The 288,358-nt window shown below is 43.1% G+C and overlaps 1 protein-coding gene across 8 annotated transcripts; it reads right to left on the reverse strand.

The window, feature by feature from the left end:
• Positions 1-722: 722 nt before the first annotated feature.
• Positions 723-191,584, reverse strand: svila (supervillin a). Of its 8 annotated transcripts, none has more exons than XM_085987663.1 (41): positions 191,409-191,584; positions 180,938-181,001; positions 171,387-171,475; positions 160,322-160,379; positions 159,950-160,101; positions 155,572-156,250; positions 148,089-148,172; positions 128,250-129,161; positions 127,711-127,881; positions 126,880-126,914; positions 125,068-125,132; positions 124,632-124,780; positions 120,628-120,723; positions 114,832-115,081; positions 112,108-112,699; positions 108,603-108,837; positions 97,993-98,125; positions 96,191-96,238; positions 91,355-91,432; positions 86,678-86,746; positions 71,083-71,230; positions 68,330-68,422; positions 67,248-67,334; positions 61,823-62,006; positions 61,223-61,395; positions 51,230-51,385; positions 49,180-49,316; positions 47,321-47,468; positions 45,611-45,756; positions 43,290-43,465; positions 41,030-41,201; positions 37,838-38,114; positions 35,990-36,144; positions 34,813-34,918; positions 31,543-31,750; positions 29,599-29,732; positions 27,590-27,745; positions 25,952-26,095; positions 23,795-23,916; positions 23,545-23,700; positions 723-1,700 (listed from the first exon to the last, which is right to left on the reverse strand). In XM_085987663.1, the coding sequence occupies exons 1-41, from the start codon at positions 191,464-191,466 to the stop codon at positions 1,614-1,616; spliced, it is 7,182 nt and encodes a 2,393-aa protein (XP_085843789.1). In that variant the 5' UTR covers positions 191,467-191,584; the 3' UTR covers positions 723-1,613. The 8 variants fall into 8 exon arrangements, with proteins under 8 accessions (XP_085843789.1, XP_085843790.1, XP_085843792.1 ...); XM_085987664.1 differs by having other exon boundaries at positions 41,060-41,201; positions 191,409-191,583; XM_085987666.1 differs by lacking the exon at positions 148,089-148,172.
• Positions 191,585-288,358: the final 96,774 nt, after the last annotated feature.

Raw genomic sequence — 288,358 nt, forward strand, 5'->3', positions numbered from 1 at the left:
CAGTAACCAGAGGACACAGATTGGCAAAAGAGTCAGAGGCAAGATGAGATTTTTTTTCTTTTACACAATGAGTTATGATGATCTGGGATGCACTGCCTGAAAGGGTGGTGGAAGCAAATTCAATACTAACTTTCAAAAGAGATTTGGATAAATACTTGAAAGGGAAAAATTTCCAGGGCTATGGGGAATGAGGAGGGGAGTGACACTAATTGGATAGCTCTTTCAATGAGCCAGCACAGGCATGATAAGTGTTGTATGATTCTTTGATTAATTTCTGCAGTAGGTCACAGTGAATTATCCACTCTACTTTTGGCAGCAGAGCCTTCAGCCAACTCAGCCTCCCAATCTGGAGCAGTCTCCCTAAACCCCTCCAACTTTCTACTTTGTTCCTCTCATTCAAAAGTCTTCTCAAAACCTACTATGACCATGGTCATCTCCCTAGCTCGACCACCTCTGTTTGATGTCAATTTTCGTCTCCGTATAGTGTCTTGGGACATAAAGGCGCTATGTAAATGAAAGTTGCTGTTGATTGAAATCTATGAGACTACATTGAGAGTTTTAATGTACTGCTTGTACTTTGATCAGGATTGGTCGTCTCCAGTAAATTACAGTTTTCAGCTGTTTGAAGAACTTCATTAAACAGCACCGGAGTCACACAAACTTAGTTTCACCACTTTTAAATTGCCCAGAGTACAAGTTGCAAGAGAAACATACCCAGGAAATACAAAGCCATTCGTCAACTTTTATTTTTCTAAATTGTATCACAAAAAAGAAGTTTGTTAGGCTGATGAGTATCAGAAATAGAGATGCTTCAGCCTCTACCGTAACAAGTCTAACTGAATGAGGCTTTTTCTTCTAAACACCTGCTTCCATCAAAATTCAGACATCTGCTCTGTAGTATAAACTGTACACAAAAGCAAGGCACTATACATTTTGTAGATTCACATAAAAAGTTACTCGATTTGCGCAGTTTTTCTGTTATTCCATGCCATAAATACTTTTGTTCATGACAGCATCGAACAGTACTGACAGCACATTTCAATGCCTGAAGTTGATAGCATGATTATCAGAATGCAAAAAAAGGTATTTGTGGCATGATCTCAGTACAAGCAGTTTTCGTTCAACTAGCCATCGTATTTTCTGGTTAACGCAAAAAAGTCTAAAGTGAATATATGTCATTAACAATTAAATATTTAGTCATTAAACTGTAGTCACTTTTCATATTGTATTATATAAATATAAACTCTTCATGATTTGCTATCTGCTACACACAAAATAACACTTTACAAAATAAATCGCCTTCAAGATACATAGGCAGGATATGGCCGAGTAGCATCTGTTGCCTGTAAGTGCATTCTGAGGTCAAATGCATACAACGGCACTGTCTCATTATGTCAACACTTAAAATTCATATAGTTCCCCTCAACATGCACAAATTGACAAGATTCCCCAAAAAAGGCATTGCTGCCCTGAATGTGCAATTTATTTCTATACTGTGTTCCATTGAGCAGACCACAATCCATGACTGATCCACGAATGTCAAAATGATCTTCGATGAAAGCTCTGTTACTAATCATGTGTTAAAAATATCTATGTACTGTACTACAAATTGCTCAGAAAAGTCCTTTTGCTTTCTTCAGTTTAACTTGTTTCCAGGAGGGCAGGATCCCGAACTCTTCTCTTGTCATTTCTAGTGCTTTCTGAAAAAGAAAACATCACTTCATTAAACTTGATACACTTGTTAGTGCAACTGTATATGGGACAGAAAATATTTTAATGTTGCACAGGTAAGGAACGAGAGACGCATTAAAAAAAAGACAGTGGATAGAAATTGTACAGATCAGGACAATTAAAGTATAAAAAATATTTAAGGTAGCAAAACAGAACAAATTACGACACAAATCCGAGCTCATCATTCCCCAGATGATGAATTTCTGACATTGGAAAAGATGCCCAGCAAGCCACCAAAGGGATGGAGGTTAAAAAAAAAGGCAAGTCGACCTCACGCTCTCTCAGCAGATGGCTCGAGAATAGCTTTGGATAGAAGGCTGGTAAACAAGCTACCCACTAACACTCACTGATCCTTAATTGCTTTCGGTAGGATTGCAACATTAGTGATTCTACCTCCAACAATTAAAAAAAAACTATTTAAGAAAAAGGTTTTGCAAATATTTCCAGTGTAGAAATGCAACTGCTACATAGCAGGACCACCAAGTTTCCAATAAGGCTGGACTCAGCAGATTGCAACTCCATATTCCCACTCACTTACAGCCTAATGCCAACAGCAGAGATGATGGACTCACCATCACATTAGTCACACCAACTGGGCAAAATGTGTGCTGGAGCTTTTTCTATTAAAAAAATAATAATTTATATAAGTGTCAATATTGTTCTGGTTAAAAAAAAGTCATAAGAGCATTACAATTGAACAATTAATTTATCCTCCCACCCCCAAAAAGCAGCTTCCTCTAGTCAGGATTTAAGGCTGGAATACTGTAGTATGGAACTTAATAAAACTTAACTTGGTTTTGACTATTGCAATGTGGATAGTTTGCTACAGGCTCACAAAAAAGTGAGTTGAAATTGTTATTTGCTTAAGGGAATAGTTCTTTAATTCGTTCATGGGATGTGGGCGTCGCTGGCAAGACCAGCATTTATTGCCCATCCCTAATTGCCCTGGAGAAGGTGGTGAGCCTCCTTCTTGAACCGCTGCCGTCCATGAGGTGAAGGTACTCCCACAGTGCGGTTAGGGATCATCAAATGCAGACTAAACCTGCAATTCGGATAACCTAGCTAGGATCTGTTTGTCTAGGAACCAGTTTGGCTTTTAAAAAGCTTGTAAAGAATTATAAACTAAACATCAGTTATGATCCCAATAAGAAAAAGGGCAAAATTATGTAGTACAAGATTAGAATTCACAGGAACCAAAGGCCATGCTGTGGAAAGAATACAATGAACAGATCAACTCAGGTTATCGCGTGTTCTTAAATGTACTGCTCTTTATGTTGCACATTAGAGTAGGATGAGTATTATTTTTCATTAGGCGTGGGTTGACATTGTCATGGAACAGAATACATTAGCATTTTATTTCTCAGTATCAGCATCAAGGATTTCCATCCGAAACAGAACACAGCCAGATATAATAAAACTTTTGTCTACTCTTCCACCAACTATGAATGAGGAAGAGGAAGACTGCTATTTTAGTTCAAATCCTGGACAATCTTGTATTGTGGAACTGCAACCAGTGAGCTGGATTGAGATTTCCCAAACTCCTTTTAGTAGGTCCCCAGCAGGCAACAGAGTGAAGGGACTGTCATCCCATCTGCCGGAGTTAAATTGAGTTCTTGAGGTCAAATAAGTCCTCTAACCCACTGTGCCACCAAGTCTCCCAGCTAGTATTTCAACTTTACAAATATTATCGAGACATTGTCACTTGAAGGTGGTTGAGGCACAGACACAATCTGTTTTCAACCGGCACCAGTCCCAGGTCTGGGATTTCTCTACTCATCACCTGATTCGATACTATAGAACAGTGTCTCCATTCTTAGTAACTATTGCTTGACAGCAAATAGGAGAACCTCTGTAATAGATCAATGGACAAAGGAGATGGGCTGGAATCAAATATGCTGAAGATGCTGCATTTAAAGAACAAGGAAGACCAAACTAGACGTATGTAATCATCATTTTTAACCCTCCACATACAACAGGATGATGCATATATATATAGTATAAAATAAAGAGTGGATGAGAAGTTCTGCAGGGTAGAACAACATTATGATACTTCCTTGGCAGCAGAGGTCAAAAATGCAGCTGGCTCAGTTTAGTCTCAGATATTCTTCACATTACAAACAAGCTAATTTCAATTTGAAAGGAGAATGAAGCTGCCCTGATTATTAGGAGGTACTTTGATTTATCCAAATTGTGCTCATAGAATTTACATTCTGCTTCATAAGGGTGTGAGGTTGAATGAACAAGATTGCACTACCCTACAACAAAGAAAAAAAATCAACTCTAAGACCACTGTGATATATCTAGCCATTAGGATTGATCCCATTATGTAACAGGGCATAGAATTCAATGCAGTCAACAGCCTAAGGAAAACAAAAAGTGTTGGTTTCAACAGCAGTTAAAAGTGTGATACTGAAAACTATCGACTCAATCCAATCATATAGCTAAGAGAAAAGAAACTGAAGCTCACAGGGTTCAATGAAGTTAGGTGAAGTCACATACTGTTAAGTCTCAATAGGACAGCTTCCCTGTGATTCCCTGCATTGGATGACAGCTAATTCTATTGATTGTGAAGGATGAGAAAGGATTTGAGCTCTGAAAACAGTGTGTGCTACTTTTCATCATCAAAGCTTCACTATTGGATCAAGTTATGTAACCTGGAGTCACTATGAGGCATTGTTGGAATTGATGCTATTTAAGAAAAAGGGTGTTTGCTGTTAGCACTCCCCTAAAACTCAATTTCTGCTAATGCTTTTACCGTGCACACATGTCACAGGAAATTGTTCATCTCCCATGGGTTGTAAATTGCCTTCATCATCCAAAGCAAATATCATGAACTCAAGTAGCATAACATCTGTACAGTCTGATTACTGTCAGGTATAGCTATTTGGTGTGCAAGTACAACGGAATAGTGGCAATAATTTATGTCTTATCCTATTAAAAGTTGAGAGGTTTACAATATCTGGTGTATTAAATTGCACCATCTCCAACAATTTGATAATCAATTAAATGCCATCATTATTTGGAACTGATCTTGAACCACTATTTATAAACATAGAGGCCATTTTGCCATGGTAAATTTAAGGTGCGAGAGCTATTTTGTGCATTTAAGTGAATATGACATTACTAATCATAACAGCACAAAATTAAACACTGGATACTTCTGACTGCACCACAGAAAACTGACTAGGAGCCAAAGTACTATTTCACTCGACCAAACGAAATTTACTGGCGTGGAAGGAGGGAACAGTTGGCAATCTAGGCTTGGAATCAATGAGAGAGAGTTTTCATAGAATTATAGAAATTACAGCACAGGAGGAGGCCATTCGGGCCCCAGTGCCTGTGCTGGCTCTCTCTCCAGCAATCCCATTCCCTCCCCATATCCTTTCATATTTCTCCTTTTCAAATACTTATCATATTCCCTTTTAAAAGGATGTTCTAGTCTCGGGCCTCAATAGCTGCTAATGGTGAAGAATCCCATGGTCTAATAGTCCTTAGTTCAAAAACCTTCTTTCTCCCTTCCCCCTTGGCTCTTCAGTGAGAATTCTTTGTCGCTGTCCCCTTTGTTCACTAATGGAAACAATCTTTCACTGTTTACCCACAGTAAAGTCCCCAGGTTTCACTCACCCCATTACTGGCGGCTCCTCTCTCAGCACTGCTCCCACTCGCCACGTTATTGCTGCTGTTGCTCCCGGCTCTGCAGAAAATGCTGGGCACCACGCCCACCACATTCCCAGTCTCTCTTTCTCCCCTCTCGCCTGAGCCCCAATCTCGCCAACGCCCAGTCTTCTCCCACCCAAGCCCCCAACCCCCTGATCTCCAACCACCCCCCCGATCCTCCACCCAGATCCCCCACCAACCCCCCATCCGCCCGAGACCCCATCTCCTGACTCCCATTCCCGTGTGTCTCTGTTTCTATTCGAGCCCCATTCTCCCAACCCCCGTTCCAGTTTCCCTCTCTCCCCCAACCTCCATTTCAATGCGTCCTACACTCCCGACCTCCAGTCCGCTGTCACTCTCAGCCCCCACCCGCCCCCCACCAAATCACCAAGTCCTCGTTCACCCTAGCCCCACACCGTTCTCCCTCTCTTCACCCCCAGACTCCCGGCAACCACTGTGAAATTTACTGCGAGAATAAAATTCAATGCATGTTAACAATTCAAAATTCTACAATCAATTTTAAGTGAGCTTAAAAGTACATCATATGTCCCATTTTGCAGCTTCTAATTTTGGTCAACCCACCAGAGGTACAAAACATTAGGAAGAAAAACTGCTGGGCTGGAATTGTTCAGAGCATCAAACGATGTACTGGAGTGGGTCACTTGTCAATTTGGTCAGAAACATTGGGCAGGTGGGGCACGAGACAAAATAACTGACCAATACCAGTACACTTTTTAAAAACCCTTCCGTAATGCACAAATGCTCTAGCACCCAGGCGTGGCGCTACTAACGCCTCCTGTGAAATTCAGCGGGAGGTTAACGGTGGTGGTAGCGCCCTGTTCCGCTGGCGATGATGACCTATTGCCAGGCGATGGGACCAACAGGATCAGGGGATGGTTTTTCAGCGGCGGTAGCGCTACTTAAAGGCCAGGAGTCGGGCGGCCATTTTTATTTTGGCCAACTGCCTGCACCTGCCCCCCTTCACATTTGTATGCGGGGTGCTGGTCGCGATTGCTCAGCCCGGCACTCCGAGTGCCGGGCTGTTTCATAGAAACATAGAAGATAGGAGCAGGAGTAGGCCATTCGGCCCTTCTAGCCTGCTCCGCCATTCAATGAGATCATGGCTGATCATCCAAATTCAGTACCCAGTCCCTGCCTTCTCCCCATATCCCTTGATCCCTTTAGCCTTAAGAAATATATCCAACTCTTTCTTGAATATACTTAATGAACTGGCCTCCACCGCCCTCTGTGGCAGAGAATTCCACAGGTTCACCACTCTCTGGGTGAAGAAATTCCTCCTCATTTCAGTCCTAAATGGCTTACCCCTTATCCTTAGACTATGACCCCTGGTTCTGGACTCCCCGGCCATCAGAAACATCCTTCCTGCATCTAGTCTGTCCAGGCCTGACAGAATTTTATAGGTTTCGATGAGATCCCCTCTCAATCTTCTAAACTCCAGTGAGTATAAGCCCAATCGACCCAATCTCTCCTCATACGTCATTCCTGCCATCCCAGCTATCAGCCTGGTGAATCTTCGCTGCACTCCTTCCATGGCAAGAACGTCCTTCCTCAGGTAAGGCGACCAAAACTGCACACAATACTCAAGGTGTGGTCTCACCAAGGCCCTGTACAACTGTAGCAAGACATCCTTGTTCTTGTACTCGAACCCTCTTGCTACGAAGGCCAACATACCATTTGCCTTCTTAACCGCCTGCTGCACCTGCATGCTTACCTTCAGCGACTGGTGTACAAGAACACCCAGGTCTCTTTGCACTTCCCCTTCTCCCAATCTATTGCCATTCAAATAATAATCTGCCTTCCTGTTTTTGCCACTAAAGTGGATAACCTCACATTTATCCACATTATAGTGCATTTGCCATGTTTCTGCCCAATCACCCAACCTGTCCAAATCGTGCTGGAGTTTCACGACATCCTCCTCACAGCATACCCTCCCACCCAGCTTTGTGTCGTCTGCAAATTTGGAGATATTACATCCAATTCCCTCGTCCAGATCATTAATATATATTGTGAACAGCTGGGGTCCTAGGACCGATCCTTGCGGTACACCACTAGTCACTGCCTGCCACTCGGAAAACGACCCGTTTATTCCAACTCTTTGCTTTCTGTCCGCCAACCAGTTCTCTATCCAAGTCAATACCTTGCCCCCAATCCCATGTGCCTTAATTTTGCACGCTAATCTCTTATGCGGGGCCTTATCGAAAGCCTTCTGAAAGTTCAAATACACCACATCCACTGGTTCTCCCTTATCTATTCTACCAGTTACATCCTCAAAAAATTCCAGTAGATTAGTCAAGCATGATTTACCTTTTGTAAATCCATGTTGACTTTGTCCGATCCAGTCACTGCTTTCCAAGTGCTCTGCTATTACATCTTTTATAATGGACTCTAGCATTTTCCCCACTACCGATGTCAAGCTTACCGGTCTATAATTCCCCGCCTATTCTCTACCACCTTTTTTGAAGAGTGGGGTAACATTAGCTACCCGCCAATCCATGGGTACCGTTCCAGATTCTATCGAGTTCTGGAAGATGACCAGCAATGCATCTACTATTTCTAGGGCCACTTCCTTAAGTACCCTGGGATGTAGATTATCAGGCCCTGGGGATTTATCGGCCTTCAGTCCCATCAATTTTCCTAACACCATTTCCCTACAAATACTGATTTCTTTCCGTTCCACCCTTTCATCAGAGCCTATATTCCCCGGCATCTCTGGGAGGTTATTTGTGTCCTCCTTTGTGAAGACAGAACCAAAATATGTATTTAGTTGGTCTGCCATTTCTTTGTTCCCCATTATAAATTCCCCTGATTCTGACTGCAAGGGACCTACACTTGACTTCACCAATCTTTTTCTCTTCACATATCTATAAAAGCTTTTACAGTCAGTTTTTATGTTCTCTGCAAGCTTACGCTCAGATTCTATTTTCCCTTTCTTAATTAATCCCTTTGTCCTCCTTTGTTGAATCCTAAACTGCTCCCAATCCTCAGGATTATTGCTTTTTCTGGCCAATTTATATGCCCTCTCCTTGGACCTAATTGTAGTGTATGTACCTTTAAGAGGAACTATGTTTTTGAAGCACCTGTATACTGTAGTACAAGTAGTGACCACTCGGGTATATAAGCCTGTGTAGCGTCTTGTGTTGTTAGTTCACCTCCAGACTTTGTTCAGTAAACACTTGTTAAATCAACTCCTGCATTCCGTGTCTCCATTAACACACGGATCTAACAGTGGCGACGAGTTAGAAATGAACTTACCTGCAATTCGGCAGCACCTCAAGGGGATCGATTCCTCAGACGAAGGTCGAAGCCAGAAGAAAGAAAAAAATAAATAAATAAATGACTCGAAGAAACTCGAAAACGAGGGCCAGGCTTGGTCTCCGGTCTGTGGTTTCCCCAGCTAAACAGGCTGGTGGCAGGTAGTGCACTGATCCTTCCTGGGCTGCGGCGGGCTAGAGCTCGATCGGGTGGCTCTGCAACGGGGCTGGGCAGCGAGTCAGAAAGCAGAAGCAAAGAGAGAGAGAGGGTGGAGCACTCAGGGCGCGGCCAGCGCTGCAAAGCAGCTCGGCGTTCGGACCGAGCAGAGGGAGGGGAAAGTCCCAGAGGGTCCACTCCACGACGGGAACAGTTCTCCAAGTAACGGAGAAACTATTGAAGAGATATATTAAAAAAAAATAGAAATACCGCGAAAAGCTGCAGGTCGCAACGGGAACCGCGGAGAACAGCGTTGGCAGCAGTGATTGGGGAGGTGCAAAGACCATAGCGCGTCGCCATTAAAAAATAAATGAATCGGCAGCAACAGCGTTGGCAGCAGCGGCGGCGGGAAAGCGCCATCTTAACTCGGCGGGGAAGAAAGAAAAGCGCGGGAAGCGCCATTTTAGATTTTCAAGATGCCGAAGACTGGCAATATTACTGCTTTCGATAGTGATATAGAAGATTGGACCACATATGTGGAAAGAGTGGAGGTATATTGCAAGGCGAATGAAGTAGCGGATGATAAAAAGGTATCGGTACTTCTAAATCTGATGGGCGCAAGGACATACAGGCTGTTACGAAACTTGATCACTCCAGCCAAACCGATGGACAAGAATTTTAATGAGATTGTTGATACCTTACAGGAGCACTTAAACCCAACACCGCTGCTGATAGCGGAACGATTCAAATTCTTCAGGAGGAATCAGCACAAGAATGAAAGTAACGCTGATTACCTCACCGAATTACGAAAGCTGTCAAAGCAATGCCAATTCGGGGCAGGACTGGCAGATTCTCTACGAGACAAATTCGTCTGCGGTCTCCTAAGCGAAGGAACACAGAAAAGACTACTTTCTGAGAAAGATTTGACACTGGACAAGGCTTTCAGTGTGGCTGTATCATACGAAGCAGCAGCAAGAGGAGCTGCAGAGATACAGCAAAAGCCACAGGACTTCGGCACCCATGAAATGACATGGGGTTTCGAGAGATGTTATCGCTGCGGCAGATCCACCCATGACCAGAAGGGCTGCTGGTTCAAGGACAAAGCATGCAGGCAATGCGGAAAGATGGGACACATTGCACGTGTATGCAGATCTGGAAAGAAATCCGCTGACAGTAAAAAGGGCAACAAGGAAAAGTACAGAAAGGTACAAATGATGACGGACAGTAGCTCTGAAGACCAGAAGAGCGATAGCGACTCCGGAAACAAGAGACTAAGCTGTCTCAAATTACATAATGTAATTGCCAAAGAAGATTACCAGACCATTTGGGTTACCCTCACGATAGCGGGGTCCCCAGTCAAAATGGAGCTAGATACAGGATCAGCTCTGACCGTCATGAGTCGACGGGATTACGAGCGGCTATTTCCGCATATACCTTTGAAAGACAGATCCATTGTCTTGAAGACATATACGGGGCAGAAAGTATACCCCAGAGGGAAAATAAGGGTGCCTGTTGTATACAACGGCAAGGAAATACAGAAGTTGTATTTATACGTTCTGCAAGATGGTGGTCCACCGTTGTTGGGACGTGAATGGATCAGAAAGATACGTTTAGACTGGCACTCCATTCAGGCACTGACGGTGACCAGTAAGAAAAAAAACGATGATGACGTCATACCTGGACGATTAAAAGAAATCTTGGCTAACGCCAAAGAAGTGTTTCAACAGGAACTAGGAACCCTGAAAGGCGCCACCGCCTCAATAAAAGTGGAAGATGCGGCAATTCCCAAGTTTTTTAAGGCAAGGCCGGTGCCATACGCAATTCGTCCAGCAGTCGAGGCAGAGCTGGAGAATTTGGAAAACGCAGGCGTGTTATCCAAGGTAGATTGGAGCGAGTGGACAACACCCATCGTCCCGGTCATGAAGAAAACGTTGAATAATGATAAATCTGAAGAACAGAGAAAAGTTCACATCTGTGGGGACTTCAAGGCGACTGTAAACCCGGTTCTTCACACGGTACAGTATCCTCTTCCGAGGATAGAAGATATTTTCGCCTCACTATCCGGAGGGAAACGTTTCACCAAAATTGACTTAGCACAGGCATATCTACAGATGGAGGTTGAGGAGGCCTCTAAAAAGTATCTCACGATAAACACACACAAAGGCCTGTACCAGTACAATCGACTGGTTTTCGGAGTGGCATCAGCTCCGGCTATCTGGCAAAGAGCTATGGAGCAAGTCCTGCAAGGGATTCCGGGGACTCAATGCTACCTAGACGACATCCTTGTAACAGGAGAAAACGACAACGAGCACCTTGCCAACTTGGAGCAGGTGCTCACGAGGCTGAGAGAACGGGGCCTACGAGCAAATCGCCCCAAATGCGAATTTTTCCAGAAACAAATATCATATTGTGGCCATGTCATTAACGAAGAAGGGTTGCATAAGTCACCTGAAAAAATTGAAGCGGTCGTAAAGGCCCCAGCGCCTGAAAATGTCTCACAATTAAGGTCGTTCCTGGGATTAGTAAATTACTATCATAAATTTTTACCAAACTTGTCGACTGTTCTGCACCCGCTTAACGCACTGCTACAAACGGGAGTAGTTTGGAAATGGAGCGAAGACTGTAAACGTGCCTTCCATAAATGCAAAGGCTTGACCACGTCCAGGGAAGTGTTGGCTCATTACAATCCATCACTGCCAATCAGACTGGCGTGCGATGCATCCCCTTACGGCGTGGGAGCGGTATTATCGCACAGATTCCCTGATGGCTCGGAGCGGCCGATAGCTTTTGCGTCACGCTCATTGAACTCAGCTGAGCGTAACTATGCCCAGATCGACAGGGAGGCACTCAGCCTGGTGTGGGGGGTGAAGAAATTCAACCATTACCTACACGGACAAAAGTTTACCTTGTTGACTGACCATCAACCCCTCGTCTCCATATTCAACCCTAAAAAGGGCGTTCCCATTATGACAGCGCAAAGGCTACAGAGGCGGTCCCTTTTCCTAGGGGCACACCAATATGACAGAGTACAAAGGAACAAAACAGCATGGGAATGCTGACGGGTTATCGCGCCTACCGTTGCCAACGGTGGAAGAGGCGCCTACAGTGGACCCAATGGAGATATTCCACTCGACCGTAGTGGAATGTCTACCGGTGACAAATTCTACCATTGAAAAGGAAACGAGAAATGACCCGACTCTCTCACGAGTCTACGATTTAACGGTGAAGGGATGGCCAGCACATGGCGAACCACTGTTGCCAGCATTCTCGCAAAGAAGAGAACAGCTGTCAGTGTGCCGAGGAACCTTGATGTGTGGATCCAGAGTGGTGATTCCACCCAAACTCCAGGATAGAGTGCTAAAGGAGCTTCACGAGGGGCATCTGGGTGGAGTGAAAATGAAGAACTTAGCCAGAGCATTTGTGTGGTGGCCAGGTATCGATGGAGACATCGAAGAAATGACCAAGAGCTGTCAAGGATGCCAGAAGGTCCAAAACGCCCCACCACAAGCCCCTCTACATCCATGGGAGTGGCCCTCATCTCCATGGCAAAGGGTACATATTGACTTTGCTAGTCCATTTATGGACTCAATGTTCTTAATCGCGGTGGATGCACACTCCAAGTGGCCGGAGGTAATAAAGATGTCCTCCACCACCACGGAAAAAGCCATCACAGTATTAAGGACCATATTCGCCAGGATTGAGCTGCCTGAGCAGATCTGTTCTGATAATGGACCGCAATTTGTATCCGAAGAATTCAGGAAGTTCTTAAAAAACAATGGGGTTAAGCACTACACGTCCGCCCCATACCATCCCGCCACCAATGGATTGGCTGAAAGGTTTGTCCAGACCTTCAAGGCAGCCATAAAGGCCATGGGTAAAGAAGACATAAATCTACAATATAAGGTAGATAACTTCTTGTTTGCGTACAGGAATGCAACACATGTGGTTACAAACCAAACCCCCGCCATGATGTTTTTCAATAGAAGACTAAGATGCCGGCTGGATTTGGTCAAGCCAAACGTCAGAAGGGACGCAGAGAACCGGCAATTTCAAAGCATGAATGAAAGGCCAACTAGAACCTTCCAGATAGGTCAACCAGTTTTGGCCCGGGACTACCGTACCGAGAAATGGCAGCCTGGAACTATTTGCACACGACTAGGACCGCTGATGTATACCGTGGACATTGGAGAAAGCATAATAAGGCGCCATGCTGACCAGATCAGAGAGTCATCCGGAAAAGGACAACCTACACCACAACTCTATACGCCTAGTGATGAAGCAGAGATACCCATAGTATCTACCTCCGATCCGGTGATACTGGAACCAGATGAACCCGACACTAGCATTGAAGCCGAATCGACCTTGCCAAAAGAACCTACTACACCACCGAGGCGTTATCCGGACCGAGTCAGGAAGCCTCCAGAGAGACTGAATTTGTAATTGATTAACTTCAGCAAATGTGTATATTATTGTTCTTGTAAAAATGTTATTTAATGATTACTTAAAATGTTATGTACTATTTATCTAAAAGGGGAGGAATTGTAGTGTATGTACCTTTAAGAGGAACTATGTTTTTGAAGCCCCTGTGTACTGTAGTACCAGTAGTGACCACTCGGGTATATAAGCCTGTGTAGCATCTTGTGTTGTTAGTTCACCTCCAGACTTTGTTCAGTAAACACTTGTTAAATCAACTCCTGCATTCCGTGTCTCCATTAACACACGGATCTAACACTTATGCTATCCCTAATTTCCCTTGTTAGCCACGGTTGGGTCACCTTTTTTGTTTTATTTTTATGCCAAACTGGGATGAACAAATTCTGTAGTTCATCCATTCGGCCTTTGAATGTTTGCCATTGCCTATCCACCGTCAACCCTTTGAGTGCCATTCCCCAAGCAATCCTACCCAACTCGCTCCTCAGACCATCGTAGTTTCCTTTATTTAAATTGAGGACCTTAGTCTCCGAGTCAACTACTTCATTCTCCATCTTAATGAAGAATTCGATCATATTATGATCGCTCCGACCCAAGGGGCCTCGTACAACAAGATTGCTAATTAATCCTTTCTCGTTACATAATACCCAGTCTAAGATGGCCTGATCTCTGGTTGGTTGCTCGACATATTGGTCCAGGAAACCATCCCGTAAACACTCCAGGAATTCCTCCTCCACAGTATTGTTACTCATTTGGTTGGCCCAATCTATATGTAGATTAAAGTCACCCATGATGACTGCTGTGCCCTTATTGCACGCTTCTTTAATTTCTCTTTTAATGCCATCCCCAACCTCCGCCTTACTGTTTGGAGGTCTATAAACCACTCCCACTAACGTTTTTTCCCCTTACTATTTCTCAATTCTACCCATACAGATTCCACCTCATCAGAGCTAATATCCTTCATTACAATTGTGTTAATCCCTTCTTTAACCAGTAATGCTACCCCACCTCCCTTTCCTTTTTGCCTATCTTTCCTGAATATTGAATACCCCTGGATGTTGAGTTCCCAGTCCTGGCCTTCCTTGAGCCACGTTTCCGTAATCCCAACCAAATTGTATTTGTTTACTTATATTTGCGCAGCCAATTCATCCACCTTATTACAAATGCTCCTCGCATTAAGACACAAAGCCTTCAGGCTTGTTATTTTAACGCTCTTAGACCTATTAGAATTATTATTTACTGTGGCCATGTTTGATTTAAACCATTGATTTCTCTGACTGCCACTTTTGTTTTTCTCCTTCCTATCTTTTGCTTTTATCCTTGTTTCCCTTTCCTCTGTCTCCCTGCTCAGGTTCCCAACCCCCTGCCATTTTAGTTTAAACCCTCCCCCACAGCACTAGCAAACACTCCCCCTAGGACATTGGTTCCAGCCCTGCCCAGGTGCAAACCGTCCGGTTTGAACTGGTCCCACCTCCCCCAGAACCGGTTCCAATGTCCCAGGAACTTGAATCCCTCCCCCTGGCACCATTCCTCTAGCCACGTATTCATCTGAAGTATCCTTCTATTTCTACTCTGACTAGCACGTGGCACTGGTAGCAATCCTGAGATTACTACCTTTGAGGTCCTGTTTTTTAATTTATCTCCTAACTCCCTATACTCCGCTTTTAGGACCTCATCCCACTTTTTACCTAGATCGTTGGTGCCTATATGCACGACAACTGGCTGTTCACCCTCCCCTTCCAAGATGTTCTGCAGCCGCTTGGAGACATCCTTGACCCTTGTACCAGGGAGGCAACACACCATCCTGGAGTCTCGTTTGCGGCCGCAGAAACGCCTATCTATTCCCCTTACAATTGAATCCCCTATTACTATAGCTCTACCCCTCTTTTTCCTCCCATTCTGTGCAGCAGAGCCACCCCTGGTGCCAGGAAGTTGGCTGCTGCTGCCTTCCACGGCACCCCGCCCCCTGGTGGTCTGACAGGGCCCCAGTGGGCTAGGCCCCGCCCCTTTAAATCAGGGGAGAAGTCTGCAATGAGGCGGTAGCACGTAGCACCAACCCAAGAAGGAAGTGGAGCACTTCCAGTAGCGCTCCATCTCCATCTTGGGACGCTACTACTGAATTTGCAGCGTGGGGGCGCTAACTTTGTCAGGGCACTAAAATTAGCACCTTGGCGAGGGTGGCTACCTAATTCACCCCCCCCCCCCCCCCAGGCTTTGTAGCCTTTTGTTTACGTTAAGTTTTACATGGGTGTTGAGCTCCAAAAATACTCCTGCAATGCTAGGTATGTAGTTTGGCACTACCTTCTATTGCACGAATAATAAAAGTCTCACTGAGGTATTCTTTTTGCCTTTTTATTCAGTAGCTTTTATAATTCCCAGCTTTATTTGTATACCTGGCACCACACAAGCACACAGGTATGTTTTAGACTGATCTGCCTTACAGCTTTTCTGTTCTCTGTTCATCAATTAAAAAGACACACGGGCAACTTGTTCCCATGAACCTGCCAATGCCACCCTGTAATCAGCTGTGAGCGCAGAGATTTCAAATTTCAGTGATCAGCTTCAGAAATGGCAAAACCAATCAGGACTATCAAATGACATTCCAAAAAGAAAGGCCCTTATCCTAGAAGGGTATTCTTATGTGCATTAAGCATTGTGAAAAGCAAAGGGAAAACAGTACATTTTAGGAAATTGTGTATATGTGCAATTTCACACCTTTACTGGGGTTACACTCCCACATTCCACAAGCTGAAATTCAACTTCTGATAACTGCTGGTTTAAATGTGACAATACAGTGAATATCTTAAGTTCCTAACAGATGAATATTGAAAGCTGAAAATTAATCTGACCTCAAGGCCAGAGTTCAACAACTATTTTTCTGAAATCTACACCCCTCCCCCACTGCAACAAGTACCACTGCGGGGGGGATTTTGCCGGTGCTCAGAGGGCGGGACTGCTGGCAAAATTGTAAAGACTGACAGCGGGTCCTGAACCCATGTCAACCCGCCTCCATACAATCTTCCCAATTGTTGGGTCCCCGATTTGCTCAGGGACCCGACACCTAATGGTGGGAAGAGGATTATAGGCACTTAACTGCCTGTTAAAAGGCAGTTAAGAGGCTTTCAATTTTGCCAGGTCGACTGCGGGCTTCCTGACGTCCGGACACCACACCAGGGAAAGTGTGACATGCTGTGGGTCTACTGTAAGGTTTGTGCATTGATGACAGCTGCAGAAGTGGTGTGAAGGATCCAATGGTACTCTGGTGAGTTTCAGAAATAAGAAAATGTTGGGAAAATCATTTTTAATGTATTTACACTTTTCTGTAGGTAACAAGGTTTGAAGTGTTTGTGTAGTCCCACCTCATTGGGAGAACCTCTCTCACCAGTGACAGATCGCTTCTGTAACCTCACCTGCAGCTGCCATCTGTTTTATCCTAAGGAGGGAGTCACTAGAGAGCCTGGGTGCAAGGGCTCACCTTTGTACAGTGATTGGCAGTGTTTGCAGCACCTCAATGCTGTCAAACACTGAAAAATCATGTAAAAAAAAAATGTGCGTGGCCCCTTTAAGAAAACCGGCAGATGATGCGTCATCAACTGACGTCATCTGACACTGGCTTTCTCTTAATTGGCCGGCAAGCCTGCAGGGCGGGCTTAACAAGGCCAATTGACGTAAAATTACGTCTGTGCATCGGGCGTCATTGGGGGCGGGATCAGAACCCGGAAGACAGTTGACCCGCTCCCAACTCACACCGAAAGGTAAGATCGCGCCCTAACTATCTTGAGACAAGCCCAGTAGTTAGCAATAGTTTGACAATTTCTAACTTTACACACTATAACCATAACAACCCATTACACAACCAAATTTGGTGAAAGAACCTTCCTGAAATACTTGTTTAAAAAAACCCCAGTAAGTTAGATGTAGTTTAACTGTTAAAATCTGTCCTTTTTTCAATGGGGTATTTAGGCCTCGAGTGTGTTAAAAGCACATTTTCCATTTCAGAATTGTTTGGGAGATAGCCAGAAAGATTCCACTTGTTATAGCAATTGTAACCGACTCCAGTTATCACATCAAAAGCACCATCTATTTATAAAAAAAGTATATTGCTGTGGAAGTCAAAATACAATTTCTAAAACCTCAGTTTAGGATTTAAAAAGATAATTTTCAGCACTTTTAAAAGCACATGGATGCCATGTAACATGAAATCATCCTTGGTCAACAAAATCTGAACTTTAATCACAGTACAACATAACTAATGTGACACATTCTCTACATGATTTTGGAAAGCATTCAAAACTTTCCACTTCAGAGAGGAAACAAATTAAAAAAAATATCAAGGTAATACAGTATCAAACTATCCTTGGACAGAAAAGTTCAATGCAAAGTCACTTCCTTCACCTCGCACATTTACAATTAATGCTGCATAATTATTTTTGTGCATCTAAGGCATTAAAAACCTTCCATTTTGTGATGCACCAAACTCAGCACAACAATCTTCATATGCAGAAGATTTCACACTTCACTAGGCTCACAACAGTTAAAGAAACAAGCAGAGCAGTCTCCAGAGAAAAAGAAAGAGGAAGCATCAAAACGTGGAGATCTGTGATGCAAGAAAGGTAGCAAGAATAGGTGCAACAATTGGCAAAGTACAGGGTTTATTTTGACTAGAAAGTAATTGGTAGTAGTTTATAGTAATTGGCAGAAGGGTTATGTTAAGTCTGTGTGTTCCAGTTATATTTAAGGTCAATCACTGACACAGACTACAAGAATAACTTTTCAATAGGTCTTTACTATTCGGAGGTTAGGGCTGTACTACCCAGCAAATTACTACACAGCACTTATATACCAGTGTGGTCACCACCGGTATTACCGTATACAGCAGCCAGAGAAAGTAGTACATCTCTTAAGGTGGAACAGGTTTAAGTTCTCTTAAGGTGGAACAAGTTACATACACCACAATCCTCCCTTTTTAGCTTAACAGTTATATCCCCATTTAACATAACATAATAACATATATACATATACAACTTCATGTAGAAACAGTTCAAAGGTTCAGTCTCTCAGGAGGCCTCCTGATTCGAGTTGGATAACGCCTTTCAGGGGTCTCTGATTCTTGTTGCTGAGGTGACTCCTCTAGTTGGTCTCTTATGTCTTGGACATCATCATCAGGTACATTCACTGCCGAGGTAGATGCTTCAGGTTCACTAACTTCTTCCACAGTTGTCTCTGTCGTAACCATGGGTTCGACCCTTGTTCTCGATTCTACCAGTTGGTCAGCATGACGCCGTATTACATTTTTACCAACATCTACTGTGTACATCAGGGGTCCTTGTCTGGCCCGAATTGTTCCGGATTGCCATTTCTCGTTTCCATAGTCCCTGGCCAACACTGGTTGTCCTACCTCGAAACTCCGAGTGGTCTTGTTATTTATATGCTGGAACTGTTTGTTTTCAACTTCCCTCCGCACATTTGGTTTTAACAAGTCCAACCTGGACCGCAACCTCCTGTTATAAAACATCATGGCAGGACTTTGGTTTGTCACTGCATGAGCGGCGTTTCGATATGCCAGTAGAAACTTGTCCACCTTATGTTGTAGTGGAATCTGATCTTCGCTCATGGCCTTTATTGCCTTTTTGAATGTTTGTACAAATCTCTCGGCCAACCCATTTGTAGCTGGATGATATGGGGCAGAGGTATAATGTTTCACCCCATTCTTCTTTAAGAATTTTTGGAATTCTTCTGACACGAACTGTGGTCCGTTGTCGGAACATATTTGTTCTGGCAATCCGTTCCTTGCGAATATCGTTCTTAACACCGCAATTGTCTTTTCTGAAGTAGTGGTAGTCATCTTGATCACTTCTGGCCATTTAGAATGTGCGTCCACCGCAATTAGAAACATGGAGTCCATGAATGGACCAGCAAAGTCAATATGTACGCGTTGCCATGGGGCTGAAGGCCATTCCCATGGATGCAGCGGTGCAATCGGAGGTGCATTTTGCACTTTTTGGCACCCTGAGCAGCTTTTCGTCAGCTCCTCTATCTGTTGGTCGATACCTGGCCACCACACATAAGCCCTAGCAAGGCTTTTCATCTTGACTCCCCCCAGATGACCTTCATGCAGTTCCTTTAGAACTCTTTCCCTTAACTTAGGAGGAATAATCACTTTAGTTCCATACATCAATGTTCCTTGACAGACGGACAGCTGGTCTCGTCTTGCCGAGAATGCCGGTAACAGAGAATCACCATGTGCTGGCCATCCCTTCACTGTCACCTCGTAGACTCGGGACAGTGTCGGGTCGTTCCTGATTTCTCTTTCAATACTTGCATTGGTGACTGGTAAACACTCGATGATGGTCGAGTGAAATAACTCAACAGGGTCAACCTTCGTTGTCTCTTCTTCAGGTAGTGGCAGGCGCGACAGCCCATCAGCATTACCATGCTGCTTTGTACCTTTGAATTCTATCTGATATTGATGTGCCCCTAGGAAAAGGGACCATCTCTGGAGTCTCTGTGCTGTCATCACCGACACACCCTTCTTAGGGTTAAAAATGGATACCAACGGCTGATGGTCTGTCAGAAGCGTAAACTTTTGGCCCTGCAGGTAATGATTAAACTTCTTTACTCCCCACACAAGGCTGAGAGCCTCCCTATCTATCTGAGCATAGTTGCGCTCAGCGGAGGTCAATGATCTGGATGCGAACGCGACTGGCCTCTCCGTGCCATTTGGCAACTTGTGTGAGAGTACTGCCCCAATACCATATGGAGAAGCATCACAAGCCAAACGAATAGGCAGTGTTGGGTTGAAGTGAGCCAACACTTCCTCTGAGGTTATCAATTCCTTGCTTTTGCGAAAGGCCTTCTTACAGTCCTCGCTCCACTCCCATGGTACTCCCTTCTGCAAAAGAGCGTTCAGCGGGTGCAGTACCGTGGATAAATTTGGCAGAAACCTATGGTAATAGTTAATCAATCCTAGGAACGACCTCAACTGAGATACATTAACCGGAACGGGAGCCTTCACAACCGCTTCGATCTTGTCAGGAGACTTATGAAGTCCATCCTGGTCAATGACATGGCCACAGTACGAGATCCGCTTCTGAAAGAACTCACATTTCTGCCGATTAACTCGAAGTCCATATTCTTTCAATCTGATGAGCACCAGTTCCAAATTTGCGAGGTGTTCCTCGTTACCATCTCCTGTAATCAGAATATCGTCCAGGTAACATTGTGTGCCTGGAATTCCCTGTAATACCTGCTCCATGGCCCTCTGCCAAATTGCTGGAGCCGATGCCACTCCAAAAACCAGTCTATTATACCGGTACAAGCCTCTATGCGTGTTGATCGTGAGGTACTGGCGTGACTCTTCCTCAACTTCCATCTGTAAGTACGCCTGCGCCAGGTCTATCTTGGTGAAGTGTTTCCCGCCCGACAATGAAGCGAAGATATCCTCAATCCGCGGAAGCGGATACTGCACCGTGTGAAGCACCGGATTAACAGTGATCTTGAAATCTCCACAGATGCGAACCTTCCCTGGTTCTCCCGGCTTGTTGCTCGAAGGACGTTTCATCACGGGAACAATGGGCGTAGCCCACTCACTCCAGTCTACCTTAGGCAGTACTCCTGAACGTTCTAGCGCTTCCAGCTCCGCTTCCACAGCAGGTCGTATCGCATAGGGTACCGGTCTGGCTTTGAAAAATTTTGGTTGTGCATGTTCTTCAATCTTGATGTTTGCCGTAATTCCTCTCAGTGTTCCCAGTCCCTGCTGGAACACCTCTTTAGCATCATCCAATATTCTGGACAATCGTTTAGGTTTGACATCTGTTTCCCTGGCATCTACCGTTAGTGCTTTTAAGGAATGCCAGTCCATATTCATTTTTCTAATCCACTCCCGTCCCAGTAGTGGTGGACCTCCTTCAGGTAGCACATAAGTCCATTCCTCGGCTTTCTTTGCCCTTGTGGACCACCTTTACCTCTATCTTTCCGATGGGGTATACTCTTTGCCCCGTGTATGTTTTCAATACAATCTCCGTATCCCGTAGGGGAATATGTTGGAATAACCTTTTGTAATCTTTCTTATTCATGACCGTCAATGCCGATCCAGTGTCCAATTCCATCTTCACTTGGACTCCTGCTATCTGAAGTGTGACCCAATTTGTCTGGAGGTCTGCTTCCTTACCAACGTTGTGTACTCTTAAGCTACCCAGTTCATTACTGCTGGCGTCTGAATCTGACTTCTGTTCGTTTGAACTGTTCTCTGTCACCTTGTGTACCTTTCTGTACTTTCCCTGCGGTGACTTTTTGTTGCTGGTCTTCTCTCCTGACCGGCATACTTTAGCTATGTGACCAAGCCTGCCACATTTTCTGCATTCCTTATTTTTGAACCAGCACTGGTTCTGATCGTGCGTTGTCTTTCCACAACGATAACATTTTACTGTACCCAAGACCATTTGATTTGTGCTGAGTTCCGGTGACCGTAGCTGCATTACCGCCGTGCCTCTCGCTGCGGCTTCGTGCGATGCTGCCATAGCGACAGCTTTATCAAGCGTCAGCTCATTCTCCTCAAGCAGTCGCTTTTGTGTCTCTTCTTTTAACAATCCACACACAAATTTATCTCTTAGCGCATCTGTTACTCCTGTTCCAAACTGACAGTACTTTGCTAGCTTACGCAATTCAATTAAAAATTCAGCATTGCTTTCATCTTTCAGCTGCTTTCTGCTGTAAAATTTAAATCGTTCCGCTAGCATCAGCGGCGTGGGGCTTAAATGATTTTTCAGGACGGTAACAATATCCGCGAAAGTCTTATCCGCCGGTTTCTCTGGTGATAGAAGGTGTTTCAATTGCCCGTATGTCTTCGCACCCATTAAGTTTAATAAGGTTAGTGCTTTCTCCCCATCTGGTATCTTATTTGCTCTACAATAAACTTCTATGCGTTCTACATACGTGGTCCAATCTTCGATGTCGCTATCAAAAGTATTAATGTTCCCATGTTTAGGCACCTTTGCAATTTTTTTTCCCCAAAATGGCGGCTTCCCGCGCTTGGCGGTCTTTCCCGCGCTCGTCTTCTTCACCCGCTGGCTGCAATGGCGATTGCTGTGCTGCTGCCGGTCTCGCCTCCCCAGTGGTTAACAACTCCCCCAATGCTGCTTCTACTCCACCACGGTTCCTGTGGGCATTCGCGCTTCCCTGCCGTCGCGCCTCGCAGCCCTTCTTGCAGCCCGGTTATGTGCACCCGCTGCGTTCGAATTCACCGCGGCTCTCGCGCCTTCAGCTGCCCCAGTCGCTGCGCCTTTCGGCCCGAATGCGGCCCGGCCCTTTTCACCGGCCGCGGTCGATTTCACCGCCCTCTTTCCTCCGTCTTCCCTCCCCTTCGCTACAGCCAACGCGGCCGACTTTCGCTGATTGGCTTACCCACCACCGTGGTAGAAGGAAGATAGCTGTCTGCCGCTGATGGGGGCTTCGAGTTCAGAATTTCTCTTCTTCACTCCGGGTCCTCGATGCCTCCCGCGCGACATGCTGTTCAGCAGGATGATGAGGGTGGATGCCTCTTCTCGACGCCCGTTCTGAGGACGAAGCTGCCGTGGATGTAAACTGCTGCAGGGTAAGATCGGACTCGTCGCCACTGTTAAGTCTGTGTGTTCCAGTTATATTTAAGGTCAATTACTGACACAGACTACAAGAATAACTTTTCAATAGGTCTTTACTATTCGGAGGTTAGGGCTGTACTACCCAGCAAATTACTACACAGCACTTATATACCGGTGTGGTCACCACCGGTATTACCGTATACAGCAGCCAGAGAAAGTAGTACATCTCTTAAGGTGGAACAGGTTTAAGTTCTCTTAAGGTGGAACAAGTTACATACACCACAGGTTAGAGGGGAGTTGAGGAGAATTTTATTTCACCCAGAAGGTGGTTGGGTTTAGAACTCAGTGCCTGAAAGGGTGGAAGAGGCAGAAACCCTCATCGCATTTAAAAAGTACTTGAAGTGCCGTAACCTACAAGGTTATGGACCAAGAGCTGGAAAGTGGGATAAGGCTGGATAGCTCTTTTTTGGCCAGTGTGGGCATGATGGCCTCCTTCTGTGCCATAAACTTCTATGATATGATTTTATGATCGAAGGGGTGTGCCCATGGGACAAGGGAAATGGTGCACTATATGTGATAAGAGCTTGGGGAAGAAAGTATACAATGTATTTAAAAAGAGGCCGAACCTGAAGCTGCGCCAGTGGATACAGTGTTTTGCACAGCTTGCCCAATACAACCGTCACCACAATCATTTCAGATTCAGAGCAGTGGAATTTACCTGGAAGTCTTCATCTGTCAGATAAATTTCAAGCTTTAATGGATCGACTCCCTCTGGCAGAGGCCGGGCTTGCAGTTCTGCCAGTGGATACTGCGTCTTGCACAGCTTGTCCAATACATCCTCCACCAAAATTATTTTATTACAGACTTCAGCTTCCTAGGATTTAAAAAAAAATGGATTTTAGCCAACCCACATAAGCAGCAGCACGAGGATTTGGGGGGGGAAAAAAAAAAGCTATCAGACCCTTTACCTTTTCGGTGATCTCTGCAATATCTTCCCTGTGCTCCCAGCTGGGAAACATATTAGTAAACGTCAGTGGTTCAAGACCCGCATGTATCAGGTAGGACTTTGGTGGCTTCTTGGGATTCTTTACTGTGATCAAGTAATGGAAGATCAATATATGTTAGATACCAGTCATCACTCCAACTTTACATAATCAAATCCTTTCAGACATATATACAACAATGCAATAAAAAAAATCCCAGTAAGTTAGATATAGTTTAACTGAAGTGAAGTGAGTGAGCAGCATATTGAAGATTATAATCTACGTTCTGCCTACACCCACTCTATTCAGACCTGTTAAATCTTTCCGATGTAAACACTTTTGTCCAAAACACACATTTAAATCCCACGATACGCACATGTAATATCTTTCTAAACTTAATTTAACAAATCTGCTAGAACAGGAAGAAATATAGGATAATTGACAGATAACAAGAGTTTCAAGGTCATAATTCTGGCAAGCAGTCTGACATCATAAATCACTAGAGTGAGGGTGCCCTGAGCAGTTTAAAGAATGTCAGCAAATCCTAGAGGTTGAATTACAACCTGTAAGTCACCAGCAACATAAATGCTCATTTCTGTAGTTAGGGCACCCTCCTTTTGCAGTGGGAGGTGTGATACCAGTTTTACATTCATGAATGGGCAATAAAGCGGATAGTGGTATTGGATCTGGAGGTATATGGGAACACAACAGGTGCTATAGTTACCCATGTTTGACCCAAAAATATTCATCTAGTAGATTTGGAGAAAACTAGTTTATATTTCAGAAAGTGTTACAATTAAAAGAGGTCACACCACCAGTTGTATAACACAAATGTGAATAAAAAGGTAGAAAAATCATGTACCGACCTAACAGCAAATAAACCAAATATACTTTCATCTGTAACTTATTTGCCATTAAAACAGGATACTGGCTATCTTACCAAATCGGTCGTATATATATGGCAACAGTATGCCAAGTTGCCATGGTAATGTGACATACTGCCACCATATAACTGTACATGTGAATATTTCTATGCATCATACAAATTGCTTTTGTCAATTAACAGAAGTGAGATGGCAGATCTTTAAGGGATGCATTGGTTCTGGCTTTTAAATGTTATCGCTGTATAAAATGTACAACTTTCAAATCATGCTGAACATTGTTATTTTCACCCCCTTTGTCCTCAATGTGGCACTACAAGGGATTGACAGGGTAGATGCTGGGAGGATGTTTCCCCTGGTTAGGGAGTCTAGAACTAGGGGTCACAGTCTCAGGATAAGGGGTTGGCCACTTAGGACCGAGATGAGGAGAAATTTCTTCACTCAAAGGGTTATGAATCTTTGGATCTCTACCTCAGAGAGCGGTTGATGCTCAGTCGTTGAGTATATTCAAGACAGAGATCGATAGATTTTTGGATACTAAGGGAATCAAGATAGTGCGGGAAAGTGGAGTTGAGGCAGATCAGCCATGATTTAATTGATCAGACTCGAAAGGCTGAATTGGCCTACTCCTGCTCCTATTTCCTATGTTCTTATGTAATATGAGGTGACATGCATGTGTAGGATTATACAGGTGAGAATTATGCCAGATAGGAATACATTTTGTCTTTTGTCAATACATTAAGTCCTATTCTCAAACGCGAGACCCTTCACTGGGAACACAGCTTGCTCCACTCAACAGTATTCATTTGCCATGGTCAGTGTACACTGTAATCGGCTTACAACACATTAGTTCTAGAGAAGGTGACCCTATAGTGGGCATGGCTGAACAGTGCCACTTTTATAAACTACTATCCTTCACCTGATGTGCACTGAATGATGCATATTATTAATAAAGAACATTCATGCATCTTATTACAACATCCATAAGCCAGCACCAGTCATCTAATGCTGTCATTCTTGACTGAGTACACAATTAAAATATGCCAGATTTTAATTTTCTCACGCTACATATGTTTAGAATGAAACAAAAAATTAGAAAATATATACAGAAGGGAAAAAGAAGCAAATAAGTGGGTAAAGAGCAAGTTAAAACATCACCAACTACCCCATGAACTGGAATCCATGCATTAAATTATTGAACTCCAACTCCCGTTTAATGCATTTAAACTTTAGATTACAAGAGTCAATATTTCCGATGTACCTTTGCAGTATTGCAGCACTGTCTCCATTGCACATTTCCGATCCGTGTCCCAGCGGATCCGGGCAGACCCTGTGATTTCATTTTCCGTAGGCCACCAGCCCTGCCAGAGGTACACCTCGTGGTGATTGTCCACCAAGAATAAAGCTGCACACAAGACATAGAAAATGCTGATAGATTCTGAGTACTGCAGGCTTCTTGAAACTTAAACAACAAAATATCCCTAAAAGTAATGGCCATTCTAATTGGTCAGCGAGATGTGGAGTTATATCCACTAGCAATTGCTCAGGCAATGTTAAGAAAATTAAAAGGCCATGCAGAACTGATTGCCTGTGATGTAAATTACAAGTTGATGTAAACTTTTTATTTCTCCAGAAAACAGTTCTACAATTTTTAAATGGACCTCAATCTAGGTTTGCATTTTGAACCAATTCCATGCACTACAATGGTAATGTTTTAATAATCATCCCCGTTTTATTTTACTTAACAAAATTAAACTATTATCACAGAAGAAACAATAAACTTTTACAGTAAGACAGTATACTGTGGAATCTATGATTTGAATAAAATAACATTTGTTGTTATATTAAAATGAGCTCAAACTATGGTCCAGTTTCACTTACATTTACTTCATTAAAATTGGACAATAGTTGGGTTCATTTTAAGGTAATTGCTCATTTGTGTATTTCAGCCAGTTACTGAAAATGGTTTTGAGATGACTTTTACAGTTTTTTGTCAAACTATAGGTTCATAAAATTGAGGATACACAATGAATTGTAACTATAGATTCAACAATAAATTTAAATAATTTCTGAAGGAACATAGGATAAGTCTTCTTTATTATAACAGTTTTCTACTCGACACTATTGACAAAACTATATTAATTCAAACAATAGTAGCAGTCGATGCTTAGCATCTATATATTCTGTATGTTTTGAACAGCAGTTAAATCAAACACATAATGATGCTAGGACTGGTGGATCTTCACACTAGAGCTAAAGCCAACAACCGAGAAGGCCCAATTGAAAAATGGGTCTTCCCACAAATTTGTTCTAGGATTGCTGCCGGCTGTACAAAGCCTGTGCGTCAGCAGCTGATGATCCTATTAACCTTTGAAAGTGCAATATAAGAGCGGCTTTACAAAGAGATTAAGTATCATTACAAATAGCAGCTCTTATTAGTACCAGCTTTTACATAGCATCATATTAACATATGGAAGCAAAGAATAAGAAAGGGCTATTTGGACCATCAAACCTGCTCATTATTGTATTATCTATCCTATCAGACGCAATCCCATTTTCTGTGCGAATACACACTGATCCCAAAGGTAATAAAGCAAAACTAAAAAGAAATATCTATCCTACATCTCTCCTGTTCCAACCTCAAGCTTGCTGAGCTTCAAAGACATTTCTCTCCCCTCCAAACCCCAGCAACAAAGGAACCAGCATGCCGTATTTAATCATCTCTGCTCATAGCTATCCATATAACCTACGGTCCTTGCCACAAACAGTTAGTTGTCATTTTTGAAAGAGTCAATGGACACTACATCAACATCTTTTGCCGTGAGCTTAAGTTACTGAAATTAGATAATCTCTTTTCAGGTGTTTTAAATTTCCATATTTCCTGGATGAATAAACTAACCTGGCTGTGGGGCAGTATACAGATCTTCTTGCAAAAATGGCATTGAGTTGACCATGGTAGGATTTCTGGCAGGGTATAGGTATTCAGTGGCAATGAACTCTCCAGATGAACTACTGAGGACAAAAAGTCGAGGCGTGAAGTTGAATTTTCCAGGATCTGTGAACAAATTTTGCATTTAGTTTTCAACCATAAGATGAGTGGAAGTCACTAGCATTTCAAAAGGACATGGAAATCCTAAACAGAAGTATAATGGGAAGAAGGGCACACTTTAGGAAAGAAAATACCATCCGTATTAGCACCTTATCATGTCTCTCCAAAAGATCGCTCAAGGCATTTCTTATAAAACAAATTATTTTGAAGTACACAGCAAGATCCCAAGAGAAGGAGCGAGATGAACGAACAGTTACTATTTTTGGCAACATTGGTCATTGAAGATACACCCTGCTGCTCTTCAAAATAGTGCCTTTGAATGCTTAGGGCAGGATTTTCATTGGGCCGTGGAGGCGGGATTGGAGGCGTGTGGGGGATTAAAATCCTGAAATTGGGGGGGGGGGGGGGGGGGGGGCACGAACCCATCCCGCCTCCATGCCAGTTTCAAAGGAGGCGGGTACCCGACCCTCACTGGGACCCGCCTCCCTGAGGCGGGAAGGGGATTAGTGCCAATTAACAGGTAGTTTTTAGCCTAATCCTTATTTTCATTCTTGAAGTGTGGGATTCCCGACGGCTCCAAACCACGCCAAGTTAGCGAGGTGGGCCGTCAGGCTGAAGGGCTTGGAGGGGTCGAGATGTCCAGTGTTCAGGTGAGTGATGAGGTAAGTGTGTTTGGTGTGTTTAAAGAAGTTTTACTTACCTTTTCTTACCTTTACAGCCTTCCTTCCTTCAGGTCTCGGGAGTCCCTCATCTCACCGGCACAGAAAGCAGAATGGCCGCGATCTGTCAAAAATTGCAGCATTCAGCTTTCTGTTCCGGAGAGATCTCTAAATCATTCTGAGAGGAAGGAATTAACTTGGAGTACAGATTGTCAGTGTTTGACAGCTTCAAACAGCTGTGAAACACTGATATTTCATCTGTCGAAAGCTCTTGACAGATGAAATAGCAATCTGTGACGTCACCTGTTGCCGGGTGGCCCTTAATTGGCCCGCTAAGCCTGCTGGGCGGGCTCAACAAGGTCAATCAAGTCAAAATCGCGTGGGTTGGCTACAACTCGATGGAGGTGGGACTACAACCCCGAAAGTTGTAGTCCCGCCTCCTCAATGAAAATCCAGCCCTTAATGTCCACCTCAAGCACTGAAACAGCATATCTCATTCAAAGTATGGCACCTCCAACAACACAGCACTCCGATCAGTAGTGCACAAGAGCGTCAGTCTAGATTATGTGCTTAAGTCATGGAGTGGGGTTTGAACCCAGAATCTCTTGACAGTATCTCCTTCTGTGGCTGGGTGTCAATGTTGCCTGATTACGCTCCTGTGAAGCACCATGGGACATTTTACTACATGAAAAGTGCTATATAAATGCAAGTTATTGTTGATTCAGAAGTGAGAGTGATGCCAACTGCACCAAGCTGAAATTGTGTATAGTGAGACTCTTCTCTTCAAGTCTCCAAACTGTTGATAGAGTAAGCTTTAAAATAAAATATTGCGCTATTCTATATGCCAACTTTAAAATATTGAAAATGTACTTAATAGCTCATGTTACAGTTGAGGACAAGAATAGAATTATGGGACAGTCTACGATATTACAAGACTTCAGTAAATGAACTCAATTAGTATCAGTGTCCACCATCAACTAACTCTTGTAGTTTTTCCCACCCCTTGCAAAGTTTTATACTGGGATATTGGACCGGAACTTCTTTGGCATTCTATCCAGTACAGATCGAGTTTGTTCTTATTCTCCCGCTGGAAACAATCGAAGTATGAGGCAGCGATAGGGGAAGACATGCTCACCTCATAATCCCATCATTTTTGACCTGTAGAAATATTTCATAACCCTTTCAGAGAACACTGGTTACCTTGTAACATGCAGTCATAGGCTTTTCGGTCTCTCCTTCCTAATGCTTCAAAGAACGCCACTGCTTCGGACCCCTCATCACATTCATGTATAGTCACATTGCTGCTACTGTGCAGTCCCGCTTCCAGTGGACATCTGAAATGAGAAAACAGGGTTAAGAAATTCTGTCGTCCATTGTAGTTACAAACGCACTGATTAAATTCAGTCTGTCTATCATCTAGCATGAGCTTTGGGAGCTTAAAATATGTATTTTAGAGCGGACCCATGTCAGTATGCAGTTTTCTCTCAAAGGGCCATAAAGAAAATTACTTTAAAAGGAAAAAGGCCTTGCATTTATATACGCCTTTCATGACCACAGGTCATTCCAGGGCACTTTACAGCCAATGAAGTACTTTTTTCAAGTGTTGTAATGTAGGTAAAACGCAGCAGCCAATTTGTGCACCGCCAGGTCTCACAAACAGCAATTAGATAAATGATCAGATAATCTGTTTTAGTGATGTTAGTTGAGGGATAAATATTGTCTAGGACATTGGGGAGAACTCTCCTACTCTTCTTCAAATCGTGCCATGAGTTCTTGTACATCTACCAGAGAAGGCAGGCGGGGCCTCAGTTTAACGTCTTATCCGAAAAGTGGCACCTCTGAGTGTAGCACTGCCTCGGTACTGCACTGGAGTCATGAGGGGTTTCTTCATTTGAGAAATTTAGGAATTTTACAAAGGAACTTGAGCAACAAATACTATTTTTAGATCATAACTTTATTAATTTAACTAAGATCTTGAGAATAAAAAAGCTATTGTAGTTAACTATTACATACTACTGATTTAAGAAAAAAGAAATGTTGCATATAATTTTGTTGTGAATTCAATAATAATAGGCATTATAATGCTCCATGGACAAAATTTTACCTCTTTGGAGAGTTTAGGATGGACTGATCTAATCAGGAGAGCTGAAATTTAGGTCTGGTCAAACTGAGTGGATTGCGTAGCTCGCAAAGCCACAACTGTATAATGATAGTATGATAGTAAAACAGCTCATCAGTTTTCCAATTATATCAGCCACACTTGTGGCACCGATGTCCGCAAACAGCTCTTCTAATGCACAATGGATTGTATTAGCGCTTAGGATAATCAGTAATTATTTAGCATTGACCAGAAGCAGAAATGAGCCAGTCATATCAACACTGTGGCTACAACAGCAGGTCAGAGGCTGAGTACTCTGCAACGAGCGGGTTAACAAACTGACCCTTCAAAGTCTCTCCACTATCTACAAGGCCCAAGTCAGGAGTATGGTGGAACACTCACCGCTCCCATGAATGGCTGCAGCTGTAACAACAAATCAAGAAACTTGACACCATCCAGAACAGACAACAGTGCCCCTGCCACTCGACTGAATATCCGCCTCCTCCACTGTCAGCACATTATGGCTGAGCTACAGGATGCACTGCATTAGCTCATCAAGGTTACTTTGACAGCAACTTCCTCCACTGAGAGGGACAGGAACAGCAACTCTGGAATATCATCACCTCCGAGTTGCACACCATCCTGACTAGACATATAACACCTTTCCTTCCTTGTTGCTGGGTCAATATCCTGGAATTCCCTACCTAACAATATTGTGGGCGCACCATCACCACAAGGATGGCAGTGGATCAAGGCAGTCCATCACAACCTTCTCAGGCCAACTGGGAATGAGTAATAAATGCCTCCTAGCTAGTATCACCCGCATACAGAAAACAGATTAAACAAAAAATCTTTTTTTTAATTTTTTTTTTGCAGAGCAAGCTTATAAAAACTCCCTTTATTAACCGTGAAAATATTGCATTTAACAAAAGACTGATTTTCCACATGGAGTAACTGCACTTTACTCAGTGTTGTTTTAAAAAAAAATTAAGGGAATACAGTTTGGTGGCCATCACTGTTCTCCTCCCCAGGTATGCATCACTTACAGTTCTTTGATTTTGCTTGCTTCAGTCCTTCCTACATCCTTTGTATGTGGTTGTGCTTTGCAGCCATGCCATAGATAGATGACTGCCTTGTTTACATTCAACAGAATCATAGAAGTTCTGGATCTTAGGCTACTGCAATGACAAGCTACTTCAAGCAAGTTTCCTTCCATGGGAAGCTCTCCTCTCTCACAGTACAACCGCCAGTCACCTATAGAGGGCAGCATCAGAAAGTACATCAGAATCAATATTCTGTATTCCTTACAACAATCTGAAAAACAAAAACTTCTTCTATGCACGTGATGTATTTCAACAGAAACCCACATGTCTCTTTACCATGCTTCAGTTTATGCAGACTCCCACATTATACAAGAATGGTCACATTATTCTCAAAATACTTTTTTTTAGGGTTACGTGATAAGTTTGTAGGTTTTTTTTGGAAACTGTAGCTTCCACTTTGCTACTTCAATGTTTATTTTAGAAGATCGACATTTATGCCTAGCTTATTAGAATTTGCATTAAAACATTGTGAAAATGTTTGATTTAAACTGAAAATCAGACTTCTAACAACTCCTCAATATCTAACTTACAAACTGCAAGTTCAAAAAAAAAATCAGAAGTGAATAAAATATATGCATGTTTGTCCACATTTTGACCCTTATTCTTTTCCAAGTTTTCTGCAATATCATTCCTTCAGAAATTACTATACATCAGGAAACAGGCACATATTTTAACCAAAATTCACAGAAAGCAGTAAAATGTCAACTGCAGCATATGCAGGCAATAACTCATCTTTCATTTTGTCGATATTCAATCAGACTTCTAATATTTTCCCTCCACTGGCCCTTTCAGACTGAAGTTAACATTTTTCCAGTTGTAAAGTAGCACAGACTTCTTGTGCAGTTTCGGTGAAGTTATTAAGTCAGATTGAAAGGCGAGAGCATAAAATTCCCTTAATTCCTCCGGGCTATAAACCACCTGTGACTGACCCAAGCCTCTGGTAATGTTACTCCACAACAGCTGTAAGGAGGTAAGCAATAGTAGTCAGGAGATGATTTCCCTTCTCTTCGTGGCCTCTCTACATCTCCCCACATCAGCGCAGCTGACATCTGCAACTCAGCAATGTGGATATGAAACCGAGATCCCCTGTGGCAATGTTGTCACGCAGTTGAACTCATTCAGTTCCCAGTGGCAATCTCAACACCTGCAATGGTAGCGGCCTGGGAACAGACAGCCCAATGAATCACGGGAGGTATGTGGTGCGGGGGAAAAAAAGAATGAGAAGGGGACTGGGAGTACAATATACATAAAATCAGGCAATAATTTAAAAAAAAATTAGCATGTTTTGGAGAGTGTGGAGAAGCTCAATTGTATTACAACTGAGTGGCTTGCTAGGCTGCCTCAGACCATATCAAGAGTCAATCACATAGTGCAGGACTGACTTCATTTGTAGGCCACACCAAGTAGGGGTGGCAGGTTTCCTTCTCTAAAGCTGAGCAGACCTGACACGCAGCGGCAGGGGAGCTAATTCATTTTCTCTGGTGTTAGATTTCACTGAATTCAATTTCATGACTTGCCATGATGGGATTTGAACGCAAGGGGCTGGATTTGCAGGGGGGGGGGGGGGGGGGGGCGGTCAGCGGGCGCGATCGGTGGCGGATCGGGTGGGAAAGTGTTTTTTGCCCCAGCGGGTCAGGACCCCGCTGTGAACCTTTAACAAATGACACGCAGCGGCGGGGGAGGCAATTGAAATCATTGGTGGCTTGTTTACAGCCACTTATCAATGTTTTTCCCCCAGCTTTTTGAATTTGACAGATCGCCCACCGGTTTCCCGCTGTGCCTAGACCTCGTCTGTGAAGCTGAGGCGGGAGGTCAGTGGCCATTGAATCAGCTGATGAGCTGACAGCTTCAAATGTCAAGTCAAAGCTCCCAGCTGATTGAGAAATATTCTCTTAATCACTAGCTTCTCTAAACTGCATTTCCACTAGATTCAGGATGCTGCAAGTCTTTACACAAGTCTCCATTCAGTCTGACCTCATTACCTCTCCCACCATTGACAGATCGCTTCTGTCATCTTTACTTCACCTGCCATCTATTCCATCAGCATGGGTGCCCTTAAAACTCTCTCACCTTGGTTCTCAGAATCCCACCACCAGCAACATCCGGCACACCAGCAGCACCAACCTTCTCGGCAATCAACTGCACAGGACACAGGGCATCAGCACCCGACCACATTGCTGCCCGGGAGGCCAGGGATGGCCTCACCATGGCCAGATTTACTTCACTTGAAGCTGTACACCCTGGCTGCCACATGATGTGCCAGGTTGACACCACCCCACACGAACAACATAAAGCATCCCTACAATGCCCAAGCCATTCCTTTCACACTCATCAGCATTGCGGGGATACTGTTATTTCTCACTATTCACTGCAACTCACTAAACCACTTCCAAAGGTGCACACAAATCTGTCCAAGAATGAAAAGTGTTGAAAATAAAGGTTTCAATGTTTGACACTACATTAACAGAAACTTTACATGAACATTGCATAAAACACCCAAGTGGCTACCCTTGTGTGTTGTTAGTTGGTATGATTGCACTAGGATGAGAGCGAGTGAGAGGTGGCTAGTGAGATAGGGATGCGATAATGTCGATAGCGAAGGATGAGTGGAGGTGCAAGGTATTTTGGTGTAAGGATGTGCAGGAGTAGGGTAGGGAAGGCAGAGTGATGGGAATGTGACGAGAGGCACAGCAGGATGAAGTGGAGTGTGGCTTTGTACTAACATTTTGTGATCTACGGAGATCATTGAAACGTTTGCAGCATTGCACCCAGGTCCTCCTGACCACATCCCTGCTTGTGCCCTCCTCTGCAATGTGCAACAAGGCTGTGCTGATCTCCTGGGGAGGTCTTTCCACCCATGGGAAGGGAAGAGAACCTCCCTGCGTGCTGTGACTCCCTCCATAAGCATGGGAGAGCCTGGGTGCAGCCCTGCACTTCTGTGCAGTGTTTGCAGCGCCTCAATGCTGTAGAGCACTGACAGCACAAATGTAAAAATCAATTTGCGCACGGTCCCTTTAAGGAAACCAGCTGAGACACGTCATCAAATGACATCACCAGACCCGCTTCCTCTAATTGGCCGAGAAATGCGCTGGGTGGGCTTAACAAGCCCAATCAGGGAAAATTAATTTCGCTGTCCAGAATGGAACCAAACAACAGCAGTTCTACACTAACATGCAACATCTAACAAATTGCAAAGCCACAAGGAGTTTTTACTTTGCGAGCTTTCTTCTTCCTCTTCCCTTTTACCGGCATGCACAATCATTCCTCCCTGAAACAGCTGCAGGAAACAGGGTGGCTCCTTCCCCTGAAGAACTTGGACCTGAAATGATATACGGTACAAAAAAAAACCCAGATAAGTATTAGAGCATTTTTATTAAACTAGCCAATTAAACTCTTCCACCAGAAAATGAAATACAACCACCTTTTTCACTTGACTAATATTTAATACTATAACAATGAATAAGTTACAATGGTTCTTTCATAATACAAGTACAGGAGTAACTAATACAATCACAGCTCATGGGTTTCACTTCAGGGATCAATAAAAAAAAGGCATGATCACCACCAGTTACGGAATTATTTGAACTGGGGGCCAGGGGGCGATAGAGATGAAAACTGACAAAAGCATAAGAAAAGCATCAAGGACAGAAAATAAAAAGGGTAAAGTGTAAGTAAATCTGGAGACAACAATCAAGTAAATGGTAAAATAGTGGTAAACGATGAGAAAGTGTTTCTTTTTTGGCATCTCAAGCTTCTTGAGCCAAAGATTTCATCCCCAACGATACTAAGCCTGGAGTTTATTCCATCCTCAGAGAGTCCAGCAAAATCTGCATTAGTGCAGCTTGCTGAATGTAGATGTGATTCAAAAAAGGCCCCCAGCCAGTCAGCCCATAGAACTGGGCAAAATTATAAGCTGCCGTTTCTACAATCAAATTCCTGCTCAATATTAATTGAATGAGAACTGTGAAGGAGGTGTTACAATTTGGTCTACGGACAACTTAATTAACTCCAAAGGTGCAGTTATGAATTATACCTGCTGAAATGCAATTGGAGTTACCTAGGAAATGGCTTAAGGGCATTTTTTAAAAAACATAATCCATTACAGCTGTTGCTGTTTTAACAGCTTACCTCAGTAATTTTTTTGTGACTTCTGATGATGCCACATGGAAGAGTGATGAAGCATCAATTGCTCCTTTTTTAAAAAAAAAAAGCAAAAAACGCTTTTTATCTTCTTTCAAATAATTCTGTAACTGGCAATATAACCTATTTTAATGTATATCTTCAATAATTCACAACTGTTGTCTTCATGCTATGGCAGCATTCCACCATTCTCATATTCCGTTCTACACATTCTCCATCTTACACAAATGGATTGGTAGTAAAGGCTCACCTGTGCTCCCCGCTCCTCATCCAACTCTACAGTCATAAGAGCAGAAGTTCCTTTCTCACTCACAGTTGAGTGACGGCCTTGCCAGAAGTAGTACGCACATTTCTCCTTCCCGATAGCAGTGTTTCGAACAAGCTCAGACTTCTGCCTTTTGCCAACTATGGTATATATAAAGAGACCAAAATAGATTAAACATCAACAGAATCAATGGACTTTTCTACAGACTACAGAACCCACCTATATAGAGGATATCTTCTCTTTGACTGCGTTTTTGCCCTCTCTTGACCCACTTCCATCTCCATCTCCCCAAAACTCTGTGTCCACCCACGAACCATCACCCTGTATAGTGCTGAGAGATGCTTTTGTATATGATGGGGGTGAAATTGGTCTTCAGCAGTAGTGCAAAATGGGCGATCTTGAAAATCGGGCGGGATGTAAAATGTGCTGCCGATTCATTATTGCCGTTCTGTGTTCACATCCAATGAGTGTTATAGAAATGTAAATCATTGTTGTTGCATATACACTACCTTGAAATAGGCTAAGAAGTTTCTAACATATATGTACACAAATTTAACCCTGGAAACAGTAACTGCAAAGAAGCCCCATTACATTCAACAACACTGTTACATGCAAGCCTTCATCAGTCCGGAGCTAATATAATTTCACAAGGGTTGTCCACATCAAGTACAGGAAACTTCGCGATATCCGGCACCGACGGGACAGAGCTGCTGCCGATCTATCAAAACTTCCGGATAGACCAGCGCTAATGTTGAAGGATACGGAGGTTTTCATCTCCGTATCTGACAACAAACACTGTTGCTTAGCAACAGCTTGTAAACACTCGGCCCGTACCTTGGAAGCGTCTCTGAAGCTGTTGCTAAGCTACAGAGACGCTTTCCAGAGCCTGACTGTTTATAAAAAAAAAAAAAAATGCTAGAAGAAAAAAAACCTAACCAAAACGGCTGCTGATTTCTGCCGTTAGATCGAGGTTTCCGGACATACAACCTCCGGATAAACCAAAGTTTCCTGTAATTCACTGAAGCGGTAAGTTGGGACTAAGATGTTATTCACTTATTCTTTCCTTTTCCATCTACACCCAAAGATCAGCACAAATAAAATCCTGTTCAAAATATCGGGCCAAAATTTAACTCCCTGGTAGTAACTGGGGGGGGGGGGCAGTTAAAATGAAGCTAGTCACTTGCCAATTTGATCCCGCTGCCTCCCTGCCACGTCCCGATCTTAAACTGCTCTTCTGAGCAGGCGCATGGGACACCCGCAGGGAGGAAGAGGGGTGCTTCCTCAAATATGATGATGTCAGGATGATGCAATATTAGTTGGGAGGCCTGAGCAGCGGAGCAGTGACTGCTTACCAGACAGGCCAGACCTGCCGGGTGCTGGATTGTGAGCCAGAAGAGCCCAGGTAGTGAAGTGCTTCTCCGGGCCTCACCAGGAAGCCTTGGGCCTCATTTGTCCCAGGCTCTCCCCCCTGCACCCCCCCCCCCCCACCCCCACTCCGCTTCCCCCAAGGAAGCCTTGGGCCTCATTTGTCCCAGGCTCCTGGCCTGGCCTTTAAGATCAGCCAGGCCTCCATTTCCCCGGGCTCTCCACTTCGGGGTTCATGCACACCGTATCCCCCCCCCCCCCCAATTTAAAAATCGGAGTATCGTGCAAGTCTAAATACACCGCAGCATTTTGTAATTTTAAATCTCAGCATTATAACATGACCTAAACAATGTGGAAACAGGCAAGATTTTTAGCCTTGCTCCACTAGGACCTACTAAGAGCCATTTCTATTTAGTTAATGTTTATAATATTAATCAAATACTTTATTTTTATACAATCGGCACTAACCTGTGGTGCTCACCAGGTACTTCGATTTCACCACATAAGTATCTCCTTCATGAAACTGCCCAATGCTCTGCTTGGGTAATCTACTGTAGTCAAATTCAAGTATGTGCCACACATCAACCGAGAGGCTAGTGATCTCAAACTGCCTTCCATCTTCTCCCTCTACTATTCCATAACCACGTCCAATATTTAACCCATCCAATGCTATCCCAACTGGGGCTGGAGACAGAGGAATCATCAAGGTGACATCATATGGTTTGAGATCAATCCCGTGCTCCTGCTGCAAGACAAGTAGTAAATGTGTGAGTTGTTTGCAAAGCTAATTTTCAGCTAGCAAAATCTGAGCTGTAAATTGGACTTTAATAACGAGACCACTAGTTGATTTCAAGTTAATCTGAAAAAAAAATGAAACTCAGTCCTCTTTCCTTTCCTGAAAAGTATATTTCCTGAAGCAATTTACAGAACGGTTTTGGCTCAGTCTAGTTTCTACTATAATCTACTCTTAATTCAAAGTTACTGAATTAAAATGAGCTGATAATTACATTTTTAGCTCCAAATTCCTACTTTGCTGTTATTTATGTTGCTTAATTCAAATTATTGCACAAATTCCTTTTGTTTAGCACAAAAACAACTTTGAATTATCAGGAGACTGTATTTCATAACAGTAAGATTTTGAAAGTTAATTTTCTTTGAAACAAATTATCTATCACTTTCAAACTGACACCTTTGAGAAGAATTTGTGATGGATTAATGAAGCTAGTAAGGAAATAGTCATATACTACCCAAACACTTGACCTGCAGTTACAGCTGAGCCCCACAATCAGAAAACCACAACGCCATATTGAAGAAAATAAAAATAGTCCGTCAACTCATCTTTCCACTGGAACAGAGTGTATGTATGGAACACTAATTTACCTCAGCTTCACACTGATGGAGGTAAAGGAAGTCTAATTAAAATTTTCAGAGATTTAAAATAACAAACTAATCTTGAACACACTGGTACAGACATAATATAAATCCTGTACAAACATAATACAGCTGTCCAGATCCTGTGCACAGGATCTTGTTGATGTTACTTCAACTAATATTAGAAGTCCTCATTCATTCACTGCCCTACTGATATCCAATAGTGTACACTGGTAAACTCTTCAACCGATTCAGATTACACTTCCAGTTAATGAAAAAGAATTAATTAGGGAGGAATTTAATGCAAATATCATATTAGATGCCGCTTTAAAAAGTGATAACTATAATTTCCTTAGATCCCTGGTATCGTCCTGGTGAATCTACGGCTTTAATGTACTTTCTATATTGAGAGAGTACTGCACTGTCAGGTGGATGTAAAAGATCCCATGGTACTATTTGAAGAAGAGCTGGGGAATTCTCCCCGGTGTCCTGGCCAATATTTATCCCTCACCCATCACAAACAGATTATCTGCTGTTTGTGGGACCTTGCTGTGCACAAATTGGCTGCCGCGTTTCCTACATTACAACAGCGATTACACTTCAAAAGTGCATAATTGGCTGTACAGCGCTTTGAGATTTCCTGAGGTTGTGAAAGACACTTTATAAATGCACGTCTTTCTTTTTCTTTCCAAGCTGTAGAGTACTCTAACTGTGATCTAACAATTGTCTTGTACAAATTTATCATGACCTCTTTTAGCTCTTGTACTCTGTGTCTCTATTTCTAAAAGTCAAAATGCTACTAGCTTTTGTTATGGTTTTATCTACTTGCACTCACTTTTAAGGAATTATGTATTGAACTTCTCAGTCTCTGTTCATCCACACCTGGCAACATCCCATTCCTTGTTTTCCTGCCAAAATGCATTACTTCATACTTCTCCACAATTTTCTTCTTCTCAAAATATCGAGAACAATCGTGAAGTTATCACTGACTCCTCACATCCACCACTTCCAACCACTCGCCAATCCAAGCAACATCCATTAGTCCATACCTTTGGTTTCCGGTCTGTAAACTTGTTGCTACATTTTCTCTAATACCATATGCGTGAATAAGACTCCTGCGGGGCACCTTATTGAATGCCTTCTGAAAATCCCCACACACAATATCCACTTCATCCACTTTAGCTATACAGGAAACTTTTTTTTATCCAGCACGGACGGGACCGACGTGGTGCCGGTTCATCAAAAATTCCGGATAACCGAAAGCTATAGTAAAAGATACGGAGCCGAGAGCTCTGTATAAAGCAACAAACCCTGTTGCTTAGCAACAGCTTCAGAACAATGGGCACAAGTTGCAAGCGTCTCTGTAGCTTAGCAACAGCTGCAGCCACACCCTTGCACAGCAACAAATGGAGTAAAAAAAGTAATAAAAGTTACCTGAACCTACTCCTGAATTTTGCCAGTAAACCGAGATTTCCGGTTATTTAGGTGCCGGTAAATCGAAAGTTTCCTGTACAGTCACTTCTTCAACAAAAAATTCTTACTTCAAACACAAAAGCTGATTAGCGAGTTCAAAATGTACCCATATGCTGGGATGGGAGGCAACAAGCAACTGGTATATATACAGCTCATCAAAATCCCAAAACTGACTCTTAGCAGGGCAGCAAGAGTGGCATGCTGTTCGAATATTTGCATCCTCCTGCCAACAATCACAATTAAGATGCATTATCCCTTTTTAAACAAACTAGGATCCACTTTCCCTCTCTCTTTCTTACACCATTTCCAATTTTATTTGCTATAATTTGCTAATTCAGTGAATGCCACTGGAGGCGACTCGTGTGGTGCATAAAGGCTGGCATAGACCAGTTGGGCTGAATGGCCCGTTTCTGTACTGTAGACTCGATGTAGCACATACCAATCCTATGTTCCTATCAAGACTGATGATAGATTCTGGTTGGGTAAAGCTATCAAGAGATAAGGAACAAAGGCATGCAAATGGAATTGAGGTACAGATCAGCATGATCTAATTGAATGGCAGAACAGGGTTGAGGAGCTGAATGGCCTATTCCTATCAAGAGTGTGCTGCAAATTATTACTGATAAACTGGAGGAAACCTTGTAATAGCACATTGTCACAAAATCTCAAGTGAAAAGGTTTGTGGAAAACCAAGTTCTGCCAGATTTTAGAATTTCTGTAAACTTTTGTCAAAACTAGATTAGTTGATTTAGACCAGATCAGGTTTTACACATGGCTACAGGTGCTTAAATAGGCAGAACGGATTAAAGTTTTTACTTCACTAATAAGGTAACCAAAGAGATGCACCTTCTGCTCCTCTTCAACTGCAGTTTTTTGTGAGGGCTTCTTTGATTCTAGCCAGTCCAGGAACTTTTCCTTAAACAAAATAGTTTCATTGTGCTCGGTCAGCCTGCCAAAAATAGCCCAATCAGGACGACCCTGACCTTTCCTACATGTGGGAAAAAAAGTAACCAACTGGTTAGGATTAACACTTGGCATTGGACATCTTAACACATGACTTACTGTTCAAAATGGAATCTCTGCCAAAGAACTACATGGGGGAAATTTAAAGGAATAAAGTAGTACTTTTAGCAGGATGTTCTTCAACATTTCATTGTCACTGTGAAGACGCTTTTCTCCCCACTGGCCTGCTCTGGTGGCAATTGTGCATCTTGTAGTGGTTCAACTGAAACAAAGGGGGAGGCTTGCATGACTTTAAACAATTCTCCTGGAGCTGCCCACCCTGGGAAACTTCACTGTTGGTAGCTGATTTCTTTGATAGGAATGAAATTAAGGTTTCAATAAAAAAAATCTCAAGAATAAAATAAAGGATGGGGAAGGAGAATAACTTTCAAATAAATGTAACACCCTATGCTTTTCTTACCCTTTATTATAGGGTTAATAACAAATAATGGACCTATGGTATAATGGAATGAACAGGCCAGAACATACTGTTTTACTGAGAGCATACGCTGAGGTACCATACTCGTATGTATTCTTATACTCCCGCCCACCCCTTCAAGGGCATAAATTTCTCTTCTCTGTACAGGTTTCCCCAAGGTATTTCTTGGAGTTCAGCAGATAGGAAACCTACTCATAAGCCTCCACCAATGCAGTCAGCTGGTCACCAGGAGGCGCACAATAAGAGACCAGCAACTAGTCTTCCTCTAAATTTGCCTTTCTCCCTAGAAAACAGAGGCCAAGTATCTCCTTATTCTGTGACACAACACATTAGTGTTAGAACTCACTCTACCATCTCTCATATAGTCGTATATTGCATGTAATTACTCAAATACATTACAAGGTCAATCACTTTATGGGACCCTTTACTACTGTGCTGAGCAATTCATTCACCTTTTTTGGGAGGAGCGGCATGTTTCCACATGATGTTACAACAGGGCACTACCACATTTTCACCAAGCTACTGTGTAGTACACGTGCAAATATAATAAAACTATACTTGAAAGTCCTTTCATGAGCTTATACAGGACTGAAGATAGAAAACCAATGTCCAAACACTTACTAAACTACAGTAGATAATACAATAAAGACAGAATTAACAAAAAGAAATGAAGGCCATTCAATATATTTAAATGTAGTTCTTGCAGAGTCCCATATTCCAAGAGTTACTGTGAAAAGATGCTGTAAAATTCATGATTAGTTTTATGTAGTCGTTACAGTAGATAATCAGCCATGCATTATAGTAGATGCTTCCATATTTATTGAAATATATTTAGCCTCAGCTTTTCCAAACTCTCATATTTCTATATTAACCTGTCAACTGGGAGATATCACTTGTCATTGTTCAGTTACTAGGTTGCAGAAACATACATTAAAGATTTATATGCACAGCATAAAATGCAAAAAATAGCATAAAAATTTGAGAGCTAACAAACATCAGTGTTTAGAGACAGAGATGCACTTCCTCACAGCCTGCGGAAAATATCAGGGCATCAGGGAGAATTTCTACCAAAAATTCTCACAAATATGCCCTGATTTCAGAAATCTGAATGACAACCAAAAACTCCCATTCCTACTGGGGGAGGAGAGAAGCTGTATAACACTGGCAGCACACTATGTTACAGCTTGCCATGAACAGAGGGACAACCAGTAAACTAAGAAAAGAATATATATAAACAATGCGAATGTATATTTATACACTCAGGGATATTACCTGTTTATACACTATGAATAGAACTGCGTTTATGTGCTAAACCATAAATGTATTTTGATGCTTTGGCAACATAAGATGTAACTTATCATGCCAATAAAGCGATTTGAATTGTGAATTGTGAATTGTTTAGAACCATCGGGACTTTTCAGATTGTGAAGGCAAACTCAGACACAGAACATATCTAAACAAGCCAGCCACTAACCCGACACCAAACAGGGTGAATTTGATGGACCAAGTGGCTATTCCCTGTTTCTAAAATGACTATGATCTATAATATCAACCATGGTTACTAGTTAGTTACATATTATTAAGACATTACCAGATGGGAGTGTGCTGTAAACTGTTAGCCTAAATGGAAGCTACCTTGGTATCAGAGGATTGCATTCGCCTGGATCTAAAGGGTTGATGTCACAATTTGTGTAGTCAAAGGTGCCATTCCACAAATGCTTCGCCAACTGGAATGCTACTTTTCGTTGTGCGAGTGTGACCTCTTTTCCATGCCACACATACACTTCACTGCCAAAATCGAACACCAGCACCTAAGAAAAATAGTTGATCAACAGAGATTTAGAAAATTGTATATGTAACGTAGCTAGTCAGAAAGCGCACTGAGACATAATCAAGCAGCTCAATCCATGTTATATGCATCAAGATCATCTCCAGTTCAGTCACGGATTTGTGGCCAGTTATCTGATCTCAGCTGGGACAACAGGGTGGGTATTAATTTATCTCTATGTCCTCTGGCTTTCTGTGGGTGGGAACAAGGAGAGGAAATCAACCAGGGTTCTCATTCAATGACGGTTCAGTGAGTCCTGCTGGAAAGTGTATATTTCAACACACCAGATAAGCATGGATAGCTTGGCTGTGATGCACCCCTTCCATCAATTGCCATCCAAACAACCCACTGATGCTCGGCTGTTGAACTTCACACATGAAGAATAGCCACTCGAGAGGGTGCCAGTGTGCGCACAGCCACACTATGCCAGTTACTTCCATGGACAATGGGAAGAACACCAGAAGACAGAAATCTGCTTTCTGCTCTCTCATTATTAGTGCAACTAATTAAGTATGTGAAATCCAGTAGTTGTGCTGGACCAGAGCAACATTCAGCTACATTTTTGTAAACCTTTTATGTTTTAGCATCTTCAGCCATCTAGTTGTTGTATGTTTGTATATGGGTACAGTAGGCTAATGGTTATGGTACTGGACTAGCAACCCAGAGGTCACGAGTTCAAATCTCGGAATAACAGGTTGTAACACCAGAAAATGACCATGAAAGCCGCTGGATTATTAAAAATCCATCTGGTTTACTAATTTCCTTCAGCCACTGCTACTTGGTCTGCCCTTCATGAGTTCTCCAATTCTACACTATGTGATTGACTCTTAATGCTAGGGATGGGCAATAAACACTGCAAATGAAAAAAATCATAGGGGGAGAAATTCATTATCGTCCCGTTTAGGGGTGGTAACTTTTGAAAGCCGGGAAACTTAGCGCCAGGCACTAATGATTCCCAGCTTTTGCAAAATTCGGTGTTTGCGCTCCAGAAAGGAAGAGGAGTGCTAAATCTAGCACTCCACTTACTTCCTGGAGCACTAAAGAATGCAAGCGGGGTGGTAGTGGTGCAGCGCTGCACAATGTCCCGTGCAGTGTTGCCGCGATCGAAGGCTCCTTCCCTCCCCTAAAGAGAAGGCCCATCGCTGCAGGTTCTGCATTGAGGCCAGTTAGCTGGTCCCCAACAGCAACCACGATTCAGCCCGATCAGCCTCATGCACTCCAGCAGAGTGCCAGGCTGATTGTTCCTGGGCCGCGATCAATCGAAAAAAAATCAATTTCAACTTTGTTAAAATGTTTCTCCTACCCACGCCAATATCCCCTTTAACTTATGCACCCGAAGCGCGCCCAGCCTCCCGAACAATGCCTCCTGCAGCTGTCGGTGTTGTCGCCCGGCGATGCTGGCAGTGGCCAAAACCGAAGTTCGGGTCCGGGGCGCTACCGAGGCGATGCGCACGGCAATGATGTCACGATCTCCGGGCGCAGGAGATTGTGGCGCTAGTGGTTACCACTGCTGCAAACCTCCATGTCAATTTCGCACGCGTCGGTACTTTCGCCGCACCCGGTCGCAAAGCTGGTAACGCCCCCCGGAGGCGCTAAGTTACCGCATTTCTCCCCCAAAGACTTTAAAACAAATAGAGTTATAATGAGCTGAGTATCATCATCTCTTACTCCAGCTCTTTCTATTATTTCTTTTCTCTCACCCCCCACCCCCACCCCACCACTTTCTCTCCTAAAGGCAATGACTCGGAGAGATTTGATTCCAAGAGTGCTAGCAGTCCTCAAATGCCTCAGCTATGTAGTCATTCTTCACTTGTGAGCCAGAGTGTATATGTCAACAGCTTAGCTAATTGTGCGGGGCATCACAGCCAAGTTACATACTGATGAATAATCCGACAACCACACTTCCTGGCATGGGTCGCTGGAGAGGAACACACATCCTCTTTTTTTTTCCCCCTTCTCTCTCCTTAACACAAATGTAGTGGTCCTATAAGCATCCTGACTGCAGTCATCACAGTTCTAGTTCAGCACAGACCAGGGATTGAACCCACCACCTTCCTGATCTATTGGTCTCCCACCAAAGGATTTATTGGAGGGTGTTTCTTTATTGCTTCATTTGACAAATACTTACATCTTTTGAATTAAGCAAAGAACAACGTGGTATCTTTCCCCAGAAGTCATCGTCGGGGACTAGTTTATCATCTACTAGGCGATAAATACAGTTGGTTTCTACTATTGCACTTTCGTACAGTTCATCCTCATCAGGATTTCCAGCTCCTGCAAAGGAAACAACAAAGTTTCATTAGATGTACACCCACTTTACATAATCTTGAAAAATCAAGGTGCTAAAATATATACATAAGATGGGATTTTCTGCTTCTGCGCTCCCCAGCCTATGATTTTCTACTCACTCATTTAGTTTCATGTTTAGAAATTCTCAGCTGGGGAACACAGAAGCAGAAAGTCTCCTCTATTGAATTTTTAAACTCTAAAACCTACATAAACAAGCTATTTAATATTTTCTTAGCTGCCTGGGCTGTAACAAGTCCACATTTTATCAAAAGATGGTGTTAATGTAGCTCTTGCACATAATTATATACCATCAGAAATTCCCAATGTCGGAGATATACTTTGTGCTTTTGATGTAATAAAAAGTCTTTGGTTCATGTTGACAATAGTGTGACTTTGTACAAGATTATTAGTGAACAGCCAAATTTTAATTCACGGTCTCATGCTGCCTAAAGTCTAAACTGCAGTTGACAGCACTTAGTCTAAACTCCCTTGAGCTGGTACCTGCACCAGTACATAGGTTTAAGAGTGAAGTGGGGTGAAGCATACTATGCATACCTACATGTGTTCAGTGATGCTCCAGGATTTGGAGGACACCAGAATGCCACTGACTGTCAGTTAGCATGGCGTAAGTGTGGTGGCATTGCTCAATGTGCCACACTCTAATTGGGACCCTTAATAAAACAAAAGGATCAATCACTATTACAAGTGCCAGATGTAACCAGGGAACATGACCCACAGGACACAGAAAAGCAGTCATGCTGCAGGGAAGCAGTCATTGGTGTGCCAAGTCCAATTCCATTAACCTCAGATTTACAGGAATGTTCAAATAAATCTGCATCAATTTTCTCAGAATTACACAGTCAAGGTCCTTTTCATCAAACTACACAAGTTAAATATTGCAACTTGGTTTTTTTTCTCTGCTCGTTTTTCTCCACTCCTCTAATGAAGCCATTGACTTCTTGCTGAGTGTCTGTTAGCCTCCAGTAACTCACCTAAGTGGCCGTTATTCATCTGTGAGCCCTGATGATGAATGTCAACAGGCTATTTGATTTCAGGGGATAGCAAAGATAAGTTCTATATCCTTAGAGGTCACTGGATAGTGATCAGGGGTTGGAATTCTGGCCAATTTTTAATCCAAGGGTAATGTGGTAAATTGTACAGTCCTGGCTGAAATCAGCTAACATAACACAATCTGAGGACTGAACCAGGGGGTATTTTAAGATGGATTTCAACACTGAAGATTATGGTACTTTAATAATTTTGCCATAATTTGGACATATGAAGCATCCAACAGTGCATTGTTGCACTTTTGGAGAGTGCAAAGAGGAGAATATTCCCTTCAATCTCAGTTAGGAGTGACAATAACTTCCTAATTTTTAAATATGAACATAAATGGTTCTTACTCCTGTTCCTATGATCACATTCTCAATCAGTTCAAGAAAATATATACATGTTCAAAATTTGAGTGTCTTTAAAAAGGTGTATTTTGGTAAGTTTCAAGAAGCTTCTAATTGCACTCAAATCCAAAATTCACAGCAGCTATCACTACCTTGGTAGCTTGACTGACCACCCAAGAGTCTCCAAAAGTCTTTGGCTGTTTTGGTATGGCTGTTAATTCCTTCCTCTATTGTGGCCACATATGGTGCTCTGCAGCCAAGGTCCCTTTTAGTCTGAATAAAAGCGGCCAATTCTGAGGCCTGAAAACAAGAAAAATCATTAGGAAACACAGTTACAATTTTATTTGATACAGTACATTTACTCAGTATATTTATTTGTGATTAAAGATTTGAAGAAGAAAATAAATCTAACAGGCGGTGAACATAATCTCTATGGGTATTGAATCAGATTCTGAATTACTACGGATTCCATTCATTCTCCTTGTGCAACATATTCTTACGCAGAGATAAAAGAAAAACTGCAAATGGTGAGAATTAGATAAAGGCGTTTTTTTCCTGAAATGTTCGTCAACAGATCTGCCATGTAACTGCCAGTATTTTCAGTTTTATAATCTATATAGAATTTGGCCCCAGAATTAAAACTGCTAATGCACCATAAAACATGAATTTATTATAAGAGGTAAAAGGTGAAAATAATGTAACTGATCTCATGACCAAGGGTCAGTTTGTGATAATAACATAAGAAATAGGAGCAGGAGTAGGCCATTTGGCCCTTCGAGCCTGCTCCGCCATTCATTAAGATCATGGCTGATCTTTTACCTCAACTCCACTTTCCTGCACTATCCCCATATCCCTTGATTCCCTTAATATTCAAAAATCTATTGATCTCTGTCTTGAATATACTCAATGGCTGAGCCTCCGTGGCCCTCTGGGGTAGAGAATTCCAAAGATTCACCACCCTCTGAGTGAAGACATTTCTCCTCATCTCAGTCCTAAATGGCCGACCCCTTATTCTGAGACTGTGACCCCTGGTTCTAGACTCCCCAGCCAGGGGAAACATCCTCCCTGCATCTACCCTGTCAAACCCTGTAAGAATTTTGTATGTTTCAATGAGATCACCTCTCATTCTTCTAAACTACAGCGAATATAGGCCTAGTCTACTCAATCTCTCAATACTCAATATATGTTACATATAACGTCAGAAGTGTGAAAATGCTTCTTTGTGACTGATAGAAAAGGTGAACAGACATCACTTAAGGAACATTTAACCCTGGCGCATAAACGCACAATTAATTCTACGATACTTTGGGAGACTCTTGCATCAAATGCAGTGCGCCGATTGCATTTTGCACACAATCTCTTCACTGTAACTGACTTCACCCTGGTTTTATTTTTCAAACAATAGTTTACAAAAGCATAGCAAATCATACTGTACCACAAGTGCAACTTGTATCACAATCATCTCAAAAAATCTTGGCAGAATTCTAACTAGAAGTTGGATAAATTAAAATAAATTTACTGAAACCCCTGAACTATACTTAGGCAGCTTGGGTGGCCCATTGTATTCATTCCTTTATTTCTTGCATCATGCATAAAGGAAGTGGGGCAAAGAGGTCACAATTCTGTGCGTTGTTCTGTGTTTTTCTCTGAAATTTGCAATACATCTGAACTTTGTTTCTTACTGACTGTTGCAAAAGTGCTGTATCCTGAGGAAGCTTTTGTATCCTGTTAAGTACATTGGGCTTTGCACAGCCTCTAAAATGACAGGAAAGCTAGATATCCAGATATACCACCAAACAAATCTACAAACAAGCTAATGGAATACATGACTTGTGAAATCATGCCTCATGCAGACATCTGGCAGGAAATATTGTTTATGGTATATGGTGAGATTTTCTATGAACAGCCTTTTAATTTACATTCATGAAAGAAGTTCAGAGAGACGGAAACTTTGTGAGGGTAGAATCTGAAGTTTGTTTGCACAGACTTTTACAGAGAGAAGCAGACTGGCCTTGGCTTTCTCGATGACATTGGTAAATTCTCCTGTCCACAGGAAACAGTGCTGAGGAGCTAGCAGCAAGAAACAGTCTCCGCTATTCAGTGATGATGCTCTTGGTTCCACCAATCTGGTTTGAATATGCCTTCGCCCTAAGAAGCAAAGTTAGGAAACGCAAGTTCAAATCATTGTGGTACAGCATAACTGCTTACAACTCAAGAACAGCTCCAGTGTCTAGAAATGTTTTGGTTTTTTATTGTTTTAGTTCCATCAGCTTTAACTACACTTTTTAAGAATGAAAATTAGGAAGCCCTAGTAAACTAATCTTTATGTTCTGTATTTATGGCAGCTTGTACATTAAGTTTTTAATTTTTAAAAAAAAATTTGACTTTTGGGCTGAATTCTTGTGTTCAAGATAAAAGATGTTGGTGCTGTAATGGAGCTGTTTTCCACCTTGTATGATATACCTGAACTTGTATATCAGTTGTAGTACAGTCCAGAGGAGGAGGAAAGCTCTTTACCAATTTGCCTTAATATCAACTTAATGACCATTACAAAATCTGTGTGACTTGCATCATCTCCCTTATTAGCTTTCCTTATAGACTCAGACTGCTAATTTGTCCCGAGTTATGGATATTTTTGTGCCTAAGAAATCAAACTCACTTTGTTTAATACTTACAGCCAGAGAGGAACATTTTATTCCATCAAGATGGGCTGCATTTATATCTACTTCCTGGGGTGAAGGGACAGTGTGCTATCGACTGCAACAATTCTTTTTATATAAAATGAAAATCTGAATTTATTAAGATAGAAAATATTTCCCTTTTTGTACCCAGTGCTAGATGCCTGGTCAAGCTCCCTCTACCGAGTACCAATGATATATCTGGAGCCCAAACTAAAAAGTGCACCATTTATGCACTAGCAAGATATTTTCCCGTTCCTTTTGCCCAACAACCATCCTCATCTCTGAATGAGATTGCCAAAATGACTGAATGAATGTTGTGCTTTAGTAACTGGGCCAATACTACCCAAACTCATTCCATTTAAAAAAAAGAACTTGCATTTATATAGCACCTTTCACATGCTCAAGACGCCCCAAAGTGCTTACAGCCAATTAATTATTTTGAAATGTCACTGTTGTAATGTAGCAAAATGTGGCAGTCAATCTTCACACATCACAGGCCACAAACAGCAATCAGCTAAATGATCCGATAATCGGTTTTAGAGTCATTAGTTGAGGGATAAATGTCAGTCAGGACACCCAGAACTCCCCTACTCTTCTTCAAATAGTTCCATTAGATGCTTTTATGTTCACCTGAGCAGGTAGACAGGGCCTCAGTTTAACTAAAGGCAGCACCACCTAGAGTGCAGCACTCCCTCAGTACAGCACTGAAGTGTCAGCCTGGATCTCTGGAGTGTGGCTTGAATGCATGACCTTCTGACTCAGGCGACAGTGTTATCAATCTTACAATCAATCAGAGAGGGCTCATTTTAACTCCTTATTCTGGCCAGGATTTCAACCTAGTACAAATGGAAGATGTTCTCAAGTGCTGGGTCATCCGTGCTTTCTTTGCCAACATTACATTTTAAATTTTACATTTGGAAGATTTATCAGATAATTTTAATTAAAGTTTCCTAACATTGAAAGTTTTAATTAAAAATTCCTATTCCATTTAAAAAAGACAACTTTATGCACAGTCTTTTCTTCACTACTGAACACCATATTAGAAACATTTTTCCATTATCCAAAAATGCAACTAAAACCGAGCACCCAGAGAAAATACTGCTCAAAGTCGACTTTGCACAGTGATAGCACTTCTCTCTTCTTCCCCCCTCTCCCCCACAAAAGTGCTGCTGGTCTGGATTATGTTTATATAGGTATGAAACAGACCATTATGATCATTTAACAAATCACTACATCAGCAATGTTTCCATTTTCTTTTAAGGATTTGTTTTGATCTAAACTGTTCTGTGTACCATCAGAAATTGCACAGGCACACGGGAATACTTTTGTGAAAGATTCAGGAGAAGCTGGGAGCCTTTAATAAAATAATGAACTTCTGACCTTTAATCTGCAGCAACATCAGCTTTTTGTATGGCACAGCACTGTTGTTCGACACTTGTTCTGTTAAATTCACATTACGGAGGTGGACACTGCTGAAGTCTTCTTTGCTCGCCAGCCCAGCTAATGCCACTTCTGATAAATTAGAGTTTTTTGACACTGCCAAAAAGATGAGAGAGAGAATCAATGCTGCTGCTGGAATTACACTGCTTCCTACAGGAAGTTATAAGAAAAACTTGCATTTATATAGCGTCTTTCACAATCTCAGGACAACCAAAAGCACTTTACAGCCAATGAAAGTATTTTTTTGAAGCGTTGTCACTCACTGTTGTAATATAGAGAAACGCGTTAGTCAATTAGTGCACAGCAAGATCCCACAAACAGCAATGAGATTAATGACCGGATCACCAGTTTTAGTCACACTGGTTCAGGAATAAATCTTGGCCAGGGCACCGGGGAGAAATCTCCTGCTCTTCTTCGAAATAGAGCCATGGGAACTTTTTGGTCCACTTGAGACGACAGACAGCCTTGGTTTAATGTCTCATCTGGAAGACGGCACTTTCGACAGCACTGCACTCCCTCAGTACTGCACTGAAGTGATCTCTACCACAAAGCGAGTGTTATATTTTTGGGGAGGAAGTGCAAGGAGAGATATTGGATGCAGCACCTATCATGGCACCAGACAAGGATACTTTTTCTGCAAACCTCCTTACAAAAACAAAATGATAACTTTGTGGTAAGTCTAATATTTCCATATCTGAACATTATTAAAATTCCAGATTTAAAGTTGAACAAAAACTTCACCCAAAATCTTCCCTATGGCTTACTAAGTAAATGTGGTGAGATACTATAAGCCATATATACCAGAGGTCCCAGATTCGATCCGTGTCCACGCTAAGCTGGCTGATCTCAGTCAGGGTGATGGCAGACGTACTACAATTGGCCTCACTGCAGTAGATGCACTGCAGCAACTCGCCAAGGCTTCTTTGGCCACCTCCAAGTCACACACCATCCTGACTTAGAAGTGTATTGCCGATCCTTCATTGTTGCTGGGTCAAAATCCTTGAACTCCCTCCCTAACAGCACTGTGGGAGTACCTTCACCACACGGACTGCAGCGATTCAAGAAGGCAGCTCACCACCACCTTCTCAAGGGCAATTAGGGATGGGCAATAAATGCTGGCCTTGCCAGCGACGCTCAGGTCCCATAAACGAATAAAAAAGACTAGGGAAGGACAAGGGGGGGAAATGCCAGGGCTCCTGCTCACTCTGCAGGGACTTCAGTTGGAAAGGGCACATTTATAAATGCCAAATAAGGACTTTTTCAGCTCAACTCCGATGCCTCCATGATAAAATAGCCTGCTGACCTTTGATTAATGAGTGAAAATATGGAAAATGGCCCTTTGAGTGAAATACCAGAGATGTGCTGAAACCATACACCAACAAGAGTCAATGCCTTGAGATGGGGAGCAAATAAAAAAAAAACACTTTACTCAAGACATGGAAAGATCTCAAGTCTAGCATATCAAGCGGAATATACAAAATATAAAGATGAATCAAAAAAAGATTAGAAAGACTAAGGGCTGGATTTTGCTGGCGCTCAGAGGGCGGGTTTGGAGGCGGGTCAAAGATTAAAGTCGATCCCACCGTCAACGCGCCTCCAAACAATTTTCTCAAGTGCCGGGTCCCCAATTTGCGCATGGACCCGACATCTAGCGGCGGGAAGAGGATTAAAAGCAATTACCTGCCTATTAACAGGTAGCTGCTAGTAGTTGACAAGGCTATTTTTGAATTTTGTCGCTTCTGGCTCGGGTTTCCCGACGTCCGGACACCACGCCAGGTAAGTGTGGCGTGTTGTGAGTCTGCTGTAATGTTTCTGGATTGATGACAGCTGCAGAAGTGGTGTGAAGGATCCAATGTTGCACTGGTGTGTCTCAGAGGTAAGAAAATGTTGGGAAATGCATTTTTAATACTTTACACATTTCTTTAGGCTATAAGTTTTGAAGTGCATGTCCAGTGCCACCTCATTGGGAGAACCACTCTCGCCAGTGACAGATCGCTTCTGTCACCTCACCTGCATCTGCCATCTATTCCAGCCTATGGAGGGAGTCATTGGAGAGCCTGCGTGCAAGAGGTCACCTTTGTGCAGTGATTGTCAGTGTTTGCAGCACCTCAATGCTGTCAAACACTGAGAAATCAACTGTCAAATAAAAATTGTGCATGCTCCCTTTAAGGAAACCGGCAGATGACGCATCATAAGAACATAACATAAGAACATAAGAAATAGGAGCAGGAGTAGGCCAATCGGCCCCTCGAGCCTGCTCCGCCATTCAATAAGATCATGGCTGATCTGATCCTAACCGCCAATCCACTATCACAGAACCAGCTCCTGAATCTAACAGAATTAGACACACAAAATAGGAGCAGGATCAGGCTACACGGCCCCTGGGCCCGCTCCGCTACCCACAGGGCCATGACCGATCCGAACCTAGACTCATGTCCAAATTCCTGCCCACTCCCCATAACCCTTAATTCCCTTTACTTCTAGGAAACTGTCTATTTCTGTTTTAAATTTATGTAATGATGTAGCTTCTACAGCTTTTTGGGGTAGCATATTCCATGGACCTACCACCCTCTGAGTGAAGAAGTTCCTCCTCATCTCAGTTTTGAAAGAGCAGCCCCTTATTCTAAGACTATGCCCCCTAGTTCTAGTTTCACCCATCATCAGGAACATCTTCCCCGCATCCACCCGATCCAACCCCTTCACAATCTTATATGTTTCAATAAGATCGCCTCTCATTCTTCTGAACTCCAACCGATCCAACCCCTTCACAATCTTATATGTTTCAATAAGATCGCCTCTCATTCTTCTGAACTCCAATGAGTAGAGTCCCAATCTACTCAACCTCTCCTCATATGTCCATCCCCTCATCCCCAAGATTAACTGAGTGAACCTTCTTTGTACTGACTCGAGAGCAAGTATGTCCTTTCTTAAGTATGGACACCAAAACTGCACGCAGTATTCCAGGTGCGGTCTCACCAATACCTTGTACAACTGAAGCAATACCTCCCTATTTTTATATTCTATCCCCCTAGCAATGAAAGCCAACATTCCATTGGCCTTCTTAATCACTTGCTGCACCTGCATACTAACCTTTTGAGTTTCGTGCACCAGGACCCCCAGATCCCTTTGTACTTCAGTACTTTCCAGTTTCTTGCCATTAAGATAATAACTTGCTCTACGGTTTTTCCTGCCAAAGTGCATAACCTCACACTTTCCAGTATTGTATTCCATCTGCCAAATCTCTGCCCACTTACTTAGCCTGTCTATGTCCCCTTGCAGGTTTTTTATGTCCTCCTCACTCACTACTTTCCCTCCCATCTTAGTATCATCTGCAAATTTTGATATGTTACACTCGGTCCCCTCCTCCAAATCGTTAATATAGATTGTAAAGAGTTGGGGACCCAGCACTGACCCCTGCGGAACACCACTAGTTACTGATTGCCAGTCTGAGAATGAACCATTTATCCCAACTCTCTGCCTTCTGTTAGATAGCCAATCCTCTATCCATGCCAGAATATTGCCCCCAAACCCGTGATTTTTTTTATCTTAAGCAATAATCTTTTGTGTGGCACCTTGTCAAATGCCTTTTGGAAGTCTAAATACACTACTTTATCCACACTATATGTTACTTCCTCAAAGAACTCCAGCAAATTTGTCAAACATGACTTCCCCTTCATAAAACCATGCTGACTTTGTCCTATTAAATTATGATTATCCAAATGTCCTGTTACTGTCTCCTTAATAATGGGCTCCAACATTTTACCTACCACAGATGTTAGGCTAACCGGTCTATAGTTTCCAGCCTTCTGTCTTCTGCCCTTTTTAAATAAGGGTGTTACATTAGCAGTTTTCCAGTCTGCCGGGATCTTTGCTGAGTCCAGGGAGTTTTGGAAAATTATTACCAATGCATCCACAATCCCTACCGCCACTTCCCTCAAGACCCTAGGATGTAAGCCATCAGGTCCAGGTGATTTATCCGCCTTGAGTCCCATTATTTTACCGAGTACCACTTCCTTAGTGATTTTGATCGTGTTTAGCTCCTCCCCCCCTTTAGCCCCCTGTTTGTCCAGTGTTGGGATATTCTTAATGTCTTCTACTGTAAAGACTGATGTAAAATATTCATTCAGTGTTTTTGCCATCTCCATATTTCCCACCATTAATTTCCCGGTCTCATCCTCTAAGGGACCAACATTTACTTTAGCCACCCTTTTTCTTTTTATATAGGGAGTACACAATGAGTGGTAGGACCCTAGGAAGTACAGAGGGTCAGAGGGACCTTGGTGTGCATGTACATAGATCCCTGAAGGCAGCGGAACAGGTAGATAAGGTGGTTAAAAAGGCATATGGGATACTTATATTCTATGCCTCAGCTAATGAAGGCAAGAGCAGGGAGGTTATGATGGAGCTGTACAAAACGCTGGTGAGGCCACAGCTGGAGTACTGTGTGCAGTTCTGGTCGCCTCACTATAGGAAGGATGTGATTGCTTTAGAGAGGGTGCAGAGAAGATTCACCAGGATGTTACCTGGGATGGAGCGCCTCAGCTATGAAGAAAGACTAAACAGGCTGGGGTTGTTTTCATTGGAGCAAAGAAGGCTGAGGGGGGACCTGATTGAGGTGTACAAAATGATGAGGGGCATAGATAGGGTAGATAAAGAGGAACTTTTCCCCTTAGTAGGGGGGTCAATAACAAGGGGGCATAGATTCAAGGTAAGGGGCAGGAGATTTAGAGGGGATTTGAGGAGGAACTTTTTCACCCAGAGGGTGGTTGGAATCTGGAACTCACTGCCTGAAAGGGTGGTAGAGGCAGGAACCCTCACAACATTCAAGAAGCATTTGGATGAGCACTTGAAATGCCATTGCATACAAGGCTATGGACCAAATGCTGGAAAATGGGATTAGACTGGACAGGGATTGATGGACGGCGCAGACACGATGGGCCTCTTTCTGTGCTGTAAAACTCTATGACTATGACTATAACTATAAAAACTCTTACTATCTGTTTTTATATTTTTTGCTCATTTACTTTCATAATCTATCTTCCCTTTCTTAAATCAATCTTTTTGTTATTTTTTGCTGTCTTTTAAAGTTTTCCCAATCCTCTATCCTCCCACTAGATTTGGCTACCTTATATGCCCTTGTTTTTAGTCGAATACTATCCTTAATTTCTTTACTTAGCCACGGATGGCTGTCTTTTCTTTTACACCCTTTTCTTCTCAGTGGAATATTTTTTTTTTTTTGGAAGTTGTAAAATAACTCCTTAAATGTACACCACTGATCATGTATCGTCTTACCCTTTAATCTATTTTCCCAATCCACTCTACTCAATTCCGCTCTCATACCTTCATAGTCTCCTTTATTCAAGCTTAGCACACTTGTTTGAGATCCAACCTTCTCACCCTCTAATTGAATATGGAATTTAACCATGTTATGGTCACTCATTCCAAGGGGATCCTTTACTAGGACATTTTTAATTAATCCTGTCTCGTTACACAGGACCAGGTCTAAGGTTGCTTGCCCCCTGGTCGGTTCAGTTACATACTGCTCAAGGAACCCATCCCTAATACACTCAATGAACTCATCCTCAAGGCAGCCCTGCCCAATTTGATTTGTCCAATTAATAGGATAGTTAAAATCCCCCATAATTATAGATGTTCCCTTATTACAAGCCTCAACTATTTCTTGATTGATACTCCATCCAACAGAGTAGCCACTGTTCGGAGGCCTATAGACTACGCCCACTAGTGTTTTTTTCCCCTTATTATTCCTTACCTCCACCCAAACTGTTTCATTATCCTGATCTTTTGACCCAATATCATTTCTCTGTATTACAGTGATTCCTTCCTTTATTAACATAGCCACCCCACCTCCCCTTCCTTCCTGCCTGTCCTTCCTGATCGTTAAATAACCTGGTATGTTTAATTCCCAGGCATTGTCACCCTGCAGCCATGTTTCTGTAATGGCCACAAGATCATACCCATATGTAGTTATTTGTGCCATTAACTCGTCTATTTTGTTACGAATGCTACGTGCATTCAGATAGAGAACTTTCAAAGATGTTTTGTGACACTTAGTTCCTGCTTTTGCCCTTTTTATTACTTTACCTTTTACTCCATACCTTCTGCCCCTTCCTGACACGCTCTGGTTTTTAATTTCCCCACTGCTACCTAAGTCTATGACCTTCTCTGTTGTCATTTTTATTATTTGCTCTCTAGGAACCTCCCCCCCACTAGTTAGTTTAAAGCCCTCTCTACAGCCCTAGTTATATGATCCGCCAGGACTCTAGTCCCAGCACTGGCCAAGTGAAGCCCGTCCCAACGGAACAGCTCCCTCCTGCCCCAGTACTGGTGCCAGTGTCCCAGGAAGCAAAACCCATTTCTCCCACACCAGTCTTTGAGCCACGCATTTAACTCTCTAATTTTATTTGTCCTAGCCAAATTCGCTCGTGGCTCAGATTATTACCCTTGTGGTTCTGCTTTTTAATTTGGCCCCTAGCTGCTCAAACTCCCTCAGCAGAACCTCCTTCCTTGTCCTATCTATGTCGTTGGTACCAACATGGACCACGACAACCGGATCCTCCCCCTCCCACTCCAAGTTTCTCTCCAATCCAGAGGAGATGTCCTTAACCCTGGCACCGGGCAGGCAACACAGCCTTCGGGACTTTCGCTCTCGGCTGCAAAGAACTCTATCTATCCCCCTAACGATACTATCCCCTACCACTACAACATTTCTTTTAACTCCCCCCACTTGAATGGCCCCCCGCTCCACGGTGCTGTGGCCAGGTTGCTCATCCTCCCCGCAGTCCCTGTTCCCATCCTCACACGGAGTAAGAGCCTCGAACCTGTTGGACAAGTGCAAGGGCTGCGGCTCCTCCAACACTACCTCCTGGATCCCCGTACCTGCCTCACTTCTAGTCACACCATCCTGACCCTGGCCACGGACTACATCTGAATTAATTAATCTAATTGGTGTGAATACCTCGTGATACACAGAGTCCAGGTAACTCTCCCCCTCCCTGATGTGTCTCAGTGTTTGAAGCTCGGACTCCAGCTCTTCAACACGGAGCCGGAATTCCTCGAGCAGCCAACACTTACTGCAAATGTGATCACCGTGAGCATCAATGGTGTCCACCAGCTCCCACATATTGCAGCAGCAACACATCACCTGATCTCCCATTCTATGTAATTAATTTAATTTATTAATATTATTCTTAAATACCCTCTGCCCCGATTCTAGATGGTGAATATCACACCTTAGAAACTATAAACCAGAGAGATTTAAGCTTAAAAAGGGAGAAATACTTACCAACCAATCACTTACCCGCTTTCTGGTGACGTCACACTTGGGATTACTTTTTACCTCTCTCCTTCCCTCCGAGTTCCAAGATTGGAGATTGGTACACCTTACCTGGGCTCTGGAGCCTTTCTACAGCCGCTCAGCCCGCGATTCTCGCCCTGAGGCCTTACCTGGGCTCTGGAGCCTTTATACAGCCGCTCAGCCCGCGATTCTCGCCAATTCTCGCACTGAGGCCTTACCTGGGTCTCTGGGACTTTATACAGCCGCTCAGCCCACGATTCCCGCCGATTCTCGCACTGAGGCCTTACCTGGTCTCTGGAGCCTTTATACAGCCGCTCAGCCCGCGATTCCCGCCGATTCTTGCACTGAGGCCTTACCTGGGCTCTGGAGCCTTTATACAGCCGCTCGGCCCGCGATTCCCGCCGATTCTCGCACTGAGGCCTTACCTGGGTCTCGGGAGCCTTTATACAGCCGCTCAGCCCGCGATTCCCGCCGATTCTCGCACTGAGGCCTTACCTGGGTCTCGGGAGCCTTTATACAGCCGCTCAGCCCGTCATCAAATGACATCATCTGACCGGCTTCCTCTTAATTGGCTGGCAAGCCCGCAGGGCGGGCTTAACAAGGTCAATCAATGTAAAATCATGTCTGTGGGCCTGATGCAGTTGGGGGTGGGACTGGAAGCCGGAAACCACCTGACCCCGCACCCAACCCACCTCCATTGAAAAAATCGCGGCCTAAGAGAGGTGTGAAAAAAGACTGGCAGGTACCAAAGTGAAGTAGCAATGGCATTTTTAAACACTTGAGTAGAGCAGTTAACGGGTAGAGCTGATTAGAGATGAAAAAGGAAATCTTAAGAACAACAAATGGAGATACTAAATGAGTACTTTGTCTCTGTTTCACAGGAGAATGTGGCAGTGGCAATAGTAGAACTCAAAGGTGCAATGCTAAATTTATACAAATCATTGGTTAAGCCAGTTAGGAAGAATGTCAAGGCTATGGAGAGGGATAATCAAGATGATAATAGGGAAGAGAGTGAATGGGTGACTAGAGGGCTAAATTTCTGATTATCAGCAAAAGAACAAAGAGGTTACAAGAGTTATTATTAATCAGAGGGCTGGACACACTGGTAGAACCAGAATTTACAAGAGATTTTACAGGGGAAGTGGATAAATATTTGAAAAAGAAACATGTAAAAGGATACAAGGAAAGGGCAGCAGAATGGGACTAAAGGATATAGAGGCATTTGAGATGTTGAAAAAAAGATTCCCAAGGATGATACCAGAACTGAGGGGATATACTCATCAGGAAAGGCTGAACAGGCTGAGGCTCTTTTCACTAGCAAAGAGAAGGCTGACAGGTGACCGGATAAGAGTTCATTAGGATAATGAAAGGGTTTTATAGTATAGATGTAGAGAAAATGTTCCACTTGTAGGGGTGTCCAAAACTAGGTCATAAATATAAGATAATCTCTAATAAATCCAATAGGGAATTCATGAAAAACTTCTTTACCCAAAGAGTGGTAAGAATGTGGAACGCACTACCACATGGAGTAGTTGAGGCAAATAGCATTGACGCATTTAAGGGGATGCTAGACAAGCACATGAGGGAGAAAGGAATAGAAGCATAAGTTGATAGGGTTAAATGTAGAGGTGTGGGAGGAGGCATGTGTGGAGCATAAACACTGGCATAGACAAGATGGGCTGAATGGCCTGTTTCTGTGCTGTAAACTCTACAACTCTTTCAGAGAGCCAGACAAGGAACAGGAGGAAGTAACCTACAAGTTATGCATTGAGGTGCACACCACTTTCTTTTCCCCACATCCGGATTACCTTTCTAGCAGTTTTCAGCCAAGAGTCACAATTATTTTCTATAGAGGCTTTTAAATTGTGAACAATGTCAACCCTGAGAAATAGAATCATTTTCTAATTTGGGCACCAGTGTTAGCATTGAACATTCAGGTATAGGACAGACACAATAATGCTCCTTCTACCCTGTCTCAATGTTTACCCACTCTAACCTCAGAGAGAGCATCCTTGACTTATTGGGATTAACTTTTTCCTCCTTTCCCACACTAAATTTGTGGGTAGATTTGTGGACATGTCCCCACGAGAGCTGGTTTGGCAGTGCTCAAACCTATTTCACATACAACCATAGAAAGCAGGGTATAATCCCATCTGTCTGGCTGGATTCAACAACTCCACAGGTGAAAGGACTATTCCATCATGCATTGTGTAGAAAGTTCCCAAGTAGCTCAGTTTAGCTGAGCATATGAACTAACACTATTAGACATTACATTGTGAACTGACAAATGACAACAATTTTACTCGCATAAGGCTTCTGAAGTAATAACGTCGAGAACCCAAAAGAATGACTAGCTTCTAAATTGTGGTGATTTGTACATTAGCATTTTCAGTCATATTTTCTCTGTGTCAATAGTATGTGATCTTTGATGTCCATAATGAACAATACTAACTACACAATTGACACAGGCAATGTTACAGATGCACAGGAACATCCAAACATCAACATTCTCTTTGCACTTCACCATTAATGTGTAGAGCAATTAATACCAAATAAAAAAAAAACTACAGTAATTAAAGACTCCATAACAATGCAAATGGCTTTTATATTACACTTACTTTTTTCTACTCTCATTCTCTTTGACTCCATAAATGCAATGTTCAATCGCTGTTCCGTATATTCATGCCGGATGTCATCTCTTGCAGCAAGCATTTTAAGTGGATTACGTGAAGACTGTACTTTGCGTGTAGGTTTTATAGCCCGTTTATGTTCTGCTACTGCAGAGGTTAGCCTAGAAGAGAAAGAAAGTTAGTTTCTGTCATGTCTTCCTATTTCTCTCTCTCTTCCCTCTACCTTCAAAATTACTGGGCAATAAATGCTGGCCTTGCTAGTGATATCCATATCCTGAGAATGAATAGAAAACCCCCTCAGCTATTTGAGTCCCCGGTTCAAGAATGCTTTCTCCTTCAAATGTGCAGGCCTAGACCGTGAAAATCTGTTGCTACAGTGCAAATAATCAAACAGTTCTACTTTGGTGAGACAGGGACAGTGTCGATCAATCTCTTTCTTTCCCCACCCCCTCCAGATGGAACACGCCACAACTGTTCACTTTTTTTTTAATACAAATCTGAGAAATTTTCTAAATTAAAGTTGAATGACTGAGTAGTACAATTGCATCTAAAATTCCAGAAGGCCTGTTATTTTAGTCAGTGTCATACTTTGGTACATCAGGATCAAAAATGGCATCAAGATCCTCCTCGTCAATCTCCACAGCTCCTGGCTGAATGAAAAGTGTATTTGTAGGTCTGTAGAATCTTGCAAAAGTTTCTTCATCATCGGGTCTCATTACTTCCTTTACAGACTGTCCAGTTACAGTTATCACAGCATCCTGCTGCCCCGGTGCTGCAGGACAAATGTTCGACATAGTCAACAGCAAAGTGGCAAACATGGAACATGCAAATATTTGACACTGGTCTACAAATAGTAGATTGCAAAAAAAGGAGCAGAGTCAGAAATCCATTAAATGTAAGATGATCATCACCAGGAGCAGGAAGCATTCATGACATCAGAACCAACAAGAAGCTGAAAATGTCCACTAGAAATTCAGCCTGATTCATCCCATATTTTCACAAAAACAAGGGAGCTCATCAATAAATCTGTTTTGACATTTGGACACGTTATACATTTTCTGCAGATGGATAATCAACTATCCACTTCCTGCAAAACAGAGAATAGTTCTGACTACACAACTGCTTTTGTCTGTTAAGCTAATTAAAATATTTTGGAAATAACAACAGAAAATGCTGGAAAAACTCAGCAGGCCAGGCAACACCCGTGGAGAGAGAAATAGAGCCAATGTTTCGGGTCGAACCCCTTCTACAGAACTGAGAAAAAAAGGCAGGAAATGAAACAGATTAAAAGGGACTTTGGGGGCTGGGAAATAGGGGAGGGGATGAAAGAAGAGACATTAAGAGATATTCAAGGTGAGACGAGATAGTAATAGGACAGGTAAAGAAACAAACAATGGCTCTAGATGAAGTGTGAAATGCGCTGGCAGAGTGAGAGACAGCTGCCATGTGGGAGAGAGAGAGAAAAAAGGAAAAGGCACTTTACAGCCTTCCGGACTCAATATCGAGTTCAACAATTTCAGATCATAACCTCGGCCCCTATTGTATTTTTATATTTTTTATCCACACTTTTGGTCTGTGCCTTTTGAGGCAGGTACGGGGATCCAGGAGGTAGTGTTGGAGGAGCCGCAGCCCTTGCTCTTGTCCAACAGGTTCGAGGCTCTTACTCCCTGTGAGGATGGGAACGGGGACTGCGGGGAGGATGAGCAACCCGGCCACAGCACCGTGGAGCGGGGGGCCATTCAAGTGGGGGGAGATAAAAGAAATGTTGTAGTGGTAGGGGATAGTATCGTTAGGGGGATAGATAGAGTTCTTTGCAGCCGAGAGCGAGAGTCCCGAAGGCTGTGTTGCCTGCCCGGTGCCAGGGTTAAGGACATCTCCTCCGGGCTGGAGAGAAACTTGGAGTGGGAGGGGGAGGATCCAGTTGTCGTGGTCCATGTTGGTACCAACGACATAGATAGGACAAGGAAGGAGGTTCTGCTGAGGGAGTTTGAGCAGCTAGGGGCCAAATTAAAAAGCAGAACCACAAGGGTAATAATCTCTGGATTACTACCTGAGCCACGTGCAAATTTGGCTAGGGTAAATAAAATTAGAGAGTTAAATGCGTGGCTCAAAGACTGGTGTGGGAGAAATGGGTTTTGCTTCCTGGGACACTGGCATCAGTACTGGGACAGGAGAGAGCTGTTCCGTTGGGACAGACTTCACTTGGCCAGTGCTGGGACTAGAGTCCTGGCGAATCGAATAACTAGGGCTGTAGAGAGGGCTTTAAACTAATTAGTGGGGGGGGGGGGGGGGGGGGGAGGTTTTAAGCGAGCGAAAAATAAAAATGACAGCAGAGAAGGTCATAGACTTAGGTAGCAGTGGGGGAATTAAAAACCAGAGCATGTCAGGAAGGGACAGAATGTATAATGATAAAGGTAAAGTAGTAAAAGGGGTAAAAGCAGGAATAAATTGTCAGAAAACATATTTGAAAGTTCTTTATCTGAATGCACGCAGCATTCGTAACAAAATTGACGAGTTGACGATACAAATAACTACACACGGGTATGATCTGGTGGCCATTAAGGAAACATGGCTGCAAGATAATCATGACTGGGAACTAAACATACAAGGGTATTTGACAATTAGGAAGGACAGATAGGAAGGAAAGGGAGGTGGGGTTGCTATGTTAATCAAGGATGGAATCACTGCAATAGTCAGAAATGATATTGGGTCAAAGGATCAGGATAGTGAAATAGTTTGGGTGGAGATAAGGAATAATAAGGGGAAAAAGTCACTAGTGGGCGTAGTCTATAGGCCTCCTAACAGTTGCAACTCTGTTGGTCAGAGTATAAATCAGGAAATAGTTGGGGCTTGTAATAAGGGAACAGCTATAACCATGGAGGATTTTAACTTTCATATTGACTGGGCTAATCAAATTGGGCATGGCAGCCTTGAGGAAGAGTTCATAGAGTGTATTAGGGATGGGTTCCTTGAGCAGTATGTAACTGAACCAACCAGGGGGCAGGCAATCTTAGATCTGGTCCTGTGTAATGAGACAGGATTAATAAAAAATGTCCTAGTAAAGGATCCCCTTGGAATGAGTTACCATAATATGGTTGAATTCCAAATTCAGTTTGAGGATGAGAGAGTTGGATCTCAAACCAGCATACTGAGCTTAAATAAAGGAGACTATGAAGGTATGAGAGTAGAATTGACTAAAGTGGACTGGGAAAACAGATTAAAGTATAAGACGGTACAAGAGCAGTGGTCTACATTCAAGGAGATATTTCACATCTTTCAAGATAAATATATCCCACTGAGGAAAAAGGGGAATAAAAGAAAAGACAGCCATCCGTGGCATAGTGGTTAGCACTGTTGCCTCGCAGCGCCAGGGACCCGGGTTCAAATCTGGCCTCGGGCGACTGTCTGTGTGGAGTTTGCACATTCTCCCTGTGTCTGCGTGGGTTTCCTCCAGGTGCTCCGGTTTCCTCCCACAGTCCAAAGATGTGCAGGTTAGGTTGATTTGGCTATGATAAATTGACCCTTCGTGTTAGGGGATTAAATACGTGGGGTTACGGGGATAGGGTGGGATATGTGTCGGTGCAGGCTCGATGGGCCGAAATGGCCTCTATCTGCACTGTGGGGATTCTGTGTAATAAAGGATAGTATCCGACTGAAAACAAGGGCATATAAAGTAGCCAAATCTAGTGGGAGGATAGAAGATTGGGAAGCATTTAAAAGCCAGCAAACAATAACTAAAAGATTAATTAAGAAAGGGAAGATAGATTATGAAAGTAAACTAGCAAAAAATATAAAAACAGATAGCAAGAATTTCTACAGCTATATAAAAAAAAGGGTGGCCGGGAAACTAGTGGTGGGGAACATGGAGATGGCAAAGACGCTGAACAAATATTTTGTATCAGTGTTTACAGTAGAGGACACTAAAAATATCCCAACACTGGACAAACGGGGCAATGGGGGGGGGGGGGGGGGGGGGGGAGGAGCTAAAACACGATTAAAATCACTAAGGAGATGGTACTCAGTAAAATAATGGGACTTAAGGCAGATAAATCCCCCGGACCTGATGGCCTACATCCTAGGGTCTTGAGAGAAGTGGCGGTAGGGATTGTGGATGCATTGGTGATTATTTTCCAGAACTCCCTGGACTCAGGAAAGGTCCCGGCAGATTGGAAAACTGCTAATGTAACACCCTTATTTAAGGAGGGAAGTAGACAAAAAGCTGGAAACTATAGACCAGTTAGCCTAACATCTGTGGTTGGCAAAATGTTGGAGTCCATTATTAAGGAAACAGTAACAGAGCATTTGGATAAACATAATTTAATAGGACAGAGTCAGTATGGTTTTATGAAGGGGAAGTCATGTTTGACAAATTTGCTCGAATTCTTTGAGGATGTAACATACAGGGTGGATAAAGGGGAACCAGTGGATGTAGTGTATTTGGACTTCCAAAAGGCATTTGACAAGGTTCCACACAAAAGATTACTGATCAAGATAAGAAATCACAGGATTGGGGGTAATATACTGGCATGGGTGGAAGATTGGCTATCTAACAGAAAACAAAGAGTTGGGATAAATGGTTCATTTTCGGGCTGGCAATCAGTAACTAGTGGTGTTCCGCAGGGGTCAGTGCTGGGACCCCAACTCTTTACAATCTATATTAACGATTTGAAGGAAGGGACCAAGTGCAACATATCCAAGTTTGCCGACGATACAAAGATGGGAGGGAAAGCAGTGAGTGAGGAGGACATAAAAACCTGCAAAAGGACAGAGACAGGCTAAGTGAGTGGGCAGAGATTTGGCAGATGCAATATAATGTTGGAAAGTGTGAGGTTATGCACTTTGGCAGAAAAAAATCAAAGAGCAAGTTATTATCTAAATGGAGAGAAACTGCAAAGTGCTACAGTACAAAGGGATCTGGGGGTCCTGGTGCATGAAACACAAAAAGTTAGTATGCAGGTGCAGCAGGTGATCAGGAAGGCCAATGGAATCTTGGCTTTTATTGCGAGGGGGATGGAGTATAAAAACAGGGAAGTCTTGCTGCAGTTATACAGGGTATTGGTGAGACCACACCTGGAATACTGCGTGCAGTTTTGGTTTCCATATTTAAGCAAAGATATACTTGCTCTCGAGGCGGTTCAGAGAAGGTTCACTCGGTTGATTCCGGAGATGAGGGGGTTGACGTATGAGGAAAGGTTGAGTAGGTTGGGGCTCTACTCATTGGAGTTCAGAAGAATGAGAGGCGATCTTATCGAAACATATAAGATTGTGAGGGGGTTTGATCGGGTGGATGCGGTGAGGATGTTTCCACTGATGGGCGAGACTAGAACTAGGGGGCATAATCTAAGAATAAGGGGCTGCCCTTTCAAAACTAAGATGAGGAGAAACTTCTTCACTCAGAGGGTAGTAAATCTATGGAATTTGCTACCCCAGAGAGCTGCGGAAGCTGCAACATTAAATAAATTTAAAATGGAGATAGACAGTTTCCTAGCAGATAAGGGAATTAGGGGTTACAGGGAGAGGGCAGGGAAGTGGACGTGAGTCTCGATTCGGATCAGCCATGATCCTATTGAATGGCGGAGCAGGCCCGAGGGGCCGTATGGCCTACTCCTGCTTCTACTTCTTATGTTCTTATGTTTCTAGGTCCTATATTACAACAGTGATTACACTTCAAGAAGTACTGTAAAGTGCTTTGGGAAGTCCGGTGGTCATGAAAGGCACTATATAAATGCAAGTCTTTCTTTTCTTTTTTCTTTCTTTAATGTTTTCTAGGTCTGATATAAGTGACTAAAATTATATTTACAGTCACGTAGTTAGAAAATGTTTAAAGGTAACAATGATGCATTAGTTAAATTCCCAAAGCTGCATCTGTCAGGTTTAGATATCCTATACAAGACCCAGGAGATCATTTTCTAGACCAACTGCTACAAAATTGCTTATAATCTTATACAACATGAAAAAGTAGATAAACAATGACTTGTTAATGGGCTATAAAAAAAGACAAGCAATTACTTACTTCTGTTCTGCAGTTTGCCCAAGAATGACTCCAGTTTATCAAGTTTCCTGTCAGTTTCCAATAGCAAATCAGGTCTGACCTCAATTTCTAGACAAGAAAAAATAGGACATAAAATGGATCCTCAAAATAAAAAGGATTTTGCAGGTCATTTCCAAAAGCTAAAGGGGCACTACTTTCATGAAAGAGCACTTTAGTTTTTTTAGCTATTGGGCCAGAAATTCGGGTCGGAGGCTTCCCGCGGGTGCAAGCCCCCGACCTGCACTTACCTAGCGCGCCTGCTGTTGTGCTGTGGGCCCGCGTGGGATTCCGATCCTGGGCCTCCTCCAGCTGCCGGCGCGCAGTGCTTGCGTATCCCAGGGGCGCAGTTAGTTTGAAGCATCCCCTGGGATCACGTGGGCCATGGAGAGCCAATCGTAGCAGGGAATCTCCATTCATAAATTTGACAGGAAGACCTGTCAAATCTATGAATAGAGATTGGCCCCAAAACCTAACTAAAACTTAAAATAATTTTTTAAAAAAACATCACATTTTTAAAATAACTATAAATTACATAAAATAACAATTTTAAACAATAATTTAAATTTTTGAAAAAATTTATTAGTTTTTAACGGGGCTAAAAATAAACTTACCTTTCTTTAAAGTATTTAAAAATAATAAACCTGTGGAAAAAATGTTTTAATTTTACTTAATTCATCACTTACCTTGTTAAAAGCAGGCCTTGCGACTGCTTTTTAAACGCGCAGCTGCTGGAGACTTACCCTCCCGGAGAAACCTGCAAAAAAATCGGAAGTTCCAGGCGTACGCGCTGCCTCTCCAGCGCACGGGTTTGACCTGTGAACCCCGTCCTTCAAGGGAACAGAAGTTCTGGTTTCCAGCGCATGCGCAGTGCATGCACGAAACCGGCACTTTCTTTGGCCCTACGCGTGAGTACACAGCGCGTACTCACCCGTGGGGACCCGAATTTCTTTCCCAGTATTTTTACACATGATGCAATTAAGCAAATTTTAAAAAAATCAATGCATCATCATCTTGTATTATTACATGAAAATGTTGCCCCTTTAAAGATATGTATGATCACTTACCTTCTTGTGGTTTGGAAATGACTGGGGCACTGTTCTTTATCTTATATGAAAGAGGTGAAGATATTGGACTCATGAATGTGGGCGAAGCCAAACCTATAGAACAACAAAGAAAACACTGTGATTTATTAGGATATACAGCATATGATAATGCGCAGTTAAGTTCATACATGTTTATTCTTCTAACCATATATACACACACACCACAGGATTCTTCCCGATTACATATCTATGGGATAAATTTCTGTAGCATGATTTATCAAATCAGTTGGACAAGTTTAAAGAATCTGTGAAACTGAAACTAAATTTTTTTTAAAATCAGCATCAATAACAATTATAACTATTTGAAATAAAGCCATACTTCTTCACCCGAGGCTGCTTGGCAAAGGAAAACGAGGGTAAGCCAGTAGCCTTCAATATTATTGTACTGACGTGCAACAATATTAATAACAGAAGTGCTTTACATGGAAACCCTATCAAGCCAATGGGCTGGATTTTCATTGAGGAGGCGGGCAGGAGGCGGGACTACAACTTTTGGGGTTGTAGTCCCGCCTCCATCAAGTTCTAGCCAACCCACGCGATTTAGACTTGATTGACCTTGTTGAGCCTGACAAGCGGGCTCAGCAGGCCAATTAAGGGCCACCCGGCAACAGGTGACATCACAGATTGAAATTTTATCTGTCAAGAACTTTTGACAGATGAAATATCAGCGTTTCACAGCTGTTTGAAGCTGTCAAACACTGACAACCTATATTCTAAGTTAATTCCTTCCTCTCAGGATGATGGAGATCTCTCCCCAGAACAGAAAGCAGAGGCTGCAGATTTTGACAGATCGCGGCCATTCTATTTTCTGTGCCGGTGAGATGAGGGACTCCAGAGACCTGAAGGAAGGAAGGCTGTAAAGGTAAGTAGAACTTCTTTAAACACTTTACACAGACCAAACACACTTACCTCTGCACTCATGCACCCATCACTCACCTGAACACCAGGCATTTCGACCCCTCCAAGCCCTTCATCCCGACGGCCCGCCTCGCTAACTTGGCGTGGTTTGGAGCCGTCGGGAATCCCACATTTCAACAATGAAAATAGGGATTAGGCTAAAAACTGCCTGTTAACTATCTGTTAACAGGCAGTTAATTGGCACTAATCCCCTTCCCGCCTCGGGGAAGCGGGTCCCAGTGCGGGGCGGGTACCCGCCTCCTTTGAAACTGGCATGGAGGCGGGTTGGGGGCGGGATGGGGTCAGGACCCCCGATTTCAGGATTTTAAACCCCCACACGCCTCCAATCCCGACTCTACGGCCCAATGAAAATCCAGCCAGAGGTGATGTTACATTTTGAAGTAAAAAATCACAGTTTTTGCTGCAGTCAACACCTGAATCAGTTTGGGCGTATGTCAGTTTAGCCCATTTCCTTTGGAAAATGTTTTCCTGCAATAGAATAACTGGACCACGATTTTACCAGGCGTAAGAATTCTATGGCCTTTCAGCGGGCGGAAGTTTTGCAAAAAACGCAAATCTCCACCCGCAGAGGCACTTTTCCCGGGCTGGCGGATGATCTGTCAAGTGCCGGTTTTCAGTGCACTTGCGAGGCCCCTACTGGTGCATACACACCTGTGGGGGTTGGAAAATCCAGCCCCTTGTGTCTCTTACCAGCTTACGAGTGTTGAAAAATAGAAACATTTAATTTGCTAACTCATTTATAAATTAAAAATACTCTTCAAAAAGGTAAGTTTATTTTTAGCCCCCTAAAAACCATTTAATTTCCCCCGCCAATTAATAATTTTTTTTAAAAATTAAATGGAATTTTAATTAAATTTAATTATGTAATGTTTAAAAAAAAATTTCATGTTTTAGTGTGTTTTTAAATGTGATCCCCATTCATACCTTTGACAGTTCTGTCTGTACAGACTTGTCAAAAGTGTGATGGGTGATTCCCTTCTTTGATTGGTTCGCCTGGCCCACGTGATCCATGGGGTGCTTGCGAACCGCATGCGTCCCTGGGATACCTCGGCCTCTGCACATTTCCAACAGGAGAGGCCCAGGATCGGAAGCCTCGGGATCTACAGAACCAGCAGGTAGGTTCGTAGATATTTTTACGATCGGAGGCATCCGGCCGCAGGAAGCCTCCGATCGGAAATTCAGGGCCAAGGAGGTGTTGAGCCCTGGAGGTAATTTAGAGAAGAGTCACAAGGTTGAGTGCAAGTGACAGGGTAGTGAGGTACAAGGAAAGACCAGAGAAACTGGAGCTTTTAAGCTTTAAAAGGAGGATTTTGAGAAGGTATATGAGATAGTAAATGGTATGGAAAAAAAAGGTCGATTCAGAAAACTACTACAAACTAAACAGTGAGGGTAGGAAAAAGGGAAACAGGTACAAACCATGAAAGGCAAATTTAGGACCGACAACGGGAAATTGTTCTTTCCACAGAGTGAACAACACATAGAATGTAATTTTTTTGTAGACCGGTGGAAGCAAAATCTAGAATAATTTAAGAAACAGTTGGATGCAGTTATGGAGGGACTGTAAGGTTCTTCTAGATGGATGGGTTGAATGGCCTTCGTCATCTGTATTTTGATTTGTTTTATTACTGTAGTAGACAGATGCAACTTGCTATTCTGCGCACATTGGCTGCCAAATTTCCTACATTACAACAGTGATTACAGTTCAGAAGCGCTTCATTGGCTGTATAGTGCTTTGGAACATCTGGAGGTTATGAAATGCAAGTTCTTTCTTTATTCAATGTCTGGAAGAAACTGACCTTTCTTCACCATCCTTCCGGCTACAGTAAACTGAGTGGAATCGTTGCATGCTCCTCTGCCCCGAGTCTTCCAGGCCTCTTCCCGTGCAGTTATGAGCTGTTTCCTTTCTTCTATTGTCATCTGTGCTTCAACATCATCTGTCACCCTCTGGTTTAATCACAATAGATATATTTAGGGTCAAGAGAGTTGCATTTGTCTTGGGCTTCTAGTTATAACACTTGACTGATTTATCACATCTAAGATGGCATATATATAAATACGCTTTAAACTTTACCCCAAACTAAGTGTTGTATATACCAATATATCAGACCCCCATTCTCAACATCTGCAAATAAATGATTGAGTTACAAGTAAATGTTGTAATCTGTATTCTATTGCTACCTCTTTCATGAGGTTATTCTAGCTGGCATGGTGTTATTCTAGATGACTTTAGTGTCCATGTCTGCTTAGCTAGTTTAGAACACTTCTTGTGTAAGCTTTTCTAGCCTACAATAAGTATTTACATATTTATCACAAAATCGCCCAAACTTTCAAAAGTAGCCATTAGTTTGTTAAAAAAAAAAACACACAATTGTTTTGTATATCGGTTGACATAACAGCGTGCACTCACAGACAACTGTAACAACTGTCTCACTAAACCGACCCTGGTGGGAGCACAGAATGACACAGAAGTCCTACTGGTTTATTAATATTCTACGTGTCAATACTTCAGTATAATTTTGAACACAGCTCAATAAATAGGTTGCTACTTCCACACGATGCAATACATTCCGAAAACTAGTGTCAATCACTGTTAAACTGGCGCTACATCGTGTGGTACAGACCTAGCAATTTTTGTAATTTGTAATATTTGCACCACTGACCAAGATGCAATTGTCCAACATAATTCAACTTTCTGAGAAGCCAGAATTCTCTAGTCAAGTAAACCCAATTTTCAGAGTAAAACTGAAGTAAGTAGCTCACTTGCATTGAAGCAGGAATGATTTAGTTATCCTATCAAAGCTGATTGAAATACTATTTTCCACAACATGCTTACTTATATAGCAGAAAAATCAGTGTGCACACTATTTTTGTTGCCGTGCAGCTTTTACAACACAATGCTGTCTTTTGATATGACTTACAAGCAATGAGGAACACTTATAAATAAACTGAGCGCCCACCCTCTGTAACACACCAATGCCTTGATGATGATGCAGCAAATATTTTAGTCAGAGGACATCATGCATAACTAATCCCTTTCAGAAACTGCAGTAGGTTCCTGCACCACAAAAAAAATCAAGGTTGCATTGTTCAATTTATTCAGAAAAGGCAAAGTTAAATTATTTGCATCTCCCTTCTTAATTTTTCTTAACATTCACTTTCTATCTCCTTTAGCTCTACTTGTCCTGCCTCACCATTCCCATTCCTAGGGAATTAGGTTCTTTTGGCATATCTTTGTCATTACTGCTCTAAAAAGCTCCCGAGATCCTCCAGTTTTCCTCATTACATGTAAATGACTCAACCAAACCTTCTCTCAACAATGTACCATCGTAGATGTGGCACGGTGCTAAAGTGTTTTACTTGATACATATACAGGTGCTTGAACAGCCAGAATAGACCACACTTAAATGAAAGTCTGGATATCGCTAGACAGAGTGCATTGACGTACGTTATTTGGTTTTGGCTAGCCCATACCCCTAGGAACTTTCTATCTTAATATTTACCATCTTGTATTCTGGATTAAGGGGGGCTGAAGTTAAGCCACATATTTAAAATAATGATAATAGCACCACGTAATTGGCTGGAATTACTGCATTTCGGATTACATTGGCCCATATTTTCGGATCCCTACGGGTGTGTACGTGCTGTGTACACACCCGAAGGGACCTCGCAAGTGCTGGTTTCAGGCATGCGAAGAGAATGCGCTGAAAACCGGCACTTCCGATCTGTCAAGAATCCTCTTGACAGATTACACGCCTGCCCTGGAGAAGGGCCTCTGCGGGTGGAGTGTTCCGCTTTCTGCAGAAGCTCCAGCCGCCGAAAACCCTTAAAAATCCTTACACCTGGTAAAAGCAGGCGTAAGGCCTGCTTTTCCCAGCATAAGAGTTTATAAAAGTAATAAAAAAATGTTTTCCCCACTCATTTATAATTTAAAAATACATAGAAACATAGAAGATAGGAGCAGGAGTAGGCCATTCGGCCCCTCGAGCCTGTTCTGCCATTTAATGAGATCATGGCTGATCATCCAAATTCAGTACCTGGTCCCTGCTTTCTCCCTATATCCCTTTAGCTTTAAGAAATATATCTAACTCCTTCTTGAATATATTTAATGAATTGGCCTCAACTGCCTGGTGTGGTAGAGAATTCCACAGGTTCACCACTCGCTGGGTGAAGAAATTCCTCCTCATCAGTCCTAAATGGCTTACTCCTTATCCTTAGACTGTGACCCCTGGTTCTGGACTCCCCCGCCATTGGGAACATCCTTCCTGCATCTAGTCTGTCTAGTCCTGTTATAATTTTATAAGTTTCAATGAGATCCCCTCTCATTCTTCTAAACTCTAGCGAATATAAGCCGAATCGACCCAATCTCTCCTCATATGTCATTTCTGCCATCTCAGGTACCAGTCTGGTGAATCTTCGCTGCACTCTCTCCATGGCAAGAACATCCTTCCTCAGATAAGGTGACCAAAACTACACAATATTCAAGGTGTGGTCTCACCAAGGCCCTGTACAACTGCAGCAAGACATCCTTGCTCCTGTACTCGAATCCACTCGTTATGAAGGCCAACATACCATTTGCCTTCTTAACCGCCTGCTGCATCTGCATGCTTACCTTCAGCGACTGGTGCACAAGGACACCCAGGTCTCGTTGCACTTCCCCTTTTCCCAATCTATTGCCGTTCAGATAATAATCCATCTTCCTGTTTTTGCCACCGAAGTGGATAACCTCGCATTTATCCACATTATACTGCATTTGCCATGCATCTGCCCAATCACCCAACCTGTCCAAATCATACTGGAGTTTCTCTGCATCCTCCTCACAGCACACACGCCCACCCAGCTTTGTGTCATCTGCAAACTTGGAGATATTACATCTAGTTCTCTCGTCTAGATCATTTATATATATTGTGATGAATAGCTGGGGTCCTAGCACCGATCCCTGCAGTACCCCACTAGTCACTGCCTGCCACTCAGAAAAAGACCAGTTTATTCCAACTCTTTGCTTCCTGTCTGCCAACCAGTTCTCTATCTAAGACAGTACCTTACCCCCAATCCAGTGTGCTTTAACTTTGCACGCTAATCTCTTATGCGGGACCTTATCGAAAGCCTTCTGAAAGTCCAAATACACCACACCCACTGGTTCTCCCTTGTCTATTCTACCATTTACATCCTCAAAAAATTCCAGTAGATTAGTCAAGCACGATTGACCTTTTGTAAATCCATGTTGACTTTGTCTGATCCTGTCACTGTTTTCCCAGTGCTCTGCTATTACATCTTATTATAATGGACTCTAGCATTTTCCCCACTACCGATGTCAGGCTTACCGGTCTATAATTCCCTGTTTTGTCTCTACCACCTTTTTTAAATAGTGGGGTTACATTAGCTATCCTCCAATCCATGGGAACTGTTCCAGAGTCTATAGAATTTTGGAAGATGATCAGCAATGCATCTATTTCTAGGGCCACTTTTAAAAAAGGTAAGTTTAATTTTAGCCCTGTAAAAAAACTTCAATTTTTTCTTCAAAATATTACATTTTTGTTTAAAATATTTAATTTAATGTACTTTTAACTAATTTTAAAAACGTGCTTAAAAAAAAATTATTTAATGTTTTGATGTGATCTCCATTCATACTTTTGACTGGTCTAAGCTGTCAAAAGTATGAAGGGAGATTTCCTTCTGTTGTGTATGTACCTTTATAAGAGAAGAACTGATTCTATACTGCAGTACCGGCAGTGACCACCCCTGTATATAAAGCCATAGCAGGCTTCTGTATTTCAGTCTTGAATTACTCTCTGTTCAGTAAATACCTGTTTTATTGTTCTCCTGCAGTCTGAGTATTATTGATCCTCGGACACTACACTGGCGACGGGCAGGTTTGAACTCACCTGCAGTACTGCATCACCTCACGGGGATCTTTTCCCTGAAGAGAAGCTTCTTGGAGGTCGAAGTCAGAACGGCGGGCGTCGAACGCGGGCAACTGCCCAGGGATCCATCGGACAGTTGCAGGGGAGGCTGTGGAGAGCTGGGCCTGGCTCCCCAGTCGAGGTGTTCCAGCAAGTCGTGCTGGTAGTCCGGACTGCGGCGGGCTCGGGCTCGATCGAGCGGCTCTGCAAAGGGGCCGTGCAGCGTCGTCGGGAGGAAGAGAGAGAGAGAGGGTGGAGCGCACAGGGCGCGGTCGGTGCTCAAGAACAGGGCAGCGTGGAGAGTATAGAACGCGGGGAAGGAAAAGTGAGACGCGCCGAAGCCGCGGGTCGCCGCCATTACCCTGTAGAACGCTAGGAGCAGCGTGGCAGCAAGGGGAAGAAGGAAAAGTGCGGGAGGCGCCATTTTAAATCACCCAAGATGCCGAAAAGTGGCAGTATCACTGCTTTCGATAACGAGGTAGAAGACTGGACCACGTATGTGGAAAGAATTGAAGTGTACTGCGAGGCAAATGAGGTGGCCGATGGAAAGAAGGTGTCGGTATTATTAAATTTGATGGGCACGAGAACGTACGGCCTATTGCAGAATTTAATTACCCCAGCTAAACCAATGGAGAAAAGTTTTGAGGAGATTGTTAATATCTTACAGGAACACCTAAACCCTACACCGCTGCTGATAGCAGAAAGATTCAAGTTCCATAAAAGAAACCAGCACAAAGATGAGAGCAATGCTGACTATCTTACGGAACTACGCAAGTTATCGAAGCACTGCCAGTTCGGAGCAGGACTGGCAGACACCTTAAGGGATAAGTTTGTCTGCGGGCTCCAGAGTGAAGGAACCCAGAAACGACTACTTTCGGAAAAGGACCTGACGCTAGAACAGGCTTTCAGCGTGGCAGTATCCTACGAAGCAGCAGCACGGGGAGCTGCGGAAATACAACAGAAACCACAGGAATATAGCGCTAACGAAATGGCGTATGGAGCAGAAAAATGCTATTGCTGCGGCAGAACAACCCATGATCAGAAGGACTGCTGGTTCAAGGACAAAGTATGCAGGCAATGTGGGAAAATGGGACACATAGCAAGAGCGGTACTTACGCGATCCGCCCAGCCGTTGAAGCAGAGCTGGAGAGTCTGGAGCGTTCGGGTGTGCTGTCCAAGGTGGACTGGAGCGAGTGGGCCACACCCATCGTTCCTGTAATGAAGAAATCATTGAGCAGCTCGCCTGGGGAACCGAAGAAGGTTCGCATCTGTGGGGACTTCAAGGTAACTGTGAACCCAGTTCTGCACATAGTACAATATCCACTTCCACGGATAGAAGATATTTTCGCCTCACTATCTGGAGGGAAACGCTTTACAAAGATTGATCTGGCCCAAGCGTATCTACAAATGGAGGTGGAAGAAACGTCTAGGAAATAGCTCACGATAAACACTCACAAAGGCCTTTACCAGTACAATCGACTGGTATTCGGGGTAGCATCAGCCCCGGCTATTTGGCAGAGGGCGATGGAACAAGTCCTGCAAGGGATCCCGGGGACCCAGTGTTATTTGGACGACATCCTGGTTACGGGCGAAAATGACAGTGAACACCTTGCCGACCTGGAGCAGGTGCTCACGAGATTACAAGAATATGGGCTACGAGCCAACCGCCCCAAATGCGAGTTCTTCAGGAGACAAATCTCGTATTGTGGCCACATGATTGATGAGGAAGGGTTGCATAAGTCGCCGGACAAGATTGAGGCTGTAGTCAAGGCTCCAGCACCAGAAAATGTGTCGCAACTGAGGTCGTTCCTCGGGTTGGTGAACTACTACCATAAGTTCTTGCCGAATTTATCTACAATTCTGCACCCACTGAACGCCCTGCTGCAAACTGGAGTAACATGGAAATGGAGTGATGAGTGTAAGCGTGCCTTTCAGAAATGTAAATGCCTAATCACTTCAAAAGAAGTATTGGTCCACTACAATCCAACACTACCGATTCGGTTAGCATGTGATGCGTCTCCCTATGGCATCGGAGCGGTGCTGTCACACAAATTCCTTGACGGTTCAGAGAGGCCAATAGCCTTTGCGTCGCGCTCATTAACCTCAGCCGAGCGTAACTACGCCCAGATTGACAGGGAGGCCCTCAGCCTGGTGTGGGGGGTGAAGAAGTTCAATCACTATCTGCACGGGCAGAAATTCACCCTACTGACTGATCATCAGCCCCTGGTCTCCATTTTTAACCCAAAGAAGGGCGTTCCGGTGATGACGGCGCAACGGCTGCAAAGATGGTCACTTTTTCTAGGGGCACATCAGTACGACATCGAGTACAAGGGTACGAAACAGCATGGAAACACTGATGGGCTGTCGCGCCTACCGTTGCCTACGGTAGAGGAAGCACCTGCAGTGGACCCTGTTGAGATATTCCATGCGACCATAGTCGAATGTCTACCTGTTACAAACTCAAGTATAGAGAAGGAAACCCGAAATGACCCGACACTCTCTCGGGTCTATGATTTGATGGTGAAGGGATGGCCAGCACATGGCGACTCACTGTTGCCAGCATTCTCGCCAAGGAGAGAACAGCTGTCAGTGTGCCGGGGGACCTTGATGTGTGGATCCCGAGTGGTAATTCCACCCAAGTTGAGAGATAGAGTGCTCAATGAGCTTCATGAGGGTTATCTGGGAGGGGTAAAAATGAAGAGCCTAGCCAGGGCGTTTGTGTGGTGGCCGGGAATCGATAAAGAAATCGAGGATATGACCAAGAGATGCACAGGATGCCAGAAGGTCCAAAACGCTCCACCACAGGCCCCGCTACATCCATGGGAGTGGCCCTCATCTCCATGGCAACGGGTACACATTGATTTTGCTGGTCCATTTATGGACTCAATGTTCCTAATCGCTGTGGACGCCCATTCGAAATGGCCAGACGTCATCAAAATGTCCTCCGCCACCACGGAGAAAACTATTGCAGTCCTACGGACCATCTTCGCCAGGAATGGCTTGCCAGAACAGATTTGCTCCGACAATGGGCCACAGTTTGTGTCCAAGGATTTCCGGAAGTTTCTGAGGAATAATGGGGTGAAGCATTACACATCTGCCCCATATCATCCAGCCACAAATGGATTGGCTGAGAGGTTTGTTCAGACCTTTAAAAAGGCCATAAAGGCAATGCATAATGACGACATACCACTACAACACAAGGTGGATAATTTCTTGTTTGCTTACCGGAATGCGACACATGCAGTCACCAACCAAGCTCCAGCCATAATGTTCTTCAACCGAAGGCTAAGATGTCGCCTGGATTTGCTCAAACCAAACATAAGAGATGTTGAGGATAAGCAATTCCAGCACATAAATGAGAAGCCAACCAGGAGCTTCAAGATAGGGCAACCAGTCTTGGCCCGCGACTACCGAACAGAAAAATGGCAGCCAGGAACGATATGCACACAGCAGGGACCACTAATGTACACAGTGGACGTTGGAGAGAGCATCGTGAGACGCCATGCTGACCAGATTCTAGAGTCACAGGAACAAGCCAAACCCATACCACGAGCAGGTGCACCTGGTAATCAACCCGAAGTACAGATTGCGTCTACCTCAGAAGCAGTGGTATTGGAAGCTGACGAACCAACCAATGACAATGAGCCAGAATCGACTCCGCCGCAAGAACAGGATACTCGAGAAAGGCGCTATCCAGTCAGGATCAGGAAGCCTCCTCAAAGACTGAACTTATAAATGATTATTTCAGTTGATGTATATAGTACAGAGAAAATTGTAATTGTAATTAGTTATTATTTAGTTGTTAAATGAATGTTATGTACTGTTTATCTAAAAGGGGAGGAACTGTTGTGTATGTACCTTTAAGAGAAGAACTGATTCTATACTGCAGTACCGGCAGTGACCACTCCTGTATATAAAGCCATAGCAGGCTTCTGTATTTCAGTCTTGAATTACTCTGTGTTCAGTAAATACCTGTTTTATTGTTCTCCTGCAGTCTGAGTATTATTGATCCTCGGACACTACACCTTCTTTCATTGGTTCCCCATGGTCCACGTGATCCCAGGGACGCTTGTGAACCGCATGACCCCTGGGATACCTAGGCCCTGCGCATTTCGTAGAGCAGAGGCCCAGAAGCGGAAATGGCTGGACCTCTGGAGCACTCAGGTAAGGGCCTAAATTTTTTCCAGATCGGAGGCCTCCGCACACAGGAAGCCTCTGATTGGAAAATACGGGCCTATATATTTTTTTAAAATTACACAAAAGCAAAAATGCATTTTGATAATTCAGCAAGCCATTCAGAAAGCTTAGTGGTTGAATTTAGCAGCCAAAGGGTCGACGTATAAATGGGTTTAATAACCCTCTTTATTTGCCAAACTATAAATCAAAAAGACTCCCTTTGCACAGTAGCTTATCTAAACTGTAGGGATCACACATTACATGGAACAGTGTCTGAGATCAGCATAAATATATAAAAGGAGGAAAATTCCAAAAAGATTTGTAAATACGCTGTATATTTACATCACATGGGTTGTCTAAGGATGAGAAAAAGCTCATTAGGTCTGCAAAAACTGGTCAAGGAATTTAATCTTTGAATTGAACAGGCACAAGAAAAGGCTTTAACCATTTGAGTACCAAACACTTCTGGCAAAATCAACTGCAAATAAAGAGTTTCATCATTCTTTCAAAGAATGCGATCAAATTTGATTTATTTTGTCCCGTTCTAAAGAGCACATGCTGGGTGACATTAGAGATACTGGCTTGTCGGGGTTAATAAACCCCAAACCATAAGGACGTTTAACACTCGGCTTTAAAGCCACACTGGATTAATGACTACACCACTATGTTAATTCAGGTTTTGCATTCAATCCAACCAGTAGCCTCCTTCAAATCGATAAGCCACTGACTTAAGTAACATAGATGGAAGAAAAGGAGGTTGATCAGAACTCTTTGTAAGGACTGGTTTTCTAAGGGACATCTTAATGGTACGACTCCTCTGCAGAATTACAATACTGTCTGGATTTACCAATTAACGTTTTTTGCTCTTGGTCTTGTGTAATTAATAATGCTCAAAGGGCTAAGAATAGCAGAACAGAATGAAGATACAGCAATCACCTTGGAAAGCTCGGGCATCAGTCTCATTGTTGGTGCAGTTCTGAATTTAATTACAAATAGAAAACCTCTCTGAAGAAAGGTCATCAACCTGAAAGGTTAACTCTGTTTCTCCACAGATGCTGCCTGACCTGCTGAGTTTTTCCAGCATTTTCTGTTGTTATTTAATATAAAACCTCTATTGAGTTTATAAACTTCATCTAAATTCACAACTAAAGTAATGAGCCCAGTCTGTGCACTTTGTTATTTAGGACACACGCCTTAGGACCATGCACATTTATTCTGCAGCTATAAAAGTCTTCCACTTCACAACAGATTTGAACAGGATTAATAGTACGATGGTAAAATACTGCAGGTGCTGGAAATCCGAAACAACAGAAAATGCTGGAAAAACTCAGCAGGCCAGGCAACATCCGTGGAGAGAAAATAGAGTCAACGTTTCGGGTGAAAACCCTTTGTCAAGACTAAAGAAGCACAGGAAATGAAATAGGTTAAGGGGCCAGGCTGGGAGAGAACAAAAGAGAAGAGACATTAAGAGGTATTCAAAACGAGACGAGATGGTGATAGGACTAGTGGAGACAAAAGACGGCTCTAGATTAGGTAATCTGAATACTTAATTTTACAAACACCAGTGTCACTTCCATATTTGGAAAATTAGCAAGTACACAAGCATTAAACGATTAAAGATGGTACACCATGGCCTGCACTATTAAACCCATGAAATATGGTTTTCACTGAATTAAATTCCATATATGGGCAAGAAACAGTGCTCACTTGTTTGAATATCGTGGTGCTGACTTTCAGCTGCCTCTCGTCCATTTCTTGGACAACCGACAGAGGAAAATTGGGGGGTTGGGGGCACCTTGGACACCCTGTGACATGACGCCCAAGATTCAATTCGCAGGCCAGCATTTAAATAGGTGTCCAGCACTCTTGCCCAAAACAGGCTGTTTAAATATGCAACTCAGGGGGCTACGCCAGTTGTAGGACCCCAATTGTCAGTTTCATGTACAAATGGGTGAAGCGTGCGCCATGCACGCGAGGCCTAGTTATACTAGGCAATCAGCAGCCTAACTAGTGGTATTTAAAGGGACTGCTGGAGGCTGTTCCAAAAATGGTCTGAGAATTCTTTTTAAGGTGGAATATTTGTGGAGCCTGGAGGAACAGGAGTGATCCTCTGGCCCCTACAAAACTACATTGATCCGGTCGGCCCATTCTCAGCCCCAAGTTCCTCACATCCCCCCCGCCCCCAACAAACCCATTCCGCCGGCTGGCTCCACGCAGAAGCTGGATGATTTCAGGCCTTCGAAAAGTGGTGAGCATCAACGGATCCCCCCATTTGATGGCTGCAACTTGCTGGCAAAGTTCAAATGAGGCCCTGGATATGGTTTGGGAAGGCGCACTGCCGATTTCACCTGCTTTGAGCCAAGTTAAAAATCATCCCCTGTATTCCCTCACCTAGTCATTAGAAAAGTAACTGTGCATGTTTCCCTCGCAACTACACTGCCAATGAACCACAACAAAATACCTCCTCTGAGCACCATCCTCCATATATCCCCATCCTCACCTCACTTAAAATTAACAAGAGCAGACTTTTTCATATGCAAACAGGCTATCCACATCATTGTCAGTGCTTTCAATGACTCCCCTCCAACTTTCTGCCTTTTTTCCTGCCCTCCACAACCGAGCCTTCATCAACCTCTTTCTCTCTCCCCCCAGCCACCCCCACAGCTCAGATATCTCACCCATGATGCCTAAAATCTGCTCCCCTGGCATTTGCCTTTCCAGGTACTGGCCACAAAACCTCATCCACTTGGCCTCATGCTCGCCAATAAATCCATTTGCTCCAGTATTATCCCTGCCTCCTTCAAGACTACCATTAGTACCCTCAAAGCTCTCTCCTGGTTCCACTCAGACCCGTTGTAACGCAGGCATTGCATCCACCGGCTTCTCCTCCTTTGTCCACATGAGTCACCCCTCGTACATCTTATAGGTTCATCCTTGGTCTCCCTCTCCACCATTTACATGGCACTCCTTGGTGATACCTTCTGGAAGCATGCAGACGACATCCACTTCTACTTTCTCCATCGATCTACCGCCCCATCTCCGACCTTCCTTTCCTCTCCAAAGTCCTTGAATGCGTTGTCGCCTCCCAAATCCATGCCCACCTTTCCCGCAATTCCATGTTTGAATCCCTCCAATCAGTTTTCCGCCCTTGCCACGGTACCGAAACGGCTCTCATCAAAGTCACAAATGACATCCTTTGACTGTGTCAAAGGTAAACTACCTCTCCTCGTCCTTCTTGACTTGTCTGCAGCTTTTGACATGGTTGATCACTCCATCCTTCTCCCAACGCCTCTCCACCATCATCCAGCTGGGTGGGACTGCATTTGCTTGGTTCCATTCTTATCTAAGTAATTGTAGCCACAGAATCACCTGCAACGGCTTCTCTTCCCGCTCCCGCATCGTTACCTCTGGTGTCCAAGGATCTATCCTTGGCCCCCTCCAATTTCTCATCTACATGTTGCCCCTTGGCGACATCATCCAAAAACACAGCGTCAGTTTCCACATGTACGCTGATGACACCCAGCTCTACCTCACTACCACTACTCTCAACCCCGCCACGGTCTCCAAATTGTCTGACTGCTTGTCCGACATCCAGTTCTGGATGAGCAGAAATTTTCTCCAATTAAATATTGGGAAGACCGAAGCCATTGTTTTCAGTCCCCGCCACAAACTCCGTTCCCTAGCCACTGACTCCATCCCTCTCCCTAACATCTGTCTGAGGCTGAACCACACTGTTCGCAACCTTGGTGTCATATTTGACCCTGAAATGAGCTTCCGCCCACATATCCGCAGCATAACTAAGAATGCCTATTTCCACCTCTGTAATATCTCCCGTCGCCGCCCCACCTCAGCTCATTCGCTGCTGAAACCCTCATCCATGCCTTTGTTACCTCTAGACTTGACTATTCCAACGCACTCCTGGCTGGCCTCCCACATTCTACCCTATGTAAACTTGAGGTCATCCAAAATTCGGCTGCCCGTGTCCTAACTCGCACCAAGTCCCGTTCACCCATCACCCCTGTGCTCGCTGACCTACACCGGTTAAGCAACACCCCGATTTCAAAATTCTCCTCCTTGTTTTCAAATCCCTCCATGGCCTCGTCCCTCCCTATCTTTGTAATCTCCTTTAGCCCCACAACCCCACCGAGGTATCTGCGCTCCTCTAATTCTGGCCTCTTGAGCATCCCCGATTATAACTGCCCAACCATTGATGGCCGTGCCTTCTGTTGCCGAGGCCCTAAGCTCTGGAATTACCTCCCTAAACCTCTCCGCCTCGCTACCTCTCTTTCCTCCTTTAAGATGCTCCTTAAATCCTACCTCTTTGACCAAGCTTTTGGTCACCTGCCCTAATTTCTCCTTATGTGGCTCGGTGTCAAATTTTTTTTGTCTTTTAATACTCTTGTGAAGTGCCTTGGGACGTTTTATTACGTTAAAGGTGCTACATAAATGCTTGTTGTTGTTGTTTGCCATTTTATTCTCTGGCTTGCCATCAATTGATTTTACCTCCTAATGTAAAACACAGATGTTCTCGTGCATGAGGTCCACTATAGAAATGCAAGTTGTTAAAAAAAGTAGTTCCTACTTCCACATCTACAGAACGGGTTTAATGACGTAGACGTTGCAGCTATGATGTTACTACGTGACATCATGAACCTAATACAGCTCACTTTTACCTCTGTTCCTGGTCTATTGTATGCTAATTTTTCCATTGATACTGATGTAAAAAGACTACTGAGCGCTTGGTTCGAGTATAAAACAAGGCTTTAATCAACTGTTTCACAACCATGAGATTCTAGTTACATCACTAGTTCCTGGTTACAAAAACGATCTGAGCAAGCTGGGCCCACGCCAGAGTATTTATACTCCTTGGACGGCGCCACCAGCTGGCCGCCCAGTGTTACTTCATGAGTCATTTCTTCATGAATAAGATTCATGACAGATACCAAAGTTATAGAAACTGATCACATATAGCAAGCAATTAGGAAGGCAAATGGTATGTTAGCCTTTATTGCAAGGGGGTTGGAGTACAAGAATAAGGAAGTCTTTCTGCAATTATATGAGGCTTTGGTGAGACTACACCTGGAATACGGTGTACAGTTTTGGTCTCCTTATGCAAGGAAGGATATACTTGCCTCAGAGATGAAACCAATGTTCCCTCTAATTTTTCGTGTGCGCTGTCCCTTTAAATTTGCTGCGCGGTATCTCTTCCAGCGGCAGAAACTGGTGAACGGCCTGGGCGGGACCTCGTGATTGGTGTGCGGCCACGCACTTTAGGGGGAATATTGGATGTATCGAAGGTTCACTAGATTGATTCCTGGGATGAGAAGGTTGTCCTATGAGGAGAGATTGAGTAGATTGGGCCTATCTGGTGCTTAGAAGAATGAGAGGTGCTCTCATCAAAACGTATAAAATTCTTAAAGGGCTTGACAGGGTAGATGCTGAGAGACTGCATCCCCTGGCTAGAGTATAGAACTAGGGATCTCGAATAAGGGGTCAATCATTTAGGACTGAGATGAGGAGAAACGTTTTCATTCAGAGGGTTGTGAATCTTTGGGATTCTCTACCGCAGAGGGCTGTGGAGGCTCAGTTGATGAATATATTCAAGACTGAGATCGATAGATTTTTGGGTACTCAGGGAATCAAGGGATGTGAGGATAGGGCAGGAAAGCAGAGTTGATGTAGAAGTTCAGCCATGATCTTATTGAATGGTGCAGCAGGCTCGATGGCCGTATGGCCTACTCCAGCTTGTATTTCTTATGTTAAGAGACTCACTGGATGTAGTAATTATCAACAGGGGACTGTATTGAATAACTCAACTACACTGCCCTCGACCGTGTCAGTTCTATCTCCCGCACCTCTGCCCTCACCCCTGCCCCTCCCTCCCGGAACCACGATAGGGTTCCCCTTGTCCTCACCTTTCACCCCACCAGCCTCCACATTCAACGGATCATCCTCCGGCATTTCCGCTACCTCCAAAGTGATCCCACCACCAAACGTATCTTCCCCTCCCCTCCCCTTTCAGCATTCCGCAGGGACCGCTCTCTCCGAGACACCCTAGTCCACTCCTCTATCACCCCAAACAGCCCTTCCCCTTCGCCTGGCACCTTCCCATGCAAGCGGAGGAGATGTAACACCTGCCCCTATACCTCCCCCCTCCCCACTGTCCAGGGCCCCAAACACCCCTTCCAGGTGAAACAGCGATTTACTTGTACTTCTCGCAATCTAGTATACTGTATTCGCTGCTCACGATGCGGTCTCCTCTACATTGGGGAGACCAAACGCAGATTGGGTGACCGCTTTGCGGAACACCTCCGTTCAGTCCGTAAGGGTGACCCCGAGCTTCCGGTCGCCTGTCATTTCAATTCACCGCTCCATTCCCACTCGGACCTCACCGTCCTTGGCCTCTTGTACTGTTCCACGGAAGCTCAACGTAAACTCGAGGAACAGCACCTCATCTTCCGATTAGGCACTTTGCAGCCTTCCGGTCTCAATATCAAGTTCAACAATTTCAGATCATAACCTCGGCCCCTATTTCATTTTCACTTATATTTTTCCACTCCTTTCCTTTCCCCCCCCCCCTCCTTTCCTTTTGTTTCTCTCTCACACCTGGCAGCTATCTTTTGCCCTGCCAGTACACTTTACACCTAATCACAGCCTATTACCATCTCGTCTAGCTTCTAATCTCTTTTACTTCTTTTGGTTCTTTTATTCTTTTGTCCGATCGCAGCCCTGCCCTCGATCTAGTTCCTTTTCTCTCCAGTTTTGAAGAAGGGTCAAACCCGAAACGTCAACTCAAATTTCTCTCCACGGATGTTGCCTGACTTGCTGAGTTTTTCCAGCATTTTCTGTTGTTATTTCGGATTTCCAACATCTGCAGTATTTTGCTATCAACTACAGCACTCTTGTACTCTTCAGTTGAGTCCATCCATTAGATTAGCATCATGTTCAGCAGGTCAGTGGTACATTTAAATTTAAACAAAATTTGAACTTTAGTGAGACCCTGATAGGTGCATCTCACAGATGAGGATTAGCCTGTTGTGACTGAAAACATGGCTATTTTCAGAATTGTATTAGTGCAAAATACACTTTGCAATGCTCATTACCGGAATGCATGAAACAGAGAGTTACTCTAATATAAACGACTTGTACAGAAGAATAAAGTGTTTATAGCTCAGTGCAGAGATCTTACTGCAGTTGTCAGAGTGTTTAGTATTGGTTACTAGCATAGTCCCATGCATGCATGCAGTGGGTTTTTTTTTGCATTAGAAAACCCATCAGAATAACATTTTTATAATATGAGTGTGTGTTCCTTCACCTTCCACCTCCAAGGATGGCGCTCATCAAACAGCTGAGGACTTGCTTCCCTAGGACTACCACAAGTGACCTTCAAAAAGGAAAAGAGCAGTGGAAAATAGAGCAGAAAAAAAGCAGGTTGCAGAAAGGAGAGAAAGATCAAACAACTCAGCCCTGTGCATAACACAGAAGGCTCAACAACGCACAAAGTTTCCAGTGCTTAAAAAGCTTTACTCACGTCTAAAAATGTGAAAATTAAAACAGTTGCTTCATTCCAAAATTTAATTTTAGCTATTTAGAAAGGTTTTGCATTCTATTATTTTTTAAAAAACAATTATTTGTTGAAAAGTTGAATTTCTACAGTTCAGATTTGACATGTGGCAAACTCTTGATAAGTACAACTTAGAAATCTAAGATTTGGTTTTCCTTGCAAAAGTACTAACTTAAAGACAAGTGAGCAGTCGTACAGTTTTCAGGGATTGCTAGAGGCAGATTTCAAGATGTTGAAGTAACAGCTGCTCATCTCAATGTACTGTACATAGAAACATAGAAGATAGAAGCAGGAGTAGGCCATTCGGCCCCTTGAGCCTGTTCCGCCATTTAATGAGATCATGGCTGATCATCCAAATTCAGTACCCTGTCCCTGCTTTCTCCCCATATCCCTTGATCCCTTTAGCCTTAAGAAATATATCTAACTACTTTTGAATATATTTAATGAATTGGCCTCAAATGCCTTCTGTGGTAGAGAATTCACAAGTTCACCACTCTCTGGGTGAAGAAATTCCTCATCTCAGTCCTAAATGGCTTACCCCATATCCTTAGACTGTGACCCCTGGTTCTGGACTCCCCCGCCATCGGGAACATCCTTCCTGCATCTAGTCTGTCTAGTCCTGTTAGAATTTTATAAGTTTCAATGAGATCCCCTCTCATTCTTCTAAACTCTAGCGAACATAAGCCTTATTGACCCGATCTCTCCTCATACGTCATTCCTGCCATCCCAGGTATCAGTCTGGTGAATCTTTGCTGCACTCTCTCCATGGCAAGAACATCCTTCCTCAGATAAGGCGATCAAAATTGCACACAATACTCAAGGTGTGGTCTCACCAAGGCCCTGTAGAACTGCAGCAAGACATCCTTGTTTCTGTACTCGAAACCTCTCCCTATGAAGGCCAACATACCATTTGCCTTCTTAACTGCCTGCTGCACCTGCATGCTTACCTTCAGCGACTGGCGCACAAGGACACCCAGGTCTTGTTGCACTTCCCCTTCTCCCAATCTATTGCCGTTCAGATAATAATTTTCCTTCCTGTTTTTGCCACCAAAGTGGATAACCTCGCATTTATCCACATTATTCTGCATCTGCCCAATCACCCAACCTGTCCAAATCATACTGGAGTTTCTCTGCATCCTCCTCACAGCACACACGCCCACCCAGCTTTGTGTCATCTGCAAACTTGGAGATATTACATCTAGTTCCCTTGTCTAGATCATTAATATATGTTGTGAATAGCTGGGGTCCTAGCACCGATCCCTGCGGTACCCCACTAGTCACTGCCTGCCACTCGGAAAACGACCCGTTTATTCCAACTCTTTGCTTCCTGTCTGCCAACCAGTTCTCTATCCAAGTCAGTACCCTGCCCCCAATCCCATGTGCTTTAACTTTACACGCTAATCTCTTATGCGGGACCTTATCAAAAGCCTTCTGAAAGTCCAAATATACCACATCCACTGGTTCTCCCTTATCTATTCTACCAGATACACCCTCAAAAAATTCCAGTAGATTAGTCAAGCACGATTTACCTTTAGTAAATCCATGTTGACTTTGTCCGATCCTGTCACTGTTTTCCAAGTGCTCTGCTATTACATCTTTTATAATGGACTCTAGCATTTTCCCCACTACATTTGTCAGGCTTACTGGTTTATAATTCCCCGTTTTCTCTCTACCATCTTTTTTGAATAGTGGGTAATATTAGCTACCCTCCAATCCATGAGAATTGTTAGAGTCTATATAATTTTGGAAGATGACCAGCAATGCATCTACTATTTCTAGGGCCACTTCCTACCCTAGGATGCAGATTATCAGGCCCTGGGGATTTATCGGCCTTCAATCTCGTCAATTTCCCTAACACCATTTCCCTACAAATACTGATTTCATTCAGTTCCTCCCTCTCATTAGACCCTATGTTCCCCAACATCTCTGGGAGGATATTTGTGTCCTCCTTTGTGAAGACAGAACCAAAGTATGTATTTAATTGGTCTGCCATTTCTTTGTTCCCCATTATAAATTCCCCTGAATCTGACTGCAAGGGACCTACGCTTGACTTCACCAATCTTTTTCTCTTCACATATCTATAGAAGCTTTTACAATCAGTTTTTATGTTCCCTGCAAGCTTACTCTCAATCTATTTTCCCCCTCTTAATTAATCCCTTTGTCCTCCTTTGCTGAATCCTAAACTGCTCCCAATCCTCAGGTTTGCTGCTTTTTCTGGCCAATTTATATGTCCTCTCCTTGGATCTTATGCTATCCCTAATTTCCCTTGTAAGCCACGGTTGAGTCACCTTTTTTGCTTTATTTTTATGCCAAACAGGGATGAACAAATTCTGTAGTTCATCCATGTGATCTTTAAATGTTTGCCATTGCCTATCCACCGTCAACCCTTTAAGTAACGTTCCCCAATCCACCCTACCCAACTCGCGCCTCATACCATTGTAGTTTCCTTTATTTAAATTCAGGACCCTAGTTTCTGAGTCAAATAAGCCTAATCGACCCAACCACTCCTCGTACGTCATTCCTGCCATCCCAGGTATCAGTCTTGTGAATCTTCGCTGCACCCTCTCCATGACAAGAACATCCTTTATTTAAATTCAGGACCACAGTTTCGGAGTCAACTACTTCACTCTCCGTTTCAATGAAGAATTCTATCATATTATGATCGCTCCTCCCCAAGGGGCCTCGCACAAGATTGCTAATTAATCCTTTCGCATTACATAATACCCAGTCTAAGATGGCCTGATCTCTAGTTGGTTCCTTGACATATTGGTCCAGGAAACCATCCCGTATACACGCTAGGAATTCCTCCTCCACAGTATTGTTACTAATTTGGTTAGCCCAATCTATATGTAGATTAAAGTCACCCATGATAACTGCTGTGCCCTTATTGCACGCGTCTCTAATTTCCCGTTGAATGCCCCAACCTCAACATTACTGTTTGGGGGTCTGTATACAAGTCCTACTAACGTTTTCTGCCCCATGGTATCTCTCAGCTCTGCCCATACAGATTCCACATCATCAGAGCTAATATCCTTCCTTACTATTGTGTTAATCTCCTCTTTAACCAGGAATGCTACCCCATCTCCTTTTCCTTTTTTCCGGTCCTTCCTGAATATTGAATTCCCAATCTCGGTCACCCTTTAGCCATGTCTATTTGCACAGCTAATTCATCCACCTTATTACGAATGCTCCTCGCATTAAGACACAAAGCCTTCAGGCTTGACTTTTTAACACTCTTAGTCCCTTTCCTCTGTCTCCCTGCACAAGTTCCCAACGCCCTGCCATTTTAGTTTTAACCCTCCCCAACAGCACTAGCAAACACTCTCCCTAGGACATCGGTTCGGGTCCCGCCCAGGTGCAAACCGTCCAGTTTGTACTGGTCCCACCTCCCCCACAACCAGTTCCAATGTCCCAGGAATTTGAATCCCTCCCCCTTGTTCCTGTTCCTGTTCCTGGGACTAGGGACAGGGTCACTGGCAAGGCTTGGAAGCTAAGCAGAGCCAGGCCTGGTTAGTACCTGGAGGGGTGACCATCAGGGAAGACCAGGTGCAGAAGGTCATGGAAGGAGCCCCGAGGAGGGGCGGTTGGTGAGAAGGTCACGGAAGGAGCCCCGGGAGGGGCGGCTGGTGAGCAGGCCCGGGCGTTGGGCTGAAGATTGTCGGACAGGAGGAATGGTGGAAATGGAATGGCGGCGCGCACAGACGCAGCGGCTTTGCTTCTCCCAGGACGGTGCTATTTACGTTTAATGTTAATGCTATTTGTACTGGACTCATGGGAGCTTGCAAGATCACATTTCGTTGTTCATGTACTTGTGCAATGACAATAAAGTTGAATTATTATTGCACCATTCCTCTAGCCACGTATTCATCTGAAAGATCCTTCTATTTCTACTCTGACCACGTGGCACTGGTAGCAATCCTGAGATTACTGCCTTTGAGGTCCTATTTTTTAATTAGTGGAGACAGACATTCTGATCATTCAAATCGTAATAATGCAGGACATGCTACAAAAAGCAGTCAGAACAATCTCCCTTTGACAAATAAAATAAGAATGTTTATCTTTGTTCGACAAATAGCCTAGCGGGATCAATTTTACTTGAATCTTTTATATGTAAATTTTGTGAAATTCTTACATTTTCAAATTATCTGGCGAGGGTAAAACTGTAGCAACTTAACAGCAGCTTTTTGGTAGTATATAAAGCAGCAACAATGTAATCCCTTCTGTTGGCAATTACTGACAACAATGTTTACCAAAAAAATTCTAAATATATAATCCGATTTGACAACCAGTTCAAAAGCCAAAGAATATTTTGATAGCTGATTATATGAAGCCTGCAAACAGTTGGTCAAAAAGGAGGTAGCAATGCTGAAGTATTCTGTAGCGGGAGTGCATCTTAACTCATGCAAAGGGTGAAAACCCATTGCTCACCTGGTTACTATGCACAATGTACTGACATGTATGGGCAGCAGAAAGGGCAGGAGAATAAGTAGAAGAATAAACAGGTTCCTACAGACACGAGCAAATGCAGAGCAAGAGAAATAAAAGAAAAAACTTAGTGGAGAAAAAACCCTGGAGGCACTATAACAGTTATTCTTAAATCGAATATTACGGCATACAGTTATGTCTTAGCTCAAAATTGTACTGAGGTACATTAAACAATTCCTACCAAAACACATTCAGCATCACAGTTCAATTCTTCCATCATGCAAAACAGCTACTTACAGATTTGTTAATATTAGCTAAATAAATATTTAAACAAGCAACTACACTGATCATCACAAGGCACTCTGCCAGACAGGACAGGCAAACTCCATACTGCTAATCACTTTATCATATTGAAGGAGAAGAAACAATGGTTACTGGTTTTCTTCATGCTGAAGGCCCTATTCATTAAAATTGTGACTTTTAAAATGAAAAATAATTCTCCTTTCGGTCAAAGCAAAGCACTTTGTAAATGAACATTTTATTATTAATGCAGGCCAATAACAAAAGTGAAGAATTTAAGAGTAACTTTATAAGCACTAAACTGCAGCAAAATCTTATAGGGAATAGATATGATTCTTTTAGAGAGAAAAAATTAACCCAGCCCACAATGTTAAAAAAGTGTTTTTGAACAGTTGTGAATATTTATCCCATTACTAAAGGTTTGTTTCTTGCATTTTCACCTTACAGCATTAAAACAATAATTATCAATGCTAATTGCTCCATTCACTGTGAAAGTTCCATCCCCATAAATTAAGGTGTAAATACACAAACATCAATGTTTCTGTTGACAGGCACTTATGCAATATTGAGGGAATAAATTTTGATCACCGCCAATTTAAAGCACCACTGCTTGCTCATTTAGATGGCACTTTGTGATAGCTTCTTTATTTCCACAACTCAATTTTCATATTTACTGAAGTGTTAATAGAATTTATTTTGGACATCAGAGGGTTACCAAAAGGAGCCTTTTGGAAGATACTGATCATCTGAAGAGAGATCAGGTAGAATGCTCATTGGCTGGAAAAACCCAAAGTGGTAGCAGGCGCTTTCACATTCGCTTTCAAAACTGGAAATAAGAACAATGTGTGGAACTTGCACAGGCCCATTCGTCCCATTAAAGCAACATACCCTATTATGGGTTCCACCCCATCAACTAAATCTCCCGAGGGAAAGTTCTGGGAAATGTTAACATGCAAATCCCCAAGCAAAGGGTTGATGGAAAAAGATGCACAGAAAATTAAAATCACCCTTTGACATTTTGGCAGCAAAATGAATAATACATGCAAATATCACTGAAAAATGTAGAAAGCAAGAGCTTTTCTGTAGGTCTTTGCTGATCATTCAAGTTAAAATTAAGTTAACTTTTCAAGCTTAGAGATCACAGGTCTGATTACAGATAAAGGCTTAGATTTTCTGATCAGTTCTATTTTAAAGCGGTGGTTAACTATTTAAATTGGCTGAGTTTAGGCTGGTGTAAAATAATACCACTTGGCAAAGCTCACTCACTGTCAAAACAGCCAGTCCGATAGAATCTTTTGTAAATACAATATTTCGGAGGAAAAATCTCCAATACCAAATTGGTTGAATCAGATTCAATGGCCCTGATACTTAGTGTGATGGGGAGGGAGCACGGTTGCAGGAAGGAATCCCGGAAATCCAGGGGACATGGAGGTGCTGTCGAATTTTACAGCAGGACCTTATCATCGTTTTCTTCTTCAGTTTCCCGACCGGCAGCAGGACAGATTGACAGCCTGACCCACTGCCGGGTGGGAAAGCCAATGACTGGAGGCCATGGCTGGGGACCATTGAGGACGGTCCCCTGCAATCGGGAGAGATCGTGGCTTGGTGGATGGGGGAGGTCCAGAGCCCGACAATGGCGAAGAAGGGAGGGAAAGATCGAGGGTTGGAAGGGGGGGTGGTTAACATTGATTCCAATGGCTTTTCACCATATATATATATAGCAATGACTTGGATGAAGGAGTTGTATATCCAAGTTTGCAAATTACACCAAGATAGGAGGAGCAGCAAGTTGTGTAGATGAGAGAAGGAAATTACTAAGGGACATAGGCAGATTAAAAGAGTAGGCAAAACTATGGCAGATGGTGTTCAATGTTGGGGTAAGTGCTAGGTCATCCACTTTGGATCCAAGAAAGACAAATCAGAATACTTTCTTAATGACGAGAAACTTGGAACTGTGGAGTAGCAAAAGGATTTGGGAGCCCAGGTACACATATCACTAAAAATTAGTACACAGTTACAAAATGTAATCAAAAAGGCAAATTGAAGGGGGCTGGAATACAAAGGTGAGGAAATGATGCTTCAGTTGTACAGAGCCTTGGTCAGGCCACATGTGGAGCACTGCATTCAGTTTTGGGCACCAAACCTCAGGAAGGATAAACTGGCCTTGTAGAGGATCCAGTATATATCCACCAGAATGATACCAGGGTTTAAAGGATTAAATCATGAAGACAGGTTGCATAAACTTGGCTTGTATTCCCGAGTTTAGTAGTTTGAGGGGTGATCTAATTGAAGTTTTTAAAATGATAAAGGGATTCAATAGAGTAGATACACAGAAGCCATTTCTTCTGATGGGGGAATTCACAACAAGGGAGCACAGTCTTAAAATTAGAGCCAGGCTATACAGGAGTAAAATCAGGAAGCATTTTTTTCAACAAAAGGTAATGGCAATCTGGAATTCTCTCCCCCAAAAGGATATGGCTGCTGCGTCAATTGAAATTTTCAAGACCGAGAGTGACAGGTTTTTATTAGGTAAGGGTACCAAGGGGTATGGAACAAAAACGGATAAATGGAGTTGAAGTACAGATCAGCAATGATCTAAATGAATGCCTGAACAGGCTCGAAGCGCTAAAGTGGCACACAATTCACTTACTTTCTTTGGATAACTTCCTGCTGTCAAACAATATTATGGCAGAAACTATCAAACCAATGGAAATACCCATGCAATCATTCACCTTGTAATTGTTCACCTCGTGTTTGATACTCCCGAACCAAGTCAAGCAAACACACATCAATATAAATTTACAGTCACAAATGGAACGGTTTATTAAGTTTAATACAAGATTTTATGTGATTCCCTATGGTACTGGGGGGAACAAATCACCTTGCTCAATCTCTCCTTAAAGTAAACACACACAATATTAAGAACTATATGGAAACCAGCATCAGGAAAAATAAAAAATATATCATCACAATCTTTATGTATACAAACACACACACAACATCCACCCAGGCAAAAGTAAACACCGTTGGCAAAAAATATGTGGAATCTGGAGGTAAAGCAGCATAACTTAATCACAAGCAAAAACAGAAAGAGTGTTCTTTACAGGAATTACTGAAAATATATACAATTGTGCTAACAGAACAAGTTGCAATTAAGAGGACTTTCAAAGATCTGAATAATTGCAAAACGATCTGCTCAACAGAAGTCACTTATAATGCAATACTTACAGGGCAATCACAATTCCAAGAGGAATAAAAAATATAAACTCCTTCTGGAATGAAATGCACATCTCCCGAACAGCTATTAATTCAGGGAAAGCTTCTAACTCCAAAGAAAGTGGATTCCTCCTTCGCTCTCCTCACCTTCTCTCGCTACCAGTGTCCACCATACAAAAATGAGTGATCATCTAACACTTGAACGAGCACAATTATTGTAGCACTGCATACTGGCTCAATCAAGATTTGCAACGAATATCCTAAAATCAGCACTTTTAGTCGCAAATAGATTCAATACTTTATGAAATTGAAGCCAGCAGCATCTTTAAATATTTAGAGCACCAAATCCCTACCCTAGCTCATGCCAAAAGTGTGACTAAACAATCCATCAGATATTTATAAACACACTCACGCTTACATAGCAGGATCACACAGTTTTCTACCATCCCTGCATTGGTATAATTAATAGACAATGCAGCAAGGAAATTCAAAGCTTTTAAATCATTAAACCAAAGCCACTGCCACATTAAGGGGACAGGTAGGACTAAAAGGTACCAACCAGTCTCAGACATACAGGGCTGCACAGTGACAATGAAATATGCATACAAAAGCTCTACTTCTGAGGGCTGATTGAATTTTAGTGTTAGGAGACTGGTAGCAGGAGCATCATCTCTCTAGTAACAGTATTATAGTCTTGTATAAATAGACTACAGTTAAGGGCTACAATTTGAATCTCTAGTTTGTTGTATTATACTTAAAAAACAAAACAAAAAAAACAACGTGCATCCTAATTCAGCATCAATGCACTATAAGACTAATGTGTAAACACTTTCACTGTGGTACCATGTGTGATGGTATAGCACAGTAATACATTGCAGGGAACACGACCATTGGTTTTAAACATCGCTGGGCATTAGTTTGTTTTATTGCTTGCTGTCAGCTACATGAGGGTCCTTTAGCTATCCATAATTTCCCTTTCAGTCCAAGGTCAAAATAGGTCTTAATCACCATTCCTCCGTCTTTCTGGATGAACTTACCCTCATGTGATAGTTTTTCCGTCTAAAATCAGGAAATGGTGTTCATTTATAGATATGTTGGTTCACCTCGCGCACATTACCTGAAAGCAAAGCCTGTGTTCGACTCTTCCAATAAACATTTGAAGTCACGACCAAACCCAGAATTCCACAATCACCAACAGAAAAGCAGCCATTTACAAATACGATGAGTGAAATATAGCATTCAGCTCCTAAAAACAGCCAGAAACACAAACAAGTGCATAAGGCGAACCCCTAGTAAATCCCTAACAGACATTGTTGGTCTTACCCAGAGCTGATTAGAAACACAGATGTCATCAGTAACCTCTCCTTTCTCCTACAGGTTGAAACAAAAGGGAAAGATGGCAAAAATATTTGAGCTGGCTGTTCATTGTAAACTTAGTATTAGAAATCAAACTCTCAGATCTATAAGCAAACCAACCTTTTACAAGAAATATATGATTAATTTAAAGCACAGACCAAACAGGCGATCCTGCCTATCCAGCCATCTCCGAGATGGATCACTAAAGGTCATTGGAAAAACTTCATCACACAGCAGACTCGAAATAAATGTACCTCACCACTAATTTATAGAAACGTTTGGTGAAGCAGAACTTGTAAAGTGGTTACTTTGACTTGTCAATGTGATTCATTCTTAGAATTTAAATTTCATGCTGTATGACATTCATACAGCAACCTTCTTAATGCCGATTACTCAGTCTGTGACACATTTACTGGCAACGATATTAAAGCTGCAGAATGCAATTTTTGCTAAAATCAACTTCTTCACCATATCTCGCCTCTCTTTTCCCTTCCTCAGGCTACCCAGCATGTGAAAAAGGGTGTGCAGGTGACCAGCCACTAGAGGCATTTAAACACTTCATTTACATACCCTGATACTTCCTCCTGGTGCTCTATCACAACTGTTCATCTTTCTCCCCCTCCCACCTCTAGTATATAATCAATCATTGCGGGGTGAAACCTGTAAACTCCCACCTGGGGACTAAGAGCTCACTAGTAACATTAAAAGGTGATTTTACCCTAAATCAGTACTTAAATATCCCAAAATAATTGCAAAAACAAATCACATTATTTTCTCAAACTAACGTTCCCCCACTGCTACGTAATCTTGCAAAGAAACCCAAAATGTAGCTGTGTATTCCGTTAAAACGACAGGTGTTCACTTTTATTAGCTGACCTGAACTGTAACAACTCAAATTTATATTCTTCTCCTTCACAATTTTACTGCTCCCACCTTTCCTTTATGTCCTGCACTAATGTATCACTCCAGGAAAGCAACTAGCAACTGTACTAGATGCAAAGCTGATGTAGTAAAAGACTACCTCCGCCAACTGGTTTCACACCTGAGGTAAAATGCCAAAATGATGCCAGATTGATTGCAGTTATATTATGTCACTATGAAGTAGAAAGCATTTTGCATTAATGGATGTTATGCAGTATATTGCACTATACAACTTCTTAATTGAACCCAAGGGAAGCACATATCTCCACCTCAGCTCCCAAGGTAGGAAACTAGATTATTTTCTTACTGCGCTGCAAGTCAACTGTATTGAAAAACTTATCAGAAGCTTATGTAATCATTTAGATCAAAAAGTATGGCTACTGATGCATAAAGGAAAAATCTAAATTAAGTCTTCAATTGGACAACTGAACAATCCTGGCTTTTTACACTTTGTGCTCGGAAAAAGGTTATGCACATTATAAAGTATTTATTTTCAGCAGGTATCCTTGTTGAAATTAAGACATAATGCACTTCGATTCATCAAATGGCTTAAACACCTCACAGTTGAACATCCATTACAGATCTCCAACTCCTGAAATAAAATTACCATCTCTTTTTAATTCTTAAAGTCTCTATCCTTTTAACTGTGTCCCTTGCAAGAGTTGTTTTCTGCCATTCAAATTTCTACAGCTGTGAAGACCATATAATGTACTATGCAGACACCTCAATGATCAATGACATTCCACTTTCAACTCCCAGTCACAAACAAAAAATAAGGATTAGATGATTTTGCTGCTTACACTTTTGGGAACTATTCAGGCAACATGTCATTTTGCAAAATGTGTTACCTTTTTAATGCAAGTATGCTCTGTTTCCTGAAACTGGGTACAGCGACTGGTCATGGTCTTTTTGGCATTGTCCTGCTTCTTGTTAATTCTGTTCCTCCAGTCCTCTTCTCCACTTCTCTTCAGCAAAGCCATCCTGGAAAAAAGGTCTCTAGCAAGCTTAAGGAGAACATAGTCATCACTAAAGGAGATAAAGATTACAGAGTGTGGAAAATAAAACACTCAATTTCATGAGTGCAGAAGACCCAATAGTTCAGAACTTCACAACTTCTAATTTATAAAGTTTCTATTACAGAATAAGCCAGTTATTACATATCTCTCATGTATCTGTTTATATAAGGGAGGTAGTTAATATCTTTAGTTTAATGCATAAAAACTGAAGTTTATAAATTGATACTGTGACACTAAACTTGTCCTTTAGCAATGAAGGGAGGGGGGAAAGACAAGGATTTAACTTGATTATGGTCCAGTGGCTACGGCTGAATAGTGCCGGCATATGGAATTAAGGTGAGGACAGGATGTCCACATCAGCAGTGATGTACCCTTTCCCAAAATATCCTGCTGAAACTCAGTCTTATCTCACACATGAATAACTTGACTGAGATGGCAGAAGGTTGCCAGAAATTCTTGTTACCCTACCCAGTCATCGACTTTGAGAGTTGGGGGGAGGTGAGGAGAGAAAAGGGAAAAGAATTAAACACTGGAAATAGTTGGGAAAGTAAGTTTTTTGAGCATGCCTCCATAACTATTTGATCTGCACCTGTATTGTCTGAACTGAATTTTTTATTTTATAATATTTCTGTAATGTTATATTCAGTGGGTTACCTCAACACTGAGGCAGCAGAGATTAAACCGTGCTGGTTACCACTGGTGGGGCGGGGCAGAGGGCAGTCGGGAAAATATCCTCGGGGCTTCTCATAGGGATTCAGATGAAGTAATGGCATCGGAGTGGGAAAAACTCCGAGGAAATTCACCCCCCCGGTAGTTTGAAGTGTTTATTAGCTACCCAGAGTGCAAATCATAGCTGAGACACACCAGTAGTAAAACTATTTATTTTATGCATGTTTGTGTAGTTTTGAAACAATGGGAAGACCCCAGGACATCAGTCAGTTGAAGTGGCCATTTACAACATCCTTGGCAATCAGTGAAGATTGTTTTCATTCAATATTGACAGTTAACCTAGAATAGCTAGCTAACAAATGAGATATCTATTCTTTGTCCAGATTTCTAAGGTTTAATCCAGCTGGAGGTCTTGGTTATTGACAGTTTAATGGTCTGCACTCCCAACAACAGATTTAAAGCAAGTGTCACAGATCTCTCTCTCTCTCTCAGAGACAGAAGGGGTGAGTGAGCCCCAGCAGCTAGTAACAGAAAGCCAGGACCAAAGAGTTTCATTTTTTTTTCTCTCTCCCACATGGCAGCTGTCACCCATTCTGCCAGCGCATTTCACACCTAATCTAGAGCACTCTTTTGTCTCCACTAGTCCTATCACCATCTCGTCTCGTTTTGAATACCTCTTAATGTCTCTTCTCTTTTGTTCTCTCCCAGCCTGGCCTCTTAATCTATTTCATTCCCTGTGCCTCTTTAGTCTTGATAAAGGGTTTTGACCCGAAACGTCGACTCTATTTTCTCTCCACAGATGTTGCCTGGCCTGCTGAGTTTTTCCAGCATTTTCTGTTGTTGTTTCATATTTCCAGCATCTGCAGTATTTTGCTATCATCCCAAAGAGTTTCACTGTGGTTTAGCTTGAAAGTGGGCCTATGACTAGGAGGTCAGTAAGGTTGCATCTGTTATTTTTCATAAAATGAGATGCATAGGAAACCAATTTCACAGTGAAAAAACGTATTTTGTTCATTCATGTATGTTATGTAAAATGAACCAGTTTGTTGGTGCACAGTCACGCCTTGCTCTTCAGTCACAGAGTCATAGAGTTATACAGCACGGATAGAGGCCCTTCGGCCCATCGTGTCCACGCCAGCCATCAAGCCGTCTAATCTAATCCCATATTCCAGCATTTGGTCCGTAGCCTTGTATGCTATGGCATTTCAAGTGCTCATCCAAATGCTTCTTAAATGTTGTGAGGGTGCCTCCACAACCCTTTCAGGCAGTGAGTTCCAGACTCCAACCACCCTCTGGGTGAAAAAGTTCTTTCTCAAATCCCCTCTAAACCTCCCGCCCTTTACCTTGAATCTATGCCCCCGTTATTGACCCCTCTACTAAGGGAAAAAGCTCCTCAGCATCCATCCTATCTATGCCCCTCATAATTTTGTACACCTCAATCATGTCCCCCCTCAGCTCCAAGGAAAACAAACCCAATCTGCCCAGTCTCTCCTCATAGCTGAAGCGCTCCAGCCCTGGTAGCATCCTGGTGAACCTCCTCTGCACCCTCTCCAACGCGATCACATCCTTCCTGTAGTGTGGCGACCAGAACTGCACACAGTATTCCAGCTGTGGCCTAACCAGTGTTTTATACAGCTCCATCATAACCTCCTTGCTCTTATATTCAATGCCTCGGCTAATGAAGTCAAGTATCCCATATGCCTTTTTTACCACCTTATCCACCTGTTCCGCCGCCTTCAGGGATCTGTGTACTTGCACACCCAGATCCCTCTGATCCTCCATCTTGCCTAGGGTCTTACCATTCATTGTGTATTCCCTTGCCTTGTTAGTCCCCCCAAAGTGCATCACCTCGCACTTTTCCGGGTTAAATTCCATTTGCCACTTTTCCGCCCATCTGACCAACCCATCTATATCGTCCTGCAGACTGAGGCTACCCTCCTCGCTATTTACCACCCTACCAATTTTTGTATCATCCGCGAACTTACTGATCATACCTTTTACATTCATATCCAAGTCATTAATGTAGACCACAAACAGCAAGGGACCCAGCACCGATCCCTGTGGTACCCCACTGGCCACAGGCTTCCAGTCACAAAAACAACCTTCGACCATCACCCTCTGCCTTCTGCCACTAAGCCAGTTTTGTATCCAATGTGCCAAGGCACCCTGGATTCCATGGGCTCTTACCTTCTTGACCAGTCTCCTGTGCGGGACTTTATCGAAGGCCTTACTGAAATCCATGTATACCACATCCACTGCGTTACCCTCATCCACACACCTAGTCACCCCCTTTCGTAAGGAGAGGAGAACGCACCTGGCGATATGTGTGATGTTACAGCAGCTGCCATTCAGAGCAAGGATGCTTTGTTACGATTCTTGGGTCACGCTATTGGTTAAATATATACTGGGCAGTAAATGGATCATAAGAGATGCAGGGTCCGCTCACGAAAGTAACTGGTGACGCTGATATCAAGAAAATATCTAGCACAAAACCCAGAAATTGTGACACCCCCAAAACATTCTTTGTCTAGTGGTAAAACATTGGGGAACTGCTAAAATGTAGTATCTAATCACAAGTCTGCAGATATTTGAAGTTTATTATTGCAATTTTTCTGACATATTGACTTGAATCATGTTTTAAAAGCACCATAATAGTAAATTCACCAAATGATGCACATGGACGAGAGTCATCAACCTAACACATTCAGTCTTTAAATCATAACCATTTAATTAGGATATAATTTCACTAGAGTTCTTGAACAAAATGTTATAAAGTTATATTTCAAAAGCAAAATACTGCAGATGCGGGAAATCTGAAATAAAAACAGAAAATGCTGGAAATACTCAGCAGGTCAGGCAGCATCTGTAGAGAGAGAAACAGAGTTAATGGGCTGGATTTTACCAGCCCTGAGGAGGCGGTTTGGAGACAGGACTGCCGGGAAAATGGCAGAAACTGGGAGCGGGTACCGACCCCGCTCCCAACCCACCTCCTTGCCATCTTCCCGGGAGGCGGGTCCCCGAGTCGCGCAGGGACCTGTCTCCTCAAGGCGGGAAGGGGATCAGAGCCAATTAACTGCCTGTTAACAGGCATTTTTGAGGCTTTTCCCCATTTTACGCCAGCAATTGCGGGCTTCCCGATGGCTGCAAACCTCGCCAGGGTCAGCGAGGCGAGCAGTGGGTCTGCGGGGGTCGAAATGTCCGCTGTAGAGGTGACTGATGGGTGCAAGTGTGGACAGGTAATTATGAAAGGTGAATGTAAAGTGTTGGAAAAAGTTTCCTTACCTTTGCTTCTTTCTGCAGGCTTCAACCCTTGGGGATCCAGAGGTGCCTTATCTCAATGGCAGAGATGACAGAATGGCAGCTGCATTCTCAGATGCAGCAGCCATCTGCTTTCTGCTGAGGAGAGGGGTTTTGGTGAGCCTTCTGTGCAAGGGCTCACCTTAGAACAGAGATTGTCAGTGTTTGACAGCTTCTCAAAGATGTCAAATGCTGACAATTCATCTGTCAAAAGTTTGACAGCTGAAGCGTCATACGCTGACGTCATCTGTCACCGGCTTTCCCTTGATTGGCCAGTAAGCCCGCCATAGCGTGGGTTGGTCAGACGTCGCTGGGGGCGGGACTAAAACCCGAAAACCAGCAGTCCCACCCCCAATGCGCCTTCATTGACAAAATCCAGCCCAATGTTTCAGGTTGATGACCTTTCGTCAGAACTGAAAAAGTTGGAGATGTAACAGGTTTTTAAGCAAGTGTAGGGGCAGGGAGAGGGGGAGGGGAGGAAAGAACAAAAGGGAAGGTCTGTGATAGGATGGAAGGCAGGAGAGATTAAGAGACAAAAGGGATGATGGTGCAAGGCAAAAGGAGATGGTAATGGGACAAGTTAAGAAACAAAAGATGAAGCTATATTTATTTGGCTTCAGTAACACAAGTATCTTGTTTCTTGAATAATTCTTGTGTAGAATTAGCAGAAAACCAAATCAATGGGTTGGATAGTCAGTGCTTTTCAAAAAAATGTTACATTTAGGATTTTGCACCCTGGACACCAGTGACCTCTTACTGCTGGATATAAAAGTCAAATTTGCTACTTTCATGTTTTAAAAAAAATACCCATACAAAACATTATTGTGTGCCAGATTTCAACAAATGCATTGCAGCATGCTTGATCACTGAGTAATTTTGTAAGGAAAGTTAAAAAAAAAATGCTGAACTTAAAACTAGAAAACCAGTCATGCCACTTGATTACCAAAGCAGCATGAAGCTCCCACGAAGAAAAATAACAGGCTGCAAGCCCAAGCCTTGTGTGGAAAAAAAAATCTCCACTCTTGATCCATAAAATAGTCACAGCTGCAAAAACACAGATTTCTATTTACTTGAAATTGAGGCCTGTCAAGCTTTTACAATTGTAATTTTTTGCAACAAAAAGGAGCCAAGGTTTCTAAGTTTACACCATGATGTGAGCAAACAGAAAAAATATTTGAGATAGCAATTTAACTAATAATGGGCCAAATATTGCTGGAGTGGATATCTCGCTGCATGTGCTGTTAGTTAAGACTTTTTCCCCGCACTGTTCAGCTTGGATATAATTTGCGCCCCAACCTGCTGGAAGTGCAAGCCGATAACGGCACGGTGAAGTCAATAGGGCATCTGGGATCTTAGTGAAGAGTGGGGCCAACAGTGTGTCTCCTTATTGACTGAGAAAGAAACAGAGGGACAACGGAGAAGGAGGGTGAATTAGAGTCAAATCTGAACTTGAAATTTTTTAAACCTCCAAGAAGAATTTACTACATGCAGGAATGAGACTCGACAGTTTCAATTGTTCCTTTTCTGGGCCCCGAGAGATTGATTGGCATTGCATTAACAATTAGTACATCATTAAAAGGGTACGTATACTGTTAATGATGAGACCTAAATTTCCACGGCGAGTTTAATGGGCAATTAATGTGCAAATCCAGCAATTTCTTAAAAATAACAGGGAGATTGAGGGCAAGCTGTCGTGATGTGAGGCAAACGGCAGAGCGGCGTAAATCGACCAGCAAGTTCTGGAGATTCCCAACACATGGCGTATCTCTTCTTCCCCTGAACAAGCTGGGCGGTTTGTGCTTTAACAACAGTGTGTGTTGTGAGCGCGCTGTTATTTTTCCAGGAAGATTTGGGCCTTTAATTCGAAATATAGAGGAAAAGGGCCATTCAGCATATCAAGTCATCAGCTACTGGCCGCCCGCTAGTCCCTCCTGTAACTCGCCATTACAGGCAGCCATGTAACCTATTCAGAAAAATACTCTCTTATGAAATAATTCTGGCCTTATTAAAACAGGACAGACTGGGATTGGAAATTTAGAAACCGAACTGTGAAATAGCTGTGAAAGCATTCTGGCTATTGAGATAAGAGAGTTGTTGACACTGAATCAATAACCTTACTGAAACAGAAGGTGAAGGGTTCAGACAGGCTGAACTTTTGGGAATGAAACAATGGTTCACCCTGGATAAGGTGTTCTAATTTACACTTCGTAAAGAAGCACAAAAGATCAGGAACATCTGCCCTCGTAAAGGTGACATAAAGGTGAGGAACACCTGCCGCCACACCGTTTTTTATATGGTAAATTTAGAACACCTAGAGATGAGACATGATTCTGTAATGCTACCAGCTGATGTGGCAGTAAGAATTGCAGAGGTCAGCAGAAAGATGACTAGAGATAATTAGCGTGCATCAGCAGAAAACCTTAAAGGAGATACCACTGGAAAAGGGTATAAATATTGAACTCTCAAATGGGATAACAGACTAGCTTTAAATTGGGCAAAGTGATTCTCGACTTCAGAGGTGGCTCTGTAGTCTCCAATTCTTTGTACCTCGGGGATCAAAAGGTATTTGATATTGGTGGATATCCTGTAGAAAACTTTAAGAACTGTAATACTGTAGCGAAGTTAAGATTTGAAAGTAAGTTTCCCTGTTAATAATACGATAGCACTTTTTCTCTTTTTAAAATTGTTAATGCTGCGATTGACTGATTCACCAACTGTAAATTGCATGTTGGTTCTTTAATAAATCTATATATTTTTAGAATTGTCTCACATAAGACTTATGTATCAAAAACTCGCAAACTCTATCTCTGTCCACTCTTTGGTGAGGAGTTGCAGAATTCTGAGGGAGTTTTCCGGACCCTCATAATATCCGGAACGTTAGTCTAGCTAAACTTATTAAAAGTGCTATCTGGAGGATTGTAACATTCTCGGGTTGTTCCTTTCCTTCAGGAAGAGATAGCCTGGACCTTTAGGCCCAATTAAGCATCCTTAGGATTCGGCTACCTCAAACTTTAGTTTACAGTGAGCGTCTGAGAAATACGCCTGATCCGGGGTAGCCCTAAAGGGGCTAGGACTAGTAATTATCCCATCACATGTTCCAACAGTGAACATCGGTGAGCTATTCAGATGTGGGGGAGACCACAGCCGAGAACAATCCTGTCATCAATGGATATCCACACGATTATACTTCCACACCAGGGTTCACTGGATAGTGATGAGAAATCAATTTTCCACAGCTCAGTGGCACGGAGTTCAACTAATGCTGCCCTAACTAAGATTAGCCAACTAAACACAGACCTCGGGGACGATTGTCCCGGATACTTTAGGCACAAAAGAGCCTCCGGAGGTGACAAAGAACATGGTCTTATGCTGAAACAGCGGTTTAGCCCACGTTAAGTGCAAGATGCTATCTTGGTAAAGGAGTTGAAGCTTGCGTGAGGAACGGCCGCCCAGAGGATTGTTAAAGGGGCTGATTGCCACTTAAATTGCCTGCAAGCGCTCATTAAGGAGGCTGCACGGCATCTTAGTGGCTAGCGCTTGACCTAATGCCCTCTCCTAACAACGACCAGCTGATTGGGAGTAAAAGGTTGTTGCAGAGGATTTCGAGCGCTACTTAAAGGTGTATCATCTTTTATTGTTCACTTGCTGGAGGTTTGAAGAGGACATTTGAAACACATTGGGAGACTTTCTGGGACACTATGTCAAGACTTCACCAACACTCTATCAACATTTATTCTGGAAATTCTCCGAGGACTTCACCTAAAAAGACTAAGTGCTGCGCTACTCTACCTCATTGGACACCTTATCGGAGTCACCAGGAGAAAGGGAGTGCTTGGTCATGGGTATCTTACTAGGGGTCCCCCTGGGTCCACAGGAGGAATGGAGGAGGAGATGAAGCCAGGCAGGGCAGCACCAGCTGCAACAGGAGAGGGGACGGGAGAGACGAGAGGGTGAGGTGGACTCCTTCTCCCCTGCGGGTACAGGACATCCCTCCTCCTCTGGACCTCCAGTGTCGTGTCAAAGAACCTGTGCGCCCTCTCACTTAGTAATTGAAGCATACTGAAACATCCTGCTGTGCGTCAGCCAGCAAAACTCCTCACCATCAATGGAAGTGAATGAGTGGAGACCACATGAACTGCTCCACGAAAATTGCTTCTAATCAGCACTCGGGTGCTAAATCTGCAGGTGTCTGGTTTAGCACCTCCAGGCAAGTTCAAATTATGGTAATCAGCAATTAGGATCAAAATTGCATGCTAAAACCAGACTTTAAAACGGGCGGGTCTTATTAGCACAGCACCCATTTAGCGCATGTATTCACCCTTACACCAAAATAATCCCCTTGTCTTTACGGCTCAGCTATTTCGCTGGATAAATTTATTGGGTCACGGGGGAGCCAAACTCAAAATTAAGCATATTTATCCGACTCCGCTTTTAAAATATATATATATATATATTATTATATAACTGCTTTTGCAGGGAATACAGATCCCAAATTGAGTACTCTGTAGCAAAGAAGATTTCGCTCAGATCTGTCCGAAACCGGTTAATTTTGATACTCAAATCCTCCAATAACCTGTTTACATCCACTGACCATCAAAAAGAAAAATTGTACTTTCAATACAATTCAACATTGACGTCAGCTTTATTTAAAAAACACAAACATACCGTAGGAAATAATAATTGTAGGCAGGTGATTTATACTATCTTAGGAGTGATTAAAGCTATTGAAAGATAGGAAGTGAGGCTTTTTAGTCATCCTACTGCAAGCTGTGATGCGGGCTAGTTTGATGTTCAGTAACTACTACACTTAACACATGAATACCATTTTTTAATATTGTAGTGTGGTTTAATTGAACCAAATGCTTAAATATGAATGTTTTATAAGATATGCATTATCAATTTTTTTTTTTTTTTTAAAGTCAATAAATATTTCCAGTCAATATGAAGTTAAGATTCTGAAAAGTGTAGAAACTACTTGTGCAGTAAATGTGCGAGATGAAGGATGCTCATGGTCAGAGAAAGTTAAGACCCTATTATGGGTATGAGAAATCAATTACCAAATATAGTGAACAGATTCAGCAAGCAATCATGTATACTGTGCTGCTGGAGGGCTGCCAGGCTTTCACAAATGACTTGCATCAAAAAATGGTGCCTGCTTGCATAAACTCAAACGCAATCTGAGAAAGGTCACATCTAAAATAAATATTTACTGAAGTAATTCAACCTTTTTCAGTACGGAACCCTTTGCAGCTTTCAAAACAAAACAAAATTCAGCATCAACATTTGCAAAACAGATGCACTCAATTTTTTACGCTGGCTATTAACTGCACTGGAAAGTGAAGTAATTTAAAAAAAGGCAAATGCTGGAAATCTGAAATAAAAACAGAACATGCTGGAAACACACAGTAGTTGGGTCAGTATCTATAACGATTTCAGGCATGTACTCTTCATCAGAACTGAAGACTGAAAGATAAGCAAGCACTCTCTCTTCGAAGGTTGGAACAAAAGAAAAATTCGGGAGGGAAGAGAATCGACAGATATGCCAATCATCGAGAGTTTATAGGTTGACCTGCTTAAAAAAAAACGTTTAAATCATACAAAAGATCAGTGAGATGGAAGCACACAAAATGGACAAAATAAGGTAGTAGGGGTGAAAAGAGACAGAGGCCCACAGTAACAAAAGTGAGAAAATGAAGACCCAAAATTAAAATAGAAAAAACTAGCAAAACAGTGTCTGCCAGCACGAGGAAAACACAGACTTACACCAGTGGCTCAGACCCTCTGCCAGCATATGTTCTGACAGAGACTCTCCACCTCTAAAGTAAAGAACATGTTCAGTGTTTGAAAACTTGAAACCTATGATCTGGTTATATTATCTGCAGCTGAAACACTCCCACTGTCAAGATTATTGCAAACATTATTAAAAGTGTTTTCTTGTTTTTATTACAGTCTTTAAAGTCTAATTATTTCCAGTTACAGAGAGATTAGGGCATCAAAGCATAGATGCTGAATTTTGTCAAATATTTACCATTCTTATAAAGTACAATGGACTCTTGTTGGCAGAATAAAGAAAAGTGGTTTGCTATGGTCCCTCAATACTAGACTTTCAGGAGATTGTCACAGAATTAAAACTGAACTGTGCAATTGACCTTTCCATTAAAATCAAAAGCATCAAATAATTTGTTCCAAGCAACGTTTTTGAACACAATTACTTTTCGAAATGAGCCTCAACTGCAAAGTAATCTAATAGCTCCCTTATATACACGTCATAAGCAGCAACAAAATCAAAACACTAGAACAAGGACAAAATAGGAGTATGCCTACCTCAAGATACTATATTTAAAACATTTACCAGCATATATAAATTTTTCATATTTATATTTCCATTAAAAGATTAGCAGCATTTTGAATCCCAGCAGTATGACATCCTCACTACTTTACCCTTTTAAAATATGGAAGTATTAATGCATCATTACCTTTCTTTAATAGACATTGCTTTTCCAGTAGTGAGCTCAGAGATCCCTTCACTTATTTCAGTTCTGCCAGTTTCGGTGGAAATTACTTCCGACTGATCATAAGACACCTTACTTTCTATTTGCGTGGCTGGCTGCAGATATGAAGTATGTCTGGAGGATGTTACAGCAGAAACTTGTGATGCAGTTAATGTTGCTGCAGATCCTGCTTTCATGTCAGGAGTATGTTCCATACACTCTACTCAACAAGAACAGGGTAGCATTAGTACAATCATAAATAATACACTAACATCTTTCATAAATTTGCCAGATTATGAGATTTACAGATATCGATTCGCTTTTAAACTTCAGCCTGCGTTTGGAACGCTTACCTCAATTATGCAAACTAACTGACAAAATTCTAAAATCAGTGAATTCATTTTTACCAAGTTTCTCATTGCCTCTCACTTTAAATCGAGATAACAAGACAGCTGCTACTAAATGTAAAATGTGTCAAAAGTGAATGTTTATGCTACTGATTTATAGAAAAATGTTTTCTGCCAGCTCCATCACAAACCAGACTGTTGTCGAAACAATGTGTGTGTGTGTGTGTGTGTGTGTGTGTGTGTGGAGTTTGTCTATTTAATAGGAGGAGCCACAGTACATTGGTTGCAGCTTCCGTGCAACCACTTGGACTCCCTCTTGAACATATGGTTCAGTGAGCTAACAGTTGTACATGAACAACTTTGGTTTCAATTGCCTGCTTGTAGTAAACTCACCGCTCAAGGCACATTGACATGTTATGTTTGACCTATGAATCTAATGAGGCAGTGAAGAAATTTACATAGCATCATTATAGAATTAATATTTTTTGGCAGTGGGTTTTTGTGCGCGAGGGGAGGGAGTGGAACATCACCACCCAGTGCTCATTTCAAGCACTCGCACATTAGTCTAGCCGAGTCAGCTGCAGAGTAAACTTCCTTTTACATCTACAATATACCGTTGTCACTCTCAGGGTAGCACCCCCAATGCACCAATGTGAATTTTTCCCACTTCCTGCACTAACCATTTATTAGAATTTTCAAAAATGTACAACATATATTTGATATGAAGCCGTGGTACACGTTGCTCGCACAATGCTGGTGGGAGGAGTGCTTTGGCAAAATTGAGCCTGCACTGGGAGAAATGCGGGCCAGTGGGCTGGGGCATCCTCCTTGGTGTGGGAAGTCCCTGCATCTAGTGGTTATATCAGTTGTGGTTTTTTGCCTTTCATGGTCAGTGGGTGGGTTGCTGAGCTTTGGGTGAATGTGGCATTGACCGCTGAGTAGCTGGGTGCCAAGCTACTTGGTATTCAAGTAGCCAGGTGGAGGCCATACATTTGTGCTGATTACGATAGGTTTGTATGCATCAGCCACATGCATGTTGTGGGAGGGCTACATCTTGCTATAAAAAAGGGGGACTACACCTTCCTGCAGCTAGCACCAACAGCTGTGCTGGCCTGCTCATTGTGGAGGCCCTTGCTCTGCAGTACGTAGGCCCAAGAAGCACATAGCTTGGTTCTCTGGAATTGCAAGACCAGTAATGGTCCATGTGGTCTCCTGGACGGCTCTCCAGAATGCCGGAGCATGACCAGAGTGTGTGCTTGAGGGTGCACATCGGGGCAGTCCCTCCAGCAGTCGACCAGCAAGGAGGGATGCAATTTGTGGAGCTTGTGTGCATTGTCGTTTTGTGTGATGCATGATCCTCAATTGGCTTTTGTACAATTTTGTTGCATAGGGGTAATTTCCTCAGATACTCTGTCCTATCACAAAACATGAAGGTTAACATGGTGAAGACAGTGGAGATGTGTCTGCAGGAGTCTGCTGAGTGGAGGGAGAGATCCAAGGGGTTTTGGCTTACATGGAAGTCTGCAAAGTATTGCAGGATTTAAGAGGTTGCGCCTCATCTGGAAATAGCAGTAGTGCTCATGCTGGGAGAGGTGCAGTTTGTTAACTAATTTTGTGGGGGAGCTGGCCTCGTCTGGTGATCTCTTTCTTATGCCAAAGACATGGAGGGCAATCCTCCTGTGAGCTCTCCACTGTGGCAAATTAGGAGACAGCAAAGATTGGATCTTCAGCAAGCCACAGACCATCCTCCAGGCCGAGGGCTGCAAACACTGAGGGTGAATGAATAGTAAGCTGTGCAGGGGGACGGTAGGGATGGCCAGGTTTTCATTCCCAGTCATGGGTTTTGCTGGGGGGACTAAAGATTAGGCCACAATTAGTTTGATCTGGGTTGCCCAATAACAGCATCTTTAGTTTGGGAGGCCAAGTCATAAGATGGTTGTGAATCTCTGGAATTCTCTACCCCAAGGGGTTGTAGATGTTCAGTGGAGGAGTATAATCAAGACTGAGATCGATAGATTTTTGGGCACTAAGGGAATCAAGGGATGTGGGGATCATTAATTCCACGGCCTTGATGGTCCCATCTCCCATAATCCACTAGGCAGACAAAAGGCTATAATTATACAATTTGAAAGATGCTGGGGAGTGATGTGGTTAGGATGTTACATATAACAGTAGCATACAGAAATATTTATTAACTTCTTTACCCAGAGAGTAGTTAGCATGTTAGAAGCCTGCTCTGCCATTCAATACCATGTCTGAACTTCTACATCATCTCCACTGCCACGCCCTATTCCCATATCCCTCGATTCCCATAGTGCCCAAAAATTTATCAATCTCAGTCTTGAATATATTCATCAACTGAGCCTCCACAGCCCTCTGGGGTAGAGAATTCCAAAGATTCACAACCCTCTGAGTGAAGACATTTCTCCTCGGCTCAGTCCTAAATGGCCAACCCCTTATCCTGAATAGGATATGCTGATAGTGTGAAATGAAGTGGGGGGGGGGGGGGGGGGGGTGGTGGGGGGCGAGGGAGGCTCGTGTGGAGCGTACACACTGGCATAGACCAGTTGGGCAGGATGGCCTATTTCTGTGCTGTAAATTGTATGTAATATTTTATGTTCAATCCCTCCTGCCTGTACTCAGTGGATGCATGGATTCACAGTGACACGTGTCCAGGGGTCTTATCACCATTTTTGCAAAGAAGTTGGTTTCAGATAACTGCTGAGCACTCCTAGAATCAGCTTTGTGTTTTCCCTCCACAACAAGTGCTCCTGATTGTTGCACAGACTTGGAGCTCAGGATAGCCAGAATGATAAACCTCCTAGCTGCAGCTATGAAGTTGCCTGGAGGATGGTACACTGCAGTCTGTGACTGAGTTAGCTTCCATCAACACCACTGCATGCTTAGCCAACAAGAAGTGTGATTCAAGTAGGGCGAATTTCCAGCTCCTCCGAAGGAGAAAACCAAAATGGCATTTGGGATTTAAAACTAGACTCAAAAGCACTCACCCAAATTATGACATTCTTTGAATTTACTCTCAGAATCTTTTGGTTGGTCATTAATCACTCAACCAACTGTTCGAGTCCCCTACTTTACAGCAACAATGAAACTTTGATTTAAAGGAAGAATCAAGTCCAGCTTACCTGTAATGGCTCGCTTGTTCTTCATGATGTTTTCCACTTCCACCATTTCATCAAAGCCTTTCTCTTCAATTTCCCAGCTCTCATATAAGTTTTCTGATTTCATGATCGCTTTCCTTTCAGCTGCCCATGGCAAAGCTCCTGGACTGAGCGGTTCCCCACTCTCTCGCTCTGGGGTTCCATATTTACTATCCATACACCTCCCAGTGGGTACTTGGGGCTCAGTTTCTGTAAAGTCACGATTATATATGCTGCTCTCTTGCAGCATCTCTTTTGTCTCATCATTTTTGTAGTCCTCTCCAGCGCCCTCTCTGAATACGCCACTGAATCCGTACATTTTTTCTTGTGACGAGTGCATGGGTTCTGATGGAAGCACACTCTTACTTGAAATATCAGCACTGGCAAGTGAGCTGTGGGAAGTAAGAATTGATTTTGCTGCTGACATGTGGGTAGTATGTAAACTGTCCTCAGCAATGGAAGACTTTCCAAGGTGTAGGTCACCAGCACAGGCTGTAGAGACTGTAGCAGCCTGACTGACCATCGACTTTACCAGAGATTGTGACAAGGGCCTTATTATTCCATTTTCATTTTGCACCTGTAATAAAAAAGGCAGGTAAAAGTTTTCATAAGCTAATAAGCGAAATAAAAGCATATATTGCTGCATCCCCAGTTTGCTGCAAAGCATAAAAGCTTGCAAGATCTCCTTCCCAAAGATCTTTAAACTTTTCAAGACTGTTTAGACTCAAAATGCTAATACACAATAGCACATGGCATACAAACATCTTAAGCAGTTCATTGCTGAACTTGCATACATGTATTTCTGTACAGAAATTAAAATAAACTTTGGATGCTACTTTAGCCACCCTGTGTATAATGAATTAACCCTTTAACACACAAAACTGGTCAAAGAGGGAGGAGAAAAGCTAGAAGAGGAAAGAGGGAGAGGAGGAAAGAGAATTATATAGCACCTTTCCTTTCCTCATATTGGCCCAAAACACGTCACAGCCAATGAAGGACTTTGTACTCCCTGTTGCAATGTAGGGAACCGTGACAGCCAATATGCACACAGCGAGATACCACAAACAGCACTGAAGTAAATGGGCAGATAATCGGTTTTAGTGATGTCGGTTGAGGGATTAATATTGGCCAGGACAGCACAAAAACTCCCCAGCTCTTCTTTGAATAGTGCCATGGGTTCTTTAAAGTCCATCTGAGGGGGCAGATGCGGCGTCGGTTTAATGTCTCATCCGAAAGATCGTACCTCCGACAGTGCAGCCTTCCCCCAGTACTGCACTGAGGTGCCAGCCTAGCTTATGTGTGCAAGTCATCCGGAGCGGGACCTGAACCCGTGACCGTCTGATTCGGAGGCGAGAGTGCTACCATGGAGCCAAGACTGACACCTCTGCCGCCATTATTGTGCAACACATGCAGAATTTTACAAATCAGACATTTGGGTAAGCAATGTCTACTTTCTACACATACGTAGCCAATCTGATATTACTATCCTGGAGGAACTCTAAGTAACTACAATTATAGATTTAACAAAGCAAGAACAATGGGTTAATTTGGCCCACCAAGCCGGTTTCCTCCTTAGACCATGTAAAATTTTCTCACAGAATATACCCAAACCAGTACATCTCCTGCATGAAGCAACCAGCTATAGATAAAGCTTTCAAAAATATGAACACTTGGAAATTTTGTGTGACCTTTGAGTAATCAAACTAAGCTCTAGGACATGAATCCAATCTTACAACACAAGAGTGTTTTAACTCTGACCATTTGAATCTGGGTGACTATAATTACTTAGATCTGGCAACAAGGTTTGTACATTTATTTTACTGTTCTTCATGGCCTCAGGTTTCACTGCACTGGAATAGAATTTCGGCCCTTGAAGTCAAAAAACCACACCCAAGAGCAATGCAGCATCTTGTTCTGTTATGAAGTTTCGGCTTGCTCAAAGTCTTAACCCCAACCCCAGCGCATAGTGATCTTTTAAGCTTTTAAAATTCATACTTCTATTATACATTAAAATTTTGCACATATTTTAATACCAAATGCCATTTTATAACAGATTAGCTAAAGTTCCAAGGATAAAAATAACTGGTGCTGTAATAGCACTGTAATCCTATACAACTGCTTCACATAAATCTCCATTTACAGATTAAAGGGCTTATTTACTGTAAGTGTAAAAGGTCCACAAAAGAGGCAGGACTTGGAACTGTTGAAATGCTGCCTCATTTCATAAGTTTCCTCTTCCTTCACTTCGTCCCGTCATATTCAAGAGACATTTTTCTCGGATTTAGCTTATAGTCCTATATCCTGCAATTATATTTAGCTTCTGGACGGCTATGCTCCAATTTGCAAATTGAAACTATCCAGTCAAGCAACTTAATTTCTTCCCCATCTTTGTTGCCAGATTACACAGTTGCTGGGTTCAAGAAACATTCGAGAGTCGGAGCCTATTCCACTTCATCTACATCATCAAGATACTGCGTCTATTTTAACCACATCTGTTTTTTTACATTCTCAGCACAGACCTTTCAAAGACAGCATTGCCAAATAAAGTGCACCCTCGTTTCTGAAACTACCACTGCTCAGTTATCTTTCCCAATGGACGGAATAGAATTCATCCTCTTGCTGAATAATATTCAAGCTCCGACCTTCTGCAGAGACAGTGGCCTAGAAGCTTAAGAACACTAGATGTCACTGTAACTTGTAAACACATACCTGTTCAACTTCGCCCAGTGTAATTGGTTGAGTCTGATATCGGGCATTTGACCGTCTCTGCCTAGTATCGCTTCTACTCCTTGCTGCTTTTACTTTAGTCACAGGTTGCGAAAGGCGATTGAACAGGGCCATCTTTTCCGCCAGGCTCAGTGTGGAGATGTCTGGCTCTTCATGCTGACCTTGTTCTGTCAATTCTTTGGCTTCACTCGCCTGATGTTCTTCCGCAGTATACTGTGCAGATGCTCGTAGTCTAGGAAATGCATTGGTTTGATATTTAGGTCATCGTTTTGCAGTACACTTACATAGTCCCTGTCCCAAAAATGTCTCTCTAAAATTAGAACTTTACAATTCATCACTTAAAATGTACGCAGCTTCCTGTTATTTCAAAATGGTTTTAAACCATATCATTAAGGACAAAGTAATTATATTTTATTTTAGATATACGGGTTTTCAAAAATATTTAAATATTAGATGGTAGCCTGAATAATCCAAATCATTAAAAAGTTACAGGCAAAAACAAACTGAAGTTGCTAACGGTTATACAAATGACCTTAATGGTGGTTGAAACTCATTATAATATACTACTTCTACCCAATTTTATACACTGGCCACTTGGCACACAAATGTGCAGTTAATTAACTGCTTTGTTTTGTAAAAGTTTATACACTAAAGTTGTACAAGTTAAGCTTTCAATGTCTGCATGGAAACCCAGCGTATGAAAGGATTAGAGTTTAATCAAATAGATCTGAATGAAAAATATATTTCTAGGGTTTAATGACTGGTTAGAATCAAAGTTTAATTACAATCCTGTATTTTTCTGTTACATATATCTAGCAAGTGAGATTGTTATTTCAAAATGTTCAACACTATTTAAAGAGAAAGGACTTAAATATTGCATTCAAATATCTGCATTACAGAATGCAAGGGCAGCGTGTTGCATCATGGAATGACGGGATTTGGGCACAGACTGTGCCATTTTGTCCGGAGTGAAAGGTAATCACACGGGAGGAGGGAAAAGTAAGCTATGCCTGTGCTCACGCACCTACTGGTGAATAGCTGATGACTGGCTGTGGCAGAATTATGGAGACCGGTTTTCCAGGCAAATTAAAAAACCCACTATGGATACATGGTAAAATACCTAGTAAATGAATTAGCACCCGAGCAAATATTTTATTTGTACTGTCGATTCCAATACCGGATGCTCACTAAGGGGTGGTACGGTATTAGCTTGTGCACATCCGAATATTAAACATTGTAAATCAATGAGAAACAGAAGTTGTATGGGCAAACAACAGATAGTATCGCACCATATGGGGGGAGTGGGGGATCTTTGTAACCTCATCATCATAGCTATTGTGCAGGTACCTAATGGAATGCTAAAAAGATTCTAACTTCATTCAATGAGAACTTGGACATTTTAACACTGAAATCCTCCAGTTAGATAGTAGTTATTGTAAAATTTCAGGTCAAATTCATTATGGTTTTCTTGACAATATTTGCTTAAAACATTATACCCAGTGAGCTTTGTGTTTACAGTTCCTGCAAATTAAATGTCTGTGAAGCACTTTGGGGCATTTCAGAGAGACATGGTAACTGCTAAATAAAAGTCTCTTTCTCTATACTGTATTAAGAAAGCCTGCTTAATGTTGACAGAACTGTAAAGCTAGTTAACTTGTTTTTAAATTAAAGTGCAATGATACAGCACAATTACTGACCATATTTAAAACTGTGGTTTAATATTACACATTTCTGCTTAAGGTTACTTTCAAATATTGGTATACCAAATTCGTAAGCACAATACTTTTGGCAGGGTACAAACATCTTTATTCCCCCCCCCCATATGTTAATCGGAGGTCATGAGCTAACGACAGCCAATTGAGCAGGGGAAGATTCTCGAGCTTCTGCCAATGCTGCTCTAAGCAGGCTAATAGGAGACAAATGTGGCCTGGAGACAACTTCCCCACTCTTCGTGGGAAAGCTGTGCAGCAGAGATTGGGAACTCTTCATGTTGAGGGACATGGCACATCTTACTGATTTAAGAAGTGCCAAGTCTAAATTGAATCAGGAGCACAACACACCTCAATATAATGTAACTCCCGAAAACTAGTCTGGAGTAGTACACACATCAGATCGACTGGGGGAAGAACAGAATTTTATATTTTTAAGACTGTTAAAATCATTAGTATTAATTAAAACTGGTATATTTTATTTGAAAACTAAGTTAAAAGAAAAGCAGGTGGCATCTTTCTCAGCCTTCATCTTGCAAATAACCTAACCCAGCATTAAATGTGCATCAAGGACTGTGCCACACATGGTGAATTCCCAATTTAAGCCCAAGAGGTCTTTCCCTTTAGAGAAGAGGATCGCCTGCTATTCTCCCAGACCTACAACAGCTGATTCAAGAGCACTATTAGCAAAGGCCCCAGAACAACGTGCAATGTAGAGAGACTCTCAAAGAATGCAGTAAAAAAAAGAGGAATCGTATGAAGACTCGCAAGTATTGAATTTCAGCCAGAACAAGTCACAGCTGCAGTTTGTAATTTTCCCTTTTAAAATGTTATTACATTATACATACATTGCATTCTATTTTCTTTTTAATTATCAAGAGTTGCAGCAAGTTATTAACCACCAACAGGAAACGTAGGCGTAATTAAAATGCAATGTTAAATTCTGTAATAGCACTTTAAAACTAATCTAGCAAAACAAAGTGTACGTATTTCAAGTGAAACACAAAACACTCCTGTATATTTGGATGCTCTGGATGGCAAGAATGAAGTGGCTCAGTTTAAATACATCGACATACACAAATTTACAATTAACGCAGTTAAGAACTCAAAACTAATTTATATACAAGATTAACAAATAGCACCTTTTGAATCTTCATCACGAGATGAGCTGAAAAGCTACGGCCAATAGGTTTGATAACCTATTACTAGACTTCTGAAATTCTGTTTTATTTATTCAAGTATTTAAAACTCGGACAAAGTGCAATTTATTATCCAAACCAGCAGATGGTGCTGTTTAGTTTTCTTAGCCATGGACAACTTTTTGCTGCTTAGTAATTCGTTTTTTCATAATTTGTGCTCAACGTTTTATATCCAACTCAGAACACTGTTTTCTTATTTCATCAATATCAGGTTTAAATATTGGATTTGAGGCCACCCTGAATAATTTAGTTTCACAGGTGTGTCGCTCAGACAACCCAGGCACAAAAAGAACCAGCCTTCCCACTTTCCCTGGATGGTGTCCATGCCACATTAATTACAGTTTGCCTCTCATCTGTGCTTCAACACTACTGTTAGTCAGCTGTAGAAGAGTTAATCATCATCTTCTACAAGTTGTTTGTTGACTAGATACAATACTTCAACTGGACAAGTAAATGAACTATAATCTAGTTTGGTAGAAAGACCAAACTAAACACCTGACTGGGTGGGTGGAGGGGGAAAACAACAACAACAAAATTGCCTTAAAAATGAGCTCAATATGTATGGGAACCCGCTACGTACGTGTGGCATGTTTAAAATTACAGTCCGAGGATATTCTAAAAAGCCATGATTTTAAAAAAAATTCAAAAGCAGATGGAGGCTACACAATGACGTACTCCTTAAGCAAAGTAACCTTAAGCAGAAATGTTCTAATACTGGAATACCCACTTTATTTCACAACTGAAAAGGCTCATGAACTGGCAGCGAAGGCCAATAAAACAAACTGCATGCTCCTCTCTCATTTTTATTGAGAGCTTTTATGCAAAAAAAAACTGCAGATAATGAGCCCACATCATAAATAATAGTTTTGAACACACATCCCAATTAGTTTACATGAGCTGCCGCTCACCTTTTTTCCCCCCAATTACCATCTTGTAAATACCCTAACCAGGCAGTAAATGTTAAACCAGACAAGTACTGGGTTCCAACTACTTCGTTCACTAATGAATTATTTGTCTTAATTTTATTGCATGAAAATCCAGAATCTGAATGGTTAAAAGTTAACTTGCGATTTTTAAGGTTGGCTTTACTTGAACACCATTAAACCTACCTGTTTAGCAAAAAAACAACTTGCATTTATATAGTGCCTAACATAGTGAAACGCCCCAAAGCGCTTCACAGGAGCGTTATCGAATAAAATTTGACACCGAACCACAGAAGGAGCTATTAGGACAGTTTGGTCAAAGAGGTAGGTTTTAAAGGAGCGTCTCAAAAGGAGAGAGAGGTAGAGAGGTGGAGAGGTTTGCAGAGGGAATGCCAGAGCTTGGGGCCTAGATAGCTGTAATAAAGTATGCTCTAGAACTGAAACACAAAGATGTATTCGGCACCGTGTGCTTCACACAACTCTGCCAATTGAACAAAGAGAAGTGAACTGCCCAATGTGCTTACATTTGTGCTTCTTGTATTTCGACAAATTTGAATATGGATTAAAAGATTCACCTTCTGCCAACACTTGGATCAAAATACAAAAGGTGTGGCATGCAATTAGATACTGGCTAACTACTTCTGCCCTCTCTGCTTCCTCCTCTTGCCATTTTCTCCCCGTCTCTCCTGAAAGGAACAGTTCTACGGACAATGGCCGACCTTCAAGTGTGAGTCAAGACAATCAGTAGTCAGTAAGGCTATTTGATTGTGGAGGGCCTCACAGTGGAGCCAGTTCTTGCCGTCACCAACCAACGTGCAGTCACATGCAGTTTCCAGCAGGGGTCGCTGGATAGTGATCAGGATGTTACCCCTCCACCCCACCAGCACAGGGGCACGGAGCCAATTGTAGCGCTTGACTGCTGCCCTAGTTACAATCACCTAACTCAACAAAGACCAGGAATTGCATCTGCTATTTTTTGGTTTAATGTCTTTATTTACTAGGCCATTGAGGAAAAACTTAATTTTGGTTAATTTCTAAATTTAATCAGTGCATATTATATGTTTTACTGCAGAATGCTATTGAGCACTCATTTATTAAGCTAGGAATGAATTCTGATAATGGTAACCTGGAGTGAGAAATTTGTAATGATAGTATTGACTCAATATGTAGAAAGAACACAAATATCTTCGCTATGTGGTGCCACAGCCTAGCATATTGGTCTTCTATAAAGGTGACAGAACACTGGCTTACACCAATGATTCTCACCATCACAGGAAGTCTGGTTCTCAGTAATGCCATCAGGAAACTACTGGCAGGTGGTAGTTAGACAGCTCCTCTCGTGGTGGGAGAGGCGAGTGGGGTTGGGGAAAGACGAGAGAAAAATTGTAACAAATAGTTGCCTCACACAACTCTTCCATACCTCTTTACGTTCAGCTCAAAAGTAGCATTAGCAGAGGCCTGGAAGAAGGACACATCTGCACCGTTTTGGGCAGAGTAAAGCTTAGGGTGAACCAGAAAGGAATGAGAAACTTTTTATGGGAAGAAACAAAGAAAAAGCACAAGTTCTTCATGTTGAGATTTTGAATAGGCAACCTATTAACCAAAATATTTTCATGTCAAGTTCAGGGTATACAAATTACAACATTTATAGGGACGCAGTACCTGCATACACACATTTGATAAGTTACAGAATTGAAGTAATTTTTATTTAATTAAAAACATTTTTGGTTCATACAACTCAGTCGCAGCAACTGTGACAAGAGATTTCTAAAGTGGCTTGTACCATAATTATATACTAATCAATAAAAGTAAAAATATTAAGTTAGATCAAAAGGTACAGATTTAACTTTGAAAAGAATGCAAGATAATGCTTTTAGAACTAGATGATCAATAGTATTTTAACTGGCACAGCCATTCACTTAGCTGGGCATGCAAATTGCAAAGTACCTGATTGGTTGTGAATTGGAGTTTACTACAGTGGGGCTAGAGGTTCTTGCCATGACTGTGTGGGCAGTCACCGTATGAGAGACAAGGGTGGGTTCACTGGAGACAGGGAGAAAAAAAGAGAGCAAGCCATGTAGGAGAGAAAAGAATTAAGCAAAGAAGCAAATTTACAAGGATGAAATTATATGCAGAAAGACAAAATAGTAACAGAAATATATTACTCACCTCAGTTGTAACAGAGCTCACCCTGAGCTAGGCTCTCCAAATAACATGATAATTATCTCCACATACCATGATAAATTCCTTAAATAAATATCACTGAGATTGAAAAGCTGAAAGCTAGTGTGTTAATTGGGCATCTTCCCCTTCAAGAACACTACCTTCCTAATCTGCCTTTCACAGCATGCAGTAGCAAATATCTATCAAACACTTAAATTCTGGAATAACACTTTTGAGAAGGTGCACTCAGAACACAGTTGATAAACAGTGCATTAAACCAAGTATGATCCACATGTCTACAGTGGACTTCAGGTCACACTCAGGCCAATACTGACAGTGTGTACAAACTCCAATACCAGCTACACTGGTACAATTCAAAGAGCCTCCATGTATATCCTTGAACTAATCCTTAAAGGACAGGCTGCTATTAAAAGAAAGTTCAGCTATCTTTGTCTGCCTGGTGAGTTACTAAGTCAGATGCAGCAGTATTGCTTTGAATACAAAGCAGGCCCCCAAATGGAAGGCACTGCAAGTCTGAAACTCCAGTTTAATATTTTGCCTCATCTCATAATTGTAATAAATCACTGAAATTATTAGTGCATTGACTGCTTGGAGTTCAGTTATATTGTAGAACAATGGGGAACAGGTACTACGCTGATGCTGAGGCTCATGATAATGATGTGATGACTAGCTGTGAGGAACAAGGATTTTATTGAGGCCATAGACAGGTTGGTGAGAAGAGGCTGATGTTTGATGGGCTGAGATCTCAGAAAAGTACTGGTCTAGGCTCCTATGAAAATATCCCGAATGAATGTGGATCTCAGCTGATTAGGAGTACTAACTTATGTTTCTCATTAGGATGTCACCAGGAATGAGGGGTTACAGTTATGAAGAGAGACCTAAGAAGTTAGGGCTTCTTCACTAGAGCCGAGAAGGTTAAGGGGTAACCCAATAGAGAACTTAAGTTATGATAATGTAAATACCGATAGATTGTTTCCACTGGTTAGTGAGTTGGCCACAGGACATAAATTTATGATGGCAAAAAGAGATTAGGAAAAAAAACTAGTTAGAAAAGGTGGCTAAAATAAGGAATTCTCCATCACAAACTAGAGTTCATATTAAAAAAAAAGGGATTTAGATAGATTCTTGAAAAGAGCAATATTAAAGGTTAATGAGGAAGCAGCAGCGTGGCATTAGACTAGGCATTCATGTGAAGAAAACCACTGGTGCAGCATTGGTAAGCCGAATGGCCTGTTTCTGTGCTGTAACATTCTTATGGTTATCTTCCCACTCCTTGTCCATCTAGGGCCACCCTATCCTGTTAGGGCGCTAACGTGCAGAGTTATCTGGAGCAGACCGAGAAGAATCTCAGCCCCCAGTGACCCCTCCAAGTTCCTTTAGTGAGCCCAACCATCTGGTTAATCAACAATGCCCTGGAGTAGCCCTCGCTAGATGGACTGCAAATAACAGGCGCTTCTCACAAGCAGCATGGTAAATAGCACAACTCACCATAAAATGTGCGTGTACATTGTCACTCTGCTCGCACAGAAGGAGCAGACATACTAGTTAGAGATATAGAGCTTCAGCATCACCTGCTTGTCCCATCACAGTAGATATCAAACCCTGAATATAAGAATGTGCACATCCTTGTACTCTGCCTCCAGGTAGCAATTGTCATCCCAAGTCTCAGTGTTTCTGAATCAGACAAATGAAGGACATCTGCCTTTAGAGTGGTGGAAATACCTATACAGGTCAGCGTGATGGACACCTTGATGTTCTGAATGTCTAAGTTCAAAACCAGGAAAGGGAAAGATTTGTGATGGAATGTTAACACAATCTCCTGTAAAGGTAAAGTGTTCCAAGATGACTCATCCTGTGGGATTGGTTTGGAGAACAGACATGGTATGTGACGAGTAAAGAATCTAAATTTTATTTTGTGTTTGGTCAAAACAGGACTATTGCCTACCTCGCTAGACATTTCCTATTTAATTATTTGCACATTGACCAACCGAAGACAATCTGTCCTTTTATTTGATCTTTTGACGACATACGAGATTACAATTTCTTTTTAAAAAGTACATTTAGACTTGTTTCTATTTCAGACTTTTATACTGTATTACTGATTTCTTTCACAGATTATAGAAAACATTAATAAATCAGAAATTACTCTAGTCCTCAAAAGGTTTGAATATTTCACTACTCTTGTAGAAAAATAAAAGCAAATAAATTTTAAAATGCTGTAGTCTATTCTATCCTCTTCTCACTGTCTACATAACTAACACCAAAGGTTAAAAAAAGCGATCAAAACAACAGGACTCTGCAGTTGTAAAATTTGCAAATAATCTGCATGTGTAGTATCAGAATTTCATAAGGTCCATGTGTACCAGTCAAGTGTTAAAGGAACTGAAATATTTACATCCACACTATTTGCATATGCTACAAACACAAAAACCATTGCAATAGTGCTTTCAGTTAAATAACTGGCAGATATTTGAATAAAATATATTACCCACCTGAGGTGGACTAATCTTTATTCTCAAAAGGAAGCTATATTTCACATACCAGATGTTTAGCATAAAACCAATTCCAAATGGAAACATCTGTACACATGTACCTTTAAGAATCTGCACTGGACCCCTCGCCCCATCTGTTCCCACAATATTGTGCAACATTCTTGAATTATGTACCTTAAAAAGTGCCACATCTATCAGGTTTTAATCCAAAGTTAAAACGGACAATGTCCCCTTTCTTACTGTTTTCAATCTTGCTCGTTTGCTCCATATATCTTTTACTAGCCAAGCATGCAGACAGGGAACCTTTTCTCACTACTCAGCCTGCCAAGCTCTTGTCAGCAGCTACACATCCTAGCATGATGCACTGCCTTCTTTTCCTTGCCTCTCTTGGGGGTGGGGGGGGGTGGGGGTGGGGGTGGTGCGGGGAAGCAGCTAACCTCAGCTTAACTTTTATCTGGGAGAAATCACAGCCGTGATACTTGTGCCCTACAGCACGGCACAGGACATAGGAGCACAGCAACACTTTATTTACCTCTCTTAAACTGTATAATGGCTTATATCCTCAACCTATTCTTAGAGAGGCCAGCACTAACACCAAAGATGAACCAGTTTTCCTGTTCCTCAGTTTGCCAGCCAACAGAAGTCATCCAGCCTCACATATACACATCAACCATCTCAAATCTGAATAATGACAAAACACTAAACGGCTGCTCACTATAAAAGATCTTGGGTAACAACATGCAACGCAAACACAAGAGAAAATTTTAGAACGTTTGATCTTATTGCTCCTTTTCCTGAACTACAACCGTCTGTGGCAAGGCAAATGATCGCATGAAGAGAATGGCTAACTTTATCCTTTATTTTCAAGTCTCCCCATATACCACGAACCTAGCTTGAAGCCTGCTTTATGAATTCTGATCAAAAGTCAGTTAAAGCAAAACCACGTTGCCAAATCACATATCTTTGGAGGAAGGCAGATTATAGCCTGCAATGCTGATTAAATATACAGACAATACTACAAGTGCCTGCGTTATGAATCCTTAAGGTAAAGTCTCTTGTAATTAGCTAACAAAGTGCCTTTTTTCCTGGTAGTGCTCCTAGCCATTGCCATGCCAGACAACTGGTATGCGAAGTATATTCTAACTATCATATCAGGACACATAAGCTGCCTTGCATACAGGCTGCACCCCAACCTTTACCCTTCATCAAAGGGGGGAAACATTTGCATATATAGGTAATAAAATAAATTAAAAGCTTGCGCCTTTTCAAATGTACCTGGATGCAATAACTACTTCTTCAGTTGTGATAGGTTGTGTACGGGAACGATCTTGCATACGACGTAATCTTCGTTCCACCGCTGAATTTCTTGACCGGGGTTTGGCAGCCAGAGATGCATCCGTTGCCTTTGTTGCTTTTTCCATCTCCTAACACCAAAAGTTATTGAAATCATAGAGTGACAGATTTTAAAATTTACCAAAGGGTAGTAAATCTATCTAAATATTCAGGGAGAAAGCCAAGAGGCCATGCTAAAACTTAGTTTAAAACAAGTGAGTAAGGCTGTTGGAACTTTAAAGGGAGTTAAGAAATACAAAAAAAATCTTTGCATTACATCACAAATCAGACAGAAAACCAGATGTTGCTGGAATCTCAGATGAGATCAGAGGCGTTTCTTCACGGTACTATATATTACCAATAAAAACAAATTACATACACGGAAAAGTGACCTCTTTGCAGACACACTCATTTTTGCTCGTTCGTCCAACTTCTCTTCATCTACTGCAAAAGAAAAGTGCAGTTAGTTTTGGTTGGTCTCAAGAGTAAAAAATATAAATCTTAAAATTGCCCGGCGTAGAGGAGGAAGGGAAGAGGGAATAACCCCAGTCCATTTCTACAGACATGCAATTAAAACCACCACCAAATGCAAGCAGCAAAATGGAAATTATGGTCTGGATTTTAGCCCGGAGCCAAGTTCCGTGTGAAGAACGTGTTTCCCCGAATTTCCTGCAGTTTTTAAACTGAAGGGCTCCTTAAATTTTTGTACCTCTTTACACGTCTTCTAGACTCATTTTTTGTTTCTTTACCTGTCCCATTTCCATCTCCTTTTGCTTTGTACAATCATCCCTTTTGTCTCTTAATCACTCCTGCCTTCCATCCTATCACAGACCTTCCCTTTAGTTCTTTCCTCTCCTCCCCGCCCTCTTTTCCCTGTCTCTGCACATGCTTAAAACCTGCTATGTCTCTAACTTTTTCCTGTTCTGATGAAAGGTCATCGACCTGAAACGTTAACTCTGTTTCTCTCTCCACAGATGCTGCCTGACCTGCTGAGTATTTCCAGCATTCTCTGGTTTTATTATTTAAAAAAAAAAATTCTGTTGGGTTCCTTCCCACAGGCAGCCTGAAAAAAAGGCTAGAGGCCTTTTGGGCAGGAAGCCTACTTCACAAGGCTGCAGCCTATGAGAGCACATAGGTGTAGTGGGGGAGTGAGGGAGATCGGGTGGCGGGCAGCAGGCAGATCCCCGCCTCCTTGTATCTGCCGGGTTTCCCGAAGCCTGGGAAACCCGAATGAAATTAGTTCAAAATAGAATGACTGTTAAAATGAAGGTAGGCAGTCTCATTATAAAATTTTAAATGACCAACCTGCTTCCCCCGAGCGAATTGGTCACCCATCCTCGTTCCGCCTCCGTTAAAACCGGCAGTGGGCGGGTTGGGTTCCTGTTTCAGATTTTTTGCATTTTAACCTCTGACCCGATCCCAACCCACCTGTTTTTTTTTTAGGAGTTAAGATTCAGCCCTATGTTTTTTTTTAAATATTAAAGTCATAACAATGAAACAAAATCTTTGTTGCTTATCAAAATAAACAAACAGTCATGGTGAAAAACTCTGGTTCGACAAGCCTCAGCTCAAATTTTCTTTGTTGAATTACATAGCAATGGTTAGAAACAATTTCTAACCGAGTCCTGTCATATCTATTCCTTAATTAGCGTAATGATCATTTTTCTTGCATTACTATAAACCAAGAAAACAAAATTCTAGTGATTCTAGTGAAATTGCTCTTCAACAGCAACTGGTCTGAGGAATTTGGCAACAAAATGTTTTAAATGCTCAAAAGTAAAACAGCCACAGTGAGACTCAAGCCTAGATTTTCCGATTAGCAGTATTTTGATGCCATCGATAAACCTTTTAAAAAGAAATGAGTTATCATCATCACTAAAATTATGGCAATTGGAAAATCCAGGCTCAAGTGTACTAAACAATAGATAAATATCCTGACACAATTATTTTCTAAACTGGCAACTGGAGATATACAATGCATAGTATAAATGTAGTGTACAACATTCACGTCTATTCCCCCCCACCCCCCAACACACATTCCAATTTATGTAATATTTACGTATACAATTAAGAATTCACACCCTTCAATGCCAGTATATAAAATAAATGCTTCTAGTCTTGCATTACAAACAAATGTGAGATTAGCAAGTACAGGTACATAGTACAGCCAAGAACAAGAGCCGATACTTGCCTTCAGTAGCGACCATTTGTGCAATCAGCCCTGGCCTACAAAACAAAGATTAACAAATTACTTTGACGAAAACTGTGGGTCTAAATTCTGATTCAATACCCATATATACACCAATGCTGAACGGCATGCCAGAAAACACCAAAATACAAGCCTGCAATTTATGTTTGAATTGCTTTACAACACTGAATGAAAGTTAGGATTGATTTCCGCTACTCAATTTGGTATTTGAGGTACAGTAGTTAGAAGTTACTGTTCTGATATGGTGTGGAGAGTTAAAGGTCCATTTGATAAATTCAATAATTTAAGTTTATTGCTGTTACTGAATCTCTTATGACGTTTAGTCCAAATGTAATTTCAGCAACGTTATTTGATTGCTACAATATCTACACACTACTGACCAAGTAAAAAGGTTCAGGATTTTGCACTCTAGTAAATAGACATTTAACCATTGGCTGAATACTACACTATCTTGAGTTCTGCATTCTTTCCACATTCTGAAACTTAACAGAAAAGTAAAGGAAAAACAAGTGTGAACATTTTCTTTGAAGGGACAGAGATCAAGTAGCATGCCATTTGTACGCTTAGCAGTTCTGACCAATACTCTTCATCCTTATATTTCTCGTCAATCTCAGAATTGGGAGGCAGAGAGTAGAGGTCAGTGCCAAGGTCACAACTGCACGCTTCCTTCTCATTATCTGCACAAACAAAAATAGCCTCATGGGATTCCACTGGAAGGTTGACTGGTCTCTTTAAAACTACACAGTTTTATTGGGCACAGCAGCTGTAACTGCAAAAACAGTCATTATAATTTATACGCACACACCGGCCTACCTAGCTGTCTCTTGTCGCTCTGCTGTAGTTATAGGCTGCGTTCTAAACCTCTCAGAGGTCTTCCTATTCTCACCAAAGGAAATGTATCGTCTTGGCCTACGATGGGCCTTCTCCATTTCAGCAGGGGCGGCCAAATCAAGGCCCAACGTCATTAAGTCAACATTATCTTCACTTTAAGCATAGGAAAGAAAATGCACGGGAGAGAAAGAGAGAGAAAAAGAAAGCAAGCGAGGAAGAAAGAGAAAAAAAGGAAAATTATAAAAAGAACCCCAGAGAAATATTCCCTCAATAGATTACATCACACCGCATGCTTATACCATGCATGGTAGTCAGCAAACTTAGCAACTACACAGCATCACAGCTTGCACAGGCCAGCAACAAGCAAATTGCAATATTAAGATTTCAGATGACTACTTTTCACAAAAAAGGCTGCAAGCTAAAGCTTAAGTGTGTCTTGCAAATTTAATTTCTAAACTGCGATCGGTGCAAATGCACAATAGTTGAGCAAAAAAAAAGTCAGCATTCAAAGTACCACCTACAGGTCCTGGTTTCTGCTGGCATTGGCTGTCTCCAGGTAGGCACTTCGAAGTTTGGCAACAGACACCCTCGTGTCCACTGTACCAGTATCGCCACTAAGTACGCCACAGGTGCCCTGAAGTTCTTCACTGTTTGGGACTTCTACTTTCGATGCCTCCAAATTATCTACTGTAGAACATTTTAGTTTATGTTTTTCAAGGGATGTTTTTCTGGTTTGGGCTTTTCCTCTTCCAGCATCTGCATGAGAATGCACCCCAGGTTCTTTCTGAATATATAAGGCTCTCTCACTCCTCTGATTAGTATCCTTAGGTTTATACCAGTCAATTACAGATGGTGCCAGAAAACAAGATTCTAGTTCTTCAGAGTGCTCTGGCACAGTACTGCTAGGTTTGTGAAAAGGAAGCTTTTGAAAACCTGGCTTTTCATCTTCCCCTGCCATATACATGTGTGAATGTACAGCTCTCATGTCACAGACAGTTTCTTCAAGACCCTTCTCTTGCTTGCGAACTTGAGAAGGTAAAACTGCTTTACGGCTTTTCAACAAGTTCCTAGTGCTGCCACGCTCGTCTAGTTTTGATTCAGGACTGTAAACAGATCTTCTTCCAAACTCTGTGTCATATGTTTCTTCAGCTCTTGTTGAAAGGTTGGTGCTGCCTGGTACACGATTACCAACTACGCTGCTTTTGTACTCTTTTGTCATTACGTTGGCACTGTCTACAGGATCAGTTGGCTGAACAAAGACTGGCTGGTGGACTGCACTGGGCTTACTAACTGTATTAACAGTTGGAGATTCCGACAGGAGGGAGATATAATGAACTGGCATTTGTTGCGGTCTTCTATGAGTGATGTCTTTGACTATTTCAGGGCTGCTCCGAATCCCTTCCTCTTTCAACATTCTTTCTCTAACTTTTACTCTTGAGAGAAAAGGAGGAAACCACTCATTTATAATTAAAAAAAAAGAACAGTCACTTTTTATTTATGTCTTATCTCACCCCCAAATAACAGAGGGGCTCCAGCACATCTTAACACAACAGGACAAACTGAGCAGTTTCTTTTAGGCAACAAAAGGGAGAAAGTCTATTTTATTTTATACATTAGTTGATGTAACAGGGAGGCGCAGGAGACAACTGCAACAAAGATATTATCCAAGTTGCAGATTCCCCATAACCCTGTGTATATTCCACTCACTCACTGAACAGATGATGGCCAACTTTATATAGAAATGTTTGTAGACAGGGTACTTTCAACAACCTTCAGAAAAAGGGGATGCTTTGTAAATTCCAAAATTCTCCTCACTGTTCAGTCAAAATTCTATTTGTTGGGGAAAAAAAACACCTTTACTGCAAGCAGCCGATTTAGCTAAAAGGCATCAAACCTTTTAGCTCTAAACATATGGGCTTTCTGTATTCTTCCAAACTGTACTTGGACCAGATCAGCCAAATATTTCAAAAGAAATAATTATAACCTCGAGTGTTCATTGAAAAAAGATGTGCTTTATTTAGGCTTTCTGGTTTTCAGCCTTTATTTTGCCTATCTATCTTCGGTGCTGATTTTTGCCAGCAGTGCTACTGTGTGTTTTATTGGTGCTTTCAACACAAGAAAAATTAAGTATCAGAGAAAAGATTTTACTTTTACTCCCACAGCTTTACTGGATCAGCTGTGTTGTATCCAACCTGCATGGATTACCATTAATTGGGGTATAAAGATTCTTTGCAGGAACTTTCTCCTTCAAGCTCAAACAATTCAGCATTATTAAAAGCAAAATCATACCAATTATGAATATTATTAAACATAAAGAAGTGTTTTTTTCAGCATTAACAAACACTTTTTTTTTGGGGGGGGGGGGGGGGGGGGGGGGGCGCGAATGGAAGAGAGGAAATGGGTGATATCTATTTAACCCAGAAACTGGGAAGCCAGCTACAGTTTACTGCACTACTATGTACTTATAGTATGTCATGTTCCACAGCACTCATCTTTAGATGCCTGTCAAGTGCTGAACATTCTTCAAGGTCTTCAATAATATGCACACACATCTACTACTATAGCTACAAAATTCTATACATTTTTGAACAAGTTTTAAAGGATGAACTATAGAATCTTTGAACTTTTTTGGGGGGGAATTGGGAGACATAATTGTATCTAGATTCCAAAAATGACAATTGACAGGAAACAATAGTTTAAAAAAATAGAATCAGAATGTACAAGGTTGACATGCAATTCTTCTGTCCTAAAAATTGGAACATATTCTCTCACGTAACATTCACATTTTACATATTGCTCATACAAAAGTTCTTTCAAGCATTAGGTTCACAAGACTTTGACTCCCATTCCATAATTAACCATTTATAACTGCTCCACACACTTCTACCACTTGACCCTGATATCCTATCTACTACTACCTGTATAAAAGTACGAGTGATCTATCCCCCAGTCTTTTACTGCTCCAACCACCTGACTTTGAATCTCCTGCCTTTCCTTTCCTCTGAAGAAATACCTCCCTTGTGCTCCTCAGAAGACCCAAGATATGTAATTCATCCTACGTCCCATCATTCTAAAGGAACAGTAATGTACAGAAACAGTGGGCCAGCCACATTTCTAGAGGTGAGATACAGTTACTTGTTATTAATGTTGGTATACCCCACAGCTTTTGATCAAGGAACCGGAACTATCAATCTGTTAAAGCCTGTGTCTCCACATGGAACACAAACCTATCCCTTTCACATCCACTTTACTGAAGTCATGATAAATATCACGAACATACAGCCATTAGGGATAAGCTTTCAGTAACTAAATATATTTTTGCAAAGATGTTTAATGTTATTCATGAGAATTTAGACCATTTAAAACATCTTAATTTATATCTCAAACCATTAGCATAATCACTTCAAATTGACACGAGAAAGCAATCTTTTTAAACATCATTCTAAATGACTTTGATGCTGCTTCCCTGGCACAGATATCCTTTGTAGCATTTCCCAGCTTTGATCAACTTCAAATTTTAGAATAGAGTTGGGCAGCTTCCACTGTACAAGGGATCAAAAATTACTTCAGTTTAAATTTCATTCCCTTTTCTCCTTTCTTTAGATCACATATTCCCCACCTGCTTCCTGGACATCATCAATGCCATTAGCACAAGAGCAATTTAGCTTCAACTGTGGCAAGACATTCACTCAATGGCTCTGCACACAAGTCAGGTGATCCATTTTTGGAGGATTGTGGGTGGAGTTACAAGTCCATATCCCATGGCACAACACCTGCATATTACATCAAACTAACCATAGCCCAGAAGGTGCACAATATGTACACTATACTGTTCTAAAAATGACAGGTGGTTTTAATAGGGGAGGACTTACTCTCTTGAAAGGGAGCGTGATTCTTCGAGATTCTCATTGAAAAAGGGAGGGGGGTGCTGATAATACAGCACTAGGAAACCATTTATGAGGGCATTTGGGAAATACAGTCAATCCATCCCTGAGTTTTAAAAGTAGGCAGGCTGCTTCACTGCCCTCCTAAAGTATTTTCCAAATCCACCTACCTGATTGTTGGAATTACTATTCCCAGTTACGCAAGTTAAATATAGGAAGGCCTAATTCTTCACGAGCAGTTCAAATAATTTTTTAATAATGTTTAGGATTAGTGGTTAAAAAAAAGTGATCACCCTGTATCTGTCCTTCAAAAACAGCCACTGTAAACACACAGGGGAATCTTATAGAGCCAGCTCTCCAATAAGAGGTCAGGCTGTCCAATCGTCATGATATTTGAACAAATTTTAGTTCTTAAAGAAACCGATGTTCTATGTGGAGGCTAAAAAACATCCAGTGTCAAGATTCAGTTTACCAACAAAGTTCTGCAATATTCAGTTTTCAATTATTTAGAGCAAAGAAATCAGGGAGCTGCAATGTGTAAAGAGGACTCTGAGCAGTAAATGTGTTGCATCCACAAACAAACGCTCTGCCTTCAACCTTCCATGGTACACTCTGTCGCCCAAATTTATGTAAAATACCCATATTTCAATAGCTGAAGGTTGTTTATCTTTCATAACACGGGCACATTAATTATATTCAAAAGATACTAGCACAATATTAAATTTCAATATATTGTTTAAAAGCACTGTCCATTAGCAGCAGTTTGTTCAAGCAAGGGAAATGCTCTGTACTTTCCCTCCTTTGAAGGCTTTGTATCTTAGATGGCTGGTTCACCTCCTATGCATTTCTGGCTTTTTCTGTTTTTATTTGAGATTCCAGCACTCTCGGTTCTCTTTCTATCTCTATTGAACATCTCAATAGCAACAGCACCAGGCTGTTAAATTAGGAAATGGTGCCCTCTCTCATTCAGAGGCCAGATGAGTCAGAGTTATGAACGCAAAGCTCAGGCAGTGGTCATCCTCAATAGAAAAAGGAATCTTTAATATCAGTTCTCAATATAACACGGGATATATTAGGATAAGTTTATATAGGAGTTTAAATAGTGGGCAAGAATGGAACTAAATTATTCAATTTCAGGGCAGGATCTCATTATAATGACTAAATTACTTAATGTACCTCTCAGGTCTAATAAAAAAAAAGTTTCTATCATCTTTGGGATGTATATTGAGGATTCTGCCAGGTTTTTGAAAGTTTTGTCTGATGAGCAGTGAAGTTTGTGGTGGATTTGGCAGGTGTGAGGAGGACAGAACAGTGCATCACATGGCGCTGTAAGATATATAAAAAAAGAGACCGAGACAAAAACAAAACAAAGTCTGATGGTGAATGTCTGACACCAAAATCTCACTCCATGTGTTAGTTTTTACAGAAACTTCAATAAAACATGGGAAATGGAGCAGCAAGCGCAAAGCTGTGGAAAAAATAACCTTTAGCAGAAACAGAAAAACACTGAAGGGACTGGCAAAAAAAATTCACGTTGAACTTTAAATTTAACTGTCAAAAAAAAAAGGACAGCATGGAAAAAAAAAAGGAAGACGTTTGAAATCCAAAAACACAAGGAAATTGCAAGCAAGGGTAACAGAGGACAAGTGGTGATGACAAGTGCATTAAAAACATATAGAAATGCAGCCAAAAAAAAAGACCCCATTGCAACCTAACAGAGGAAAGATTTGTTTGGAAAGAGAACTTCAATTTAGATCTTCTTAACTCTTGGAATCCCTGTTCAGAAATGGGTAGCTGATCATTGTGTTTAAGATAGTCACTAATAAATCCAATAGGAAGTTCAGTAGAAATGTCTTTACCCAGAAAGTGGTTAGAATGTGGAACTCACTGTCACATGGAGTGATTGAGGAAAACACCACAGATGCATTTAAGGGACAGGTAGATAAGTACATGAGGGAGAAAGGAATAGAAGGATATGTTGATGGGGTTTAATAAAGAAGGGTGGGAGGCTCATGTGGAGCATAAACACTGGCATGGAGCTGTTGGGCTGAATGGTTTGTTTCTGTGCTGTAAGTACATTGCTGCAAAGGAGATACTATTGTACACAGATTATATACTATTGCATTTGGACATACCAATGGCAAAACAAACTTTTTATTCAACTACTCAAAAAAGGGGCAACCCTTTGTCTATTTCAAACATTTTAGAATTTGCTGGGGAGTACTGTACATAGCACATTACAAATGGAGAGAGAGAAAGAAAACGTGGAATGAGGCCAGGCAGCACAGTCTTGAACTCAAAGTGCAGATTTCTTGCTGAATTTGGCATGAGGCTAGGTCTGTATAAAGGTTTATCACCAGGGGTGGTGTCTGATAATCAGGCCTCTTGTGTGTAATCAAATTTCTGCTGAAATATTCATTGTAAATAATTATGGATCATTATGTTAGTCAATTAATTCAGATTACACAAATGGCACAAAGTGGACTTGGTTTTTGACCTCCATTATTTTCTACATTGCGGTCACACTACTTGTATTTAAAACATTTACCCAGGATTTGCTTTAAAGTATTCTATTATTTCCATTTTTGTGAAGCAAATCAAGAGAGAAGTGCTGTGTCACAGATAACTGTTCTGAATATTTACTTTGCTAATGTGTGCAATTTTCCTTGTAATAGTATAATTTCCAATTAGAATTTACACAGGAAATTTACAAAATACCATTTTCCTGTAATAGTTTTTTTTTATAAATGGCAACATTTACATAACCCTGATTTATAGATTTGCACATTAAATATTTTTGTTCGTTTAACACGATCAGTACTAGAAGTAATAACACTAAGGAATTTAACATAATTATGAAAAAGTTAGCATGTTACATTTTTCAGTTATATTAACATAACCTCTGGCTGTTTTTTCCACACAGAAGAAGTTAGATTCCCTACGGTCAATGGAGTCTTCACTCTTTGGAATGCGGTTCATGCTGCATAAACAGGCAGTCAACCAAATTATGAATTTATACAGGATATTGCCAATTGAAGATTTTTCCTTTTAACGACAGGGCCTCACCCAGCTTTACTCTGTACTGAGGCTTTGTTTTTGACATTCTCTTCAGGTCCCTTAACCAGAGATGGTACAAGAGACAAGTTGATATGGAAATGAGAACATTCTAAGCTTCACAACAGAACAGTAGAGGGAATGATAAATCAAAAAGAATGAGGGAAAATTTACTCCTTTTCTGGTTAGCAACCAAATGTTGCTCATTCATCCTCCAAATATAAATGAGACGAAAATGCTTTAGGTCAGTTTGGAGCGCAGAAGCTCCTAAAAATTTCAAGCAGTTGAATCTTGTTTTGCAGATTGGAGTTAAGAACGATCCATCGTAAGTTGGCTCAAGAGTGGTCACATTATACGAGCAGCCTTTGGTTCACAATCCCAAATACATTCTACAACCCAAGTTGCTACAAGTGACTCCGTAGTGGGATCACTTAAGACTTTGTCAACAAATTACCTAGAATGCTACATGTACATAGAAAATGAAGACTCTACAAAGTCATATAACCTATCCAAAGGATGAATCTGGTGGTTGAGGAAACTTGGGCCATGTAATTTCTTCAGACAAAAGTCACCTAAATTCAGGCAAAACATTTATGTTGTAATAAGCTGCAATGCTACATGTAATATTAATAAACTGGGTGATAAACTGAAGGAGGAAGGATGGCAAAACAATTAGGATATTACAATTCAAGATGCTGAAAGGGATATCTTGGAACCAGAAGATAAACCTTCTCCACTTAGAATTGTATACTGAGAGCAGGTGTTAACAAGAGTACCCACTAAAGAAAGAAAATGATGCCAATCTCAAGAGCCATGCCATCAACTGGAGGCTCAGTTGAATCTTGTCCATCTAGCCCAGGTCCTACTTGCAGACAATGACAGGCTAGCGGGATGGAAAACCAACTTTTTCCCTCAATCTAGCCAACAAAGAGTTGAGGAGAGATTGGTATTTCTCTCAAGAGTGGTCTCAAAATCTGTGGGATATGGGAAATAGGGAATCTATAGACATCGGTGATGAGAGGCCACAGGTCTCCCTTTACTCATGTAGCAAAATCAAGCCATATTTGTGGCAGAGGATTGCCATAAGATTGAATTCTCAATAACCCTATATGAGAACATAAAGTTTCTTGAGATGGAAGATTACTTGTGGGGGCAGACTGTCACAGAGTATAACTCAGTGATTTTAAAGGGGCACGGTTTAAAGACCATTTCCCACATACAATTCTCATAGCTGAACTGACTATACTTTGACTGTGACCTGCAATTTAAGACCTCAAATTGTAGTGTGTGAATACCAAGCAGCACAATAATTGTTTCCAGGATAGCTTTCATAGCATTTCAAAACTTCATGAAACAGCTTCAAATGCTTTGAACAGGTCACACATTGCAAGTTGTGTAATGTGGCAAGTCAGGAGAGTCAATGCTGTTAGGCCATCTGTTACCATACCTACAATAGGAGGAATGAAGATTGAATGAGGTAGTAAAATATAAAAGATTATATCAAAGGATTCCAGGAACTTGAATGAGAGAACTCTTAAATATTAAAAGAGGTCTGGGACACAGCCATCTCAAAGTGCTCCAATTGTTAGATCAAGAGGCTAATGCTCAGAAAAGCACTTATGCTACTCTACATTTTCCCTATGGAATCGAGAATCAGCTCTACATACTGATTCAATGAAGTAGCCATAACAGAAGTACAATGAGATTTAACTTCTGGAGTTCCTCATATCATTTATTATTCTTCTTTTTGAGGCAACTATCGAATTCTCTTCCAAAGCAGTTAGGGACTCTACGTCACCAAAGGTTTGAGACAGAGAATTCCACATTCCACACAAAGAAATGCATTCAATTCACCAATCTCAGCTTGGCGATGGGTTGGTTTACTGTCCTAACAGAAAGAAATTATTGCATAGACTGGCAAGGAAATGGGGAGGGGGTGGAATCTGTCATAGACTCTGAGCAACAGAGCTAGCCAAACTGCTTGAAGTTAAACACTATGGGCTGGATTTTCATTGAGGAGGCGGGACTACAACTTTCAGGGTTGTAGTCCCGCCTCCATCGAGTTCTAGCCAACCCACGTGATTTTGACTTGATTGAACTTGTTGAGCCCGCCCAGCAGGCCAATTAAGGGCCACCCGGCAACAGGTGACGTCACAGATTGAAATTTCATCTGTCAAGAACTTTTGACAGATGAAATATCAGTGTTTCACAGCTGTTTGAAGCTGTCAAACACTGACAATCTGTACTCCAAGTTAATTCCTTCCTGTCAGGATGATTTAGAGATCTCCCCGGAACAGAAAGCTGAAATTTTTGAAAGCTCGCAGCCATTCTGCTTTCTGTGCCGGTGAGATGAGGGACTCCAGAGACCTGAAGGAAGCAAGGCTGTAAAAAGTAAAGGTATGTAAAATTTCTTTAAACACTTTACACACACCAAACACACTTACCTTTGCACTCACGCACCCATCACTCACCTGAACACCGGACATAATAATAATAATAATCAACTTTATTGTCATTGTTAGTGCACAAGTGCAGTACAACGAAATGTAGGCTTGCGGCTCCCGAGAGTGTACATTTAGATTAAGACATTTAAACATTCAACATTCATTTGACTTGTAATACATTAACATAAACATAATAAAGTGCATTGGCAGATGTGCAGGCTTTAGAGTTTATTTGTGGAGTTCAGTAGGATGACAGCCCTGGGAAAGAAGCTGTTCCTAAATCTGGTCGTTCGGGTGCGAATGCATCTGTAGCATCTCCCAGATGGCAGGAGGGCGAACAGACTGTGGCTGGGGTGGGTAGGGTCTTTGATGATGGTCCGTGACCTCCGTAAACAGCGTTTCTGGTATATGTGCTCTATGGTCGGTAGCCGGGTGCCGGTAATGCGTTGGGCAGTTTTGACTACCCGCTGCAGGGCTTTCCGGTCATAGTAGCTACAGCTGCCATACCATACTGTGATACAGTTCGTCAGGATGCTCTCTATGGTGCAGCGGTAAAAGTTACAGAGGATCAGGGGTGACAGGTTACATCCCTTCAGCCTCCTTAGGAAATATAGGTGCTGCTGGGCCTTCTTTACCAGAGAGGAGGTATTGAGGGACCAGGAGAGGTCTTCCGTGATGTGGACTCCAAGGAACTTAAAGCTGTCCACCCTTTCCACCACAGCCCCATGGATGTGGATGGGGGTATGACCTCCGCCTTTAGACTTCCTGAAGTCCACAATGATTTCTTTGGTTATCTTGATGTTGAGGGCCAGGTTGTTATCGGCGCACCACTTCATGAGATGCTGGACCTCCTCCCTGTAGGCTGACTCATCGTTGTTGGTGATCTGGCCTACTACCGTGGTATCATCCGCAAACTTGATGATGGTGTTGGAACCATGAACAGCCACACAGTCGTGGGTGAAGAGGGAGTAGAGGAGGGGGCTCAGCACACATCCTTGTGGGGCCCCCGTGTTCAGGGTGTTCAGACCCCTCCAAGCCCTTTATCCCAACGGTCCGCCTCCTCTAACTTGCCGTGGTTTGGAGCCTTCGGGAATCCCACACTTCAACCTTAAAAATTGGGATTAGGCTAAAAACTGCCTATTGGCACTAATCCCCTTCCCGCCTCGGGGAGGCGAGTCCCAGCGCGGGGCGGGGACTCGCCTCCTTTGAAACTGGCATGGAGGTGGGTTGGGGGCGGGATGGTATCGGGACCCCCGATTTCGGGATTTTAACCCCCCACACGCCTCCAATCCCGCCTCCACGGCCCAATGAAAATCCTGCCCTATGTGCAGACTATAGGCAGCTACTTGCCCTGACCGGCAAGGGAAGCATTTGGAGCTGAGCAAGCTAGAAATACAAGCCGCAGGCTCAGTCTAGTGTATCCTTACTTCAAGACGTAAGCCACTACCCAATCAAGCTGCAATTACTAAATCTCTCGGAGATCATTGCACAAATTGTGAAAATCATAGATTTTTACAAGCACTAAAGCAGACCATCCAACCCATCTAATGTGCACTAGTATTTTTCTCCACAAGCCACCTGGTCTAACCCCACACTCGTTTGTTCCTCATATCATTTATTATTCTTTTTGAGGCAACTATTGAATTTGCTTCCAAAACAGTTAGGGACTCTACGTCACCAAAGGTTTGAGACAGAGAATTCCACATTCTAACCGCCTTTTTTTCTGCACTCACTTTTAATTCTTTGTGATTATCAATTCGTGCCCTCTCATTGCTGCCTCCTGGTATGAGCCAGAAGCATGTCAGTTACATGGCCCCAATGCAGTGTTGTCCAATATGTTAGCCACTAGCCTTGTGGCCAATTAGGAATTCAGATGTGGCTAATTGCATTTCTGATCAGTGAATAAAAAATAAGTAAGACTGTCTACAAGTTAAAGTAAGATTCTGCATACATGCAGTTAGGACTTTGATTTAAGGAACCTTCACAACTGACTTACTTTCCCCATAGCCCTGCAAATTGATTTCCAACTCCCTTTTGAAAGCAGTGATTGAATCTGCCTCCACCACCCTTTCAGGCAGTGCATTCCAGATCTTAACCACTCGCTGCGTAAAAAAGTTTTTTCTTACGTCGCCTTTGGTTTTTTTGCCAATCACCTTAAATCTGTGTCCTCTGGTTCTCGACCCTTCCGCCAACGGGAACAGTTTCTCTCTATTTACTCTGTCCAGACCCCTCATGATTTTGAGCACCTCTATCAAATCTCCTCCCAATCTGCTCTGCTTCAAGGAAAACAACCCCAGTCTTTCAATGTAACTGAAGTCCCTCATCCCTGGAATAATTCTCATAAATCTTTTCTGCACCCTCTCTAAGGCCTTCCTAAAGTGTGGTGCCCAGAATTGGACAGAGTACTCCAGTTGGGGCCGAACCAGTGTTTTATACAGGTTCAGCATAATTTCCACTTTTTGTACTCTATGGGCTGGATTTTGCCAGCCCTGGGGAGGTGGGTTTGGAGGCGGGACTGCCAGGAAAATGGCAAAATGTGCCCAACCCGCCCCCAACCTGCCTCCATGCCATTTTGCCAGGAGGCGGGTAGCCGACCCGATGCAGGAAGGGGATTAATGCCAATTAACTGCCTGTTAACAGGTAGTTAACAGGCAGTTTTTTGGCTAATCCCTACTTTGAGCCCTGAAGTGTGGGCTTCCCGACGGCTCCGAACCTCGCCAGGGTCAGCGAGGCGGGCCGTCGGTCTGTGGGGGTCGGGGGGGCCGAGATGTCCGGTGTGCAGGTGAGTAATGGGTGCATGTGTGCAGAGGTAATTGTGTGAGGTGTGTGTAAAGTATTATTTACCTTTACTTCTTCCTGCAGGCTTCCTCCCTTCAGGTCTCGGGAATCCCTCAGCTCACCGGCACAGAAAGCAGAATGGCCGCTGAACTGTCAAAAGCTGCAGCCTTCGGTTTTCTGGTCAGGAAGGCTTTCTAAGCTTCACAGAGCTGTCAAACAATGACATTTCATCTGTCAAAAGCTCTTGACAGATGAAACAGCACTCGCTGACGTCACCTGTAACTGGCTTTCCCTTAATTGGCCTGCTAAGCCTGCTGGGCGGGCTTAACAAGGTCAATCAAGGGAAAGTAGCGTGGGTTGGCCACAAGTCGATGGAGGCGGGACTAAAACCCAACAAGTGGGAGTCCCGCCTCCAAAAGCTCCCCATTGACAAAATCCAGCCCTATACCTCTATTTATGAAGCCCAGGATCCCATACGCTTTTTTAACTGCTTTCCCAACCTGCCGTGCCACCTTCAACGATTTGTGCACACATACCCCCAATCTTTCTGTTCATGCACCCCCTTCAGGATTGTACCATTTAGTTTATATATGTCCTCTCCTCATTCTTTCTACCAAAATGTATCACTTCACACTTTTCTGCGTTAAATTTCATCTGTCACGTGTCCGCCCATTTCACCAGCCTGTCCATGCCTTCCTGAAGTCTATCACTCTCCTCCTCACTGTTCACTATACTTCCAAGTTTTGTCTCATCTGCAAATTCTTAAATTGTGCCCTGTACACCCATGTCCAAGTCATTAATATATATCAAGAAAAGCAGTGGTCCTAGAACCGACCCCTGTTATTAGACTGCTAAAGAACAACATTAGAGCTATAAGGGGATAGCAAAATACTGCGGATGCTGGAAATCCGAAATAACAACAGAAAATGCTGGAAAAACTCAGCAGGCCAGGCAACATCCGTGGAGAGAGAAAGAGAGTCAATGTTTCAGGTCGAAACCCTTCGTCAGGACTGAAAAAACACAGGAAATGAAACAGATTGACTCTCTTTCTCTCTCCACGGATGTTGCCTGGCCTGCTGAGTTTTTCCAGCATTTTCTGTTGTTATTAGAGCTTTAAGGTTGAGCAGTCTTATGATTGACAAATTCTCTTCCATTTTCAGTCTTAGAGGACCTCAATAACTTGGTGGCTTTTGGAGCTAATTTGAAATATGGCTAACAGATGTAACTTTTCTTAGGTTGATTGTTCAGGAACACTCCCTACCTGCACTTTAAGACCCACGTCTCTAGGTGCATTAAGAAAACTAAACAATAGGACTCCTTGCATAGGGGAGTGAAGGAGGCCATTCCAGTTTGGAGGGCTAAAAGTGAACTAAATGGTTAAAATGTATATTTCATTTTCAGTTTGGAGCTGGTTTCGCTATCCAGGTATCAATGAACTAACAAGGCAAATATTATGGGCGTTGGTAACTGGTGAGGATCCATGGCATTTAATGCAACTCTCAATTAGCGGTCAGCATAAACCAGAGCTGAAGAGAATCTGATCAGCGCAGATCGGCTGCAGACAACAGGGCCTGATGTAACAATACTACAAATAAATATCTTGGAACTTCTATAGATTCTATAGATATGTGAAGAGAAAAAGATTGGTGAAGTCAAGCGTAGGTCCCTTGCAGTCAGAATCAGGGGAATTTATAATGGGGAACAAAGAAATGGAAGACCAATTAAATACATACTTTGGTTCTGTCTTCACAAAGGAGGATACAAATAACCTCCCAGAGATATCGGGGAACATAGGGTCTAATGAGAGGGAGGAACTGAATGAAATCAGTATTTGTAGGGAAATGGTGTTAGGGAAATTGATGGGACTGAAGGCCGATAAATCCCCAGGGCCTGATAATCTACATTCTAGGGTGCTTAAGGAAGTGGCCCTAGAAATAGAAGACGCATTGCAAAATTCTTCCAAAATTCTATAGACTCGAACAGTTCCCATGGATTGGAGGGTAGTTCCCATGGATTGGAGGGTAATTCCCATGGATTGGAGGGTAATTCCCATGGATTGGAGGGTAGGTAATGTAACCCCACTATTCAAAAAAGGCGGTAGAGAGAAAACGGGGAATTATAGACCGGTAAGCCTGACATCGGTAGTGGGGAAAATGCTAGAGTCCATTATAGAAGATGTAATAGCAGATCACTTGGAAAACAGTGACAGAATCGGACAAAGACACCATGGATTTACAAAAGGTAAATCGTGCTTGACTAATCTACTGGAATTTTTTGAGGATGTAACTGGTAGAATAGATAAGGGAGAACCAGTAGATGTGGTGCATTTGGACTTTCAGAAGGCTTTTGATAAGGTCCCACATAAGAGATTAGCATGTAAAGTTAAGGCACATGGGATTGGGGGCAAGGTACTGACTTGGATAGAGAACTGGTTGGCAGACAGGAAGCAAAGAGTTGGAATAAACAGGTCTTTTTCCGAGTGGCAGGCAATGACTAGTGGGGTACTGCAGGGATCGGTCCTAGGACCCCAGCTATTCACAATATATATTAATGATCTAGATGAGGGAACTAGATGTCATATATCCAAGTTTGCAAATGACACAAAGCTGGGTGGGCATGTGTGCTGTGAGGAGGATGCCGAGAAACTCCAGTATGATTTGGACAGGTTGGGTGATTATACTGCATCTGCCCAATGTGGATAAATGCGAGGTTATCCACTTTGGTGGCAAAAACAGGAAGGCAGATTATTATCTGAACGGCAATAGATTGGGAGAAGGGGAAGTGCAACGAGACCTGGGTGTCCTTGTGCACCAGTCGCTGAAGGTAAGCATGCAGGTGCAGCAGGCGGTTAAGAAGGCAAATGGTATGTTGGCCTTTGTAGCGAGAGGGTTTGAGTACAGGAACAAGGATGTCTTGCTGCAGTTGTACAGGGCCTTGGTGAGACCACACCTCGAGTATTGTGTGCAGTTTTGGTCGCCTTTTCTGAGGAAGGATGTTCTTGCCATGGAGTGCAGCAAAGATTCACCAGACTGATACCTGGGATGGCAGGAATGACGTATGAGAGGAGATTGGGTCAATTAGGCTTATACTCGCTGGAGTTTAGAAGAATGAGAGGGGATCTCATTGAAACTTATAAAATTCTAACAGGACTAGACAGACTAGATGCAGGAAGGATGTTCCCGATGGCGGGGGAGTCCAGAACCAGGGGTCACAGTCTAAGGATAAGGGGTAAGCCATTTAGGACAGAGATGAGGAGGAATTTCTTCACCCAGAGAGTGGTGAACCTGTGGAATTCTCTACCACACAAGGCAGTTGAGGCCAATTCATTAAATATATTCAAGAAGGAGTTAGATATATTTCTTAAGGCTAAAGGGATCAAGGGATATGGGGAGAAGGCAGGGACAGGGTACTGAGTTTGGATGATCAGCCATGATCTCATTGAATGGCAGAGCAGGCTCGAGGGGCCAAATGGCCTACTCCTGCTCCTATCTTCTATGTTACTGCTCTGATGACTGAGATTGAAATATTGTGGAGAAACAAGTTTAAACACTTTTAATAGCTTCTGTAAGAGAAAAAAAACACTATTCAAGAGCACCAGGAGATCAATTAAGTAGGTGAGATCTTTTCCTTCACGAAATGCAATGTAGAACTACTGCTGACAAGGCCAGAAATTGAACGATTGAGCTAACACACATACACAAAGAAAGGGGGAAGGAAGAACACCGGAGTATGGCAACAAGGTCAAAATGACACTGTCCAGGTCTTTTTGCTTGATTGGATGATTGAGTGAATTATTTCTGTATGACATTGTTGCATGAATAAAATTGACTGTGTGTTGATGTGCACTGATTTCATCAGTGGGTTGGTTGGTTTTCATCATTCAGTGAAAAATTGTGTATTTACATATACACAAGAAAGGTTTGAGTGGCCAGAGACACTGGCACATTTATTCCAAGTTTCACACATGTCTTCTTTACATATGTGGTTCAATATATCATAACTACAGCTTGATGTTCTTAATTGTGCCAATAATCGAAGTAGTCACTTCAAACAAGAAAATTTAAAATCACACACTGAATGAACAGTTCTACATTGATGGAAATATTTCACACTGTTAATAGTGTGAGATACCACAAAGTCAATTGTGCAACGTATTGGCAGAAAATACAGGACCAGAAGAGACCCTGATCGGGGTGGGAATTGGCAATGTGAGGGCTGAAGCAGGCTGCGATCCATCTGGCCCCCCCAGAGCGCGAGACCCAGGAGATTTTAACTCCCGAGCTTTAGATGAATGCATAACACTGAGTTTCGCCTAAGTTGGCGGGAACTACGTCAACATTTGCCGCCGCAAACCGTCGCTGGCAAGGGAAGTGTGGAAGGGGGGAAAATCAGTAGTCAACGCCCATGGGGTGGGTGGGGCCAGGGTCAGGGGAGTCCCAATGTATCCTTGTTGAGCCAGGAGGAGTGCTCCTGTTCCTCCTGGACCAGAAGGAACCTTTGCAAAATATTATTTAAAAAAACACTTACCTGGGCATTCTGTGGCTCGGATGTGACCTGTTGGCAGCTTTTACTGGTGGCTACGAGACTGTGCAGCCCTTAGTCAGTCTGCAGTTTAAATTAAGCCCCCGCTCCTCTGGAGTGAGCAGCCTTCCTGTACCCGATTTCAGGGAAGTTAAGATGGTGGTCTGTTGGGAATGCAGCGCAAAACCCAACTTCGCTAGCTTAACCCCCCCGCCCGCACCATTCCCGCCAATCGGAGGGGTTAAAATACTCTCTTCAGTCCACCTGTCCTAAAATGTTAATATTTTTCAATCGTCCACTCCCTCAAATATCTATCCAATTCTCCTTTAATTTTGTTACACTATCTGGCCTGCTGCCTTCCTGTGATACTGTTCCAGAGAAGCCGCCTCCTACGATGTGAAATAGTTGAATCAGATCTGCCTCGGCACCTTCCCTTCTAAACTTGAGCCCGGGTTTTAGGATTTGTAGCAGCAATCTCAAACGCATTATCGCAGTTCAATTTCACTATTCCCTTTAGATACGTGAATAATATCTTCCTTTGAGCCTTCTTTTCAGCAGAGCAAACAATCCTAGGCTTTTCAACCTCTCCTCATGGTTCAGATGCTTTACACTGGGATGGGGGACATTTTAATCCCTTCACAATGGGCAGCAGAGGGTAAATCGGTAAATGTGAAACCCGAACCCAACCTGCCGGGAACGCGCCTACTTCCGGTTTAACCGCGGCGGGTTTGGGGGCGTTCGGGTAACCCACTTTGGACAGGCGGGTCAGTGATTTTAAGATGTTAATCAGGTTCCATTCCTGCCATTTGAATTTAACAGCTGCAGGCTGGGTTTCCCCGGGCTCGGGAAACCCAGCAGCTAAAGGGCAGTGGGAGCTGCCAGATCCAGCAGGTAAGTGCTTTGTAGAGCATGGTTTGTGGGCCAGGAGTGCTTCCGCCAGCCCCTCAAGCAAATCTTCTGCTGCGATTTTCAGCCCCTCCTCCCCACCCAACTCCTGCACTCCGAGCACACCCACCCCGCCCCCCCCACCCGCCCCGATCCTCTCCCAAATGCTGGAGACAGTCCTCAGCTGCAGCCTTCTACCGGTGGCTTTCTCACCCGGTAGCTGGCCAGCCTCTCAATCTGGCAGGCTGCCGGGTGGGAAACGGGGTAAAAAAAATGTTAATGAAGTCCTGCCGTTAAATTCGACAGGACCTCAGCATTCCAGGCATTTCCGGCCGCAGACATGCGTCCCTGCTCCCTCCCTGCAAATATCAGGGCCTAGGTGTCAGCTTGGTTGCTCTTTCCAGGCTCCAATGCTTGACCATCCTTACTGTAGTACGGTGACCATAATTGTACACAGAACTCCAGGTCTGGCAATACCAGTCCCTGGTACACTCATCGCCTCCTAGGATGCGTGCTGTACATCCAGAGACTGGAGTAGGAATTCCTTACTGCTGATGTGCACTATGCTGCTGCTTTACATGGGCTATCCATAATTACCCCCAGATTCCTCTCCTGCGTCATGTCTTGTAGCCTACAGCCAATTAATTTATATTCTCACCGTTTACTTTCCTTTCTCTAGTCTATCAGCTTACATTTGTCCACATTAAGTGCCAAGTGCAATTCATCAGCCTACCATCCCAACCTATCCAGAGCCCTTTGTATTTGATTTACCTGATGCTATTGCTTGAACCGCCCCCTACCCCCACCCCCACCCCCACCAAAAAAGCAGAGTCATCTGCAGATAACTTTGTTTCTGGTTCTAGATCCAAATCGTTTAAATACACTGGAAACAGCACTGGCTCCAGCATAGATCGCTGTGGTACCTCCAGTGACCCAATGCTATAGAAATCCAATTCCACTCAAAGCCACCCTTTGCTTTCCCTGGTTTGGTCATTTTTCAATCCACCCCAGAAGCGTGCCTTCCCACCTTGTTAACTAATCTCATGCGGCACAAAATTCAAACTCTTACTGAAATCATATCCACAGAATTGTCAAAGGTGGTCTGTCATAAATCCATGTTAACTCCCTCTTCCATGACATACCTATCTAGGTATTTCATTAGCCACTTTCAGCAATTATTCTAAGGCTTTACCCACATTGGCTGTTAAGCTCACTAGCCTGTAGTTTCCTGAATGATCTCTGCTTTTTAAAGATTGTTGTTTTATTAGCTACTTTCCAATCCTTGGGCACCACTTCTGTTTCTAATGATTCCCTAAAGATAGCAAAGAAGCAACTGATTTTGCTAACCAATTCTTTAAATCCTCTTGCAAGAAGTCCATTGGGTCTTGCACCTTGCCTTTAGTCCCTAGCCTGTCAGTGACCGCCTTATCTGAAATTTCTAAATCCTTTAGCACTTTCACTGTCCCCACCACCCTTCTCTGAAATTTGCCTTTTACACTGGGAAGTGTTCCGTAGTCTTCTATGAACACAGAAGAATTCATTTAGTATATTTGCTGTCTTTGGTCACTTGATATCATGTCAGCTTTGGGATCTTTCGATGGCTCCACCGCTTCCTTTTCTAACCTACCTTGTTTTTTTATATTTGTCTAAGTGCACTATGCCACCTGTAGCTTTATACTTTAGAAATACTATCCCGTTGCCCTTATTCTCCACATTACTTCCATTTTGCCGACCTTGGTTTTTTGTTCTTTGTTAGCCTTCTTCATTGCTTTTCCCCTTCAACAGTACAGTCCAGCACCACTTCCTGAGCACGCCCCTCAATCTGCCTTTCTAAACTCGAATGAAACTCCACCATATAGTGGTCACCGTTGATGACGTGTTCCGATTCTGATATGTTTTACCATCTCCTGGTTGTAACTTAAAATTGGCCCCAATAGCACCCCTGCTCAAGTGTGATCCATGACTCATTATTTAATTTAACTATCAAACATTGTATCTAGGGTCATGTGTTCATTCCGGTAGCACACTTTATAGATTTTGTAATCTATGTCTGGTAAGTTGACACCACCCCTAACAACTGCGTCTGTTCCTGTACACACTTCCCTTATATGGCTACAATTTGCTTGGTCCAATCCATCCTCCTGACCTGGTGGTCTACAGTAGATGCCTATACCTCTCCCAGTTTGTCTTTTCCATCTCTATGAAGTAATCAGTGTCCCTATACTTGACCAAAATAATGTTAGATTAGCTAACAGTAATCCAGTCAATTCCATTATTTACATCTTTGTATAGTAATAAAAACAAATTCAGCATCAATTCAATCTAGATTGTATTTTAAAGTTTAGTAAATGCATATTAAACTATTGATTGAGCTGCTTCTCCATCCATCACGTGACCAACTCCTTGGTTTATGCTGGCATCGGAAGAGCACTATGGATTTTACAGCAATAATCACACAAAACATGGCAAGGGAGGGTTTTTGATGAATGGTTAAAATGTGACTGGGAACTGAACCACATTTTTGTTGCCTGAGGTTCGGGTAAGGATTAGTCATGCACACCCAAAACCCAACAAATCAATTATGGAGATACATGAAAATGAACAATGAGTTTAGTATGTGAAGTTTCGAGATAGATCTTTCTACCAGGAAAGATGTCAAACCAACATAAAATGTTGGCCAACACTGGGAACACACAATGATCTGATGAGCAATATGGAAAACACACATCAATGGCTAAAATGTGTAGTTAGGAATGATCTGAAAATTACAAAAGAAAGTCACATTCCACAGTACCTGGAAGGCCAGTTGATAAGAGAAGGTGTCTCGCCATTGGAATCTCTCTGTAGAAACCATTCACTCTTTACTTTCATTGCATTGCTATATGGAAATATAGCAGAGACAACTAGAGTCAATTTACTGCCAGAATTCCACACCTATAGGTACCTCTTTCCTTCTTTGGGTACAATTATCCATTGTGAGGTTACCAAAGTTTGCAGAAATTTTGTGTGTCTATTCTGCTAAGTCAACTGTGGCATTTTCACCCAACCCTGCCAATAATCTCCTGTGCTGTCCTAAAATTTAGTACACTTGCTGGAGTCATTTTCCCCAGGCACCTGCGGCCCTCTGGTACCTCACCCAAGTTGTCTTTTTCATGTGTGAGATAGACAGTGAATCAGGCTATTTGACCCATGGCCATCGCAGTTGCCCGATCCCATCCACACCTGCACACTCAACTTGCAAATAAGCCACCAAATACCGAACTACACAACAGCCAATGAACATCAGAAGCCAGTTATTCATAGAAAGTAAATTGACATTTTTTGGCTATCACTTAAACCACAGTTTTAGGTTCAAATGCAATTTTGGATTAGAAAATTGTTTAAGCAAATTACTGATCGTCACCTAATATTGGATTGGCAAGGCCAAGATGGACACAACTGCTTTGTACTAGATCTAAACAAATGATGTAAACAGAACAAAAAAAAAATTGACATAAACATACACGTGGTAGAATGTCTAAATAAATATATTCTGAACCTGTAAAAATATTAAGCACCATCATGGATGGCCTCACCCAAAAGAGAACAGCAGTGAAAAATGGTTTGCACTGTACAATGTCGTATCACAAAACATACAGTGAACTGTGCTTGCCAAAGTATTTTGGTGTTTCAAATGTTGTACAACTCTTGTCCCCTTGTGGTCATAATAATTAGAGGCCAGGTGCTTCACCATGAGAGGGGGAAAACTGGGAGCCATCGTAGGCTGCTCATGTACACCACCTCCATGCTAGTTACCCTGGTCTACTTTCAGGCACTTCCTTGCAACCAGCTTTAAAGAAGCAGAGATCTACAAGTAAGTCTTCTGCTGGTCCCATTGGCTGTGGAAAAGGTGCGTGGAGATGTCAGAAGAGGAGAGAGGTTTAACAATAAGATACAGAAAATTCTCTATGGTAGAAAGTAAAACATCTGGGAGGAAGAAAGTTTCATGGCAACTAGTTTCTTCATAAAGAAAATACCTTCCTGAACTCAAAATGAATCCTAATTAAAACCAACTTTATTTAAGCAAATCAGCACTGATGATGGGCGTTAAGTTGTTGGGGAAACTATTGCATGCTGCATTTATAACACGATGCAAATTGGTACTTTACTCATCTAAAACAGAGCAATCTTGACTCTGTAAATACCCTTATTTTATCATACTATTTGTATAGCCCCCCCAAAGCAGAAACTCCAAAACAAATTATTCATGTGTTTGGCCCCTTTAAGGATCCATATGTTAACCACATTTAGCTGCTTTCCATATACTGTATCACAATTCACAATTCAAATCGCTTTATTGGCATGATAAGTTACATCTTATGTTGCCAAAGCATCAAAATACATTTATGGTTGAGCACATAAACGCAGTTCTATTCATACATTGTATAAACAGGTATATCCCTGAGTGTATAAATATACATTCGCATTGTTTATATATATTCATTTCTTAGTTTACTGGTTGTCCCTCTGTTCATGGCTTTCTCCTGTGCTATATACACACATACCTAGTGGGGTGCTATTCTTCTAATATGTGTATATTTTATACTTTAAAAAATATATAAACCTTATCCTTACACTATAATATCATAGCAGTAAGGCTGGTTTAATTCTCCATTAATAATTAAACTAAAAATGATTCAACTGGTTTGCACCTGACTGGACTGTTTTCTGTACATGTAGGTGAAAATGTTACGGCTATACCTGGCTGTAGGCACCTATGCATTACGTAAACATTTCTAGCAGCTATGATAGTCATGCCAGCAGGGCATATGTATGAGTGTAATGGCAGCCAGAATTCTGATCACGAAACTATACAATAGTCTTAAACCCTCAAATTATCTTAATTTGGAATTAACAGCAGTAAAATCACAATTAGGATTCTTCAAACACCTGGCAAATTTGGCAATAATTTTATGCAGTACCCTTGTTACTCTGCTAGATTCACCATATTTAATGTGGTTGAGCAGTTCCACTCACACCTGACCCAGTTTCCCAGGGAGTTCGTGCTACAGATCAGGGGAAAGTGGGTTTAATGGAGCACTATCCTAGATCACTTCTTTTTAAAATCAGAAAGCTGGGCAGGGAGGCAAAAGAGATAGGGAGTAAAGAAATAAGTATGCTTTGTTTTAAAAAGGGTTTAACCACCCCTTTGGGAAGTTCAAATGATTATCCCATAAAATTCCTCCCGGGATAGGAACAAATAAAAATCCCAAAGTCAATAGAACTCATAGTGGAAGCTGAACAAATGCAATTTTGGGTTAGAAAATGATTTAAATAAATCTATTCAAAAAGCAAGATACTGCAGATGCTGGAAAACTGAAATATAAACAGAAAATGATGTAAACACTCAGCAGGTCAGGCAGCATCTGTGAAAGGTAGGATTCTAACCAAGGGTCAAGACCTAAAACATGAATATTCTTCTTTCCACAGATGCTACCTCACCTGCTGAGTGTTTCCAGCATTTTCTGTTATTATTTTAAATACATTATTGATCAGCAACTACCATCTGAACTGGCAGTTATACCTTTAGAAGGCCCTGTAATGGGTTCTAATGCTGTAATAACAAGTGACATAAACAAAAGAAGACAAAAATAAATGTTGAGATGAACCTACATGAGGTGGAATGTCTAAACAAAATCTAAATATATTCTGCACCTGTGAAAGTATTAAGCACCACTGTGGATGGCAGCACCCAAAAGGGAACAGCAGCGAAAAATGTGGTAGAAAAAAGGATTACATGATTCGCTACACCAAGATCATGAGCACAATTACTGCCAGGTGTCATTAGAGTATTTTGGAATGGTTGGGGAATGAGGAACACCAAAAAAAAATCACATTCCCTCTTATTTCCAATTAGGAAGTACACTCTGATGATTCCACACACTTTTAGCTAAAGATGTGTTTGGCAAAATGTTGACTTTACAAACCATCTCCAATGTGAAGAATGTGCATATATACAGTACATGGGAAGGGGTGAAGCAGGACATTTAAATAATATGGTGCATTTCAATAAAAACAGTACCCAGTAATAATCATAATAAAAAAAAACAGAAATGACTCATCAACAATGGCAGAACGTAATGCTCTGCTTTGATTATGTTCCCATTAGATTCCTTTAAAGTAGTAGGTAGACTATCCTTTATCCGAAAACCTCGGGACCAGCCGAGTTTCGGATAAAGGAGAATTTCGGAAGGTGGGTCGGCGGGGGTCCGCGGAGGGGTCGTGCGCACGACTTACGCTGACGCTCAGCGTAAGTCAGTCGGGGTCGTCGGGGCTGGCGGGGTCCGCGGGGGGGGGGGTCGGCGGTTGTCGGGGCTGGCGGGGTCCGCGGGGGGGGTCGGCGGTTGTCGGGGTCCGCGGTTGTCGGGGCCGGCGGTTGTCGGGGCCGGGGGGGTCGGCGGTTGTCGGGGCTGGCGGGGTCCGGGGGGGGTCCGGCGGTTGTCGGGGCTGGCGGTTGTCGGGGCCGGCGGGTCCGCGGGGGGGTCGGCGGCTGGCGGGGTCGGCGGGGGGGGGTTGGCGGTTGTCGGGGCTGGCGGTTGTCGGGGCCGGCGGGGTCCGCGGGGGGGTCGGCGGTTGTCGGGGCTGGCGGGGTCCGCGGGGGGGTCGGCGGTTGTCGGGGCCGGCGGGTCCGCGGGGGGGTCGGCGGCTGGCGGGGCTGGCGGCGTCGGCGGTTGTCGGGGCGGTCGTGCGCACGACTTACCCTTTATCCGAACTTCCGCAACCGGAACGCTCTAAAAACCGAAGGTTTTTTCGTTCAGCGTAAGTCGTACGCTGAACGAAAAAACCTTCGGTTTTTAGAGGGTTTCGGAAGTCCGGATAAAGGGTAGTCTACCTGTACTTGCCAGTTTGCAGCTCCTCTGGAAATCTGTACTAGTGCAATAGCTTTAACAACCTATTTCCCCTCAGGAACTGCTGTCAGTCACATTTCAGTGTGCTTACCAAGCAAGCACATATACACACCTTCTGTGGTAGGAGTTCAGAAAGGAGAGAGAGGGGGAAGAGGATAACTACACCTCAGCAAGTTATCCTGTTTTCAGGCCTCAAACATATACCAGGGTAAGCAATGATACAACAGAGCTTCCACAGGAGGCAAGAGAAATTCATTTGACTAGGCCCAGGTTAAGAACTGCTCTCTCAGGCTGAAACTCCTGGGAGGGGGTCACGGTAATACTTATTAAATACACAGATACTGCGCCAAATGGCAGTTTCACACAGCTCTCTTTTGCGTTCTGACTTTATCCCAGACCATTCTTGTGCTCCCTTCCAGTTGGTGGCTTCAAAGCAGTAATAGCAAAACCCTGGGAGTAGTTTGCTCTGGTATATTTGCGGCATTGTGGAGGAAAGCCAACTAAGGATTGGTGTGAATACCTTTCGGAAGCTTGAAAGAATGACCAGATTCCAAATCTAACTAGGTCTGAGGATACAAAGCCAATATGTTAATGTCCATGAACAAATATAATTGAAGATATTACAGGATTTCAATTCGCATAGGGAAAGACGTCCCTCTGGTTGGGGAGTCTGATGAGGGGATCATCAATTTAAAACGGTCACTAAAAGAGTGAGGAAAGGACTAGGAATAACTTTACACAGCAGGTGTTGGAGCATGGAATGCTTTGCCATAGGGAGTGGTTTAGGCAGAGACCATTGCATCTTTTAAGGAAAACTGGATAAATATTTAAAACAGAGAAAGATACGGGCTATGGGGAGACAGCACAGTAGTTTGATTACTTTTTGCTTGTGCTAGCAAAATGCGAGCACAGACACAATGGACCACATGGCCTCATTCTATGCTGTTAATTTCGATGGCTCATACCTGTTTAGGCACAGAAAGTACACTAGATTCAGTTTCCAAGGTATCAGAGTAGAGTACCACAGAATAAAAGGACTACTTGCGTTAACTTTTGCTAGTGATCAGCCTTCAAATGCTTGATGCTCAGCAACAAACTCTCTTGAACTAACACTTTCAGCAATAACTTCCCTTCCTCTCTCCCCCTGAAAAAAAGCCAGGAGGGTGAGATGTGTGCTGACTTCTTCAAAACTGCTGTAAATAACATAAGACATTTCTTTTCTGTACAAGAAATAGATGTTGCTCGGTTAGTGCAAGTCAAATCCAAGTTTCTGCTCTGTACTCTACCATGCAAACTACACTACTGCCGTGTCCACTCCCCCCAAATAAATATTCAAAGAAACCATTATTGTAGGTTTTTTGAAATTAAACTTGGCAAAGACATCCTGTACTCAAATGCTCACAAGAGGTTTGTGGACCACAACAATCCAAGCTTCGACAAAAATACCCTTCCATGATTTGGATCTTATGGATCAAGAAATTTAATTGTTCTACTTTCAATGTCTTTGTTCTCAAGTAACTAAGTGAAAACATTGCCAACAGCTACATACTACGGTAAACCTAAAATGGGATGACCAAAAAAAGTGTAATTTTGAATTTAAAGAAACTATTTATAAATCCATTAATGTGGCTGGAATGCACATTAAACAAGGGATGTGCAATGCAGCTTTCTCCACTGTGGTTTTGGGTCTTTAAGGGCTCCTGTCATTCACGGCCACCAGCAATCACCGCAACAGCTTTAGTCTGTTCTTGGAAATAAAGCATCTGTGAAAACTTGACATGCATGACTGCCAAGTTCATCTACATTTCAAAGCAATTTATTGTATGTGAAGTGTTTGGGGATGTTTGAGACAGGTTTTATATAAATGTAAATTCTTTCTTTCTAATTCTTTTTAGCAAATGGAATTTACACGCTGTGCAACTTGTGAGGATTATGCCGGGGGCAGGTAGTAACCTAAAATATAATTAAAAGATTTAGGATCTTATGAGACTTTTGAAGCAAGGGAGAAGGGTAGCAAGCTCAAGAGGTTTAGGAGATCGTTCCAAAATATAGGGGCATAATGATTGTAAGCTTGGTCTCTGGTGAAGGACTGGGGGACGAGTTGGAAGTGGAAGTCAAAGGAGTGGAAAGAGAGGTAAGGAACTAAGCCTGTAAAACATTAGAGATAAGATAGGGCAAACCATATAGGGCTTGGACTTGGTGATAATAAAGATGATGGGGGAGGGAGACAGAAAAAGAGCGAGAAAGAGAGAGAGAGGAGAAAAAAACAAAGAAAAGGCCTGGATCAAAGTTACATGCTAACATCAATGTTGTACTCTAGATGATGCATGATAGTTTTAAGAGTCAACATAAATATTGTCCTTATTACAGTGTATAAAAATTTCATTAACATGAAATACTTACCCTACATTACATATTTAAAGAAAATAAACAACATTAGAAGAGACTTAGAACTTTGAAGATGCATGGGGATAGTGGGCAATTTATACAGTTGACTTTTAACCTTAAAACTTTGCTTACAATTTAATTGAGTAAGATGACAATTAAGTGAGTTAATTAGATAGTGAATACTTATATGGAGGTTTTACTATGCCAGTGGTTCTGTTGCAATGCAGAAAAGTGCCAAATTAATTGCTGGTATGGTTAAACCCCCAAACATGTGCACACCATGGACAATTGCCATCAGATAAGTAGCCTTCCTCAAATTCTATTAATACTGTAATACAGTAGACTGACTTGAATCTAAATGCCATTGCACCGGCAGCAGGAACAAGTAACACTCAGGGATTATTAAATTTGAAATGTATGACCCTAGGGTTTTACCAAAAAGACAACCAATTGCAGCAAATCTAGTTTTGCCAGTGATCTAAACAAAATTTGAACATGTGCTCTCAAAGAGAACTGAAATAATTCAGCAAACATACAACACACAAGTACTCTTAGTTTAAAATGGATGATTTAAGTGATCAAGAACAAATTAGAACAATTTTGCATTTAGCAAAAAAAACAATTTGGAAACCAGTGGAATGCAACCTTACATTAAAGATTCTACCTAAAATGTAGACTTTGCCATATTAATGGCACTGCTATGGTTAGGAAAATTATACAATCCTTTTAAATGCTATAGAAATATTCTTGAGCACTGGAAGTATATTACTTGAAGTTTACTTTAAAATCTGATGATTAGTAATTAACTGATCCAACTAATTCCACATCCGTGTCACGGAGTCATTAAAATATCCAAGCTCCATAATCGGAGCACAGGAATGTGCATACACCAACGGTTACATAAATTTTGTGCGGTTGTAGTCAACCAAATTCAAAAATTATCGCCAGTCTGACTAAAACTAGAAACTTTGAGATAAATAAATTCCATAAATGTATTCTTACCCTTGGTTATTCTGCAAATTTTGGGATTGGTCACTAACTGAATTAAACAATTCTGAGAACTGCTTTGGTGGTGTAAGTGAAACCCTCCAAGAAGATGGTGGGGAGCCTGGTACATCAGTCATAGTCGAATCCCTGAAGTTTGCAGGAGTTTCATGAACATGTGCCTGATCCAAAATTCTTCCTTTGGCACTTGTTTCAAGTGCTTTTTTCTGATTTTCTTTGTTCAATAAAGTTTCTCTCTCTGCGAAATCATTTCCATCCAGGGAGAAACTTTCTTTAGGTTCACCAGGTGACAGGGTCTGTGGTTCGCTAACCATTGCATCCCTGGAACTGTTCAACTTAATCAAGTCACTGCTATAATCTTTTTCTGATTGTGATGGCACTTTTTCAGTTAGATCAATCTCCTTTCGTGCTCTTGAGTATTTGGATACAATACTCCCATCAGGTTCAGAGTCCAGGGCAATTCCATATTTCTCAGCCAGCTGTCGCCTTCTCTCAGCCTTGTATTTAGCTATTCTCTCTGCTTTTGCATCTAATGCTTCTGTATCCATGCCAACAACGTAAGGAGACTCAGTATCCATGTGTTCAGCCTGTCCTCGGCATCGAGGTCTTGATTTCCTTTCTGAAGGAGGATCTTCAGTCAGATGATGCTCCAAGCCCTCCTGATCTGATCTTCTAACTGGAAGAAACAACATTTATTTGTTAAGATTTGCCTTTTCTTTCCTTCTGTGTCGTCCAAATGCCACATACCATCTGTGACAGTAAAAGTCAACCTGGCTGCAGGCTTCTACCAACACTGCTCTATAAATGGTCACTACTGTGTTTTAGGGCAATTCTCCCTCCAATTTTTCCTTTAGAGTCACAGGGCTGGATTTTCATTGAGGAGGTGGGTAGGAGGCGGGACTACAACTTTCGGGGTTGTAGTCCCGCCTCCATTGAGTTGTAGCCAACCCACGCGATTTTGACTTGATTGACCTTGTTGAGCCCGCCCAGCGGGCTCAGCAGGCCAATTAAGGGCCACCCGGCAACAGGTGATGTCACAGATTGATATTTCATCTGTCAAGACCTTTTGACAGATGAAATATCAGCGTGTCACAGCTGTTTGAAGCTGTCGAACACTGACAATCTGTACTCCAAGTTAATTCCTTCCTCTCAGGATGATTTAGTGATCTCTCCGGAACAGAAAGCTGAATGCTGCAATTTTTGACAGATCGCGGCCATTCTGCTTTCTGTGCCGGTGAGATGAGGGACTCCAGAGACCTGAAGGAAGGAAGACTGTAAAGGTAAGTAAAACTTCTTTAAACACTCCAAACACACTTATCTCTGCACTCATGCACCTATCACTCACCTGAACACCGGGCATCTCGACCCCTCCAAGCCCTTCAGCCCGCCTCGCTAACTTGCCGTGGTTTGGAGCAGTCGGGAATCCCACACTTCAAGAATGAAAATAGGGATTAGGCTAAAAACTGCCCGTTAACTACCTGTTAACAGGCAGTTAATTGGCACTAATCCCCTTCCCGCCTCGGGGAGGCAGGTCCCAGTGCGGGTCGGGTATCCGCCTCCTTTGAAACTGGCATGGAGGCAGGTTGGGGGCGGGATGGGTTCATGCCCGCCCCCCCCCCCCACCGATTTCGGGATTTTAACCCCCCACATGCCTCCAATCCCGCCTCCACGGCCCAATGAAAATCCTGCCCATAGAGTTATACAGCAGAGAAAGAGGCCCTTCGGCCCATCGTGTCTGCGCCGGCCATCAAGCCCTGTCTAATCTAATCCCATTTTCCAGCACTTGGTCCGTAGCCTTGTATGCTATGGCGTTTCAAGTGCTCATCTAAATGCTTCTTGAATGTTGTGAGGGTTCCTGCCTCTACCACCCTTTCAGGCAGTGAGTTCCAGATTCCAACCACCCTCTGGGTGAAAAAGTTTTTCCTCAAATCCCCTCTAAACCTCCTGCCCCTTACCTTGAAACTATGCCCCCTGGTTATTGACCTCTCTACTAAGGGGAAAAGTTCCTTTCTATCTACCCTATCTATGCCCCTCATAATTTTGTACACCTCAATCAGGTCCCCTTTGTGGAGAGGTATCTGACCACTACGCTACACTTCCCCGTAACTAATGAAATTCACTTTACACAGAACTGTGGATGCATACCAACATACTACAACTCCCTGCAACAACTTGCTGGAATTTCAACACTTTAAAAAAAAGAGTAGCAGGGTGAAACAAAGAAAACACTGTTACAGATCCATAGTATGTCATGTCTAATCTCTTTAGTCAAGTACTCAAAATAGAATTAGAGAAATTACAGCACAGAAAGCAGCCATTTGTTCCATTGAATCTATGGCAGTGCAAACTCTTCATCTGGGGCTATCTACTCTGAAACATTTCCCTGTATTCTTTTATGTTCTTTCTTTTCAAATTACTTACCAAATTCCATTGTAAGTGATGTTACAGCCTCTGCCTCAATAGCTCCTTTTGGTCTGCGAAAAAAAGTTCTAACTTCCCCTTTCTAGTAACAATCCTTAATCTATATCCCTTTGTTTTCATTTCACTAATGAGTGGAAATATTTCACTCTTGCCCTCTCAAAGCTTTTCATAATTTTGAAAACATTTTTTCAATCCCTCAATCCTTTGAGCCCTTCTTCATAACAGCAACCACTCAAACCAGAGAATGTTCACTGTACTCTTTCCATGGATCCACTAATGTCTTATTTTGTCCTTTGCCCCTTTTCTGAGCAAGGATGCAATATGTAGCACCCTGCAGTCCTCGGGCTCTGTTTATGTTTCCAAAGATTTTTGAAAAATTATGGTTAGTGGCTCTACGGTCTTCTTCCCAACCTCTTTCTGAATTCTAGGGTGCATTCCATCTGGGGCTGGTGAGCTTTTTAAAAAACTTTTGGACCCATTAACTTTAATAATGTATCCTTTTGAATGTTTATCTCCAGTAGCAGCTCTAGTATATCTGCGGTGGATTCTCCTACAGCTCCACCTTCACCTACCTCGGTCAATACTGTTGTATTCCAAGAAGCCCTCCCTATTTTGACCACAAACCTCTGTCTCTATCCCAGTCTACTTTAGGGTAGTTTAAGGCCCTTAAAATGACTGTTACTACTGCAAATGTCTCTAAATTGCCTATAAATCTCATTCTGGAGATCTTTCTTGCTATTCAGTGAACTATAATGTACTCCCAATATGGTAACAGATGCCTTCAACCAAGGCAGTCCCCATTTTATCCTAACCCGCCCAATGGGTCGGATGCCCGATTTACAGCCTGTCTGATTTTACACTGCATTTACTTCAATGGAGGATAAAATCTGGCGAGTCGCAAGAGGGACATCCGACCTGGATCTGCCCTGTTCCTGCCGGGTGGGTTAGGTTAAAATTGGGGCTTAAATTTGGGTACAGTACTACCATGAATAAAAACTTTCCTTTCTACGGCTATAATGGTGTCCTTAATTAATAAGGCCACCCTGTAAATGTTACATCTGAAGTTTCCATCAACACTACAATATCATGTACCTCTATTCTAATTAATGCCTTTAGATCCCGATTAAATTCCCAATGCCTCGCACATTGGTATGTAAAAACAGTAAGCTACATGCTGATCAGTACATTTTTCCATTGTATTTATTCTTATTCTTTTCTCCTTAACTCTCATAGCCTCTCTTGAGCTTACTATTTCAGAATACTTTTTCCCTTTGCTATACTTATTCTTAACTCCACCTTAAGCTACTCCAGTTATAACTGGATTTATGAGCAAGTTTAGTAAAAGCACAAAAAGGTGCTGTTTCTATTCTAGTGTCTGCTTATAAATTACCACTTCAGTCTTATTAAATGGACCTATGACATCCTGAGCATATTTTGACAGATTATCTTAAAAACAGAGCCGAAGATGATTTATCACTTTACTTCAGTTAGCACAGCTAATCAATCAACATTAATTTGTTTGTAAAGTTGCTGATACTTTTACACAAGCACTTTATCCATATACAAGTTTTGACATCAATTAAGGGTCATTCATAACTTCAGAGGAGTACAAAGTTCTCAGAGATTAACTCCCCTTCTCTCCTCCATGTAAACTTTTAAGAAAGACTACTTTCGCCATTTACCGTACAACATTGTTGGAAGGAGCTGTTTGTGATATAATATTGAAAAAATTGAGAATTTGAGAACTGCAAAACACAAATAACTAACATTACTCTTTATTCCCTTCATTGGGAAACTCTAGAGTTTTTATACAAGGGGGAAAAGCGTTTTGAGTAAAGAAGCACATTTGTGGTAAAAAGGTTCAGCATACATCATCTATGCAATGAGCATTACTCAAATATATATTTTGACAAAAGAATGATCCCATTGGACTCAATTCTAAAATGCCTCTCACCTGGAGGTGGACTGCAAGCATCAGAAGCTCGTGTGTATCTAGGAGTATCTTCCTCTAACAGGCGATGAGTAACTAACCCAGGACAATTCTGCAACAGCACTGGCTGTGTATCACTTCCAATTCCTTCCAAACGTCTAGCAATTCTTTCTTTCCTGCACAGAATAGTTTGAGAGATGAAAACACTGAAAAAGCCGTAGCCTATCAAAACAATTTTAGAAAATAAATCCACAAAGAAAATGCGCTGAGTGCAGGAACACTCAGAACTGCTCAATGATGCCAACAGTGCATTTACTTACAAGTTAAAGTGTAACCCATTTATTGGCATTTAGTTATTCCATCCAAACTTAAACATTATGAAAATTCCCTCAATACCTGTTCATTTCCACAGTGGATTTTTGGCCAGCTTCAAAAAGTTTTCGAAGTTCTGAAACTAAGAAATAGTAAATACGTAAAAGCATGTCAGAATGCAAGACCCTCCCCACAAGAGACCTTCATGAGCATTTTGGTTAATATACATAATGCCATTAAGTAATCACAACTGCACAGTAGGCAAGATTTCAGGCAAGTGGTACTATTCATTAAACAGAAAGTACATATTTCAGATTCATCTTGATCCTGTTATTTGTATTTACTTATTGGGCTATTCCTGCGAAGCCCTGTATGTATGTTTTCATATGTTCTGCAAAACTGGCACAATTCGAAACAGAAATCCACTGGCAATAAGGAGCAGGAAGATTGTAAATGGATCCCCCGACTTCCATCACCCCAGCCTATCCACTCTGAAATAAATGAACACTGGACTCTGGAGAAGCTTGCAAAAAAATGATTGCACACATGGAGTGAGGTACAGATGAGTACTGGCGTCTACACTTAGTTCATTTAAAAGGGAGCTCTAGCAATTAAAAACAAAAACAGGATTGAATACCCAGGCCCCAAATGAACCCGCTTTGGTTTCCTCATCCCGAACACCATCTGCTGTCCTGATCCTGGACCCCTGCCAACATCACTCAACCAGCCAGCTGGAGACACTCAAACAGCTCCATGTTGGTTCCTCTGGCACTTCCCCAGAGCAATATGGTTAAGCAGAAAAAACAGCTTGGGAGAAATGGATAAAAAGGTAACACCAAGCACTTGGAGTAAACAACAGAACAGCGATAACCAGAAGAAGAAAGCGAGATAAGATTCTATAAAACAAGTACCTCAGACAGGCTATGTATGCTTCATCTTTCTGTGAGCAATATGAAAGCAGGTCCACATATTTAAAACCTCTCTATTAGTATTCTCAAAACAGACCCTACTGCAGCTCAAATCCTTTCGTTCACTGACAAAATCCCAGATATTTCCTCTTACCAACTCGCCCGATATCTCCACTTCGTCCACACCCGACCTTGTGTTTATTGTGATTAACACCAAAGAAAATTAACCTATACTGTTGCCAGGAATGTCACTTCAAGTCAGCTCTTCAGAGATTCATGCTTGAAATCACTTCCGAACTGAATAATTCTCAAACAAGTTCCAGAAAGGTTTCCAGTATCAAGTCCATTTCTGCTATTTCTACTCTGAAGGACAATCAGGTGTCACATCTCTGTGAATTAAGTAGTTGAGTCTCATTTTGCTGAATAAATTGGGTCAAATACCGAAAGTTCAATTTATAGAAACCTGGTCAGTTGCACCAAGTTTCAGCATAGGAAAGTTCAACGTTTCCAGCAAATGGCTGATCATGAAATTACTACAAGCTTCAACTGTGCACATGATCTGCTCTTCCAAGTGCTGTTGGGGGAAATAACTATCATCCTGGCTGCTCTACTTTAATATCCTAATCAACTGGCTTATTTCAGTTGAGTAAAAAACAGCAACATTGTTGTCTACCCAAAAGGATGCAGAACAGTATTTCTGAAGCTAATGGTAGGAATGTTCATGAAAGCTTTAGTGATTAGGAAGACATGGCAACTTAATACCACCTATCTGGTGAGCAATCAGAGCTAAATCAATTAACTTGTAATATTCTAAATTTCATGCCTGCCACAATGGAACAATTCTCTCAATGCTCAACAAAGTTACAGCAGTAGTCCCAAATATTTATGCAGTAGAGTACCTCTGATAAATTGACCCTCTTGTGAGCTGTTGAACAGGTTAAAAACGTATAGATAGAAAGAGAGAACTTGCATTTATATTGTGCCTTTAACAATCTTAGAATGCCCCATCATGCTTTACAGCCAATGAAATGTTTTTGAAGTATAGTCATTGTTGTGATCTAGCAAACACGGCAGGCAATTTACACACAGCAAGGTCCCACAAACGACAATAAGTTAAATAATTAGATCGTGTTTTTTTTAGGTGTACGTTGAGAGATAAATGTTGGCTAGGACACTGGGAGAACTCCCCTAATCCTCTTTGAATACTGCCGTGGGATCTTTTACGTCCTCCTCAGAGGGCAGACAACATCTCAGTTTAACACCACGCATGAAAGATGGCATCTGACAATGCAGCACTCCCTCATTACAGCACTGAAGTGCCAACCTAGATTATGTGCTCAAGTCTCTGGAGTGGAGCTTGAACCCACAACCTTCTGACTTAAAGTGACTGCCAGTCTCACTGCAATATCTTCACTAGGGTGCCTCAGGAAATTGCACTTGGCCCTCCTCGTTTTAAATGTCCCAATGGCTGTCATTCCCTCTCCATGGAGGGTGGCATTAAGTCCCCAGACAGAATGGACAGGGGCTGACAAATGCACTTTTTCCTTCATTACTTCAAAAGACCAAGTCAATAACTCTATACAGAAGAATGACTGATGTTACCTATCCACCTCCAAATAAGGATTGCTAACTCTTGGGTTCTTGGCTTTGCAAAGCTGAGTCCTTCTGATCACTATTGACAACTTTAGTGGTCTGCACAGTCTATACCTTCAATTGACAGATTATGATGAACCCTGCATGGCAGGCTACAGTAAAAAAAATGAATATTTGTGCTTGGAACCAGTACTGTCCAAAGCCATTCAAGCCACCGGACTTAAGCATGGCCTTTAAAAAAAAAAAAAATAGATCCCTCCCTCCTTCAACACCAAAGAAATGTTGTTGGTTTGAGTTGAAAGCACCATAAGAGATGCTGACACTTAGAATAAACATGGAAGCTTGATTTAAGAATCCTCGAGTTGCTACAACCACATCTCAACATTTTGTATCTGTCTAAAAGTCTTATGCGGTGCTCATCTCAAGGCTAAACTTCTTCAAAGGTCTCCTAGCTAGCCTCCTCACCCCCAGCCTCTAAAAACTGCAATTCATCCAGAATACTGCAGTGCCCTTACCTACTTGAAGACCCACACTTCCATTACCATGGCCCTCACCAAGCTCCTTGTGCCCTTATGAGGCAATTTCAAGATTATCTTCCCCTGCAAATGCCTCCATGGCCTCACCCACCTAACCTCAATGGATTCCTGCAGCCCTACACCCCTGCTTGCGATCTTCACTCCTCTGACACCAGTGCACTCCTTGCTCCAAGTCTTCTTTGATAGACTGGCCAGCATCAGTGTTTCAGTCACCAGCCCCATACCCTCTGGAATTCCTTTCTCATCCCTGTTTTCCAAAATCTACTAGAGATTTTTCTCTCAGCCCTACCCCTTAACTCCATTTAAATCTATTCTTTTCCCTCCCACTCGGTATCCTTATCACTTGCTAATCTGTAAAGCTCTATGAGATGTCTTTCCTCCATAAGGAACATTATATAATTGCAAGTTATTGTTGTTGTCCCATCATGGAAACTGCTCCCAGACAGTGCCTCCACCCCAGAACTCGGTCTAGTGTACAGAGATTTTTAAAAAAACAGAATTAACCAAATCTTGCTGCAGCATGCATTAGGCTGTATGTAAATTAGTCGTCTTTTGGTCATAATCCCATACAATTTTCCAAACCTTTGTGCTCCCAATCACCAAGGGCAATTCAGAGAGAAATCTGTCCTCGTCGCAGCATCTCATGCTGCACAGTTATGCAATCCAAGTTTAGAAAAAAAATGCTCGACTCCAAGCAGTTAGCTTTTTTCATCATGCATTAAGTACAGTACTACAGGAAAAAAAAATTAAAAGCACATGATGAGTAATAATTCTGAAAAATGGATCTTGTTAATGGAAAATGCTACTCAACAGCCTGGGAGGAAAAAAAAAGATTTATGATCTTACTTTCCTTTTCTCTTCACTTACAGCACAGTATAAATGATATTCTGCCAGACTTTGTAGTTGATACCTCCATTCTCCAAACTGCATTTTGATTAGTATTACCTGCTTGTAATAATGGTAATAGAATGCTGCAAATATGCTATTCTTGGTCAATTTTGTACTGTGAATGCAAAATGATAGTCATCCTGCATAATGTTTTCTAAAATTTCAAATATTGTAGAGTTGGTACATATAGGAGTGCACCATGTTAATGTAATTCCTATGGTTTCTTATTGCATGGGACCAATTCAGAGAGACAGCTCCATTTGCAATCATTTTATCACAATGTTCAACTTCTTGTTTGCACAAGTCAAAAAATGTAAAAGTTTTAAACTAGTTTACTGTGAGTATAGAATTGTTTTAAAATCAGATTTCTTATGTTTAGGGTATTCAGAATTGAAATTCAATACCAGTTTCATACTTAAAACAAGCATTTTGAAAGTTGCCAGGGAAATCCAGTACTCCAGAGTGTTAACCCAGTTTTCCTAAGAAATGCAGCTTTAACTGTAGAGGTCATTTGGCATCATCTCCACTGCAGTTCCTGGTCACTCAATGGCATTATGTAGTGAATTATCTCATATTTCAAGCTGTAATAAACTAGGGCCTAGAAATTGGGTTTTGGCTTAGCCAGGGCTTTAGCGCCGGAAATTAGTGCCGGCGCTAAGTTCCCTGCGCGCGCCAAAAATTCAGTGGCGCCGCGCCCAAACGGCTGCCGGCGCTACTGAAGGGTCTTAGCGCCTGGAAAAGGGCGCTAACTGCCGTTTCGCGCCGCAATTCCGGCGCTGCGGCACCCGCTGCGGTGCGGCAGGTTCGGGAAGTGCAGGCCTCCTCCTTCCCTTAAGGAGGACCTGCCTGCACCCGGCCGCGGCCCGCGATAATCTTATTAAAAATGAGCCCGGCACCTCGGACAAGTGCCGGGCTTGCTTCTGTTCCGGGGGGGGGGGGGGGGGGGGGGGGGGAAGTCCGGGGAGGGAGCTGCGGCCAGGCGGGCGGCGGGAAAGCGGCCGGCCGCCGCGGGGCCTTTAATGCGCCGGCGCAAACTTGTGCAAGGCACCTCTGCCAGAACGTTGCTTGCGGCTGCCACGGGCGAGGCGGCCGCAAGTCAATTTCCCAGTTCGGGCGGGTTACCATGGCAACCGGGACGCTGCGCACACCGATGACGTCATCGGTGCCGGCGCAGCGCTACCGGTCTACCGCGGCGGAAGGGCCCCAGGCAATTTAGGCGCCGGCGCCAATTGCAGCGCTAGGCCCTCTAGCGCCGCAAAATCGGCGCTAAGGGCACTGAATTTCTAGGCCTACTTGTTTCCAAAATCCAGAATAGTTTCATTATTCCACTGGAGAAAAACCGAAAAACATTCCAGAACTTTACTGTAACTTAAAAAAAAGATAGCTTTTTAAAGCTTGCTTAGATGCACTGAGCCCATTGGCAAGCATTTATTCTACCTGTGGACTTTTCAAAGTGCTGTAATAAATTCATGCCCAATGAAACCAGCAACATTCTCACAAGGGACATTGAATATAGCTTTCAAAAATTCATCTGAGTTTTAAAATAGAAATGGAGCTAGGATATGGGAGGAGAAATGTGCTTGATGGCAAACATGAAACAGGCAATTAAAAAAGCTCTAACCTCAGTCTCCCCTTCCCAATCACTGAATTGCTTTTTTTTTAGCCGAGTACATTATTCCCAAGGACGAAAGATTCTACTGGTTGACAAATTGGTAACGAGGGTCATTGATTCAGGAATTATGAAGGGAGCAGATAGAAGAATCTTTTCACAGTGAGGGTTATTAGAGCTAGGAATATTTAACCTCAAGTGGCTATTGAGGTATAAACTATATCATTTAAAAGAAAATTAAAAAGGAACATGGAAAGATATGGGGAAAGGGCAGGGAAATGGGATTAGAGTGGACTATTTCTCATCTACATTCTGTCCCTCGGCAGCATCATCCGAAAACACGTCAGGTTCCACACGTACGCTGATGATGCCCAGCTCTATCTCACCACCACCTCTCTTGACCCCTCCACTACCTATGATTTGCTATGCTGCTCGTCAGACATCCAGTACTGGATCAGCAAAAATTTCCTCCAATTAAACACTGGGAAGACCAAAACCATTGTCTTCAACTTCCGGCAAAAACTTCGTCCCTTCGCCCTCGCTGGGCACCATCTCAGGCACAACCAGACAGTTTGCAACCTCGGCGTTCTATTCGACCACGAGCTGAGCTTCTGACCCCATATCCTCACCGTCACCAAGACCGGCCACTTCCAACTTCGTAATATCGCCAGTCTCAGCCCCTGCCTCAGCCCATCTACTGCTGAAACCATCACCCATGCTGGTTACCTCCAGACCTGACTATTCTATATAGACTCAAATTAAGAATTTGCATCTTTGTATTCAAATCCCTCTATGGCCTCATCCCTCCCCATCTCTGCAACCTCTCCAGCCCTACAACCCTCCAAGAACTCTGTGTTCCTCCAATTCTGGCCTCTTTTGCATCCTTCCACTCCCTTTGGCCACACCATTGGCAGCCATGCCTTTATCTGTCTAGGCTCTAAGCTCTTGAATTACCTCTTTAAACCTCTCCCCCCCCACCCCCCCTTGCTCTGGTTCTTTAAAACGCTCCTTAAAATCTACCTCTTTGACCAAGCTTTTGGTTATCTGCCCTAAGTATGTAAAAAGAAAAAGATTAGTGAAGACAAATGTAGGTCCCTTACAGTCAGAAACGGGAGAATTTATAATGGGGAATAAGGAAATGGCAGAGCAATTAAACAAATACTTTGGTTCTGTCTTCATGGAAGAGGACACAAATAACTTCCCTGAAATGCTAGGGAACCAAAGGTCTAGTGAGAAGGAGGAATTAAAGGAAATTAGTATTAGTAAAAAAAAAAGAGTGCTGGAGAAATTAATGGGACTGAAAGCCGATAAATCCCCAGGGCCTGATAATCAGGCAGCCATGGAAATAATGGATGCATTGGTTGTCATCTTCCAAAATTCTATAGATTATGGAACAGTTCCTGCAGATTGGAGGGTGGCAAATGTAACCCCACTATTTAAAAATAGAGAGAAAACAGGGAACTACAGACCGGTTAGCCTATCAGTAGTAGGGAAAATGCTAGAGTCTATTATAGGATGTGATAACAGGACACTTAGAAAATATCAATTGGATTAGACAAAGTCAACATGGATTAATGAAAGGGAAATCGTGTTTGACAAACCTACTGGAGTTTTTTGAGGATGTAACTGGTAGAATAGATAAGGGAGAACCAGTGGATGTGGTGTATTTGGATTTTCAGAAAGCCTTTGATAAAATCCCACATAAAAGGTTAGTGTGCAAAATTAAAGCACATGGGATTGGGGTAATATACTGGCATGGATTGAAAATTGGTTAACAGACAGGAAACAGAGAATAGGAATAAATGGGTCTTTTTCAGGGCGGCAGCTAGTGGGGTACCGTAGGGATCAGTGCTTGGGCGCCAGCTATTCACAATATATATCAATGATTTGGATGAGGGAACCAAATGTAATATTTCCCAAGTTTGCTGACGACACGAAACTAGGTGGAATTGTGAGTTGTGAGGAGGATGCAAAGAGGCTTCAAGGCGATTTAGACAAGTTGAGTGAGTGGGCAAATACATGGCAGATGCAGTATAACGTGGATAAATGTGAACTTATTCACTTCGGTAGAAAAAACAGAAAGGCAGAGTATTATTTAAATGGTGATAGATTGGGAAATGTTGATGTACAAAGGGACCTGGGTGTCCTTGTACACTAGTCACTGAAAGCAAACATGCAGGTGCAGCACGCAGTTAGGAAGGCAAATGGTATGTTGGCCTTCATTGCAAGGGGATTTGAGTACAGGAGTAAGGAGGTCTTACTACAGTTATACAGGGCCTTGGTGAGACCACACCTGGAGTACTGTTGCAGTTTTGGTCTCCTTACCTAAGAAAGGATATACTTGCCATAGAGTGAGTGCAGCGAATGTTCACCAGACTGATTCCTTGGATGGCAGGACTGTCGTATGAGGAGAGATTGGGTCAACTAGGCCTGTATTCACTAGAGTTTAGAAGAATGAGAGGGGATCTCACTGAAAAGTATAAAATTCTGACAGGGCTAGACTGGATGCAAGGAGGATGTTTCCTCTGGCTGGGGGGGTCGAGAACGAGGGGTCACAGTGTCAGGATACAGGGTAGGACATTTAGGACTGAGATGAGGAGCAATTTCTTCACTCAGAGTGGTGAACCTGTGGAATTCTCTACCACAGAAGGCTGTGGAGGCCAAGTCACTGAATATATTTAAGGAGGAGACAGATAGATTTCTAGACACAAAAGGCATCAAGGGGTATGGGGAGAGAGCGGGAATATGGTATTGAGATAGAGGATCAGCTATGATCATATTGAATGGCGGAGCAGGTTCGAAGGGCCGAATGGCCTACACCTGCTCCTATTTTTCTATGTTCTATGTTTCTAATATCCCCTTCTTTGGTTCGGTGTCAATTTCTTTGTCCAATTACGTTCCTGTGAAGCACCTTGGGATGTTTGTCTATGTTAAAGGCACTATATAAATGCAAGTTGTTGTTGTAGTACTAGTCCACTCCAGTTGACTAACAAGCTCCTTTTGTGCTATAATTTCCATGACTCCATAACTGAGGCTTTATTTGGAAATCCCCTTTGTAAGTTCTTACACTGCCCTCCATCACTCCAAATGTTGATATTCTTTCTTGTCCTAAGGTTCATTACTGACTTTTAATTGGTAATGTACTTCCTCACATAAATAAATACTTGCATACTTCGAAAATAAATCTAAAAGTACCCGTGTAGAAAAGCTGCACTATAGGACGGCCAAATGTATTAAGAGACAGAAGGAGAAAACACAATCACTGCGGTGGTCATAATTCAGCACTAAACTTCAGAAAAAGGAGCAAAAACAAAACTGCTGGCAGTGCCTTAGTTATTGATGGTAGTGAAAGATCATGCATAATTCCATTACCTATTTGGAATCAGGCAGCAATGCCATTTTCCTGTGGAGGAAAACACCAGGAATCACTGCTGTGATTTGATTTGAATTTGAGAACCCAAAAAAAGTTTCCTGATGGATTCCTTTAAATTGCTATCTTTGACTGGCAATCCCAATAAAAAAAAACATAATATGCATCACCATTCATTGCAAAGTTCGGTCATGACCATTGTGTTTGTGCCCCAAGTGAAAAGTAACAGAGTAATCTAGAATATACTAAGTCAAGCACTTGCCAAGAACTGCCTTCATGCTTCAGATTCTAGCCCAATTCAATTGACTGCATCATAGCTCTTTAAAGGAAACATTTTAATACCACTGTAAATATGGTAGAGGGCACAAATGAGACTACTGTATTACAGCACTCTATCTCTAGTTCAGCTTGCTAACTCAGAATAACAAAAAAGAGATTGCCATCTGATAGACTCTTCACATATACTCCATCCTCCACACCCCACAGAAATATAGCCCAATACATGATTTACACAGAACCTGAGCATGCACACGAGATCAGCTTGGCATTGCAAATAGGGTGCCCTTTCTCTTATGCCATATAATGCCCAGGACTTGCAATACTGTACCAGCTCATTTTGACCTGAAGCTAAACTGAATTCTAGCCATTTAACACACTCCCTCACCCCCCCCCCCTCCTGAAACTATACTCTTGCAGAGCCTGCTGGAATGAGTGGATGGAAATCGTGGTGTGTGGAGGTTGCATATTATTTGAAAAATGAGGACTCTACCAAGTTAATCTATCGCTTCTTCATTCCGCATTCTCCAAAGACTATAGCAGCAAAGTAGTGTAAAATTTCAGTATCCAGTAGCAATGCAATCTGCCAAAGATATTGTCCTTTAATTCAATATAGATGGTATTGTTTAATGAATATATGCAGATTCATCCATTTGGTAGTCTTGCATGTGCTAAACAACTGGAAACTTATAGATGCCCAAGAAACAGTTATGAAATTGGTAAAATTATCCTTAGCCTGTTTCCTAAGCTTCTTTCCTGCAAGATGGCAGCAGTATAGGATTTGTCTTGGGTCTTTGCACCATGAGGAACTTCTGGAAATTTCTAAATTGCTTTGCACAAAAGTTATAATTTAAGAGCATCTAAATAGTGGAAACCATATTCCTATGTGGCATTAGATAAAACAGTTTCTTAACCCAAATGAAACAGACAAATGAGATCCAGCTTTAACGCGCTAGATGAGCCGTAAGGACTGTTTTGCCAGCATGCAAAATCAAATGCAGTTGATCTAAAATAAGAGCTTGCAGTTCACTTACATGGGTCAATGCCAAAGGGCATACTCTACAATCACAGTTCCCCTGGGGCACATTCTCTGTAATGAGTGTAGGATTCTAACTTGTGTCTTAGCCCCTTATATCAGATAGCTAGTTTGTTTTCGCCTGCTTTATTTGCTCTCTATATGGGCATTTAGTGAATATAGAATTAGTCACTGATACTATCATACAGCCTAAAACCTTCCTATAAATGACAGCCTTGTATATTTTGTGGAGGTGCTTATGTCAGCACCTTAGACTGCTGTGAAATTTCTGAAAGAAAACACAAAAATTGGGATTAACTCTACGGAAATAGTTAGATTAGATAAAGAGGCTGTAGTCCCAAACATTTGGTGACAGGAGGAGCAAAGAATCATAATCTTTTGGGGGTGTGCGGGTGGAAATCTACTGATGCAATGGCACAGTTCCTGAGGTTTTGTCCGACAGAATTAGGAAACCCAAGTGCAGCACTACCAACGTTCATTGTCCCATTTTCATGTGCATGCTCAGTGTGTAGTTTCCCCAGAACCTATCAAACTGGGCTACATTCCTGTGGTACGTGGGGAATGGGGAATGTGCAATGAAAAAAAGGCTATTCTGTCATCAATGGTACAATTATCCCAAATGTATATTTCAGGTTATGAATCCTTCCATTTCTTCCTCAGTCACAGAGTTCTGCATCATCATCACCTGCAGTTGGGAGGGACATGGAGAATGAATATTTATATATAAATGATGTATTTTTCTGTCCCATGAACATTCATGATCTGGCAGCCCTCAAACAGAACTTTACCCAATCCCATCTCAAGGGACTTTGTTCACCTCACAATCAACTGCCCCTCTCCCAAAGGCAGTTGATCTTATGTCCACCAGTGAATTTGTTGCTTTTATGCCAAGTTAAAAAAACTCAATTCCTTCAAAAGCACTATGTCACTAACCTTTAGGAAGTACAGCAAGTAGATTAGGGTCTATATCTTTTGTTTTCTTGGCAATTTCTTTGTCTTCGAAAGAGAACTCCGTCTGGAAACTAAAACAAAACAAGTGTATTTTTTGTAGTACCGTCACATTTTGGAACCACCATCTATGCCACCAAATTAGTTTGTTTATTTGCAATCTTATGACAACCGAAAAGAAGCTACTTCAATATCATAAGTTAGCCCAATGAGTAGGTGAGACACGCACAGATCATTAAGATCCCAAGTTCAACTCCTGCCCTGTATTGAGTTAGTTGATCTCAGCAGATAAAGATGTTATAATTGGCCTCAGCATTACTGGATTAAGAAGAAGAAAAAAACTAAAATGCCCACTTCTGAATACCATCTCGTAACCCTTGCTGGAAGTGATGTGTGGCCATTACAGAGGGCAGGATCAATCCTGGCTGCAATGCCTCTCACAATTAAATAGTCTGATAGTTGCGGTCAATGCGTACACATGAATAAATGACATTTGGGCATGGTACCAGAGGGCACCCTATACCCATCAAACTGTACCCAGTGAGAAGTCAACATCTTCAAGATATTAGATGATACTGTAATAATGCTGAGAAAAAAAATACTTTTGCTGATGCCAATATGATACTTTTTTGTTGCAAACAGCTGAGGCGCCGTACATGAGCTAAATTTGACCAATATTCCTGCTGGTAGGAACATCTTTTGGTATCTTTAGGTAGTTTCAATTGCAGTAATAAGCAATACAATAGAAAATAAATGTATTGGTATCTGGAAGTGATTACAAGCCTGCAACTGTAGAATGCATTAGAAAAACCAGTTACATGAAAATACGAATATAACTTAGAAATTACTTTCAAATGATTATACAATACTAGAGTTCATTGGGATGATTTTATTTCATAGAGACAAATTTTTCTGGAAGTCAACATCATATCAAGTACTAATAACTGTAGTAATGTGTTATTAATACACACTAAAATTAATAATTTAATCAGTCATTTCTCAAGTTGATTAATTAAAGCAAAAATAAGTGTTTTTTTTTTTTTTAAAAAGGCAGAAATTTTAAATGGCCATTAACCTCTTTCAGCTCACCTATTTAAGTGCTTTTTCAAGACCTTCACTGATCGTTATCTCCTTGCCAAAGAATCGGCAAGTGCCCTTTCAATACTGCAACTGAATCAACATTCATTATACTTACTAATAATTCAAGAAGTTGCTCTTAATAAGCTAATTAATAGGGTAGACAAAAGGTGTTATAACCCAAGCACTCATTGGCTACACATAAACACTGTACAGCTACCTTATGATCTCCTTACATTACAACAGTGACTACACTTCAAAATTATTTCATTGGCTGTGAAATGCTTTGAAACCACCTGATGACATGAAAGGTGTTATATAAATACAAGTCTTTTCCATTCCTTTAAAAAGATTGGTCTCTTCCTCCTATGAACACAACACAAGCTCCCAACAGGTTTTTGCAGCTCGATGATCTAATACTTGGAACTATCTTTGAATGCATTCCATTGCCTTTGCTTGGTGGTCAAAACTAGAGTATACTCCGCAAGTGATCTCAATGCTTTACAATGTTGGTATCATTCCTTGGAGTCCACGCAAGTCCACACAGGAAACTAAATATTCTATTTGCTCCTGCAATCACCATGACCAAGAGGAACTTTCAGCCTTGGGTGTAGTTGACCAAAAAATTATACTTGAGATGTTAAATCACTATGCTGTCAAAAACAGTTCAGTTTACTCTGGAGAGGTAGCTAAAGCCAGTGATGTGCAAAATGGGAGGTCCTTGATGCTTTGTGTGCCCATGATGACCACATAGTGCGGAAAATGTCTGTGACTGCTTGCATTTGAAGTCAGGATTTCTGAGCTCAAGGAGCAGCTGGTGATACTCTGATATATGGCTGACGGATTCTTGTAATGCACATTCCAGGAGGTGAGAATCATGCAGGCAGAGCAGGTTAGAGAGGAAAGGAGGTAGGTGACCACCCATTGGAGTAGGAAGAGGAGACTGGAGGCAGTGCAGGGATCTGGATAGTGTTGCATTGGCAAAAAATTTATCCAGTAGAGTAGAACTCAGAGTAGAGCAGCCACAAGCAAAGCCATGCCACCATGGTGCAAGTAGTTGTCAAAGAGGGAGAAATGAAGAGCAGGAATGCAGTACCTGTAATAATAGAACATTGCATAGTCAAAAGAACAGATAAGAACATAAGAAACAGGAGCAGGAATAGGCCACTTGGCCTATCGAGCCTGCTCCGCCATTCAGTAAGATCATGGCTGATCTTGGGCTCAAAGCCACTTCCCCGCCCGCTCCCCATAACCCTTCACTCCCTTATCTTGCAAAAATCTGTCTATCGCCACCTTAAATGTATTTAATGACCCAGCCTCCACGGCTCTCTGGGGCAGAGAATTCCACTGATTTATGACCCTCAGAAGAAATTCCTCCTCATCTCAGTTCTAAAAGGGCGACCCTTTATTCTGAAACTATGCCCCCGAGTTCTAGATTTCCCCACGAGGGGAAACATCCTCTCTGCATCTACCTTGTCGTGCCCCCTCGGTATCTTATATTTTTCAATAAGATCACCTCTCGTTCTTCTAAATTCCAATGAGTACAGGCCCAACCTGCTCAACCTTTCCTGTACTTTTGCAGTAGGAATTGAGAGTGCAGAATGGTGAATGGCCTCCTAAGCACCAGGATAATGGATATCATGGAGTAGGTGTAAGATAAATAAAATAAAAGAGGGAAGAACCAGCCAGAAGCCATGGTTCATCTTTAAATCAGTAATAGAGGAAGGAACATAATTGAGTTTGGAGACATATTAAATATTAGGGAATTGGGGGTAGTAATCTCAGGATTACTCTCGGTGGCACACACCAGTCAGTATAAGAATACAGGTACAGTAGTGTTGTGGTTTTGATACTGGATTAGCAACCCAGAGATCATGAGTTTAAAGTTGTGAAATTAAGTTCAATGAAGCTGGTAATTTGTGAGCTGGCACCAGAATTTTAAAAAAACCTTGAAAGCTGCTGTTTGGTTAAAATAAAAACAGCTGATTCACTAATGTCCTTCAGGGAAGAGAATCTATGTTCCTACTCAATCTGGTCCACACTATAGAACTAAACTTAATGCCTTCCGAAGTGCCTACCTACTTCTCAGAGCAATTAGGATGGGCAATGAATGTAACTTCGCCAACATCATCGACATTCCGAGAACAAATATAAAAATAAGATAATGGTGTTAAATGTGTGGCTGGAGAAGTTCTGAGAGGTTGCGAATAGGAGTGGCTGACAAAAGTTATCGCAGGCTTCAGCTGAACAGGGCTGACCTAATGCCCTCGCGGGGAGAGGCAAGGGTTGGGGAATATCTAGGAAACCACATTCATAACATTAGTAGGTTCGATATAAAAACTGAACAGCGAACAATCACAGGTTAAAAAATAGACTGGAAAAAAAGCCAATTTCAATTAGGTGAAATGGGGAACTTGTCCAAATAAATTAGAAAGAAAACCTGGCAGATGTGCCAGTACATGAACTATGGGAAATGTTCAAACAGCAGGTGATTAAAGTACAGCCTAGACGTATTCCCGCAAGAACAAATGGCGTTGCAACAAAAGCTGGAGTTCCTCAGATAAGCAGAAATATTAAAATTGAAATGAGCCTCAAAAGAGGCACATGACAAATCTTTTGTAGTACAAATGAACATCAAGTAGGGTATCAAAAATAGAGGGCAAGCAAAACCTAAGAGAGGTTAGACAGAAAGATTGGCAAGTAATAAAGGATCAATCACTGCAGATATTCTGGATTATAATAAACTTCACATGGCAGGGAGTGTAGTTATTCACACACCATTCCACAAACCTCTGCCATTTGACACACTAAACCCAGATAATGGAAATTATGTGGAACTAAGTGAGCTCTCAACCACTGATGAGAGAAGGCCTTGATCTGGAGGTCGATGTCATTCAATAACCATGCCGTCAGCCAAAAGAATTTCAACTCGAGGCAGATTCTGACCCGCACTGTGAGAGATGATCCCATCTGCAGGCGTAGAGTAATGCATGCTCGGCTCATTGTCAACGTCTGCTGACAGGGCCGGTATGTATGGAGTGAATCAGGATGAGTTTTGCCTGGTGTGTGTGTGTGTGTGTGTGTGTCTGTGTCTTGTGTCTGTGTGTGTGTGCCTTCTGCAGTACCGAGAGGATCAGTGCATAGGGAGGAAATGCATAGACCAACCCCGATGTCCAGGAAAAGGAGAAGCCATCCTGTTTCTCCATAGATGAGCCTCTTATCCTAGTGTAGCTCCATGGAAGTTCAAGATTATCTGATGATGCAAACAGGTTGATCTCAATCTTATTTTCAGAATGGTCCTTGAATCACCTGTGGATAGATTTTCCACTTAAAAGAATGGACAGCAAGGCAATCGAGCTGTCCATTTCCAGCAGGTGAAAGGCTAAGATATTTATGGTTCCAGGCAACAGAGTGTCTGCCATATTATGTTCTGATGGAAAAAATGAGCTCTCCTTTCTCTGCTTATTGATGTGATGGACTAAGGTATTATCTGTGCAAATGCAGACCAACTTTACCCATATGGCCAGCATGTGGTCTAAAATCTCAATTGCCTGAAGTGTCATTTGCCTTGGAATTCCCTCCCTTCACCCAATCGGGACGCACATCCTTCACTCTGCAAAACACAGAGGGAGATGGCCCAAGGGGAACCCATGGAAGGAAGTTGTCTGACTGTCCACATGAACCAGATTTTGCAGGGAGACCACAGCCTGAGCAAATGTAACTGAAGAGCATAGGGCATCATGACAATAGCAACTGCCATAAGCCCCAATATCTATAAGCAAACTTGGACGAAGTTATAGATATCTTCTTCTAAAAGGGAAGATATTAAATCCCTGAGCATGACAATTCTGTCCCAGCACAGGAACATCCTGTCAAGTTGCAACTATGTACCATTGTCCAAAAGCCTAACCTATATATAGTATAGGTTAACTACTGGACTGGCCTGGAACAGTCCTGGGTGGAAGACTAACTAATTGTCCAAATAGATAGATGCGTATTAATATGCTGCCAATGCAGGCAGGTAGCAATTACTGAAAGGCAATTTAGAATGACTCTTGAATTGTTCAATAGCAAGTAGTCTGTACTGGTAATTTAAACCCTGAAAATGAAACCGAGAAATGTCAGTAATAGGCCTGAATAGCTATGAAAATACACCTTCTTTAGGCCTATTGGCTGCTAACCAATACCCAGCTTACATAATATGCTGCATTATACCAACTTGGCTTTTCTGTCTTCAGGAATTGACTCATTTCCTGAGATCCAAAATGGAGCAAAAGCCACCAAATTTCCTCACCCCTCTCCGCTTCGCAAAAATCTCAAGCGCCACAGCAATAAGAACCAAAAAGGCACATCCGAGGTCCTCTCCTCAATTATATCGTACCCTTCTGCTAGCGTCTGGGTGCCTGTCTGGAGCCAGAGTAGAAAGCCATAAATCTTATAGGGCCAATTTTACAGATGCGTGCTCCTGGTTGGGAGCCGCGTTCACTGGTCACTTAGATCAGGAAATGGCCAGGCACAATGTCCAGCTTTCCCAACCATTAGTTTTAAAGGATAAAAAATGCAGGCAGTACATTTGCAATTTCTTGATATGTGCAGCCAGTGAGTTAGGACACATTCTTAAAGTCAGTCCTTATAACATCTATGAGGCTGAATCTTAGGGATAAACACTAAGGCCTAGAAATTCAGTTGGCGCCGCGCCAGGGCTTTAGCACCGGAAAGTTAGCGCCGGCGCTAAGTCCCCCTGCGCGCGCCAAAAATTCAGTAGCGCCGCGCCCAAACGGCTGCCGGCGCTACTGAAGGGTGTTTGCGCCTGAAAACTGGCGCTACGCGCCGCATTGCGGCGCTATTCCGGCGCGGCAGGCTCGGGAAGTGCAGGCCTCCTCCTTCAGTTAAGGAGGAGCTGCCTGCACCTGCCCGCTGGCCGGTAAAATCGCCACAGAAATGAGCCCGGCACCTCAGGGAAGTGCCGGGCTCGCAGCCGAGAAGCATCTGTTCCGCCGGGGGGGGGGGGGGGGGGGGGGGGGGAGGTCCGGGGAGGGAGGTGCGGGCAGGCGGCCGGCGGGAAAGCGGCCAGCCGCCGCTCCACCTTTATGCGCCGGCGCAAAGTCATGTAAGACTCTGTTGCCAGAGTCTTAGTTGCGGCTGCCACGGGCGAGGCGGCCGCAACTGAATTTCGGCGCTGGGGCCCGTCGGCATGGCAACCGGGACGCTGCGCACACCGATGACGTCATCGGTGCCGGCCCAGCGCTACCGGTCTACCGCAGATTCCAGGGCCCCAGGGAATTTTTAAACTGGCCATAACTCCGGCGCTAGGCCCTCCAGTGCCCCAAATGGGGCGCTAGGCCTACTGAATTTCTAGGCCTAAGTACCAAGATCTAGCTTAGGGCAAGTGCCCACCCACTGGGTTGCGTACTTTTTTAATTGAGAAGCTATATTCTGGACCGATACAACAAGCTCTTCTCCCACCCCCCGATCACTGGATTGCCAGAGTATCTTAGGTATTAATTGATTTGCAGGCTAGGCCTGCTTTAGTCAAACGGTTGTAGCACAAAGAGGCTTTGGGTAATAGTGGATTTTGTGCTCCAACATAGTGCACCTTTTCCAGATTAAAAAGTCTTGAAGATATACCAAGCAGGAGGACATTTTAAAACTTTTATTCCGTTTCCAGCTGGCAGTAAAGCCTGTGCTACAAGTCAGCAGTCAGGGAGCGCTAGGCAATCGAGAAGATTGGGGGTCGTGGGGAGGTGAGATCAAAGCGTAGAAGATATCGGATCACGGGGAGAAGAGATCGAGGCAGGGTCTGCTTGAGGAGCCTGTGCGGGGGTGGAGGAATACTCCTGCTCCTCCTGGCCCACAAGCAGTGCTGGAACAGCACTTACCTGCTGGATCTGGCAGCTCCAGCCTCCCTTTAGTTGTCGGGTTTCCTGGAACCTGGTAAATTTAAATGGATGCCAAAATCTGAGGAACGCAGCCACATTAACATATTATGGTCACTAACCCAGAGTGGGTTAATCGGATGACCCCAAACTCGCCGCGGTTAAACCAGAAGGAGGTGCGTTCGCAACGGGTTGGAGTTTTTAACCAATAAACATCCCCCCTCCGCCCCAGTCATTTGGGGGAGGGGGCGGGGAAGAGAAGGGCGTAAAATTCTCTCCCCCACACCTCCCCATAATTATTGTAATACTAGAATATAGATAATTTCCAATGTCATACAAATAATGTGCGATGCATCTAACAGCACAAAAGCTAAAATGATGGAGAGTTGTTCTCTTCTTCTCCTATAGACTGTTTGCAAATATAAAATATTGAAGAACTCAGCATCTCCATCCCCCTTCCAATAGGAAACTTTATTTTACTTTAGAAAAATGTCAACGGGCCAAATGTGCTTTCAGTCACATTTGACAGTCACAACCAATTTTAAGCCAGGCGTGCCCACACACTTTCGGTGTGGCCCAGTCTAGGTTTAGGGAACTGCAGCCTCCTGGAGCCTCAGTGCGGTCATCTGCCTGGTTTCCACATCGGTGAGAACTGTATCCCTAGTCCAAGCACAGCAATACTGTAAATAGAGGCATACAGATTTTCTCTATGCCCAACATGTGACAAAATCGTAAATCTGTTTATAAAGAACAAGTTTACACTAATTTATACACATAAATAACAGCACACACAGGAAGTCTTGGATAGTTGGCATAGCAATATTAGTAAGTAAATTCACCTGAAATCAATTTTCAAGAGCAATTTCCAGTTGAGATGAGTCAGCCAGTACCAGGTGATTGGTCTCTGTTGCGACTTAATTACCTAAATCTGGAAATAATGCTTAGAATGCGCAAAGACCAATGGACTGCTGTGGATACCAGCAAGTTCACCGAGGAGGATATGCATAGAACTTTAAACTGATCAAGACTCCGAGGAGCTCACTAGGGTGATTTTAACTAGACTTTTGGGATCTCATTCTGAAAGGATTCACTTGCAAGAAAACTGAAGATTCTTGGCAGAGCAAGGTCTCCAGAATATGATCCTTATCTTACAATCCAAGCTGGAATTGCATGTGAACGCACTTAGGAAGGATTGGGCTGTTACAGCTATTCACAATATATATTAATGATCTGGATGAGGGAACTAGATGTAATATCTCCAAGTCTGCAGACAACACAAAGCTGGGTGGGCGTGTGTGCTGTGAGGAGGATACCGAGAAACTCCAGTAGGATTTGGACAGGTTGGGTGATTGGGCAGAAGCATGGCAGATGCAGTATAACGTGGATAAATGCGAGGTTATCCACTTTGGTGTCAAAAACAGGAAGGCAGATTATTATCTGAATGGCAATAGATTGGGAGAAGGGGAAGTGCAACGAGACCTGGGTGTCCTTGTGCACCAGTCGCTGAAAGTAAGCATGCAGGTGCAGCAGGCGGTTTGGAAGGCAAATGGTATGTTGGCCTTCGTAGCGAGAGGGTTTGAGTACAGGAACAAGGATGTCTTGCTGCAGTTGTACAGGACCTTGGTGAGACCACACCTTGAGTATTGTGTGCAGTTTTGGTTGCCTTATCTGAGGAAGGATGTTCTTGCCATGGAAGGAGTGCAGCGAGGATTCACCAGGCTGATACCTGGGATGGCAGGAATGACGTATGAGGAGAGATTGAGTCGATTGGGCTTGTACTCGCTGGAGTTTAGAAGAATGAGAGGGGATCTCATCGAAACTTATAAAATTCTAACAGGACTAGACAGACTAGATGCTGGAAAGATGTTCCCGATGGTCGGGGAGTCCAGAACCAGGGTTCACAGTCTAAGGATAAGGGGTAAGCCATTTAGGACAGAGATGAGGAGGAATTTCTTCACCCAGAGAGTGGTGAACCTGTGGAATTCTCTACCAAAGAAGGCAGTAGAGGCCAATTCATTAAATATATTCAAGGAGTTGGATATATTTCTTAAGGCTAAAGGGATCAAGGGATATGGAGAGAAGGCAGGAACGGGGTACTGAATTTGGATGATCAGCCACGATCTCATTGAATGGCGGAGCAGGCTCTGTTGTATCCGTGTGTTAATGGAGACACGGAATGCAGGAGTTGGTTTAACACGTGTTTACTGAACAAAGTCTGGAGGTGAACTAAAAGATACAAGATGCTATACAGGCTTATATACCCCCGAGTGGTCACTACCGGTATTACAGTACACAGGGGCTCTTAAAGGTACATACACTACAGGCTCGAGGGGTCGAATGGCCTACTCCTGCTCCTATCTTCTATGTTTCTATGTTACGATGCCGCCCTCCAACTTGACAGATAGCCATTTGAGCAAGTTAGCAGCGGGCAACTAGCGCCTGCGCAACTATATCCCAAAGAGGAGTGAATACCTTCAGAAGAGGAGAGAAAATTGACAAAGAGGAGAAAAAAACACACTGGGAAGATAAGTGATGTGGAACAGATTCTAGAAGGTTCTGTTTAGAAAAATGAAAATATTGTACCTTAGAGTCCTCTTTTGAAATAGTATTCCTCTTCCAAGTCCAACGTGATGTTCTGCCAACACTTCTGAAACAAAGAGGAATGCATCAAATCTAATCCTTGCCTTCACTTCATTCCTTCATCATCCCTACTTTTCACCAATACCACCAAGCATTCTTTGACCAAGACCCTATTTTGTGTATGCCAGTATAAGCATGGAGCCAGGCTTGGGATACAATTAAGAGCCTCCGCTTAAAAGCAGTGGCCAATGTTATTGAGGGAAGGTGGGAGGAGATGGGATGGGGGAGGGGAGGGGGGAGATGAGGGAAGAAAACAGGAGGGCCAGCCGGGCCCGGGGAAGTAAAGCTAGAAACACGAGGGGGATACAGGGGAAGGAGCGAGAGTGAAAACGAGTGCGAGAATGTGTGGGAGAGAGCAATAGCAAAAGAGAGGCAAGCGAGCAGAGCTTAAGCATGAAGCAGGGGTGTGAGATGGGAGGGGGAAGAGAACACGATAGGAGAGACAGGTAAAGCCTTAAAATGTGGTGCACCTAGACTTACAAAAAGTATTTGACAAAGTTTTGTACAAAAGACTACTAGATAAGCTCAAAGCTGTGGAGGTCCAGGTGAAAAAAATGGACTGCCCAGGGTTTAGCGTTAGAACATTACATCAACAATTTGGATTCAGAAATTCAATACAGTGGTGAAATTTGCAGATGATACCAAACTAAGAGGGACAATTGAATCTTTCAGTAAATTTAAAATGAACCTCGTCAAAATTGTCATTCTTCATATATATGAGCTTACAGAGTGAAAGTCAGCAGGCTATTTGACTGTGGAGGGAATTATAGCCAAGCCCAAGTGGGTAGCAAAACAATGATAGATGAAATTCAATATGAACAAGTGTAAAGTACTGCACAGAGGATGAATAAATGGACTACACATACTCCTAGAATGATATTGAAACAGTTTAGAATGATGTAAGAGCAATCTGGATGTCTTCGACTCAACACTCATTGAGTGCAATGATTGCAAAGCACCAATTAACAGAGCAAATAAAATGCTGAACTATATTGCCAAAAACAGTTGAGTACAATTCAGAAAACAGTCATACTCAAGCTGTGTATTGCTCTGGTCAGATTACATCTCAGGTACGGTTATGTTACAGATACAACAGAGACCTTCCAGCCCTGCAAGGAGTTCAGAGAAGAGCCACAAGGCTGATCACTGGTGTCAGGGGTCTGAGGGATGAGGAGAGACTGGGAAAACTGGGGCTGTTCATCACTGAAAAGAAAAAACCTTATACAAGATAGAAAACAGTGTGGAACAGGTAAATGTAAAAACTGAACAAAATAGAAGAGGCACAAGCTCAAACTAGCAAAATACAAATCTGGACAGATAACAGAAAATTCTTATGCACACACATGCTTGACCGATCAACCATGAAACAGACTTCCCAGTGAAAGCGAATACTTGGGAATTGTTTTGGAAACAATTGGATGCCATGATGTGGGGGTGTAGGATTTTCCTCGATGGATGAGCCAAGAGGGACCAATGGTCTTTCTCATTTGTATTTATGTTGGAACCGTATTGACATGTTATTACGGATATTTTGGGATCCTAGGTTAGATAAAACACATTACATACAGTGTAGTGTGTACAGGACTGAAGTGAATGTAATTCTTTAAGAGAGGTATATTTATTGATGACATGGCAGATAATCATGAAACTACTTTCGTTGGGGAACTCCAGAGACTTGAGCACATTATCTAGGCTGACACGTCAGTGCAGTACTGAGGGAGTGTTGCACTGTTTTTCGGATGAGATGTTAAACTGAGCCTCCGTCTACCCTCTCGGGTCGATGCAAGAGAACCCATGGTACTATTGGAAGAAGAGCAGGAGAGTTTTCTCGGTGTCCTGGCCAACATTTAGTGCTCAACCAATACCTAACAGATTATCTGGTCATTAACTCATTGCTGTTTGTGGGACCTTGCTGTGCGCAAATTGGCTGCCTCGTTTTTCTACATTGAACAGTGACTACATTCCAAAAAGTACTTAATTGACTGTAAAGCACTTTGGGATGTCCTGAGGTCATGGAAGCTGCTATATAAATGCAAGTTCTTTTTTTCTTTCTAACAGTTGTTAATTGTACTTGGTATTATCTTTCTCAAAAACACACACTTTAAAAGAGGAATTTCTGATCAGCGCCTATGAAGCAATCATGCGCAGTTTTAAAATTTGGTAATGTACATTTTAAAACTTAGGTTAAAAAGTCAGAAAAAAAGTCTAATGTCAGTCCCTGTTGAGGTGATATTTCTCTGTATAAATTAAGTCACAACTCTGGGCCGAAGTAGATTTGTGATAAATTATCATGCCTATTTTCTGCAAAGAGAAAAAACTATTAATTGCAACTATTTTATCTTCAGTTTTATTAGTTTAAAACCAGCAATTAAATTGGTCTAAATGAAGAACAAAATTAATATTCAGGCAAAGTACTGAAGATAAAGTAAGAAGTAATATTTAATAATTTAAGCATTTTGATCAATATTGGAATGTGTTGAATGTGCAATGAATCACTTTATAGTCTTCATGGTACATTTTGAGGCACATTCACATTGATCAGTTCATTGTTAAAATCAAATCGTGTTTGACTAACTTGATCGAGATCTTTGATGAAGTAATGGAAAGGGTTGATGAGAGTAGTACGGTTGATGTTGCGTATATGGACTTTCAAAAAGCATTTGACAAAGTACCACATAATAGACTTTAAGCAAAATTAAAGCCCATGGGATTAAAGGGACAGTGGCCGCATGGATACAAAATTGGCCAAGGGACAGTAAGCAGAGAGTAGTGGTGAACGGTTGTTTCTCAGACTGGAGGGAAGTATACAGAGGTGTTCCCAGAGGTCATTATTAGGATCACTGCTCTTTTTGTTATATATTAAATGACCTGGACGTAGGCATACAAGACATAATTACAAAGTTTGCAGATGACACAAAACTCAGAAATGTAGTAAACAGTGAGGAGGATAGTAACAAACTTCAGGACAACAGACAGACTGGTGGAATGGGGGGACACATGGCAAATTAAATTTAATGCAGAGAAGTGTGATGTGATGCGTTTTGGTATGAAGAATGAGGAGAGGCAATGGCATGATTTTAAAAGGTGGTGCAGGAACAGAGAGACTTGGGGGTGTATGTACACAAATCTTTGAAAGTGACAGGACAAGTGGAGAAGGCTGTTAAAAAAAGCATATGGGAACCTTGGCTTTATTAATAGAGTCATAGAGTACAAAAGCAAGGAAGTTATGCTAAACCTTCACAAAACACTGGTTAGGCCTCAGCTGGAATATTGCGTTCAATTCTGGGCACTACACTTTAGTAAGGATGTCAAGGCCTTGGAGAGGGTGCAGAAGAGATGTACAGGTACTAGAATGGTACCAGGGACTTCAGTTATCTGGAGAGACTGGAGAAACAGGGGTTGTTCTCCTTAGAGCGGAGAAGGTTAAGAGGAGATTTAATAGAGGTGTTCAGAAACATGAACATTTTTGATGAAGTAAATAAGGAGGTGAAGCGCCTTAGGACATTTTTCTACATTAAAGGGTGGGGAAGGAAGAAAAGAGGACAGAGGGAAAATCCTAGTACCCACAAATCTTTTGGAGTGACGGCTTGTGACACACACACACACACAGACACAGACACACACACAGACACACACACACAGACAGACAGACACACAGACAGACACACACACAGACAGACACACAGACAGACACACACACAGACAGACACACACACAGACAGACACACAGACACACACACAGACACACAGACAGACAGACACACACACAGACAAGATTATAAACAGTTTAAGTTGCTAGAATGCAGGCTAGCTACATCGATGCTTTCTGCATGGCAGGCGTCTGACCTTGGCTACGCTATCTTGGGAGGCAAAGAGTGGATGAAGGTCTGGTACTGCTCAGCAGCGATGGAGAAAATCACTTTGCTCCCATATGCCACCGAGCAGCCCGTTACAAAGTAGCACTGCTAGAGGCTTGGGAGCAGGCTGGAGTCCCAGGAATGATATACGATACAGAAAAATCTAGGAATGGAAAACCCAGGAGGAAAGAGCGTTAAACACATTAAGTGCCATGAAACATTTTTATATAAATTACAACTGAACATCTGCTTAACGCATGGAGTTTCTTAGACTGGAGCTTCAATGTGCTTCACTCTAATTTCACAAAATTAGACTTAAGTTTGTAAACAGACTGACTTCTTTCAGCCTTTTTAAAGACTGCAAAACATAAAAATGCTTAAGAAATATATACAGGGCAGGAGCTTCCGCTAGGTTGCGCTGGTTTATTGGCACAATTCGTCCCAAACCAGCGCAAAAGATCGAGGAATTTCAAGCGCACATTACATCCAGCGAAAATCGACTTTCCGTGATCTTTTGCACTATTTTTTGTGATAAACCCATTTTCGGTTGTATTAATAAAACTGCACTAGGTTACCACTCTTAAATATATCAAAGAATATTTTTAATGCAAATCTTTTTTTAAAAAACATTAACATAGAAACACATGGCTAAAAATTCAGTTAGGGGCGCCCAGCTCGCCTGGGCGCCGGAATTACCGCTGCGCGCGGAGCCACTTGCGCCATCGGGATATTCAGTTTCAGCGCCCCAAGTGGAAGCTGGCCGCTAAACAAGGGTTTCGGCGCCCCGCTTGGGGCGCTGAAACTGAATATCGGCGTGTAAAGTGCCGCAGCGCCACCCGCTGTGGCACGGCATGCTGCGGTACTGCAGGCCTTCCTCCCACTGTTAAGGGGGAGGTGCCTGCAACAGCGCGATTCCCCGCTCGCGAGTGCCGGCAAATGAGCCCGGCACCAAGGAGAAGTGCCGGGCTCTCGGAAAACAGCCGGCAATGCCGCGGGGGGGGAGGGGGTGTAGGAGGCCGGGGACGGAGGTGCGGGCAGGCGGCCGCCGAAAAACCGGCCGGCTGCACCTCCACCTTAACTCGCCCCACTACCGCCACAGGTAGGCCCCTGTGTACCGGTCGCTGTTTGCGGCCGGCGCGGAACAGGCGGCTGCGACCGAATATGGCGCTCGGGGCGGTAGCGGGGCGCTGCGCACACCGATGACGTCATCGGTGGCGGCGCAGCGCTACAGGCTAACGCCGCCATTAGCGCCCCGCTAAATATCGCGGTGGTTGTGGCCAGAGGCGCAAAAGCCCTCTTTGGGCGCAAACTGGTGGCGCAGGCCACTGAATTTCTAGGCCATAGAAACATAGAAGATAGGAGCAGGAGTAGGCCATTCGGCCCTTCGAGCCTGCTCCGCCATTCAACGAGATCATGGCTGATCATCCAAACCCTAGCACCCGGTCCCTACACCGACAGCCATCCCACCCAAGCCCTATCCCCGTAACCCCATGTATTTAATCCCCCCTAACACTAAGGGCCAATTTTTATCATGGCCAATCAACCTAACCCGCACATCTTTGGACTGTGGGAGGAAACCGGAGCACCCGGAGGAAACCCATGCAAACACGGGGAGAACGTGCAAACTCCACACACAGTCACCCGAGGCCGGATTTGAACCCGGGTCCCTGGCGCTGTGAGGCAACAGTGCTAACCACTATGCCACCGTGCTAAAACGCTGCCCAATTGCGCTGGTTCATAGAAGATTTTACATTCAGCAATATGCAAATGAGTGAGTGAAAACTTGAGCAAAAAAAAAAACACACTTCTGAAAACTAGCACGATTCTGAGCGCAATTTACACCTGGATTTCCGATTGCGCCCAAAGCAGAAACTCTTGGCCACAGTATCATCTTTCAAAATCAGTCGTATGTACAAGGCATTAAACTGAATTGCAGTGCTTGCATTAAAAACCCACGGCAAATTAGGTTTGTGACAACACTAACTTGCAATAAGCATGTTTATCAACCTCAATAATCAGCCAGTTCACAATAGTGCCTCCTGACAATCGGGAATCACATCACTGGAACGGGTTTTACCTTGCTCTGTGCCGCTTGATTCAGTCCTCAAGAGAGGGAAACAAAGGTGAGGACGAGAAGGTAGGCCAGCATTTCCCATCTCAACATCAGAAAAGAATGATAGGATACACAATTATTGGCAGAAAGCCTTGGATCTCAGGATTACCCAATTCCACAAAAGAATGGGGTGGTACGAAGTATCCCTGTACCTTACTCCCTGCCAGTCATCAGTTCAGGATATCTGGTGAGACTGCTGATCAACAAAGGCCAGCTATGAACTACCAATGATAATACTCCATTGGAAGGCACCAAGTCTGAAAGAATTTATCTTACTGTAGTTGGAATGTAAACATACTGTTTTGCAACTGGAATACTTACCAGGTATCTGAATTCAAGCACACTGTGAAGGCAACTTTCTTCAAAGATCGATTAGGTGGTCCATTCTTAGATAAATACGTTTCCAAAGAGAGCTCCAAGAGTGCTGGAAGGGTCACGGGCAATGAGGGCCCAATAATGTCTGACAATTTGAGCAACAGAAGCTCAGAACAGCTGGACTCAGACAGAAAATCTGGATGAAAGTGCTGACTCCTACAACCAAAGTATCACTTGTTGAAATTCCTCCACCAGCTGCCAGAGTGCTGTTCGAACAGAACCACCACCGCACTGTAACACCGGGTCAATCCCCAGTGCAGTCAGAGATGTACCACCGCACTGTAACACTGGGTCAATCCCCAATGTGGTCAGAGATGTACCACTGCACTGGAGCACCAGCTCAATCCCCAGTGCTATCAGAGCAGTACGACGCACTGGAGCAATCCCCAGTGCCGTTAGAGCATTACCACCGCACTGGAGCACTGGGTCAATTCCCAGTGCTGTCAGAGCATTACCACCACACTGTTATACCAGGTCAATTCCCAGTGCTGTCAGAGCATTACCACCACACTGTAATACCAGGTCAATTCCCAGTGCTGTCAGAGCATTACCACCACACTGTAATACCAGGTCAATCCCCAGTGCTGTTGTAAGAGCATTACCACGCACTGGAGCACTGGGTTAATCCCCAGTGCTGTTAGAGCATTACCATGCACTGGAGCACTGGGTCAATCCCCAGTGCTGTTAGTGCATTACCATGCACTGGAGCACTGGGTCAATCCCCAGTGCTGTTAGTGCATTACCATGCACTGGAGCACTGGGTCAATCCCCAGTGCTGTTGTAAGAGCATTACCACGCACTGGAGCACTGGGTTAATCCCCAGTGCTGTTAGAGCATTACCATGCACTGGAGCACTGGGTCAATCCCCAGTGCTGTTAGAGCATTACCATGCACTGGAGCACTGGGTCAATCCCCAGTGCTGTTAGAGCATTACCATGCACTGGAGCACTGGGTCAATCCCCAGTGCTGTTAGAGCATTACCATGCACTGGAGCACTGGGTTAATCCCCAGTGCTGTTAGAGCATTACCATGCACTGGAGCACTGGGTTAATCCCCAGTGCTGTTAGAGCATTACCATGCACTGGAGCACTGGGTCAATCCCCAATGCTGTTAGTGCAGTATGACGAGTAAACAGAACCAAATGTGTCCCTCCTGGCTGCTGGTTCAGAGCAGGACTGAAGATGTTTTGAGAATATTCTGTCCGGGTCACCAAACTTCTATACAAAAAAAGTCACTTCTGTTTATTTTCTGAATAGAACTAAAACACAACTTGCAATTCTGCACTTTAGCCTTTTCAAAACTGTTAACAGTACTGCAGGAGGAATCTGGCAGTATTTCTATAACGGAGCTCTTCTTTCTCGTCTTTACCAACTTAAGCAGCCCTGCTTCTTGTATTAACTCTTACTTTGCTGAACAAAGCAGAAATTCAACACAACAGGTTAACAAACGCCAAGCGACATGAGCACTTTTTGCTGCAAAATTTCAGATCTTCACAACAATGCGTCAGCTGTGGCTCAGTTGGTAGCACTCTCGCCTCCGAGTCAGCAGGTTGTGGGTTCAAGTCCCAATCCAGAGACTTGAGCACAAAAAGCTAGGCCAACACTCCAGCACAGTGTTGACGGAGTGCTGCACTGTCGGAGGTGCCATCTTTCAGATGAGACGTTAAACCTCTCAGGTGGATATAAAAATCCCATGACACTATTCAAAGAAGAGCAGGAGAGGTATCCCCGGTGTCCTGGCCAATATTTATCCTTCAACCACCATCACTAAAAAAGATTATTTGGTCATTAGCTAATTGCTGTTTGTGGGACATTGCTGTGTCATTACAACAGTGACTACACTTTAAAAGTACTTTGCTGGTTGTAAAGCGCTTTCGGATGTCCTGAGGTCATGAAAGGCGCTGTATAAATGCAAATGTTCTTTTCTGGTTTTCTGGCAACACCATCTAGGGGGTTTAAATCGTAGAATACTATCTGAAAATGTCTCAATTTTCAACCTCAGAGTCTGGCCAGAAAGAAAGGAAACATAACACCTTATGCAACCACAAGACTACTGGGAATTGTACATTTTGGATCATAAAGAATTTGGATCATAAAGAATTATATCAACACACACACACACACACACTTTTCATTACTATGCACCAAATTGTCCAGACGTTCAGTTGTGAACTGACACAAAACCCAGCTATGAAGAAACATGTGCAAAAGGAGACTTTTCTGTTCATCATGGGATTCAACTAAAACTAGATTTGGATGGGTAACCGCTTCTTTCCTCAAGCACCATTGGATACAGTGGTCCAAATTTTCCTGTCAATATAACGGTGAGGCTAATGGCGCTCACCGTTATTGATGTGCAAATGGCACAGCAGCTTCAGGCGAGGGGCAGATGCGGATCCGTGGTTAAACATGAAAATTCGGACGTTGCTGTCCGAGATGCGCCGTTCTGTTAGCTTCAGGAAAATGGTATCTCGCCGCCTAACTTACCATTCAAATGCATTGAACGCCGTGAAGTTCCTGTACTTGCATGGTAGATACGAACTAAACTCGCCACAGAAAATTAGGGCTCGTTCATTTCAATCTAACTACCCTTTTTAACGGCATGATAATCTTAATTACTGCCAAAACAACCTCTCGGGCACTGAAAATGAACTATTACAAGTGTGGCATCTCATTCCATCAGCTTTTAATTGTAGTTGATTTAAAATAAAATTTTAATGTTTTTGTTTTACTTTTTGTCTTTTTTTTCCCTCTCTTAATCCAATCTTTCTGTCCCTCTTTTTATTTTACTTTCTGTACCTGATTTGACATTGAATTCACTACTCTAACTTACACTTCCTGGTTCAGACTCTACGCTGTTCATTTCACAATCCTTCAATCGGATTGGTTAAGGAGATACACAGTTGCTTGTCCTGTTCACACAGGTCCCAGATGCCTCGTAGAGGGTGCTGCGCCTTTTCGATTTCTCACTTACAGCAACTCGCAGTGCAAAATCTCATGGAAAGTAAATGGGCATGGGCAACTCGAACGAATGATGGGCACTGTTCGCTCGCCGGCTATACTAAATTCTGGCTCAGTAAGGCAGAACAGTCAGAAACTTGGGCACAATAGCTCGTTTATGAACAGCAACTTTTCAGATTCGCTGGAGCATGATTGTACAACGTAGAACACTAAAATTCACCCAATATATGGTACAGTAATTATTGCACATAAATAATTCCTTATTCATTTGCGAATTTATATCTCAGATCTGAAAGTCAGCTCAGTTTAAGCCTTACTTCTAATTTTCAATTGCAATCTTGATTGCCTATTCCTACAAAATTGTGCAGGCAGAGTCAAGGAACAATACACAGTGCAACGAATACAAAAATGAATCAATACCAATCTGCTATGCAGTTATATTGTCCTACAGTAACTTTGATTGAGATCTTAGATGGGAAGGAATTTTGCATCTAAAAGAAAATATGCCAAATCTACTTTTGTAGAAACTAGATATGTGCAGATATACATACACAATACACATATACACACACAAACACATTTTATATATAAATGCAGATAGATACACTAGATTGAATTCAGAAAATCTTAATTATATTTGCATACAGCTGCTTTCTTTACAGTGCTTTGCACAATTTACTGCTAAATTTACTGCACTGTATTTGCGCAATATAGAAATCTCTTTCTTTAAAATAAGCTGGCTTCGTGCAGAATTCAAGTGCCACGAGTAATACTTAAATCTTATTCAATTCTCGCTCATACACTGTACACAAAAGATACACTAATTCCCCTCCCCCTATTTCCACAAAAGCAGACGGCAACACAGCGATCCTTTAATAAGGCAAATGCATCTAGAAACTCAGAATTAAACATTTGGAACAGAATTAGATACAATGTAAGCTAATTGCTGATAAAAGTGTGCAACCAAGATTTAAGTTAATATACGTGTCTATTGTTTCCTAGTGCCCTTGAAAAAGAGGGAGGGGAAAGGAGAGGGAAATAAAATAGGAGAGAACACAGACAAGGGCACTTTAACAATGTTTGCTTCGCGGCATATTTTTGGTACTTACCTTGGCCACAGCATGTTACTGTTCGTGCATAACCAGCAATCCATGGATTTCTGAACATGGTTGCAGGATTCAAGGTTTCAAGTGACGAGTAATGGCTAATTTTATACCAGACACAAAGCTAGGCCCGTCTGCACAGTACTGTGTGGACGTTTTTCATGGAACAGCACAGGACTGGAGCTGTCAAGCTAGCGACAGGCTGAGGGAATAGGCTAGGCAATAGGTTGCAGTTTAAAGCAGCTCATGCTACTAATCAGATTACAAACAGAAATTAGGGTACAATGAAATGATAAAACAGATCGGTTGATAGAGATTGAGATTATAATATACTGCAAATCTGTGGCCAAATCACAACATATGTTACTGTGTGGCAACAGAAGAAAAATAGACACTGCCGCAACTCGAAGCTCCCAAGTACAAAGAAACCAATCGCTTCTTAACAGACAAGACGTTCTTCTCATCTCCAAGTAATGGCAAACTGCAAGGAATGCACAACTAGAACGTAATATCGGCTCAAAAGCAGCCAGAAGACCCGTCCAGACTAATTGTAACATTATGCTAAACACTTTAGATGGCCAAGGCAAAGCCAAAAATGTTGAAATCACTACGATTTATGATGAACACATGAGCTTCTTTTGTGGCAGACTTGCAAAAAGTAACAGATACGCTAGTTAAGAAAGTACCAGAATATTTTTAACTCTAGACGGAAGGGGAGCTATGCGGAGACTATAATTTTCCAAGCACTCAAACTGACAAGCCTATTATGTCAGTTTACTTCTTAAAATTATATCTGCATATCGAAGTCAGTCACTCTCATTTTCAAGGGGCTAGACATACATTAGGCAACAATAAATCAAAATCTCTCAGCATTTATAACTAACATCTTTTTCAAAATTAACATATTTTAGATATTTAGGGCTTGAATTTTCCAGGGCCATGGAGGCGTGTGGGGTGTTAAAATTGCAGAATGAGGGGGCACAAACCCTTCCCGCCCCCAACCCGCCTCCATGCCAGTTTCCCAGGAGACGGGTACCCGACCTGTGATGGGAGCCGCCTCCCCGAGGCGGGAAGGCAGTTTTTGGCCTAATCCCTATTTTTAGCCCTGAAGTGTGGGCTTCCCGACGGCTCCAAACCACGCCAAGTTAGCGAGGCGGACCGTCGGGCTGAAGGGCTTGGAGGGTTCGAGATATCCGGTGAGTGATGGGTGCATGAGTGCAGAGGTAAGTGTGTTTGGTGTGTGTAAAGTGTTTAAATAAGTTTTACTTACCTTTACTTACTAATGCAGGCTTCCTTCCTTCAGGTCTCAGGAATCCCTCATCTCACCGGCACAGAAAGCAGAATGGCCGCGATCTGTCAAAAGTTGCAGCCTCTGCTTTCTGTTCTGGAGACATTTCTAACAGAGTCTGTGGAGAAAGACTCAAGTTAGAAGTCAGAGTGTCAGTGTTTGACAGCTTCACAGAGATGAAATATCAGCGTTTGACAGCTGTCAAAAGCTCTTGACAGATGAAATGTCAATCCCTGACGTCACCTGTAACCGGGTGGCCCTTAATTGGCCTGCTGAGCCCGCTGGGCGGGCTCAATAAGGTCAATCAAGGGAAAGTCGTGTGGGTTGGCCACAACTCGATGGAGGCGGGACTACAACCCAAAAAGTGGGAGTCCCGCCTCCATTGACAAAATCTAGCCCTTAGTGCTTGGTTGATAATTGACAAATTTTATATCTGCAGTTTGCAAAACATAATTTTGATAATATTTGCAGCTGTAATTTTGAAATTGGGTCAGATTATGTGACAAACGACCTTCACGCTTTTTAGATAAATAGTCAATGTTGTGGATCATCTTCCTAAAATCAAACTAGATAATGGGGGCTCCTTGGCTCAGATCCAAAGCAAACCCATGCACACACAGAAAAGTGCCACTTCATCTAGGAAGTTGACTTGTATTTATAGCACCTTTCATGACATCAGGTTGACCCCAAAGCACTTTACACTTCAAAAAAAAACTTCATTGGCTGTAGTCAGTGGAAATGTGGCAGCCAATTTGTGCATAGCAAGGTCCCACAAACAACACTGTGATAATGACCAGATAATTTGTTTTTAGCAATGTTGGTTGAGAGATAAATAAATTTTGGCTAGGACACCAGAGAGAACTCCCTTGCTCTTCTTCGAAATAGTGGGATCTTTTACATCTACCCGAGAAGGAACCTCCGAGAGTGCGGCACTGCCCCTCCGGCAGTGCGGCACTGCCCCTCCGGCAGTGCGGCACTCCCGCAGCACTGCCACTCCCGCAGCACTGCCCCTCCGGCAGTGCAGCACTCCCGCAGCACTGCCCCTCCGGCAGTGCAGCACTCCCGCAGCACTGCCCCTCCGGCAGTGCAGCACTCCCGCAGCACTGCCCCTCCGGCAGTGCAGCACTCCCGCAGCACTGCCCCTCCGGCAGTGCAGCACTCCCGCAGCACTGCCCCTCCGGCAGTGCAGCACTCCCGCAGCACTGCCCCTCCGGCAGTGCAGCACTCCCGCAGCACTGCCCCTCCGGCAGTGCAGCACTCCCGCAGCACTGCCCCTCCGGCAGTGCAGCACTCCCGCAGCACTGCCCCTCCGACAGTGCAGCACTCCCGCAGCACTGCCCCTGGAGTGGGACTTGAACTCACAACCTCCTCACTCAGAGGCTTGAATGTTACCACTGAGCCATGGATGACACCTAGGTACAAAAGGGCTTAAGTACCTGCCTAGCCTAGTGAGACTTGGACAACACTTTTGGCATCATCTCAAAAAAAATTAAAAAGGCAAGTAATTCCCGTTCACATTCTAGCTTTACATCATCTGGTAAAATAACCAGAATTCTAAGCAAGACTGCAGGGATTATTGGAAATGATGTCAAAGCCCTCCCCCAAGTCAGAAGGCTAACTGGTGGATTGAGCCAGCTCACAAGGAATCAGAGACACCCAAATGAGATTGCATATAATGGAATGGAGTCATACTTAATGCTCACATCTTCTATAGAACACCTTTCACAACCTCAGGGCATCCCAAATTGCTTTACAGCCATTTAAGTACTTCGAAAGTGTAGTCACTGTTGTATTGTAGGAAATGCAGCAGCCAATTTGCACACAGCAAGGTTCCACAAATAGCAATGTGTTTAGGTGTTGGTTGAGGGATAAATATTGGCCAGGACACCCGAGAGAAGTCCCCTCCCTCTTCTTCGAAATAGTCCACCCGAGGGCAGACAGAGCCTCGGTTTAACATCTCATCCAAAATTGTGCAATGTTGCACCCGGTGAACGAGGGAACACGTTTGGTATGCCATTAAACACATGCTTGGCATGACCTGCATTGAAGATAGGAGCTGTCCATTTCAACCGAGTGCACAGCCAATACCATGAAGGTCAAAGGTTGCCAGCAGATTTTCAATTTCCACAAACTGATACAGCTTTGTGAGCCAAACTCCTAAAGCATTCATCACAGGGTGCTCAAATTGACGATCAAGCTCTGCATAGGCTTCTTTCATGAGTACAACCCTTTTATTCATGTTTTGTTGAGGAAAGTTGATCAAGAAAAGGGGTGTCGCATGCGCTTGCAATTCAGGCATGGGAGAGAAATACTTGGGCATCTTAAAAATACAGCATCATTATTTGCCTGAAACCTGAAAAGTAATGTGCAAAATGACTGAGCAGTTAGATAATAGGGTCACTTTTGCAATTGAGTTAGCTCTTGGCATTTCCCTCAAAATCTTGCAGAATTCATTTGTTGAAGACAGAACTATTAGTTGGGGTGTCAAATATGACCTTATTGCAGTTTTCAAAGCATACATTGGCATCATCTACAGCTTAATGAAATTAAAACACTGACCTTTGTAGTAAGAACAAGCAAGTCTCAAATCAGGGTACACTGCAATTGACCTGCTCGCAATAACATGTCCAACTCTCTTGTTACTACAAGCTATTCAAAGAAATAGAGCGAGAGAGCAAGAAGGAAACAAGGCTGATGAAACATAGGGAGAGGGAGGAACTATTCCTGTAGTGGTGTGATAGGCCTTCCACCTCTTACCTTCCAAAATCATGCCTTTGTGGCCATGGTCCAAATATAGATAGGCCTATATGTTACCATTTTTTAATACTGCTTTTGAGCCATCTTAGGAGGCAGTCAACAGCAGCCCAGTGATCACTTACTCTGATTTTCTTTCCCTATGGGCAAATACTCATCATTTCCCACAGTAGCAAGGCTGACATAGGCTACATTACAGTGGCAAACTGCAGGTTCATAGCCCACATCTCACCACTCCATGAGATCACACAATGGTGCTACAGAATGCTGCGCATCAATGTTGCCCAAGGGGAAAGTCTTTTTTCCTCAAAGGTGGTGCTAGTTTTGTACAATGAATTTTAACTAAGTATAAATATGAACCTGGATAATAGTACAGTATGTGGTATTATTTCAGTCTGTTCCATGTCACTCCTAAGCAATGTACTTCTCACAGATGATGCTGTCCTGCTTCCTTGTCCATCCCCATTATCATTTCCAAAAACAACCTGGTGCAAACACCAATTTTTCCTTATGGGAGATACCTCTAATCCTGCACCTCCCCACCAGAGATCAGGAATTGAGTGGAGTTCAAACCTACATTCTTGCACTCTGGTGACGCTACTTGCTGACAATTCAATGCACTGCACTGCACTGCCCGACCACTAAAGGAGCAACATCTGAAAATGGGAATAGTCATACCTTATTTTATAGCAGCTCACAGTAATTGAGGTCACCTTAGTTTATTACATAATTACTCATGCGTTATGCACGGACATTTGTTATTTCCACGGTTTGACAAGAGGGACTGCACAGAAATTGCCCGCAATGGATTCAGTGACATCCAATGAAAGTTTGTTAATCATTTCAGACATCTAAATATAGCTCTAAAATTGTGCAAGTGTGAGAAATTGATCAGTTATTTCTGAAAAATCAATGTCTAGTAATGAATGCCTTGCAAATAGGATCAGAGTACAAACATAAAATGCATGAATTCCAGTTATTTCATAAAATTTAAAAAAAAGTGTGTGATATCTCGTGTCTGTGTTGCAAGTGACTGCAGATGAAACTGGTGGCCTTTGAGTCTCTATCTCTCCCATTATCTGTGAATGTTTTGAATCTTTAGTCCAATGTAAATTAAAAACTGCTGCAGTTACTTTTATCGATCTTACCCTCATCGCAATTTTCTCTCCTCTCCTAAAGTACACACATACTTGTTTCAGCACAGGTCGCACGTTAGAGGGATTCTGCTTGCAATTCCTGACGTGCAGAGGCAGATCTTAGTATCTCGATCACTCGTACCACAACCAAAAGAAATTCTCCTTCTGACTGATTGCATCTATCTTGCTCTCCTCCCAGTCTCCTTTCCTGGACTACATGCAGCAAGAGAGAGTTGGGGATGTTAATCTAAACAGGACAATCTCAGAATACTCTGCCTGAGGATCAGTTAACAGAGCAGACCAGGGATTAAACCTGGGACCATCTGGTCTGTATGGTTTAGATCCACATTGGTCAGTGCGATATTATGGAGTACAATAACATTTTCAATAGAACTAGCAGGGATTCATATTCCAAGAACATAACCTCAGCCCCATTACATTTTTACTTATATTTTTTTCTACCCCTTTGTTTTGGGTCTTCCCTCTTCCCCCCCCCCCCCTTGCTTTTTTTTCTCTCTCCCACATGGCAGCGGTCTCTCTTTCTGCCAGTACACTTCACACCTAATCTGAGCCGTCTTTTGTCTCCACTTGTCCTATTACCATCTCGTCTGGTTTTGAATACCTCTTAATGTCTCTTTTACTTCTTTTGTTCTATTGCAGCCCTGCCTTCGATCTATTTCATTTCCTTTCCAGTTTTGAAAAAGGGTTTCGACCCGAAACGTCGACTCTAATTTCTCTCCATGGATGTTGCCTGGCCTGCTGAGTTTTTCCAACATTTTCTGTTGTTATTTCATATTCCAAGACCTCACTTGCCCCAAAACTCAGCTAGTATTGGTCATTAAGTCACTGTAACCAACCTTCATGTATAAAAAAAAAAGCATAAGATAGCACATTTTAATTTTTAGCAAGTGATCAGTGCCAAGTAATTTTTTTTTAAACTCAGTAGTAAATTCAACATAAGAACTGTTAATGTTTCACTTTCCCATACCACCCATTTGATGCCCTCTGTGTACCAGTTCAGTGTCAAATGATGTGCAACTGTGTTGATATTAGGCTGAGGCTGAGCAAATTGATGGTCGCTGAAGACAAGAACAGACTTCGATTCCATCAAATGGGGCTGATTTAAACCCAGGTCAGTGAGAGGACAATGCTGTAAGCAACTGCAATCGACTTTTAATAAATTGGTCTACAAGCAGCTGGGAAGCAACGATTCAGTTAAACCTCTTTACACCCAACAGTGGATGTCAAGACAGACACTGGAACAGGTACTTCCTACAGAAAGACCACCTTAGCCTGTAAAGTAACACTCTCCTTTGTTACCAATCCAGGCATTTGCATGTTGCATTTTTAAAAAGTCAGGGTTGATAACAGTATCAGCATGGAAGCATGTTTTTGGTTAGATAATTGAACTCTCTGGGCCCTTTTACAGAGTACTTGTGTTGCAGGAGAGTGATGCAAAATGAACCTTTGCGTACCACTCTCCCACATTTGATTATCCTCGTCTTTGCTCTCCTATCCTATAGTTTGTACTGTAGTGCAAATCCAGGTAGGAAACAGGAACTTCTTTAAAAGAATTAAACTAATCTCATGCTTCACTCCTATTACAGTCCTGCTGACAGCTGCCTCAAATTTAGCAGTGGTATCTAAGTGTAACGGAGGTAGTACTGTTACTGTCACAGGAGGAAAGCTCTGACTCAAGAAAACCGTAACGCTGAAGGCAGCGGAATTCAAATGGCAACATTGCCAAGTTTTTCTGGCCTCCTGATCGCTGGACTATGTGGATCTTCACCAACTGCCAGGAAAGACAGTGGCCAGGAATGAAAGCTGCAACTCTGATTTTGCAAGCGACAGTGCACGTGCAATTGTTTTGTTTTACCACTGATGCCGAGGAATCTGCCCTGCAATTATTATAAATATATACAGGGTGAAGGCCACACCACCAGAATCTGCAGCATTTTACTGAATCATTTCTAGAGCCAGCAGTTCTGGAATATAAACTTATCAGGATGATAAATGAAGTAATGGCAAACTTCAGGTACATATCAGTTTGCAGTCTGTGATTCATAGATACTGAAGTCTGAGTTTCCACTCAATATTTGACAACTGTTTTCAAGGAAAGGTGGATTTTAACCAGATGTGCCCAAACATTATCATATTATAAGTTTAATCTTAATTTTAGTTTGGCAGATCATAATGATTTAAAGCTATACATGAAAGATACAAATACAGTACTTCATTTAAAGAGAGAAAAATTTAAGGTTCTTACTAAATGGCAGCAAGTCACAAGCCATATTTCTACTGCAAAAGTAATGGATTGTTCAATGTTACTGTATGTATGGATTGCAGCCTTGCACAAATCCACTGACTTAGTACTTCACTTAATGAAGTGCCTCTAGCCAAGTGCACTACAGCCATTGAAGAACTCGGCTTTCTCCACAGGCAAATGCTAGGCTGCTTATCCAGGTATAGCTGGGCTCAAACAGTATCAGCATAAATGGCAATCAGGCAGAAATAAATGATTTGATTTAAATAGTGTCAACATAGTTCCCATTTTGCTTCATACCTGGGTTTTCAGTGCCTCACTAACAAAACCTGATTTCCATACCTGCCCAGGTCTTTCAATATCGTTTTGAGGCTTTACATAGAAACATAAAAGATAGGAGCAGGAGTAGGCCATTCGGCCCCTCGAGCCTGCTCCGCCATTTAATGAGGTCATGGCTGATCATCCAAATTCAGTACCCTGTCCCTGCCTTCTCTCCATATCCCTTGATCCCTTTAGCCTTAAGAAATATATCTAACTCCTTCTTGAATATATTTAATGAATTGGCCTCTACTGCCTACTGTGGTAGAGAATTCCACAAGTTCACCACTCTCTGGGTGAAGAAATTCCTCCTCATCTCCGTCCTAAATGGCTTACCCCTTATCCTTAGACTGTGACCCCTGGTTCTGGACTCCCTGGCCATCGGGAACATCCTTCTTGCATCTAGTCCTGTTAGAATTTTATAAGTTTCAATGAGATCCCCTCTCATTCTTCTAAACTCCAGTGAGTACAAGCCCAATCGACCCAATCTCTCTTCATACGTCATTCCTGCCATCCCAGGTATCGGTCTGGTGAATCTTCGCTGCACTCCTTCCATGGCAAGAACATCCTTCCTCAGATAAGGCGACCAAAACTGCACACAATACTCAAGATGTGGTCTCACCATCGTTCAGTTACAATTCTCTATGCTTTTTGTTACATTTTTGGGTTTCTACTTTTGATATTTTTGCACTCCCATAGCGGAGCTCATTCCCAATGACCCGATATCTAGATAATTTGTAGCAAGCCCAGCAATCAAACAGAAACCCCCATTACTGTAACTTAAGCTACTGTTTATCTCACATGCTCTCATGTGGTCTTCAATTTGGAAGGCTGGTAGAATAGATAAATGAACATACAAAAAAGGAAAAACCATCAGGCAGATCAAGCCTGCCCTTCCAAACACAGTGTAATTACGTACACATTGGCCCAGAATTTCCTGGAAGATTTCGGCGTAACTATGTAAGTGACTTACGCTGGTTTTATGCTGAAACCCCACTTTGTTCATTTACACAGCTACACCCCATGAAAAAGACCAGAGAACGCCAGTTTCCTGCATTTATGGGTGTAAATTTATACCCCAAATTTTAGGTGCAGCAGGATCCAGAGTCACCATTTCTAGAGTATCACAGCAATTTTTCTTAGCAATGAGTCCTTAGCACTGTATTTTCTGTATCACTAAATGGTTTTTATGGCATCCGAATCGGTTACTTTAAAATGAGAAAAGTTTCCACAATTGCATTTTCTTAAACATACTGTGCATGACAAGATAAAGATGGACATAAAGAAGGAAGGTGGCTTTCACCGGGCCCCAATTGTTCCCGCTTGTTTTACATTCCAGCGTATGCAAATGAGATTCTCAAGGCATTTCGGTGTAAGTTGTCATCGGCAAGATCGGCACAAAGCCAGTGTAAATTTCAGCATAGTTCGGATTGAGTAAATTCCGCATTACCTCCTGGGAGAGGCCAAAAGACAGAGGAGGAAACTTGTAGCTAATTCAGGTAATTCTCTGGGAAACTCCTCTCCAACTCCCTAAGACAAGCAAGCTCCAGGAGACTGATAGCTCATAACTAATAGCAGCTAACTAGCAACATACTCACTGTAACTTTACTAGACCGTGGCTTAGGCAATAAATTCCCAAACAGATTTATTAAATAGCAAATGAATAAGTGAATAGAAGTAGTGACACCTGTGGATCTACAGTTGTTACAAGTTTAACTATCCCTCCTTACAAGATAGAAAAATGTACATCATTTCTGAATATTAACCTTTATGTGGTGGTTTATTGTTGATTTGGATTTTCTCTCTCTCTCTCTCTCTCTCTCTCGCTCTCTCTCTCTGACAGACCACATAATTTGAAGAAGGCTGAGAATACTTTCCAAAAAAGTACACAAAATTTAAATGTGTCCCTTAAATTCAAAAAAAACTGCCACGCAACCATATTGGCAAGATGCTTGCATTTGAAATGAATGGTTTGGCCTCGCCTTTAGATGCCCAAGGGGACATCTATATTCTGGGGCCAATGTTTCATTCTCGTCGCATTCTTGGGCCTTGATTTTGTCTGTACAACAGCTCTCTCCAGGATTCTCTAGCCACATACACATTTTTGCATCTAGATTCCAATCTTCTGCTACGAGTTTTGATTTCCCATCTTATTTCGCCTTTCCATTTTCTTTGCATCTTTTGTCAACATGTTCTCTATCTCATTATGCAATAGAGTGTGAGTTAGCTTAGAGTAGCCAGATACAGTGAAGAGTTAAAACAAAATGAATGATCTTCAAAAATATTTCATGCATTCAACCTGACTTTCACGACAATAGCACTAAAATCAATGAATTACCCAAAGAAAGCAACTTTATAAACATCACTATTTAGGATGGTTTATTTACACCAGGAATATGGGATTTTTTTTGACCAAGTTAAAACATTCAACGTCATTACCTCAGCAATACATTCAGGTTATTTAAGTTTCAAGCAGTATTCCAAAGACTCAGGTACTGCACCTAAAGCAGTCGCACTTGCAAAACGTCAAGTTAAATTCACTATATAAATATTTCTGTAAAGCTGGAATCACTAACAAAGTATGAACATTATTTAGGCACGGTGGGGGAAATTCTGTTTCCCTCCCCAGTCACCTCACCCCCCTGCAGTAAAAATGAAATGGGTGAGTTACCCACGCTGTCCCCAATCCATTGTGGTCTTAAAATGCCCGATTTTTCAGGCATATGAGGTTCCTGCAGCCCCAACAGCAAGAGCCTCATCAGACCACCAAAAAGGCAAGTTTAAAACTTTCATTTGTGTGGTTAGGCAGAGCATGTGGGAAGTTTAGCTTCAACTGCCCAGGCTCTCTTTCCCTCCACCCCACCCTCTGAATCCTGCCACCACCCCTTTCCCAAACCACTGACCATCCTGGATCCCCTGGCCTCTCCATCCCCGCACTTACCTTGGGCCCTGTGGTCGGCCTCTGGGTCGCCCGACTTTCCGTTACTTCCCAGCCGTTTTGGTCGGGACGTCGGCCAACTGCATGTTAATGAGACCCGGCTATTAAAATCGTCTGGGCCTCCCGCTGCCGTTCCCAGACAGGCCGGCTGGTCACTAGGCTGCTTTTCCGCCCGGGAGTTAAACTTCCCACCACTGCTTCAATCTACGACACCATATCCTTTTTCTACATCACTCCAGTTATTGAATATAAAAAAAGACTTGCACTTATATCGTGCCTTTCACCTCAGGACGTCTCAAAGCGCTTTACAGCCAATTAAGTATTTTTGAAGTGTTGTTTTTTGTATTCTCTTTAACCGTTTGTTCTTTTTCTTGCTCCAATGCCTGGGTTAAAGTTATAATGGTTCTATTTCAGCTACACTCGCTCAGCAGTCTCTTCCTCCCCTCAACAAGTCTATTCTACCTTGTTCACAATTTACATTATATAGTATCTTCCATATTTCTTTCCATTTCAACCAATCCTTTGCTCACCAATATCTAACCAATACTTCGAACCAGCACTCCTACTGTACAAACAAACTAAAGCCTGCACATCTGCCAATGCACTTTATTATGGTTATGTTTATGTTAATGTATTACAAGCCAAATGTATGTTGAATGTTTAAATGTCTTAATCTAAATGTACACTCTCGGGAGCCGCAAGCCTACATTTTGTTGTACTGCACTTGTGCACTAACAATGACAATAAAGTTGATTATGATGATGATGATGATGAAAGCCATTCCACCATATGTATGGCTCAAGTCAGGAGTGTGAATGGGATACTCACCACTCACCTGAATGGGTACAGCTGCAACAACACTCAAGCAGCTCGATACCATCCGGAACAGGGCAGTTTACCCCTTCACCACCACCACTTGTGCACTGTGGCTACTGCACGTTACATTGCAGCAACCCACCAAGGGTACTTGGACAGCACTTCCCTCCCCTACGCACCTCTACCGCCAAGAAGGACAAGAACAGTAATGTGAGAACACCATCCCCTCCAAGTTCCACTCCAAGTCACACCATCCTGACTTGGACATATTATGCAGTTCTTTTAATTTCCTACAAATGCCATTGTGAAAGCACAGTCACCACAAATACTGCAACGGTCCAAGAAGAACGCCCCCCTCCCCCCGCACCACCACCCTCACCACACCCTTTGACCTTCTCAGAGAAACGAGAGATGGACCAGAAGTGCATCCTTGCCAGTGTTGACCACATCCAGAGAACAATTTTTTTTTTTTTAATTCCTGTATAGCAATCAAGCAACAATACATGAACAGGGAAAATAGTTTTTAGGTTTTCCTTCAATTTGCCATTACTGTAGTTTATTGTACTCAAAATTTAAGACACGTAGCCCAACCCTCTGTTTCGTAGGCTGTAATTCTACTGCTGCTACTGATTTGTGAACAGTTTCAGCCAGCTGAGGTATTGCAGGTGGCAGGCTTGCATTACACTGCAGACTAACATCACTTGACAAGCACCATGGTATTGAGACAACGAAGCTCCCAGTCTATGTACTTCACTGCATGTGCAGCATTCGGGAGCTCATTTTTAACACTTTCCTAACATTAAAAAGATTTATTAATAATAATAATAATAATTATAATCAACTTTATTGTCATTGTTAGTGCACAAGTGCAGTACAACGAAATGTAGGCTTGCGGCTCCCGAGAGTGTACATTTTGATTAAGACATTTAACATTCATTTGACTTGTAACATAAACATAAACATAAACATAATAAAGTGCATTGGCAGATGTGCAGGCTTTAGAGTTTATTTGCAGAGTTCAATAGGATGACAGCCCTGGGAAAGAAGCTGTTCCTAAATCTGGTCGTTCGGGTGCGAATGCATCTGTAGCATCTCCCAGATGGCAGGGGGGCGAACAAACTGTGGCTGGGGTGGGTAGGGTCTTTGATGATGGTCAGTGACCTCCGTAAACAGCGTTTCTGGTAGATGCTCTCAATGGTCGGTAGCCGGGTGCCGGTAATGCGTTGGGCAGTTTTGACTAACCGCTGCAGGGCTTTCCGGTCATAGGAGCTACAGCTGCCATACCATACTGTGATATAGTTCGTCAATATGCTCTCTATTGTGCAGCGGTAAAAGTTAGAGAGGATCAGGGGTGACAGGTTACATCCCTTCAGCCTCCTTAGGAAATATATGGGAAGCTTGAAAGTTCTCAGCAAGACTGCCAAGGTACTTTAAAATGCTGCTTTTTAATTAAAAAGTAAACCAGGCTGTAATTAGTTTGTTCTGGCTGCAACATCACATCGATGTGAGAAGGTGGCTTGGTTGCGATTACACTGCTTGCATGCGAGATCTGAACGATGTCGTACTGCCACTTTGCATTGAGGCACGCCTGAAACCCGTTTGCATCAAAGTAGCAGTACAAATGCATCCTTAAATCAAAACAAAATGCTGGAATCTATAAGCAGGTCAGTCAGAACCGAAATCCATGACAGGCTAACTTTTTCTTTGGAGGGAGGGTGGGAAGAGAAGAGCATCAATGAGAAATATCCCAGTTGAAACATGAATCCGCTTTTCACTTTCAGATGGGAACTGACCTGTTGCACAAGACCAGCATTTTGTTTATATTTCAGGTTTCTTAAATCTATAGAAAATAAATATTACATACAAGGGCAGTAACAAAGATTATGGTGTTTATAACTTGGACTAGGCTACATTTTTATACAAATAACCATTGCTCAACTAATTAATTTAATCAGATTTAAAAAAACGTACTTAGAAATTTAAGTGGATCTTTCAAGACTCTTCCTTTCTTTAATCTTTAAAAGCCTCAATCCATCTCGCTAAGCCAAGATTCTGGTATAGTGTGCTGGTTAATACTACTACCAGCAGGTTAGTATCAATCTTTCAGGCAATAATTGTTTTGAACTACTAGACTGCATGTGTCAGTACTCCTAAAAGCTTAGAGCAGTGCTTTACTCAGAAAATCCTAATTAATCACAGGATACTGGGGAAACATCCAAAACTGATTTACCAAATAGGACACAGAGGGAAAAATTGGGTAACGCCCATTTTGGGGCGCTAATATCGGCCGGGCGCAAAGTTTAGCGCCTGGCGCTAATTATCGCCGCTGACCGCAAAATTCGTCTCCATCGCCCCCAGAGGTGATTTGAGCGCTAAATCAAGCGCCTCTCTTAAGGCGCCAACGTCGGGGAGCGAGGCGCTACCTTAGAACGCTACTGAAGCTCAGCCGACGTCAGTTACCCTGGAACTCAGACTGGTGCCGTCCAGTTCTTAAAGGGGAGGGTACATCTTGCTGCACAGCCACACGCTGCTCATTGCAGCGTTTGACCTCGGCCTGCAAACACTTACTTATTGATATTGCTCAAACAATTGTGATGGATACTCCGAGGCCCAGGGAGAGAGCGCGGCGCTTTAGCAACCAGGCCTTGGTGGCTCTGGTTGGCGCAGTTGAACGGTGACGGGCAGTGCTCATTCCAGAGAGTGGCAGGAGGCCATTGCCCCAGGAGTTTAGAAGAGTCTGGAGGGAGGTGGCTCAGCATGCGTTATCGCGGAGCCTGGTGCAAAGGACACATACACCATGTCGTAAGAAGTTCAGCAACCTCACTCGGGTGGTCAGTGTAAAGTCTGTGGGTTGTTTAGTTAATTAATACACAGACTACCAGAGTAACTTAAAACAGGACTTTACTATTCGAAGGTCCGGGCGAATCTGCCCAATAAATCCTGACACAGCACTTATATACCGGTGTGGTCGCCGTCGGTATTACAGTATACAGAAGCCAACAAAGTAGTGCAACACCTAAAGTAGTTCTCTTAAAGGTGGACGGTTACATACAATAGTTCTCTTAAAGGTAGACGGGTACATACACTACAATCCTCCCTTTTTAGCTTACAACATACTGATTCCCCATTAAACATACATTATAACATATATACAACTTTATGCAAGACAGTTCACAGATTCAGTCTCTCTGGAGGTTTCCGGACTCTGTCCGGATAACGCCTCGGTGGTGTCGTAACACCTGGCGGGGTAGTAGGTGCTTCTGGCAAGGTCAATTCGGCTTGAAGGACAGTGTCAGGTTCATCTGATTCCAGTATTACCAGATCGGAGGTAGGTGTTCTGGGTATCTCTGTCTCAACATTAACCGTGTAAGGTGGTGGAGTAGGTTGGCCATTTGTGGCTGACCCTATGATCTGGTCAACATGGCGCCTTATTATACTGTCCCCAATGTCCACCGTATACATCAACGGCCCTAGCCTTTTTCCAATAGTTCCAGGCTGCCATTTCTCGGTACGGTAGTCCCGGGCCAAAACTTGTTGACCTATCTGAAAAGATCTAGTTGGCCTTTCATTCATGCCCTGGAATTGCCGGTTCTCTACGTCCCTTCTGACGTTTGGCTTAAGCAAATCCAGCCGGCATCTTAGTCGTCTATTAAAAAACATCATGGCGGGAGTTTGATTTGTGACCGCATGTGTTGCATTCCTGTACGCCAACAAGAAGCTATCCACCTTATGTTGTAAGTTAATGGCTTCATTACCCATGGCCTTTATGGCCTTCTTGAAGGTCTGGACAAACCTTTCAGCCAATCCATTGGAGGCGGGATGGTATGGGGCTGACATGTAGTGCTTAACCCCATTGCTCTTTAAGAATTTCTTGAATTCTTCGGACACAAATTGCGGTCCATTATCAGAACAGATCTGTTCCGGCAGCCCATTCCTAGCAAACATGGTCCTTAACACTGTGATGGTTTTTTCCGTGGTGGTGGTGGACATCTTTATTACCTCCGGCCACTTGGAGTGTGCATCCACCGCTATTAGAAACATTGAGTCCATAAATGGACCAGCAAAGTCGATGTGTACCCTTTGCCAAGGAGATGAGGGCCACTCCCATGGATGCAGAGCAGCCTGTGGTGGCGCGTTTTGGACCTTCTGGCATCCTAGACAGCTCTTAGTGATTTCTTCGATGTCCCCATCAATGCCTGGCCACCACACAAACGCTCTTGCTAGGTTCTTCATTTTCACTCCACCCAGATGTCCCTCGTGCAGCTCCTTTAACACCTTATGCTGAAGTTTGGGTGGAATTACCACTCTAGATCCACACATCAGGGTTCCTCGACACACTGACAGCTGTTCTTTTCTCTGCGAAAATGCTGGCAGCGTTGGTTCGCCCTGTGCTGGCCATCCCTCCACCGTTAAATCATAAACTCGAGAGAGAGTCGGGTCATTTCTTGTTTCGTTTTCGATCATCGAATTTGTTACTGGTAGACATTCCACTATGGATGAGTGGAACATCTCTACCGGGTCCACTGTAGTCGCCGCTTCTACTATCGGCAATGGCAAGCGCGATAACCCATCAGCATTTCCATGCTGTTTGGACCTTTTGTATTCGATGTCATATTGGTGTGCCCCAAGTAACACGGACCACCTCTGTAACCTTTGCGCCGTCATGGTGGAAACGGCCTTGTTAGGGTTGAATATGGACACCAACGCCTGGTGGTCTGTCAGTAATGTGAACTTCTTGCCCTGCAGGTAATGATTGAATTTCTTTACGCCCCACACAAGGCTGAGGGCCTCCCTATCTATTTGAGCATAATTTCGCTCCGCGGAGGTCAATGATCGGGACGCGAATGCCACTGGCCTTTCCGAGCCATTTGGTAACTTGTGTGAAAGTACTGCTCCAATTCCATAGGGGGAAGCATCACAAGCTAGACGAAGAGGTAACGTTGGGTTGAAATGAGCCAACACTTCCTCAGAGGTAATCAACGCCTTGCTTCTGCGAAAGGCCTTTTTACATTCCTCACTCCACTTCCATGGTACTTCTTTCCGCAACAGAGCATTCAGCGGATGCAGCACCGTGGATAGATTCGGCAGAAACTTGTGATAATAATTAATCAACCCCAAGAATGATCTTAACTGTGATAAGTTTTCCGGAGCGGGGGCCTTCACGACAGCTCCTATCTTGTCAGGTGACTTGTGCAGCCCCTCTCGGTCAATTACATGACCGCAGTACGAGATCCGTTTTTGGAAGGACTCACATTTCTTGCGATTAACTCGAAGGCCATATTCCTTCAACCTAGTGAGCACCAGTTTCAAATTTGTGAGGTGTTCTTCCTCGTCTTCTCCCGTAATCAGGATATCGTCTAAGTAACACTGCGTGCTTGGAATTCCTTGTAATACCTGCTCCATGGCCCTCTGCCAAATTGCTGGAGCCGAAGCTACCCCAAAAACCAGTCTATTATAACGATACAAGCCTCTGTGTGTGTTGATGGTGAGGTACTGACGCGACTCTTCCTCGACTTCCATTTGTAAGTATGCCTGTGCCAGGTCTATCTTGGTGAAGTGTTTCCCTCCAGCCAACGAAGCAAAGATATCTTCAATCCGCGGAAGCGGGTATTGTACCGTGTGAAGCACCGGATTCACTGTGATCTTGAAGTCTCCGCAGATGCGGACCTTCCCCGGTCCCCCTGGCTTGTTACTTGGTGAAGACTTCATGACGGGAACAATGGGCGTGGCCCACTCACTCCAGTCCACTTTTGACAGTACCCCTGATCGTTCAAGTTCTTCCAGTTCTGCCTCCACAGCAGGTCGCATCGCGTAAGGTACCGATCTGGCTTTGAAAAATTTTGGGCTTGCATGTTCTGCAATCTTAACCTTTGCTTTAATTCCTCGCAGTGTTCCCAGTCCTTGCTGGAATACCTCTTTAGCTTCGTCCAATATTCTGGACAACCGTTCAGGTTTGACATCTTCCTTCCCGGAATCTACCGTCATGGTGTTTAGTGAATGCCAGTCTATCTTTATTTTCCTGATCCACTCCCGTCCCAGAAGTGGTGGACCTCCCTCAGGCAACACATACAGGTCCATCCTTTGGTGATCTTTGTCCTTGTATCTCACCTTGACTTCTATCTTTCCGATGGGGTATACTTTGTGCCCCGTGTATGTCTGCAATACTAGTTCCGTATCCCGTAGGGGAATATGCTTGAATAACTTTTTATAATCATGCTTATTCATGACCGTCAACGCCGATCCGGTGTCCACTTCCATTTTCACTTGGACTTTTGCAATCTGTAGTGTGATCCAGATAGCTTGTCGGTCAGCTTCATTACTCACATTGTGAATTCTCAGACTATCCAGCTCCTGGCCGTTTGGGTCTGAGTCCGAATTCTGTTCGTCTGAACTCTTCTCAGCCACCTTGTGTACCTTGTTGTACTTTTCCTGTGATGGCTTCCTTTGGTTGTTGGTCTTCTTCCCTGACCGGCATACCTTAGCTATGTGACCCAGTTTGCCACATTTCCTACATTCCTGGTTCTTAAACCAGCATTGGTTCTGGTCGTGTGTTGTCTTCCCACAACGATAGCATTTTGTTGTACTCGAGGTAATTTGATCCACACTGAGTGCCGCTGCCTTTAGCTGCATTTCCGCAGTTCCCTTCGCTGCGGCTTCGTGCGATGCTGCAATAAGGACAGCCCTGTCAAGTGTAAGGTCATTCTCTTCGAGTAGTCGCTTTTGCGTTCCTTCCTTTGACAACCCGCACACGAACTTGTCTCGCAATGCCTCTGTCAGATTCCCTCCAAACTGGCAGTGTTTCGCTAGTCTACGCAGTTCGACCAAGTATTCTGCGTTGCTTTCGTCTTTCCTTTGCGTTCTCGCATAGAATTTGAATCGTTCCGCCAACATCAACGGTGTGGGGTTCAAGTGATCCTTCAGAACAGTCACAATATCATCGAAAGTCTGATCCGCCGGTTTAGCTGGTGCTAGTAGATGCTTCAAGAGCCCGTATGTCTTCGCGCCCATCGAGTTTAGCAAGGTTATAGCTTTGTCATCTTCTTCTATTTTATTGGCCTCACAATAGATCTCAATGCGTTCCACATACGTGGCCCAGTCTTCTACCTCGGAATTAAAATCGTTGATGTTACCACGCTTAGGCATTTTCCTCTCTTCTTGATAACACCACGAATTAATTCTTTAAATTTTCTTTTCTTTTTTTTTCCAAGATGGCGGTTCCCGCGAAAATGGCGGTTTCCCGCGCTTATCTTCTCTCCCCGCCCACTTCAATGGCGGTTTCCCGCTTCGGTCTTCTTCCCCGCCTAATGGCGGCTTCCCGCGTTTCTTCCCTAGCGGGAGGGGTACACTTTCCCCACTGGCGACGGCCGCTGGCTTTCAGGTTCACAGCCTGCGCGTCGGCTTCAGTGCTTTCCCTTTTCTCGGCAGGGCAACCGGCGCTGGGTACACCCCGCTTACGGCGAACAGTTTCAGCCGCTGGGCTGGCTCTCGCTCAGTTCCCCTTGCTCGGGCTCTGTCTCTCTCCCGCTCGCTCGGCTCTACCGGCGCTGGGTACATCCCGTTGACGGAGAACAGTTCCAGCCGCTGGACTGGCTCTCGCTCAGTCTCCCTTGGTCGGCTCTGCCTCTCCCGCTCGCTCGGCTCCCAATCGCACCTCCCAGCCCTCTCGCAGTCCGGTGCTTCCCTCCCCGGCTGCGGCTGAGTTTATCTCTTCCCGCGCCTACGTTCCCGGTCGCAGCGCTTCGTGGCTTCGGTCGCTGCCCGGCCTTTTTCGCCGGTCGCGGTCTAGCTGTCTCATGACGCCGTTGCGTCCCCCAGCCTGTCTGTACCGCGGCTTCCTTGCTCCACGCTGCCCCAGTCTCAGCGCCTCTGGACCCGACTTCTGTCCGGCTCCTTTCCCCCCTCGACCGTGGTCGAGTGCACCGCCCTTATCCTCCGGTTATTCTTTTTACTTTTCCCTTACTCACAGTCACCGTGGCCGGCTTGCTTCTCGTGCTGATCGGCTCACTCCTCACCGTGGCAGAAGGGACAGTCAGTGCCTGTTGCTGATGGAAGTCTTTGTCTCTGAATTCTTCCTCCTTTCCAGCTCTGCAGACTCGAGTTTTCTCCCAGCAGAATGACGAGGGCGGTTGCCTCTTCTCGACGCTCGTTAACTGCTTCGGAAGTATTGTTGCCGCAGGGTACGATCGGACTCGTCGCCACTGTAAAGTCTGTGGGTTGTTTAGTTAATTAATACACAGACTACCAGAGTAACTTAAAACAGGACTTTACTATTCGAAGGTCAGGGCGAATCTGCCCAATAAATCCCGACACAGCACTTATATACCGGTGTGGTCACCGTCGGTATTACAGTATACAGAAGCCAACAAAGTAGTGCAACACCTAAAGTAGTTCTCTTAAAGGTGGACGGTTACATACAATAGTTCTCTTAAAGGTAGACGGGTACATACACTACAGTCAGGGTGAGTAACTGCTTTTCAATACCTCTGCATCGCACCATCTCAACCTCACTGTGCACAGACGGTGTAAATACACAAATACCCAACACTCATCCAACAACTTTGGCCATCTCATAAAACTCACATGCACATCCCACACATTAACAGCTATTCAACTATGGTAGGCACACCTGCCAAACACATGGCTGCACACTCACTCACACGCTGTCCTTTTTCTTGCAGGCCAAGCTTTCGTATAACTGCAGAGACCCCTAGCAGACGGGAGGAGGAAAGGCGGAGCTGCACCCCGTCACAGAATTGGAGGAGAGTCTCTACAGACTCAGTGAGCCAGGTAGTAAGTGCTGTGGCCATTGGAGAGGTCGACCCCCTTGGGGACAGCAACAGTATGTTAAATCAGCTTTCACTCCTCTCTCATACCACTTTCCCCTCACAACACCAGCCTTTTACACTTTCAATCTAACTAACTGTCTCCAGTCCTTGTTCCCTTCCTGCCCCCCTGCCCTCACGTTAAAGCCACTCTTGTACCTTCCTGCTTTCAGATAGTGAACCACCAGCTGAGCAGCCTGTCCCTCAGCCTGCCAGTGGCAGCGACGCACCAGAGGAGGAGGAAGAGAAAGCCGGAGCCTCACCGCCTGCGTCTCCAGAGGGCGACACTTCCGACACTGAGGCCATGCGTTCCCTGGATGGGAGCAGGGGGGTTTGCACCTGATGTGGGTGAAGCTCTGGGGCCCAGCGGGTTGCAGCAATGCCATGGGGGGGGAAGGGAAACTCGGGGGCCCAGCTCCCCGGAGGGCGAGTACGCGCACAAGTCTCGGATGAGGACCTCGATATAGCGGCCATGAATACTCAGGCTCTGAGCATGCATATGGAGCTCATGGGTGCAATGACAAGGGTGCCCGACAGCATGGATGGACAGGCTAGGAGCGTGAAGGAGTCCGCCGCCAGCACAGCGGTCATCGTGCGCAAACCCTTGAATCCATCCTTGCCTCGTTAGAGGATGGTTGAATTGCAGGGAGACCGTGGGGAACCAGAACCCATGCCACGTGTAATGGGCGAGGTGGCAGGCCGATGCAACGCACCGGCTTAGTGCTGCAATCCAGTCATTGGCTGGTGTCATCCAGTCTCAGACTGCTCTCATGCAGTCTCCGATTGATGTCACACAAGCGCTGGCTGCTGCCATCCTCGCTGGGTCACCCACAGTCCACTGGGGATCTCACGGTGCCACAGCAGGCCAGCGATCTGTGCTCAAGCAGATTGCTCCGGATGCTGAGGTACTGCCCCGGGGGAGTTGCAGTGTGTCGGTTGAGCAGGAAGATGCTGTCCTCTCTCAGGATGACAGCATTCCTGCTCCCACCACTGCCACTCCGCCATTGCACTTGCCACAGCCTGTAACCCAGACTGCTGCCATCCATGCTGAGTTGGTGCAGTCTGCAGCCGGGCCCTCCAGGCCTAGAGCTGGTCGAGGGCGTCCTTCAAGGCCATTTGCAGTCTCTGGATCTGACATTCAGCAGCCTTCTGCCAGCCTTGTTGCAGCCACTGGGGCCACATTACGGAGGAGCAGTCGAGTGGGAAAAGGGGGGCGGGGGGGGGGGGGGGGGAGAAAGTGCGCAGGGATGGAGATCACCCTCAAAAGCCGAAAAGTAAAAATTATGCAATAAATGGGGGGAATGTTTGTGGCAAAGTTTGATGTTCATCTTAATGTATTTGTTTACTGTGTTGACGCTTATCTTGATGTTGTAAGAACGAGTTTTGTTAGTTTATGAATTGTTGTGTTTGTTTCTAATTGTTTGTCCTGAATAAATAAGACACAGTTTGTCATATAAATAAAAAATGTTATTAGAACTTTACAACTTTGTTCATTTGACTCATTGGAGCTTTGCCCGGCAATAGGGGCTGCGGGATGCTTGCGATGATGTGCTTCTTCAACCCAGAAGCCATCTTCTCTGTCATTCGTCAGAAGCGGTGTCTTATCAGGCGTTCATGGACAGCCCTTAGAGGCAACATTGAGCGCCTCCCTCCCATGTTGGTGCTGCTGATCCTCCTCTCCATCCTCCTCCTCCGCCTCCTCTCCCTCTCCCTCTCCCTGAGGTGGTGCACCAATCCCTGGTGGCAGTGGCGGTGTCCTCATAATTGCGAGGTTGTGAAGCATGCAGCATGTAACAATGAAAAGTGAGACTCGCTCGGGAGAGTACTGCAGGGCTCCTCCAGAGTGGTCAAGACACCGGAACCGTTGCTTCAAGACACCGATTGTCTATACAGTGAGGTTCCTGGTGGCGCTATGGCTCTCATTGTATGCGAGCTCAGCAGAAGTGTTGGGGTGATGGAGCGGTGTCATCAGCCAGGTGCAGAGTGGCTAACCCTTGTCCCCGAGGAGCCAGCCACGAGGTTGACGCAGTGGTTGGAAGAGGTCTGGGACACCAGTCTGGCGCAGGATAAAAGCATCGTGGCTGCTGCCAGGATGGGAGACATTCACGGCAAGGAAAGCAACTGGACGTTGAGAGTGGAAGCCCTTATGGTTTTGGAACACCTCTGCATTTTCATGAGGTGCCCGCAATGCCACATGCGTGCAGTCAATGGCGCCCTGAACCATGGGGAAGCCCGCTATCCTAGTGAAGCCACATGCGCGTTCACGCGGTTTGTCCCGGGTCATGGGGAAAGAGATGTACTCCCTTCTCCTTTTGTACAGAGAATTTGTGACCTCCCGGATGCAGCAATGGACAGTGAACTGGGAGATATTCGCTATGTCCCCAGTTGAAGCCTGGAAGGAGCCGCTGGCATAGAAATTCAGAGCCACCGTCGCCTTCACTGCCACCGACAGAGACGTCCTGGTCCTGAGCAGATCTGGTTGCAGGAGGTGGCAGAGCTCAGTGACCACCTCCTTGCTGAAGCGCAGCCTTCTGAAACACTGCTCAGTCAAATGAATGTAGGAGAATTGCTCCCGGAATTCCCTGGGAGGGTAAGGTCTCCTGTGCAGAGGCCTATTGGCCTTCCCCCCTCTGGCCACGTTTGCCAATCTCTGCGCCTCCGAAGGTGAAGCTGGAAGACGACGCCCAGAGTTAGTAGAGCCCCATTTAACATTCTAAATGTGGTAAATATGAAGCTGAGAAAATTAGGAACCTGAAAAGTGTTGTTCAGGACCAAAACTCCTTAGGACAGAGTTAAATCTCTCCAGATGTATCTCTCCCTCTCAACCTGCCGACAAGAAAAAGCAGGAAGCGCACGCCTTTAAATAGCGCTCCCCCAGTTCCTTGTCGACTGCAAAATGTCCCCCTGTACCTGTCATTCTTAGCAGCAGGCGCGAAGGCAGGGGGCGAGAATCAATTTCTGGTCTGGGGCGCTACACACTTGAATGATGTCATGATCTCCGGGCGCTGGAGATCATGGCGGTACTGTTTAGCGCCATGCAAAACGCCAGGTCAATTTCGCAAGCAGCATTAAAATCGCCACGCTCGGGCGCTAAGTTGCTAGCGCCCCATTGGCGCGCCCCCCCCCTCCCCGCCCCGCCCCCGGAGGCGTTAACCAAACCAATTTTTCCCCCAAAGGAACTGCAGGTTACAGGTAGAATTGGAGCAAATGCTTACGACACAGGCATGTGCATATAAAGGGCATGTTTCTCTCTCTTTTTTAAAAGCAGAGATGAAAAGGTGAGTAACTGCGAGAAGATTTAATCATAGTCCCAGAGAAACATAGTACTGGGCCATATCTCAGGAGTCCATACAGTTTTAGGCTCATGTTCAAGTTACTACAATCCTGCACAGCTTGTCCCCAGCCTCCACACTCTGCTGCCTACCCTAATAAGGTAATGTGCAAATTGACTGGTTGGCTTGTAGGCCGCACACTGTTTACCTCAGCCAGCTAACAGCACACTTCCACCAGATGATCCACCTTCTGACAGACAAGAAGCTACGCAAATAGCCCTCATCAACAGTTGTAAAGGCTCTGCTGCCGAGAACAAACAAACCGTGCTTAATGACCTGACTTTAAATTAACATCTACACAACACAGAGGCTTTGCACGAGTGTCGAAATGTGAAGTAGCTAACAGAAGTTGGCAGGAATGATTCAACGTTCTTATTACTTGGACTACACTTGCGAAGTTCAGTTTAAATTTTCCCCTATTGAGCACAGATTAGGACAAGATACTAATAACAAACCTATGATCATATCAATGAGGTAAGATGCAATATTAAGAGCTTCAGTCCCCACATGCAAGTTCAATTTCAGTGCCTCCAAGGGTAGATGCCAAACAAGTCACTCCAAGCCACTCACACGCCTCCTGGAGGCTCGCCAACAGCAGCATTGAGAGAGAACTGGGAGGTGATCAATTGACCCTCACAACCTGGAGTAGTGAACAGCTGGAGAGACAAAGGGACACGATAAGTTGACGGCCTATTCATTTATTTTTCAGATATTATCCGTATTTGGAGAAAGGGAACATAAAACAAACCATCCATTTCTTTGCGGAGGTTACATACCCACAGAGCACATATTGTTTTGTAACAAATACAATAGTGAATAACCAAGTACAAGCCACAAATACAACTTGCATTTATATAGCACCTTCAATGTAGTAAAACATCCCAAGGCGCTTCACAGGAGCTGAATAGAGTGCCACCCCAGCAAGCCAAACAAGTAACTGGACCTTTACCACTGAAGTACTGAGAAACAATGAGACATTGACAGAAAGATTACATTACCTCCCACAGCAGGTGAAATGATAATACATTGGAGGCAATCCCCTACTGACTGCCACAATACAAATTGAAATAAGGCACGTTCAATACTAACACATGGAAGCAACTGATCATTCGAACAGATATTGCTGCAGTCTTCCAAGTCAGAAGCAGTCTCACTTGAGTACTAGGGCTGAAAAGGACAGGTTATGAAATACAAGGCTCAGTTGCCAAGCAAAGACTTTTGTGGAGGGGTGGATAAAATTCCCCAGTCTTCCATTGTGAAGGCAGTTTTCAACAACAACTTGTATTTATATAGCACCTTTAACGTAGTAAAGTATTGAGAGAGAAAAAATTTGACACCAAGCCACACAAGGAGAAATTAGGGCAGATGACCAAAAGCTTGGTCAAAGAGGTAGGTTTTAAGGAGCGTCTTGAAGGAGGAAAGAGATGTGGCAGAGAGGTTTAGGCAGGGAACGCCAGAGCTTAGGGCCTAGGCAACAGAAGGTATGGCCACAAATGGTTGAGCGATTATAATCAGTGATGCTCAAGAGGCCAGAATTAGAGGAGTGCAGATATCTCGGGGAGGGTTGTGGGGCTGAAGTAGATTACAAAGATAGGAAGGGGCGAGGCCATGGAGGGATTTGAAAACAAGGATGAGAATTTTGAAATCGAGGCATTGCTTAACTGGAAGGCAATGTTCTTCTTCTTCTTAGGCAGTCCCTCGGAACCGAGGATGTCTTGCTTCCACATTAAAAATGAGTTCGCAGGTGACTGACGAGTCCAATGCGGGACCTACAGTCTCTGTCATAGGTGGGGCAGACGGTGGTTGAAGGGGCGGGTGGGTGGGTTGCTTGGGTTGACATGCGCTCCTTGCGCTTGGCTTGCGCTTGCTCCCGGTAAAGAGACATGAGGTGTTCGGCGCTTTCCCGGATGCTTCTCCACTTAGGGAGCCAATGTAGGTCAGCGAGTACAGGGGTGATGGGTAAATGGGACTTGGTGCAAATTAGGACACGGGCGGTCGCGTTTTGGATCACCTCAAGGTTACGTAAGGTAGAATGTCAGAGGCCAGCCAGGCGTGCATTGGAATAGTGAAGTCTAGAGGTAACAAAGGCATGGATGAAGGTTTCAGCAGCGGATGAGCTGAGGCAAGGGCGGAGACGGGCGATGTTATGGAGGTGGAAATAGGCGTTCTTAGTTATGCTGCGGATATATTGTCGGAAGCTCATTTCAGGGTCAAATATGACACCGAGGTTGCGAACAGTGTGGTTCAGCCTCAGACAGATGTTAGGGAGAAGGATGGAATCAATGGCTAGGGAACAGAGTTTGTGGCGGGAACCGAAAACAATGGCTTTGGTCTTCCCAATATTTAATTGAAGAATATTTCTGCTCATTCAGAACTGGATGTCAGACAATTTAGAGACTGTGGAGGGGTTGAGAGAAGTGGTAGTGAGGTAGAGCTGGGTGTTGTCAGCCTACATGTGGAAACTGACACTGTATTTTCGGATGATGTCGCCAAGAGGCAACATGTAGATGAGAAATAGGAGGGGGCCAAAGATAGATCCTTGGGAGACACCAGAGGTAACGATGCAGGAGCGGGAAGAGAAGCCGTTGCAGGTGATTCTCTGGCTATGATTAGATAGATAAGAATGGAACCAGGCGAGTGCAGTCCCACCCAGCTGGACGACGGTGGATAGGCATTGGAGGAGGATGGAGTGGTCAACCATGTCAAAGGCTGCAGACAAATCAAGAAGGATGAGGAGGGAAGTCACAAAGGATGTCATTTGTGACTTTGATGAGAGCCGTTTCGGTACTGTGGCAAGGGCGGAAACCTGATTGGAGGGATTCAAACATGGAATTGCGGGAAAGATGGGCACGGATTTGGGAGGCGACAACACGTTCAAGGACTTGAGAGGAAAGGGAGGTTGGAGATGGGGCGGTAGTTTGTGAGGATGGAGGGGTCATGGGTTGGTTTTTTGAGGAGAGGGGTGATGACGGCAGATTTGAGGGAGAGCGGGACAGTACCCGAGATGTAATGTAACATAATTAGTTATATTTATATCATCAAGGATAGCAGGCAAACTCTTGGACAACTATCGCTATGTCCTCAGAGCTGTAAAGATACAAGATACAAGGGACGAGGAGCATATGGTATAAACATACGCTTAATTTGTTTCCTTTATGAACTCTTCTAGTTTTCAGTGCCGTTCTTGAATTTGCTACAAAAGCTTAATTTCTTCGGTAGTTTCTCAGTATCTCACATATGCTTTAAAGTTACTCAAGTAAACATCTAGGGCAAAAATCCAAAATGGCTCCAGCTTCCTAAATGGCTTGAACCAACAAATAGCAGTTGAGTTTATTGCTGTTTGGGTGGGGATGAGGGAATAAATGTGGCACGTTTCAAAGTCCTAACTGGCTTGCCGAACCCAGAACCTAAAGTGAGCCAATTCTGAATTTTGGTAGAGGAAGATATATTTAAGTAAATTAAACCCATTTGAAAATTACAAAAATAAGTTTCAATCACTGGCCCAAACATGTTGCTGGTGTGTAACCACTCTATTGGGATCTCCACAATTCTAAGCAGCACAAAGATCACGATTACATTAATCTCCCAATTAGCTCTTGGGGAGCAAATGTTAGGAAGAAATCATGAGCCAGATCTTGCTGGAAAACTAACAGTGCTAACAATGCACGCCGTTATTAATGTGCAAATCAACCAACAAGCTCAAGGGATTAAGAAATACGCATGCATTGCAAATCTCCAGAACTTTATTGGTCAATTTACGCCACTCTGCCATTTGCTTCCCACAAACAGCATCTTGCCCTTAGCTTCCCCATTATTTTTAAGAACTTGCTGGGTTTGCACATTAATTCTCCTCCCAAACCCACGACCTCTACCACCTAGAAAGGACAAGGGCGCGTGGGCATACCATCACCTGCAGGTTCCCCTCCAAGTTACACGCCATCCTGACTTGGAAGTATATTGCCGATCCTTCATAGTCACTGGTTCAAACTCCTGGAACTCCCTCCCGAACAGCACTGTGGGAGTATCTTCACCACACGGATTGCAGCAGTTCAAGGCAGCGGCTCACCACCACCTTCTCAAGGGCAATTAGGGATGGGCAATAAATGCTGGCCTTGCCAGCGACGCGTACATCCCAGGGGTGATTACATTTTAAAAAATTGCTCATTAAACTTCCCATAGAAAATTAAGTCTGGTAATTAAGAGCGCAAGTACCTTTTTAACGATGTGATAATTGTTAATGCAGTGCCAATCAACCTCTCTGGCTCAGATATTGAACAATTTAAACTGGGAGTTCTCATTCTTTCAGGTGGTAAATTGTTCTTGGAGATTTTAAAAATATCAAATTTAACATTTTTATATATATTTTTTCCTCTCTCTTAATCCAATCTTTCTTTCCCTCTCTGTACCGGATTTGACTCCAATTCATCCTCCTTCTCCGTCATTCCTCTGTTTCTTTCTCAATCCTTAAATTTCATTGTTGGTCCCACCGTTCACTAAACCCAGATGCCTTGTTGCTCTGATCACACAGTCATCAGCTCGCACTTCCAGCAAGTTACGGTGCAAAATAGAATAGCAATATTAGGAGACTTTAAATTACCCTAATATAGACTGCGATAAACCATAGTGCTAAGGGTAGGGAAGGAGAAGAATTTCTGATAGGTGTACAGGAGAACTTTCTCGATCATTATGTCTCCAGTCCAACAAGGAAGGAAACAGTGTTGGATCTGATTCTGGAAAATGAAGGAGGACAAGTGGAGTGTGTTACAGTAGGACATCATATAGCTAACAGTGACCACATCATAATTCAGTTTAAAATAATTATGGAAAGAGACCAGAAAATATCAAAGGTAAAAATGCTAAACTCGGGAAGAGGTAATTTCAGTGATTTAACAAGGGGCCTAGCAAAGATAGATTGGAAAAGGCGACTGCAGGGTAAAGCAGTAACAAAGCAATAGAAGACATTCAGGGAAGAGTTGGTTAAGGTACAAACTAAGCATATTCCTTTAATGGGAAAAGGTAGAGCATCCAAAGCTAATGCGCCCTGGATGACAAAGAAAAGTTAAAATTAAACAGAAAAGGGAGGCTTATGACAAATGCCAGGAGCAAGATTCAGTTAATAGACCTATATTCTCTAGAGTTTAGAAGAATTAGAGGTGATCGCATTAAAATATACAAAATTCTTACAGGGCTTGACAAGGGAGATGCAGAGAGGATGTTTCCCCTGGCTGGGGAGTCGAGAACCAGGGGGGGGGTCACAGTCTCAGAATCTTCTCCTCTTAGGCAGTCCCTCGGAACCGAGGATGACTGCTTCCACATTAAAAATGAGCTCACAGGTGACTGATGAGTCCAATGCGGGACCTACAGTCTCTGTCACAGGTGGGGCAGACGGTGGTTGAAGGGGTGGGTGGGTGGGGTGCTTGGGTTGACGTGCACTCCTTGCGCTGCCTGCGCTTGGCTTCCGCTTGCTCCCGGCGAAGAGACTCGAGGTGTTCGGCGCCTTCCCGGATGCTTCTCCTCCATTTTGTGCGGTCTTGAGCCAGGGATTCCCAGGTGTCAGTGGGGATGTTACACTTTTTCAAGGAGGCTTTGAGGGTGTCCTTGAAGCGTTTCCTCTGCCCACCTGGGGCTCTCTTGCCATGCCGGAGCTCCGAGTAGAGCGCTTGTTTTGGGAGTCTCGTATCGGGCATGCGGACAATGTGACCCGTCCATTGGAGCTGATCGAAGCTCTGACCACGCTCAATGCTGGGGATGTTGGCCTGAGCAAGAACACTGACGTTGATGCGCCTATCCTGCCAATGGATTTGCAGGATCTTGCGGAGGCAGCGTTGGTGGTACCGCTCCAGTGCTTTGAGGTGCCTGCTGTACATGGTCCATGTCTCTGAGGCATACAGCAGGGCAGGTATCACTGCTGCTTTGTAGACCATGAGCTTAGTGCCGGGTTTGTGGTCCTGGTCTTCAAACACTCTCTTCCTCAGGCGACCGAAGGCTGCACTGGCACACTGAAGGCGGTGTTGGACTTCGTCGTCGACATCTGCCCTTGTTGACAGTAGGCTCCGAGGTATGGAAAGTGGTCCACGTTGTCCAAGGCCTTGTCGTGGATTTTGATAATCGGGGGGCAGCACAGTGTGGCGGGGGCAGGTTGGTAGAGGACCTTTGTCTTACGGATGTTTAATGTAAGGCCTATGCTCTTGTATGCTTTGGTGAAGGTGTTTACGATGGTTTGGAGTTTGACCTCCGAGTGAGCGCAGACGCAAGCATCGTCTGCATACTGTAATTCGACGACAGAGGAAGGGACAACCTTGGATCTGGACTGGAGGCGACGGAGGTTGAACAGTTTCCCGTTTGTTCTATAAATTAGCTCCACTCCAGCGGGGAGCTTACTGAGGGTGAGATGGAGCATTGCAGCAAGGAAGATTGAGAAGAGCGTTGGTGCGATAACACAGCCTTGCTTGACCCCGGTTCGTACGTGAATTGGGTCTGTGGTGGAACCGTTGGTCAGGATCACGGCTTGCATGTCGTCGTGAAGCAGGCGGAGGATAGTGACAAAGTTTTGAGGGCAGCCGAATTTGAGGAGGACACTCCATAATCCCTCACGGTTGACAGTGTCGAAGGCCTTTGTGAGATCAAAGGCGGCCATGTACAGCGGTTGGTGCTGTTCCCTGCATTTCTCTTGTAATTGACGTGCGGTGAAGATCATGTCCATTGTGCCTCTTAGTGGGCGGAATCCGCATTGCGACTCTGGGAGGAGCTCTTCGGCCACTGGGAGAAGGCAATTGAGGAGGATTCTTGCGATGACTTTCCCTGTGGCAGACAGCAGGGAAACTCCTCTGTAATTACCGCAATCGGACTTGTCACCTTTCTTGAAGATGGTCACAATTACGGCGTCTCTGAGATCCCATGGCATGCTCTCCTCCTTCCAGATAAGAGAAGAGAAATGAGTTCATGAATTCGCACCAGTAGTGCTTCTCCGCCATGCTTTAGTGCCTCGGCGAGGATTCCATCTGCTCCTGAGGCCTTGTTCTTCAGTTGTTGGATGGCCTTTTCAACCTCATGCCGGGCTGGGGTTGTGCTGAGATGGTGGCGGGTAGCATGCTGTGGGATGGAGTTGAGGACACTCGTGTCAAAGACAGAGTCGTGGTTAAGAAGATCTTCAAAGTGCTCCTTCCAGCGGGCACTGACTGCTTCCCTGTCCTTGATGAGTACCTCTCCGTTCTTAGCCCGCAGTGGGGAAGGGCCTTGGGTCTCAGTCTCAGAATAAGGGATCGGCCATTTAGGACCGGAGATGAGGAGAAATTTCTCCACTCAGAGGGTGGTGAATCTTTGGAATTCTCTTCCCCAGAGGGCTGTGGAGGCTCAGTCGTTGAGTATATTCAAGATAGATCGATAGATTTTTGGATATTAAGGGAATCAAGGGATATGGGGATAGTGCAGGAAATTGGAGATGAGGTAGAAGATCAGCAATGATCTTATTGAATGGAGGAGCAGGCTCGAGGGGCTAAATGGCCTACTCCTGCTCCTATTTCTTATGTTCTTGTGGCCAGTCATGCCAGGGTTGGCTCTTTGAAAGAGCAGTCGAGCTTAATCCCACATCCCCGCTTTTTGTCTGTAACCCTGGAAATTGCTCATCCTCAAGTACCTATCCAACGCCGTTTTAAAATTGTTTATGGAATCAGCTTCCATCACCTTTTCAGGTAGAGCATTCCCGATCCTAACAACAGTGAAAAGATTTCTCATCTCCCCTCAAGATCTTTCTCCAATGATTTTGAATCTATGACCTGTAGTTATTGACTCACGTGCCAGAGGGAATATTTTTACCCTAATTAATCTGTCAAAACCTCTCATCATTCCCCATTTTCTCTCTCGCTCCTTTCTTAAATAGTCAGGTTACATTTGCTACCTTCCAATCCGCGGGAACCGTTCTAGAATCTATGGAATTTTGAAAAATGACAACCGATGCATCCACTATCTCTATAGCCACCTCTTTCAAAACCCTAGGATGCAGGCCATCAGGTCCAGGGGATTTATCGGCTGTCAGTCCCATTAATTTCTCCAGTACTACTTTTTTTTTTTTTTTTACTAATGGCCTCCTTCTGTGCTGTAAGTTTCTAAGAATCTATGAAAATGTTTTTGAGCTGAAGGGTGCAGAAAAAATTCTGACTAATGGGGCACGCCACAAGATGCCCCGCTCCAGCGAGATCTGGCCCCGTATGTTGATCCGAATGTTCACATTACTAAGTATTTTCCTTCATGAAATCACAGCACAGCAACAGCCTACCATTTAACAGTAGTACAGTATAGCAAAAGTCATATTCAATTGTCCTTACAGTAATAGCACTAAGATTACTGTACTTTACGTGACCAGCAGGAGGGAATATTTATTGTCAGCTTTGGTCCTAAAATGTTAATACAAAGAAACTGTCTACTTCAAACTTTGCAGTCACACAATTTTAAAAAATCAACTTTTTTCTGCAAATGATAAAAACGGTGTGCAGAACTTACATATGAAGAACACTGCAGGTTTGGTCAACCTCACCCCCATTTCCCAAATCTAAGGTTTTATAGTTGACATCTGGAAGTGAAGGCCTTTTCATCACAATCAAAAAAATACAGCGTAGTAAAATATCCTATTATTCTCCAGAGAATGACATCAGGCCACACCATTAACTAATGTTGCATAAAGTAGCATACCGCGAGACAGAAATACAAAATAAGAAAGGGCTCCTCCAGATGGAATGGCGAAAAGCCAGAGAAGAAAGAGCAGTGCTTATTAAGAGGGAACTTCCGCACGTTGAGGGAGAAACTGGGCAGTGAGCTGCAAAATCACAACAGTTCTTCGTCGGTAACTATTTTTAATTGTATATTTAATAGATGCGGAAAAACTGAAACGGTATCTTTCTGTACCATCCCCTTCTCCTTTTCTTCCTTCTCCAATGATCTAAACCATTCAGAACAGAGGGCAGAAATCTGAACCTGCCACCTATGCCAAGCAGGGATATAATCAACAGTACACCAATTTTTCATTTTTAGAGAAGTATGAATGAGCAAAATGTGTTATACTTTGTTCCCTATATAGATATTTCATACACAATATGTAATCCTCAATTTTCGACTTGAGGACTTGGGGCGGGGAAATTTTGATATGGAATTCATATGGGAATGCAATGGAGCACGTATGCGATTGTGCACATAATCTAGGCCAACATTTCAATGCAGTACTTGGAACACTAAAGCTGTCAGATTGTCGTAAAATCCAAATGCTTTATTAATGTCCTTCAGAAAGGAAACCTGTCACCCTACCAAGCCTGGCCTACACATGACTCCAATGTCAGACTGTGAGATTAACTCTTAATACTAAGTGAATGACCTAGCAAAACACTCAGTTATATAAACACTCACTGCAAAAGGCCCACTACCATCTACCCAGGACAACAAATGTGGCCGTGCCAATGTGACCCACCTCCAGAGAAAATAACTTGAGAAAAGCTGAAGGGCCATCCTTCAGGTGAGGCATCAAAGTGAAGTGGGAAAGGGAAAGAGAGAGAGAGAGAGAGAGAGAGAGAGAGAGAGAGAGAGAGAGAGAGAGAGAAAAAAGACAAAGGAGAGAGAGGACAACTAGGGAGATGGAGAGATGGATGGCAGGGCAAGAGAGACAGAGGAGGGAAAAGATGGCAAAATCAGAGCGACAGAAAAGAAAGAAAGGAGGGCAGGACAGGTGAGAGAGGAGGGCGAGTGAAAGGAGAGGATAGGAAGGGGGGGGAAGAGAGGATGCTTGAGGGGGTAGAAAGAGAGTGAGTGCGAGAGAGGGGGAGGGGAAAAGAGAGGGGGAGACTGGTAAAGGGGTGGGGAGGGAAGAGAGAGGGGGTGACTGGTAAAGGAGGGGAGAGAGAGGGGGAGACTGGTAAAAGAGGGGAGAGAGAGAGAGAGAGAGAGAGAGAGAGAGAGAGAGAGAGAGACTGGTAAAGGAGGAAGAGTGGTGAACGGGGGGGGGGGAAAGGGGGAAAGAGAGAGAGAGAGAGAGAGAGAGAGAGAATATGAGAATGGGGCGTCGAAGAGAAAGAGGAAATTCCCCTTTATTGAGTCTGAGCCCAGGGAGTGGAAATGTTTAGATGTTGATGCTGGGCTGAGTTTGGAGGCTATGCCCCTTGAGACGTGCCACAAACACTGAGCCTATTGTCCTTTGTGCAATCTCTCAGTTTGGTTCAGGTGCCAGCCAGTGTGAAGTCCAGTTCCAAGTTGTCACCTTCAAACAAAACCAGAGTCCAAGAAGACAGGGAGAGAGATAAAATAACATTTGCAGATGTCAAGTGATTAGCCATCATATGATCAGACACCATGTGGCTAGATGTCACGCGATCAGACACCAAGTGATTAGATTGTCAGGTGATCAAACCTTCAGGAATGCCTCCAACCGGAGTTAGAAACCACAAGCCCACACCAATATGGTTGATTCTTAACTGCCCTTTGAAGTGGCTTAGCGAACCACTCAGTCGTACTAAACCACTACAAAGAATACAACAACATGGACTGCAGCGGTTCAAGGAAGCCACCACCTTCTCCGGGCAACTAGAGATGGACAATAAATGCCGGCTGGCTGGTTAAGAGATTCAATTTACTATTGAGCTCAAACCTAACAACATGTGATTTGTGCATGCAAGAACCTCTCTCATCATACCAGGATGACATGTTTAGCCAGAGCTGGAGAGGTACTGTGCCAGTATTCTTATTCAAGTTTATATTCCCAGCAATTATAATTTCTTGGACTAATCTTACTTTGTACTGCACAAAGTTAGTAAAATTAGTAGAAATATACAAAACAAACTTAATTCAGCAATGAAGCGTTACACCATAGATGTAGTCCACACAAGATACAATTGCATTACTTTCACTACAAGAAACACAATAGAGAACAGTGAGCACAACTTCCACACCAAGTACTCCCTCACCAAACTTACAACCACTGACAGAAGACCTAAAATAACCAGTTAAATCAGTTTTTGAAACCAGGGTCATAATCACTAAGCCGGTTTTGTTTAAGTGGCAAGTCTGATTCATCCTATAAATTTATAAATGCTTAAATATATTTGTGGTCTGAGCACCAAACAGGTCAGGCGCCTTTGGATGAGGCCTTGTGTGAACCCTCTGTTTGTATGTTATCCTTCCCTTGTAATTTACTTCTGAAAGAAAATGGATATGGCTACAATACAAGTTCAAGCCGCTATCATCTTTGTTATATAATTCACCAATGGCACCTTGAATACGCTTGCCATACAATAATAAAGTAAATTCTTTCCACAACGAAGAGCAAACGCTCTTGAGTTTAAGGCAATAATTCAATCAAACAGTTCTGCCCAACACAAGCTGAGGTTTGGACAGGTTTATGATATACAGTACAATGAATAACTACACGTCATTCATACACACCAAGAGTGTGGGAAATGCACCCGGTTAGAATTATCAAGGTTATATTCCATTTCCTGCCAAAGTTTCATCAGATATTAATTCCTATCAAACAGGTCTTGTCATATAGTTACAGGAACATTGTTTGAAATCAGTGTACTCCCTAGCAAGCCTGTGCTCAAAACCTTTGCCTCAAGGGCGGCAGTTGGCAGCTGAACAATTGCATCTATCTAAATGTAGCTTTATTTGGTGACTCCGAAAAGTCAATGCATAATGGTTATCATGCAGCCGCCAGCAGTTATGTCAAACAGAAGTCCACAACACTACATGATGGAGCACTTGAGGGGGGTGAAAAGTGAGAGAGAGCAGAGAAATAGGCAGCCATTTTACAGACAGCAAGCTCCTGCAAACAGCAATGAGAGGAGTAACTAGTTAATCTGTTTATTTGGTAGAAGAAGTATGCTAGCCAGGACACCGGAGATGGCAAATAGATACCTAAAGCTTCAACTGCATTCATGAATTTTTCTCTCTCCTCAGGGCTCAGTAATGTATTCTGTCCTTTTGAAAGCAGGTAGCTCAAAACTGCACAAATATTCTAAATGACGGCTTGCAAATTAATTAGACAGGGTTAAAATAATGAGTTTTCACTTATAATCAAACGGCTGAGATATAGCCCAGCATTGGACAACAATCACTGACAACAGCTCGACATTTTCCATTCCTTAGCCCAGCTGCTAAATTTGACCAAATTTCTTTTGCACATCATGTCTTCTACGCACATTTGATGCATCAAGTTTTGCATTACAAAGTAGCACCCTCTTCCATATCAGTTATGAATCTTATCAACAGAGACCCATAGCAGATTCCTATCCAACTAGTCATTTATTACCACCATCTTTCTATATTAAAAAACACAATTTTCAATCCTACCAGATAGGGTTGCGAAGGGGTGGAAAAGTTTCTGGGAAATTTCCAGAAATTTTCCACTGGAAGTTTAGCTTGGGAATTTTGCCCAAAAAAGGACATGCTAGCATAATATTGTATTTTTTGTATTTCTTTCATTTTTTTTCCCCACAGGTCCTCTCTTAAAATTACTAACAGAGATGGAATCTTAATTATTAAGGAATTTCTTAATCAATATATGTTTATCTTCTTACTTGGCTTGTTTTAATAATTACAAGTTGTGTGTGTGACTGTGAACAAATGTGTCCTGATTGGTTGGATGAGTGGATGAGCGATTACCTCCCTCTAATTGTGATGTAGCGTCGTGCGTGCACAGTTCATGCTTCCATCACATGGAGCATCAGGAAAAATGTACTCACCCTGTTGCAATCGTGCTGATCGACCGCAGTTCGACACAGATGAATGCCCTTTATTTCTCTGCATAGAACAATGCCACGTTTACCGTCGGATGTGTGGAAGCATTTTACCCCAGGCATTAAAGATGGAAAGACTGTGTACATGTGCAAACACTGTACAAAGCCATATGTAAAGAATGCCACAAAGATGCAGCAGCATCTATCCAAATGCACCAACTTCACTCAAAGCTCACAGCAGTCAGCCCAGAGTTCCTCTGCTTCCATTCAAGAAGATGATGGTTCACATTCAGCATCAGGCTCCTTATCATCAGCAACTCCTGGCCCACTTGGATTGTTCTTTGATACAATGGATAACCATAGCCAGAAGAATGCAGATGAGTGCCTTGCTCGAGCTGTATATGCGACAGGCTCACCCCTCATGCTCACAGCCAATGTGTACTGGAAGAGTTTTTTCAATGTTATTCGCCCTGCATACTGTCCTCCCACCAGACATGCTTTGTCTACTTATTTGCTGGAGGCTGAGTATAACAGAGTCTAAGGAAAGCTCAAAGAAATGATAGAGATGGCAGACTAGGTTGCAGTTATCTCAGATGTGTGGTCAAATGTACGAGGGGAGGGCATCATAAACTACATCGTCTCCACTCCTCTCCCAGTGTTCAAGAGCACAGACACGAAGGACAACAGACACACAGGCACATACATTGCTGATGAGCTGAAAGCGGTCATCAATGATCTTGGATCACAAAAGGTCTTTGCAGTAGTTACTGACAATGCTGTGAATATGAAGGCTGCTTGGGCTCAAGTGGAGGAGGCCTACCCTCATATTACGTCTATTGGGCGCGCAGCTCATGGGCTCAAACTGCTCCTCAAGGACATCATGGGTTTGAGAACCATGGAATCACTGTACAAGAGAGCCAAGCAAGCTGTTAAGTATGTCAGGGGAAAAGAGGTAGTTGCAGCAACCTACAACTCCAAGCAAATGACAAAGAATAACACCACCACACTGAAGCTGCCCAGCAACGCTAGATGGGGTGGCATTGTCATAATGTACAACAGCCTTCTGGAGGGTAAGGAGTCGCTGCAAGAAATGGCAATATCCCAGTCTGGGGATATGGAAACCACCATCAAGAAATACTGCTGGATGATGTGTTTTGGGAGAGAGTGGTTAGCAGCCTTAAACTACTCTCACCAGTAGCATCTGCAATTGCTCAGATTGAAGATGATGCTGTCGTGTCAGATGTTCTCAGGCTTTTTGCTGATTTAAAAGAACAAATCAGCATTGCCCTACACACATCCCTGCTGCTCAAAGCAGAGGAGAAGGCAATTGTTCAATTCATACAGACGCATCAAGAATTTTGTGTCAAGCCGATTCATACTGCAGCATACATGCTGGACCCAAAGCATGTTGGGAGACCAATACTTTCTGGAGAACAGGTCAACAGCGCTTAGTGTGTGATTTCTACCCTCTCACACCACCTCAATCTGGACGTGGGCAAAGTTCTGGGAAGTCTGGCAAAGTTCTCTACCAAGCAAGGTCTTTGGAATGGGGACGGGATATGGGAATCATGCAAGCATATCAGTGCACATACCTGGTGGAAGGGACTTTGTGCATCTGAGGCCCTGTCACCCATTGCATCAGTGATACTCCAAATCCCACCTTCATCAGCGGCCTCTGAACGAAACTGGTCACTTTTTGGGAATACGCATACAAAGGTGCGCAACAGGCTGACTAACAAGAAAGTGGAGAAACTGGTGGCTATCCAGGCGAACCTACAACTTATTGAGCCAGATACAGAAGTGTCCACCACACAGCTAGACAGTAACACAGAGGAGGAAATGGACACGTCAGAGCCAGAGTCAGAGAATCAGGAGGAGCAATGATGAGTAGAAGACTCAAAAGGGACAAAATAAGGACAAATTACAGACTAAATAAGCTGACGCTCTTTTTATTTTATTTTAGATGGGTCTTTTTTGCAGGGGTTCAATAAAGTTAAAAATTATAACCTAAATAAAGTTTTGAAAGCCTGTTTTTATTTGTATGGAACAGTATGTCTATTTTGATGACAAAGATAATATAAGGGTCAGAGACAAAAACCATCAGTGTGCAAAAAAAACTAAAAATTCCCATAAATTCCAGCAAATTCCCATGGGAAGTTTCCTCTTTTAAAAATTTCTTGGCATTTTGCAACCCTACTACCAGATAATTAATGATTAATTCTGACCATTATTCTTCTTTAAAAAAAAAGTTACATATCTTCTGAAAATTTCTATTATGCTCAGAGACAGAGCAGCATTTCAAAGTACTTTACAGAACGATTGGAAACACAGTGGATGACAAAGCAGGAAGGAAAAGACTCACGGCAGGGAGCGGGGTTGGGGGGCTGAATGCCAGGTCAGAGAAGATTGTTTATTTTAAAAAAGGGGGTGGTTTTGAAAACAGCAACAAGAATAGCCTTACAGGTAAAGGGGGCTAAATTTGGTTGATTTGCACCTCCCGTAACGGGGCACAAATCAACTAGCGCCTGGGCGCGGTGCTGCTAACGCCTCCCGCGAAATTCAGCTCCCGCTCGCGCCCCAGCTGTAATATTGGGTGGCTCCCACGACTTACTACTGGACGCTATGTCCAACCGGGGTCGGGGGGGGGGCTACCTGTGGCCGGAGCGGCGCTAGTTGAAGGGGAGGTGGCAGGCGGCCATTTTTGTTGCTGGCCGCCTGCCAGCACTTGCCCCTGGCCCCCGTGAAGCCCCACCGCGGGATGCCGGCTGCCCTCCATGAGCCCGGCACTCCTCTCCACTCCTCGAGTGCCGGGCTCATTTGCTGGCTCTCCTGATCCCTGGTGGCCCAGCTGGGCGCCGGAACGCGCTCCACCAGGCCCTCAGCCAGGCCCTTCCCCTTTAATAAGGGGAGGAAGGCCTGCAGTACCGCGGCGCTGTGGCACGTAACGCCATGATATTGGCTCACAATGCCCCAAGAGAGATGCGGGGCGCTGCCAGTAGCGCCCCTCCTCCCTCTCAGGGCGCTACTTGGGAAAAATCGGCTGTGGGGTCGCTAACTTTCTCAGGGCGCTAAAATTAGTACCAAATTCAATCTCCACTCTGCGCTACATCTGACCACAAAGCCCTTAGGTTAGGCAGAAACTCCTAATCGTCATACAATGATCCATTCCAGAAGTGCATGAGGGCAGAGGAATTTGGGAAAGGAGTTTCAGAGGGAATAAATGGCTCTTGCGCGGGCAGGGGGTTCTTTCTGAAAATCTCACGGAACCAGACAAGCGGGCAGTTGTGCCCGTTGGCCCAGTAGTGAGCAAGATCTGTCAGAGAGACCAGAAATGACCGCCTTAGCAGCAAAAGAGAAACAATTTAAAAAATAAAGCACTACTGGACAGTTGCCAATTTTACAAAAGATTATAGTGAGCAAGGAGGAATAAAACATGCACGAGCAATCTATCATTTTATTACCTCTTCAAGGATGATCTCTCATATTTTACTCTTTAAACAGTTACAACCCAATCAGCTTTTTACCTCCATGGTAATCAGTCAAGAAGCAGACTTTGCAAAACAGGATTCAGTCAATATCCTTTAACTGCCTTCTTCTAATTTCTCTCTCTCTCTCTCTCTTTCTCTCTTTCTCTCTCTCCCCCCCCCCCCCCCAGTTAACACAAGATGTTTGTCCAAGAACTAAATAGGACCTGGTTACAATCCATCAAAGTGAGCTAAGCACTGAAGTCAGGGTTAGGGTAGAACCTGGATCCTGGCATGGGAGCTTGATACTCTACATTTAGAGCTGCCCAGCTGTCTCAATGACAGATTATACTTTCATCACTCAGATGCAATGCCAGTGTTCCTGTAGAGCAACACATTTAAAAAAAAAAAAAAAAAATTTTAATTGGCAGAACCAGTTCCTAAATACAGTAAAGCTGTATTCAGTTAATATTTACGCAATTTTGCACAATTCCATTCTTGGAGATTGATGATCTCTACCTTATTGAAAAAGAAGTTTGCATTAAGCTATGACATACTATTAAAATTCAGCCCTATTGGAAAACAGTCTCAGGTTTTTAATAAGCAACCTAGATTTCCATTTAAAGCTCAAGTGTCTTTACTTCCAAATCAAAATGATTATGGATGGATGACTTGGATTTAAAAAGTGACTTATCAATTCTCTAATAAACATCCTGAAGCAATTTGCATACAACAAATTACTTTGAAATGCAATGATATTTATGTAGGGAAATGCTGCAGCTAGTATGAAAGAAAGACTTGCATTTATATGGCGCCTTTCACGACCACCAGATGTCTCAAAGCGCTTTACAGCCAATGAAGTACTTTTGGAGTGTAGTTACTGTTGTAATGTGGGAAATGCGACAGCCAATTTGCGCACAGCAAGCTCCCACAAACAGCAATGTGATAATGATCAGATAATCTGTTTTTGTTATGTTGATTGAGGGATAAATATTGGTCAGGACACCGGGGTAACTCCCCTGCTCTTCTTCAAAATAGTTTTGCGTCCACCTGAGAGAGCAGACGGGGCTTTGGTTTAATGTCTCATTCCTCAGCACTGCACTGGAGTGTCGGCCTAGATTTATGTGCTCAAGTCCCTGGAGTGGGACTTGAACCCACAACCTTCTGACTCAGAGGCAAGTGTGCTACTCACTGAGCCATGGCTGTACAACAAGGTCCCCAAATAGCAACAAGAGGCTTAGAGGTAATTCTTTTTGATGTGTACAGACCAGAAAGGTACTAGATTCAGTTTCTACTCTGTGCTGCCACTGACCACAACACCCCTGGATTAGGCAGAACAAGAACAGCCATTGTTTCCAATTGTAATCCTATACAATGATTCATAGCAGAAATGCATGAGTGAGGGTTGGACTGTCCTTGGTGTGATATTCTCTGTAGTTGGATAGCCTACCACCATTTATAGTCAAAGCTCACATCCGAATGGCCACTTGGACAAAGGCATATGGGAAGCACATTGCCTCCAGTTTAGTTTAGTGCATTTACTTTAGTAGCATTTATAATCTCACAGGTTTAAGTCAGGTTGAAGCTTTAGATTTGGAACTTACCCACATTGTTAAATAACAAAATACAGTAAAGATAACTACAGATTAATTCTACTTTTTAAAATGTGTATAGAACCTCCCCCCCCCCAACAAGTTATGATTATCCTGTGGTGAAGTGCTTTAAGTGGAAAAGTTTTGTTGTTCTACATTAGAACATATTAAATTTAAGATTTAAAAAAAATCTCAGTTATTAGGCACTTACACAAAAAACTCCACCTCTGCTATAGTTTCAGAAAACAGGTTAATGTGGTACAAACATTGGACAATTAAATGTCTAAATTGCTGAACTGGATCTCAGTTAGACAGTCAAAAGAAACTTAATTATTGTAAACCTGACCTTTGGAGAGGAGGCAAAAAGAGTATAGTAACTATAGCATCTATCCCACTAACTCTACAAGAGCACTTTTAACAGATTACAACCTCAGCACCTATATCACAGAAAACTAAGTAGGGTACATCCTGCTGAACAAGGTCATCTGCCCTCTGAAACTGGGCCAGTTCACAATCATTGGCCTTGAGATGCAGTTAGTTCTGTATCATGAACTTGTACATTTGCTCACTGTGTCAGTGTGTGTGTGAGAGAGAGAGAGAGAGAGAGAGAGAGAGAGAGAGAGAGTGTGTGTCAGTGTGTGAGAGAGAGGGAGTGTGTCAGTGTGTGAAAGAGTGTGTCAGTGTGTGAGAGAGAGAGAGAGAGAGAGAGAGTCAGTGTGTGAGAATGTGTCAGAGTGTGTGAGAGAGAGTGTGTCAGTGTGTGAGAGAGTGTCAGCGAGAGAGAGAGAGAGAGAGAGAGAGAGAGAGAGAGGGAGTGCGTCAGTGTGAGAAAGAGAGAGAGTGTCAGTGTGAAATGTATTGGAGCCCTGGAAACATGAGGCTTGTATTGGAACTATACGGATTCTTTTAAGGGCAAGTATGTTTTTCTTTGGGGCGTAAAGGGGAAAAGCAGTACTGCCCAAAATGTATGTAACACCAGACATTTTTTAAAATTTTTAATCCAGGTGTAACCTCACGGGAGACGCATCAGGTCAATCGAATTGACCAGGAGCGATCCACTTGGATGACCTAGTCGGGTTCATCCACATCCAGTTCCCATTTAACTAAAAGGTAACCAAGCTGAAATGGACTTTAAAGATCAGTGTAACAGAATGAAAATGTGCTATACTAAAAGACTGGCTGTCCATTTTGAAATTCTTCGTACTGAAAGATTCAATTAAATACACAGCACCGCATGGCTGAGGAATGACACAAGACTAAATTTTTGTCTACCAGCTGCCTCATGGATATTTCTTAACCCATGACACAGAGCATCACAATGCAACATGTCAACTATATTTCTAATCAACCATTTAATGACTGCAGTAAGCGTGGGGCACAAGAATGGTATGAAGACTGATGCAAATCGGATGGCCCAAGGTCACACTTGAATGCAACAAATCTGTACTGAACATCAAAAAAAATGATGGGGGGGGAAAGAAGAGAGAGAAGGCTGAAGTTGCTTATTTTATGGGTTGGATGTCTCCTGTTGTAAAGTATCTCATACTATTACCTTTGGAGGATATAATTTAAACTTAGGATCTGAGCTGGAGTTGTTCAGAGTCAATGTTGTGCAAGTTGTATCAGATATAAATAGGTAGTGTGTGTTAGGAAGTTGTAACACCTCCACATGCTGTTTAAAAAATCTATAATGGTAAACATGTTCCGTACAGATATTATCTACAAAATTTAGAAATTAAGATTTTCAGTATATCCTGAAAACACCACTTCAAAAGATACAGCAACCTGCCTTGAATTGCTCTGTGAAGCATATAGTCACAGAATTGTAGAAAATCAATTACATTTTTCTGCAATATATACAAGTTTTATTTCCAGACTGTGTGTATTTTAATATATAATTATAGGTGGAAGTCTTTGGAAAAAGTTGGCCCTTGACACATCTGGAGCGGGAAACTACTGTACGAGGGAAACAAATTGTTCCACATGCATCTGATAAAGACAAGACCAAACCCATCTCAATTAAATTTGTTCTGGTATGACTGAAAATTAAATAACATCTGATGTACTTATTTCAGGGTCAGTTAACCAACAACGGAATAAAATCAATGACAGGGTAAAAGACAGATTGCAGAGAATGGCAGGTTTGACTGTATTAAATGCTTGCAACAAGGTATCCACGCCAATTATTTGTACTACTTCATGCATAAATTTACATTTTGTTTTAACTTAGATTTACAGGGCCTTAAGAACGCAGATCACGAATGAACAGTTTGTAATTAGAGGTGCAAAGTTCCATAAATAACTCAGATTATATTCTCACTGATATTTGCCTCACTGATTTTCACCTGGCCTAAATCATTAATTTTGTGCAAAAACACCAAGTTGGATTCTTATCAGCTTGTACCACATATGTTTTTCCAATAAATAGCATCCAGTATACAAGAGGCTCTCTCCCCCTCACCTCAGTATTAAAAGATATTCAATTGCTCATTTTACATCACTACTAAGTGTACTGATTATCCAAAAATTCCAAACCATCACTGTGGAATCTGGAGACCAAAGACTCAAGAAGTTCGATATCATTCAGGACAAAGTAGGCTACTTGATTGGCACCCCATCCACCACCTTAAACATTCACTCCCTCCACCACCGGCGTACCATGGGTGCAGTGTGTACCATCTACAAGATGCACTGCAGCAACTCGCCAAGGCTTCTTCGGCAGCACCTCCCAAACCCACGACCTCTACCACCTAGAAGGACAAGGGCAGCAGGCGCATGGGAACACCACCACCTCCAAGTTCCCCTCCAAGTCACACACCATCCTGACTTAGAAGTATATCGCCGATCCTTCATCGTCACTGGGTCAAAATCCTGGAACTCCCTCCCTAACAGCACTGTGGGAGTACCTTCACCACACGGACTGCAGCGGTTCAAGGCGGCGGCTCACCACCACCTTCTCAAGGGCAATTAGGGATGGGCAATAAATGCTGGTCTTGCCAGCGACATCCACATCCCATAAACAAATTTAAAAATTTTTTTTTTTTTTTTTTATAAAAAGGACACCCACTGAAATATAAAACCCAAACATTAATATTTACCCACATGAAGTTTAATGAAATTCAAAATCAGTATGGACACTGCAACTCCAAGATGCAGCATTTAAAGAAATCGATATTCAGGCAATTGCTGTCTGTGGTAGGTCAAATGGTTGGAGAGCTTTGTGGATGGCATAGAAGGAAGAAGTAAAGTGGGACCAAGATGAAAAGACCAAAGAGTTGTACCATTAACTGCGGGCAAGTTAAATGCATGTAAATTCTTGAATAAAGGACCTTGAGCTATTCAAAGTCATCTCCCATTCCAGCACAGAAGAGGTGTGCTTTTCTGAAGCTCAGAGATAACTGCCAAGTTAATTGGATGTTGCATGCAGGACATTCATAACATTTACATTCATTTTATTGAACATAAATAAAACTGCAACTTTATTGGTGAGCCAGGGAAGGGAAACATCTAAAAAAATAAGGTATAGCCAGGTGTAACTAGCCACATTGCTGAATTAGTTACTATGAAAAATTCTATGTCGTGCAATAGAAGCAGAGGTTCGCAGCACAAATGAGGCCATTTAGCCAATCATATCTGTGCTGGCTAGGGCAATCCAAAACCAATGCCTGTAAGGACTATTGGAGGTAGTGTGGTTCTGGTTACAATATTACAATCATTACATAGAGAATATTGAAATGTGTATCGATTCAAGTTCAATTTGTCAAACTGTTTGCTCTTCTTAGAAGAAAATTTAAAACAGTTTTGAAAAAAAAAATCAATTTCACATTTTGTTGCACTGAATATGCCCAAAAGCCATTAAGACCTCATTTACCAATATACGGCAAGAATCCTTCTGTTGTGCTCAAAACCACCAATAAATACATTCAATTTCTTGAAGTAAAACAAGTGATCCACCAAATACAAGTAAACAAACAGTTATAGAAAGTTAATTTGAAGCATTTTCATCCATGCTTTTGTCTGAAGTGGTTCAATTAATCTATGCAGTTATAAATTTAAAGATATTTGAGTGGGTAAATTTAAGTCTCAGTAAACAAGTTTTTTTTGAAATGAACTAATCCAGGTAGCTGTTTTCCTGAGCAGTGAGGTGGGTGGGCAATCTTCTTTCAAGAGAAAACAAAAAGCACCCTAGGCTATCACATGATCAACAATGACAGACATGCACACATTGGTAAACAAAAGATTTTTCAGCATCAAGTAACATCCTCAATGAAACAGCTGTTAAAATTTCCTTATTACACCCCATTGAAAAACATCCTACTTACTTCAGTGGAAGTGAGATTTCCTCCTCAAAAGTTTAGTTTAAATTTTAAAACTTCAGGATTATATTCAATTCATCACCTCCATAAAACTCAGTATCTCAACAATAACCGTTTCAGAGGTTTTGTAATTCAAGCTTTTTAGGTCTTTGGGCAAAACAAAGTGGCACTTAAAAGGTAAAAGGACCGCCCAAATAATATCATATACAGAGTGCCAATACTGCAATACAATACAATGCTGCAGCAAAGCGTGGAAGTTGTATCTGTAGTCGAGAGGCTTCCAAACGTTTCCTATATAAATTATATCAAGGACATATCAACTGTATCCTTTATCGATATTCAGTACTTCCAATAAGGTTCCCACTGCAAAAAGAGAGGTTTTAAAAACCAAGAACTATACTGAAGCAAGAACTATGCTGCTGTAGTTACACACGAGTTTCCATCCAACTGTCTATCCATCATATACCACTCTTAACGCAGTCAGTTCTTCAGATAGAACTATAGACTCATTTTAACCTCTGAGGATTCAGGGCCAATTGCAGTGTGGCAGTGACACGTAGGACCATCCTTTTATGGACTGAACAGCGAGCTCCGATACCAGCTAATCTGCCATAAATAGCCCTTGGAATGGAGAGATCAGATCAGCTGTTGCAACAACAGTTCCAGGCTATGGTTTTATTCTTTCTCATTGCCAATAATGTTTAAACACTCACTGCTGAAACTTGCAGAGAATACTGATTAAAGCTTCCAAACCTAGGTAATAGTGTACAAATGAGTGGCCCTCTAAAGCAACGCATCAGATTGGTGCAAATTGATCAAAACGTTTAGCTGGTAAAATGCCAGATCTGAACTTAACAGAAAGGGAATATTTCTCATTGAGCTTCAAAGCCAATTCAAATCCATACTTGGGTTTTATAAGCCATCATATGACTTGACAACTTTATGCGAGGATTGAATATGCCCAGTGAAACTGAAGTATAACATCTTGGATAGCGATGTGAAGTAGTGTGCATTTGCAGAAGCCACTCAACCAACGTCCGTCCGTGTATAATGAACAATTTAACACTGAACGAATTTCCTACCAAATCGGACTCCATCCAGATAGAATTGAACAAATTTCAACTTTTTACCAGGTTAAGGCTCATTCATGTAGACTGTACGGGGAAAAAAAATCCCATTTTAAAACAGTTCTGTCAGATGACCCATTTTTGAGATCACAATCTTCACATCTATATGGAGATTTACACACATCTGTATGGAGATTTACAATCAAGTGTCTGCATCTTAAATCTGTCAAACGTGTGACTAACAAGGCCAGACAACATCCTCTTCATATACAACAGATGGATCTACAAAAATAGTTCAACACATTTTGAAGGGGATTGGCCTCAAATGCCAGAAACAGCCACTTCAAACACCCATTCTAAAAGTCCCAGTTTGATCATTATTAATATCCATGACATTATTGGGAATGACACAAATTCCATTTTCCAAACTTCTGAACTTGTCACATGTTTTTCAATTTATATGCATAATTCCTGCAGTTAACGAGAATGGGATAAAAGAAAATTATCAGCTTTCTATTAAAGTCTTCACTGATGAGTTATCTTGAAGCTACTAACCACAAATGCTTCTAAAGAATGACAAAAAGTGCAAATTATAGCATTTTCATTGCCTTTTATGATCAATGCGAGGATTTTTAAAGCTATTTACAGTTTCAAGGCAGCTTTAAAATCCTTTCAAGTGCTTCTTAATCATCTTAAATCTGCAGTGACAAATTTCTTTGTAAACTAATTTAAATTTACCTCAATTACTCTAGACCTAAAAGCTTCAGCATCCTAGATTTTACAATGAAATTTGAATGGACTCTCCTTGAAGTACACACATTCTGCAAGTGTCATTCAAACAGTGTCCATCCCAAAATACAAGGCATTCTGCAGTGGCGTAGTATTCTGGAGCACCAACGTGGCAGGATGTATGATTGTGTCCATTCCTTCAATTGAAAAAATTCCCCATGGCTAGCACACAACAGTGGGGAAACTGCAGTGCGAGGAATAGGGGTGGCTGGGGAGGAGCATTTGTACACATTCTTGTGGGCAGTTTCACAGCAACACTAGCAAAGGCACCAAGGATGATGCATGGTACAGAAAGATAGGAGAAAAAATAAGTGAAATGTACACCATCTTAAAGTTCAAACTGCAATTGGTGACCACTGTGATTTTTTTTTTTTTTTTTATATAAAAAAGACCAACAATCGCTTCACCTTTTTTCATCTAAAAAGAGTGAACATTTAGGAGATGGATACTGGGAGAAGCTCATGGGAGCAGCTCACGAGAGCAGTAAATGTGTGAACGAGTTCAGTCATTAATTCAAGATCCTCAGTTACTTGATATCTCATCACCAGCTCCTTTAAAGCTGCTCCAGGGCAGTTTTCTTCCCCCTTAATAAACAGTAACTTGCATTCAAGTACTGCAGTAATAATTAGTAATCTTTATCCCAGAGGGGTGAATTTTTGGTTCGGCATACTATCCATTATATTAAAAAAAACAAGCTTTCAGTTTTTGCTTGTCCATTGTGGTTTGAAAATAAGAGGTCAGCTGAAAGGCTCCCATTCTGGTAGCGGGTGCCTCCAGCCAAATCTTGCATCTCAGCAGTATTCATTTTGATCTCTTCCCTTTACCATAATGGTGCATTGTGCATTTGAAGCTTCAAATCTTAACCACAATTGTACTTCAAGATAAGTACAAGTGAGACTTTCCATTTGATCCATCTAATTCATACTTCCTTATAAACTTATGATTATCTCCAACATTGAAATGCCTCTTGAATGATTCCAGAATGCTTCAATTTTCAAGACTGAGACTGATTCATTTTTGTTAGGTAAGGGTATCAGGGGATATGGATCAAAGGCAGTTAAATGGAGTTGAGGTACAGATCAGCCATGATCTAAGTGAATAACAGAACAGACTCGAAGGGGTGAATGGCTTACTCCTATTCCTACATGCATGAAGAAGTGCTTCCTGACATAATTTTACCATTTTATACCTATAATTGCCTTGTCCTGGAGAAGTACAACTTAAAATAATGCCGTGTTTATCTTTTTTGGTGCATTTAGTATCATATACATCTATAAGGCCCTCCATAATTCACCTCTTCACAAAGCTGAAATGGCTGCTATTTTGAAAGCCTAGTTTCATAACTCAGCCCTCTTCCAATGGGAATCTTCTTTATTGGCCTTCTCAGCACAGATTTAGAGGTTTCCTTTTTGCCCGCGATCAGACCAGAACAAAGTATTCAAGGTTTGGGCCTGTCCAGCGCACTATACAGTTTTAGCACAACAGCTTCAGGCTCAATGCTCCAGGCTTCAACTCTACTAATTTAACATAGTAAATTTAACAGTACTAAGTGCTGCTCTGCAACATCTGGGCATTCTGGAATCTAATATTACCTTTTTGTAGAGCCTCTCCTATCTGGCCCAACATCACTGTTTAAGTGTCAGTGCAGTACTGAGGCAGTGTTGAATGTCTTTAGGATAAGATGTTAAACAGAGGCCTTGTCTGCCTGCTTAATGGATGTAAAAGATCAGGAGGTACTAGTCAAAGAGGAGCAAGGAATTCTTCCAGTGTTGTAGCCAACATTACTCCCACAACCACCATCACCAAAACCCATATGATCTGGTCATTTGTTTGTGGAACTTTGCAGTGCACAAATTAGTAGCCATGTTTGTCTATGTAACAGTGAAAGTAATCCATTGGTTGTAAAGCACTTTGGGAGATCTTTGGCATTATATAAATGCAAGTTTGTTCCTCTTATTTCTCATCTATATGAATCTCATCTGACAGATCTGCTCATTTGCAAATTCCACCCATGTCCTTCTGCGGTTCCTTTGCTGCCCAAAACAGCAACACTACAACAAATGGAGATTGGCTGATTAGTTATTAGTCAGGAAAAAGTTGACAATGAGCCTTATAAGAATGTAAAAACAGGATTTCAGATGCTGTATATAAATATACTTGAGAATGTACAGCTTCCATCACCTTAGTATATCCAAATCTGTACTCTACTTAAAAATAACCTGAATAAAGTTGGCCCATGTGAATACCTAGAGTTAAATTTGAATTATTGCATGCATACTTACACAATCAACACTAAATGGTTGTGTGCAAAGTCAAACTCACCAGATTATTAAAACAATGCGAGTGCCATGGCCAACAATCTCTATCTCTGCTACAGCCTTCTGTATCCTGCTGAGGAACAACAAGCAGTAAATTAGAACAGATGACAGACTTCAAACATACTCTAAAGATTGCATTCATGCAGTTTGAAATGTATTTCTAAAAGGAAACACTCTTCATAGGAAAATATTCAGTCATGTGTCAGGAATTTTTAAAACACTTTTCCCACAAACAGGATTTGGAAATTAGTTGCATTTAAGTGTCTTTTAATCTCTCCTGACTTCCATCCTATCACAGACCTTCCCTTTTATTCTTCCCTCCCCTCCCCCTGCCCCTACACTTGCTTAAAAACCTGCTACATCTCCAACTTTTTCCAGTTCTCTCTCCGCAGATGCTGCCTGACCGGCTGAGTAGTTCCAGCATTTTCTGTTTTTATTTCAGATTTCCACCATCCGCAGTATTTTGCTTTTGCATTTAAGTGGTGTTTTAAATGAAAATGGGCTAATACAGGTTTAGAATTCTCCTTACGGTCATATGCTGCAGCTGTTGAAAAGAGAGAGAGGTTTATTTGTTATGAGACAGGCAATGAAGATGCATTTCCACAATGACTGGGGGCACTAGCTAATTCATTATCTTGTTACTGATTTCATGCTAACATCCACACCTATTATCATCGGAATGAACTGTTCATTTGAACCAGGCATGGGGTACTTGCTGAGAACACACTCTTTTTTGCAAGGGGTGGGGGGCGGGGGCGGGCGGAGAAGGGTTGAACGAAAGAAGCTATCCTGCTTTTTTGATCGGCCTACTAGCAAATCTTTGAAGAAAGTTAGAGGGATAGTTCACCCACTTCCTGTGGTCAAGGCTAACAAAAAAAGGAGAGAGAAATCTTTTCAAGGTCAGTCAGACCAGTTAGGCCTGGGAAGGGAGCAAGGGAAACCCACTCGTCTTAAGCTCAGAGCTGGTCGGGTCCAGAACATTGACCAGGAAAACTTAAGTTCGCCCACTAACCTGGGTGAGGCATAGTTTATTATGTCTTTTTATTCACAAAGAGGGGTTTCAAGTTAAGAAAACATAAGAAACAGAAGCAGGAGTAGGCCAATCGGCCCCTCGAGCCTGCTCCGCCATTCAATAAGATCATGGCTGATCCAATCTTGTCCGCAACACCACTTTCCCACTCTCTCCCCATACCCCTTGACGTTCAATGTCTGTCAATCTCCACCTTGAATATATTCAATGACTCCGCCTCCACAGCTCTCTGGGATAGAGAACGCCAAAGATTCCCGACCCTCAGAGAAATTCCTCCTCATCTCTGTCTTAAACGGGCAACCCCTTATTCTGAAACTATGCCCCCTAGTTCTAGGTACTCCCACTAGGGGAAACATCCTCTCAGCATCCAGCCTGTCAATCCCCCTCAGAATCTTATATGTTTCAAAAAGATCACATCTCATTTTTCTAAACGCCAATGAGTATAGGCCCAACCTGCTCAACCTTTCATCCCAGGAATCAACCTAGTGAACCTTCTCTGCACTGCCTCCAATGCAGGTATATCCTTCCCAAATATGGAGACCAAAACTGTACGCAGTACTCCAGGTGTGGTCTCACCAGCACCCTGTACAGTTGCATCAAAACTTCCCTACATTTATACTCCATGCCCCTTGCAAGAAAGGCCAACATTCCATTAGCCTTCCTAATTACTTGCTGTGCCTACATGCTAACTTTTTGTGTTTCATGTACTAGGACCCCCAGATCCCTTTGTACTGCAGCATTTTGACTCCATTTAAATAATAATTTGCTTTTTCATTCTTCCTTCCAAAGTGGATCACCTCGCATTTTCCCACATTATACTCCATCTGCCAACTTCTTGCCCACTCACTTAACCTATCTATATCCCTTTGCAGGCTCTGTGTCCTCCTCACAACTTGCTAACCCACCTATCTTTGGATCATCAGCAAATTTGGCTACAGTACACATGGTCCCTTCATCCAAGTCATTAATATAGATTGTAAATAGTTGAGGCCTCAGTACTGATCCCTGTAGCACCCCACTAATTACTGATTGCCAACCCGAAAAAGACTAATTTATCCCGACTCTCTGTTTGCTGTTAGTTAGCCAATCCCCTATCCATGCCAATATATTACCCCCAACCCCGTGCGCTCTTATCTTGTGCAGTAACCTTTTATGTGACACCTTATCGAATGCCTTCTGGAAATCCAAATACACGACATCTACTGGTTCCCCTTTATCCACCCTGCTCGTTACATCCTCAAAGAACTCTAGTAAATTTGTCAAACATGATTTCCCTTTCATAAAACCATGTTGACTCTGCTTGATTGTCTTATGATTTTCTAAATGTCCTGCTATTACCTCCTTAATAATGGATTCTAGCATTTTCCCCAATGACAGACGTTAGGCTAACTGGCCTGTAGTTTCCTGCTTTCTGTCTCCCTCCTTTCTTGAATAGTGGCGTTACATTTGCAGTTTTCCAATCCACTGGGACCTCTCCAGAATCCACTATCTCTGCAGCCACTTCTTTTAAGACCCTAGGATGCAGGCCATCAAGTCCAGGGGACTTGTCGGCCTTTAGCCCCATCAGTTTGCCTAGTACTTTTTCCTCTAGTGATAGAGATTGTTTTAAGTTCCTCCCTCCCTAGAGCCCCTTGATTATCTATTATTATTGGGATGTTTTTAGTGTCTTCTACCGTAAAGACCGATCCAAAATAATTGTTGCGTCTCTGCCATTTCGCAATTTCCCATTATTAATTCCCCAGTCTCATCCTCTAAGGGACCAATGTTTACTTTAGCTACTCTCTTCCTTTTCATATACCTGTAGAAGCTCTTACTGTCTGTTTTATATTATTTGCCAGTTTACTCTCATACTCTATCTTCTCTCCATAATTTTTTTATTTAGTCATCCTTTGCTGGTTTCTAAAAATTTCCCAATCCTCTGATCTACCACTAATATTCGCAACACTGTATGCCTTTTCTTTCAATTTGATACCATTCTTAACTTCCTTAATTTGCCACGGATGGTGCATCCTTCTCGTAGAGCCTTTCTTTCTCACTGGAATATACCTTTGCTGAGATTTATGAAATATCTCCTTAAATGTCTGCCAGTGCTGATCTACCGTCTTACTCTTTAATCTATTTTCCCAGTTCACTTTAGCCAACTCCGTCCTCATACCCTTGTAATTGCTTTATTTAAGTTTAGGACACTAGTTTCAGACCCAAGTTTCTCACCCTCAAACTGAATTTGAAATTCTACCATGCTATGATCACTCTTCCCTAGGGTATCCTTTACTATGAGATTAATTAATCCTGTCTCATTACACACTACCAAATCTAAAATAGCCTGCTCCCTGGTTAGTTCCTCAACGTATTGCTCTAAGAAACCAGCCCGAATACACTCTATGAACTCGTCCTCAGGGTTACCCTTGCCAATTTGAGTTGTCCAATCTATATGATGATTAAAATTGCCCATGATTATTGCAGTACCTTTCTTACAAGCCCCCATTATTTCTTGATTTATACTCTGTCCTACAGTATAGCTACTGTTAGGGGGCCTATATACTACTCCCACCAGTGACTTCTTACCCTTGCTATTTCTTATCTCCACCCAAACTGATTCTACATCTTGAGCTTCTGAGCCAATATCATTCCTCACCACTGCAGTGATCTCATCCTTTATTAACAGAACTACCCCACCTCCTTTTCCTTTCTGCCTTTCCTTCCGAAATGTCAAAGACCCCTGAATATTCAGTTCCCAGCCATGGTCACCTTACAACCACGTCTCTGTAATGGCTATCAGATCATACCCAATTATTTCTATTTGTGCCGTCTGTAAAGTCTGTAGGTATTATGGCGAATTAATACACAGACTACAAGAGTAACTTTAACAGGACTTTACTATTCGAAGGTCAGGGCGAATCTGCCCAATAAATCCTGACACAGCACTTATATACCGGTGTGGTCACCGTCGGTATTACAGTATACAGCAGCCAAGATAAAGTAGTGCCATACCTAAAATAGTTCTCTTAAAGGTGGACGGTTACATACAATAGTTCTCTTAAAGGTAGAACAGTTACATACACTACAATCCTCCCTTTTTAGCTTACAACATACTTATTCCCCATTAACATAACATCATAACATATATACAACTTATGCAAAACAGTTCACAGATTCAGTCTCTCTGGAGGCTTCCTGACTCTGTCCGGATAACGCCTCGGTGGTGGGGTAGTAGGTTCTTCTGGCAAGGTCGATTCGGCTTGAAGGACAGTGTCAGGTTCATCTGATTCCAGTATTACCAGATCGGAGGTAGGTGCTCTGGGTATCTCTGCTTCAACATTAGCCGTGTAAGGTTGTGGAGTAGGTTGGTCCTTTGTGGATGACCCTATGATCTGGTCAACATGGCGCCTTATTATGCTATCACCAATGTCCACGGTATACATCAGCGGCCCTAGCCTTTTCCCAATAGTTCCAGGCTGCCATTTCTCGGTACGGTAGTCCCGGGCCAAAACTTGTTGACCTATCTGAAAGGATCTAGTTGGCCTTTCATTCATGCCCTGAAATTGCCGGTTCTCTACGTCCCTTCTGACGTTTGGCTTAATCAAATCCAGCCGGCATCTTAGTCTTCTATTGAAAAACATCATGGCGGGAGTTTGGTTTGTGACCGCATGTGTTGCATTCCTGTACGCCAACAAGAAGTTATCTACCTTATGTTGTAGGTTGATGTCTTCATTACCCATGGCCTTTATGGCCTTCTTGAAGGTCTGGACAAACCTTTCAGCTAATCCATTGGTGGCGGGATGGTATGGGGCTGACGTGTAGTGCTTGACCCCATTCCTTTTTAAGAACTTCCTGAATTCTTCGGACACAAATTGCGGTCCATTATCAGAACAGATCTGTTCCGGCAGCCCATTCCTGGCAAATATGGTCCTTAATACTGTGATGGTTTTTTCCGTGGTGGTGGAGGACATCTTTATTACCTCCGGCCACTTGGAGTGTGCATCCACCGCGATTAGAAACATTGAGTCCATAAATGGACCAGCAAAGTCGACGTGTACCCTTTGCCAAGGAGATGAGGGCCACTCCCATGGATGCAGAGGGGCTTGTGGTGGCGCGTTTTGGACCTTCTGGCATCCTAGACAGCTCTTGGTTATTTCTTCGATGTCTCCATCAATACCTGGCCACCACACAAACGCTCTGGCTAGGTTCTTCATTTTCACTCCACCCAGATGCCCCTCGTGAAGCTCCTTTAGCACCTTATGCTGAAGTTTGGGTGGAATCACCACTCTAGATCCACACATCAAGGTTCCTCGGCACACTGACAGCTGTTCTTTTCTTTGCGAAAATGCGGGCAGCGTTGGTTCGCCATGTGCTGGCCATCCCTCCACTGTTAAATCGTAGACTCGTGAGAGAGTCGGGTCATTTCTTGTTTCATTTTCGATCATCGAATTTGTTACTGGTAGACATTCCACTATGGATGAGTGGAACATCTCTACCGGGTCCACTGTAGCCGCCTCTTCTACTACTGGCAACGGTAGGCGCGATAACCCATCAGCATTTCCATGCTGTTTGGACCTTTTGTATTCGATGTCATATTGGTGTGCCCCAAGTAACACGGACCACCTCTGTAGCCTTTGCGCTGTCATAGTGGAAACGGCCTTGTTAGGGTTGAATATGGACACCAACGGCTGGTGGTCTGTCAGTAATGTGAACTTCTTGCCCTGCAGGTAATGATTGAATTTCTTTACTCCCCACACAAGGCTGAGGGCCTCCCTATCTATCTGAGCATAATTTCGCTCAGCGGAGGTCAATGATCGGGACGCAAATGCGACTGGCCTTTCCGAGCCATTTGGTAACTTGTGTGAAAGTACTGCTCCAATTCCATAAAGGGGAAGCATCACAAGCTAGACGAAGAGGTAACGTTGGGTTGAAATGAGCCAACACTTCCTCAGAGGTAATCAACGCCTTGCTTCTGCGAAAGGCCTTCTTACAGTCCTCGCTCCACTTCCATGGTACTTCTTTCCGCAACAGAGCATTCAGCGGATGCAGCACCGTGGATAGATTTGGCAGAAACTTGTGGTAATAATTAATCAACCCCAGAAACGATCTCAACTGTGATACATTTTCCGGAGCGGGGGCCTTCACGACAGCTTCTATCTTGTCAGGTGACTTGTGCAGCCCCTCTTGGTCAATGACATGACCGCAGTACGAGATCCGTTTCTGGAAGAACTCACATTTCTGGCGATTAACTCGAAGGCCATATTCCTTCAACCTGGTGAGCACCAGTTTCAAATTTGTGAGGTGTTCCTCCTCGTCTTCTCCCGTAATCAGGATATCGTCCAAGTAACACTGCGTGCTTGGAATACCCTGTAAGACCTGCTCCATGGCCCTCTGCCAAATTGCTGGAGCCAAAGCTACTCCAAAAACCAGTCTATTGTAACGATACAAGCCTCTGTGCGTGTTGATTGTGAGATACTGGCACGACTCTTCCTCGACTTCCATTTGTAAGTATGCTTGTGCCAGGTCTATCTTGGTGAAGTGTTTCCCGCCAGACAATGAAGCAAAGATATCCTCAATCCGCGGAAGCGGGTATTGTACCGTGTGAAGCACCGGATTAACTGTGATCTTGAAGTCTCCGCAGATGCGGACCTTTCCCGGTCCCCCTGGCTTGTTACTTGATGAAGACTTCATGACGGGAACAATGGGCGTGGCCCACTCACTCCAGTCCACCTTAGACAGTACCCCTGAACGTTCAAGCTCTTCCAGTTCTGCCTCCACAGCAGGTCGTATCGCGTAAGGTACCGATCTGGCTTTGAAAAATTTTGGGCTTGCATGTTCTGCAATCTTGATTTTTGCTTTAATTCCTCGGAGTGTTCCCAGTCCTTGCTGGAATACCTCTTTAGCTTCGTCCAATATTCTGGACAACCGTTCAGGTTTGACCGTCATTGTGTTTAGTGAATGCCAGTCTATCTTTATTTTCCTGATCCACTCCCATCCCAGAAGTGGTGGACCTCCCTTGGGCAGCACATACATGTCCATCCCTTGGTGATCTTTGTCCTTGTATCTCACCTTGACTTTTATCTTTCCGATGGGGTATACTTTGTGCCCCGTGTATGTCTGCAATACTATCTCCGTATCCCGTAGGGGAATATGTTTGAATAACTTTTTGTAATCTTGCTTATTCATGACCGTCAACGCCGATCCGGTGTCCACTTCCATCTTCACTTGGACTTTTGCAATCTGTAGTGTGACCCAGATAGTTTGTCGGTCAGCTTCTTTACTCACATTGTGAATCCTCAGACTACCCAGGTCCTTGCTGTTGGAGTCTGAGTCCGAATTCTGTTCATCTGGACTCTTCCCAGTCACCTTATGTACCTTTCTGTACTTCTTCTGCGGTGACTTATTATTGCTGGTCTTCTTTCCTGACCGGCATACCTTAGCTATGTGACCAAGCTTGCCACATTTTCTACATTCCTGGTTTTTAAACCAGCATTGGTTCTGGTCGTGTGTTGTCTTCCCACAACGATAACATTTCGTTGTACCCGAAGTCATTTGATCCACACTGAGTACCGCTGTCTTCCGCTGCATTTCCGCCGTGCCTCTCGCTGCGGCTTCGTGCGATGCTGCAATAAGGACAGCCTTATCAAGTGTAAGATCGTTCTCTTCGAGCAGTCGTTTTTGTGTTCCTTCCTTCGACATCCCGCACACGAACTTGTCTCTCAGTGCCTCTGTCAGATTTACCCCAAACTGACAGTATTTTGCTAGCCTACGCAGTTCAACCAGGTACTCCGCGTTGCTTTCCTCTTTTCGTTGCGTTCTCATGTAAAATTTAGATCGTTCCGCTAACATCAGCGGTGCGGGGTTAAAATGATCCTTCAGGACAGCAACAATATTAGCGAAAGACTGATCCGCCGGTTTAGCTGGTGATAGAAGATGCTTCAATAACCCGTATGTCTTCGCACCCATTGAGTTTAGTAAGGTTAGAGCTTTGTCATAATTTGCTATCTTATTGACCTTACAATATATCTCGATGCGTTCTACATACGTGGCCCAATCTTCCACATCGGAATCGAAACCGTTGATGTTACTACGCTTAGGCATCTTCACACTCTTCCTGAGAAACAACAACAAAATATTTCTTTAACTTTTTTTTTCAAAATGGCGGTTTCCCGCGCTCGTCTTCTTTCCCCGCCCACTTTCAAAATGGCGGTTTCCCGCTTCTGTCTTCTTCCCCGCCTACTGGCGGCTTCCCGCGTTTCTTCCCCTGGCGGGAGGGGTAAGCTTTTCCCTCGGGCGACGACCGCTGGCTTTCGCAGCCTGCGCGTCGGCTTCAGTGCGTTCCTTGTTCCCTTTTCTCGGCAGGGCAACCGGCGCTGGGTACAACCCGTTGACGGCGAACAGTTTCAGCCGCTGGCTGGATCTCGCTCAGTCTCGCTCGCTCGGGCTCTGTCTCTCCCGCTCGCTCGGGCTCGGTCTCTCCCTCAGCGGCTTCCAATCGCGCCTCCCAGCCCTCTCGCAGTCCGGTGCTTTCCTCCCCGGCTGCGGCGGAGTTCTCCGCGATTTATTTATTTTTATATCTTCCCGCGCCTTACGATCCCGGTCGCAGCGCTTCGTGGCCTCGGTCGCTGCCCGGCCTTTTTCACTCCAATCGCGCCTCCCAGCCCTCTCGCAGTCCGGTGCTTTCCTCCCCGGCTGCGGCTGAGTTCACTGCGGTTTATTTATTTTTATATCTTCCCGCGCCTTACGATCCCGGTCGCAGCGCCTCGTGGCCTCGGTAGCTGCCCGGCCTTTTTCGCCGGTCGCGGTCTAGCTGTCTCACGACGCCGTTGCGTCTCCCAGCCCGCTTGTACCGCACCTTCCGTGCTCCACGCTGCCCCAGTCTCAGCGCCTCTGGGCCCGACTTCTGTCCGGCTCCTTTCCCCCGACCGTGGTCGAGTTCACCGCCCTTATCCTCCGTTTATTTATTTTTTTATTTTATTTTCCCTTTACTCACAGTCACCGTGGCCGACTTGCTTCTCGTGCTGATCGGCTCACTCACCACCGTGGCAGAAGGGGCAATCAGTGCCTGTTGCTGATGGAAGGCTTCGTGTCTGAATTCTTCCTTCTTCCTTGCTCTGCAGACTCAAGTTTTCTCCCAGCAGAACGACGAGGGCGGGTGCCTCTTCTCGACGCTCGTTAACTGCTTCGGAAGTATTGTTGCCGCAGGGTAAGATCGAACTCGTCGCCACTGTAAAGTCTGTAGGTATTATGGCGAATTAATACACAGACTACAAGAGTAACTTTAACAGGACTTTACTATTCGAAGGTCAGGGCGAATCTGCCCAATAAATCCTGACACAGCACTTATAATCTGGTGTGGTCACCGTCGGTATTACAGTATACAGCAGCCAAGATAAAGTAGTGCCACACCTAAAATAGTTCTCTTAAAGGTGGATGGTTACATACAATAGTTCTCTTAAAGGTAGAACAGTTACATACACTACACCGTCAACTCATCCATCTCGTTTCGAATGCTGCATGCATTCAGATAAAGAGCCTTTAATTTTATCTCATCATTTTTCCTTACTCTGACTATTTTCTGGTGCACTCTTATGCTTGTACGCTCTGCCCCTTCCCGATACATTCTGGTTATCATTACCCCTCTTGTTGCCCTGCACTATTGCCTTCTCCTTTCTCTTTGCCTTCCTAAATACCCCTTCATCTGAACCCCTATCTTCTATTTCCAGCTTAGCTTTTCTCCCTTCTGATTCTACCCTCAGGTTCCCATCCCCCTGCCAAGCTAGTTTAAACCCTCCCCAACAGCACTAGCAAACGCCCCCCCCCCCCCCCCCCCACACAAGGATATTGGTCCCGTTCTCGTTGAGGTGCAACCCGTCTGGCTTGTTGAGGTCCCACCTCCCCCAGAAACAGTTCCAATTCCTCAGGAATCTAAAGCCCTCCCTCCTACACCATCTCTCCAGCCACACATTCATCTGCTCTATCTCAAGAAGTGAATGAGTTTTGATTATAACCATCACTTTATACATTCACTGTGTCTGCAAAATAAAGCAGCTTCACAAGTTGTATCTGCCTCATCTCACTAAAGTATTTTCAATCTGCTTAGCAAAAAAACTGGAGAGGTGCCTGAGAGAACGCAAGAAACAATATCCAGTTCAGATCACAAGGGGATACTACTGTTATGCCCAGGGGGATTACTATCATAATAGATAGGTATTGAGCAGAACGGCCACAATCCAGACACAAGACACAGGGACTGTTTATGGGAGTGACCAGCAGAACTGAACGGAAGAGAATATCCAGTCATTTGTAAGAGTTCCATATCAGGGATAATTTAGTTCAACTATCCCGTAATCATGGAATATTTTTGCACTGAAAAAAAATCCACGTCCCAGTGCTTTTCTCCACAATTCATCTTGCCAAATTCTACTTTCCTGCTCACTCCCCCTACCCTTTAATATTTCTCTTTTCAACATTTATATAGCATCTTTAACGTAGTAAAACGTCCCTAAGCGCTTCACTGGAGCATTATCAAACAAAATTTGACACCAAGCCACATAAGGAGGTATTAGGACAGATGACCAAAAGCTTGGTCAAAGAGGTAGGTTTTAAGGAGCGTCTTAAAAGGAGAGAGGTGGAGTGGAGGAGAGGTTTAGGGAGGGAATTCCAGAGCTTAGGGCCTAGGCAGCTGAAGGCACAACCGCTAATGGTGGAGCGATTAAAATCAGGGATGCGCAAGAGGCCAGAATTGGAGGAGCGCAGCGATCTCGGAGGTTTGTAGGGCTGGAGGGGTTTACAAAGATAGGGATTGGCGAGGTTGTGGATTTGAAAACAAGGATGTGAATTTTAAAATTGAAATTGATGTCAAGCAACTATCTAATTGCCTTTTAAAAGATTTATGGGCTCTGCTTCAACGAGTTGTGGCAGACAATTCCACACTCTAACCACTCTCTAAAGAAATTTCTCCTAACTTCCCTTTTAATTCTTCTTTTGATCGTCTTAAATTTGGGCTCTCTCTTTCCATCTTGCTAACCAGTGGAAACAAGCAATCTATTATTTAACTCATCATACATAATCATAAAGGGCTCCATCAGGTCACCCCTTAACCTTCTCAGCTAAAGTGCAAAAAGGCCCAACTTCTCAAGTCTCTTCACAACAAACTTATCAATGAAAAGTAACACTCGAACTGGGTTCTGGCAGCTCTAGTTTCCGCTTGGCCATTTTAACAGCTGCAGTTGCGACTAGAGATAAACATGCACAAGCGTGGACCAGAGATGAAAGCAATTCAAAAAATTCACTCAGCCCCGCCTACATATTCTGCATATATATTAGTGGAAACTAAACCCAAAGTAACATCTGAAAATAAGCTTGTTCTTCGGTGTTGATGCAAGTGTAGCTTTTGCCCTCACCATGATAGTTTTTAAAAAATTGATGAGGTACCGATCATCAACTAGGTTTGTTATGGCAATTTTTTCCTATGTGCAGAATTTTCAAATGTAAAGAATGTTCTGCTGGTTGCTAAAGAAGTTAGTTACTTGGTAAATTTAATGGAAAGCAAAAAGTAGGCTTGAAATTTCTAATATTCCCCTGGAGTGTGGCTTCAACCCTCAACCTTCTGACTCATAGGTGAAAGTGCTACCAGTCACGGCTACCACCTTTTTTCTTTTCTTTATTTGTTCTGCATGAAGTTCCTCTGGGCAGTGTCCTAGGCCCAGCTGTCTTCAGCTGCTTCATCAATGACCTTCCCTCCATCGTAGGGTCAGAAGTGGGTCTGTTCAGCTCCATTCACAATTCCTTAGAAAATGAAGCAGTTGATGCTCGCATGCAGCAAGACCTGGACATCATTTGCACCACCCAAGTGCCAGGCAGTGGCCATCTCCAACAAAAGAGAGCATAACCACCGCCCCATGACATTCAATGGCATGATCATTGCTGAGTCCCCTACCATCAACATCTTGGGCGTCACCATTGACCAGAAGCTCAACTAGAATAGATACATAAATGGCATGACTACTAGAACAGGTCAGAGGCTCGGTGAATGGCTCACTGCCTGACAACCCAAAGCCTTTTCACCAGCTACAAGCAATGTTCCCTGTTAATCTTTTTTTATGTGCGGTATATTTAAATTTGTTGCGCGGCCATGGCCGTGCGCTATCATTCTATGATGCCGCGCAACAAATTTAAAGATACTGCACACAAAAAAAGATTAATAGGGAACATTGCTTGTAGCTGGTGGAAAGGCTTTGGGGAGTCGGGCAGTGAGCCATTCACCGAGCCTCTGACATGCTCTAGTAGTCATGCCATTTATGTATCTATTCTAGCTGAGCTATCTTAGAGGGAACAGCCTGTGAGCGGCCTGCGCGGTACCTTCCCGATTGCTGCGCTGCCGTGCACGCACGCAACATATAAGGAACATTTCCTACAAGGCTCGTCAGGAGTGTGATGGAATACTCTCCACTTGCCTAGATGGGTGCAGCTGCATCAACACCCTATCCACCAGCTTAAACATTCAGCGTACCGTAGGTGGTGAGCCACCTTCTTGAACCGCTGCAGTCTGTGTGAAGGTACTCCCACAGTGCTGTTAGGGAGGGAGTTCCAGGATTTTGACCCAGCGACGATGAAGGATTGGCGATATACTTCCAAGTCAGGATGGTGTGTAACTTGGAGGTGGTGGTGTTCCCATGCGCCTGCTGCCCTTGTCCTTCTAGGTGGTAAAGTTTGCGGATTTGGGAGCTGCTGCCGAAGAAGCCTTGGTGAGTTGCTGCAGTGCATCTTGTAGATGGTACACACTGCAGCCATGGTACGCCGGTGGTGGAGGGAGTGAATGTTTAAGGTGGTGGATGGGGTGCCAATCAAGCGGGCTGCTTTGTCCTGGATGGCGTCGAGTTTCTTGTGTTGTTGGAGCTGCACACATCCAGGCAAGTGGAGAGTATTCCATCACACTCCTTACTTGTGCCTTGTAGATGGTGGAAAGGCTTTGGGGAGTCAGGAACTGCAGAATACCTAGCCTCTGACCTGCTCTTGTTGCCACGGTATTTATGTGGCTGGTCCAGTTAAGTGTCTGGTCAATGGTGACCCCCAGGATGTTGATGGGGGATTCGGTGATGACAATGCCGTTGAATGTCAAGGGGCAGTGGTTAGACTAGGGTTGCAAAGGGGTGGAAAGTTTCCGCTAAATTTCCGGAAACTTTCCATGGGAAGTTTAGCTTGGAAATTTTGCCCAAAAAAGCCCATGCTAGCATAATATTGTTTTTTTTTTGTATTTCTTTCACTTTTTTTCCCCACAGGTTCTCTCTTACAATTACTAACAGAGATGGAATCTTAATTATTAAGGAATTTCTTAATCAATATATGTTTATCTTCTTACTTGGCTTGTTTCAATAATTACAAGTTTTGTGTGTGACTGTGAACAAATGTGCCCTGATTGGTTGGATGAGTCGATGAGCGATTAGCTCCCTCTATTGGTGATGTAGCATCATACATGCACAGGTCATGCTTCCATCACATGGAGCATCAGGAAAAATGTACTCACCCTGTTGCAATCGTGCTGATCGACTGCAGTTCGACACAGACGAATGCCCTTTATTTCTCTGCATAGAACAATGCCACATTTACCGTCGGATGTGTAGAAGCATTTTACCCCAGGCATTAAAGACGGAAAGACTGTGTACATGTGCAAACACTGTACAAAGCCATATGTAAAGAATGCCACAAAGATGCAGCAGCATTTATCCAAATGCAACAACTTCACTCAAAGCTCACAGCAGTCAGCCCAGAGTTCCTCTGCTTCCATTCAAGAAGATGATGGTTCACATTCAGCATCAGGCTCCTTAGCATCAGCAACTCCTGGCCCACTTGGAAGGTTCTTTGATACATGGATAACCATAGCCAGAAGAATGCAGATGAGTGCCTTGCTCGAGCTGTATATGCGACAGGCTCACCCCTCATGCTCACAGCCAATGTGTACTGGAAGAGTTTTTTTCAATGTTATTCGCCCTGCATACTGTCCTCCCACCAGACATGCTTTGTCTACTTATTTGCTGGAGGCTGAGTATAACAGAGTCCAAGGAAAGCTCAAAGAAACGATAGAGATGGCAGACTGTGTTGCAGTTATCTCAGATGGGTGGTCAAATGTACGAGGGGAGGGCATCATAAACTACATCGTCTCCACTCCTCTCCCAGTGTTCTTCAAGAGCACAAACACGAAGGACAAGACACACAGGCACATACATTGCTGATGAGCTGAAAGCGGTCATCAACGATCTTGGATCACAAAAGGTCTTTGCAGTAGTTACTGACAATGCTGTGAATATGAAGGCTGCTTGGGCTCAAGTGGAGGAGGCCTACCCTCATATTACGTCTATTGGGTGCGCAGCTCATGGGCTCAACCTGCTCCTCAAGGACATCATGGGCTTGAGAACCATGGAAACACTGTACAAGGGAGCCAAACAAGTTGTTAAGTAGGTCAGGGAAAAACAGGTAGTTGCAGCAACCTACAACTCCAAGCAAACGACAAAGAACAAGACCACCACACTGAAGCTGCCCAGCAACACTAGATGGGGTGGCGTTGTCATAATGTACAACAGCCTTCTGGAGGGTGAGGAGTCGCTGCAAGAAATGGCAATATCCCAGTCTGGGGATATGGAAACCACCATCAAGAAATACTGCTGGATGATGTGTTTTGGGAGAGTGGTTAGCAGCCTTAAACTACTCTCACCAGTAGCATCTGCTCAGATTGAAGGAGATGATGCTGTCTTGTCAGATGTTCTCAGGCTTTTTGCTGATTTAAAAGATCAAATCAGCATTGCCCTACACACATCCCTGCTGCTCAAAGCAGAGGAGAAGGCAATTGTTCAATTCATACAGACGCATCAAGAATTTTGTGTCAAGCCGATTCATACTGCAGCATACATGCTGGACCCAAAGCATGTTGGGAGACCAATACTTTCTGGAGAACAGATCAACAGCGCTTAGTGTGATTTCTACCCTCTCACGCCACCTCAATCTGGACGTGGGCAAAGTTCTGGGAAGTCTGGCAAAGTTCTCTACCAAGCAAGGTCTTTGGAAGGGGACGGGATATGGGAATCATGCAAGCATATCAGTGCACATACCTGGTGGAAGGGACTTTGTGCATCTGAGGCCCTGTCACCCATTGCATCGGTGATACTCCAAATCCCACCTTCATCAGCAGCCTCTGAACGAAACTGGTCACTTTTTGGGAATACGCATACAAAGGTGTGCAACAGGTTGACTAACGAGAGTGGAGAAACTGGTGGCTATCCGGGTGAACCTACAACTTATTGAGCCAGATACAGAAGTGTCCACCACACAGCTAGACAGTGACACAGAGCAGGAAATGGACACGTCAGAGCCAGAGTCAGAGAATCAAGAGGAGCAATGATGAGTAGAAGACCAAGAAGACTCATGAGTAGAAGACTCAAAGGGACAAAATAAGGACAAATTACAGGCTAAATAAGCCGACGCTCTTTTTTATTTTATTTTAGATGGGTCTTTTTTGTGGGGGTTCAATAAAGTTCAAAATTATAACCTAAATAAAGATTTGAAAGCCTGTTTTTATTTGTATGGAACAGTATGTCTATTTTGATGACAAAGATAATACAGGTAGACTACCCTTTATCCGGACTTCCGAAAACCGAAACCCTCTAAAAACCGAAGGTTTTTTCGGTCAGCGTAAGTCGTGCGCACGACATGACCAGAGTAGCGCACGACTTACAGGCCTAGCCGGATAAGGGATAGTGTAGCATTTTTCCGTACTTCTGAAAACCGAAATCGCTCAGCGTAAGTGTACCAGCCTTTATCCGCACATCCGAAACCAGAAAACCTCTGAAAGCCGAAAGTGGCGCAAAGCATGACTTCTGAAAACCGAAATCGCTCAGCGTAAGTCGTGCGCACGACCCCGACCCTCGCCGACCCCCACCCCCAACCCCCCGGCCGAACCCGACCCCCCCGCCGACCCCCACCCTTGCTGACCCCCACCCCCGACCCCCCCCCCCGCCGACCCCCACCCTTTCGGATAAGGGATAGTGCATCCTTTATCCGCACTCCCGCAAACCGAATTACTCTGAAAACCGAAGTGTTTTCGCGCACCTTCCGAAATCCGAAATTTTCCTAAAACTGAAACACGGCTGGTCCCGAGGTTTTCGGATAAAGGATAGTCTACCTGTATAAGGGTCAGAGACAAAAACCATGAGTGTGCAAAAAAACTCAAAATTCCCATAAATTCCCCAAATTACTGAAAATTCCCATGGAAAGTTTCCTCTTTTAAAAATTTCCGGAATTTTGCAACCCTAGGTTAGACGCTCGCTTGTTGGAGATAGTCATTGCCTGGCAGCTGTGTGGCGCAAATGTTACTTGCCACTTATCAGCCTAAGCCTGAATGTCTTTCAGGTCTCGCTGCATGCGGGCATGGACTGCTTTATTATCTGAAGAGTTGCGAATGGAAATAAACACTGTGCGGTCATCAGAGAACATCCCTACTTCTGACCTTATGGTGGAGGGAAGGTCAATGATGAAGCAGCTGAAGGTGGTTGGGCCCAGGACATTGCCCTGAGGATCTCCTGCAACGATGTCCTGGGGCAGAGATGATTGACCTCCATCAACCACAACCGTCTTCCTTTGTGTTAGGTATGACTCCAGCCAGTGGAAAGTTTTCTACCCGATTCCCATTGATTTCAATTTTATTGGACTCCTTGATGCCAGACTCGGTCAAATGCTGCCTTGATGTCAAGGGCAGTCACATTCACCTCACCTCTGGAATTCAGCTCTTTTGTCCATGTTTGGACCAAGGCTGTAATGAGGTCTGGAGCAGAGTGGTCCTGGTGGAACCCAAACTGGGCATCAGTGAGCAGGTTATTGGTGAGCAAGTGCCGCTTGATAGCACTGTCGACGACACCTTCCGTTACTCTGCTGATAATGAGAGGAGTAGACTGATGGGGCGCTAATTGGCCAGGTTGGATTTGTCCCACTTTTTGTGGACAGGATCTACCTGGGCAGTTTTCCACATTGTCGGATAGATGCCAGTGTTGTAGCTGTACTGGAACAGCTTGGCTAGAGCCGCTGCTAGTTCTGGAGCACAAGTCTTCAGCACGACAGCCGAGATGTTGTCGGGGCCCATAGCCTTTGCTGTATCCAGTGTGCTGAGACGTTTCTTGATATCACGTGGAGTGAATCGAATTGGCTGAAGACTGGCCTCTGTGATGGTGGGGACCTCAGGAGGAGGCCGATATGGATCATCCACTCGGCACTTCTGGCTGAAGATGGTTGCAAACACTTCAGCCTTGTCTTTTGCACTCACGTGCTGGGCTCCACCATCATTGAGGATGGGGATGTTCATGGAGCCTCCTCCTCCCGTTAGTTGTTTAATGGTCCACCACCATTCACAACTGGATGTGGCAGGACTGCAGAGCCTTGATCTGATCCATTGATTGTGGGATCGCCTAGCTCTGTCTATTGCATGCTGCTTCCGCTGTTTAGTATGCATGTAGTCCGGTGTTGCAGCTTCCTCAGGTTGGCACCTCATTTTTAGGTACAGCCTGGTGCTGCTCCTGGCATGCTCTTCTGCACTCCTTATTGAACCAGGGTTGGTCCCCCTGGCTTTGATGGTAATGGTAGAGTGAGGGATAAGCCAGGCCATGAGGTTACAGATTATGGTGGAATACAATTCTGCTGCTGCTGGTGGCCCACAACGCCGCTGCTGATGGCCCACAACGCCTCATGGATGCTCAGTTTTGAGCTGCTAGATCTGTTCTGAATCTATCCCATTTAGCACGGTGGAAGTGCCACACAACATGATGGAGGGTGTCCTCAGTGTGAAGACAGGACTTCGTCTCCACAATGACTGTGCGGTGGTCACTGCTACGAATGCTGTCATGGGCCGATGCATCTGCGATAGGTAGAAATATAGGCCAGACTAGGCAAGGACGGCAGATTTCCTTCCCTAAAGGACATTAGTGAACCAGATAGGTTTTTACGAGAATCAGATTTCACAGTCATCATTACTACTACTAGCTTATTTATTTATTTAATTAACTGAATTTAAATTCCCCAGCTGCTATGGTGGCATTTGAACTCACGTCTCTGGATCATTAGTCCAGTAACATAACTACTATGTTATCATTCTCTAGTTCTAGTGTGTACTATCTACAGGATGCACTGCAGCAAGTTGCCAAGGCTTCTTTGGCAACACCTCCCAAACCTACAACCTTCACCACCTAGGACAAGGGCAGCAGGTGCATGGTAACACCATTACCTCCAGGTCACAAACCATCCTGACTTGGACATGTGCCATCTATTCCTTCATCATCGCTGGGTCTAAATTCTGGAACTCCCTAACAGCACTGTGGGAGCACCTTCACCACATGGACTGCAGCGGTTCAAGAAGGCCCACCACCACCTTCTCAGGGCAACCAGAGATGGGAATAAATGCCAGACTTGCCAGCAATGCCCACATCACAAAAAATATATATATATTTTTTTTTTAATTGGCAGGAGAGTGGTTTAGCATGACCTCAGGACATAAAAGACGCTATATAAATGCAACACTTTCTTGTACAGAACAAATGCAGTCAGATGGGTTGTGCTTCAGATATCATTCAATGTGGGCATGTGCAATATCAAGCATGAGTTGAGGCGACTCCGGGCATATCTATATGTGTACCTATTAAAAAGAGTGAATTAGGAAAGACTTGAGATATTAGCTGAACAGCGAGAAGTTGCTATATGGAAAGCAAATATGGGGTTTAGGTTATAGGACCAGTAAGCACAGAATGAGGAGTCCTACACTTAGACTGTACATCTGCACTTGGATTATTGTATCCATTTTAAGTCCCCACACATAATGGAGAGTGAAAAGGAGGGTGACCAGGATGATAACAAATCTTAAAGGCCTTACTTACGAGAATGGCGCTGAAAATTTGGGAGTAAATGGCTTGTGTCCACTATATGGGGCTTTAGTCCATGCAAAATTGACAGATGTTGGCAGGCCTTTTGGCAACCTGGTTCAGATGGAAACTCCATTTCACTCTTATGATTAGTCAACCCTGGCAGTTCTAGCTCACCATCTTCAAATGCAATCTCACCGCCAAATAAGATGGAAGATTGGGCTCCAAGGTCAATTGACACGTTTGTAAAATAAATGCTTTAAATGGGCTCAAACAAACACAGAGTTCCACCCCTTACTTCAATGATGCAACATGCGTCCATTTTCAACATGAATCAAACTTATGAAGCCAACGTCGTTTTAATACTTAGGCTCCTGGCAGGTACAGGAAATGGCCAATTCTCTCCGAGCTAGTTTGCTGTGCAAATTTTTACGTTCAAGTTCTGTGAGGCTGAAACAAAAGTCTCTGAAATGTCAGGCACAGCTTTATTACTGTAACGTTAGCTCTACGCTACAAAAATGTGATTGTAAATCAAAACTAAACATCAGTTATGCTTGCCATGTTGCCTTTCCTCCTCCCATTCTTTCTGCAACCTTTAGTATTTTCATTTGTTTTCCTATCTAATCTAACTCAATTATTCAAAAATGTTTTTTTACTTTCTTCCCCCTCCTAGCCTTATTTAGTTATTAAAATTAAGTAGTCCTATTGATGCAACTGGATTCCATGTCTTTAACTAGTTACTGATACAGATTGATAGGGTCTGTAGTTGCCTGGATTAGATTTATCCCCTCTTTTGAATATGGATCCTTATTGTTTGGTATTTCACATGAAAGTGAAAAATGTTGAGATATATATATATATATATATATTTTTTTTTTTTTAAATTAAGTATGAAGAAATAGGATTATTGCAAATGCAACAGTCACTGAACACATTCAACAACCACTGCCAGACCGGTAACGGTTAAGGTCTTTTCTTGCCAGCAGGTGGAGCACTAAAATTGCCTAATATAAAGTAGATACAAAGCATGTTATCAAGATATGGAGCTATACAGAGGATTTGAAGAACAAGTCTTAAAAATATACATTAAACAAGTAACAAATATAGAGTTAGTTAAGTAGAAAATTACAAACATTTTAATTACACTACTCAAGACATCATTGCTACTTCGCATTTGCCAGCAGGTAGAACAACAACAATGGTCTGGCCTAAAGATTCCTACTGGACTGTTAATAATGTTACACTGATCAGCCATGTTATATGATTCTACCAAGCAAGGACAGTTTTTCCTCTGTCCAAATTGCTGGGAATCAGTGCTCTTTAAATAAACGGTCAAGGATGGGAAACAAACATATGCACTCCGGAATAGGAATCCAAGATTCTTGCATTTTTAATGGACAGTTAACGACGGACATTTGAAAGACAGACTTGTGTTTCTATAGTGCCTTTCACGACAACCGGACGTCCCAAAGCACTTCACAGCCAATGAAGTACTTTTTTTTTAATAAAAGTGTAGTCACTGTTGTAATGTAGGAAACACACCAGCAAATTTGCGCACAGCAAGCTCCCACAAACAGCAATGTGATAAAAAAAAAAAAAACAGGTTATCTGGTTGTTAAGTGATGTTGTTTGAGTGATAAATATTGGCCAGGACACCGGGGATAACTCCTTTGCTCTTCTTCAAAATAGTGCCATGGGATCTTTTACATCCGTCTGAGAGAGCAGACGGTTTAACGTCTCAACCGAAAGACGGCACCTTCAACAGCACTCCCTCACTGGCGAGTCAGCCTAGATTTTTGTGCTCAAAATCTCTGGAGAGGGTCTTGAACTGACAACCTTCTGACTCAGAGGCGATGGTGTTATCAACTGGGCCACGGCTGACAACTGGTCCAACTCCACAATAATTTTTCTTAGAAGAGGACAAAGACAAGAAGTTTTATTTTTTTAATGCAGTATGCTTGAGGGCCTCCAAGGAACAGCCTGCGTTGCAAAGGCAACTTCATTTGAAACTTCACCTTCTGGTACTCGATCAGAAGACACAACACTACATCTTATAATCATGTACACCAATTTTTTTTTTTTAATACATGAAGAGCAGCAATTAAGGTTGCAGTTTTACTGCCCTTTGAGTTGTTACACAAAAGTGAAAGTACAACTTTTGAAATCAAAGCTTGATCTGATTCCAGGACTAAGTGCTGCAAGACTCCCTCAGGGAGGATGTCTCACATCATTTGGGCTCAACACTGCACTGAATATCAAGCCAGATTTTAAAAAAGGACTCGAGGGGTCCTTTGGACCTCCTAGAAACTTTATAAAACTTAATGCGTTGAGAAGACCAGCACTTCCACCCACGCTCTCAAATATGTAAAATTTACCAATCAGGAGTGCAGATCTAGCACCTGTGTAAACACATATGCAGAGTCCTGTTTGGGTAGCCAATGGCCAATTTGCAGCCATGCAGTAGAACAGGCACTCTGCACCAGCTAGTTTCAGACCAGAGGCACAGTGCAGCTGCAACAAAAGGAAAATGAAAAGCCTTTTGTTCACTCAAATTTGTTGAAAGCTGCATTAAATAATTGGTTAAATTTAGGTTAGAAGTTACTTTCTCTGCAAAGTCTGACTGGACCACTGTCCACCTATAAGTGCACAACAGAGACTACACATTGTAAAAATAAACTAGCAATCTCTGGAATCTAAATTATAGCGTAAATTAATCAAACTCTGTCCAGAAATGTTATCAGTGTTTAATGATTTTCAGGAAAACAAGACAATGATGACACAAGTCACTTGGGTGAACCTAGCGGTGGAATTGAATTAATAAAGTTAGCCTTTTTCTGCAGTTTTCCAAACAGGCAAAGGGTTATACATTTCTAAAACATAACGTTTCAGCATTCCCTCAATTAAAATAGAGAATGCTCAAAAAAGCCATTGGACAATATAGGGACTTTATCATCCAAAATCAGTAGAAGTTCAAAATCATCAGTGGGCCAATGTTGGCAACCTCACCTCTAACACCAGCACAAAGAAGCTCAAGGATTTCTTGGTCTCCAAATTCAGCTCAGCTGCCTCAGCCTCTTGCTGCCCCACCACCTCCCCTGCTTTGAACCACTCCAGGCCTCCTCCAGAAATCTCTTCAGCATCCCCCACCCATATCTCGCTAGCCTTCATCAGACTCATCTTGTCCATGAGACCCACAACCTGCTCCATTGAAACCCCTCCCGCCCACGCCACCATTCCTTGACTAAATACTGGCCTAGCTAACCAAATGGCATAACTAGGCATGATGGGTTGAATGGCCTTCTGTTCCAGATTTCCGTCACTTGGACACAGCACATCCCATCGTGTGTAGAGGCTGAACACATTTTAATTTTGTTTCAACAGTTCTCTTGCTAAGGGCAAAGTAAACAACGCATGCAAAATATTATTAGGGACAATCCCCAACAGCAGGGGCAAAAATCAACTGGTCTAAACTAGAAATGCAAATGACTGACCTATAAAAAGGAACATGGTAGTTTTAATGAATACTGATCTCTAGTGTATTACCACTGTATTTATCTGAAGGCATCTCAATTCTATATGCAAACAATTATAATCTTCAATACTAATCTTCAACTCCATTTTCTTTTCATTTCAACAAGCCTAGGTATGTGTGGAATCAGTTTCTACTACCTCAAGTGAGAGTAACTCTTCCTGCTCGGTTTAGCAGAAAGTATGGTGCACCATTTATTGGATTCATACTGGGGAAATTCAAAGTTACAATGCTACAATGTTTAACAAATCATACCACTGACTAGGGAACATGGACTCAAATCTCAGCGTCACAAATAACATTGGTGGTCTTGGCGCATACACAACAACTTGTATTTATATAGCGCCTTTAACATAGTAAAACATCCCAAAGCGCCTCACAGGAGCATTATCAAACAAAATTTGACACTGAGCCATATAAGGAGATATTAGAGCAGATGAGGTAGGTTTTAAGGAGCATCTTAAAAGGAGGAGAGAGGTTGAGAGGCGAAGAGATTTAGAGAAGGAATTCCAGAGCTTAGGGCCTTGGCAGTTGAAGGCACAGCCAGCAATGGTGGAGAGATTAAAAGCTGGGATTCTCAAGAGGCCAAAATTGGCAGAGCGCAGCGATCTCAGGGGGTTGTAGGGCTGAAGGAGATTACAGAGACAAGGCCATGGAGGGATTTGAAAACAAGGATGAGAATTTTAAAATCGAGGTGAAGCCAATGTAGGTCAGAGTGTACAGGGGTGATGGGTGAACGGGACTTGGTGCGAGTTAGGACATGCGCAGCAGAGTTTTGAATGACCTCAAGTTTACGGAGGGTAGAACATGGGAGGCCGGCCAGGAGTGCATTGGAATAGTCAAGTCTAGAGGTAACGAAGGCATGGATGAGGGTTTCAGCAACAGATGAGCTGAGGCAATGGCTGAGTCGGGCGATGTGACAGAGGTGGAAATAGGCAGTCTTCCCAATACTTAGTCAGAGGAAATTTCTGCTCATCCAGTACTGGATGTCAGACAAGCAGTCTGACAATTTAGATACAGTAGAGGAGGCGAGAGAGGTGGTGGCGGTGAGGTAGAGCTGGGTGTCGTCAGCGTACATGTGGAAACTGAAAGTGTTTTTGCATGATGTCACCGAGGGGCAGCATGCTGATTAGAAATAGGAGGGGGCCAAGGATAGATCCTTGAGGGACACCAGAGGTAACAGTGCGGGAGGGGGAAGGGAAGCCATTGCAGGTGATTCTCTGGCTACGACTGAATAGATAAGAATGGAACCAGGCAAGTGCAGTCCAACCCAGCTGGACAACGGTGGAGAAGCGTTAGAGGAGAATGGTGTGGTCAATTGTGTCAAAGGCCGCAGACAAGTTGAGGGCAGATTGTCACGGTCACATAGGATTTCATTTTTGAGTTTGATAAGAGCTGTTTTGGTATTGTGGCAGGGGCGGAAACCTGATTGGAGGGTTCAAACATGGAGTTCCGAGAAAGATGGGCACAGATTTGGGAGGCGACAGCACATTCAAGGACTTGAGAGGAAAGGGAGGTTGGAGATGGGGCGGTAGTTTGCAAGGACGGAGGGGGTCAAGGGTTGTTTTTTTTCCAGGAGAGGATTGATGATGGCAAATTTGAAGGAGAGGGGGACCATACCGGAGGAGAGAGAACCATTAACAATATCAGCTAACATGGGAGCCAGGAAGAGAAGTTCCTTACCCAAGGAAAGACATACTTGCCATAGAGAGAGTGCAGCGAAGGTTCATTAGACTGGTTCCTGGGATGAAGGGATTGGTCCTATGAGGAGCAGACTAGGCCTATATTCCCTAGAGTTTAGAAGAATGAGATGTGATCTAATGGAAACATATAAAATTCTTAAGGAACTTGACAGGGTTAATGCTGAGTAAATGTTTCCCCTGGCTGGGGAATCTAGAACCAGGGGTCACCGTCTCAGAATAAAGGGTCGGCCATTTAGGACTGAGATGAGGAGAAATTTCCTCACTCAAGGGGTTGTAAATCTTTGGAATTCTCTACCTGAGAGAGCTGTGGATGCTCAGTCATTGAGTATATTCAAGACAGAGGTCGATAAATTTTTGGGAAAGGAGGAATGAAGGGATATGGGGATAGTGCGGGAAGGTGGAGTTGAGGTAGAAGATCAACCATGATCTTGTTGAATGGCAGAGCAGGCTTGAAGGGCCTATTTCTTATGTTCTTATGGGTGATCAGCAATTTAGTGGGAATAGGGTCGAGGTAGCAGGAGCTGGGTCTCATGGACAAGATGAGCTCGGAGAGGGCATGAGGGGAGATAGGAGAGAAACTAGAGAAAAGTGCGAATTCAGGGCTAGGGCAGGGGGGAACCTTGGAAGAAGTTTGGACCGGTGGGTTAGGGGAAGGGAGGGAAGCGGCAGAGGCCGCTGATAGGATGGTCTCAATCTTAGTGACAATCTTAGTGACAAAGAATGCTGGTACTAGACAAAAAGCGTACCTTCTCTCCTGATCCATGGCCACTGAGCTGCTACAGTAGCAAACAAACTAAAAGATGTACTATGAGGCTGATGATGGATCAAATAGCTATGTTGGAGAGCAGAGACATTTACCTGTACTATTTCTTGGAGAGGAGGTACTTTTATATTGAAAATTATTCTCACATTCTCTTTAAAGAAAATGTGAGAGCAATGGGCACATCATTTAAAAATAAAATGAGTTACTAAGCTGATAAGTTCGCATTTATAACTGACAGTATCCAGTTCATCCACTATAGAAAATATCCAATAGACAGATGGCAAAATCCCTTGTCAACTATATTGAAAATCTTGTTGATGCAACAGCTAGTTAAGAATATCAACAGGCAGAGGTACAAAGTGGGTTGGGTTCAGGTTTCACCTGCATTTTTCATATGGTTAATGAAAAGGTACCAGATGGGTCATGGAATCACATGGGGAATGAGGAAAGAAGAACAAAAAAGGGAGGCTTTGAGACATCAGATTTTGATTACAGAAGGTTTTGGATATAGCCATTCTAGGAAGCGTTTATTGGATAGGAGAACGGGATGGTAAAAAGATAGCACTAAGTTAAATATGTTCAATAAACAGTTTGAGGCTACATACTTGTTTATTGATATGCTAAGATAATAAATGGATACCTGTGATCACTATTTGTTGAAGAATCACAATAGTGGCCACTAACAGACACAATCCTATTTCTGCTTCCCATAACACTAAAGGCAATCAATAGAAAACCATCCTGGAGCCTCAACTCTTGTTAGAAAGCAGAGTCCTCTGCATTTTGAAAACCATGACATGTCTCAAAACAGTTTTAGAGGTTAAAAGTTTCAAGGAATTTGTGGTTCTAAGCACCGAGTAATCCATTGCTAAAGCAATATAAAATAAAGTAATTTGTGTATAGAAGCCGGATCAGGTTTTAACAAAAATCTTGCACCAATCTACACTTCAACACAGAAAAGGCAAATTATACATTAGTGTGACATTATGGTTTGCTTTAGTAGTTCTTGAAATTCTGTTAGCAACATTTTACAGCACACATGTGGCTTGACCACCGAATACCAGAAATATTCAACAGCTTATCCATCATTCTGTACATATGCCACAAAGGGGATGCAACATATTAGGAACAGGCTGATATGCAAAGAACTTGTATTTGCAGGTACTGTACTTTGTCAGTGATGGCAGTAACCAAAGGGGTCGCATGATTCACTCACATCAAACCTGGGCAGGCTTTAAGCCACCTCACGTTTGATTATATTCAATATGTCCTAGGGCCTATTCCATCGTATGAAAAACAGCTCTGCATTAACTAACATGCCAGTAAAATAGTTTATGAAAATATTTCACAGTGTGCATTCTAATGCAGACCATACACCATTTTTGTGCAATGGCAAAAAACTGAAAAGTCAATGTGTTTTAAATTTGGCTTTATATCCATCCATGTGTTTCCACCCAGTACATCATTTGCCAACATTTTGTATTTTGTTCTTTGGACTCAATCCAAAAAAATTGAAATAAAAACCTACTCAGACAATATCCTCCCATCCCGTTCTGTATGGTGATTAAAAGTGGGAAAACATTATCCGACAGAACAGCTATCCTTTACAGTGGTCTGAATGAAAGCAATCCAGTCTGGAACAAAGTAAAGAGCAGGCTTTAGACAAAGCTCATTACTGAAATTAATATTCAAGTTTTAAAATATCACAGGACATTAAAAAAAAATTTAACAATTACTTTTTTTTTTTAAAAAGTGTGCAGATAAAAATGTAAAAAATTATTTCAAGTATGGGCTTTGAGTGCCTAAGATAAGGAAACCGGCATCTAATTTAAATACAGTACTAACTACATTGATCTAAAGTCTAACATTAAAGTAGTCTATGATTAAACAAGTGATATGCTCAATTATAACAATTTTTATACCAACTCTGGGTTGCTATGGGTCCATTAGTATTTTACCCACTCATCGCAAATCTTCAGCCTAATGAGTGTCGATCTTCTAGAAGATCTTGAATTCGAAAACCAGACTGTACCAGATATGGGTTTACATAGAGAAAATATAAACAGACCATAAAAAGTAAAATGGAAACACTGAAAATACATAGCAGGTCTGTCAGTCTGTCACAAGAAGACAAGTTAACATTTCAGAAGGCGACTCTTCGTTAGAATGAGCGTTCTCACAAACAGTCTCCACCTATAATGTTAAGTTGTCTTTTCACGTTTTGGATGCCGACATGTGCTCCGTTTTTTTCCAGCAATTTCTGTTTTATTACAGATTTCCAGCTTTTCTTCTAAATCCACGACCAGAAAAAACTTCACATATTTGGCACAATATTAAACAAATACGTTGAGAGTTTCCACTCAGCAAGCAGGAAAATGCTGCAGCCATCCAATGAGAAATGCGCTAATCTTGCCAGAGTTTCTGAGGCAAGCCTAGTTTTCATAACATCTGAGAACTCCTGGCATTAAAAATGCTGGTCATTCGGAGCTTGCCATTTGGGGATGGGGTGTGGTGGTAACTAAAATGCTGCCAGATGATTTAAAGGACTACAGCATCTTAAAAGGGCAACACAAAAAAAAGGTTTTAGGAACAGGAGTAGGCCATTCAGCCCCTCAAGCCCGTTTCACAATTCAATTAAATCATGGCTAATCTGTATCTTAACTCCATCTACCTGCCTTGGTTCCGTAACCCTTGCCTAACAAATATAGATGCAGAAATAAAATTTAGCTTATTTGAAGAACGTGTGGTCAATTAGGACTGGGGAAGGGACCAGGGCGCCCAGTGTCAGCTGTGGCTCAGTGGGTAGCACTCTTGCCTCAGTCAGGCGGTTGTGGGTTCAAGTCCCACTCCAGAGCCTTGAGCACAGAAATCTAGACCGACACTCCAGTGCAGTGCTGAGGGAGTGCTGCACTGTCGGAGGTGCCGTCTTTCGGATGAGACGTTAAACCGAGGCCCCTTCTGCCCTCTCAGGTGGACGTAAAAGATCTCATGCCACTATTTCAAAGAAGAGCAGGGGTGTTATCCTTGGTGTCCTGGGCAACATCTATCCCTCAATCAACATCATAAAACAGATTCTCTGGTCATCATATGGCTGGTTGTGGGAGCAAATTGTGCACAAATTGGCTGCCACGTTTCCTACAGTGACTACATTTCAAAAATACTTAATTGGCTGTGAAGCGCTTGGGACGTCCTGAGGTCATGAAAAGGCACTATATAAATGTAAGTCTTTCTTTCCAGCTCACAGAGGAAGCTGTGGCAGTCTTTTCCATGAAGTCCAACAGAGGAGAGACATACTGTTTAGCACTGGGCCACAGTATCGCAAGCAGTGAGTCAGTCACAATTGCAACACTGCATACATAGCAACTTAGTGCCAAAAATTTTTTATTCATTTAACAGGTCTGAAAGGCAAGAGGAGCCAATCACATCTCAAAGAATGCATTTTACCAAGAACATCAGCCATTTACGGCCACCACCTCCCCCCACCCCACCCAGTCCCCCACACACCGCTCAAACTTAAAATAGCTTTTCATCAATGCCAAAGAGGTTGTGTAGTGCCCGTTAGATCCCAGCCTACACCTGGGAGTCCTCTTTCACTCATGGAACGAAATAACTGCCTGTTGTATGCACTGGCTATCACCCAATCACTCCTATTAGAGCAAGATGGTGACACCAGAGCTTACCAGAAGGCCAGAGTCTTCTTATGGCAAAGATCACTCTCCTTTTTTGCATCTTTAAGGAGAAACTAGCTCATGACAGCCGAGAGGGATGGCAATAGACTGCCACCTCCCCCAACTCCCATTCCTCCTCCCAATAAAGAAGCTTTTCAGATCCTTGGGAGGGAAGGCATGTTGGGGGAAGTAGGAGGGCAAATGCCAACTGCAGGTTTGCACTGAACTTTTGCTTCCATCATCCTATTGTACCCTGCAATACCACTCAGTAAACTAGATCATAAGATTCTTATGTCACTCCTTCTGCTAAAAGTGACATGTGAACACTGCTCCTCTCCTCTCTTTCTCTTTTCTTTTCTGCACTGACTTCACTGTAGTATTGCTCAACCAGGATCCTGGGAATCTGCACAATCGTCATCAGCTACAGCTGCAGAGGATAGCCTTGATCTCCAACCCTGAGACTTGCCTTTCTGCAGTAAAGATTGCTAAAACAATTATATCATGTGTTGCTGGTCATAAATAAGCAGCATATTGACAGAATGGAATCGTTTTTCTGTTGATGTGAGTCGGTCCTGGATAAAGGAAGCACATATGGCCAGGTGGGTGACTTGCACTTTGAGAGAGTCCAAACATTGATTAAAATTGCAATGCTTTGTTATTTGGTGCGGGATGTCCATGGGGTGAAAAATTGCATCAACAAGTCACAACAATTGCATCAGAGCACAGCTGTTGGGCACGTATTACAGATGTCCCCAGTAGCAGCCTAGAATGATCCTCTGGTACGGAAGGGAAATGGTGACCTCAATCGTCATTGGCAGAGCAGTGCACATGGTGGACGTGTGCTGCAGGTCTTCTTGAATGATGGTGTGGAGATGCCGGTGTTGGACTGGGGTGGACAAATGTAAGAAGTCACACAACACCAGGTTATAGTCCAACAGTTTTATTTGAAATCACAAGCTTTCGGAGCGCTGCTCCTTCGTCAGGTGAAGTGGAGAGATGCATAAAGACACAGCTTATATAGTCAGAGAATAATGCCAGATGATTACAGGTAATCTTTCTAACTGCCATTTATCACACCTCGGCAGAGAGATAATCACAGCAATCAAAGGTGTGAATGGTGTCCAAACAGGTTAGTCAGGAAAACATTACATCAAAGAACAATAAGGTGGGGTCACAAGGGGTCAAATGTTGCAGATGCTGGGGTCTGTATGAAAAACAAAAAAGACAAAAAAACATTTTTTTTGCTGGAAATCACAGCAGGTCCAGCCGCATCTGTGTAGAGAGAACAAGCCAACAACGACTCGAGTCTGGATGACCCTACGTCAGGTGGGGTTACATGTAGCGTGACATGAACCCACGGCGAAGAATCACTGAAAAGACTACACGATAACATCAACAAGTTCCATCCCACCATCAAACTTACCATGGACTACTCCTCAGAATCGGTTTCATTCTTGGACACACGAATCTCCATCAAAGACGAACACCTCAGCACTTCACTCTGCCGCAAGCCCACGGACAACCTCAGGATGCTCCACTTCTCCAGCTTCCACCCTAACCACGTTAAAGAAGCCATCCCCTATGGACAAGCCCTGCGAATACACAGGATCTGCTCAGACGAGGAGGAACGCGATGGACACCTACAGACACTGAAAGACGCCCTCGTAAGAACGGGATATGACGCTCGACTCGTCGATTGACAGTTCAGACGGGCCACAGCAAAAAATCGTATAGACCTCCTCAGAAGACAAACACGGGACACAACCAACAGAGTACCCTTCGTCGTCCAGTACTTCCCCGGAGCGGAGAAACTACACCACGTTCTTCGCAGCCTTCAACATGTCATCGATGACGATGAACACCTCGCTAAGGCCATCCCCACGCCTCCACTACTCGCCTTCAAACAGCCGCCTAACCTCAAACAGACCATCGTTCGCAGCAAATTACCCAGCTTTCAGGAGAACAGCGACCACAACACCACACAACCCTGCCACAGCAACCTCTGCAAGACATGCCAGATCATCAACACAGATACCATCATCACACGTGAGGACACCACCCACCAGGTACATGGTACATACTCATGTGACTCGGCCAACGTTGTCTACCTCATACGTTGCAGGAAAGGATGCCCCGGAGCATGGTACATCGGCGAGACCATGCAGACACTGCGACAACGGATGAACGGACACCGCGCAACAATCGCCAGGCAGGAGTGTTCCCTCCCAGTCGGGGAACACGTCAGCAGTCAAGGACATTCAGCCTCCGATCTTCGGGTAAGCATTCTCCAAGGCGGCCTTCAAGACACACGACAACGCAAAATCGTAGAGCAGAAACTGATAGCCAAGTTCCGCACTCATGAGGACGGCCTCAACCGGGATCTTGGGTTCATGTCACGCTACATGTAACCCCACCTGACGTAGGGTCATCCAGACTCGAGTCATCATTGGCTTGTTCTCTCTACACAGATGCGGCTGGACCTGCTGTGATTTCCAGCAAAAAAAAAGTTTTTTTTGTCGGTTTTTTGTTTTTCATACAGACCCCAGCATCTGCAACATTTGACCCCTTGTGACCCCACCTCATTGTTCTTTGATGTAATGTTTTCCTGACTAACCTGTTTGGACACCATTCACACCTTTGATTGCTGTGATTATCTCTCTGCCGAAGTGTGATAAATGGCAGTTAGAAAGATTACCTGTAATCATCTGGCATTATTCTCTGACTATATAAGCTGTGTCTTTATGCATCTCTCCACTTCACCTGACGAAGGAGCAGCGCTCCGAAAGCTTGTGATTTCAAATAAAACTGTTGGACTATAACCTGGTGTTGTGTGACTTCTTACATTCTTGAATGATGTCACACAATTCTGGCAGAAAGGCAGATGGAAATGCAATTGGCAGATGCAAAAACAATCAGTGGAAAAATGTGCATTCTGTAAAGCTTTAAAACATCTGTGCTTGACTCTTTAAATATTCTACTGCCTCTCCACCCACCACCCTCCCGCCATGCCTACTGACCCTGGATGTCCATTTTACATGGCTATGATTACTGCCAAGTGCAAACAAAGCAGAAATGTTGGAAACTGGGATGGATGACATTACAACGTCTTTACTATCTAACCTGAACGCAGCCACCAAAAAAAAAACGGGAAGGCGTTTCTGCTATCCACTGAAAACAATGGACAATTGGGCAGGCACAAATATGTGTGGGGATCCAGCGTAATGAATCCCCATCCCATTTCCTAACACCCTAAAATCAGGCTAGATGCAACAGGAAATCTAGTTCAACTGGCCCAGAACAGTATGCAAAATATGTGGAGTACTGAAATAAGAAAAAATACAAACAAATTTGACCAACACTACTTTGCTGGCAACTCAAAAAGTTTCACTTGCCACCATCAGCAAGTTCTAGCAGTAACAACAACTTGTATTTATATAGCACCTTTAACGTAGTAGAACGTCCCACAGGAGCGTTAGCAAACAAAACTTGACACCGAGCCACATGAGATATTAGGGGCAGGTGACCAAAAACTTGGTCAAAGAGGTAGGTTTTAAGGAGCATCTTAAAAGAGGAAAGAGAGGTAGAGAGGCGGAGAGGTTTAGCGAGGGAATTCCAAAGCTTAGGGCCTTGGCAGCTGAAGGCACAGCCGCCAATGGTGGAGCGATCAAATCAGGGATGAGCAAGAGTCAGAATTGGAGGAGCACAGATATTTTGGGGGTTGTAGGGCTGCAGGAGATTACAGAGATAGGCAGGGGCGAGGCCATGGAAGGATTTGAAAACAAGGATGAGAATTTTGAAATCGAGGCGGTGCTTAACCAGAAGCCAATGTAGGTCAGCGAGCACAGGGGTGATGGGTGAACAGGACTTGGTGAGAGTTAGGACACAGCCAGCAGAGTTTTGGATGACCTCAAGTTTATGGAGGGTGGAAGATGGGAGGGAGGCCGGACAGGTGTGTGTTGGATTAGTCAAGTCTAGGAGGTAACAAAGGCATGGCTGAGGGTTTCAGCAGCAGATGAGCTGAGGCAGGGGGTGGAGTTGGGTGATGTTATGGAAGTGAAAATAATCAGTCTTTATGATGGCGCGGATATGTGGTTGGTAGCTCACCTCAGGGTCAAATATGACACCAAAGTTGCGAACAGTCTTTTTCAGCTTCAGACAGTTGCCAGGGAGAGGGATGGAGTCGGTGGCTAGGGAACAGAATTTGTGGCGGGGACCGAAAACAATGGCTATAGTCTTCCCAATATTTAGCCAGAGGAAATTTCTGCTCATCCAGTACTGGACAAGCAGTCAGACATTTTAGAGAGAGGAGTCAAGAGAGGTGGTAGTGAGGTAGAGCTGGGAGTCGTCAGCATACATGTGGAAGCTGATACTGTCTTTTCGGATGATGTCATGACTGACCCAACGAGCACTCAGGTTGTCAGGAGAAAAAGCTTAATTCCGCCTAGAGAGTTGGCAAACAAACTTGTACAAAATTCATCTAATTAGAACAAAACAAACTTCTGATTAACATCATAAAAACATTATATCCATTGAAATCCTTCAGCTGGGTGGTTTGAAGAGCAGTACAGCTGAGACAGGGATCTGTGTTTAAGGTCACAAACACTGGCACCCTCCCACTCCATGGCGAACACCATCTGAACTCTTCGCCCTCTAACACTACATTACTTTGCACATTCTGGTTTAAAACACACAACAGTCACACTTTTAAGCAAGTAGAATATTGCACATAAAACTACTCAAAACTACCCGGATTTCATTCTTGACGGAAACCTCAATCTTATTTATCTCCATGGCTCAGAAGATAAAGCCCAACTCTTTCATGGGCTGCATACAACCACTTTTATGCAGCATTCTCTATTTTAAAGAGCAACTACATCCAGGCTAAAATAGACATAGTGGGGGTTATTTTGACCAAAGGGTGAAAACAGGTGCTAAATGGGTGGGTGCAGTGTTAATAAGACTAGCCTGTTTGAAAGTCCTGATTTAGCACACAGTTTGAGTCCTACTTGCTGATTACCATAAGTTGAACTTGCCTGGAGGAGCTAAACAGACACCTGCAGGTTTAGCACTCAAGTGCTGATTAGACGCAATTTTCGTGGAGCAGTACAGATTGTCTCCTCGCACCCACTTCCACCAAAGGTGTGGAGTGCTCTGGCTGGCACACATCAGCAGGTTTCATGTTGGCTCAGGAACCGAGGGAGAGAGCGCACAGATTCTAGGATGCGGCACTGGAGGTCCTGGTGGAGAAGGTTCAGAGGAAGGGATGTCCTGTACCCGCAAAAAAGGGGGGGGGGGGGGGGAGAAAATGACACCACCTCGTCATCCTGTCCCTCTCTCCTGCAGCAGCTGGTGCTGCTCTGCCTGGCCTCATGTCCTCTTCCCATTCCTCGTCCAGACCCAGGGGGACCCCCTTACTAGATGCCCATGACCAAGCGCTCCCTTTCTCCTGCTGACTCCTACATGGTGGAGTAGCACAGAATTTACTCTTTTTAGGTGAAGTCCTCAGAGAATGTCCGAAATAAATGTTGCTCGTGTTTTGGTGAAGCCTTGACAAAGTGTCCCAGAAAGTCTCCCGATTTGTTTCAGGAGGTCTTCACAACTCGAGCAGCAATGACCATGAAATGGTGAGTATCACTTTAAGTAGCGCTCGAAAATGACATCAATCACGAGTTTACTCCCATACAGCTGGTTGCTGTTAGGAAAGGACGTTAGTTGAAGTGCTTCCCACAAAAATGCTGTGTAGCCTCTTTAATGAGCACTAGCAGGCATTTTAAGTGGCAATCAGCTGTTTAACAAGCCACCAGGTGGCAGTTCCTAACGCTGGCTTCAGCTCCTTTACCGAGGTGATGTCTTGCGCTAAACCGGCATTTCAGCTTAAGACCCCACCTTGGCCACCTCTTTACCTCCTAAAGTATTTGGCAAAAGTCGCCCCTGAAATTGCTTAAATGTAGGCAAGTATTTAGACTTTCACAGTTCAGTCAAGTCATGATTAAATCTCTTGTGAAAATGTACAGTGCTGAAAATAGATACAGAACAATCTATGCACAATTGGCCTTTCTGAATCTGCAAAGAAAACCAATATAGTGTAATTTATTCAGACCCAGCTGCTTAAACACAGGCCTCAAGAATGTATTCACTAACCTGGAAAGACATTATACTTTCCTCACCCTTGGGACACAGGCTGGACACAACTAGAAGCCACACACAGCAATTGTACAGTACGGATTTCAAAACAGAAATATGCATGCTGCAAGAACTGCCACACCACTTCCATGTAATGGTTTCCAGATCATTTTTCATAATCTCAGTGTCTACTAAACCAATTTGATTCCTCATGGCACAAGTTGCTTTCAGCAGACTTATCTTATACTTATTAAACATAATTGATTTCGTTACCAACTGTAATAAATACAACTTAGCTGCTTACGGAGAGTATCCTCTTCTATCACGATCACTGCTCTAAAGTTATTTATAAAAATCCTCATGGTACAAGTGGCTTTAAGCAGATTTATCTCATGTTTTAATATCTCAACTGTACTGTTGTTTATTATCCAATATTTAGTAAAGCCTTGGCTTAAATTACTATCTTACTTGCCCTTCTTACAGATTGAAACATCCTTTGTCTTGCTTTGCAACCCCTTACAGCCTATGTAAACTTATGGGAATAGAAGGGAAGTGGGGGTTCACTGGTTTATTGCTCCAGTTTTATTCCTCTCCTTCTCTGCCTCTGAGAGGCAAACTGTGTCGATTCTCAGGTGTAGCTTTTATTGAAGGTCACTTAGCTTGTTCTTTAAACCGTTTTTTTTTGGTTTATTTTATTGCATCTGGAGCAAGATCTTTCAGCAATCTAGTTTTCGTAATACTCTGTCTCAGCCGGTTTCCCACTTCTGTACAAGATTTTCTAGCTAGTACATTGTTGATCAGCTCTTACCAAAAGGCTTTCCTCTAGATCCTTAGCATGTTCGAGGCACAAGTAGACTAAGCAAATGATGCAGGAAACTTTACAAATTTAAAGATGACTGCACCTTATCCAAATCCATCAAACTTGCACACAAACTTTTTTTTAATCCGGCACGGACGGGACCGACGTGGTGCCGGTTCATCAAAAATTCCGGATAACCGAACGCTATAGTAAAAGATACGGAGCTGAGAGCTCCGTATAAAGCAACAAACCCTGTTGCTTCAGCTTCAGAACAATGGGCACAAGTTGCAAGTGTCTCTGTAGCTTAGCAACAGCTGCAGCCACACCCTTGCACAGCAACAAATGGAGTAAAAAAAAATAAAAGTTACGTGAACCTACTCCTGAATTTTGCCGGTTAACTGACATTTCCGGTTATTTAGGTGCCGGTTAATCAAAAGTTTCCTGTAAAACATATAGATAAACACGAAAAGTACTGGCCAGAACAGCATTGATAAAATAACAAGATAAGGTTGCGATGGAGAAAGATTGGCAGGAAGAGAGGGGTCGCCCAGACAACAATGAGCTTTTTCTTGAATCCTTTGCAGGACTGCAAGAGAAATGCCAAAAGAACCTCTAGTTGCAGAGGGTATAATCAAGTCTTGGTAAAACTTTGGCTTTTTACAGAGACAAGTGTTGTTGAATGGAAAGCAAGTGTTTAGCTTGAAAGAAGAAACCAAGCTTCTTGGAGACAGCTTTGATAATTGAGCATTTCGGAGGCCAAGAATGGTGATATATGAAGGACTAAGGGTGAAACCTTTAGATGGAAGGCCACACATGTGAATTAATACTTTCACATCTGATCTGGTAGATCCAGCAGTTAATTTAATATACATACGGCTTGCTGTCTTTATTAAAAAGTTCACTTCCGGTTAAGTTTTGCTGCTCAAACTAAGCATTCGACAACTTAGTACAGAACTGAATTCTCATGGTGGATTAAGAGAATCACTGCATAAGAGAATCTTCCCAGTTTCCATTCCAGGATCAAACACCACTGCAGAAAGTTTCTAAGGGTACATTTACACAAGTTTAATGCCCATATAAAGTTGTTTCCACTTTTTAAACTGGTGTAGTAAATATCCAGAGTTAGGGCTCAACCAGACTGCAAAACAAAACAGGGTGGTAGTCCCACTCAGGTCAGGCCCACATTTTGGTTTTAACTTCCACTTCCACTATAATTATACTACCCCTGTACTGATGCAAAGTAAGACTGCTTTGCGCTGACACTATAGTTACAAGTGCGAGTATACCCAAAACATAACAATTTCTGCTGCACAAAGATTTTAAACAGTTGGATACATTTTCTTTTCCACAGTCAAGCTATTATTCGTAAAATAAATCTCCCAGATAACCAGATTGCACACCTGGTTCTCTTAAATGTAATACTGAACTTAGATCATATTCGATTCATTACATTATTCCCTATTTCACATCATTACACCATGTCTTCCTTGCCTGGAGCAGACACACGACTAGGACTTTAAATAATGTGCATATTACACTGTACTATGCTTTCTAATTTCCATTTTCCTAGCTGGGACTACTTACAAGATCCAATAATTCTCATTGTACACAATTTTTTTTTATATAAATCCTCTCAAGCTTTCATACTTCCATCACTAGATCAACACTTAACCAATCAAGTCTCTCCTTTCATTTGAAGCTTCCCACTCGCTCAGTCACTGGGCACAAATCACCAGCCTTTTGTAACTTTCCTGGTGCTATGAGTTCCTGATAAAAAGGTTCATTTAGCCTGCTTAGGACTTGAAAAAAGGGCTTAAAGAAATAAGTTCCCAGAGATAGGCGGTATCTTGCACAGGATGCTGAGGAAGAGCTTGGTGAAGTACTGACAATTCTCATGAGGTAGTCACTGGATACTGGGGTGGTACCAGTAGATTAGAAGCAGGCCAAGATACATTCAAATATAAACCTATTAGTCTTAGTTCATTTCAGGAGTACCATTGAAGATTATCTATACAATAATAAAATAGTTAACAGCAGTCGCCTTGGATTCTGAAGGGGGGAGATCTTGCCTGACCAATCTCTTTGATTACTCTGAGGTATTGACAAGTCAATTGGACCATGGAAAACCATCCAACATAAAAGCGGTTTGATGAAAGGCCATTAGTTAATACAAAAGCATTTGTGATTGAGGGTAAACTCTGGGGATGGATAAGAACTTGGCGGCAGAGTAGAAAACAAATGATAACTAATTAGGGATTTACGTCGGGGGTTGTACTGAATGAGATGCCCCAGGGATCGGTGTTGGGGCCAGGAAGGTTTCCAATTTACATAAAAGGACCTGGATTAGAAATTCAATACAAAATGGTCACAGATGGATACCAAACTAGGAGAGAGAGAAAAGATTTGGAGAAAGCAGCTCAAAATTTACAGAATGAGTTGAATAGAATATGTGGACAGAAAAATGGCAGAAGTGAAATTTAAAGCTGACAAAATGAATCATACCGCACATAGGAGGAAAAAAAGTGACACATGCACACCATGAATGGAACTGAAATAGTCACGGGTGAAGCCAAAAGTGATCCAGGAGTCTTAGTAGACTCGATGCTCAACACGGCCGACCAACCAATCTACAGCAGCAATTAACAAAGCCAATAGAATATTGAACTACATAACTAAAAGAGGAGAATATAAGTCAGAGGGAGTGGTAGCCAAACTGTACAGTGCTTTGGTTGGACTGCACTTTGAGTACAGTGTTCAATCCTGGTCACGAGAGACAAGGGAAACATTCATACACTGGAAGCAGTGCAGAGGACAGCCACAATGCTGATCCCGAGCATCAAAGGTCTGAGTTATGAGGAAAGACTGGAGAAACTAGAGCTTTCCATCCTGGAAAGGAGGTGTCAGAGAGGTGATCTTATAGCAGTTTATAAGATAGTTAAGAGAATGGAAACAGTAAACCCAGAATATTACTCGAGGTTAAAAAGTAAGAGTAGGGCAAAGGGGCATAGATTTAAAAGAGTAAAATTTAAATTTAGGACTGATGCCAGGAAATTCAACTTGACACAATGCGTGATCAACACATGGAATAAACTTGCCAGAAGAGTAATGGAGGCAAACACCCTGGAACCTTTTAAGAAACAGTTGGATGCGGAAATGGAGGAACACAAGAACCTTTTTGGATGGATGAACCAAGATGGGCTGAATGGTGTTCCTCATTTGCAAGCATTTTGTGATCTTGAGAGAGAAAGTGAGGAAAAAAGAAAATTGGGACCAAACAAATGGCGTGGATATTAAAACCAGTTTGATCTCAAATTCAAAATATATATTTACTTTAAAGACAATTTTAACCCAAAAGATGACGGGTATTTCATCATAAAATTGATCTTCTAGCAATTGAGGATTAGAATTGATTTCTTGTCTTGAAGAAATTATTTGAAAAAAAAAAAGTATTGACTAGGCACAATATTTGACAGGGAAGAGGTATTGAGTGGAGTCCCACTAGGATCAGCAATTGGGCCACTGTTAGTTTTCATCTATGTTAATAGCTTGGATATTGAAACCAAATTCAAGCTTATGAAAATTGTGCACAATACCAGAAAAATTAGGGACAATAGTTAAAGCAGAAATGCAGTAGGTGGTTTGCAAGATGATTTGATCACTGATGCAACTAAGCAGATAAATGGCAGTATTGCACATTGGTTAAAACATGTGTCGTAAATATACGAGTGCAACTGAATGATAAGAATTTTTCGTAAGGAACCTGCAACGATAGCAATGAGTCCAAGAACAAAGCTAATAGAATGTTGGGCTATTTAGCCAGAAGAGTAGAGTACAGGTCTATAGAAGTTACGAGAAGGCTTTACAATGCACTGGCCTGACCACACTACAGTACTGTGTTCAGTACTGGCTGCTGAACCACAAAAAACACATGAGCATCACAAAAGATAGAGAAGAGCAGCAGGATTGATCCTAAGTAGAAAGATGAGATCTGCAAGACAGATCAGAGAAGCTCATCTACAGTCTAGGGAGACTGTCAGAGGAAGGCACTTCATCGAGGTATACAAAATATTCAATGGATAAGATCAACCAATATTACTTCAAAGCAACCCAGGAAAGAAGGACGATAACATACATTTAAAATTAGTGAAAAGGCAAGTTTAAAACAAATTAGGAAAAGCTTCTTCAAAGAGCAACAAATGTTTGGAATAACCTACCAGGCAAGGTAGCATGGACAAACATTAAGGTATTCAGAACACAGTTAAACACTCTTTTGGGAGACCTGGGGCGGGGGGGGGCAGTCCCAGAGAGATGGGCTTCAATGATCTGAATGCCCTTTTCTCATGTTCTTATGTTGAACAGCCATTTCTTTGGAGGAGCTTTAAATATAGAATTTGAAGTGTAAAATGGAGCTCTTATAGACTTCTACACAGAAATGCGGACTTCTCTCGAAAGTGATTCTGGCCTTAAATTGTGTAACTTTCACACTATTTTATGACCAAGTTAATTTAAAGTTGAAATGCAGAGACAGGAGTAAATGGGACGACTTAAAAAAGAGTAATACTATAGTCCTGTAACTAGTTAAATGCTACCAATTTTCACACTTTTCAGCTTGAATTTGCCAATCATTAATCATTGCAAAGCACTCTGCTGAAATACTACTTTGGTCAAAAAAAGTTATTTAACTGTGATGTCAGGCTAATTTGCCTCTGAAGGTCGTGGGTTCAATTCCCACTCCAGAGACTAGAGCACAAAATTTAGACTGACACTTGATGTGGTGTACATGGACTTCGAAAAGGCATTTGATAAAGTGCCACATAATAGGCTTGTCAGCAAAGTTGAAGCCCATGGAATAAAAGGGACAGTGGCAGCATGGATACGGAATTGGCTAAGTGACAGGAAACAGAGAGTAGTGGTGAACGGTTGTTTTTTGGATTGGAGGAAGGTATACAGTGATGTTCCCCAAGGATCGGTACTAGGACCACTGCTTTTCTTGATATATATTAATGACTTGGACACAGGTGTACAGGGCACAATTTCAAAATTTGCAGATGAGTCAAAACTTGGAAGTATGGTGAACAGTGAGGAGAGTGATAGACTTCAAGAAGACACAGACAGGCAAATGGGCGGACACGTGGCAGATGAAATTTAACGCAGAAAAGTGCGAAGTGATACACTTTGGTAGGAAGAACGAAGAGAGGCGATATAAACTAAAGGGTACAATCCTAAAGGGGGTGCATGAACAGAAACCTGGGGGTATGTGTGCACAAATCGTTGAAGGTGGCAGGGCAGAAAGCAGTTAAAAAAGCATACAGGATCCTAGGCTTCATAAATAGAGGCATAGAGTACAAAAGCAAGGCAGTTATGATGAACCTTTATAAAACACTGGTTCGGCCTCAACTGTAGTATTGTGTCCAATTCTGGGCACTGCACTTTAGGAAGGATGTGAAGGCCTTAGAGAGAGGGTGCAGAAAAGATTTACGAGAATGATTCCAGGGATGAGGGACTTCAGTTACGTGGATAGACTAGAGAAGTTGGGGTTGTACTCCTTAGAGCAGAGAAAGTTGAGAGGAGATTTGATAGAGGTGTTCAAAATCATGAGGGGTCTAGACAGAGTAGGTAGAGAGAAACTGTTCCCATTGGCGGAAGGGTCGAGAACCAGAGGACACAGATTTAAGGTGATTGGCAAAAGAACCAAAGGCGACATGAGGAAAAACTCTTTTACGCAGCGAGTGGTTAGGATCTGGAATGCACTGCCTGAGAGGGTGGTGGAGGCAGACTCAATCGTGGCTTTCAAACAGGAATTGGATAAGTACCTGAAGGAAAAACATTTGCAGGGCTACAGGGAAAGGGTCTAGCTGAAGTGCTCTTGCAGAGAGCCAGCACGGGCTCGATTGGGCCAAATGGCCTCCTTCTGTGCTGTAACCATTCTATAATTCTGTCTGCTCAGGTGGACATAAAAGAACCCATGACACTATTTGAAGAGCAGGAGAGTTCTCCTGGCGTCATGGCCAACATTTGCCTGTCAACCAACACCACTAAAAAAAATTACCTGGTCATTTATCTCATTGCTGTAAATAAATTGGCTTCAGCATTTGCCTACAGTACAACAGTGACTACACTTTAAGCATACTTCACTGGCAATGAAGCGCTCTGGGATGTCCTGAGAATGTGAAAAGTATTATAAAGTAGACATTCCACTTTCTAAAGGGCGAGACAATACTGCAGTTCTAAACACCGAATAATAAAGTTACACTACATATCGAAGCATTTAATCAACTTAAGTTTACTCCTAAGTCATCATGCCTAAAAGATATGATCAGTATGTTAAAATTACAGACAATGCTGAATTCAAAATTATTTATGTAATGGTTCAATGGCATGGAGATGTATTTGGACATGTTTAATTTATGGTAAAGCTTTAACAATAGTATTTTGGAGCCACGCCAAAAAAAGAAATCACATATTTCATGTTTAGTTCCTTTTTTTTTATTCGTTCATGGGATGTGGGCGTCGCTGCAAGGCCAACATTTATTCCCATCCCTAGTTGCCCTTCGAGAAGGTGGTGGCGAGCCGCCGCCTCGAACCGCTGCAGTCCGTGTGGTGATGGTACTATCACAGTGCTGTTAGGGAGGGAGTTCCAGGATTCTGACCCAGCGACGATGAAGGGTTGGCGAAACGGGTGGCTTTGGGTCAGGTGAGGTTAATATTTTTAAAATTTCAAACCCAAACCCGCCCACTTCCACTTTTAACTGAGGTGAGACGGGTGGGGGGGGGGGGGGGGGGGGGGGGTTGCGGACAGCCAACCCACTCTCAGGAGGCGGGCCCTTCATTTAAATATTTTAATGAGGGTATGTGCCTAAGACTTTTTCTTTGTTGCAGCTTTAATGCTGGCCGGGTTTCCCACATCTCGGGAAACCGACAGCTCAAGGGAGGCGAGGACTGCTGGATAGAGCAGGCAAGTGCCTTTCCAGCACTGCTTGTAGGCCAGAAGCAGCAGGAGTGTTTCCCCCTCGCCCTCCAAGCTACCTCATTAACCTCCCCCAATCCCCGATCACTGCTTTCCTCCACTAAGCTCCCTGGCTGCGGCCTGGTGCCGCAGGCCTACCCACCCGACAGCCAGCCAGCCAGCCTCTCGATCTGGCTGGCTGCTGCTGGGAAACCAATTCCAAAAATGGTAATCAGGTCCTGCCATTAAATTCGGCAAGGCCGGGGGGAAACCCGTTCTTCCGGGTTTCCCCGACCACAAAACTGCTTGCCCCACCCCTGCCTCCCTGTAAATATCGGGGCTAGTGACTCCCAACACTAAACATCTAGATCCATACACTCTGATTGGGGTGAATTGGACAGCTAGACTGCCAATACAATTTCTACTTGTATGTATCAAAAAGCACTGTGGGCCAAACATCTGGTCAGCATTCTCTTTTTTCATCAATATGCATTTGGCATACAGGAGAGTATGAGCTCCCTAGCTAATTTATGAAATTATCTCAAGTAGTTTCAAAATGTTTATTCACTTTTCACAAGAACTCACTTCCTTCTTTTGTATTGCCCAACTGCACTCCACAGCCTAGTCTTTCTAGAAAAGCCAACCTTCTTGAAAAACAGCCAGTGCTCCATGTAATAAAACTAAAATGTGATGAAAACAGGTTACTATTACTAAACATAAACAAATTTAAGTGTGTATATAAGTCAAAGTGATTTATCAAAGCCAAATTGGATAACTGTGAGCAGTTCTGGGCACCACACTTTCGGAAGGATATACTGGCCTTGGAGGGAGTGCAGCGTAGGTTTACCAGAATTATACCCGGACTTCAAAGGTTAATTTACGAGGCGAGATTACACAAACTAGGGTTGTATTCTCTAGAATTTAGAAGGTTAAGGGGTGATCTGATCGAAGTTTTCAGGATATTAAGGGGAACAGATAGGGTAGATAGAGAAAAACTATTTCTGCTGGTTGGGGATTCTAGGGCTAGGGGGCAGAGTCTAAAAATTAGAGCCAGACCTTTCAGGAGTGAAATTAGGAAACACTTCTACACACAAAAGGGTGGTAGAAGTTTGGAACTCTCTTCCGCAAACGGCAATTGATGCTAGATCAATTGTTAATTTTAAATCGGAATTGATAGCTTTGTGTTAACCAAAAGTATTAAGGGATATAGGCCAAAGGCGGGTATATGGAGTTAGATCGCAGATCAGCTACGATTTCATTGGATGGCAGAACAGGCTCGAGGGGCTGAATGGCCTACTCCACCTAATTTTTTCACAGCTTTTAAATTTGAACATTATGTAGCGATCAACCAAGTGTTTTCCGCAAATGTCCAAATATTGTAACACAAAGTATGGTCATAGGAGTGAAAGTGACATAACATGAGATTCACAATGAGATCTGTTCAGATTCACAGGAACCCTGTGTTGGTGCTTTCTTTACACAAAGGCTGGGTGCTTCAAGGGAGGAGTCAGTGCCTATGCATTCAGTGCAGGTTGGGCTCCTATGTGCTGCAAGACCATCATTTGTCACTTCCCAATCTACATTTTCTCCCGAATCACATCACCAAAATAAAAATTCTACACAATTACACGCCACTAAAATAAATTCTGAGATACAACTCATAATGGATGGGTCAGTTCTTCACCTACCCCACTTTAAACCCATAAGATGAAAAACATAATCACGTATCAAAACATATGGGTAAAATAAAATCACAAACTTACCCATAAACTTAGCTCCAGCAGCATTTCCTCATTTCTACAAGCAGCAACAACACACCCTGCCAGGAATTTAGACTCTAGGTACACTCTTTCCCCTAACTAACCTGCTAAAATTTATAACAAATTCATTGAACCACCAAGGCAGCTACCCTACCAGGCCAATGTAACATCCATTTTCAAAAAGGGACATGGTGTTCAGCTGGGTAATTACAGGCCAGTTAGTTTAATATATATGGCAGGGAAAATATAAGATGAAATTACTAAATATCTTGATGAAGAGAAATAATTAGAAGTAGCCAACACAAATTTCAGAAAGGAACAGATATGATGGATGGGATAAACGCAGTGGATGTGGTGTACGTGGACTTTCAGGTACCATACAGGAGACTACTGAAGAAGATTAAGGGGTATGGAATTAGGGGAAGGGTAGCTAAACAGATTAAAAACTGGTTAGAAAGAAAACATAGAATAGGAGTTAAGGGCAGTTTACCAGAAATGGAAAGTGGTGTCCCACAGGGTTCTGCTCTGGTACCACCTCTGTATCCTTCAATGATTCGGATATAGAGGAAGTCCAAACTTGCAAATTATATTAAAATAGGAGGCATGGTAAATAATTTATAGAACCAAAAGGAAGCTACAGATACGATGGTGGAATGTGCCAAAAAGTGGCAGATGGAATTCATGGTTCGTAAATGTAAAATGGTATATTTTGATTTAAAAAATTAATTATACTTGGAATGGGGAAAGGCTGGGTGATGCTGAACAGCGGAGGGATTTGGGGGTTCAGATCACAAGATTTTAAAAAGTAGCATCTCAAATGGATAAGGCCATAGTAAAAAGCTAAAGAAATAATGACCCGGAATTTTGCAGTGGGTAATGACTACTAACTGCCAACGTCTGCCGTTATTACCCCTCTGAAACTGACCGCAACTTCAGGATTTAGCACATGCGCACCTAAACGCGAAAATCCTGAAGTTGTGGTCCGTCATTCACTGCTCCGATACAGGCTGCACTGTGGATGCACACCCGCCACCCCGCCCCAACCATAGCCGGCAATCAGTGAAGTCAGTGAAACTGACCAAAACTTGGGCTTTTCTGCGGTAATATCTCTGTTAAATACCCCATTAAATGTAAAGCCTTGTAGAATAGGTGTAAATGGGTTTTAACAGCGTATTGACTGGCCCTGAAAAACTAATTTTTATATTTGTGGAGTGTCAAATTTCTCCATTATGACAAAAATTACAATTTTTAAAATACTTGACTGTTACACTCTAACCACTTGCCATAAAACTCAATGGCCCGTAATTTGCGGTCAGCAAATAATTTAAGTTTAAGTTTGTTCATGATATTTTAGTTTCTACCTTATCCCCATGTGAGAGTCCCAATCTTTATTTCACTCTCTAACATTTTTAAAAAGTCTGGATAAAAGCAGCTTCTCATTTCCTGTATGTGAGATTTCTGCAATGTGATTGGCTGCTTAGACAGCTTGTTGACATCACTGCAGCATCGCCATTACAGAGTGCTGCAATCAATTGAACACTTTGCAGCCTTCCAGACTCAATATCGAGTTCAACAATTTCAGATCATAACCTCGGCCCCTATTACATTTTTGCTTATATATTTTTTTCCACCCCTTTGTTTTGGGTTTTCCCTCCCCCCCACCTTTCCTTTTTAAAAAAAAAAAAAAATCTCTCTCCCACATGGCAGCTGTCTCTCTTTCTGCCAGTACACTTCACACCTAATCTGAGCCGTCTTTTGTCTCCACTGTCCTATTACCATCTCGTCTGGTTTTGAATACCTCTTAATGTCTCTTCACTTCTTTTGTTCTATCGCAGCCCTGCCTTCGATCTATTTCATTTCCTTTCCAGTTTTGAAAAAGGGTTCACCCGAAACGTCGACTCGAATGTCTCTCCACGGATGTTGCCTGGCCTGCTGAGTTTTTCCAACATTTTCTGTTGTTATATCAAAAAAGGCAAACTTCTTGCCCGCAGCTTTCATCGGGACCAGCGGTGTGCGACTTTGTTTCACAGCTAACTGCAAATTATGGGCCAGAGTTTTATGGCAAGTGGTCAGAGTATAACAGTCAACATCCAATGGTGAATCTCCCATCACAATTGGAGTACTGTACTATGTATAATTTTGGGCTCCACTTTGGAAAGGCTGCTGAGGCAAGAGAGAGTAGAGAAAGAAAAGAAAGACTTGCATTTATATAGCACCTTTCACGACCACCGGACATCCCAAAGCACTTTACAGCCAACTAATTACTTTTTGGAATGTAGTCTCTGTTGTAATGTAGGAAACGCGGCAGCCAATTTGTGCACAGCAAGCTCCCACAAACAGCAGTGTGATAACCACCAGATTATCTGCTGGTGATGTTGAGTGAGGGATAAATATTGGCCAGGATACAGGGGGGAGCTCTCCTGCTCTTCTTTGAATAGTGCCATGGGATCTTTTACATCCACCCAAGAGGGAAGACGGGGCCTCGGTTTAACTTCTCATCCGAAAGACGGCACCTCTGACAGTGCAGCGCTCCCTCAGTACTGCACTGGAGTGTCAGCCTAGATTTTCGTGCTCAAGTCCCTGGAGTAGGACTTGAACCCACAACCTTCTGACTCAGAGGCGAGAGTGCTACCCACTGAGCCACAGCTGTAAAGATTCACTTGGCTACTGCCTAGTATGAGGATATACAAATATAAGAAAGAATTGCAAAATTTGGGCTGTTTTCAATAGAAAAAGGTGATTTGATACAAGTGTTTAAAATTATCAAGAGATGGAACAGAGTACAGGAAACTTTTTTTAATCCGGCACCGACGTGGTGCCGGTTCATCAAAAA

Source organism: Somniosus microcephalus, chromosome 5 (genome assembly GCF_052327205.1).
Source record: "Somniosus microcephalus isolate GS21.2 chromosome 5, FLI_Smic_1.0, whole genome shotgun sequence".
NCBI lineage: Eukaryota > Metazoa > Chordata > Chondrichthyes > Squaliformes > Somniosidae > Somniosus > Somniosus microcephalus.

Coding starts and splice junctions, on each gene's coding strand:
- svila (XM_085987663.1), bottom strand. CDS start 191,466: ATGTTCAGAAATCCATGGATTGCTGGTTATGCACGAACAGTAACATGC. Junction 181,002..191,408: donor AGTAACATGCTGTGGCCAAG/GTAAGTACCAAA, acceptor TCTTTGTTTCAG/AAGTGTTGGCAGAACATCAC. Junction 120,724..124,631: donor GAAGTAGTTATTGCATCCAG/GTACATTTGAAA, acceptor CCCTGTCTCCAG/TGAACCCACCCTTGTCTCTC.